At 40.8% G+C, this 288358-nt stretch overlaps 5 protein-coding genes, 1 long non-coding RNA gene and 2 other non-coding genes across 12 annotated transcripts; 5 read left to right on the top strand and 3 right to left on the bottom strand.

Moving 5' to 3' along the window:
• The first annotated feature begins 17798 nt into the window (after positions 1-17798).
• Positions 17799-22824, top strand: KBTBD6 (kelch repeat and BTB domain containing 6). The gene has a single exon (XM_020879774.2). The coding sequence runs from the start codon at positions 18375-18377 to the stop codon at positions 20505-20507; it is 2133 nt and encodes a 710-aa protein (XP_020735433.2). The 5' UTR covers positions 17799-18374; the 3' UTR covers positions 20508-22824.
• A 4474-nt stretch (positions 22825-27298) lies between these two features.
• Positions 27299-27370, top strand: TRNAW-CCA (transfer RNA tryptophan (anticodon CCA)). The gene has a single exon. It is a non-coding gene; the product is annotated as a tRNA-Trp (tRNA).
• A 23421-nt stretch (positions 27371-50791) lies between these two features.
• WBP4 (WW domain binding protein 4) lies at positions 50792-72187 on the bottom strand. 4 transcript variants are annotated; one of them, XM_020879766.2, is made up of 10 exons: positions 72029-72187; positions 71028-71100; positions 68544-68606; positions 68331-68454; positions 66485-66652; positions 65326-65372; positions 64654-64729; positions 62632-62837; positions 58368-58585; positions 50792-51162 (listed from the first exon to the last, which is right to left on the bottom strand). In XM_020879766.2, coding segments are annotated over exons 1-10 (1188 nt in total). In that variant the 5' UTR covers positions 72031-72187; the 3' UTR covers positions 50792-50951. The 4 variants fall into 4 exon arrangements, with proteins under 4 accessions (XP_020735425.1, XP_070327269.1, XP_070327270.1 ...); XM_070471168.1 differs by lacking the exon at positions 72029-72187 and adding an exon at positions 69799-70869; XM_070471169.1 differs by lacking the exon at positions 72029-72187 and adding an exon at positions 69799-69917.
• A 99-nt stretch (positions 72188-72286) lies between these two features.
• ELF1 (E74 like ETS transcription factor 1) lies at positions 72287-188672 on the top strand. Its single transcript, XM_070471167.1, is given in 10 exon segments — positions 72287-72862; positions 131902-132201; positions 159813-159993; positions 167641-167748; positions 169238-169405; positions 176606-176689; positions 177409-177601; positions 178539-178600; positions 178603-178981; positions 186616-188672. Coding segments are annotated over 9 exon segments (1842 nt in total). The 5' UTR covers positions 72287-72862; positions 131902-132129; the 3' UTR covers positions 187211-188672.
• TRNAE-UUC (transfer RNA glutamic acid (anticodon UUC)) lies at positions 72893-72964 on the top strand. Its single transcript has one exon. It is a non-coding gene; the product is annotated as a tRNA-Glu (tRNA).
• Positions 188673-195503: 6831 nt separating the features above from the next.
• LOC139036270 (uncharacterized) lies at positions 195504-198715 on the bottom strand. The gene is made up of 2 exons (XR_011488968.1): positions 198291-198715; positions 195504-197498 (listed from the first exon to the last, which is right to left on the bottom strand). It is a non-coding gene; the product is annotated as an uncharacterized lncRNA (long non-coding RNA).
• A 141-nt stretch (positions 198716-198856) lies between these two features.
• Positions 198857-238954, top strand: SUGT1 (SGT1 homolog, MIS12 kinetochore complex assembly cochaperone). Its single transcript, XM_020879773.2, has 13 exons — positions 198857-198983; positions 199086-199143; positions 205423-205513; positions 206159-206228; positions 207237-207307; positions 210019-210072; positions 210450-210466; positions 211242-211276; positions 212969-213065; positions 214723-214830; positions 225978-226068; positions 230007-230188; positions 238829-238954. The coding sequence occupies exons 1-13, from the start codon at positions 198946-198948 to the stop codon at positions 238928-238930; spliced, it is 1014 nt and encodes a 337-aa protein (XP_020735432.2). The 5' UTR covers positions 198857-198945; the 3' UTR covers positions 238931-238954.
• A 14680-nt stretch (positions 238955-253634) lies between these two features.
• CNMD (chondromodulin) lies at positions 253635-283278 on the bottom strand. 2 transcript variants are annotated; one of them, XM_070471172.1, is made up of 7 exons: positions 282855-283278; positions 282254-282394; positions 276839-276979; positions 267631-267744; positions 263055-263208; positions 257523-257692; positions 253635-254233 (listed from the first exon to the last, which is right to left on the bottom strand). In XM_070471172.1, exons 1-7 carry the CDS (start codon positions 282924-282926, stop codon positions 254021-254023), a joined length of 1005 nt encoding a protein of 334 aa, XP_070327273.1. In that variant the 5' UTR covers positions 282927-283278; the 3' UTR covers positions 253635-254020. The 2 variants fall into 2 exon arrangements, with proteins under 2 accessions (XP_070327273.1, XP_070327272.1); XM_070471171.1 differs by having other exon boundaries at positions 253635-254236; positions 282855-283275.
• Positions 283279-288358: the final 5080 nt, after the last annotated feature.

Below are 288358 nucleotides of genomic sequence, written 5' to 3'. Positions count from 1 at the left end.
CTGCCAATGCCAGAGACATAAGAGATGCAAGTTTGATCCCTGGATTGGGAAGATCCCCTGGAGAAGGGCATGGCAACCCAGCATCAGTATTCTTGCCTGCAGAATGCCGTGGACAGAGGAGCCTGGCAGGCTACAGCCCATAGGATCACAGAGTCAGACATGACTGAAGGGACTTAGCGTGTATGCATGCGTGCATTGTATAATAAAGAATTCAGAATAAACTCTTAAATAAATTCACTGAAACCCCCCAAAAAGCCACATAGATAACTAAATGAAATAGAAAAATAACACATAAAAATAAAAATGGAAAAATAACAGCAAAGAAACAGAAACCATTAAAAACATCAGATTAGAACTCAAGAATGCAATGAATGAAATGAAGTATTCAGTAGAGATTTTCAACAGTCAGATGAAAGAAACGGTGAACTTGAAGATAAGTCTTTTGACGTTTTCCAGTCAGAAGATCAAAGGAAAAAGAAAAGTGAAGGAAGCATATAGGACTTAAGCAATACCATCAAAGGCCACATCATTGGTTTTATGGGAATTCCAGAAAGAGAAGAGAGAGATATGATGGAAAAAAATTAGTATCTCTTCTGACCATGATATTATGAAGCTAAAAATCAACAACAGGAGAGAAATTGGAAAATACACAAATATGTGGAAATTAAACAATGTGTTCTGTAGAAGAAATCAAAAGGAAAATTAAAAAAAATTAAGACTAGCAAAAATAAATATACAACATACCAAAACTTATGGGATGAAATGAAAATAGTTCTTTTGGTGGGGGGGCACACGACACAGCTTGTAGAATCTCAGTTTCCCAACCAAGCTCTGAACCTGGGCTAGAGCACTGAAAGTGCTGAGTGCTAATCACCAGACCGCTAGAGAACTCCTGAAAGTAGTTCAACAGGGAAATTTATAGCTATGAATGTTTAAGAAAAAAGAAGAATCTCAAATAAACAACCCAAAAATGAACTACACCTCAAGGAACTAGAAGCAGAACAAACTAAACCAAAAGAAGAAGAAAAGGAATAAGAAAGATTAGATTGAAATAAAGAAAAATAGAACAGAAATAAATGAAATAGAAACTAGAAAAACAGACACCATAATCAAGTAGGGGTCATCCCTGGGATGCAAAGTTGACTTAACATACACAAATCAATAAATGTGATACAGCACATTAACAAAATGAAGGATTAAAATCATATGGTCATCTCAACCAATGCAGAAAAATATTTGCTAGAATTCAAATAACGTGATTAAAAAATGGGCAAGGGCCTAAATAGACAGTTTTCCAGCGAAGACATACAAATGGCCAACAGGTGTATGAAAAGGTGTTCAGCATCAATAATCTTCAGGGAAATGGAAATCAAAACCACAATTAGATACCACCCCACATTTGTTGGAATGTCATCAAGAAGACGAGAAATAACCTGTTGATTGAGGATGTGGAGAAAAAGAGAATGCTAGAACAGCACTGTTTGGAACTTAAATTGGTACAGCTAACATGGAAAATTGTATGAAATTTCTTCTAAAAATTAAAAATAAAGCTGCCATGTAATCCAGAAATCCCACTCCTGGGTACACAAACAAAGGAAATGAAATCAGTAGTGTGAAAAAATACCTTCACTTTTATGTTCATTGCAGCATTATTTACAATGGCCAAGAAACAGAAATACTAAATGTCTATCGATGGATGAATAAATAAAGAAAATGTGGCATATGGAGAGAGAATGTTATATTCCTCAACCATGAAAAAGAAGGACATCTTGCCATCTGCAGCATGGATGAACCTGGAGGACAGTCTGCTAAGTGAAATCAGCCAGGCACAGAAAGACAAATACTGTATGATATCACTTATAAGTGGAATGTACTGATAAAATTCTCAAACTCGTAAAGCCCAAGAGTAGTATAATGGTGGTTGCCAGTGGTTGAGGGTGAAGAAAATAGGGAGAGATTTGAAATGGTACATAATTTCAACTGTAAGATGAATAAGCTCTGAGGATCTAATGTACACCATGGTGGCTATAATTAATAATAGTGTATTGTGTACTTGAAATCTGCTAAATCTTAAGTGTTCTCACCACAAAAAAATTTTTACAACATTTGAGATGTTACTACTCATTTGATTGTAGTAATAATGACACAAAATATATGAAATCATCATATTATACACCTTAGCTAGGACATGGAAGCAACCTAGATGTCCATCAGCAGACAAATGGATAAGGAAGTTGCGGTTCATGTACACAATGGAATATTACTCAGCTATAAAAAAAGAACAGTTTGAGTCAGTTCTAATGAGGTGGATGAAACTGGAGCCTATTATGCAGAGTGAAGTAAGCCAGAAAGAGAAACAGCAATGCAGTATATTAATGCATATGTATGGAATTTAGAAAGATGGTAACGATGACCCTATATGCAAGACAGCAAAAGAGACACAGATGTAAAGACCAGACTTTTGGACTCTGTGGGAGAAGGCGAGGGTGCATTCATATGACAGAACAGCATTGAAAGTTGTATATTACCATATGTAAAACAGCTGACCAGGGCAAGTTCGATGCAGGAAGCAGGGTGCTCAAAGCTGGTGCTCTGGGGCCACCCAGAGAGATGGGTTGGTGGGGAGGGGGGATCCAGGATGGTGGGACCCATGTACACCCATGACTGATTCATGTTAATGTATGGCAAAAACCACCACAATATTGTAAAGTAATTAGCTTCAATTAAGACAAATAAATTGACTAAAATATCATATTTCACAACCTTAGTATATATATATAATTTTTACTTGTCAATCATACCTCAAATAAAGCTGGGGATGGGAGAGAAGTGTATTGCTTAATTGTCATGCATTTGGGGTTTTCCAGCTATCTTCCTATCACTGATTTCTAGTATTTGCACAGTGATGTGAGAGGATATGTATATTTCGCCATACATCATGACCTGCGGGACCTGCGTTCCCCTGACCAGGGACTGAACCCAGGCCTGCTGAGTGAAAGCGCCGAGTCCTAACCACTGGACCACCAGGGAATTCTTTTTTATATTTCTATTCTTTCAAATGTGTTCAGGGATGTTTTCTGTTTCAGAGTGTGGCCTATCTTCACATATGAATTTGAAAGGAATATATATTCTGCTGTTGAAGATGAAGTGTTCTTTAAACATCAATTAGAGCCATTGACGGAGTGCCTTTCAGTTCACCTGTATCCTTACTTCTTTTCTGCCAGCTGGACCTGTCAATTACTGACAGAGAGGTGCTGAAGTGCATTTTGTATAAGTCCATTTCTCTCCTCTCCTAGCATAACAGTATTCTTAAAATTTTTTCAGTGTTTTGTCTATAGTTTGCAATGTACATTTAAAATGAATTTAATTAAGTCCACTTTCAAATGCCTATACCCCTTAGCAATTCCTCTCTCTCTTCCCTTAGAACATTGGTGTCATTCATTTTATCTGTTCATACACTTAATATGATAACACCCTGTTGCAGTCATTCCTGTGAACATTTATCTATTAGATCAATTCAAAATAGTAAAAATGAATATTGTAGTTTACCTACATTCATTCCTTCTCTCACACTCTTCTTATCTTTGTGAGATGCAAGTTTATGCCCTATATGATTTTCCTTTTCTCTAAAGAACTTCTTTAACATTTGTTTTTCTAATTGAGATATAATTGACATGTCACATTGGGTAAGGTTAAGGTATGCAGCATGTTGCTTTGATATGTATATATTACAATCAGGTTACCACATAACACTAGCACTTCCATCACGTCCCATGATTATAATTACTTTTTTTTGTGGTGAGACCATTTAAGATTGAAGTTTTTAGCCAATTTGAAGTATATAATATGGTATTATTAACTATAATAATAAAACTGTGCATTAGATCTCTAGAATTTACTGACATTTCACTGTGATTTGTTTCCTTTGACTAACATCTCCTTAAATCCCCCACTATCTCTGAGCTTCCTGACCTGTGGTTTGAGCTTCCTGACCTGTGGTTTAGTGTCTGCCAGTAAGTTGGAGAAATTCTAGGTTATTACTGTTTTCTTCTTTTATTCCCTTCTCTCTCCTTTCCTTCTATTCCCCGGTGTGTGACACATTTTGTAATTGTCCCACAGCCCTTGTAGATTCTGGTCCAGTTTGTTTTTCTAGTCTTCATTCTCTCTGCTTCTCAGTTTTCTTTTCTTTTCAAATATCTCTTTATTTGACTGCACTGGGTCTTAGGGTCTTAGCTGCAGCACGTGGGATCTTCCGTTGACATGTGGGGTCTACTTCCCTGACCAGGGATTGAATACAGGCCCCCTGGTTCGGGATGGTGGAGTCAGCCACTGGACCACCAGGGAAGTCCCCTGAGTTTTCAGTTTGGACTGATACTTTCTCAAACTCTGATTCTTCCTTTAGCTGCATCTAGTCTACTAACAAGCCCATAAAGGCCTTCTGCATTTCTCTGTTGGTGTTTTTGACCTCTATCATTTCTTTACTTTTCTCTGTTTCATTGAGGTTTTTTCCTGAAGTTTTATCCTGTTTTGTTTGGAACGCATTTCTGGGTTGCTTCATTTTGCTTGATACTGTGTTGCTTTCTATGCATTAGACGCCACAGTCAACTCTCCCTGTCTTGCTGGGTTGGCCTTGTGTAGGAGCTGAGAGCTTTATCGTTCCAGCTGCCCTAGCTCTTCATTGTTTCTCAATTTCCCTGTGAGTCAATGGTATTCTACTTTTAATAGCTCCCAGCGGTTGAGGATGTGCCAAGACCAGTCAGTGCCAAAGGAGAGGATCTTAGTCAGCACCTAGATTCACGCTGATTGGAAGCCAGATCCCCAGGGAAGCAGCTTTTACAGAATGCAAATATACACAGTCCTGTGGGGTGGCAAGCGTAAGCCCCACCGACTACCAGCGCCAAGGGATCCAGAGGTGTCCTCTGGGTGACAGTCGCAAAAATCAGGGCTCCAGACAAGTGAATTAGTTCCTTTCTAGGAGATGCCAGTGAGGTGCAGGCAGGCAGAAAGTGAAAGAAAGTGAAAATCGCTCAGTCATGTCCGACTCTTTGCCACCCCATGGCCTCTAGCCCCAGCCAGGCTCCTCTGTGCATGAGGATTCTCCAGGCAAGAATACTGGAGTGGGTTACTATTCCTTTCTACAGGGGATCTTCCTGACCCAGGAATCGAATTCAGGTCTCCTGCATTGTAGGTGGGCTCTTGACCGTCTTAGCTACCAGGGAAGCCCAGGCAAAGGGAGAGTATAAAGATGGGGTCCCCTGGCTGACATTCCCTGAGCCCCTCCGTAGCCCCCTGATGCTTCTGTGTGTGTTAGTCGCCTTTTGTGACCCCCTGGACTGTAGCCTTCCAGGCGCCTCTGTTCATGGGATTGACTCTCCAGGCAGGAATACTGGATTGGGTTGCCATTTCCTGCTCCAGGGGATCTTCCCAACCCTGGGATCGAACCCGGGTCTCCTGCATTGTAGGCAGCTTCTTCATTGAGCCACCAGGGAAGCCCCCTTGATGCCTCTAGATGCAGGCCACACAGCAAGCCTGCTCCTAAATCAAAGTTCCAGGACAAGCAAGTTGGCCTCTTTCTCCAAAAGCTCTGGGGTGTATTTCAGGTGGTTCTCTGTAGTACCCAGGTGGTGGTGGTGCCAAGAGCTGTGTATCGGATTGCTAGAGTCTTGTGCATGCGGGAATACAGTGGCCCCTGGCCCCCAGAGCCAAAACCAGAGGACCAGAGGTAAGAACTGGGGCACCAGATAAGCATAAGAGCTCCTCTCAAAGAGATGCTGGCCCACTGGAGCTGAGCAGAGGTAAATCACAAAGATAGCATCACCCTCCAAGTTCTCAGGAAATGTTTAAGGTCAGCCTTAGATGTGCCTTTCATTAGAAGCCTGCCCCTCGGGCAGCAGCTATGATGATAAACTGATAGGCCTGTCCCACAGAAAGACCAAGCTTCTGGGTCTGTTGCCTCTGACCATGCCCCAGGGACCGTAGAGGTTTACGAATTCTTTCTCCTTGATTCCTGTTGTAGGACTCCTGGAGCAGAAACCCCACTGGCCAGCAGAACCAGGTGACAGAGGTATTTGCCAGCAGCAGTTGCAAAAGTCAGAGCCCAGATAAGGGTACAGGTTCCTTTTTGGAAGATATTGGTGAGCTAGAGCAAGACAGAGGGAAAAGGCAGATTGAACTCATGGGTCTCCATTCCCCCAAGAGCATCTCCGTAGGCCCATATCAGTGAGTCAAAGCAGCAGCCCATTCTTGAGGCCAAAACTCCTGAACAAAGAAAACAGGTCTCTTTCTCAGAAAGCCTGGAGAAGCATTTCAGTCTGCTATTGGTGCGGTGTCCTGGGGCGGCACCCTGCCAAGAACTGTGTCTCTGATTATTGCAGTCCTGTGGGGCCCGAGAATGCAAGTCCTCTCCTTTGGCACTGGCTGGTCTTGGCACACCCTCAACCACTGGGAGCTATTAAAAGTAAAATACCACTTGACTCACAGGGAAATTGAGAAACAATGAAGAGCTAGGGCAGCTCCAACAATAAAGCTCTCAGCTCCTACACAAGGCCAACCCGGCAAGACAGGGAGAGGTGACTGTGGCATCTGATGCATAGAAAGCAACACAGTGTCAAGCAACATGAAGCAACCCAGAAACACGTTCCAAACAAAGCAAGATAAAACTTCAGAAAAAAACCTCAGTGAAACAGAGAAAAGTAAAGAAATGATAGAGGTCAAAAACACCATACAAACGGGCGGGTGTGCGTGCTTAATCGCTTCAGTCGAGTCCAACTCTTTGCGACCCCAGGGACTGTAGCCCACCAGGCTCCTCTGTCCATGGGATTCTCCAGGCAAGAATACTGGAGTGGGGTGCCATTTCCTTCTCCAGGGGATCTTCCTGACCCGGGGATTGAACCTGCATCTCTTACATCTCCTGCATTGGCACCTGGCGAAGCCCGTATACAAACAGGGACAGTGGACATGTGCAGAAGTTCCTTTTTGGGAGATGATATTGTTGTTTTGGAGCACCGCAGGGTGGAGATCCACCTACTGGCTGGAGCAAGGTGGCGGGGGTCGGGGGAAGCAAAGATGGCATCCATTGAAAAGAGGAAGAAAAGAAAGAAAAGTAGTAGAAATGAAAGTTAGAGAAAAGAGGGAGAGCAGGAAGATCGCACCTGCCGGCCTCCATCCCCGGAGTTTCCCAGCAGGCCTCTGCACCCTCAGGCCAGCACAGTCAAAGCAGCAAAGTCCTTTTCACAAAAAGCCTGGGCACTTTTCAAAGGGCTGCTTCTGCGCTGGGCCCTGGTGCCAGTGGTCAGCACGCCAGCCCTAGGTTTGCTAGAGCCAGGTGTCTCCTGTGCGGTCTGCCCCGCTGGTTTTCAAAATCAGATGTTGTGGGGGCTTGTCTTTCAGGAGCAGGTCTTAAGGGCTGGGGTGTCCAATATGGGGTACAAACGCTTCACTCCTCAGTGAGAAGCTCCAGGTGTTGAGATCCCCCCTTTGTGGGTACCCGAGCTGGGGGTGAGGGGCTTATGGTGAGATTGTGTCTCCGCCTTTCCCACCTGCTTCATTGTGGCTTTTCCTGTTGTTTACCAGGTGTGAAGGGTTTCTCTGCCAGTTTTTAGGTTTCTTTCAGAGGAAATTGTTCCACCTAAATTCGGTATCTCAAAAAAAAAATGATAATAATAAAGGGACTTCCCCACTGGTCCAGTGGTTTAAGACTCCATCTTCCAATGCAGGGGGCACTGGTTCAATCCCTGGTCAGGGAGTTAAGATCCCATATGCCATGCAGTGTAGCCAAAGATTTAAATAAGAAATTAAAAAGAAAAATCAGTTCAGTGTGTCCATAGGAAGAGGTGAGGTCAGGATTTTCCTACATAACCATGCTGAACTGAAACCTCTATCACTTCTTTTTGGTTTCTTTCTTAGAATTTGCTTCTCTCTGCTTACCCATCAGTTGCCCGGTTCCTGCGTGCTGTCACCTTTGTTCTTAGAACACTTACCATAGTATTTAGAGTTGTTTTCAATTTCTGGCTTGATAAATTCCAACATTCCTGCCATATCTGGTTCTCGTTTCTCGTCAAAATGTGGTTTTTGTGGGCAGAGGAGCTGAAGTCACATTGACTTCATATTTGAAGTCAAAATGTGAAATATTTAAAGCAGATACGCAAGTGTTTCAACAGTGCAGACAGTTAACTATGTTGCTGTGGGTGATGGTGCTGTTGGCAAAACATGTTTTCTGATATCCTACACATCAAATTTCCATCTGAGTATGTACTGTTTTTGACAACTATACAGTCAACAGTTATGATCAGTGGACAGCCATATACTCTTGGACTTTTTGATACTGCAGGGCAAGAGGACGATGATCGATTATGATCTGAGTTACCCACAAACAAATGTAGTTCTAACTTCCCTGGTAGCTCAGATGGTAGAGAATCTGCCTGAAACGTGGAAGACCCAGGTTTGATCCCTGGGTTGGGAAGACCCCTGGGAGAAGAGAATGGCTACCCACTCCAGCATTCTTGCCTGGAGAATCCCAGGGGCAGAGGAACCTGGCTGGCTTCAGTCCATGGGGTCACAAATTGTCGGACACAACTGAGCGACTCAGACTTATCTACTTGGATGTATTTCTAGTCTGTCTTCTAGGGGACTCTTCATCCTCATTCGAAAATGTGAGAGAAAAATGGGTGTCTGGGACTTCTCTGGTGGTCCAGTGGCTAAGACTCTGTGCTTCCCATGCCGGGGGCCTGGGTTCCATCCCTGGTTGGGGGACTAGATCCAGCATGGAGAAACTAAGACCCGGCACAGCCAAATGAATACATGTTTTTTAAAAAATAAGTGCCAAAGTTAACTCACCACTCCTTTCTTGCTTGTTAGGACCCAGACTGACCTCAGAGATGACCCCTCTACTGTTGAGAAACCTGCCAGGAATGAACAGAATCCCATCACCCCAGGGACTGCTGAAAAACTGGTCTGTGTGGCCTGAAGTTTTGCCAGGTATGTGGTGTGTTCTGTACTCACACAGAAAGGCATAAAGAATGTATTTAACAAAACAATTTTGGCTGCCCTGGAGACTCCAGAACCGAAGAAGAGCCACAGGTGTGTGCTGCTGACAATATCTCTCCAGGAGTGTTTCTGCATAGCTGGTGTCTGCATGATCCTACAAGCGATGTTTCAGTCAAACTAAAGATTACAAATTAAAATTTGTTTGTGGAATAATAACAAAAACTGCACCTACTTACATGTACTTCTGTGAGACAAGGCCCAGAGATATGGCCTCCTTCCCTCTCTCAATACCAGTGAATTTTGAGTAATCGTGGATTGTCAGAAAAATGATCAGTGCTAGTTTTTGTTTTGTTATTTCCAAAAAGAACTTGTTGCCATTGCTTTGATTAAAAGCAAGGCGCACTTGTGAAGGCTCTGTAACAGACTGATTTGTGTGGTTGAAGGTGTTCCTATGTTCCACTCGGGAGAGCAATCTAGGATGTGCGTGCCGTATGCTTAGTCACTTCAGTCATGTCTGACTCTCTGCAAGCCCTCCAGGCTCCTCTGTCCATGGAATTCTCCAGGCGTGAATACTGGAGTGGGTTGCCATGTCCTCCTCCAGGGGATCTTCTGACCTGGGGGTCAGACCCACATCTCCTGTGTCTCTTGCACTGGTAGGCAGATTCTGTATCACTAGACCACCTGGGAATCTTGGTGGTGTTTTTTTTTTTTTTTTTTTTCCTTTTTCTGGCGGGGTGGGGCAGAAAGTGTGTATAGGACTTGGTTTTATTTAGTCTTGTGTTTTTAATTCATTAAACCATTGGACAGCCCTTAAGTGGGGGAGGACAGACTGATTCCACGTTCTACTTCCTAAATCTAGTTTAGAAAACATGTTCCCCACATGGTACTTTCAGAAAGGAGTACAGTAAATGCTTATTTAATAATATAATCTTTTAGGGGAATTCCCTGGCAGTCCAGTGGTTAGGACTTAAGTGTTTTCACTGCTGTGGGCCCCGGATTCTATCCCTGGTTGGTGGAACTAAGATATATTAATGTATACTCTGTAAGAGTTGCCTTTTCTCTTGACCTTTAAGCAGGTCCAGTATTTAATGAAACTCATGAAAGTGGGGAGAACCTGTCTTGCGCCTCCCCTGTTCTAGGATGCACTATATATGTGTCTGTAGCTCTCAAGGAAATTTGTCTGCCATTAGCTGATTTTTTAAGTTACTTTCTTTTTTCACTGATAAATGTAGAAAAGTATTGTGCCTTTTGAAATACACAAAATGGATTGAGTGAAAGTTGCTCAGTCGTGGTCCAGCTCTTTGGAACCCATGGACTATACAGTCCTTGGAATTCTCCAGGCCAGAATGCTGGAGTGGGAAGCCTTTCCCTTCTCCAGGGGATCTTCCCAACCCAGGGATTGAACCCAGGTCTCGCCACATTGCAGGTGGATTCTTTACCAGCTGAGCCACAAGAGAAGTCCAAATGGATGGAGTATACAGTTAAAATACATTTTTTTCCCTGGTCCAAAAGAAAAATGTGGTTTGGGCTTTAAAATTTTTCCTTGATAGCCAGACTTGATGTGCTAGGTAAAAGGAACGGTTCTAAATAGACCTCTACTAATGTGGCAGCCAGGTGGGGCAGGAAAAGTCCTGTTGGTCATAACGACATTTCAGCCTTTTAGGTCACCTAGGCCACTCAATTGTGAACTTCAAGTGTTTTGATTTTTATTTTTTTTACTGTCTTCTTTCCCCTAGGGTGACCTTCCCTGGTGGCTCAGGCGGCAGAGTTCCTGCTGCCCTCCCCAGCCCCCACCCCAACTCCAGTATTCTTGTCTGGAGAATTCCATGGACAGGGGAGCCTGGCAGGCTACAGTCCATGGGGCTGAAGAGGTGGACACGGCTTAGCAACTTTCGCTTCTTCCCGGTAGATAGGACAAAGTGGGCTGCAGCTGCGTAGTTCCTTTTTCCCACGTGAAGGCTGTGGTTAAGTGGAGTTGGTTATTTCTCCTCCCCTAGGTGAGGCTCTTGTAAGACCCCAGCAGACTAGGCTCTGATTTAATTAGCTTCTCCTGAGGGCAGGCCTCATTAAGAGAGAGCCCTGGGGTATTTAAGAACAGGTTCCATTTCCCCTCACCCTTCAGAGGAACGAGGGGGCTGCTCTGCCATGTTTACTGTGAAAACTCTCAGGCTGTGGGAGTCAGAGGCATCCCTGCTTTGAGTGGATTCTCTGGCGTCTTTTAACTCTACTGAGCGTCTAGCAACTTAGCAACTGTATTTCGAGTCTGCCTACGTCAGCACCGGTTCCTGCCTCGGTTCCTACTCCTGGCTCTGTGCTCGGTAAGCCAGTAGTCTGGGCTTTTGCCTCTCCACTCTTGGGAACAGGAGCGTGCCCTATGTCCCCCCTTCCCTCAAGGATCCAAGAAGAGTTGTTGCTTTTCAGACTATTCAGCTTTTTAATCGTTATTAGGACAGAGTGGTGACTTCTAGGCTCTTAACTGAGAAGGGGGAATGGTTTTCCTATTTTTTTTTTGCTTGTGGTTCGGAACGTTCTATCAGAACCCAGAAGGGAAGGTTTGTGGGTTTGGGGGAGCATACTTTGCTCTTCTTTTAGTTGCTGGAGAAAATACTGAGCTTCCACCCTCCCAGCTGTGGCGTGAAGGGGACCCCAGAAGGAATAAGCCTCTGCCTCCTCCCAGGGTGCCCATTTTGCAGCTTTTTAAACTGTGAAACATAAAGTACATGTTGTGCTCCGTGGAGTTTTGTAGCAGGATTGTTGCTTAGGACAGTGTAAGATCTCTTCCATTTGGGTTCAAGATTGGTCTCTGTGTTTTTTCCGGAAGACTGAATCTTCAATTTGGAGTCCATGTAGGGGCTGTGGTGGGAAAGGAAACCTGCCCTGCTGATGATAAATAAGAGTGTAGTTAATAAAACAGTATTTAAGGGCAGATATTTTAAAAAATTTGTTATTGGAGTATAGTTGATTTATAATGTGTTAGTCTCAGATGTAGAGCAAAGTGATTCAGTTATACATATATAACTTCAGGTTCTTTTCCCATGTAGCTTATTTTCCAAATAGGCTGTAGCAGCATTCTCTGTGCTATACAATAGGTCCTTGTCAGTTATTTACCGATTTTATATGTGTGTGCTTAGTCACTCAGTCGTGTTTGGCCCTTTGCGACCTCGTGGACAGTAGCTCGCCAGGCTCCTCTGTTGATGAAATTTTCCAGGCAAGAATATATTGGATTGGTTTGCCATTTCCTACACCAGGGAATCTTCCTGACCCAGAGATTGAATCCAAGTCTCTTGTGTCTGCTGCACTGGCAGTCAGATTCTCCACCACTAGCATCACCTATAGTACAGTGTATAAATTGATCCTAAGCTCCTAATTTATTCCTCCTTCCTCCCACCTTTCGCCTTTAGTAACCATTAGTTTGTTTTAAAAATCTGTGAGTCTGTTTTTGTTTCGTAAATAAGTTCATTTATATAATTTTTTAAAATTAGATTCCACCTATGAGTGATATCCTATTTGTCTTTCTCTGTCTTACTTCACTTGGTATGATAGTTTCCAGGGCCATCCATGTTGCTTAAAATGGCACTATTTCATTCTTTTTAATGGCTGAGTAATATTTTATTGAATAGATGTACCACATCATCTTTATCCATCCTTTGTCGATGGACACTTAGGTGGCGTCCATGTCTTGGCTTTTAAAGATAGTGCTGCACTGAGCATTGGGGTGCATGTATCTTTTCGAATTATGGTTTCCTTTGGATATACACCCAGGAGTGGGATTGCTGGGTCATATAGTAGTTCTATTTTTAATTTTAAAGGAACTTCCATACTGTTTCCTTAGTGCTTGTACCAATTTACCCTCCCATCAACAGAGTAGGAGGGTTCTCTTTTCTGCACACCTTCTCCAGCATTTATTGTTTGTACACTTTTGATGCTAGTCATTCTGACCATTGTGAAGTGATATAAGGATAGATACCAGATTAGGTCAAATTAGGGTCACTTAAGTTTCAGAGAGGTAAGAAATCTTCATTGACCTGCAGTATTTTTTCATAATACACCATTATTCATAAGGGAATAATCAGTATTGCCTGGAAGCGGAAGGATTTGAGGATCACTAGGACCAAGTGCCAGAGAAGGCAATGGCACCCCACTCCAATACTCTTGCCTGGAAAATCCCATGGACAGAGGAGCCTGGTAGGCTGCGGTCCATGAGGTCACTAAGAGTTGGACACAAATGGGCGACTTCACTTTCACTTTCATGCTTTGGAGAAGGCAATGGCAACCCACTCCAGTATTCTTGCCTGGAGAATCCCATGGACAGAGGAGCCTGGGGGGCTACAGTCCATGGGGTGGCAAAGAGTCAGAGACAACTGAATGACTCAACAACAACAACATAGCAGCTTTACAGTGTCGTGTTCGCTCCTGAAGAGTGAATCAATTACATGTGTGTCCACTCTTTTTTAGATTTTCCTTCTCATCTACATCACCACAGAGCTATAAAACAATAGCTAGCAACAAAACCAAACCAAGAGATGGCACCCGCCCCCCAAACCAAATTCAAATCCTTCCCATGCTGCTGTGGACGCTTGTCTGGAGTACAAGGATCAGAAGCTGGACTCCAGCATAAACCACTTCAGGGACATGGCACTGGGGCTCAGAAAGCCTTAGGATCTGGGTGGAGCAGATGGGGGCCTAGAGATGGATTTCCAGTTCCATTCCAGTAATGGCACCAAAGTGCCATCAAAGACAAAAACCAAACAAGGTGGTCAAACGGTAATGAATCTGCCTGCAGTGCAGGAGACCTGGGTTCAGTCCCTGGGTTGGGAAGATTCCCTGCAGGAGGAAATGGCTACCCACTCCAGTATTTGCCTAGAGAATTCCATGGACAGAGGAGCCTGGCAGTGTATGTTCCACAGAGTCACAAAAAAGTTGGACACGACTGAGCGACTAACACAGTGGCACCAAACTGTCAAAGACGAAAGCCAAACAAGGAAACTGAGTTTATTCAGACTGTTGCCATTATGGAGGACAGTTTGCACCCAAAATTGGGGTGAGTTTGCCTTAGATTTTTTTATAGGGAGGATATAGACAAATTATAGGCAGAGTGGTTTATAGTTAGAATTGCTTTAATAACTTGGGGACGTCTTGGTCAGCTGACTAGGAAATGTGTATAGCTACTTGGCTTCTTGGTGTCTAGGTACTTTGGGTTTGTTACTTTTTTTTTGGATGCAGGGCTTTTGAGATCTTAGTTCCCTGACCAGGGGTCAAACCCACGCCCCAACGAGCTGAGTCCAGTGGTTAACTGGACCACCAGGGAGTGCCCCCCATGGGTGGTGCCCTTCTCATCTCAGTTAATCATTCATAAGACAAAGGACTGGGAGATGAGACCCTGTGTTTGGCCTTGCTGGTAGGCTCAGGCAAAAATGGAAAGGTCTGTGCTTAACCTTCTCACAGGTGCACGAGGGAATCTTCTGTGAGCCTTATGGCAGTCACGAGAAAGACAAGACGGTGACTCTCTAATATGAGTCATGTGGGAAAAGATGGTTTACTGGGGTTGTTCAATCACCAAGTTGTGTCTGACTCTTTGTGACCCCATAGATTGCAGCATGCCAGGCTTCCCTGTCCTTCGCTGTCTCCCAGAGTTTGCTCAAATTCATGTCCACTGAGTCACCGATGTTATCCAACCATCTCATCTTCTGTCACCCCTTCTCCTCCTGCCCTCAATCTTTCCCAGCCTTAGGGTCTCTTCCAATGAGTCAGCTCTTGCTGTGGTTACCTATTTCCAATCACAAAATGGTAGGATGACTTCCAGGGGGTGGGAGAAGTTGAAGATATTTCTTAATTATCAATGTTTTTCTGTGGCACTGGGATTAGGTATAAAGTTCAACACTGTCAGTTTCAAGGTGAATTTTTTTTCACTATGATCTAGTTGTTTTGGTAGTATTTGTTGAAAAGATTGTCCTTTCCCCCATTGAATTTGTTGCTGCCAATGCTGCTGGGTTTTCCAGGCAAGAATACTGGACTGGGTTGCCATTTCCTTCTCCAATACTGGGGTGGACTGCCATCCCCGCCTCCAGGGGATCTTCCCACCCCAGGGATCAAACCCAGATCTCCCTCATTGCAGGCGGATTCTTCACCGTCTGAGCCACCAGAAAGCCCTGTTGAAAAGGCTTTCCTTTCCCCATTGAATTTGTTGCTGCCAATGCTGTGTTTCAAAAATTAAAACTTCAGTTCCTCAGTTGCATTAACCACACTTCAAGTGTTTAAGAGCCACATGTTGCTCATGGCTACCAGAATGGATAACACAGATATAAGACATTTTTATCAACACAGAAAATTTTATTGAACAATACTGCTATAGGCCTTATAGCACAGTGTCTAATAAATATTTTGCTTTTTGAGGAAAGCAATCGAAAGCAAACAACACTGTTAAAGGCATATATGAAGAAGTTAAAACTTGATGACAGAGCACAATTTATTTTGAGGATTTTATAGTGAGGAACTCCAGGAGATAGTGAAAGACAGGGAAGCCTGGCATGCTGCAGTCCATGGGGTCGCAAAGAGTCAGACACGACTGAGCCACTGAGCAACAACAACAATAATGAGACCTGGAGAAGGAAATGGCAACCCACTCCAGTATTCTTGCCTGGGAAAGCCCATGGTCTGAAGAGCCTGGTGGGCCCCATTCCATGGGGGCTGCAAAAGAGTTGGACATGATTTAGCGACTATACAACAACTTAGTGAGGCAATGTTGACAAATACAAATATAAAAACAATTTTGTAAAGCATACATTAGACCAGACTAATTCAAAGGATGTTTGGGCATGTATGATGCTTAGCTCCTAGGATCTGGCTCAGTACAGAGTCTCCTTGTTAAATATCTTTATTTAAAATTCTCCTTAATAACTAGAATTCCAGAATCTTTAATTTGGGGATGGTAGTGAAAGGACCTGTACTGGACTAGTTATGAGCACTTCTATTAAGAGAATTAATGAAAATACTTTAGCACTACTTCCAGAACAGGAAACATAGACTTTATGAGACCACCAAAGCATCTATTAATATTCTTGACTTGCATATTTGAGAGAATTCATACCTACTGCTCTCAGGCACCACAATTGAACAACCTTGTAAATATTGCTAGATGTTTAAAATATGATCAGATCTTTCCGAATTTTTTCCAGAGAGGCAAGTTTAAAGGCTGTACACTATAAAATCCAAAATACTGACAATACCAAATGCTAGGGAGGATGTGGAACAACATGAATGCTCATTAATTGCTGGTGGGAATGCAAAACAGAAGAGCCATCACCTTGCAAAACATTTTGGCACTTCCTTATAAAGTTAAACATAATATTAGCATGTGATCCAGCAGTCACACTCCTTGGTATATACCAAGATGAGTTGAAAACTTATGTCCATGCAGAAACCAGCACGAGTGTTTAGAGCAGTTTTATTCACAACTGCAAAAATTCAAAGCAAACAAAATGTCATTTAGTAGGTGAACAGATAAGTAAACTGGTATACAATAAAATATTATTCAGTGAAAAGAAATAACTATCAAGCCATGAAAAGACATTTGAAAAATCCTGCAGGTTTGTTTAAGCTTTTTGGTTTTTTTTTTAATAAATAGATTTTAAAATCAGATTTTAAGGTTTATTAGAAAATTCAACAGAAAACTTCATTAATCTGAATTGAATATTGCTAAGTGAAAGAATATATATTCCAACTGCATGACATTCTGGAAAAGGTAGAACCAGACAATAAGAAAATTAATGATTGGACTTCCCTGGTGGTCCAGTGGTTAAGAATTCACCTTCCAATGCAGGAACGTGGGTTCCATCCCTGCTCCGGGAAGATCCCACATGCCTAGGGGCAATAAAGTCAGTGCTTGGCAACAACTGAAGCCCGTGAGTCACAACAAAGGAAGCCACCATAATGAGCGGCCCTCACACGACAACTGGAGAATACCCCCACTCACAGCAAAGCTAGAGAAAGACCCAGCTTGCGGCAAAGAAGACCCAGCATGGCCAAAAAATAAACGATTAAAAAAATAAATAAAATCAGTGATGCCGAGGGGCTGGGAGGCAAGGAGAAGGAAGCATAAAAAGGTTGAACAGAGGTTTTTTTAAGATTGTGAAACTGTTCTGTGTATTGTCACAATTGGTACATGACATACATTTATGACATACATGTATGCCATACATACATGTACATGACATACATGTTATGACAGATACATGACATGCCTGTACAACAGAGTAAATCCTAATATAAACTACATGTTTTAATTAATGATAGATCACTGTAAGTCCATAACTTTTAACAAGGGCATACACTAAAGCAAGATGTTGTAAACAGGTGAAACTGAGAGGGGGTGGAGTATATGAGAGCTTCCTGTAGCTTTCTGTTGGATTTTCTAGTAAACCTAAAACTGGTCTTAAAAATCTATTTGTTAAAAGGAAAAACAAAAAAACTTAAAAGGTATCTCTGCAGAAACCTGTAGGGTTTTTCAAATTTCCTCACAGGCTCATGGTCTCAAATAAGAGGGTGCTTCATTCTTCATAAACCCTAGAAGAAAAGCTAAAACTCATTAACCTTTATATTGTGGGTACTGCGTGTAAGTACGTTATTCTGCTAATCAACCAATATTTATTCAAAGCAAGGAGAGCCAGCCTACGCGATTTAATGTGTATATCACCCACGCGATTTATGTGTGTATCATCTAGTTCAATCGTCACACAAAGCTATGAAGTACCAGTGCCATTAACGTTTTTAAAAAAACAAGAGGAGGCTCTGAGAGAAGCCAGACAACTGCTGAATACAACAACAGGCATTTATTCTGAATTCCAAACCCAATGTTCGAAACCATAAAACCGAACAGAAGAGAATTAACAATTTCTAACTCCGTCATCCGAAACAATGAACGGCCGACAAATCTCGCGATGCAATTGAAGCTACTACTACTCCCGATGTGCAAAGCGGTTTCCCCGCCGCAACCCGTGCCGCAGCAGGTGCCGCAGCCTGTGCCGCAGAGTCCGCGGGGTCCCGGCATGCCTCGAGGCGCGAAAGGCAACCTGGGAGCCGTAGTTCTCCAGGACGCCTAGTGGTGTTGCCAGCGCAGCGGTGGTGGATCTCTCGCTTCCAGCCAGTAGGTCCTCTTGAGGGCGAGTTGAGGCGGAGAAAGGGCGTGGAACTGGAACCGGGTGAGTCGGACGCTGTCTACGCGATTGAGGGAGGCGGCACCGCGGCAGAGGGCTGACTCAAATAAATGGACCAGTGCTGCAGTCTCTCCGGAGACACCGCGGTCTGAGCGTCAGTGAGAAGAGGGTGAGGAGGCGCCAGAGCCTGGTCCTTGCACCCGTTCTCGTCCTTCGCTCCCCGCCGCCCTCTCCACCATGCAGTCCCGAGAAGAAGCTTCGCGCTCTCGCCGCCTCGCCAGTCCCCGCGGCGGGAAGCGCCCCAAAAGGGTTCACAAACCCACGGTTTCGGCTTTTTTCACGGGCCCGGAGGAGCTGAAGGACACGGGCCATTCTGCAGCCCTGCTGGCCCAGCTCAAGTCCTTCTACGATGCGCGGCTGCTCTGCGATGTGACCATCGAGGTGGTCACCCCCGGCAGCGGGCCGGGCACGGGCCGCCTCTTCCCTTGCAACCGTAACGTGCTGGCGGCCGCGTGTCCCTACTTCAAGAGCATGTTCACCGGCGGCATGTACGAGAGCCATCAGACGAACGTGACCATGCACGACGTGGACGCCGAGTCCTTCGAGGTGCTGGTCGAGTACTGCTACACCGGTCGCGTGTCCCTGAGTGAGTCGAACGTGGAGCGCCTTTATGCAGCCTCCGACATGCTGCAGCTGGAGTACGTGCGGGAAGCCTGTGCCTCCTTCCTAGCCCGCCGCCTGGATCTGGCCAACTGCACGGCTATCTTCAAGTTCGCTGATGCCTTCGGCCATCGCAAGCTGCGGTCACAGGCTCAGTCATTTATAGCCCACAACTTCAAGCAGCTCAGCCAGATGAGTACAATTCGCGAAGAGTCCCTGGCAGATCTGACCCTGGCCCAGCTGCTGACCGTCCTGCACCTGGACAGTCTCAACATCGAGCACGAGCAGACGGTATGTCACGTGGCGGTGCAGTGGTTGGAGGCGGCTCCCAAAGAGCGGGGTCCCAGCGCGGCAGAAGTCTTCAAGTGTGTGCGCTGGACCCACTTCTCTGACGAAGATCGGGGCTATGTGGAAGAGCTGCTGACCAACACCGTGGTGAAGAAGTACTGTCTGGACCTTGTTGAAGGGGCCCGGCAGATGCGGTATGGTGACATGCTGTGCAAGTCTCTGGTGCCCAAGCCGGAGAGCAGCGGCGGCGGCAGCGGCAGCGGCGTTGTTAGCTGCGTTGGTGGCGGCGGCGGCGGTGGTGGCCGTGGCGGTGGCGGCGGCAGTGGCAGCAGCGTCGTTAGCGTTGTTCCTAGCGGCGGCGGAAGCAGCAGCTCCCTTCTGCAGATTACTGATCGCCCACCCCAGAGGCTGGGTGTGTGTGCCAAGAAGATGGTGATCTTCTTTGGCCATCCCAGAGATCCCTTCCTGTGTTGTGACCCCTACTCGGGGGACATTTACAAAGTGCCATCACCTCTGACCTGCCTTGCTCACACTAGGACTGTGACCACCTTAGCTGTCTGTGTCTCTCCAGACCATGACATCTATCTGGCCGCCCAGCCCAGGAAGGACCTCTGGGTGTATAAGCCAGCCCAGAATAGTTGGCAGCAGCTTGCTGACCGCCTGCTCTGCCGGGAGGGCATGGATGTGGCGTACCTCAACGGCTACATCTACATCCTGGGTGGGCGGGACCCCATTACTGGCATTAAACTAAAGGAGGTGGAGTGCTACAGTGTCCAGAGGAACCAGTGGGCACTGGTGGCCCCGCTGCCCCACTCCTTTATTTCCTTTGACCTGATGGTCATTCAGAACTATCTGTATGCTCTCAACAGTAAGCGCATGTTCTGCTTTGATCCCAGCCACAATATGTGGCTGAAGTGCGTTTCTCTGAAGCGCAATGATTTTCAGGAAGCCTGTGTCTTCAATGATGAGATCTACTGCATCTGCGACATCCCTGTCATGAAGGTGTACAATCCAGTCAGAGGAGAGTGGAGGCAGATTAATAACATCCCTCTGGTGTCGGAGACTAACAACTACCGGATTATCAATCATGGCCAGAAACTGTTGCTGATCACCTCACGCACCCCGCAGTGGAAGAAGAACCGGGTGACCGTGTATGAATATGATATTAGGGGTGACCAGTGGATTAATATAGGTACCACATTAGGCCTGTTCCAGTTCGATTCTAACTTTTTTTGCCTCTCAGCTCGCGTTTATCCTTCCTGTCTTGAACCTGGTCAGAGTTTTCTCACTGAGGAGGAAGAAGTACCTAGTGAATCCAGCACTGAGTGGGATTTAGGTGGCTTCAGTGAGCTGGATTCTGAATCAGGGAGCTCAAGCTCTTTATCTGATGATGATCTGTGGGTTCAGGTAGCCCCTCAGTGAAATGCACAGGGTCAGCAGAGTGTGTTACAGGTAAATTGAAACACTAAGGTATTTTTCCTGCTTTGGAAAGTATCTTAAAGAGATACCCTTTCTCTTTGCTGGAAAAAAAAAAAAAGTTGATTAATTTCAGGTTTGGCTTAGAAAGGGTATTGTTTGAAATACTAATATAATTTCACATTACAGAATTTAAACATCCTTAAAAGAAATCAGCCTATTTAATAATTTACTGTTCTAAAAGTCCAGTGTGGATTTGTTTGGTATGTTTATGTTTGACAATATAAGTTAATTGTAATCAGTAGTCTTCTATGATTAAATCACATTGTCTTGTGCCACAAGTGTTTCAACTTGAATTTTAATTTCTATACTAAAAAACTGATTGGATAGGGATTATGAGGGTGGGAAAGCATATATTTTCCTTCAGAGCAGTGTAGTAGATTTCCAAAACTTTAAACTAGTGGGTTTTTATAAAATGTGTTCTAACAAATATAGTCTGCTAAGTTTTATTTCGGTGTTCTCTTTTTTGGAAAAAAAAAAATTATATATATGTTTAATGTGACTAAATGGTGGTTTCACTTGTGACAATGTATAGAATGGTCATAAACTCACCGAAAGTAAAAACTAAAAAACATGATTCTGTTTGAACAGAAATTTCAGTTTAAATCTGTAATATAACATGTATTTGCAAATAGCAATTTTCCATCTAAAAATAATTCCATTCTAATAGTGTCACCAATTATCTAAAAATCTTTTCAAAAAAAGCTAACTTGCTTTGTAGGTTCATATTTTAAATCTATACTTGACAAATGTTTCATTGAATCAGAGGAATAATCCTTTTTTTTCACTGGACATGATTGTGAAAATTTTTATCCATTGTCTTAAAAAATTTATGTGATTCTTAAAATATTTTGGCTGTATAGTTTTGGTGCTTACCTTAGATTTGTCAACAAGATGTGATTATTCTTTACTGTTTTGTGAGTAATATTGATTTTGAAAGTATGTACCGGTTAAGAACAGTATTTTATTGAAATCAGTAGTTATTGTGTCTATCAACTCTCAAAATCAAGTGCCAGCAAAGAACTTTCAAACTTTAAGTCGTGTATAGAATTGTTTTGTGTAGCACTGAAAAATTCTGTCAGTTTTGTAAGTCGCTAAATGTTATTATCAGCTTAAAGGTATTTTTCTATCAAAAGTTTACAGTTAAATAACATAAGTGGATGATAGCATTTGGGGCCAGTAGTGAAAGTATATTTCGTCTAAAATATTTCTCTATGCAGTGGTGTACAAGGCTATTTTATTATGGTATTTGTACCTGTCCTGTGTTTCTCTATGAACCCTGCTCCAGTCTTTGTTTCTGTCAACATATGTAAGGGAAAGAAAGTCCAGAAATAGAGAATAAATGACACAAAACTTACACTGTTAAATACAAGAAAATGTAAGTGCTTACCTCTTGAGGTTTTATTGGACCTAATTGTCATGATACATACACATGAGAAGTGACCAAATGCTTATGATGTATAACTTTTTCTACACGCAGTCAGAATTTCCTCTCTGAATCTTCATTCAGTGACATGCTAATTCCTCTTCTGTTTTTTCTCCAGTGACAGAATGATAACAGTTCTTATATCCTGGCAGAGAGTACAGAGGAATGCCATCTTTCTGGTAGGGATTGAAATTTCTTATTGAAATACCATAGAATGAAAACAGAGGAAAGCATAAAAGGTATTTTTGTTTTTTACAAGTTGTTCTTAGACATTTTAATGGGCTGTTTGAAGATTCTACATGACATTCCTGTTCAACATTTTTAGTGAAGTAAGATGCTCACTTGTCCAACCAGTATGTGTTCCTTCAGAAGGACAAACGTGCTTTTGGTTGCCTTCAGAAGGGCAAACCTGATTTGAGTTGCTTAAGGCTAAACTTTGTTTCATGTGACATCAGGGTTTTTCTGGACACTATCCTTAACACAAAGCTGTTTCTCTATAGGATTATTTTTTGGCCAACTTTTTCTTTGCCAGTTACTTCTTGTTGATAGCTTTTCCTTTTATCAGGTTGAAATAGAACAGTGATGATCTCAACCAGGTCTTAATTCTGCAGAATTAAGATATGCAACTGATTGATAAAAAACATATTTTCCCCTTGTCATTTTCAACCTTTGATTTAAAGCCTAAGCTAAATAGTGATATCTTGGTTTACAAAAGGGTTTTCCTGGGAAGAACTTTGGTTTTGTGCTATATTTGTGAACTAGAGAATAGTTGTTAATCATTATTTTATGGATAAGTGATTTGTATGTGATTAGTTACAAATAAAACATACTAGAATCCAGGCTTTTCTGACTTTTCAATTCATTGTTTTCTGCTAAATGTATAAAACCCTTACTTGTACAGTGAATGGCAACTGGCAGTGTTGAAATCTCTTCTTAACAAGAAAGTACCTTTGTCCCTGTTTTCCAATTAATCAGCACATCTTTTAGTAAATATGTTTACAGGCCTGCTCTTTGTAAGCTTCAGAATGACCTTAATTATCTTTTGTATCTATCCCTGTGGGCTGAAAAGCTTTGTCAAAGGACCCAAATTTTTTCAAGTTCTTTTAAGTTCAAACGATAAGTGGCATTTGGATTTCCAAAAGGATAAAGTAGAAGTATTTGTCCCTGATCTTGTTGAGAATCTGGGGAACACTTTTGATCTACTTCTAAGAAAAAGGCCGATGTCATAACATCCCTGAAATCATACAAGTATGACGACTCCTGGAGCTCATCAGACCTAAGATAAGAGAACTCATGACAGTCTCTCCTCCCCATACTTGCGTAAAAGCTTTAACCCTTTTCATCATTTTTAACTGAATTTAAATAAACATTTATTATTACAAATACGATAAAGTTGGGAAGTATTAGGAGCCAGTTTTGGTTATAGAAAATATGACCATCAGTAGAAACTTGAAAGGATCAATGTCATGTCATTTTTACAACCAACTAGAGGGTTCAATACATACGAGCCAGTTGTTTGGGTTTTTTTAAAATAATAGAAAACAAAAGAGACTATTCCCAGAAGTTGCCAAACATCTGGAATACCATGGATAATACCATGGAGGCAGTAGGTTTGTGCAGAATAGGAGCAGGGACCCCTCTCTTTTACTCTGAGCCATTGTCACTCACCTATTTCATCAAACTTCCATTCCATCAAACATTTTTAACTTTGAGGACTCAACATGGTACAAGGCAAAGGAGAGGGAGAGGTGACAGATACTGTTGTATAACATTTCATCCATATCTGAGACATTTTGTCCTGAAACAGCCTCATCTGTGGGGAGTCACTTGTCTCTAATGGAGTCACCGTTTTTCATTGTCACTTCTAAATCTAAAATTGATGCACAGAATCTCCGTATCAAGAATATTCTTTTGGGTAGACCATTAATTGTGGGGGAATGGTTTAAAAGGACTTCGTAATTGTCAGGCAAATTACGTCTTCCAAAACAGGTATGTTTATGCCTTGAAGAAAGAGAAGAGCCAGAACTCTTCAATTGTATACAGTATCACCTTAATTTAGATCATGTTAAGAAAAGAGAATTTTTTTTGTATATTGTGACTGAAAAATTCAGCCATGGCACTTAGTTCAGGTACAGCTTGCTCCAGAGTCCCAATATCTTCAGGGCTTTCACTATACAGAGAATATGTCACGGGGTAATGTTTTCCCTTGCTTTCTGCATTGGTTAGAATATATTGGTAATAGATACCCATAACTATAAATATGAAGTTTCTCCTATGAAAGTCCAATCTGTTATTTTCTCTAGAAAGTTGACTGAGACCCAGGCTTTTCTGTTTTCTTGTTCTGCTACCCTTAGGGTGTTGTTCTAACCCACATGGTCCAAGCTGGTTCACCCTTGTGTCCACATTCCAGCCATTAAAAGGAGAGGGAAGGGGAGGGGAGGGCATGACCCTTCCGTGTGAGGGAGGTTATGAACATTGCTTCAGTCACATGACATTGGCCAGATCTTAACTACAGAGATGTATGGAGCTGCAGGAGGGCCTTGGAGAGGTAGTCTTTGTTTTGGGTCAATGTGTATCTAGTTAAACTTCAAAGGTTCCTTCCTATGGAATGGGGGGAAAGGCTGTTAGGTTAAACAGCAATATTATACCACCTGTCAGGCCAGGTTCTGTCACATGGCAGCCAGGATGATCATACCATCCCAGGAGTTACTGCCATCAATACAACGTGAACTAGACCGCCCACCCCAGAAACACTCAGAGAGCTCCCCGGGCTCTTGCTGCTACTCTGTACAGAAAAGGCAAGGGTGCCTCCTAGAAAGAGAAGCCTCCTGGACTCAGTGTGTGCTGGTACCCTAGATCATGAGCTAAAGTCTAGTGTTCATTGTATCAGGGAATGTTCCAGCTTCCTCAAAGAAAAGAAAAGAATACTGGGAAAATGGCTCTGCATAATCAGTGGCAGTATTCCTTCTATTTAAAATGTGAAGTATCAGACTTCTCTGGTGGTCCAGTGGTTAAGCATCCACATGCCAGTGCTGGGGACATGCGTTCAATCTCTGGTCCAGGAAGATTCCACGTGCCTCGGGGCAGTTAAACGTGAGTGCCGTGCTCTGCAACAAGAGAAGCCACTGCGAGGAGAAGCCTTCATTCACCGCAGCTAGAGAAAGCCCGTGCACAGCAGTGAAGACCCAGTGCACCCCAAAATAAAAAACATAAAAATTTAAAAAATAAAATGTGGAATACCGATTATACAGTAATGATGAAAATGGAATATTTCTTAGAGCAAAATGAGCTATTTAGCAGCATCCTGGCATTTTCTGTGCTGGGATCATCTTTGCAGTGTTGTGCTTCTCCCTCTCTGTTGAAGCTCAGACCAGTTAGCCACAGTAGTCTATTTAAAACTTAGTATCTTGCTGGACTTTTTACTGACTTCATGTTAGTCACAGTTCATGCAATATATACATATAGTGTTATGTTTTGTGTTTGTGAAAACTTCAAAACGACTGCCAGAGAACATTTTGAATAATTGTGTCCATCAGGTATGTAACTGATCATCATAATTTTCATTACAAATATCCATACTTATTTTTAAAACACCCTCAAACAGCCCTTATTTTCATATGTAACCCTAATCCCCACCAGCAAGAAGAGTAAGTAATACTTCTGTTAGTAGTTGGATTTCATTAGTACATTGTTGTTCAGTAGCTAAGTCGTGTCTGACTCTTTGTGACCCCATGGCACACCAGGCCTTCCTGTCCCTCACCATCTCCCCGAGTTTGCCCAAGTTCATGTCCATTGAATCAGTGATGCCATCCAACCATCTCATCCTCTGCCACCCTCTTCTCCTTTTGCCTTTAGTCTTTCCCAGCATCAGGGTCTTTTCCAGTGAGTCGGCTACTATGATCTTAGTTTCTTTAATGTTATGTTTTAAGCCAGCTTTTGCATCTCCTCTTTCACTCTCATTAAGAGGTTCTTTAGTTCCTCTTTGCTTTCTGCCGTTAGAGTGATTACATTAGCACATTAATGAAGACTATAGGACCCTATTCTCTATTTAATTTCTTGTCTAAACACAAGATTTTTGATGTATGCTGTGACTGGGCTCTTCATGTTTTGCACTGGCTACTGCTTGGTGAAGGACAGGGAAGCCTGGCCTGCTGCCGTCCACGGGGTGGTAAAGAGTCAGACACGACTGAGCAACTGAAGAACAGCGACACTGCTTGTTTAGTATCACAGGTTCATTACTTTCTTGTGTGGCCTTACATGCTGTCATTATTCCGCGTATTGATTTGTTTGCTCTTTGTTACATGGCTCATGCACTAAAATGTGCACTCTTCTTAGAGAAACCACGTCTGATTTCTCCACAGCTCCTAACCCAGCGCCAGGTACATCGTCAGCATCCAAGTGGCTGTTTGTTGAACAAAGAAATAAATGTATTTTGTGCTTGTCTGCATTTATATAAGAAACACTCGCATTCAGAGCTCTCATCTTTTTGTCAGTTTTCCAGCTATGAAGGAGAGCTATTATTAAACTCTTTTGTCTGGTTGCCATAGCAACCCACTGGCCTCCAGAGCTACAGGTTATTTCTGATGGACATATTCTCCTAGACAACCAAATACGCAGCATTTTCAATTATGGAATAATGATGCTATTATAAATCACATTTCTGACACTATATATTTCTCTGTCTTTTATGAAGATGGCAGAGAATTAGAACGGAAACAAATCTGTTGAGATCAACAAAGGCTAGGGGAAATAAAGTGGTATGACTCATATCTCTTCTCTCAACCTTTTCATATTTCCTCCAAGTTCCCCACCTTTCCATAAGCACTTGTGAATTCATTTGGGTTTTCTAACCAAGTTGTTAAGGAAGTTTGGAAAGTTAATTGCTACAAGACAGACTCTAAAAAAGCTCTGTTGCAGCTTAAATACTTTCTCATTTTCTCTAGCTTGTTTGTCTTTTTTTTTACCTATGCTGAACCTTGCCGGATCTTACTTCCCAACCAGGAATTAAATCTGTGTCCCAGTCCTTGCTTGTTTCTTAAATGTCATGTTAAATTTAGTGAATAATAGGTTTGCAAAAGTTGATATTTGCTCTGAAATGTTTCAAAATCAGGCTTTTTCCCAACCCTGTTCTTTCCACTCACATTTTAGTGACAAGAACTGAGAAAAATTTCATTAAACTGGGTTAGTCATCATAGAAAAACTCATCAATGAAACAGGATTTTTCCAGCCCAGTCAATGAGCCACGAATGTAGTTTCTAAGTGAAATAATCTATTTTCTTCTTCTTTTATTGGCTGCTCAGCTTGTGGGACTTCCCTGGTGGCTCAGAGGTTAAAGCGTCTGCCTCCAATGCGGGAGACCCGGGTTCAATCCCTGGGTTGGGAAGATCCCCTGGAGAAGGAAATGGCACCCCACTCCAGTACTCTTGCCTGGAGAATCCAATGGACAGAGGAGCCTGGTAGGCTACAGTCCACGGGGTCACAAAGAATTGGACACGACTGAGCGACTTCACTTTCACTTTTCTTTCAGCTTGTGGGATCTTAGTTCCCTAACCAGGGATCGAACCTGGGTCCTTGGTAATGGGAACTCAGAGTCCAAACCACTAGACTGCCAGGGAATTCCCAGCAGAATTGTTTTCTAATGGTGGATGCCTTAAGGGGATCTTATGTGTATGTTATGCTCTGTTTTCTCGTAGGTTCTGGCCACATGTTGTAGGGAGAGTCAGGCACCACCTAGTTCCAGGCAGATCCTATAATACTTCACTTCCTCTGTGCAGGGCTAATGCCTCCTTCCTCTGTGCAAGTTTAATGTTTTTCCCATAACACAGCTGTAATACTCACCAGTAAACAGTCCCATAACTTTATGTAAAGGAAGTGATATTGCATTTAACTTACCTATTGGCTTTGACTTTATAAAAATGTAAGACGTTAGTACGTTCAACCATCTTCAACAAAGAATATACACTGGAGATACTGTCAGGAGGATAAAGAGAAAGACGTGGGGTGGTATCAAGTGTAATGTCAAGATTGCAGGTTTTGGTACCTGGACAGCCAGGGTATTTTGATTTACATATTTTTAAGAACTTTATTTTAGTCTTCTAGAAATTTCCAGGCATTGTTATTATTTTCAGGAAGCTTTGAATCCTACCAAACATGATCTCAGATGTCAAAACTTTGAGACAGATGAGCCCAGATATCTGCCTATTGTAAAAATTGAAAATGGCCCAGTGGAAGGGAAGATTTTATCAGGGGAAGATCAGATGTCCAGCCACACAGATCTTGCAACAGTTTTTAATGAAATCACTCTTTCCCAAGTCTAGTTCTCCTCTCTAGAAGTTAGGATATTCAGTAATTGCTGCACCTTGATTTGACTGGATTTGGGTACTGAATCAGATTAACCAGACTGTCAAGAAGCAAATATAGAAAAGTCATTTATATATATATACATATATATATATATATATATATACATACACAATTTTAATATATGTAAAATAAATATATAAAAATAATATATAATAATTTATATATATAAAGTATATAAAAGTCATGGATACACTAACTTGCAGTTAGAAAATAGAGCTTTTGCATTTAGGTGGGAGCCCCCACTGCCCAATTCCTCCCTAGGGAGTGAAGAGTTTGGATGAAGTATCGAGTGCCCCAAGTTTGAAGGATGCCACCCAAGAACCTACATCCCAAATCACATAGCTTGGGGAGACTTGGGGAGCCAGCCAGCCAGCCTTGTCATCTGCAAGTCCTCCAGGACCACATTAAACAGAGTAGCAATTTCAAATGGGCATTCAAGTACTTCCATGGCTAGTCACCTCCCAAGGTCAGCACTGGGGAAACAGGCAAAAACACCCCTCCTCTAGTTTCTCCTTGAAAGGTACTTCACTGCATACTTTCCCAGCTACTGCCTGGAGGTCCGGCTTCTAATTGGCCTTTGTGTGGATGCTGTCTGGGATTCTCCCAGGAGCCCCCAAGCACTCCCCCTGCGTGTTCTCTAAAGCTTGCTCCAATGATGAAAACCAAGTCTCCAAATTCTCTGTGGAAGGCGTTTGTCTACACGTGCGGCACCCGAACTATCTTCGTGCCACCTGAGGGACTAGCTCCCACATCGTCACCTTGCTCAGGGAGCCAACAGCACCCAGCTTTCACAACTACCCTGGGCCACATGACGCTGAGGTGCAGTTTGACACAAAAATGTCAGCCGGCTCAACACAGAGGGACCTGACAAGAATGCGAGGCTCTCAGCTTCTTCCTAGAAGGTGTTCGCATACGTTTTCAGCTTCTGCCCAAGCACTGGGCTTCAGATTAGCCCACATCTGGGAGCTGATGGCCATATAATTAGTCACCGTCTGAGGGACTGAACGGGCCTGTGGCGACTTCTTGTGTCTTCTTCCAGTAGCTCACCCCGGCCGTGAAGCCAAGTCTCCAGCTTCTCAACGTGTTTAGCACGCCATCTTCTGTGGCTGCAAGCTGAAGGACTGGCTGCTAAGTCTCCTAGCTCTGGGAGCTGATGGGGTTCAGCGGTTAGTCCCCTGGGACCACAGAGGACAGAATTTTCTATGGGTGCACAGTTGTTTCTGGCAGGGGTTCCCTCTGGCTCAGCACAGAGCAAGCAGGCTGAAATACCCAGCTCTTGGTCTCCCTTTGATCGGGTCTACATACACTGTATACCTAACATCCTGACCTTCCCCGTTGCTGCTTGAAGGTCAGGCTTCCAATTAGCCTGCACTGGGGACTTGAAGGGACAAATATTTAATACAGTCCTCTGGGAGCCTGAATGTGTATGTGGGTATTTCCGATGCCTTTGGTGCAGTATCTCATCTTGGCACATCCTAATCTAGAAGCCACCAAGAACAAACACTGACTTAGATAGGTACAAAAGTTGGAGAGGCGACCAGATGCTCAAGTCATGCTGACTGACAAGATTTTATCTTGATCACATGGCCACTCCTTCATGGCTGGGGAAGGGGGAATCCCCTGGTGGGCTAGTGTTTAGGGCTTTGAGTTTCCGCTGGTGGGGGCCCAGGTTCGATCCCTAGTTGGGGAATTAGGATCCTACAAGCTAAGTAGCAAAAAAAAAAAAAAAAGACTGGGATAGGTGACTGTTTTATCTCTTGAACAGAAACCAACACAGAGAGTCAAGAAAACTAAGAAACAAAGGAATATGTTCCAAACAAAAGAAGATGAAAGCCCAGGAAAAGACCTTAATGAAGTGAAGATAAATGATTTATGCTCATTAATAAATGAGCTTCCTCATTAATAAAAGACCAAATGCTCAAAATAATGGTCATAAATATGCTCACAAGGTCAGGAGAAGAATGTATGAATAAAGAATGCATGAATTTCATCAAAGAGATAGAAAACATGAGATACTACCTTATCTTCTTTATATTTTAATTAACTATTTTAAATAAATTGATTTTATATGTGATCTTAAATATTTTAATAGTTTTATTGAGATAAAATTCATATACCATATGATTCCCTTACTTGTAGCATATCATTTAATAGTTTTTGTATACTCAGGGTTGTGCAACCATCATTACAATTAAAACTTTTTCCCTTCACTCTAAAATAGAAACCCTATATCCATTAGGAGTCCTTTCCCATTTTCCCTCAACTTCTCCCCGTTCTCCAAGACGTAGACAACCAGTAGTCTACTTTCTAAATCCATATGAGATGGAGACACAGACACGGAGAACAGGTATGTGGACACAGGTTGGGGGGATGAGGGTGGCGATGAACTGGGAGTTTGGAGTGGACACACACACACTCTGTGTGTGTGCTCTGTTGCTCAGTCATGTCCTACTCTTTGTCATGGACTATATAACCCACCAGGCTCCTCTGTCCGTGGAGTCTTCCAGGTGAGAACACTGGAGCAGGTTGCCGTGTACTACTCCAGGGGGCCTTCCTGACGGGGGATTGCACCCTTGTCTCCTGCGTGGCGGGTGGATTCTTTACCACCGCGCGCCTGGGAAGGCCGAGTGGGGATCTGCGGTACCGCACAGGGAACGCAGCCTGGCGCTCGGTGCTGGCCTAGAAGGGTGGGGAGAGGCTCGGGGGAAGAGGGTATATGCACCCTTACAGCTGGTTCACTGACTTGATGGGCATGAGTTTGAGCAAACTCTGGGAGGAAGTAAAGGACAGGGGAGCCTGGCATGCTGCAGCCCGTGGGATCGCAGAGTTGGACATGACTTGGCAACTGAACAACAACAGCAGCCATATCTTATTATACATTCTCATCTGATGGACATTAGGGCTTTCCCCACTTTTTGGCTATCATGAATCATGCTCCTATGAATATTCACGTACAATTTTTTGTGTGGATGTATACCTTCAGTTCTCTTAGGCATATATGTTTAACTTTCTGAGAAACTGCCAAACTTTTTCAAAGCTGCTGCACCATTTTGCAATTCCATCAGCAATGTAAGAAGGTTCTGGTTTCTCCACATTAACAACTGTTATTTATCTGTCTTTTTCATTATAGCCATCCTAGGATGTATGAAGGACATTCTCATTGTGGTTTTGATTTACCTGGTATCAAATGGCTAAAGACATTGAGCATTTTTCCATGTGCTTCTTGACCAATTGTATTTCTTATTTAGAGAAATATCTTCTCAGGCCCATTGTTCATTGTTCAATTGGATTTTCTTTTTATTAAGTTGTAAGAGTTAAGCCCACCTGGGCTTCCCAGGTGACACTAGTGGTAAAGAGCCTGCCTGCCAATTCAGGACACGTAAGAGATGCGGGTTGCATCCCTCAGTTGGGAAGATCCCTTGGAGGAAGGCATGGCAACTCACTCCAGTATTCTTGCCTGGAGAGTCCCATGGACAGAGGAGCCTGGAGGGTTGCAGTCGGTGGTATCGCAAAGAGTCGGACACGACTGAGCGACTAAGCACCCAGAAGAGTTCTTTGTATATTCTGGATACCGCTGCCTTATCAGATGTGTGATTTGCAAATATTTTATTGCATTCTATATGTTATATAGGCTGTTGTGTCCTCCTCAAAATTCATATGTTGAAGCCCTAATTCCCCAGGACATCATTTTGTGTCTGTATTTGGGGATAGGGTATTAACGGAGGTAATTAAGTTAAAAATGAGAGCACCCATAGGATGGACCCTAATCCAGTCTGGCTGGTGTCTTTATAAAAAGAAATTATGATGCACACAAAAATACAAGGGATGTGTGTGCACAAAGGAAAGTCCACGTGAGGATATGCTGCAGCAGTGGCCATCTGCAAGCCAAGGAGAGAGACCTCAGTAGAAACCAAGCTTGCTGGCCCTTGGGCTTCTAGCCTCCCAAATTGTGAGGAAAAACATTTCTGTTGTCTCAGCTATCCTGGCTATTTTGCATATTTTCAGCTATGGTATTTTGTTATGGCATCCTTACAAAGTAATATATATTTTGATATTGAAAGTTATGACTGTCTCAAGTACTTAAAAATGTGAAAGTAGCTTTGGAACCAGGTAGTGGGTAGAGGTTGGAAGACTTTTGAGTTCATGTTAGAGAAAGCCTAGGTTGCCTCGAGAAAACTATAGGTAGAAATATGGATGTTAAAGGTGCTTCTCGTGAGATTAATGCAGAAAACTCAGCCTCTGTGTTCTAGTGCTGAATGGAATCTTGGAGTCAGAGTTTTGGGTGTAGTAGAAAAGAATAGCTTTATTGCTTTGCCAGAGAAAGGGGTACACAGCAGGTTCCTGTCCCCGAAAATTGAAAACCGTGTGTTCCCACCTGGGAGAATTTGGTGAGAAGTTTTATAGCAAAGGTTCAAGGGTGGGATTGCTGATAAGATTAGGATGTGTGCAGGGCCTGTACTCCTTTAATCTGGTCTCAGGTAATCTGAGGTAATCTGAGTTTCTCTGGTTCCTTTAATCTGGCCTCAGGTGGTCTTCTTTGGAATGAAGAATGCTGGCATGTTAGGCATGCGTGCTAAGTTGCTTCAGTTGCGTCAGTCGTGTGGACTGTAGCCTGCCAGGCTCCTCTGTCCATGGGATTTTCCAGGCAAGAACATTGGTGTGGGTTGCCAGTTCCCAGTTCCTCCTCCAGAGGATCTTCCTGATCCAGGGATTGAACGCTCATCTCTTTTGCCTCCTACATTGGCAGGTAGGTTGTTTTTTTTTTTTTTTTTTTTACCACTAGCACCACCTGGGAAGCCCATCCATTTGTTGGGGGGCTCTATAAAAGGTTTAAAGATGTTATGCGTATCCCTTGTGGCGGAACCAGGATCCTGCCCCAAGGCTGCACTGTTGATTCTTGACTGTTCTTCCCGGGTCTCTGCATCCCCTCCTTTCCCTGATTAGCAGCTGTTTGAACCTTCCCTTTGGGACTGAGGGAAGGCCATGGCAGCTGGAGTCTATTCCCTACAAACAAGGATCCCACAGGGTCCTACTGGGTTTTGAGACCTCAGAGGAAAATAACTGTTAGTCGCTCAGTGGTGTCTGACTCTTCGCAACTTCATGGACTGTAGCCTGCCAGACTCCTCTGTCAATGGAATTCTCCAAGCAAGAATACTGGAGTGGGTAACCAATCCCTTCTCCAGGGGATCTTCCCAACCCAGGGATCAAAGCCACGTCTCCTGCACTGTAGACTGATTCTTTGCCCACTGAGCCACCTGGGAAGCCCCAGATAGAAATAAGGAACATGTTATTGGACATTGGAAGAAGGATAATCCTTTTACAAAAGGGCAGTGAATTTAGCTGAATCGTGTTGGCGTGTTCTGTGGATGGTAGAAACATAAGTGATGAGCTTCGCAGTTCAGCTGAGGACATTTCTAAGCAAAGGGTTCAACGTGCGACTCAATTTTCCCTTGTTGCTTGTAGTAAAATGTGAGAGGAGAGAAATTGAAGAAGGAAATGGTAAGCAAAAAGGAACCAGAAAGTGAAAAGATCTGCAAAGTTCTCAGCCTATTATTTTTGCAAAAACATGAAGAGAAATATTCCAGAGATAACATCAAGGGTGCAGCCAAACAATCCCCTGATGAAGAGATGGCAGATGTGAGTTCTGGATTCAGTCAGCCTCGTTCTCAGAGTCCAGGAAAGGGACACAGTGGAGGGAGGCTATTGAACTTCTGAGATTCTCAGAAGGGAAAAGTGAAAGTGAAGTCGCTCAGTCGCGTCCGACTCTTTGCGACCCCATGGACTGCAGCACGCCAGGCTTCCCCATCCATCATCAACTCCTGGAGCTTACTCAAACTCATGTCCTTTGAGTCTGTGATGCCATCCAACCATCTCATCCTCTGTCGTCCCCTTCTCCTCCTGCCCTCAATCTTTCCCAGCATCAGGGCCTTTTCCAATGAGTCAGTTCTTCGCATCAGGTGGCCAAAACACTCAGAATGATAGAATTAGAAATTACCCTAAAAATTGACCAACCAGTTTTTTCTGTTTCATTTCCACGGCGTTCCTAATAGATGGTCATTCATATTTTGCTTGAATACCACCAGTGACAGGGAATCCATTATTTTGAAGGAGACTCCTTTTTTTTTTGCTGCACCAGATGGTTTGTGGGATCTTAGTTTCCCAACCAGTCATGGAATCTGGGACCCCTGCAAGTGGGAGCTGGAATCCCAACCATTGGACAACCAGGGAATTCCCAGAGAGTTCATTATTTCACTCTTCTAAATTTGTGTCTCCTTGCTTGGATTAAGAAAAAAAAAGGAAAAAAACCCACAAGATTTTCTAAGTTGGGGAAGAAGATGGAGTCTAGGATTTAGGATACCGCTAGATGTACCACCCATCCACTCACCTTTTTATTATTTGTTTTATGTGAAGAATACTGTCATGTCATCTGCTGAAAATGGTGTAGATTATTAGCCATACCATTGACTGAAAAAATCAGGTCAGCAAAGATTTCATAAAATGATTGCATCTGATAGTGCTTTTCAATTTTGAGACCTCCTGTGTCATTATTTTAAACAACCCAGCGATTATAAGCCATAATGTGAGTAAGTAGATGATGATCCCAGTGGGCCACATGTGATAATTCAGCCTTATGGTTAAATTACCTGTGAAGCAGAGGAGCCCGCAGGAAAGTAAGCATATTGTACTTTTCATTGAAGCAAATATTGTTGTATCAAAACAAATCAGAAAAATTAAGAGTACTATATAATTTTAAATTTATTTTTTCATGCTATACTTGAGGAAAGATGGATTCAGTTCCAGGAGAATGAAGAGGTCTCATGAGGGTTTTCTAATTTTAGAAATAGACTATGTGTGGAACTCTATTCAGTACTCTGTAATGACATATATGGGAATAGAACCTAAAAAAAAGAGTGCATATATGTGTATGTGTAACTGACTCACTTTGTTGTACATCTGAAACTAACACAACATTGTAAATCAGCTGTGTGTGTGTGTGTGTGTGTGTGTGTGTGCTCAGTCGCATCCGACTCTCTGTGACCCCATGGACTGCAGCCCTCACGTTCCTCTGTCCATGGGATTCTCCAGGCAAGAATACTGGAGTGGGCTGCCATTCCCTTCTCCAGGGAATCTTCTCAACCCAGGAATTGAACCCGCATCTCCTGAGTCTCTTGCATTGGCGGGTGGATTCTTATCACTGAGCCACTTGGGAAACCTATATCTAATAAAAAATAAAAATATATTTTAAAAATAAAAGAAATAGATTCTTTTTGGAGTAACAAGTTATATCTTAAATTTTGGGCAAAATTAAAATTCTTTATATGTATATTAAGAAGATATTCAAAGACAATAAAATTTACCCACTCAAAGCAAAACATTTATGCATTTTTTAGTCTATTCTTGATTGGTCATTTGCTTGCTAAATTTGAAGATCATTTCCTTTTTGACTCATATATGTGTTTTGATGCTTGTTCCAGTTTGGATTACTTTCATTTTGGCACACTTCCTTCCAGCCTTCTATTAAAGATGTTCTTTTACATGGATTTTATAGCTCATCCTATAGACATGATTTTGTATGATTTTGCCGTACTATCTTGTTTCACAGAAGTTCTCCCAACACATTTGTATATGTGTGCAAACTAATACGATAAAGAAGCTATATACACAAGGATGCTTATTACAGTATTTTTGAATACATTATTGCTGTTGTTCAGTTGCTAAGTTCTGTCTAGCTCTTTGTGACCCCACGGACTGCAGCATGCCAGGCTTCTCTGTCCTTCATTATCTCCAAGAGTTTGCTCAAACTCATGTCCACTGAGTCAGTGATGCCATCCAACCATCTCATCCTCTGTCGTTCCTTTCTCCTCCTGTCCTCACTCTTTCCCAGCATCAGAGTTTTTTCCAGTGAGTTGGCTCTTCGCATCAGAAGGCCAAAGTATTGTAGCTTCATAGCATTATATTTAAAAAGTCATTAATGTTCATCAACAAGCATTCAGATCCTAAACATATAAATAAAAATTCAGTAAACAGATATTTATACTACAGAATCTTGTGCAGCCATTGAAAAGAATGAGGTGGATCTGTGTGTCTTGATGTGGAAAGTTGTTACCGTAGACTTTGTTGTTATTTGGACTGTGTGACATCTGAAACCCCTTCCTGTTTGGATAGCCTGAGATTGTGAAGTCTCCAAGGGACCAGGTTTTTTCTACAAAAGTGAAAAAGTTTGAGCGCAGGTACTTTCTCAGACTCCTGGCAGAGAGAGCTTGTAGGCAAAATTCATGAGCATGGAATAGGACTCTGAGTCTCAAGAAGTGACAAAGAAGCAAGGTATTTAGAACTCTTTCTGGCCATGGCAGTGGTAGTGGGAAGAACGTCTATGTTCTTGGCTGGAGAGTAGCAGCATGTTAACAAGACCTTTTAATGGGACTTTTCACTTTCAAAATTTGTATTACACATTTCTGACAAGGGTGGACATTGGGATTATACTAAGTGAATATGTCAGACAGAGAAAGACAAATACCACTTACACATGAAATTTTAAAAATAAATGAACAAAGCCAAACATAAATACAGATAACAGATTGGTAGTTACCAGAGGGGAAGAGGTTGTGGGAGAGGGTGATACGGGTGAAGGAGATCATTCATATGGTGACAGCTGGTAACTAGACTCATTGTGGCGACAGTGTACACAAATGTTGAATTATGGTAAAAAATCTGCCTGCCATGCAGGAGATCCAGGTTCAATCCCTGGGTCAGGAGGATCCCCTGGAGAAGGGAATGACTATCCACTCCAGTATTACTGCCTGGAGAATCCCATGCGCAGAGGATCCTGCTGGGCTACACTCCATAGTGTTGCAAAGAGCTGGACACCACTGAGCGACTGACACAATTTCCACACACATGAAACCAGTATATCATATACCAATTTTACCTCAATTTAAAAAATAAATAAAAAATTGTTAAAAAACAAAAACACCTGGTATCATGTTTAGTTGGTTCAGAATTCAATGAATACATAGGAGAAGATCCCCCGCCCCACTGCCTGTTTCCTCCAGTCCTTCTTATCCCTGTTCCCTAAACACTTAGTTTTCTTTTCTTTTAAAAGCAGTCACTTAAAAAAAATTCTATTTATTTTTGGCTGTGCTGGGTCTTTGTCGCTGGTCTGACTTTTTTCCAGTTGTTAAATCAGGGGCTACTTAGAGAGTGGTGCAAGGGCTTCTCTGTGCAGTGCTTTCTCTTGTTGCCGAGCACGGGCAATGGGCAATGGGCAGTAGGCTCGCAGGCTTCAGTAGTAGCGGCATGTGGGCTCAGTAGTAGCATGGGCTCAGTAGTTGTGGCTCATGAGCTTAGTTGCTCCGCAGCATGTGGGGTCTTCCCAGACCAGGGGTCGAACCCATGTCCCCTGCATTGGCAGGCAGATTCTTTACCACTGAGCCACCAGCAAAGTCCCTAAACACCTAGTTTTCTTTTCTAATGTTCTTAATTTTGTGTGTGTATCCCTTCAGAAATATTTTATGGACATATTACGGTGTATGTATCTTTCTCTTTCTCCCATTATTATTATTATTTTTTAACTACAGTGGCATCACACTACGTAAGCTACTTCTGATCTCAGCGCACATTCTATATCCTAAGTCAGGAGCCTGTTCACTCTTTTTTGATGGCTCCAGAGTAGACTTTACCTTTATTGTTGTTTAGTCGCTCTATCGTGTCCTACTTATCGTGACTCCATGGATGGACTGCAGCATGGCAGGCTTCCCTGTCCTTCCCTATTTCTCAGAGTTTGCTCAAACTCATGTCCATTGAGTCGGTGATGCCATGCAACCATCTCATCCTCTGTCACCCCCTTCTCCTACTGCCCTCAATCTTTCTCATCACCAAGGTCTTTTCCAATGAGTCAGCTCTTCACATCAGGTGGCCAAAGTATTGGAGCTTCAGCTTCAGCATCAATGAATATTTCTTCCAATGAATATTCAGGGTTGATTTCCTTTGAGATTGACTGGTTTGATCTCCTTGCTGTCCAAGGGACTCTCAAGAGTTTTCTCAGCACCACAGTTCGAAAGCATCAGTCCTTCGGTGCTCAGTCTCCTTTATGGTCTAACTCTCACATCTGTACATGATTACTGGAAAAACCATAGCTTTACAAATGTATTATAATTCAGTCAGTTTGTACTGGTGGACATTTAGGTGACCTACAATCTTTTTTTGCTCTTACAAACAATGCTGTTGTGAATATATTTGTACTTGTTATCTTTCATGCCTCTGCCAAAATACCTGTAGGATAAATTTCTCAAAGGATTTGTATATTCGGTCTGATGAGGTTTTACAGAATTGCTCCTCAGTAAACTTATACCAATTTACGCTTTCACCAGCAATGGGTAATGGTGCCATTTCCCAAAAATATGTTATTAGACTTACTAATTTTGTTCTGACTTTATTTTGACCTTTAGTTCTGGCTGTTTGAGAGATTTTGGTCTTCCTGCACATTTTCTGAGTTGGTTCTATGCCTTCCCAACAAATTCTTTTTTCCCTTTCTTTATTCCTTACTTTCTTTTTTCTTTCTTTACCAGAGGAAGTTTCTGTTCTTTGCAACCTAGAATGTGGACTGGTTTGATGTCTATGTTGCATTATTCACAGCAAAATCAAGTCAAGGAATAACATGCTTGTGTGTGTGTGTTAGTCGCTCAGTCATGAGACCCCGTGGGCTGCAGCCTGCCAGGCTCCTTCATTCATGGGATTTTCCAGGCAAGAATACTGGAGTGGTTTGCCATTTCCTTCTCCAGGGGATCTTCCTGACCCAGGGATCGAACCCAGGTCTCCTGCACTGCAGGCAGATTCTTTACCAACTGAACTACCAAGGAAGTCCCAGTATGCTTATGATGGTTCTCATTTTTTTTTTTTTGGTTGTGTTGCCCAGCTTGTAGGATCATAGTTCCCCAATCAGGAATGGGATTTGTGCCCCCCTCCTCCTCCTGCCCACTGCAGTGGAGTCCTAACCACTGAACTGCCAGGAAATCCCTGGTGATTCTTAGTTTCATGAAAACAAAAATCGAAACAGGGACTTGTCCGGTGGCCCAGTGGCTAAGACTCTGTGCTCCCAATGCAGGGGGTCCAAGTTCAATACCTGGTTGGGGAACCTGATCCCACATACTGAAACTCAAGATCCCATGTACTGCAGCTAAGACCCAACTCAGCCAAATAAATAAATACTAAAAAAAAAAAAAAAATCAGAACAAAATCACAAGCATGTAGGTGTCTAAAAGAAACACCCAGAAGGACACATCCTAAACTGTGGCTGGTTACTTCTGGAGAGAAAAGTGGACAGAGGAGTTTAGGAAAACACTTTAGCTTTCCCCCTTATACACTTGATTGTTGTTGAAATTTTTTTACAATGAGCATGTGTAACACTTTTTGAGATCTTAAATTAAAGAATTAGGACCTTAAAAACTCTTCTCAAATATCTCAGATTACAGTGTTGCATTGATTTGCTTGGGCAGCCATAACCAAATACCACACACTGGGTGGCTTCCACAGCAGGAATTTATTTCCTGAGAGTTCTGGAGGCCAGAATTCCGAGATCAAGGTGTCAGCAAAGCCGGTTTCCCCTGAGGCTCCTCTCAGGTTGCAGATGGCTGCCTTCGTGGTATGTCCTGGTTTGGTCTTTCCTCTGTGGTTGTGCATACCCGGGGTCTCTCTCTGTATACCCTGACCTCCTTCTTGTAAGAACAGTAGTCATGGGACTTCCCTGATGGTCCAGGGGTTAAGACTCTGTCCTTCCAATGCAGGGGGCACGGGTTCAATCCCTGGTCAGGGAACTAAGATCCCACATGCTGTGAGTGCAGCAATTAAAAAAAAAAAGAGTAGTCATACAGATTATAGCCCATGCTCAGTGCCTCATTTTTAACTTAGTGAGTAAGTCCCTCTTTAAAGGCCCTCTTTCCAAGTTCAGTAATATTGAAGTACTAGGGGGTTAGGGCTTCAATATGTTCATTTTGGAGAAACACGGTTCTATTCATAACAAATGTAATTTAAAATTGGTCAAGCTAGAGACTTCCCTGGCAGTCCAGTGGTTAAGACTCTGCTTCCACAGCATGGGTTAGACCCCCAGTCAGGGAACTAAGATTCCAAATGCTCCCCTCTCCTCTGCAAATATAAATACATTAAAAAATAAAATTGGTAGAGCTTTTTACAGCATTGACATGTAAAGAGCTTATAGTCATCACTCGATCCATCACAAGGAGAAATAAGTTGAACAAACTTTAAAATCAATAACTTAGATCAAGCAGAAAGCTGAGGTCAGAGGATAACCCACAATTCCCTAAACTGGAGAGACAGATAAATACAGAGAACAGAAGTCAGCTTACCTGAAATATTGTAAAAACACTGGAGCCAGGACTTATAGAAACACTCAAAATGTAATTGGCAAGTGGCTGAAGTGTGGGTTCATTTAGAGTTGACTCCTGGGAACCCAGTCTTTGATTTTCCCTCTGAGAACTTTATCAGTTCTCACAGTGAAGACTCCCAGTGGCTCAGAGGGTAAAGAATCTGCCTATAGTGCACAGTTCACAGGCGACTCGGGTTCAACCCCTGGGTCAGGAAGGTGCTCTGGAGGGGGAAATGGTAAGCAGCTACACTCTATTCTTGCCTAAAAAAATCCCATGAACAGAGGATCCTGGCAGTCTACAGTCCAAAGAGTCACAAAGAGGCAGACACAACTGAGCATGCATGCACCAAAGGTGCCTCAGAGTGAAGACCATAGTGAGAAAAGGTCCCTCTTGTTTGGCCAGGGAAAGTTAACTCTTTTGAAATATGCCCAGGGGGAAAAGCAGTATTTTGAAATACCCCTGAAAGCATCCCTTTTCCACATTAAGGCCTGCTGTGAAGGGAAATTGTTTTATCAGAGTCACAGCTAATGTAGGAGGAGGGAAACAGCAAACTCCAGTAACCCTCCAGTCTGTGTCACCTAAGTGCGGAGGAGGGGAAGCTGAGTAGCATTTGTGAAGGTCACAACCCAGGGCAACAGGCTCACAGAAAGACCGAGACTTACTCATCAGGTAGGTTATAGACTGCTTCCGTTCCCACCATGTTGATGAGGCTCCTGTATAGTAACAGTGGATCACAGCTGAAAGAAAAGCAAGGCTCAGATTCTATTTGGGGAAGAATTTCTAGGGGACTCTTCCTGGGGGTCCAGTGGTTAAGACTCAGCACTTCCATAGCAGTGGGCATGAGTTCAATCCCTGTTCAAAGAACTAAGATCCACATGCTGTGCAGCCAATAAAATAAGATAAAGTAAAACAAAATAATAAAATAATCTAATGTTAAAAAAAAGTGGGGTGGGGAATTTCTAGAGAAAGCCAAGACAACGGGGGAAACAAAAACAAGGACACTTGAGCAAACTGAAACCACTGACACAGCCTTGTGTGAGTGTGTGCTAAGTCACTTCGGCTACGTCTGACTCTTTGCGACCCCGTGGACTGTACCCTGCCAGGCTCCTCTGTCCATGGGATTTCCCAGGCAAGGATACTGGGGTGGGTTGCCATGTCCTTCTCCAGGAGATCTTCCCGACCCAGGGATTGAACCCACGTCTCCTGCATTGGCAGGCGTGTTCTCTACCACTAGTATTACCTCGGAGACCCACTTACAGCTCTAGGAAACGTTAAAACACTGCTTAGCTCCTAGTGAATAAACATAAAATCTCACACTGCAGCTCTGCTTACTTCTTTCTTTTATCCAATATACCTTATGTGGCTTTCAACAGAAAATTAAAAGGCATACCAAAAGATAGAAACACAGTCTGAAGAGACAAAGCAAGCATCAGAAACAGACACAAATAGGGCAGAGGTTTTGGAATTATCTGAACAAAACTTAAAATAACTATGATTCATGTGCTAATGGCTCTAATGGAGAAAGTGGGCAACATGCAGGAACAGATGAGTAAGGTAAACACAGAGATAGAAGTTCACAGAATCCAAAGGAAATGCTAGAAATAAAAACACTGTAAAGATAGGGACCTCCCTGGCGGTCCAGTGATTAAGATTCTGTGTTTCTAATGAAGGGGACATGAGTTTAGTCCTACGTCAGGGAACTGAGATATCACATGCCACAAGATGTGGATAAAACAAAAAAAACAACACAAACACTGTAAAATGAAGAATGGCTTTGATGGGCTCATCCGTAGACTGGACATTGTCGAGTTAGCAGCTAGCTTGAAGGTACGTCCATTTCACTGCCCGAAGTGAAATGCAAAGGAATAAAAGGAAAACAAACAACCAATCTCAAGCACAACCCTGGAACAGAGTATCTGAGACCAGTACAATATTAAGAGTAAACGCTAATGAAAGTTACAGACTGAGGGTGATTATGAGGTGTCAGCATAGGTTCATCAGTTGTAAACAGCGTCCCATTCGGTGAAGGATTTTGGTAATGGTGGAATCTGTGCACATGTAGGAACAGGGCTATAGAGGAACTCCCAGTACCTTCCTTGCAAATTTGCTGTGAACTTGAAAAAATTGTTCTAAAAAACTCCATTTTACCTAAGAAAATGGAGGCACAGAGGGATTAACTAACTTCCCTGAATTCTTACCAAGGTCCATTAGGTACAAAACAGGATTTGGCCATGAGTTAGTCTGGCATGAAATCTTTTGTCTTTAACCAGCACACCTTTCTTTCTTTTCTGAATCTTGCTGCTCTTTTTACCCAACAGTGTATCTTGCAGATCAATCCCAAACCACAGGAAAAGCTCTCTCCCACTCTTTTTTTTTCTTCTGCTGCACTGTGCAGCCTCAGGGACCTAAGTTCCCTGACCAGAAATCAAACCTGTGGCCCCTGTATGTGAGCACAGAGTCTTAAGCACTGGACCACCAGGGAAGACCCAGGGAGAGCTCATTTTAGAGCACTTTTTAATTTAACCAGTTATATATATATGTAACATTTTTTTTCTTTTCCATTATGGTTTTTAAATATTTTTATTTTTTTAATGCCTACTTTTTATTGACTACAAGATATTTGAAAATATTTTTGAGCCTAATATAATAACAAATTTGACAAACCAAATATCCTATCCACTCTGGTTTATTACAGGATATTGAATACAGTTCCTTGTGCTATAAAATAGGACCTTGCTGCTTATCCATTCTGTATATAACAGTTTGCATCTGCAAATCTCAAACTCCTAGTTCATTCCCCCTGCCACCTTGGCAAACACAATTTTGTTTTCCATATCTGTGAGTCTGTTTCTGTTTCATAGGAGATAAGTTTGGAAAAGACCCCGAGGCTGGGAAAGATTGAGGGCAGGAGAAGGGGGCGACAGAGGATGAGATGGTTGGATGGCGTCACCAACTCGATGGACATGAGTTTGAGCAAGCCAGGACTGGGAGGCCTGGCATGCTGCAGTCAATGGGGTCGCAAAGAGTCAGACACAACTTGGTGACAGCGACAATAACAACAAGATAAGTTTATTTGGCTTTCCTGGTGGTTTAGCTGGTAAAGAATCTGCCTGCCAAGTGGGAGACCTGGGTTTGATTCCTGGGTTGGGAAGATCCCCTGGAGAAGGGAACGGCTACCCACTCCAGTAATCTGGCCTGGAGAATTTCATGAACTGTAAATAAAGTCCGTGGAGTTGCCAAGAGTCTGACACAACTGAGCGACTTTCACTTCAAGTTTATTTGTGTCCTCTTTTAGATTCTACATATAAGTGATATTGTATGGTATTTGTCTCTCTTTTCAGATCTACTTCACTTAGTATGGTTATCTCTAAGTCTATATATGTAGATGCAAATAGCATTATTTCATTTGTTTTTATGACGGAGTAATTTTTGTGAAAAAAGTGTTAATTAGGGCTTCCCTGGTGGTTCAGGCGGTAAAGAAAAAGTGTTAGTCACTCAGTTGTGTCTGACTCTATATGATTCAAAAGACTGTAGCCTGCCAGGCTCCTCTGTCCTTGGTTTTCTCCAGGCAAGACTACTGGCATGGGTAGTCATTCCCTTCTCCAGGGGAGTAATTTTCATATATATATGAAAATGCCACACCACATCGTCCATTTGTTGATGGACATTTAGGCTGTTTCCATGTCTTGGCTACTGTGGATAGAGCTTCTGTGAACACAGGGGGTGCATGTATCTTTCTGAGTTACAGTTTTGTCTGGATATGTGGTTTGTGGGTCATATGGCAATTCTTTTTCAAGTTTTTTTGAGGAAACGCCATACTGTTTTCCATGGTGGCTGCACCAATTTGCATTCCCACCAACAGTGTAGGAGAGTTGGTTCCCTTTTCTCTACACCCTCTTTAACATTTGTTATTTTTAATGATGGCCTGGTGTGAGGTGGTACTTTTCAGACTGGTGTGAGATGGTACTTCATTGTCATTTTGATTTGCATTTCTCTAATATTTGATTTGCATTCTCTAGATTTGATTTGCATTTCTCTAATAATTACTGATGTTGAGCACCTTTTCACATGGCTGTTGGCCATCTGTATATCTTCTTTGGAGAAAAGTCTATTTAGATCATCTGCCTATTTTTAAATTGGTTTTGTTGTTTTTGTGGAGGTTTTGTTGTTGTTATTATTGAGTTGTATGAGCTGTTTGCGAATTTTGGAAATTTAGCCCTTGTTGGTTGCATCGTTTGCAAATATTTTCTCCCAGTCCATAGGTTGTCTTTTCAGCTCATTTATAGTTTGCTTTGCTGTGCAAAAGCTTTATAAGTTGGATTAGGTCCCATTTGTTTATTTTTGCTTTTATTTCTATTCCCTTGGGAGACTGACTGGTATGATTTATGTCGGAAAATATTCTCTTCTAGGAGTTTTATGATGTCATGCTTTCTGTCTTTAAGTCTATGTCTTGATGCTTTAAGTCTTCAAGCCACTTTGAGTCTTTGCGTATGGTATGAGAGTGTGTTCTGACTTCGTTGATTTACATGCAGCTGTCCAGCTTTCTCAACACCAGTCGCTAAAGAGACTCATTTCCCCATTGTATATTCATGCTTCCTTTGTCAAAGATTAATTGACTGTAGGTGTATGGGTTTACTTCTGAACTCTCTGTTCTATTGATCCATCTGTCTGTTTTTGTGCCAATCCCACACCATTTTGATTGCTCTAAGTTTGTAGTATTGTCTGAAGTCTGGGAGGGTTATGCCTCCTGCCTTGTTCTTTTTCCTCAGGATTGCTTTGGCAATTCTGTGTCTTTTATGGTTCCAAATTAATTTTAGGATTATTTGCTCTAGTTCTGTGAAAAACATCATGGGTAATTTGACCATGAATCACATTAAATCTATAGATTTCTTTGGGTAGTATGTCCCTTTTAACAATATTAACTTCTCCAATTCAAGAGTATGGGATATTTTTCATTTCTTTAAAACCTTCAATTTTCTTAACACTTTATAGTTCTCAGCTTATGTCTTTCACCTCCTTGGTCAGGCTTACTCATAAGTATTTTTACTATTTATTTATATATTTTTGATGCTATTTTATTTTATTTTTGATGCAATTTTAAAAGGGTTTTTTTTTTTTTTTTAACTTTTCCTTTCTGAATTTCATTGTTAAAGAAATGCAACTGATTTACCCAGTTTTATATTGAGAGACACTAAAGTTGCTTCCAATCTGATTTAGGAATAATGTTAGATTAGCTTTATACCTGTCATTTCTAGCATGTGTGAGAGTACCTATAGGATAATAAATTTCTTGAAGTGGAATGACCCGCTGTTACATGAATAGATATGTGCTTTTAAACCTTGGTGTTTTGAAAACTTGCTCTATTGGAGGTTGTATCCATCTGTACTGTTCTACAAATGTACATGTTGGATATGCCATGGTAAAAGTAGGTGTGGTCACTTAGGACTGAGGCTTGGGAGGACAACATTTATTATACTGACAGATCTCAGAGTAGAGATGACCACGTGCCACTCGGGGCTACAGGGGAAGCACCATATTCTGGCAGAACACGGGAGCAAGGGAAAGGTCTAGGTCAAGGTCTTTATTGGAGTTTGTTTGGGAAAGGCAAGGTAGGGGAGAATAAACAATTTAGGATTGGCTAGTCTGAACAATGGGGGGCCCCTGATAGCTCAGTTGGTAAAGAATCTGCCTGCGATGCAGAAGACCCTGGTTTGATTCCTGGGTCGGGAAGATCTGCTGGAGAAGGGACAGGCTACCCACTCCAGTATTCTTGGATTTCGCTTGTGGCTCAGCTGGTAAAGAATCCATCTGCAATGCGGGAGACCTACGTTTGATCACTGGGTTGGGAAGATTCCCTGGAGAAGGGAAATAACTCTGGCCTGGAGAATTCCTTGGACCATATAGTTCATGGGGTTGCAGAGTTGGACACAACTGAGTGACTTTCACTCACTCACTTAGTCTGAACAATTCCAGTGGACTTTGAGCTATAGAAGTGGTCTCTAGATGCCTGGGGGTCTAAGGCAGAGGAAGGCAGGTCTAAGGCCCTGGGATGCCTTAGGGCAGAGGAATACAGTACTGGTGAGTGAGAATGAGATAAAGAGGTGGCTGGGGCAATAGACGTGGGATTGGCTGCTGCCTGTGTGAAAGACGTGGTCCTGGGCAAGCCCTTTGTTAAAAGGGCTAATCCTGGAAGAGGCAGTCTCTCCAGCCGGCAAACTTTTTAAGATGTAGGAACATAAGATACAGAGAGAAAAAAATTATTGCATAGGCTTTAATTAACAGCATAGAAGATCACCTGTTTTCTCCCAACTTCACCAACACTAACAAACTGATGTTTGGTAATTTGGTGAAAAATGACAGCCAGTTGTAAATTTGAGTCATCTGTATTCTTTTTTCCCTCCTTTTCTGCTACTATTTTTCTCATTCATTCCCTAAAAATATTAAGTGCTTACAATAGGCCATGTACTTATGATGTGTGAGCAAAATAGACAAGGCCCTTGCCCTCAGGGAGCTTACATATCAATAATTGTATATATAGGGCCCATTAGGGAGAAAACTACACAACTTTAGAGAGACATAAAAAAACTAACTGAAAAGACAGTGTTGATAGATAATCAATGTCAGAAACAATGGTGGCAATTATTACCAACTCAATAGGTTGTGGTATGGGACAAGTTTTTTGGGGGGACATGCAAAGATGGCAACTTGAAATAATGAGTAGGAGCATTTTGAAACAGCAAAGTAGTATATGAGGGGTATCTGCTTTACCGGGTGTTAAAACATACTATGAAAACATAATAATGCCATCTGTGTGGTACAGGTACAATAACAGAGAACTAGAAACTAACTCTAGTTTAAATATGATGTACCTGTGTGTAAATAAGTACCACTACTTTGAAACGCTGGGCTGGAGGAAGCACAAGCTGGAATCAAGATTGCTGGGAGAAAATATCACTAACCTCAGATATGCAGATGACACCACCCTTATGGCAGAAAGTGAAGAACTAAAGAGCCTCTTGATGAAACTGAAAGAAGAGAGTGAAAAAGTTGGCTTAAAGCTCAACATTGAGAAAACTAAGATCATGGCATCTGGTCCCATCACTTCATGGTAAATAGGTGGAGAAACAGTGGAAACAGTAGTAGATTTTATTTTTTTGGGCTCCAAAATCACTGCAGATGGTGATTGCAGCCTTGAAATTAAAAGACACTTACTCCTTGGAAGGAAAGTCATGACCAACCTAGACAGCATATTAAAAAGCAGAGATATTACTTTGCCAACAAATGTCCGTCTAGTCAAGTCTATGGTTTCTTTGGTAGTCATGTATGAATGTGAGAGTTGGACTGTGAAGAAAGCTGAGCATCGAAGAATTGATGCTTTTGAACTGTGGTGTTGGAGAAGACTCTTGAGAGTCCCTTGGTCTACAAGGAGGTCCAACCAGTCCATCCTAAAGATCAATCCTGAATGTTCATTGGAAGGACTGATGTTAAAGCTGAAACTGCAATACTTTGGCTACCTGATGTGAAGAGCTAACTCATTTGAAAAGACCCTGATGCTGGGAAAGATTGAAGGTGGGAAGAGAAGGGGACAGGATGAGATGGTTGAATGGCATCACCGACTCAATGGACATGAGTTTGGGTAAATTCTGGGAGTTGGTGATGGACAGGGAGGCCTGGCGTGCTGCAGTCCATGGGGTGGCAGAGTTGGACATGACTGAGCAACTGAACTGAAATTTCATTATAGTTTTTCAGTACTTAAAATATTTGGGGACTTCCCTGGTCATCCAGGCTTCCCTTGTGGCTCAGTTGGTAAATAATCTGCCTGCACTGCGGGAAACTCGTGTTTGATCCCTGGGTTCGGAAGATCCCTTGAAGGGAAAGGCTACCCACTCCAGTATTCTGGCCTGGAGAATTTCATGGACTAAGTCCATGGGGTCGCAAAGAGTTGGACATGAATGAGTGACTTTCACCTTCACCTTCCCTGGTCATGCAGTGGTTAAGATTCTGCTCCCAGTGCAGGGGACCTGGGTTCGATCCCTTGTCGGGAAACGAAGATCCCACGTGCCACAACTACAGAGCCTGTACGCTGCAACTCCTCAGCCCACACTCTAGAGCTTGAGCACCACTACTAGAGAAGCCTGCGTGCTGAGATGGATCCAGGTGTCCTAAGGGTTATCCACATGTACCCAGTGTTAAAAAGCTCAGGGGGGAAGCACCCCACAGAGGCAATAGGGGAAGAGTATTGGGACTTTTTAAACACCTCTCTCTATATTTAATAAAAATACATTGATTTTATAATCTACCTATATATATATATACACATACACAGAAGGGCTTCCCAGGTGGTGCAGTGATAAGAGAATCCACCCAACAGCGCAGAAGACACAGGACACAGAAGATGTGAGTCAGGAAGATCTGCTGGAGAAGGAAATGGCAACCCACGCCAGTATTCTTGCCTGGAAAATCCCATGGGCAGAGCAGCCTGGTGGGCTACTGTCCATGGGGTCACAGGGTTGGACATTACTGAACTTTTGCATATGCATATATATAGAAAAGTATATGCAAAATAATATAAGAGAAAGGTAATGTTAGAAAAGGTATCAAGTATTTAACTTCTGCAAAAATTCAGGAAGTTAAGGCCGGTGTATTTTCTACTTATTCTTTCAAGGCAAATAGAAAAGTATTATTTTTCACAGTTTGATTTACTAAAATTGTCATGTTTGTCAAGTCTTTCCTGAGCAATCCTTAAAACCAGTCTAAGGCAAACTGACCTTTAAACTTGGGAATACTGTCATCTTAATAAAGGTAAAGGAGATAATGAATGCATCAAAGAGAAACACTTCACAGAATAAGGTGTGGTTGTGAAAATGTCTTTAAATTTGCATATCTTATATAAGCTAAATATATGGGTAAAACATAGCAGTATTCCATTTATGGTCTTATTATCTTTTCCAATTGAGGAAAGCCTAGCACCAAAACACACTGCTTATTAGCTAGATGACAAATGGGCTTCCAGAATGTACTTCTCCATAATGCAATACATTCGTGAAATACTCAAATAAGTACACTAAACAAATACAAGTCTCCAAATACTCTCTCAGCAACACTAAGTTGACACTGATCAGTATTAGAAGAAAAAATAAAAACTATTTGACTTTCATAAGTTTTTAATAAGCTATAATTTTCTTACATGTACACTAGTAACCTTAAAAAGACAAATATTTACTGCCAAATGTTAACTACTGTACAACTTATAAAAAAATATAATCTTAAGAATTTGGAATAATAAAGGGAAGGTACCTACTTCAAATGGATTAAATAAGAAAGTTCCACTTTTTAAGAAATTTAACCAGGAAATGGGAAATTTCCAATCTGCCTAAAGAAACACCAAAACTTTTCACTGAAGTCAGAGACCTTACTGTTTTTGTTCAAGACTTCATCTACAGAGTTTTAAATAAACCCTAAAAAATATTTTCCAGGACATATAAGGCTGGTGCAGAGAATGCATGACTAGGGAAAACGATTCCGTTTGAGTGAGAAGTTGTGAAGAACAGAGACGTATCTTGTTTACCATTACACCCCCAGTTCCTAGCACAGTGCCTGGCTCAAGGTGAAAATGCCGAGCAAAGGTTGTCACTTTGCGCTGAACCAGGCAGATACACCTATCTTCCTTTGGTCCGATTTTCATTCCCTATTAACCACTACCTGAGCTACAGTCCTGGTTCTTGGTCCTTGACCTTAAGTTGAAAACATAAGGAAGATATGCATATACTTTCTACATCAGCCTTTCTGACAGGATCCTCAGAATTGAATCATCATGGGCTATGAATCTTCTCTTATGTGGTATAACTCTTATTTTTTGGATAATATCGGTGTGCAAAGGTAATTCATTTTCAGTGCAGTACAAATATGTTCATAAGAGGAAGAATGGGACAAACGTTTTAAATAACAGATACATAGCATCTTATATTATGACATAGTTACCAGTTTTTAGACACTGAAGATAATACACTGTATTACAATGCAATGTGGTTGGCTTCCATTTTAGGAACAAAAATCAATTTCACATGAAAAAAGATTTATTTTAAATTCACATAAAATACATTCAGAGTAAGTCTAAATTTTTATCACTTAAATAATGTAAAACAAACACAGAGGAGCTTTTAAAGATGTACAGTCTCCATTATGTCCAAAAAGCACACATTAAAAGCTTTCTTATAATTACTGATCATCACCTCGTTGCCTTAAATTTCTAGACTTTCCATTTTCAATTCTTCTCTTTTTGAAGACTGGGGCCACTCCGTCTGCCACGACTCCAAGAGAAGTGACTGTTTTTTCTTTAAAAACCAGTTGAGGTTCCCCAGCAGCATCAGCCTCTGAAGTTGATACATATTCATTTTCAGTGTTTGGAAGTTCCAAATCTACCTCCTCACTGGAACAGAAAGAAAAACATAAAACCACTATTTGACAGTGTAAAATAAACTTTTACATAATATATGAGTTCACCAAAACCTCAAGGTCATCTTTCTAATGATAATACTGGAAATTAGAAGCTGGTCATTTTGGAGAAGGTGATTATTTTAAAATACTGATTTTATAATATTACTTAAGATACTGAGCATCCGTATAGGTGGACACACAAGGAAAAATCCTTTCTATTGTTTTGTTCCCATTGGGTATATCATTGAAGGAAATGCTTGTACTTATATATGAGAATATATATAAATGAGAAGTGTCTATGAAAAGGGATTTTGCCATGGACTGAGAAGGATTATGAAGGCTTTCACAGCACACAATGAAAACCATGGAGTCTCAATGTCCTGATGTAGTAGGACTATCTACTTGGCTGTTATAAATAATCAGATGATTAGTCCAGAGATCAGTACCCTATTAATGAGTCTACCATAGTCTCTACCCTCGACATAGTCAACTGGTCTGTGAAAGAGCATTAAGTCACACCACAGCCATTTGTCCCATCCATGAGCTTTTTGAACATGGACTAGGAAAACCATTATGTTTACCCCGTAGTAGCTAAGCATATAAAACTTGTTGGGAATCATACATTCTCCTACTTAGAGAAAGGAGTTCTGTAGAGATAAAGAGAATAAGGTCTGCAAAGAAAAGCAGGATGGGAGATGGAGAATCCTGCCAATGTTTCAGGCCTGGTTCCAGTTATCTGTGAGGCCCAGCCCAATTCCTGCCTCCCCTGCGGTTTTTAGGGAGAACCTTTCTGGGAATTTTTGGACTAATAACCTTCTTCCTTTCTTTTTTTCTTGTGAGGATCTTAGTTCTCCAACCAGGGATTGAAACCATGCTCCCTGCAGTGGAATTCTGGAGTCTTTAACAACTGAACTGCCAAGGAAGTTCCATTAACCTCTTCTTAAAATTTAAGGTAACTCAAGTTTTTCACTTGAAACCAAAAGACTACCTGGTCAGCATGAAAGGAAGAGTGATGACAAGAGAGAAAAAGGAATAAAAAGGTAAATGGATGATTTAAATGTCAGAAGTCTCAGATATCAAGAGTTGAGAACCCCTCATCTAAGAAGAGTGAAGATTAGTAAAGATCACACCCCCCAATCTCTGAAGAACCCGTGTAATGTAGTCATTCATCTTGATCTTTGGAAACAGAGGAAAACCTTTCCCAAGGGCCAGGAGAAGTCTGAAAGGTTATGGTAGATCTAGAGTAGTAGTTATTCTTTTTCTTTTTGGCCACACCACATGGCATTTGGGATCCTTTGTTCCTTGACCAGGAATTGAACCAGCATCCCCAGCATTGGAAGCACGGAGGCTAACCACTGGACGGTTAGGCAAGTTCCTCAAGTAGCAGCTGTTCTAACAGGAGCTGAATGTACACTGAATGTGTACCATAAAGCAGACTATGACAAGGCACCTGGAGTGGAAATGCTCTTTTGGCTTTTCGAGTGTCTTTTTTAGAACTAGAACGCCTTAAATTTTCCTTTTTTTCCTCTTTTGGAAACAACCTCTTTCTTCCTCTCTGAGTTTTGAGCTTAATTCAATTCACATCCAGTCAGAATTCACAGTGGTTAGTTCAGGAATGGGAACTGGGTATCTGATGAAAGCTAAACAGGGCCGCTTCTGGAACTGGTAAAGCAGCACTTCTTTATCGCTGGAATCTTTGCTGGTATAAGTCGAAAGCTTTGCTATCAAGTGGGGAGATCCTGCCTGAGAAAGGCAGGCAAGTCAGAGGAAAGCAGAGACAAAAGCTGGAGACCTTCACAGTGATTTCTCATCAACTACGGCTCTTGATAACTGCAGAGACGTGATTTTTATGTGTTTGCTTAGAATTTAAATTTAATATATGCTCTTCCATACAATTATCTTAAAAGTAACCAGTTTGCTTCCCTCTCACATAGACTGTGCGGAGAGGTCCACAGTGACAGTATTGAGAGCTTTTCACGGTCCAGTCTATATACACGTGGATAAACACACAGGCTTAGAAGAGGTCTCTAAGCACTGTAATAATTTTAAAAACTGAAATAGGAAGCTTGCTAGAACTGCAATAAACAACATAAAAGAAAGTATGTAAATACAAAGAATATAAGAACAAAGAAAATTTTAAATCTGTAATGCATAGGTCAAAACTAGAAAAAACAAAACTAAAAACTATTCTATATAATACAAACGTGAGGAAGCAGCTATCTCAGTAGATCCTGACATTATATAACAATTCCTCAAAATCTGACAAGGGGATGCAGGAAACAGGTGTGCTTACTGGAACAGGTCTTAAATCTGATTTGTTCTGAATACAGATGCCTTCCAAACTTTTCTTTACTGTATTAAACATATATGACAAATGCAACTTTTATTGGCTTTTCCTACTTTCCCTTAGATTGCCAACAATGGTGCTTCCCAAGAAGGCTAGCAGCCCCTGAAGTTGATGGGGTATTCATTCTTGGCTTTTTATAATTTTACAGAGGCGGAAGCTGAGGTTTAGAGAGAAGTTAAATAACTTGGTCAACCAAGCCATTATGGCTGTAATATTACCTGGATTAAAACCCAGGCCAGGGACTTCCCTGGCAGTCCAGTGGCTAAGACTGTGCTCCCAATGCAGGGAGCCCAGGCTCAATCCTTGGTTGGGGAACTAGACCCCAAGTGCTGCAACTAAGAATTCACATACTTCATTGGTCTGCATGCCACAAGTAAAGATCCTGCATGCCACAATGAAGACCTGGCACAGCCAAATAAATAAATATTTAAAAAACAAACAAAAAACCTAGGCCTGTGTTGATCTAAAACCTATATTCTTTCCCCTAGACCCCTCTGCTTCCAGGTGAAACTAAAATATTCCATTAGCCAAGCAGAGAAAGATTTAAGTAATGAATGGTTTGATGGCTGAACAAATGAATCTCTATCCAAGAAAGTCTATGACAGACTCACTTATTTCACAATCTTGGTGTTTTGTGTTGTATTTTGATAAAGTGATCAAGCCATAGTATTATTTCCTAACCGGGATCACGGTAGAGATAAAATAGAGAATGAGTCCATTTCTGAAATCATGGTCCTAGGAAATTCCTAAGTGGAAGCTGACAGAAGTGGCAATGAAGTAGGGAATAAACCCTTGTGACATAATCAGAGGAAAAGACGTTTGAAAGAAAGGTAAGAGACTATAAATAAAATACATTACAGAGAATATACCTTCCTTTCAAATAACTTCAAAAATAATTATATAAACACTTCCTGAAAACCATAGTCATTTCCAAATTAAAAATGCAAACACTGTAAAGGTTACAGTATCTGAACACAATGTAATAAAGGTAGAAAAAACAAACCAACCGACATAAGAATTTGAAAAATAAGTCCTTTTGGAAAACCACCAAGTCAAAAAAGTAAGCAAACACATGATATTAAACTGTTCTAAAAACAATGAAATCAAGAAAGCGTCTCTCAAAGTTTATGTGATATATGGACAAAAGTATACTAAGACACAATATAGCTTTAGTCAGTTTTAGTAAGAACTGAGAACAGACCCCTTACTCACCCACTGTCAGCAGTCTTAAGTGTTCATACGAAGAACAAACACAAAGAAACTTAAGAGGAGTCAGAGGAAGAAAGTTACAGAGGTAGAAATGAAGCAGCAGAAAAATCCATTAATAAATGGATATGTAATTCAATAGACAATTAAAAATAAGAGCTGATTTAATAAGGAAAAACATTCAGAAAACCTTCAGTGGAGACTCCAGTCTCCATCCCCACAAAATGATCAACTATTAGCTATCCATGAAGAAAAACTGCTTGAGTCCATTTAGGAAACTTAAGCAACATAATGGGATGAAATTATTCTCATGGTTGAGAATAACTGCAAAAGAAGAGAAGAAAGATAACTTCCCTTTGCTTGCATCATCCAGAAGGACACTGCTCAGAGACAAGAGGAAACCTCCCAGCTGGAAAGAGTTCCCCTCACCAAGAAAAGACGAGAGGGGTAAGACCAGCTGGTGCAGTCTTTTGGGCCACGTTACCAAAGACCTGCTTAGGTTTCAGCCCACCCACAGCAGCGAAGCCGAGACCTACAGAGATGGACAGGAAAAGGGAAAAAAATGCGGGGCTACAGAGAGCAGCCAAGGGGTGGCAGTGACTGCAGTTCACAGTGATGGGCTCTACGGACAAACAAAGCCGCCTGTGCCGCCGCAGAAAGAACCACAGCTGCTGCGGATGCCCCACAGATACCAGCAGGTACCATGGTGCACAGCTATTCGTGCTCGCGGATGCCAGCTGCCTCCGTCCCTCTCCCCTCGCCGCTGCAGTCAGCTCAGGGTGCTGTGCAAGATGGCAGCCTGGACGGCCCTCCCACGGCTGACACCACTGCCGCTGGCACGCTTCAGGCGAGCTCCTCCAGCGGTGTGCTTGCACGCTGCTGCCCTGCCACCTATCAGCAGCCTCCACTGCCCAGAGGGGAGTAATGCACACGGGAGACGATGCCAACAGCTCGGGTCTCTGCGGCCGCTGGCCTGTGGGCCTGAATCAGGCCCGGTCTTCTCTGTCACTGGCCTGCACAACCCTGCTCCTCAGGAACCAGCCCCTGTGGCTGCATACCGGCATGCCCCGAGCCTGACCCTTGACACCATCCTCCACCGCAGTGTGTATACTCAGGGGGAGATTGTGGAGCCATGAGAAAGCACCCCAACAGCCAGGGTCCCTGAAGCTGCCGGTGAACCTGCAACTGACCCTGGCCCTTGCTGCCTGCCCGCCCTCTACACCCACAGGGATCTCAGCTGGCCCTGCAGCCGAGTCGTCGTACCCCACCAGAGCCAGCCACCACCACCGCCTGTCCCGGCCTCCGGCTGCTGAACCTGGAGGTGCTCCTGAAGACCCCAAAAGCCCCTGGGGAAGCCCTGCAGTGTCTGCTGAGGACCACACAGCTGTTGGATCCTAGTGACCAGAGCTAAAGCGGTGACACAGCCCCTGAATCCAAGGCTGCCAGATGCCCCTGCGTTTGGTGCCCTGAACCACTAGAAAAATCCCACGGCCAGAGGAGCCTGGTGGGCTACAGTCCATAGAGTCACAAAGAGTCAGACATGACTGAGTGACTGAGCTCACACCTATTATGAGCCAGTCACTGATTTTAGTCCTGGGGCTGCAAACATGAGACTTACAGACAGAAGCTGGATAGAAAATCCTACAAAACACCATGAGTAAAAAGAGTAAAAGTGAACGATATTTTTTGATGAAAATATGAAATACTGAAAATATTGTTGCCATAATTTATTTGTAATATTTATATAAATTCTATACTTGTTGAACGCTTGCAAATGGCTAACTTGGAAAAAATAGGAAGAGACTACTTAATAAAATTTGGAGAAAAAATATAGGGAAAAACCATGAGATATCAGAATGTATCATATAAAAAGATATATTAGATCACAGTAATTAAATCCTTATGGTACTATCACAAAGTCAGATGGATTAATGGAACAATAGGTAGTCAGAAGCAAATTGGTAAATTTAAGAGTTAAACAAAGATTAAAAAAAGGCCACTTAAAAATGGGGAAGAGTGGAAAAAAAAAAGGCGGGGGAAGAATGGTACTGGCAGAATTGGTTTGCCAGGGAAGATAAAAAATTATTGTAGGATTTTATCTCATACAATGTATCAAAATTATTAAAGATGGATTAAATAATTACACAAAAAAGGCCACACAAATCAGGAAGAAATATAAGTATAAACTTGACTTTTAGATGAAAATAGGTAATAGCAATAAAGCAGATCACAAAGGAAAAGAAATCAGACTAGTTAAACATAACAAAATCTGACACATCTAAAACCATTATAAGCACAATTAAAAGTCAAACTACAAATTCTTCTACTAATAAATGGTTAGTTTCTGTACTACATAGAAATCTTATGCAAGTAAGGAAAGATTAATACTTTAACAGAAAAATTTGCAAAGCATATAAACAGACAATTCACAGAAGAGGAAATACAAAACACTACTAAATACAGGCATAAGAAAAAAAGTTTCAACCTCACCAGTAAATCTACTTAGGAAGTCAGACACAATCCATCACCTGTTAAACTGGCTGATGTTAAGAAGAATGGTTTTTCAGTAAACTTATCACAGGGAAAACAAAATACTCAAATTTTAAGACATCTTAGCTTTAAAGTATAGGTGATATTGGTATAGAAGACCATTCTCCTATTGTAAATCACTTAATGCAGTCTATTATTTCTGCAACTTCAACACACACAGTCAATATACTTTGGTCCCTGGCACTATGCAGCATTGAATACATATTTGGTAATATTTCATTAAATAACATAAATAAAACCTGAATCTTTACTGAAGACAGGTACATTCTGTATGCTTTCACTAAGGAATCCCTCCTTATCAGCGCCGTATATAAAGCTGCCCCAAACTCGCATTCCTCCACCTTGTGAAAAAGTATGACTTTTCCATCAAAGTATAGTTTAACAGTGAATAACTTCACTATGAAAGTATCCACAGCACTAGTGTTTTGCAGAAAAACTGTTTAATTCATATAGATACTTTTTTCCTACCCAAAGATATTTTTTAAGCATTTAAGAAACACCAGTGTGTGAAAGTGTGGGTGAATTTTCCTTTCATTGTGTAAATGATCCAAAGATAATAAGTGATATGAACACATAAGCTAATCATGTAAACCAAGTAACATTTCTACCAGGACCTTGTTTAGTTGATAAAATCGCTATGCTTTATGAATAAAAACTTAAAACCTTGGGTGAAGTGTCACAGCCATTTTCAATACAGTAACAAAACAAGGGCTGTTTTCTTGCCTTTAGATAGATTCCATGAGGCATGTACTAGATATGTAGAAATTTGCTTATCTGATAGAATAACCATGGTAAGTGTGAAAATACTCATGTACATGGCATGTTAGTATGATCAATAGAAATGTCATGTCTCTGTAAGAATGAAAGCAATGCTTAGTTTTACTTTAAAAAAATAAACAGCTTACATTTTAAAATATTTAATTAGAGAAAATAAAACCACTCTAGAAATAAAAGAAACGAGCTACACTTTTTAATGAGCACTGTATTCCTGAAATTAAGTACTACAATTTACGGAAGTACTGGGACATAAAATACTTGTAATAATATAGGACAGGATTAAGTTATAACTGCTGGATTAAGTTTCAGGTACTTACTGGGACTCAACTTCTGGTTTAATTTCCTGCCATTCTCCATATGGGTTTGGTTTTTTATGAGCTTTGGGTTTTTCTTCATTTGGACCTGATGAATTCTTCCCTTGGGTATTTTTTTCTTTGGGTTTTTCTTCACTTGGACCTGATGAATTCTTCCCTTGGGTATTTTTTTCTTTCTGTGTTTCTGGTTCAGTTCTTTTATTAGTATTTTTATTTTTTTCCTGGAATGTCAAAGTCAAGAAATACTAGTAACAAACCTCAAAGAAAACTGCCAGGACCAAAAATTTCTTTAATATAGTCTTGCTACTGATCTATAAATAATAATACATTAACTCAATAGTTCAAATTTGCACATAACACAACAAATGTACATGAAAGGACTTCTTTAATGCTTGATTAGGTTTTTCATTATATCTAAAATGCTAACATACCATGGCCAAGGCTGTTAAGAAATATAATGACCCCTCTACCTGTTCAACACTTAGAGACATACACAGGCCTTATTCATCCTCTCTTCTCCACTTTACTGCTTTCTCTCCTTCTTCACATGTCCAACAGTGACCTCCCTTTAACTGTGCCCCTTCCGAATTTAATGACATGTCACTGGACCCTTCTATACCCATTACCTACGTAAAGAACTCCTGGTGGCTCAGATGGTAAAGAATCTGCTGGCAATGCAGGAGACTCGGGTTTGATCCCTGGGTTGGGAAGATCCCCTGGAGAAGGGAATGGCTACTCACTCCAGTACTCTTGCCTGGAGAATTCCACGGTCAGAAGAGGCTGGTTGGCTACAGTCCGTGGGGTTGCAAAGAGTCGGACAGGACTGAATGACTAACACTCAGCCAATTAGAGTTAACTGAAATCCATCTGCACACTGAGGACACTGCCAGAAATTTACTGGCCTATACAACTGGTAATGACATGAAATTAGCAAAAGACACACCCCTGAAGGAGAAGCAGCTTCTGCAGAGCCCCTGGGGAGAACTGGTGCTTTTACGGCACCCCTTCAACTGGGATAACAAAGCCCTGTGGCTCAGTTTAGCCTCTCTGCAAACTGTGCTACCATGGGTGCCAGTCCTGGGACTGTTCTGTTTGCAATGCTTTGAATGGATGTTAATGCATTCTCTTATGCTGCTGCGCTCACAGAACCAGGACACAGCATCAGCCTTCTCTAGCAATCATGACTGCTTCCAGACCATGTCATTTTGAAAATAAAACATTTTTTCCGAGGACATGAAACTTTTTACTTTGCAATAAACGCCTCCTCTGAGACCCATGCCACCTTCTATGTAACTGTCCTCCGTTCTTCTGCAGTGGTCTAATGACCTCTGACTACTCCACAGAAGTGGGGACACTGGCAACTCGGGCACCACGTTCTCTCTGTTCAAACTCTTGTGGTCATCCTAGTGCTTAAAAATTCCCGACCCTCAGTTTTGTGATGCACAAAACCACTGACTCTGGCCTTCACTATATTTTAGTAACCTAGTAAGGTATTTTCCTCACATGTAGCACCTGGTGCACAGGTAGTATTCAAATATTAAATCCTCACATTTATGTTCCTGTTAATTTGAATTAGGTCATCACTCAGAAATGCCCCACTTGTGAAATCTTTTTTGGAAATCTTTTTTTTTTTTGCTAAATAACATTTCCTTCAAAAATACGTTTGATTCATGATCTTCCTACATTTGATTTTAAAATTCAGCAATAATTTGTGAAATCTTAAAAGCCCAACAGTGTTACTCTGCTGGCTCTCTGGCCCCCTCACTTCTGCAGTACTTCCTGTTCAACCTCGCCGCCATCTCTGCTACTGTAATTTCCTGTGCTCTGAGTTGGCTGGTCTCATCTAGACTTCATAACTTCATATTCTTCATCATCAGGCCCCCGCCCACAGAGAATCACTTCACAGACATTCCTTTGCTAGCACCCTTAAATATCTTTGTCCCTATGCCTGTCTACTGTAAAAGATCTAAATATCTCCAACCCAGGTCTATCCAACCATTGGTCTGTCAAGTGTTACCAAAAGAAGAGCCACACAACACTCAAACTGATGAACCTTCAGAGTTTATGAGATCCAATTTCAGCAGACTTTAACACTGTGGAGTAATATGCCCCCAGTTATTTCTTCTCCTGGTCCCTTTAGTGATTATTCAAAATAAATATTCAGCTCCACAGGGCTGAATTAATCACTGTATATTCATATCACAGAATACTATTCATCCATTATTTCAGTAGATGAAGACTTAATGATGTTCTCTGTGACAGATTAAATTGCAAAGTGATAATAAAACCTTATTACAGTATGACTCCATATTTTGCTTAAAGCAATGTTCCAATCTGAATACAAAAATACTACAGACCAGTAACACCAAGGTATTTACTGATTTCTCTGGCAAGTGGCCAGATTATAGTTTGTCCTTTTTTGTTTATCTATACTTTGAAATATTTTGTTTGCTTCAAGTTAATCATATCTGTCTCAAACTGGATGCTGGGTTACCTAAACTGAACTATAAACACTGAACTATAAACACTATAGAACTATAAACACAAAAAGCGTTGCTGCTACTCCTCTACAAACTGGATACCTTCTTCACCCTAAATTCCACCAAGATTTATGGAGTGTGTAGAGAAGTTGCAGGCAAAGGCAAGACCCTAGGGAAGGCTGCAAGCACCCTCTCTCCAGCATCCTGGATATTCTTTCACCTCTCAGGCCAGTACTCAACTGTGGATCAATGTTACGTATCTTGTCCCTTTTGGCATCCAGGCTCCTGATTGCTCCTAGAAAGGTCACAAAAGCAGGAGGACTAGCAAATCTATTGTGTGTGAGCATGCTCAGTGGTGTCTGACTCTGAGACCCCAGGGACTGTAGCCTGCCAGGCTCCTCTGTCCATGGGATTTGCCAGGAAGGAGTACTGGAGTGGGTAGCCATGCCTTCCTCCAAGGGATCTTCCCAACCCAGGGATCAAACTCGAGTCTCTTGCATCTCCTGCCTTGGCAGGTGGATTCTTTATGTGCTGAGCCATCGGGGAAGTCCAGCAATACTATTAACACTATTAAAATGTTGGTTTTACTTTCCCACCACGGCTGGGCACTCAGCACCACCAGCTGTCAATCCTCTTACTTGGTTCATTTTCTCTCCCACCTTGGCTCAGGGATTATTTGAGTCTGTTAACGTTGTCAAGCTCCCCAAAGTTCCTCTCAGCAAACAATCTTGATTTCTTTACACATGAGTAAGCTGAGGCTAAAAGGCATGACTTTTTCCCTGACAGCAACTCATCTACAGGCAAACCTTACAGAAAATTAAAGCCTTACCTTCCTACAGAGAATGAGTAACCTATTCACCACTTACCTTTGTTGGTATTCTTTTGGAGTTCCTCCTCAGGAAAACATCACCACTACAACTCTCTCACACTTAAAAGTCAGTATGTAGCCACCATCCTATCATTTAATTTCTACTTTTCATTTCATATCCCAACCACATACACACTGTGAACCACTTTTCATCCTCTTGTAATTTGAGTTTTACCTCCTGAAACTCTGGTCCAACCATTAAAAGGCTATCAAGGACTTCCTGTCTGCACAATTCAAAGGGTATCTTTCTTCCTAGACCAAGTCAGCCCTTGATGCTCTCTACCCCAGGGCTTCCCCAGGGGCTCAGTGGTACAGAATCCACCTGCACTGCAGGAGCTGCAGGTCCCGTCCCTGGGTTACCGAAACTGAACTATTGAGCCACTCGAGTATCCTTCCCTGGAGAATCCCATGGACAGAGGAGCCTAGTGGGCTGCAGTCCACAGGGTCACAGAGAGTTGGAAACGACTGAGGCAGCTTGGCATGCACAGGCTCTACCCCACGGGCTGCTGGGACACTGGACTCTCCTCCTCTGCAGACCTTTCTAACCGCTCTCTCCCCATTCTGCCCTGTGGGCTTCTCTCCCACTTACACTTGCATGTCTAATGTTTCCCGAGGTAATTTTTCTAGGTTACTTCATCCCTTCTAAGACTTAAATTACTACTAGTATTTTGAGGATATTCAAGTTAACATTTCGAGCCTTAGACATTCATCTGTGCATGTTCAGACAGCTCTCTGGATGTTACAGAGGCATCTCAAACTTAGGAGGTCTAAAAAGCAATTTACTATCTTGCTGCTATCATTTATCCACTGCCAAAAGGCATGCATATCTCGGTTTTATTTCCACCTTCTACCAGAAAACTGAAGAGTCTATAGATCTTTTTATCAACTAACAAACTGTTGTAAAGAATTAAGAACCTACCTTAAACTTTATTATTAGCTTTTGTGTTTCTGTTGGGATCTCTTCTTTTTTTTTCTCCTTTCCTGCTTCCTGTTCGCCATCAGACTCACTATGTGAATCTGATGATTTGGACTCTTCTAGGGTGCCCAGTGACTTTTCATTGACTTTACTAGAAGGCAGATCACCGGAGTGTGGAATGAAATCATCAGGTTTTTCCCATCTGGATTCTAATCAACACATTTTAACAGTCATGTTATTTAGTTACCAATGCTATTTAAAAGTGATTTCCAATATAATGTTTCCTATCACAAGACATTATTGAGTGACAACACAGTATCTGTTTCACACCATCACTTGATCAAGAAGATAAGCATTCTCAAAGATCTTGCTATTAGCTTTCAGAAATTAAATTCAAGCAATCTGGGTTCACTAGATGTATCAACTACAGCCCCAATGGAAAGAGACTGAAAAACTGGGTAATACATTCTGAAGACTCAAAATTTAACCACCACCAATTTCAGGAAACATGGTAATGGACACACAGGAGATTTTCTGAAATTTATTTATCACAAAATTTCCCTGGGATCTTCACAAAGTGAAATAATATGGCAAAGATCTGAATACATAAAATTTGTCATTTTATAGTAAGGAGAAAAAAAACACCTCAGTTGAACTATACTGCCACCCAGTGGTTTGTTGGGTTTTTAGTAAAATGAGCAGCTCTAATTATCTTGCAGTTATTCTCTTTAGTTTAATAAAACTGATTCTAAAATTTATTGTTCAACTGGGAAAGTTTTAAGAGTAAAAGGGGCTCTATTAATAATCACACTGGTCCAGACATAAACTGAAATTGTTGGGGGCAAATCAATATGTACAGTCCCTTATTAACTGCAGGAAACTTTCTAGCACTAGTGAAAAACAATACTTTTCCTTGCCTCTATTTCACATAAGTAACAAAAGAGTTTTCATGAAAAATTTGTGAAGCATCTAATATGTACTAGGCACTGTTTGGGGACCCTTACAGACACAGGACCATCATGACCTCACAGAGTACATGATCGACACTACTTAAGAGCAACTACAGGCTCGGTGACTTGCCCACAGTCACAGAGCTGGTAACGGAAGACGCTGTGCACTGAGCTCACTCAGATCTAACCCCGGAGTTATAAATTATTTTATATCTATAAAGATTTAGTATATCAGGTTTACTGAGACAGAACCACTGTCATCATTGGGCAGACTGGGTATCTACCTAAGGGAGATGAAAACGGTCTTTTCCTTCTAAAAGACTTAATGCTATGTAGCAATCTTTGGATAGCAGGAATCAAAAAACAACAACAAAAACCATCTCAGAGTTACACCAATACTATAGCTATTTTGGTAAATTTAACTGCAGAAGAAATCAACTATAATTATTGCAAAGACTAGTTTTATGAAATTAGATAAAATCTTAATTTGAAAAACTTAGATAATAATTAGGTAACAATAATTACACATTTTCTAAACATTTATGTAACTGAAAATTATTAAAGTGAAAACTAGACAGCCTTAGCCACTGCTAAAGTAGCTTCAGTTCTGCTTTTTAAAAAAGGAGAAGGCAAGTTGAATGAGTGATCTTCCAAAGCAAAGATTATATTTCTAAAATAATCATGATAAAACCAATCACAGTGGAGAAAGTAAAAATGAGTTTTGAAGTAAAATTTGTGAATGCAGTGTCACTTGAGAATAACAATGTACAGCTCAGTGTATTACAGAAACCTCTCTGCTTTTCCATTGTATTAATGCTTTTAAATTATAAAAAATAATACACTGGAGAAGGAAATGGCAATCCACTTCAGTGTGCTTGCCTGGAGAATCCCAGGGACAGAGGAGCCTGCTGGGCTGCTGTCCATAGGGTCACACAGAGTCAGACACGACTGAAGTGACTTAGCAGCAGCAGCAGCATACTAAAATTCTCAAGTTCAGACAATTCACCAGCAGGCTAATGAGCAGTGTCAGGTACAATTTTAGATAGTTTAAAAGATCATCAAAGGTACTACTTACCCCCTGTTTCAGTATTATAATAATAGGTATAGCCATCTTCACTTAACCCTTCTATCCACACAGTCTTCCCTGTTGCCTAATGGGAGGGGAAAAAACCCAACATAAACTGAAGATGTGATTATATATTAGATAACTAAGACAGTCAGCCAACCTTTCCTTTCCTATGGAAACCTGGGAGTTGGTACTGATCACGGCCAGGAACCTGGTTTGTGTTAGTCATAAGCCACCTTTCATGAATGGAATATCACACTTCTGAACACCTGGACAGTTCTTTGCAGACTGACTGGAATATGTAAATGGCTGCTGCTAAGTCGCTTCAGTCGTGTCCGACTCTGTGCGACCCCATAGACAGCAGCCCACCAGGCTCTCCCGTCCCTGGGATTCTCCAGGCAAGAACACTGGAGTGGGTTGCCATTTCCTTCTCCAATGTAAATGGCAACTGACTGCAAATCAACTAATAACATTCGCCCTGCATGGACTTTGAGGGTAGACAACACTTTTCCACCTCCATCTACCCTTTTAACGAAAGGATTATAGAAACAAAGGAACAAAGTGCCTGGGGGGATTGGGAGGCTTATCTGCAAGTAAATCCAATTAACTAAACCCAACAAAATTCCCAAAAGCCAATCACTTTAAAGAATAAAGAAAATACTATTAATGTGCTTCAGTTACCTTTTTTAAGTTCCCTTGAAATCCTTCAGGTTTCTCCCACTGAGATGCTTAAAGCAAAATATACTGTATTTGTAAAATCTTTCCAAAATAATTTAATTTGGCAAATATTTACAATATATTCAACATGAATGAAATACTATGTGTCTGTAGTTTAACACATAATTCAAAAATAAAAGAAACAATATACACCCTAGTAGTATCGTGTAGAATACAGGTGAATGCTACGTACCCAAGAAGGAGCGGACGAAATGAAGGAGAAGAAGTTACTGGTGCTTCCACAAGAAGCATTAGAGCCAGAGAGGGCTCCCCTTAAAGCCTTCTTGGAATTCAGGTTTGATAACTTTTGAAGGCATGAGAAGGCCTTTTGACATCTTGGGGCAGGGGAGGGTGAAAGATGGAACGAATGACTCAAGACAGAAATAAAATGAAATATGCAGGAATTAAAAACAAGCATTGCTAAGAGAAACAGTACATAAAGTAGGATGGTGAACAAAGGCAGCAAGGAATAGGCTGCAGAAGGGGGAAAAATGTAATTAATGAGTAATTACTATGTAAAGTTAAGACAATATTTAGCATATAATTATTTATGGTTCACTGCTAACTACAACATGCACTTCACTAACAGCTCAGTGAAAACTCTCAAGAGATTATTACTGTTTCTGTGTGGTCAAAGACTGACTGTGACTCTTCAGATCTTATTAATTCCCACAATATTGGTAGCCCAAGGTTTTTTTCCCTCATTAACTCTCCAGTCTCATCTCCTACCTTCCCAACCATTCTTAACTTTTCTTCTACCCATTCCTTGAATATATGTACCACCCACCCTTTTTATTTCTTGTTCTCTACTTTCTCCATGTGATTCATACACCCCTAAAAGTTAAAATATTTACAAAGTTTTAGCAAGAAAATATAAAGCTACATATTTATTTATATTTATAGTTGATAAGGAACTCACTATCAAGTCTTTTAATGATCACCTTGAATCACTATGAAAAGGGTACATTTTTTAAATGGCACATAGTTGTTTTTTTTTTACCACTGTGGAAAAATGTAGTTACAGACTTTCACTGTTTAAGTGTTCCGATAATAACTAGAAGTTCTAACACAAAATAAACTGTCAGTTATCATTTTCTACTGTCTTTATGCCTAAATGACGTACCTCCTGTGATAAGATCATAATAGTAATGGTGACCCTCAGAGGTTATGCCTTCTACCCATCTGCCCTTTGAAGGGTCTTTTTTCTTTTTCTTCTTTTCTTTCTGCTGATTTGATGCAGAGGCGGGTGGGACAGTGCTGGTTACTGGTGACACACTTGGCTCGGAGATCTCTAGAGAAAGGTGAAGGAAGGGTAAAGTAGCTTATGTAAAGTTTTCCTTTCTGGTTTAATAATTTTATTCCAATCAAAAGCCTGACAAGATTCCTTTGGGAACCTGACACATTACTACAAAGCCTATTTGGAAAATGAAACATGCAAGAATATAAGACTATCAAGGAGAACATCCCAAAATATATATATGAGGCAGACAAACGATAAATCTTTATAACAAATATGACAGAGGGTTAATGCTCCTAACAAAGATCCCTTACAAATGTAACTTTCTAACTCAAAAGTGGGCAAAAAGTCAAAGGTAACTCAGAGAATTAACATTATCTTCACTAATAACCAAGGAAATGCAAATACATAAAATTGTTTTTGCATTAGATCAACACTGAAAAGAATAACCAAACCCATTGTTAGTCAGTCTTATCCATCAGGTATTTACATGGGTGTAAAAAATAGGTAGTTTTTACGGCTTTGCTTTTTTCCAAAGGAATAGTTATTTCCAACATCAGTTAATAAAATAATTTTATTTCTAGGAAAAGTGTAAATCAGCCCAACACTTGTGGAGACAGTCTGATTTCATCAATCAATTTATAAAACATTTGCACTGCAAATCTGCAATCTCACTTCTAGAAATTGAGCCTACAGATATAAATTGTGAAAACGTGCCTGCGTAAGGGCGCTCACGGAAATATTTTTTCTAACAGCGAAAAACTCTACGAATCCTAAATGTTAATCAGGAAGAGACTAATTACATAAAATATGGCATTTTAATACACACATATATACACATACACATATATACAATTCAGCCACCAGAAAGGACCGTGCCATTTGCAACAACATGGACAAACCCTGGACACATCATGCTAAGTTAAATAAGCCAGATACAGAAAGACAAGTACCGTATGGTTATCACTTAAATGTGGAATCTAGAAAAGTCAAACTTGTAAAAAACAGAGCAAATAGGGGTAGTTAACAGGGGATGGGGGGTAGAGGGATAAGACTGACGCTGTTTAAGGATACAGATTTGCAGTAAGTAGTAAACAAGCCAGAAATCTAATGCACAGTTTGAATATAGACAATGATATACAATTATGTAATATGATAAATACTGCTATAATACAATCACGTTACAATAAATCTATCACACTAACGTACTGTAAACCTTAAATTTACATAATGTGTCTAAGAGTCAATAAAAAAATTAAAAAGTAAAAAAAACTCTACTTTCTAGTAATAAAGTCAATTATCTGTCCACAAAAGGTTAATTCACTATAATTTAACTACATAAATAAACATGATTCATAGTTTTGATGGTATGGATAGAGCAAACTGGGGTTATAAGGCAAGGCCTATTTTTTAAATGAATAGATCCATTTAGCCAAAAAATTAGGATCCAGAAAAAACTCAAGTGTCTCTGAAATGAACTCCTGGCCTAATAAGACAGAGCAAGGGCTAGGTAACCCCTAGTATAATACAGTTGTTGTGAATGGAGGTACTGAAAGCTGAAGATCAAAAGCAAAATGAAACGCGGACGAGCAGAAGTCCCAGAGTCTAAACAGGGCTGAGATACACAGGCACAGCACTGAGAGTACACCGAGCGTGCACTCCTCTATGCAGGCAGTAAGAGCTCACTCAGCACCTGAGGTGCTCCTTTTGAAACACGCTGGCTGCTCTTTACCTGACTCTAGGCCGAGCCTCTTCAAATCCTCCTGGTATGCTTTCAGGGCAGCTGCCTCCATTGCTGCAAACTCCTTTGATGCCCTTTCTTCCTCCTTCGCCTTATCCAGGCTTTTCTGTTTAATCTACTTAAGACACATATAAAGGTGAATGCTAGATAAAGGGCTGATATTTACAGAGAAAAACTGACAAAGAAAGAAACAAACTAGAATACCTCACTGATCCTCTTCGCCACATTTTCTTTATGATTCTTTCCTCTTTCATGAAATTCAATGCTCTTGAAGGTTAAGAAAAAGACAAAAGACAAAGGAAAACTACACATCATAATGTTCACAGCAAAGTAACAGTAAATAGGGAAATGGAACATAACAAAATTGAAGTACAATTGGCAGAAAAGATAAAATTAATGTTCATGCAAACTGGCCCTTTTAATCAAATGATGCTAAGGAACCAAACCACATTATTTATTATTATGCCCTCTGACAAGCTGTCCTTTGGTGCTTAAAATAAACTATGATGACCATATTAATAAAGAAATATACAAGGTACCCTTGATGATTAATCTAGTGAATATGACTGTAATAAGGACTCAAGCAAGACATGAAGCCAAAAGAGGAGTTGGGGGAAAAAAAAAAACCTCACACTTCAAGAAACACCTCCTGGGGCTTCCTTGGTGTCTCAGTGGTGAAAAGTCTGCCTGCCAATGCAGGAGATGCGGGTTTGGGAAGATCCCACACACTGAGGAGCAACTAAGTCAGCGCACCACAACCACTGACCCTGTGCTCTGTAACAAGAGAAGACACCACAATGAGGAGTCCACGCATGGCAACGGGAGAAAGTCGGAGTGCAGCAACAAAGACCCAGCAAAGCCAAAAAGAAATCAAATAAAAAAAACACCCGTCAACATAAAATGTCACAACCAATGAGTCTAGAATTTGTACTGCTCTATTTGCCACATTATGCTTAAAAAAAATAAACAGTGATTCTTAGCTTCTCCAAATTGAGAGAAAAGTAAGCATTAAAAAATGCCTTCTAAATTGTAAACAAATACTATTATACAAAGTGTTAATGGTACAAAATGTAAAACTCCTATGCAGGGCAATCTAAAATTAGGCTGCTGTAATAGAGAACAAAGGAACTCCTTATACACTGATGATAAAAGAGCATCAGGAAATGCTGTCCAATTAAAAAAAATAAAACTGTGGTGCAAGACAGTATAAACAGCATGCTACCTCCTATGCACATTGGAATCTACAGAAACATTTAGATACAGATATGGAAGCACAGACAAGAAAATGAAAAGAGGGGTAACCTATGAGGAATGATGATAACTGCATGGATGGGGACTGAGCTGGTGAGTGAATATTATTACCTATTTAAAAGCCAGAATGCTCCCTAAATTACAAATGTGTTGTATGAAATAAGAAATTTCTGGTTAAGTTTGCAAAGTTCTGTCAATAAATTCTTACCTAATGCACTTGCTGAGTTACTCTAAAGTACTGCTGTGAATTCCTCTTTAAAGTGTGACTTCGTAAAGCAAATATTCATCCTCTATTTTTCATATCTTGGTTTCCTAAAGTTGGTTTTACTATACAGAGAATATTAAAGGCCCAATCAAAAATAAATTGTTTCTAGTTAAAGGTTAAATCAATGTGTATTAGCCATTCAAGGAAATGAAGAAAGACTATCCTAGAAAGAATTATTTTCTCTAGATAACTCAAAAACTTCACTGAATTGCTTGCATACTTCCAAGGAAGAGAGGCTATCGGTGATTTGTGTAGCTTTTAAAACTTGTGACTTTTTTTTTGGTAAGGATGGGCAAAATCAAGCAAGAAAGTCAAGAACTTTAGCAACTATTCAAAAAGAAATAAACAAAAAAAGACAAAACTGAAAAGTATCATCAAACTCTTTGCCGATAATAATAAATAAATGTAAAAAAAAAAAAAAAATGTCTACCAAAGAAACATAACATGGTTACAGATGGTGCTACTATTCTTTTACCCATCCACCTCTACCAAGTAATAAGGATACGAATATACGTCTAAAAAATATCCTATCAGTTATCTACTACGTACACAGTACAAAGACATGCATGAGATGGGGTGAAAAAAAATCAATGGTGTCTTTCGTTTTATGTCTTAAGAGGTGAATATGGACTAAAAGATACCAACTAACAACGTGCTTAAAGTTTGCTATTTTCATATTCCATGACAAAGATAATGATGTCTTTCAAATTTAAGCATTTAGAAATATAAAGCTCTACATCAAATATATTTAACTACATTTAGAACAGAAATATACAAGGAAAACTACAATAATGTTGTTTCTTTTCACACGTTAAGGACTTTCTGCTTTTACTTTTCTTTGTATACAACAATATTACAAACAGCACCTTCATAACCTAGGTGTTTCATAAACATGAATGTGATTACCCACTCAATGTCCATTTCCTGAATGTGACTGAAGGGCCAGAGAGAAATAGTTTGGCTTAGTACATAATCAAATTTGGGCTGATGATAAAGAAGAAGGCTGTAGCTTTCCTACAAGGAATAAAAAACACAACAGAAATTGTTCGATGTTGTGAAAAATCAACAGCAACGCATATGAAAGTACTTTGTAAGCTCTCAGTTGAGATAAAAAAGGAACATCTCGCATGAATACAGTATTAGGAGACTCTCTAATAGAGGAATCATCATACAGGCCTATTGTCTGCGATCCAACACTTGCAGTAATCACAGAATTTCTTTGGTTGTGACTTCCAGTAGTCTGCCCTGGAAAAGAAAAAACAAGTGTATTTAGAATCTAAAAAGGTAATTTTTGCATGATTTACGTCTTCTTAGAGTTCGAAATGCAAGCTTCAGAATCTTGTTACACACAGCATCCTGCTTTATTATTTAGCTGATTGAAAGCAACCAACTGAAATTCTGTTGTCACTAGAGTAAAAAATTCTGCACCGGATTTAAAACTCCCTTTAACAAAATAGCTTTTAAAAAATGTATCATTTGTTATTGTCACCAGTGTAAAGAAACAAGGAACAGGTTGGAGAAGATCATCCATTCCTTTCTGGCATTTTTGGAGTGAGGTTACCGTAATGGAGACTTGAAACTCATAAAGTTCACGTTAAATCAAGTTATTTCCACTCAAAAAACTAAACATAAGACGCCTATGGTGGGAGACTGTGGCTCCTCAGAGACTACCAGTTAATAGTTTGTTCTTGAGCCTCAAGACAAGAGAGTTTGGAAAAGCCAATGGCTCTCTCAGCTGGCAAGACCAAAAATTAAAGTCATAAGCTAACCAGGGCTGGCCGCTTCTAGCAGGCGGAGGCGGCAGCGGTGGCTGCAGTCCAACCCTACGGTTTCAAAACACCCCACGGTTCAAGCGCCACCAGAACGAGGATGCCCGCGGCTCCCGGCGGTGGAGGCGGCAGCAGCCCTCCGTCGCTCCACGGCGGCCGTCCTACCTGCAGGGGCCGCCAGCCTCCCTCCCGGAGCCCGCGCGTCCCCACCCCGGGACGGGGAGAACCGGCCCCGCCGGTCCGTGGCCGGCCCCGAGCGAGTTAAGGGCGCTTCCGTGGTCACGCCCCTGGCCGAGGGCGGACGGAGGGGAGAGGGGCGGTGGCGGAGGGAGAGCCCCGGCGGGCGAAGGGCCGCCCGGAGAAACAAGACCTCGTTGTTTGAGAGCCTGAGAGACCCGACTCACATGACTGGACCAGGCGCTCCGCGGGCCGCCCCCGAACCCGGCCGAGGCCCGCGTTCTCCGCGCGGGGAGAACTGGGCCCCAGCTCACCACGAGGCCCACCGGAGCCTCGGCGCGCGGACGCCTCCCACCGTCTCCGGGGCCCGCGTTCCGGCGCTCCCATCTACGGGTGCCCCAGCGACCCAATCCGCGTTCGCGCTCTCCTCCCCCGCGCCCCCCTCGAGGGGCGGGCCTCCGGCTCCCCGAGAGGTGGGGTCGTTATAAGCCGGCGGAGGGCGCCGACAAGGGGCGAGAGCGCGACGGGACTTGAGGGCACGCTCGAGTCTCGTGTCCCCGCGTCAGCTCGCCTTCTCTCTTTCTTGTCCCCTCCCGAGATCCAGAACCTCCACCCTCCTTCTAGGCTCGCTGGCTCGTGGCCCGAGGCTCGCGCGCCGCCTCCGCCCCGAACGCAAACAGCTGTTCCCAGAGACGTCGCCGCCCTCAACTTTGCCAACTAGTTCGCACGCACTCTCACCGGCGGAGCAGCCCGGACCCGTAGGCTGGGGCGCGGGCCGTTGGCGGAGTTTTTAAAAAAAAAAAAAAAGAAAGAAAGGTGAAACAGCTGGTTTCGGGGCCGAGAGTCGCCGGGCTTGGCCTCAGAACTTTTCCTCAGGCGGCGGAGCGACCCCGCCCCGTAGTTGGGACGCCCGCGCGCTCCTACTGGGCGCGCTCCCGGGCTCGAGAGCGCGTGGGGAGCTGGGGTGCAGGCAGCGGCGGCGGCTGCTGGGGCGGCCCTGAGGCGGCGGCAGCGGCGGGCGGTGGAGCTGGGGCGGCGGCGGCGGCGTTCACTCTTGTCAGGTGAGTCACCGCGGAGCTCTTTGCAGCACTTCCCATATGGTCTAGCGGTTAGGATTCCTGGTTTTCACCCAGGCGGCCCGGGTTCGACTCCCGGTATGGGAACGTGGTAGCACTTTTTAGAAACAGACAGGCAAAACTGACTTGTTTTATTTTCCAGTGGCTCTGGGTCTTTTTTTTTTTTTTTCCTGACCCCGCGACCCCCAATGCCAGGTGATTTTTGTGGAAAACGAGCCTTAGAGCAGCGTGGTTAGACCTGGGCTGCCTCGAGTGCGGAGTCGGGCGGGCGGGAGGAGCGGCTGCGCTCAAGCTGCGGCTGCTCGCGCGGGAGGCCGGCGGGGCTGGGGCGCGGGGCACGGAGTTTCACTTCTCCCGGGGCCGTCCTCCCGCCGCTGCGGGCCCGGGCCGTCCCCTCCCCAAAGCTCGGGAGGTGATGATTAACCCCAGCCTCGCCTTATCGGCCCCCAGCGCCCCCCGCAGGCCCACACCCTCGCCTCGGACGGTCCGGAGCGACGCGGGGCGTGTTCGCCCGCGCCCGGCTCGGAGCCCAGAGTCAGCGCGCCCGGGTTCTTCACTAGAAACACCCTGCCCGCACCCCGGACCCCCGACACAAAGCAGCCCCCTGGCGGGGTGCGGGCCGGGGACCCCCGGCGACCGCGCCGCTGCCGCTCGCTCGGCCGCGGGTCCCCCCGGGTCGCCCGACCCCCGCGCCGAGGGCATCCCGGCTAGACCTGTGGGACGCCGGCCGCCGATCACAGAAAGCTCCCCAGACTCGGGAGCCGCAGACCTGAGCGCTTTGGCTCGGGAAGAGAGAGGGCATCCGGCCCAACACGCACACACGCGCGCGCACGCGCTCTGGAAAAGAAAAATGACCACTGGGATGAGATGTCTTTCAAGAAGAAATGTGACTTCTCCAAAGGGTCTATAACGTTTTGAGCGCCACGGCTAGAAAATCCTGGCGTGGTGGTGGAGCTCGGAAGAGAGAAAATTGGCCGGAGCCTGGGGAGGGGATGTTATAACAAAGTTTCACTGTATTTTTAAATATAGAAGCCCTGTGTTTATTACAAAGAAGGGGCAGCTGTGTCAGCAGCATGTGAGCTGTAAACGAAACAAAAGCGTTATCTTAAATGCAAGCTGAAATTAGAAAATGGGGTGAGCTATATAATGTTTAGCCTATTGGGCCTTTGGGAACAAATGAAGGAGGAAGAAGTGCCTCTTGTGGATGGGTTTCAGGGCAGTGCCATGACAAACAGCAGAAAGTTCAGTTGTATGTGCCTTCCCAAACTCTTGTTTTGATAGTTTTAGCTGTACAGTGAGTTTTGAAATAATCTGTTAGTGTGATCTGCATGATTAAGAATTAATTACTTTCACATTGTAAATAAACTTCCACAGCTAAATATGTTTTAGATCATCTCCATTAATTCAAATATTTGGACGTTTACACCAAGCACCCTCAGATATTTTGAAAGATGACTGATGTTCAGGTTTTTTTTTAATGTGAGGAGGTTATGGAGGGACTACTAAAAGAAAGTATATTTTGGCGCCTTTGATCAGTATGACTTTGTGTAGCTCTTTCTGTTCTTTGCGCTCTGGGTTTAGAGCCATAAATTCTTGATAATGCATGTCACTCACAAACTTTAGAGCTTCAGGAATTGTTGAGCAATTCTTGTGTTGGTAATAAGAGTGGAAAAGTTTTGTTTAAATAGAGGATTGTGTCATTGTTCAGAAACCATTTACTGAAGAATTAGGCTCGAATTTGGAAGAAGGAAAAGAACTCTCTGACTTAATTGTCTTCATAGTGCTTGATTCGTGATCTTGCATTTCCTAATGACTTGTATTATACTGTACCAAATTGTGCTAAAATGGATGTGATTTTCAACTGAGTACCAGCTATAATTGCAAATGGCTTTATATGTACTCGAGGGTATGCTGAGAGGAGTAGTCTGATGACAGTTTCTCAGTGTCCAAGACATAGACTTACAGGGTTCCTTGGTGGCACAGCGGTAAGAATCTACCTGCGAATGCAGGAGACATGGGTTTGATCCCTGGTCTGGGAAGATTCCACGTGCCTCGGAGCAATTAAGACTGTGTGAACTGTGTGACTCAAATACCGAAGCCCGAGCGCCCTAGAGCCTGTGCTCCACCGCAGGAGAAGACACTGTGATGAGAAGCCCTCGGACTGCAATGTAGAGTAGACCGTGCTCGCCGCAACTGGAGAAAGCCCTTGCAGAGCAATAAGACCTAATGCAGCCAAAAGTTAAGAAAAAAACAAAAAAAGACATAGATTTATATATTGTGTACCAGGCAGAATTGGATAGGTCAGCTTCTGAGTTACGGAATTGCTTCAGGAGCATATGGGTGAGAAATCAGTTCCACTCAGGGAAGAGGACTAGAGTCCAGACGCGGAGAGGAGAGTGTTTGTCCTGGACCTTGAAGAATGGGTTGAATTTCTCCTGGTGGGGAATGTGTATCAAAGCTGAGCTTGGTGGGGGGGCAGTGTGAGGCAGGCAAGTAGCCTGGTTGGGCAAGAGTACTCAGTACCCAGAGAGAGAGTCATTGGGATCAGGTTGGGATATTAAAAGAGAATTTTAGCTTGATAACTTTTGACTGGTTAACAAGTTGTTTTGAGTTTGAGCGAACTCCAGGAGATAGTGAAGGACAGGGAAACCTGGTGTGCTGTAGTCCATGGGATTGCAAAGAGTCGGACAAAACTGAGCGACCGAACAACAACACAAGTTGTTCTAAGGGCGTGATGTTTATGTCAGTAGAGTTTTTAAAATATTTTTTGTCTCTTTGAAAAAACTAAATATAGCATAATATGTGAGAAATTTTTGTTGTTTTATGAGTCAAACTATATAGAAACGTGTAGAATGTTTTGTGCTCATAAGTTTTATGGTTAGCAGTTAGATATTAAGTTTTAACTAATGGAATGGAGAAAAATATCAGTCAACTAGAATTACATTTAAAAGAAGGGATTTTAGGTTTAAATTATGAGAATGATCTGCACTATATTCTTACGGAGTTGCTTTATTGAAAATGACCTTAATATAGTAAAACAGAGCTACTAGTTACTGTCTGGGAAGTCTACACCTTAAATTGGTGAAGACTAGGTAATACATTGGTCAGGACTAGGTAATACTAGGTAATACATTGGTAATCATATGCTTGTGCCGGTTTCCAGAACACAATTGGTAGTCTTGTTTTACATGTTTTCTCTTGAGCCACAGAGTTATACTAAGTGATGTGAATTACCCAAGTAGTCTCTTTACTATTTGCTACTGTTTGGTGCAATTAGAAGAGAAGATGTATGACAGATCAGTAAGTGTTTGCATAGATGAGCACTTAAAGCAATATAAGGGATTAAAAAATTATGATGACTTTTTAAAACCCAAAGACCTTTACCATGGTCTCTGAGCCCAACATTGTCTGACCTCTGCTTGCCTCCCCAGTGCCACCTCCTACCTTGACCTTTTCATCGTACTTTAGCCACACTGGCTTCTTCCTTTTTGTCTCTTGAATGTGCCAAACTTGTCCTTTCTCAGTTTTGTGTCTTGCTGTTTGCACTGCCTGCAGTATTCTCTCTCTAGCTCTGCACATCTCACTCTTGTCGATGTTACCTTATCAGAGAGACCCTGTGTACTAGCTGCTGCTGCTGCTGCTAAGTCACTTCATTCGTGTCCGACTCTGTGCAACCCCATAGACAGCAGCCCACCAGGCTTCCCCGTCCCTGGGATTCTCCAGGCTAGAACACTGGAGTGGGTTGCCATTTCCCCCTCCAATGCATGGAAGTGAAAAGTGAAAGTGAAGTCGCTCAGTCTTGTCTGACTCTTCGCGACCCCGTGGACCGCAGGCTACCAGGCTTCTCCGTCCATGGGCTTTTCCAGGCAAGAGTATTGGAGTGGGGTGCGATTGCCTTCTCCGCCTGTGTACTAGAGATTCTCCCTTTTCTGGTTACTGTCTAGTTACCTTATGCTGTTTTATATTCTTCTTATCTAAAATAAACATTTTTGTTCCTGTTTATTTCTTGTCTTGTTCTACTTAGAATATAAGTTCCATACATATGTACTTAGTCACTAAGTCTTGTCCGACTCTTTGCAACCTATGGACTGTTGCCCACCAGGCTCTTCTGTCCATGGGATTCTCCAGGCAAGAATACTGGAGTGGGTTGCCATTTCCTTCTCCAGGGGATCTTCCTGACCCAAGGATTGAACCAGAGTCTCCTGCATTGCAGGTGGATTCTGTACCACTGAGCCTCCATGGAAGACCTAAATTCCATGAGGGTGAGCATGTTATATAGTAAGATCACTTCTGTTTTGTAAGTGTCTAATGGTCATGAAGAAGTTGATAGCCTCATACATTGCTGGTGGAAATATAAAATAGTGCAGCCACTTTGGGAAACTGGCTGTTCCCTCAAAATGTTAAACATAAAGTTACCGTGTGCTGTGCTAAGTCGCTTCAGTCATGTCCGACACTTTATAACCCATGAACTGTGGTCTGCCAGGCTCCTCTGTCCATGGGATTCTCCAGGCAAGATTACTGGAGTGGGTTGCCATGCCCTCCTCCTGGGGATCTTCCCAAGCCAGGGATTGAACCTGAATCTATCTTCTGCATTGGCAAGTGAGTTCTCTACCACTAGTGCCACCTTACCATATGACCCAGAAATTCCACACCTAGGTATATACCCAAGAGAAATTAAAACATGTCTACACAGAAACTTGTACACAGATATTTATAGCAGCGTTATTCATAAGCAAAAAGGGGAAGCAACCCAGATGTCCGTCATCTGATGAATACATGTATCCATACAATCACATATTATTTGGCAATAAAAAAGGATGAAGTACTGATATATATACCACATCATGGATCAACCTCAAGAACATTATGCTAAATGAAAGAAGGCAGGTTCAGAAGACCACACTTTGTATAATTCCACTTATGTGAAATACCTAGAATAGACAAATCTGTAGAGAAAGGGGCTCGATTATTGTTGTCTAGGACTGGAAGGAAGGAGGGAGGGGAACACAGAGGGATGGAAACTGATTGCTAATGTAGGTACAAGGTTTCTTTTTAGGATGATACAAATATCCTGAAATTACATTATGATGATGGTTGCACAACTCTATAAATATGCTAAAAAGATTGAATTCTACTGTGTGGATGAACCTAATGGTTATGTAAACTATATCTGAGGAAAACTGTTAAAAAGGATTGAGGCAATTGAAAAATATGGAATATTTTGTCTACATTTTACACTTATCATTTGAATATTGAATATCTAAAAATGGAATGATTTAACACTGCAACTCTAGATAGCCCAGGAATGTAGCAAAGAGCTCAGTAAATAAAAGATGAAGGAGGTTAAAGTATACGGATAATTATGATACAGAGCATAGTGTGTTAAATGCCCAGAGGAGACTAAGCCAGGGGTTACAGCGGTTTGAAGGTCTCTAAAACATCAGGTCTGGGTTTGTGTGAAGGAAGTGGGGAAAGGCCTCTAGGGGGCAGCATTTGAGATTGACTTGGAAGGCTGGTTAGGCTTTGCTGGTAGAGGTGATTTGGTGGGAGGCAGGGCAATAAGGGGGGCTTCCCTGGTCGCTCAAACGGTAAAAAATCTGCCTGTAATGCAGGAGGCCCGGGAAATGGGAACAGCTTCCCACTCCAGTATTCTTGCCTGGAGAATTCCATGGACTGGCGGGCAACAGCCCATGGGGTCACCAAGAGTCGGACACGACTGAGTGACTAACACTTGCACCTTTTTCAAGGCAATAAGAGGAAGCAAGCAGGAGCAGAGGTCCTTAATAGTTGCTAGCACAGTCTGGCTGAATTGAATATGAGTTGTATTAAGAATGGACTAGCAGCAGTAGCAGTGTAGTAGCATAGTGTAAGACTGCAAAAATAGGCTGAGGTCTGTAGCAGACTGTCACTGGTGGCAGATCTCCTCCGATGTCTTTGTATCACCCCCGCCCCCCCAACCATTAGTGTGCTTCTGATGGCTCACTCTTGGAAAGAGTTGTATCTCTTACCAGCAGAGAGCTGGAAGTGCTGGGGGCTTCTCCCTCTTCCACTAACAGCTCTCAGTATCGTTGGAGCAGGGACGTTGGCGCTTTCCCCCTCTCGGTGTCATCAACACTTGAAACAGCATCGGGCACTCAGCGTTCAGAAAATACATGAATGAATAAATGAAAAGCAGGAAATGGCAAGGTATATTCAAAGTGAAATTTATTTTGTAAGTCCTCTTGACTTTTTTAATATTTATTTTAATTTATTTATTATATCTGTCTGCTCTGAGGTCTTAGTTGCTGCATACGGAATCTAGTTGCTGCATACGGAATCTAGCTCCGGCACACGGAAATCTAGCTCCGGCACACGGAAATCTAGCTCCGGCACACGGAAATCTAGCTCCGGCACACGGAAATCTAGCTCCGGCACACGGAATCTAGTTCCGGCACACGGAATCTAGTTCCGGCATATGGCATCTAGCTCCGGCATACGGAAATCTAGTTCCGGCATACGGAAATCTAGCCCCGGCACACGGAATCTAGTTCCGGCACACGGAATCTAGTTCCGGCATACGGCATCTAGCTCCCTTACTGGGGATCTAACGTGGGCTCCCTGCACTGTGAGCGCAGTCTTCGCTGCTGGACCCGCAGGGAAGCCCCTCCACCTTGACTTGCAGAGCATTTTTTAGATAGGAGATTTTGAAAGATTCTGATTGTGAAGGCCCTTGGATTTTGGAGTAAGGAGTTTACTTAGCTGGAAGAAGGAAATTCTGATAGTATGATGAGTGTTTTGATGAAATTAATTTGGCAGTAGTGAGCAAGATGAACTGGAGCGTGGAAGGATTGTGTCTGTGGTGTCCATATTGACCAGGATTGGGGAGGTCTTCTGCAGTATAGTAATAATCCAACAGCTTGCCTTGCCTCTAGTATCTCCCTCAATAGGGTGGTAGCAGTAGAACAGAAAAGATTAGATAGAAGAGGTACATTGAAAGAAAAATTTAAGATGTCGGAAAGGAAATACTCCTTAAAGAAATAGGAAAATTATGAAGTGTAGATTTTTTTTGAAGGGACAATTTTTGCAATTGTTGATCAGACAGTAAAGTGTTATTGCTCACCTATGTGTGTGTCTTTTTGAACACTGAAATTGTACATTGAATTTGGAGATAAAATTACGACTGTGAGACTGCCACCCTGTGGATAATATAACTTAGAACTAAAATCCTAAAAAATTATAATAAAACTGCATTCATTTGAAGTTTACTGTTACAGAACTGATTATGATTCTTCCACATTGGTATATGTAGTTATGCTTCTTAAATAGAAAGTTGAAATTAGCTTGTTTTCTGAACTTTTTCTGTAGCTTTTAAATAAATGGAATGGAAATGAAATCAATAGCTTTAAAATGTTTCAAAGAAAGTGAAAAATGCCTTTTAGATGACATACTTTCTCTAGAAATTTAATGTTGAGTGTACTTTTATAAAATATTGTGGCATGTATGCCTATTATAAAATGGTATTTTTTATTGTATTTTTTTTGTTCTATTTTATATGTATCTCCTTGAGAGTGATATTTCTTGAAAAATAGGAGAACGCATACCCCATCCTTTTTTTCCCCCTAAGTGAAAGTGGCTTTCCCTTCTCATTTTTGTAGAGTTGGATTTTGTTAGAAATTAGCCATGCTTTGATGAATTGCCTTCATTGTATTTATGTAAATAACTTAGATTTTATTATTATACGTTGTTTATCTAGAAGGACAGTCTGTTCACAAATTAAACTGGTAAGCTAGCTTGAATCAAAATAAAATGGTGATTGTGAAAAAATTGTTTGCTCTTTGCAATTCAGAAGGTTCTGTCTAGATTTCTGCAAAATAAAACTTTCCCAGCAGATGAGTTCTTTACAGCCTAATGTTGTAAAGTGCTTACACGCTTATTTTCCCTAAGGTGTCTGAAGCGCTGGAAATTTGTGTTAGCAATAAAGCAGAAGTGGGGTGACGCCTCATTCTGAGGTCACAGTCACACAACTTTCTGAACTGAAATCCAGGCTGAGGAAGAGACTGAATGGCGCACCTGCTGAACCCCCTCACTTCAGGGACCTTAAGTGTTGGTCATGGTTAGATTTTCAAATATAATGTTAATGATGTTAAATATTCAGATATTTCTCAGTTATTTTTCTCAAAAGTGTAGTATATAACATTCTTTCTGTTTTTAAATACATTTCTTATTTTTTTTAAAAAATATGCTATTTAGTTCTGGCTGAGCCAGGTCTTGGTTGCTGCCTGCAGGCTTTCTCTAGTTGCAGCGAGTGGGGGCTCCTCTTGCTGCGATGTGCAGGCTTCTCATTGCTGCGGTGGCTCCTCTTGTGGAGCGCAGGCTCTGAGTGAGTAGGCTTCAGCAGTTGTGGTGCAGGGGCTTAGTTGCTCCACGGCATATGGAATCTTCTGGACTAAGGATCTAACCCATGTCCCCTGCATTGGCAGGCAGATTCCTATCCACTGTGCCACCAGTGAAGTCCAGTAATGTACTTTCAATGTTTGGTTTCATTTAACCTTTTCAAAGTAAGTCGATGAGGTTGTGAATGACTTTTCCTAACTATTTTTTTTGCTGCATTTACATCTTATATGCCCCAGTTGAGGTATACTGTGTAATTTTAAGTGAAATAGACTATTAATGATGAAAATACAAATGTTTAATCTAGGTCCCTAAGATATGTTACCATATAAAAAACAGTATTATTTAGGTTTTGTTTAAGGAAAGTAACTTTCAAAATACTTGATTTTTTTTTGTCTCCTTTCCTGAGTATTAGAACAAAGAGTCAATAAAATTAGAGAGCTATTTCTATTTTCTAACCTTCTTTATTGGTGTCATTATCATACCATTTTAAAAACCATGACCCCGAACTTACATAAAGAAAGTTTTAGTTTAATATTTAGCCTACACTTAAACTTTATCATGTGATATGTGTTGTGTGATATGGTAGAATGGTGATTGTTTTAGGATTAATGGTGGTTAATATTCTCTTTTAGTTTTTACTCAGAGTCGGATGGAGTGAGTGACTAGCACACTTAGTTTTAACATATGGGTTCATTTTCATAACTGTAAGTATAAAACATTTTGTTCTTTGAAAAATAATTCCAGCATCGATGACTTAAATTTTGATGAAGCAATAACAACTGTTTCATAAGTTTTGCATGTTTTCTGGGTGTGTCTTTATAAATCTTAACATGTCTTTTATTTTTGAATGCAAACTGTTCACTATTAAATAGATACCTTTGTTTTGAAACTCGTTTTTTGCTTTATTTTAGATCTCTGGGGAGGTACTTAGCTAGTGACTTCTAGGTCCAGAGAGTCTTTTAGATAGCCTGGAATCTTTGTTGTTTAGTGACTAAGTCGTGTCCAACTCTTCTGCAACCCCATGGACTGCAGCCGTTCAGGCTCCTCTGTCCATGGAATTTTCCAGGCAAGAGTGCTGGAGCGGGTTGCCATTTCTTTCTCCAGGGAATCTTCTCAACCAAGGGATTGAACCTGGATCTCCTGCATTGGCAGACAAGTTCTTTACTGCTTAATTAAAATTTCTCTTGGATTCCTTAGACACAAGGAATCCCAAGACCAGGATATATTTCCAATTTAGGATGTATTGATGTATTACTTTGTGTGAAGCTTTTTATGTTTCCAAATTTAATTAGGCACTTAATTCAAGTTTTCAAGGTTGTAATGGGATTTGTTTTGCCCCAGCTCTCCTACCATCTGTGCTTATCACTGATACCCTCCAATGCCAAGGAACCCAGTGACCCTGCCACTTGGGAAGGACAGAGCCCTGCCAGTCAGTCATCCCGTGTGTGAGGCAGGCACTGACCCAGTAGCTGGGCGGAGCTGAGGAAGGAAGGAAGAATATCACAGGAAAGGACTGTCCCAGCACACAGGTAGCAGGTGGGGGGGAAGGGAAGCATTCTAATAGAAGGCTGAACATCAGCTTAAGGAATTCAGAAGGTCATGCAGGCAGTTGGCATTTGGAACTTTCACATATGAATGGGAATGCCTTCCCATTATTTTTTCTCCTTTTTGGCCATTTCACATGAATTTTACAGTTTTATTGTCCCTTAAATCCTGCCTTAAAAGACTATTTCTTCTTTCCTACTTTCAATAAAGAAAGCTCAGAAGAGTTGATGCTTTTTGAACTGTGGTATTGGATAAGATTCTTGAGAGTCCCTTGAACTGCAAGGAGATCCAACCAGTCCATCCTAAAGAAAATCAGTTCTGAATATTCCTTGGAAGGACTGATGCTGAAGCTGAAACTCCAATACTTTGGCCACCTAACACAAAGAGGTGACTCATTGGAAAAGACCCTGATACTGGGAAGGATTGAAGATGGGAGGAGAAGGGGTTGACAGAGGATGAGGTGGTTGGATGGCATCACTGACTCTATGGAGGCTTGACTTGAGCAGGCTCCGGGAGTTGGTGATGGACAGGGGAGCCTGCCATGCTGCCGTCCACGGGGTCGCAAAGAGTTGGACACAACTGAGCAGCTGAACTGAATTACAAGACCTTTTGGAATTGTCTTTTGCTAGTTCATGGAGCATATTTTAGAGGGTTGTTAGCGCATGTTTGTAGGAGAAAGAAAGCACATAAAATTTATGTAAAAGCAAATCTAGGGCTTCCCTGGTGGCTCGGTGGTAAAGAACCTGCCTGCCAGTGCGGGAGACACTGGTTCGATCCCTGATCTGGGAAGATTCCACATGCCTCGGAGCAGCTAAGCATGCGTGCTACAACTGTTGAGCCTGTGTTTTAGAGCTTGGAACCGCAACTCCTGAGCTCATGAGCTGCAACTAGTGAAGCCCCTGCACCCTAGGGCCTGTACTCTGTAAGAAAAGAAGCGACTGCAGTGAGAAGCCCCTGCTCGCTGCAACTAGAGAAAAGTCCACGTGCAGCAGTGAAGACCCAGCACAGCCAAAAAAAAAGAGCAAGTCTTCCACCTGCACTCATTAGGATGGCGACTATCAAGAAACGCCAAGAAACAAAACCCTAACTAACAAGTTAGTGAGGACGTGGAGAAATTGGAGCCCTTGTGTACTGTTCATGGAAATGTGAAATGGTACAGCCACTGTGGAAAACAGTTTGGTGGTTTTTCAAAAAATTAGAAATAGAATTACCAAATGATCCAACAATTCTGTTTCTAGGTTATCCCCAAAGAATTAAAAGCAATCTCAAAGAGATACTGTGCACCCATGTTCTTAGCAACATTATTCACAATAGGGAAAAGGTAGAAGTAACCCAAGTGTCCATGAATGGATAAGTGGATAAACAAAATGTGGCATACACTTACTGTGGAATGTTTTTCAGCCTTAAGGAGGAGGGAATTTCTAACACATGTTATGACATGGGTGAATCTGGAGGGTATTATTCTAATTGAAATGAACCAGTCCCCAAAAAACAAATATTGCATGATTCTACTTACCTGTGGTACCTCAAGTAGTCAGAATCATAGAGAAAGCAGTAGAATGTTGATTGCCAGGGACTAGAGGGAGGGAGGATGGGGAGTTGTTTAGTGGATACAGACTTCTAGTTTTGCTAGATAAAATGAATTCTGGAGATTGCTTAATAAGCAATATAAATATACTTGCTACTCCCAAACTGTACATTTCAGTGATTAATTTTACCATATATTTTTTTGAAAAGGTAAATCTGAATTTGTATTTTTATATGCAACTTGTAGGAGCTTCCCAGGTGGCCCTAGTGGTAAAGAATCTACCTGCCAATGCAGGACATCCAAGACGTGTGGTGTTCGATCCCTGGGTTGGGAAGATCCACTGGAGTAGGTAGTAGCAACCCACTCCAGTATTCTTGCCTGGAAAATTCCATGGACAGAGGAGCCTGGCAGGCTACAGTCCATGGGGTTGCAAAGAGTCAGACACAACTGAGCACATGCACACACTTGCAACTTGTAAGAGAGTGAAAAGCAAATGTAATGAGATTGAAGTTACTGATTCAGTCAGTGTTCAGGTGCCTGGGATATAGCAATGGAAAAAGCAGATAAGGTCCTCATGTAGCTCCTGCATCTTAGGGGGAAAGACAGACTTTGATCAAACAAGTGAAAAGTGTTTGAGTGTTAGGTACGTAACTGGGAGACAGCTAACAGTGGGTGGAAAGTGGCTGTATTGAAAAGGCTCCCCTCAGGAAATGACACTGAAGGATGGGTAACCTTTGGCTAGGAGAAAGAGGAGGATGGAAAGTTATGGGAGGCTGAGGGAGCAGCATTATGCAAATACTACAAAAGCAGGAAAGAAAGGATGTGCTTTGGGAAATGGAAGAAGGCCCTGAGGGCTTTAATGTAGTGGAATGTGATGGGAGATGAGGAAGGCAATTATCAGATTATAGAAGACAGGGGTCCTCAGCCTCCGGGACGCCAACCAGAACCTCTTGTCAGATCAGCGGCAGCATTAGACTAGAAGCACAGTGGGCTCCCTGGTGGCTCAGTGGTAAAGAAACTGCCTGTGGTGCGGGAGATGGAGGAGATGTGGGCTCGATCCCTGAGTCAGAAAGATCCCCTGAGGTCATGGCACCCTTCTCTAGTATTCTTGCCAGGAGAATTCCATGGACAGGAGCCTGGTGGGCCACAGTCTGTGCGGTCGCAGAGTCAGACATGGCCAAAGGGACTGAGCACACACGCCCGCACAAAGTGCACAATAAGTGTGATGCTCTTGAATCATCCCTAAACCATCCCCCTACCCTGGTCTGTGGAAAAATTGTCTTCCACGAAATTGGTCACTGGTTCCAAAAGGGTTGTGGACCACTGATCCAAGGCATGTTAACAATTCTGAGTTTTATCTTAGAGTGGGCAGACATTGCTGTGTTTCAAGCCATGGCTTATGGAGGTAAAATGGAGTGAAAGTCAGGGGAAAAATTGTGTCTTTTCGTACACTGTGCCCTTTAACTATAAATTACCTTGTTAATCTGGTGTTTGAATGTGAGAAGGAAAAGTGTTTCAGTTATGTTTACAGAGAAGATGTATTGGTTACCATTGTGGCCTGTTAGGTGGTGCTAGTGGTAAAACCTGCCTGCCAATGTAGGAGACAGAAGAGACATGGGTTCAATCCCTGAGTCAGGAAGATCCCCCGGAGGAGGGCATGGCACCCCACCCCAGTATTCTTGCCTGGAGAATCCCATGGACAGAGGAGCCTGGCGGACTGCAGTCCATGGGTCTCAATGAGTCAGATGCACGCACGTGGCCTTTTAGTGTGGTAAAATGTACCTAAAGGGTGGATTTAAGGGGATTGTGAAGGGTAACTGAGCAGGGGTGAGTTTCACCTTTATGCCCTGACTCTGTAGTTGAAATCCTAGAAGTGGATGTCTCTGCCCAGGGAGAGTCTGGAGTGAGAAGAGGCTTTTCCGCGAGCCTTTAGGACCCCCGGTGTTCAGTCAGGTGGAGGAGGTGGGCGGAGCAGACAGGAGGAGTGCAGCTCTGGGGGAAACCAGGAAGGAGCATGTGTTGGTCCAGCACAGCAGGTTCTGAAAGTGTTTGTTGGATTTAGCCCAGTGTGGTCATCGACTTTATTTAGAGCGGGTCTAGTGGCTCAGCAGGGGCAGGATTAGGCTATATAGACTGGAATGAGTGGGAAATGAAGTGGAGTTAGGCAGATCTTTGAGGAAGCCTGGCAGTGAAGGGCCTGAGAAATGATGTTAGAAGGGATTGAGGTGTATGTGGCAGTTGGGTTGTCAAATAATGGAGTTTTTTTTTTTTTTAAGGAAAGCTTGAATTAAAATAAAAATTTTCTTTACATCTGTGAATTACTTGAAAAATATATCACTCACCTTGCTGATTCTCTGAATAGAATCTTCGGAGTACCAATGTGACCCCACTGACTTAATCTAGGTACAGAGTTGTGGGACTGTGTATACGCAGGTGCAGTCAGCCTTGCCTGCTGAGGTACAAAGGTCTGTTTGTCACTATACTAATTTCTGATCATCTGGGCGGTAAAAAATAGAGAATCTTGGCTTCATTTGTGAGCTACTAGTTTGAATCTTAGGCGTAGGACTCAGAAGTGTAAGTGTGTATATGTTATATTTGTGTCTTTGGATAATTCTCATACATCTGTGGACTGGCTTTGGAGAACTGTGGTCCCAGGAATGTTTTATTGATACTTTGATATGTTCTGAATGCTTTTTTAAAAAAAAATTTATTTTACTTTTAATTAGATGATAATTACCTTACAATATTGTGATCGGTAATTACTTTATAGCATTGTGCTGGTTTCTCCCAGACATCAACATGAATCAGCCGTAGATGTACACGTGTCGCCTCCCCCTGGAGCCTCCCTCCCACCTCCCTGCCCATCCCACCCCTCACTGAGCATCGACTTTGCATTCCTCGCGTCATACAGGAATTCCCACTGGCTATCTATTTTTACATATGGTAATTTATATGTTTCAGTGCTACTCTCTCAAATCATCCCACCGTCTCCTCCCCCCACTTTGTCCCAAAGGCCGTCTTTTATATTTGCATCTCCTGTGCTGCCCTGCAAATAGGGTCATCAGTGCCTGCCTTCTAGATTCCATATGTATGTGCTAGTATATGATATTTGTCTTTCTCTTTCTGACTTACTTCACTTTGTGTAATAGCCTCTGGGTTCATCCTCATTGAAACTGACTCAAATGTGTTTCTTGTTATAGCTGGTTAAGATTCCGTAGTGTTTATGTACCATATCTTCTTTATCCATCCATCTGTTGATGGACATCTAGGTTGCTTCCGTGTCCTGGCTATTTCAGTAGTGCTGCAGTGAGCATTGGGGTACATGTGTCTTTTTCATTTATGGTTTCCTCAGGGTGTAAGCTCAGTAGTGGGATTGCTGGGTCATATGGTAGTTTTTTTCCTAGTTTTTAAAGGAGTCTCCATACTGTTTTCCATAGTGGTTGTATCAGTTTGTATTCCCACCAACAGTGCAAGAGGGTTCCCTTTTCTCCACACCCTCTCCAGCATTTATTGTCTGTAGACTTTTTGATGATGGCCATTCTGACAGGTATGAGATGATATTGTGGTTTTGATTTGTATTTCTCTAATAATATATGCTAGGAGAGACTAGGGGCAGGAGGAGAAGGGGATGACAGAGGATGAGATGGCTGGATGGCATCCCCGACTTGATGGACGTGAGTTTGAGTATACTCTGGGAGTTGGTGATGGACAGGGAGGCCTGGCATGCTGCGATTCCTGGGGTCGCAAAGAGTCAGACACGACTGAGCGACTGAACTGAACTGAACTGAATAATGAGTAATGTTGAGCATCTTTTCATGTGTTTATTAGTGATCTGTATGTCTTCTTTTGGGAAATGTCTGTATAGGTCTTCTGTCCATTTTTTGATTAGGTTGTTTGAGCTGCTTGTATATTTTGGAGATTAATCCTTTGTCATTTGTTTCATTTGCTATTATTTTCTCCCACTGAATGCTTTTGAATAGCTCTATCATGAGGATTAAATGAGATATTTATGTTAAGCTTCCCAGGTGGCACTAGTGATGAAGAACCCATCTGCCAGTGTAGAAGCCTTAAGAGGTGCGGGTTCAATCCCTGGATTGGAAAGATTCCCCTCCCCAGGTTGGAAAGATGCCCCTGGAGGAGGGCATGTCAACCCACTCCAGTATTCTTGCCTGGAGAATCCCATGGTCAGAGGAGCCTGGTGGCCTACAGTCCGTGAGGTTGCAAAAAGATGGGCATGACTGAAGCGACTTAGCACAGTACATGTCAAGCCCTCAGCAAGGAAAGATTTTTGTAATTTTGTCCACCTGTATGATTGGGGTAGTGGTAAAGGTTTTTTTGTTTTTTAGGATGAAACTAGCTTGATCTTTTTTCCTGATTGCAAGGGTGATACTTGTTTAGCGTCTATTTCTCCAGCCACTTTGCATACTTCTCTCCTCCCTGCTTTCTGAGGGCCTTGGCGCTTCCTCTTGTTACTTTGCTCCTACAACTTCCTCTGCTGATAATATTCTGCCCCAGCCTCCCGCTTTTACATGCCTGCCACCTTATCATTAGGTCTCAGAGCAGCTGTCACATTTTCTGAGAGGCCTTCCCTTATGTGAGGTTTCCTGATCACCCTTTATGTTGCTTTGTTGCTTTCTTTCATATGTGGGCAGGGACTGTGTCCGAATCGTTTACTTGACTCCACAGGTAAACTATGTCCTGAGCCTGCAGAAGAGTGCTCAGCACGTGGAAGCTGCTTAAATGCCAAATAGCACAGGCAAATAATGCAAATCATAGGAATTTTACTAACTAGCATATGTACTGTAAGCTTTCAGTTGATCATTACTTTGGATACTGAAATGTGGACCATATATGTATAAATATTGATTGTGCAGTGATACACACTATTTTCTAACATATATTTCACTTACATATATAGTGGAGATTTTTTCAGTCAGTTCAATTTAGTCGTGTCTGACTCTTTGCGACCCCATGGACTGTAGCACTCCAGGCCTCCCTGTCCATCACCAATTCCCTCGGCTTACTCAAACTCATATCCATCAAGTCGGTGATGCCATCCAACCATCTCATCCTCTGCCATCCCCTTCTCCTCCTGCCTTCAATCTTTCCCAGCATCAGGGTCTTTTCCAATGAGTCACCTCTTCGTGTCAGGTGGCCAAAGTATTGGAGTTTCAGCCTCAGTCCTTCCAGTGAATATCCAGGATTGATTTCCTCTAGGATGGACTGGTTGGATCTCCTTGCAGACCAAGGGACTCTCAACAGTCTTCTCCAACACCACAGTTCAAAAGCATCAATTTTTCAGCACTCAGCTTTCTTTATAGTCCAACTGTCATGTCCATACATGACCACTGGAAGAACCATAGCCTTGACTAGATGGACCTTTGTTGGCAAAGTAATGTCTCTGCTTTTTAATATACTGGTTGGTCATAGCTTTTCTTCCAAGGAGCAAGGGAGATTTTTTTTATTGGTATGTTATTTTATATTGATAATCATTCTTTAACAGTTCAATAAATAGTATGCTCCATATAGTGAAATATGATTTCTGTAACACCTAATTTCTGTAACAGTTTATTTCCAGTTTTTTATTGTTTTGAACAATGGTACTGAATTTCTCTAATCTTTGCATACCTTACTTGTTAGAATAAATTACTGGGACTGAAAAAATACATGAAGTCGTTTTGGTTGTGAAGTTGCCTTCTGGAGTTATATTCTTGTACACTGCTGAAATCAAGATTGCCAGGAGAAATATCAATAACCTCAGATATGCAGATGACACCACCCTTATGGTAGAAAGTGAAGAGGAACTAAAAAGTCTCTTGATGAAAGTGAAAGAGGAGAGTGAGAAAGCTGGCTTAAAGCTCAACACTCAGAAAACAAAGATCATGGTATCTGGTCCCATCATTCCATGGCAAATAGATGGGGAAACAGTGGAAACAGTGGCTGACTTTATTTTTCTGGGCTCCAAAATCACTGCATATGGTGATTGCCGCCATGAAATTAAAAGACGCTTACTCCTTGGAAGGAAAGTTATGACCAACCTAGATAGCATATTAAAAAGCAGAGACATTGCTTTGCCAACAAAGTTCTGTCTAGTCAAGGCTATGGTTTTTCCAGTGGTCATGTATGGATGTGGGAGTTGGACTGTGAAGAAAGCTGAGCGCTGAAAAATTAATGCTTTTGAACTGTGGTATTGGAGAAGACTCTTGAGAGTCCTTTAGACTGCAAGAAGATCTGACCAGTCCATCCTAAAGGAGATCAGTCCTGGGTGTTCATTGGAAGGACTGACGCTGAAGCTGAAACTCCAATACTTTGACCATCTGATACAAAGAACTGACTCATTGGAAAAGACCCTGATGCTGGGAGGGATTGGGGGCAAGAGGAGAAGGGGACAACAGAGGATGAGATGGTTGGATGGCATCACCAACTCGATGGACATGAGTTTGGGTAAACTCCGGGAGTTGGTGATGGACAGGGAGGCCTGGCGTGCTGCGATTCATGGGGTCGCAAAGAGTCGGACACGACTGAGTAACTGAACTGAACACTGATGAATGTATGAGACCATTTATTTCTCCTATACCTTCTCTATTCATTTTACTCTTTGCTAATAGGTGGGAAATGCTGTTGTTTCTTTGCTCTGAGGTTGTGAGAAAGAACATCTTTGAACATCTTCTCTTGTGTTTGGCCATATTCTGTGAAGTGCCTCTTCATGCCCAATGTCCATTTTTCTATTAGAGTGTTTGAGTCTATCAATAATAGTTTTTTCTTTCCTCATTTTATTATAAAAGTTTTTAAACATGTAGCAAAGCTGAAGTTTTATGATGAGCACTCATATACTCACCTTCTAGCTTTTAGTATTAACTTTCTATATTTGTTTTACCACACTTTTGTCCTTCTATCTAAAGTGAGCTGCAGACATCAGTGCATTTCCATCTAGATACTTTAGTATCCTTATCACTGACTATAGTTTCAATATTTGTTTACTTTTTTCCTTGTGAAGTACAATTTGCACAAAGTTAAATGCACGAATCTTTTTTAAACATTTTATTTTAATTTAAAACAGAATTGGATGTTCATTGGTCAACCTTTGAAGAGACAAGGCTGTTTTCTTTGAGAATAAGCCCACTGTTGCAGTTTCATATTGTATTGTTTTTCTTACACACCCACATTATATTGACTAAGATTTCTAGTTGGCTTTTTGAATGGAGCAGCAACTTTATTTTTTGTAAAGCGTTTGTTGAGTTTCAACACATTAGTTTGCCAGAGTAAGCCAAACCTTAGACTGAGTTTTATTTACTTATTTTTTGTTTTTAAAATGTCAAATTTTCCCCTAGTTAATCCTTTGCCTTACGTTTGGTTATGGTGCTTTTAGATTTTTAGATAGTCAAGTGCCATTCTTTTCCTTATCTTTTTTTTTTTTTCCTGCTCTTTGTGTCATATAGAAAGATGTGGCACTAGTGGTAAAGAACTCGCCTCCTAAAACAGGAAACACAGAGGACGTGGCTTTGATCCCTGGGTCAAGAAGACCCCCTGGAGGAGGGTGTGGCAATCCACTTCAGTATTCTTGCCTGGAGAATCCACAGACAGAGGAGCCTGGTGGGCTTTGGCTCATAGGGTCACAAGGGTCAGACATGACTAAACTGACTCAGCATGCCTGCCCCGGATAGTATATGAATGCTTATATTTTCTTCTGCTCCTTTTTTAATTGGAATAATGTGGCATAGGCTCTTTTTAGAAAAATGATTATCAGTAGTTTGAAATTATTAGCTAATGCTGTCTAATGAACACTCTTCCCGTATGTGGGTTTTTCCCTCCAGACTAAACTGAATTTAATGTTTCTGTTGATGCCATTTTTATTATCACCTAAATTTGTATATAGTATCATATCTTTTTAAAAAAAATTTATTTTATTAAAGTATAGTTTATTTACAACATTGTGTTAATTTCTGCTGTTCAGTAAAATACTCAGTGATATTCATACATACATTCTTTTTCATATTCTTTTCCATTATGGTTTATCCCAGGATCTTGAATATAGTTTCCTGTGCTATACAGTAGGACCTTGCTTATCTCTTCTGTATAGAACAGTTTGCATCAGATATCTTTTTCAAAATATTGTATTCTATTTAATCTATTTATTACTACACTTAGCTACTTGAGTTAATTTATTTTCTGTATTAAGTACATGTTTTCTTGCTGTACTAGGGATTGAACCCGAAACCTCTGCATTGCAGGTGGATTCTTTACCACTGGGCCACCAGGGAAGCCCTGCAAACAGTTTGTGAAGACTTTAATGATGACTTATTTTTTTGTGAAAACAGGAGCTATAGGAGGGTTTTGAAACAGGAGAGTAATATGATCTGAATGTATCTTTTTAAATGGATTACTTCTGATTGCTGCTTTGAGAGTAGATTGTAGAGAAAATAAGAAATAATCCATTTTAAAAGATACATCAGGTCACTTGGACTACAGTGGTGCAGGTAAGAGATGACAGTAACAGTGAAGTTCAGTGGTGATAGGGTTCTAGGTTGAAAACTGAACTAATAGTATTTTCTTTCAGATTGGATGTAGGTCTGTGACAGTCGAGAAAGAGCCGAGGTTTTTGATCTGAGCAGCTATAAGCGTTAAATAGCCACCAAGAGGCCTGGAGAAAACTGGCTACAGTACATTTTGGAGGGGTGGTCAGGAATTCAGGTCTGGGTATGTTACATTTGTCAATCAGACATTGGAATGGAGTTGTCAGGTTGGATAGAACAGTCTGTGTGGTACATGAATGAGACCTGAAGATAGAACTTTGAGAACATTAAAGAAATATTTCATAAAATGATGATAAATCTGAAACACTCTTAACATTTTCCGGTTTCATTTATACCAGTGGTATGGTTTCAAGTGTGGAAGAGGAGTAGCAGAGCAGTTTGCTGTGGCTAAAGTGTGTCCTTTGTGTTGATATTAAATTATCAGTGCAGAAGAGGCATTAACTATTCATCTGAATGGTGTTGTGAAACATGAATAAAGCCTTCAGTCTAAATATTTTATTTGAATATTCCTTTTACTGAAACATTTACTAACTTATTTATAATTTGAGAAGTTTGTTGACAGGAGGCTGTATAAGTAAAAGCCTGAAAGAAACAAAAGACCTAGAAGTTGAAAGAAAGGGCCATGTTTGGCTAATTGGTCCAGATCTGTTGGGTGTCTCCTCCTTTGTTCTCTGTCTCTGATTTTATTGGTGGACTGTTAACATAATGAGGTATTCAGGTGTGAGCATGGGAACTCATCTAGAAGTTGCTCTCTGTTAACAAACACAGAGCTTTGCTACTATGGGCTTGTCCGTTAAATCGGGCTGCCGGAGCCAGCTTAACCAACTTATTCATAGGAATTGGACTGTTCGCAAAAGGGAGAAAGGGGTCTTGCTTTTTGTGTGATTTCGACTTGCAGAAGTGACCTGAAAATGGCATGGATTGTGTGGAAAAGAAAAAGCAGATTTATCATTGAACCAGTGTTTACTTGGACCTTCAAATGTTTTCTTTCAACAAATATTTATTAAACACTGTTGTGAGTCAGGAATGCTATTTGGCTGAAATAAGTGACCAGTGAGACATGTAAATAAATGGTTAAAAACAAAAACAGTGTCTTCACCAGAAATTCCAGTAGAGTAGGTGGGAGGAATTATAAAGGAAATCAATTCACCTTGAGGTCCCCCAAACCTAGAATGCTTTGTGTATTGCAACCTCGCATAAATGTATGTATGAATGGGTAAGCAATGTGATTTGTTTATCTATTAGATCACTTACAAAATACTTGTGGGAGCACAAGGAGGAAGTGACCAGTTCTTCCTTCTAATGGTGGAAGAGAGAAGGGTCTTGCAAGAGATTTCCTGGGTGGAGAAGGCCAGCAAATGTGAGGTGAGAAAACATGACATGATCTGAATTAAAAAGTTCAGCAAAACTGAATTATAGGGTGAACATTGGGAGGGGGCATAGTCCTAGGTGAGGCTGTAATATGGTAGACCAAAGTCAAAATGCAGAAATATCTTGTATTGGAATTTATTCTGTGGGTGTTGGTAGGCCATTGAATTTTTTTGTTTTTTTTAAATTAGAATATTAAGAGGTAGAATTTCTGAGAAATTCCTTAAGAAGGACTTCATTTTTTTTTTTTTTTTTTTGCTGCGCCTTGCAACCTGTGGGATCTTAGTTCCCTAACTAGGTATTGAACCTGGATCCCAGTAGTAAAAGCACCATGTCCTGACTGCTGGATCTTTGGGGAATTTCTGGAAAGAACTCCATTCTTCAGTTAGGAAATCGAAGGTTGATAGAATTTTTAGTTATAAATGTATACCCTGAAGGTGGGCACAACTGATAAGTCATATAATTTACCATAGAATCTATTTTCTGTCTTTCAGAGAACATGTATGCTCTTAGTGTGGGTATGACCTACATTAAGTAATCAAACTTATGCTGAAGTAATCAAAATATGCAGGATGGCATTGATTTGTTTTTGAAAGAGAAATGTATTTTTGCTTTATGAAATTATTGCAAACGTTTTTCTTAAAGATTCTGCATTTAACTTATTTTGAAATGATTTTAGGCTCATGGAAGACTAGCAGTAAAAGTATAGAGAGTTCCTGTGTATTTTTTTTTCCTGTGTATTTTTTAATCCGTCCTACACTACTGTGAACACCTTACACAGTGACAATACAATGATCAAAATTTAAAAATTAGCATTGTACAATGCCGTTAATTATGTGTAGACCTCAGTAGGATTTTTATAGTTTTTCCACTAATGTCCTTTTTCTGTCTGAAGATCCACCCAGGATACACACATTGCATTTAGTTGTCATTGTCTTCTTTCAAATCTATGATGGTTCCTTGTCCTTTTTGACCATGACACCTCGAAGAGTACTGGTCATATATTTTGTAGACTGCCTCTCAATTTGATTTTGATGTTTTCTAATGATTATGGACTGGAGTAATGAGTTTTTGGAGTATTGGAATTAAAAGTAATTTTTGTTTCATTTTTTAACTGAGGAAGTAAAATTGATATTTTTTGCTATACAGTTCTGTGAACTTTAGCACAAGTGTAAATTTGTGTAGCCCCCACCATAATCAGGTTACAGAACAGTTCCATCACCCTCAGAACTCCCTCATGCTCGGCTTCTATGGTCAGTCACCCCTTCCCCAGCCCATCCCCTTCAGCCATTGACCTGCTCTCCATCCTGACAGTTGTGTCTCTTCCAGAGTGTCATGTGAATGGAATCTTATAGTATGTCACCTTCTCACACTGGCTTCTTTTCATTCAACATAATGCTTTTAAGTGTCCTCCACGTTGTATTTATCCATGGTTGATTTCATTTCATTGCTTAGTATGGATGTGCTATTAGTATGTGTGTGTGTTCTCCCTTTTCTGATAGGTATTTGAGAACACATTTTGTGTCCTGGCACTATAATAAGCAGTTTAAGTCATTTTTTTGGGGATTTACATGGTTAGTTGCTAATGTTAATTTCTTCCATGTCTCTATTTTGACCAGCAGTGTAATTAAGAGAAATTGAAGTTCTTGTTTCTTTAACATATCCTAAAATTCCCCTACTTTTCTGTTTATATTTGGCTTTTCTTTTTATTAAAGAGTGAAAATAATAGCAAGGTAATCCTTTTCATGTTGCTGGGTTTTAACCTTCAGGGCTAAGCATTGTATGTGTGATTCAGGCCTATAGCAAAAAAGTCAAACCAAATAAGTCATCGGTCCACAAACAGTGATGAATTTATAGAGTCCATTTATTAGTAAGAAAGCCGTAATACTTTTTATTAATCTCTTTGTAAGTAGGACCTCTAATTTGTTTTATAGATAAATAATAAATATCAAATAAAAATAGACATAGTCTGAATCAGGCTAGTTAAAATAAGAGGCTTGACCTCTATCATACTGTCTTAAACTTACTAATGGCAACAGATAGTTGTCAGGGACTTCCCTGGTAGTCCAGTGGTTAAGAATCTGCCTTCCAATGATGGGACGCAGGTTTGGTCCCTGGTGGGGAAACTAGGATCCCGTGTGCTGCAGGGCCACTAAGCCTGTGGGCCGCAACGAAGATCCCACACCTGAGACCCAAATTGAATTAGTTAGGTAATTTTTTGGAAAGATAGTTGTCTTTTTTTAAGAGCATGGAGTTTTGGTGTATTTTAAGATGAACTGTTTTGGACTTGTGTTAGAAGACTCTTTGCTTAAATACCCTACTACCATAAGATTAAAAAAATTTTCTAGAATATTGGTATAGATTTGGCTTCCCTTGTGGCTCAGCTGGTAAAGAATCCGCCTGCAATGTGGGAGACCTGGGTTCATTCCCTGGGTTGAGAAGATCCCCTGGAAAAGGGAAATGCTACTCACTCCAGTATTCTAGCCAGAGAATTCCATGGACGGTATAGTCCATGGGGTCTCAAAGAATCGGACACGACTGAGTGACTTTCACTTTTCTTTTTTTTAAAAAAACCTTTTATTAGTAAAGTGTAATAAGTTAAATTGATTTTTTGGAGGACATTATAAAGTTTCCAGGTTGTTCTGAATATCTGATACTTTTGTGTATTACTTTCAGTAAGCTATGTAAAAATTTGATGAGGAAACTTCTTTTAAATGTAGCCTTAATGTGATTTTTTATTTCAGTTCCTCAAACACTATTTAGAGGACTTGGAGAGGCTGTGGAACAATAAAATGTCAGAACTAAAATAGATCTTCAAAATGATCAGATCTCTAGATTCTCCCAGTATTTTACAAAAAAGGGAAACTGAAATCCTGTGGTGGTGTGAAGTAACTTGCTGCTCACAGCCACAGTTGGTTGTAGAAGCTGTGTGATACAATTCCTGCCCTCCAGTGGGTAACTGGTTTATGAGTGGAGACATAGAGTTGTACAGACTTAACTACAACACAAAATGGAATGTTTTAGGCAATGGGAAAAGCACTGCTTTTCTTAAACAGCGGTCCCTTATCATCCCTAAAATCTTTTCTTGACCTGTTCCCAACAAAATTACTTTCTGTCTTTAGTTTCTCACCTCTCATTCTCTGCTAAACTGTCTCTCATGTGATATTTTGCTTTTTTTTTTTTTTAACCTCTATAACACCATGAAAATTCTTTCACAATCAGCAGTCATGTCTGTGTTGCATGTCATTTTCCTCTCAAATCTCATCATGTTTGATCTGTTTTCAGCCTTTGGCACAGTTTCTTCCTCCTGGAAATGCTGCTACTCAGATGTCAGGGTAATGCCACATTTGCCTTATTTTCCTGCTGCATTTCTGTGTACTCCTTTTCAAAAAGCCTTCTGTGCTAGTTCCCCCTCATCTCCCCTGCTTCTGAAGAGTACAGTGTCCCAGAGTCTGGCATTGTTACCTTTTATATCTGTAGTTCATATCATATATGTTAATGACTCCCAAATTTATATACCTAACCCAGACCTCTACCCCAGGCTCCAGCACTGTATTCAACTCCATGACAGTATACCTGTTTTGACATTTTTACTTGGATAGCTAATAAGCTTCTTAAACTCTATGTGTTTCATGACTCCTGATCTCCTACCCCAAATCGTCGCCATCTGTGTTCACCTTTTTGTGTTCAGTAACTCCTGATACTCCCTTACTCCAAAGCTATCAGTTTTGGCAGTTGCAGTCTTCCAAGTGCCAAATGAATTTTGAAGCCTTCCCTGTCCTCCACCCCCAGCAGCCCACGTTTGTCCATTAAAAAATCTTATTGGATATTCCGTAGAAACATACCCATAATTTAATCATATTTTCCTCTTCTGCCTCCCCTGTCTAAGTCATTGTCATCTTTTCTGCTATTGCATAAGCTTCTCTTTCTTCCATCCCTGGTCGTCTGCAGTCTTTTTTCAATGCAGCACTCAAGTCTTATGACTCAGCTACTCAGAACTCTCCAGCTCAAGTCTATAAGCAGTGAGGCTCTCCCTTAGCTTCTAGTACTCTGCCTCCTATTACTCTCTTCCTTACTTTCTCACACTGGCCTTCGTGGTTCCCTAAAACAATCAGGCTAGCTCCCCGTTTGTCTTCGCATGGGCTTTTTTTCTGCCTGGAATGTTCTTCCTTAGATATGGCTAGAGGTCTCTACTTAGAAGTAATCTGGCAAAGGCAAAGTTTTCTTCGCCAGCTGTCTAAACTGTCATATTCTTCTCTTTGCTGTTTTATTATTTTCTTATTTGTCCTTATCGCTAACATACTATACATTTTATTCATATCTTTTATTTATAATCACCATACTGTATATTTAGTTCATAACATTTCTTTCTTCCTAGCTAGAATGTAAGCACCGTGTGAGTGGAAATCATCTATCAACCAGGTGTCTTTCTTCACTGCTGTATAAAAAAGGCCTGGAGCAGTGCACATAGTAGGTGCTCAGTGAATATTTGCTAAATGGATGAGTGCCGAAGAGTACCTCACATCTGTTACTAACTTGACATTGGTCAAGTCACTTCTTTCTATAGCCCTCCTTTATGTATGTGTGTGCTCAGTCATGTCCAACTCTTTGTGACCCCAGAGACCGCCTTTCCCTATTTTTAAATGAGACTGGATTGTATCAGAATCACAGGTTTTCTTAAAACACTGAAGACAAATGCAGTAGTAAGGTTCCTTGAAGACTCTTATAAGAATTCAGCTACATAACAGAAAAGTTTAAAAACCACTGGACTGAAAAAAGGATCTCTCAAGTTCTCTTTCAGCCTCGTGGTCAGTTCTTGTAATAATCATCGTAAGTGGAGCAACACGGGGGAACCGTCATGCAGAGAAGGCATGAGCTGAGACTGCGAAGGATGGATGAGTAGGCAGAGATAAGGGAAAGGGTAGGAAGTAAGGCAAGTGCTTTCTAATCCCAGAGAAGGCAAACAGGAACGGAGCGATCCAGAAGGTTTCAGTCAGGCTGGAGAGTGTGTCTGAGTGAAGGGGGAGGCGTAGGCCAGAGGGAGGGGAGGGCAGAGAGAAGAAGAGCTCCACGAGAGATAGCAGGGCGGTGGAGAGAGGGGAAGACAGGGCTGGAAACAGGTGATTGAGGTCACAGTGTGAGAACTTTGACACCGGGATAGGTAGGCCAGCTTTCTTGCCTGTAGGGAATCAAGGTTGGTTTTTCAGCCATGAGTGATCATCACATCACTCACAGAGTTGTTCTTTAGGAAGACTTCTCTGACAGTAGTGAAAGGTGAATTGAAAGTTGACTGTGGTAGAGAAAGGGGCAGTTAGCACCTTGTTGAGATGTTATTTTCCCGTGATGTTACTTTTACCTGAAGAGTAGCACAGGAGGAACTGGAGTCGCACTCTAATCTCAGATTAAAAAACAGAAGAGTTCTTCTCCACAACACTAGGAGATTGCTGAGTAGTAAGGTGACCGTCCTTCGGAGCGGCTGCTGGGTGAAGAGCACCGCCTGCATTGGGTCTAGGGCTGCATAGCCCCAGAGCCGAGGTTTCAGAAGCCTGGGCTCCGCCCGTACGGCTGCTTCTGCTTCTGGGAGCAGGCACGTGTCTTCACAAACTGGGTACTCTGGATGTGCATCCCTGGTTACAGTCCACTGAGGTAAAAGACACATTGTCTGCAATACTGAATTTTAAATTGTAAGAGATACCATTTCATATGATAACGAAACTTGAGATTGTAGTTAGCCTATTACCTGGGAGCATCATAAAGAATATAACTGTAGTCAAATCTTGGTTATTTTTGACAAGAAAGGAAAATCTAACACCCAGAATAGTGCCTACATAGAATCTGGTAACATAGTTACATGAAGTCAGCTCTATCGAATCATGGATCAAAATAAGTGTCTATTGGTGGATGAAGGGATAAGGTAGATGTGGGGTGTGTGCTTGGGTTATTACTCATGTCTCTGAGTTTCTGCTCTGTGTTGGACCTTGTCCTTGTCTTTTTTTGACAGAAAAGTAGGATTTATTAGGGGGCATGAGTAAGGAGGGGACAGCACCAAGTCTCTCATGAGTACAGGGCCCACCATTTGCCCAGAGGGCCTCAATTAGGGATGTATTTGACCCCACAGCCACCTGGGATGAGCCGTGTTTCTGCCACCATGTCTTCAAATTCATCTACATTAAACTTAGTAAATCCCCGCTTCTCAGAGATGTGTGTCTTCTGGTGGCCAGGGAACTTGGACTTCGCCCAGCGGAGGGTCTCAGTCATACACTCTTTATTCTGCCGCTTAGTGAGGATGGACCTATGACTTGACCAGTGACCAGCAGTCACTGCCCCTGTGCCCTGGGCCTTTCCAGAGCACCGTACATACCCCTGTCTGGCACACAGGCTGGGACGCCGTGCCAGTCACGGATGTCCGCTGAAAAGGACTGTGCCCAGGGTCCCTCAGGGCAGCCTGCACATGCGCACGCACTGAGGAGGGCCCTGTATGAGGCCACGGCACGCTGGATCCCGTGGGGAAATGTCCTAGTGGTGGGAATGTAGTACGGAGCAAAGCAGACGCAGCTGTGGTCCTTCCGCCTGCAGCGTGCCTGTGAAAACACACAGACACTTGACCAGGAGAACATTCTTGTGGATGTGTCCTGGTAATCTGTGCAGAAATGGGAAGGGAGCCTTGGTTTAACAAATCTCGTGACAGATAATAGAGAAGTAACTATGTTTTACATTGAAGCCCACATTTGGGTATGCTACACATTGCTCAGAACCTAGTATTACCCTTTGAGAGGTGTTAGCATCAACAAAACTAATGCTATCCCCCTGAAAGATTTGTCTAACACTGAATCTCAGTCTTTAAACTTTTATTTTTATATAAAAATAGTAGAGAAGAGTAATTTTGGTCATTTGTCATTTTAATGGTTTGATCTTTTCTTCTTCCATCTCTGAATGGAAGCATGTTAGCTGCTCACCCAGAAAGATTCAAACCATACCTTTTTTTTTAAGCCCAGGTTTCCTAGATATGAAACTTAAGACTGTTCTGTATTTTTATATACTCAAAGTTCCCAAATTTGAGGTCAAGGAGAGAGGTAAAAAATAAAAAGGAAGAAGACAGTGCTTGCTTACACAGTAAATTCTTTTCATGAGTTCCATCTTGAAGAAATAAACAGTATCTTAACTTTAGTTGGCATTTAATAAATTCATTCAGTTGAAATCTTTCTCAGCTAATAGTTCAAATATGAATGTTGGCAATTCTCCCAAGTGTGACAACTCTATATTAAAATATATACTGACTTTGAGATATATATATATCTAATTTTAGAAATAAACATACTCACAGTATATACAGGTACATTATATTTCCATCACAAATCTGAGATGCCATGTTTTATTTACATACAAATTTAGAGATCTAAAGTTTGTCTTTCTGAAGTATTTGATACTGGTTGCTTCTACTATGAAGCATAGTGATAGCAGCTAGTATTTATGAAGTGTTTACTAAGCACCTGGTACTGTATTAATCACTGTAGTACCCATGAACTGGATTTCTTTTTAAAGTCAGGTTTATTGATGTATAGTTTATAATATATAGTTTGCCCTACTTTGTTACATAGTTCTGTGATTTTCAATAGGTACAGGTCTTATAACCAATACCACAACCAACCATATGAGATATTTCCATCACCCCAAGCAGTTCCCTTGTTCTTCTTTGTAGTCAACCCACTCCCCTCATTCCCAATCCCTGGCAACCACTGATAGGATTTCTTCTGTCTGTATTGCCTGTTTGAGAATGTCATATAAATGGAATCATACAGTATGCATTTGAGTTTGGTTTATTTAATTTAGCCTAACGCTTTTAGATTTGTCTGTATTGTATCATCATCAGGTGTAGAAGTTCATACCTTTTTATTGCTGACAGCATTCCATTGTATGGATATGTTATTGTTTAGTTGCTTGGTCGTGTCTGACTCTCTGTGACTCCATGGACTATAGCCTGCCAGGCTTCTCTGTCCTTGGAAACTTCCAGGCTAGGATACTGGTGTGGGTTGCCATTTCCTCCTTCAGGCAGTCCTCCTGACTCAGGGATTGAACCCACGTCTCCTGCACTGGCAGGTGATTCTGTGTTGCTGAGCCACCATGAAAGCTCTTGTATGGATATGTTCACGTGTTTACTTGTTTACTTAGTGGACATTTGCATCTTCAGTGCTTGGTGATAATCATTGACCCAGCTATAAATATTTATATAGAAGCTTATATATATTTCTCAGGTAAATATCTAGGAGTGGGACAGCAGGATTGTATGATAAGTATGTGTTTAACTGTATAAGAAATTGCTAAAGTGAAAGTGGAAGTTTCTCAGTTGTGTCTGACTCTTTGCAACCCCATAGACTTTACAGTCCATGGACTTCTCCAGGCCAAAATACTGGAGTGGGTAGCCTTTTCCTTCTCCAGGGGATCTTTCCAGTCCAGGGATCGAACGCAGGTCTCCCACATTACAGGCAGATTCTTTACCAGCTGAGCCAAAAGGGAAGCCCTAAGTTAGAAATTGCTAAACTGTTTTCCAAATAGGCATTCCCACCAATAGTGTGTGAGAGGTGTAGTTGTTCCATATCCTTACCAGCCCTTGGTATTGTAGGTGGTGGTGGCTTTAATCTATTCTAATGGGTGTAGTGGTACTGTGACTTTAATTTGCTTTTCTCTATTGAGTAATGATGTTGAGATCTTTTCTGTTCTTACCATCTGTGTCTCTTCTTTTGTGAAGTATCTGTTCAAATCATTTGAGCATTTAGAAAGTTGGTTTGTTTTCTTATTTTTGAGTTGTGAAAGTTCTTTACATGTTCCAAATAGTAGTATAAAGTTCAGTTCAGTTCAGTAGCTCAGTCGTGTCCGACTCTTTGCGATCCCATGAATCGCAGCACACCAGGCCTCCCTGTCCATCACAAACCCTCAGAGTCTACTCAAACTCATGCGCATCGAGTCGGTGATGCCATCCAGCCATCTCATCCTCTGTCATCCCCTTCTCCTCCTGCCCCCAATCCCTCCCAGCATCAGGGTCTTTTCCAATGAGTCAACTCTTCGCATGAGGTGGCCAAAGTATTGGAGTGTCAGCTTCAGCATCAGTCCTTCCAATGAACACCCAGGACTGATCTCCTCTAGGATAGACTGGTTGGATCTCCTTGCAGTCCAAGGGACTCTCAAGAGTCTTCTGCAACGCCACAGTTCAAAAGCATTAATTTTTCGGCACTCAGCTTTCTTCACAGTCCAACTCTCACATCCATACATGACCACTGGAAAAACCATAGCCTTGACCAGACGGACCTTTGTTGGCAAAGTAATGTCTCTGCTTTTTAATATGCTATCTAGGTTGATCATAACTTTCCTTCCCAGGAGTAAGCGTCTTTTAATTTCATGGCTGCAGTCACCATCTGCAGTGATTTTGGAGCCCCCAAAAATAAAGTCTGACACTGTTTCCCCATCTATTTCCCATGAGGTGATGGGACCAGATGCCATGATCTTAGTTTTCTGAATGTTAAGCTTTAAGCCAACTTTTTCACTCTCCTCTTTCTCTTTCATCAAGAGGCTTTTTAGTTCCTCTTCACTGTCTGCCATAAGGGTGGTGTCATCTGCATATCTGAGGTTATTGATATTTCTCCCGGCAATCTTGATTCCAGCTTGTGCTTCTTCCAGACCAGCATTTCTCATGATGTACTCTGCATATAAGTTAAATAAGCAGGGTGACAATATACAGCCTTGACGTACTCCCTTTTCCTATTTGGAACCAGTCTGTTGTCCCATGTCCATTTCTAACTGTTGCTTCCTGACCTGCATACAGATTTCTCAAGAGGCAGGTCAGGTGGTCTGGTATTCCCATCTCCTTCAGAATTTTCCACAGTTTATTGTGATCCACACAGTCGAAGGTTTTGGCGTAGTCAATAAAGCAGAAATAGATGTTTTTCTGGAACTCTCTTGCTTTTCCGATGATCCAGCGGATATTGGCAATTTGATCTCTGGTTCCTCTGCCTTTTCTAAAACCAGTATAAAGTAGTAGTAGTATAAAAAGTAGTATAAAGTAGAACTGACTTTAATTCTCACAATAATTATTTGAGATGGGTACTGTTACCCTAAATTGCAGATAAAAATGTTTAGGCACAGGTTTTAGTAGTTTCCCAGGATTTCACAGCTAATAGGTAGCAGAGCCAGGTGTTTTTTTTTGGTAGAGATTGATTTTGAGAGGTCTGTGAATAGAACCAGGATCCAGTTCTTGTAGGTGGTAAAATAATGGTTATAGAGACACCCCTGAGCAACGCAGCAGTATGCTACAGTAGCAACTCCACATCACCTCTTTGGGAACAGCTGTTTGTTGAAAAAAGTTAATTATTTTTACGTCTCTTCTACTGGTGGCCAAAAGTACTTCTTTTAAATTACAGTCCATGTATCTGCCATTATCAGGTAATGAGGTACTGTATATAAATGGATTTTCTGAACAGCAGAAGTTTACCCTTTTATATATCTATACTTCATAAAAATTTTTATGCATTTGATGTTGGTCATTTGTTTTTTAAAAACCTTTATCATAATGCTGACTTCTGGGTGCTTACTGTTTGGTGATATCCTCAGATATCCTGAATATCCTCTGACATTTCAGAGTGGCTTCAGAACCCAGTACTTTTTTTTTTAATATTTATTTTATATTGGGGTATAGCCGATTGACAATGTGGTGATAGTTTCAGATGCACAACAAAGGGACTCAGCCATCCATATTCATGTATCCATTCTCCATTCAGGCTGCTGCTGTAACATCCAGCAGAGAGAGTTCCATGTGCTATACAGTGGTCCTTGTTGCCTGTCCAGGCAACAAAATAACAGTGTGTGCATGTCCATCCCAAACTCCCTAACTGTCCCAGACTCCAGTACTTTTAAAGCTACATTTGTAGCAATTGACTTTTTTTTTGGAAAAAAAAAAAAAAAACCTGTTATTATCCCCTCTGTCACTTGTTGGTTCTGAAATCATCCTTTCACTAGTCCCTCTTTCACCATTTATAATTCTGATTGGCTAAAAGATAATCGAATTAGGCTTATGTGGATATTATCTAAGATAAATTTTAACTCTGGGAAACAACTTGGGGATTTTCCAAGTGAAAACCTCCCGTGACTGCTCAGAGGACCTTTCTTGGTGTTTGGGTTCCAAAGAGTCCTTCTGGATAAATGAGCTCTAAATCAAGTCAGGTATGACATTTGATAGTAGAACATGTGATGCATTTTTCTTTTGAGCCTAACTTTTATCAATAATTTATTAAATCATGGAGATTATTTTAGTAAAAAGATTAGTCAGGCAGTGTTCAGTGACATGGAATAAACAGGCACTTAATGGGCAGAAAGTTGGTTCACAGTCATTATGCTTTGTAGCAGTTTACAAAGTTCCTAAGTCAGTGACAGCTTGTCCCCTCAGCTGTGCCTCTAGTACAGAATGATTACTTCCAAGTAATTAACTGAAGGGAGGAGACCTTGCTAAATCCTACTTATTTTTTATAAAAGATTAGGTTGAAGGCTAGCCAGTGAGCTGAGCTTTTAAAGTACTTTTGGAAGTGCTTAATGCTTTCAAGCCATTCTGATCAATTTAAGCTCTTAGAAGAAATTAATATATACACAGCCAGGGACAGGGTAAATAACTGTAGTGACTGCGGTTTCAGCTGCTTGGGCACCTTGTCAGATGGACAGGGACTTGGAGAGCCAAACTTTACTGGCCACATGTCGACACCCTGGGGCTCTCCAGGGCACACTATGGTTGGCTTTTATTTCTGGACAGTTCTGTTTGAAGGGTAAAGAGAACTGTGGCTATCACTTGGAAGTAGTAGAGTTATGAACCATGATCATATTGATAATCTGATTCAAATAGGGTTTCATCAAGCTTGCAGTTTTATTTAAAATCATTTTGCCGTATTGGACTTTCAAAAGCCAGATTAGTAATTCACACTTATTTTTCCACTGAACTTTGAATTTTCTAGTGGATTTTATCTGTTCAGCGAACTTCTAAATCTGCATCTGGTATTGCAGTGTGCTGGCTTTTCCAGATTACATAGCAATATACACCTTTTATATAAGAGTTAATAAGTAGCCAGGTTAGGCTTCCCGGGCCATTGTTACATTCAAAGCCAGAAAGTTTGCTGTCTCCTTTCCATCCCCTCCCCTCCTTTTTTTCCCTTTCATCTTTACATTTAGTTGCTATATTAAAATAACTTTTAAAAGTTGCGATTTTTTTTTTTAAACAGCGTGCAGGTTTTTCATTTTGCTTCCTTATAGATTCTGATTCTGTTTTATTGTGAATTTTAAATCATGGTAATTAACCCGGGCTGAGTAATAGTTTAATCAAGGGAGATCTGGCTGCTTGGCTCTGCCTCTCCCCCTTTTCTGCCTCTCTGCCCCGTTTTTACCTGTGGATTTGCATGTTTGACCTAGCAGAGTGACTGGGTCCACAGCAACATGGGCGTGCCTCCCTCAGAAACACTCAGTTTCACGTATGACTCATAAGCTGAAGCACAGACACCACTTCCCCAATCTACAGGAGCCATTTTAACAGCACAGAACTTGCCGGATAGCTTTTTGCTTTCCAGCCCGAAGGACAGTGTCTAAAGGGAACGAGAAGATTGGAAGGTAACTCGTTAAGACTTTGCGTGTCTGCTTCTGGCTGTCTCCTGGGCTGATGACTGGGGAGGGTGCTTCTTACCTGTCGAAGAACATGGCTGATTGTGTTCTTTAACTCTCTGGAAAAAATGTGTGTCGGCAGTCCCATGCCTGATTGCACTTTACTACTGGGGGAAACAAAGCATTCAAATTCTGGAAAGTTTGAGATCTTCTTGGTGAAGCAGTTTTTTTATTTTCTGTGATTTCTTTTTCCCCTCTGTGTGACTTGAGAATAAAGGAGACTTTTCTTGATTTTTTTTTTTTTATACCACAAAGGAAACGAGGTCAAATTCTAATTTTTAAAAATGTAACTGTATTTGTGAGGGTGCCCTGTAAGTTACAATTAAGCAAACTGTATTATTCATGTATGATTTGAGTGTTAAGGAAGAAGTTGAAGGGTGATGGTTTTGTTTTGGCATTTTAGCTAAGGGGAAGTTTGTAGACAACTCAGTCATAGGTGCTGCTCACTGACTGTAATATTCTTTGTAATATATTTTTTTGTTTCTTTAAAGTTAATGAAATTTATACGAAACATTTAATTTTGAAACAGTGTAAGTTTGGATAAAATGCACGTTCATTTAGATAACAAGTAAAAGTGATTATTAAAGAGGAAGAAAGGCTAGAATGACTCATTTACAGTTAGGAAAAAATAATAAAGTTTTATAATTCACACTAGAAATTTGTTCAGAGTAGCAACCTTAGAAGCATAACTAGTTTCTGAGGAAATGTATTTTGATTTGTGTTAAAAAAAGGAATGTTGACCTTCCATCTATACAACTATTCTTAAAATTTGCTTGTTTTGAATTAAAAATTAAAAACTAAGAAAAGATTACTTAATCTTTTCCTGAAATAGTTCTCATTATGGAAATTAGGAGATTTTGTCAAGTGTATATGATGGTGTCCCTTCAAGTTCTAGGTGCTCTGAGAAACTGGATGCAGCAGTAACTTAAAAAGTTATTTTGTGAAACTAAAATTTGAGTGAAAGTAAAGTTTGAATATGCAGTGATTCCAAATACAGTTTTCAGAAATCAAACTTGGCAAGTCATTTATTGTTGACTGTGATGATATTTAGCTAGTTCATGAGGATTCGTTGTTAATAACTTTTATAAGTGACTGAAGGCCTGTCAGATGAAAGGGAAGATAGAAAGGCAGTCAATTATTATTTGTTACTCTTTGAAAAGAGTGTTCCTGTTATCAGATCTCAATTGACAGGCATAAGCAGACATTTTACCAGTTTAGCTCTGAGCCATTTGCTATCATCTTTGTTTGCATATTGCTGGTTTAGTCAGCTTTTGAGTAAGCAGAAGCTGTATTTACTTCTGGTCTGCACTGTGTGAAAAATTTAATGAAACTTTTGCCTTTCTTTCTTTTTTTTTTTTTTTTTTTTTTTTGAGTTTTTAAGGCCAGTGACCCACAGAGAAAAATACAGGGGCACACAAATGCGCAAATAATTAAGCTTTCATTTATTAAAGGAGAAGAATTTAGTATCTTAAAATTAAGACAGCATTGCAATTTAAATAAAGATAAATATGAATCGTATATTTTGGTTTCTTGTTATGTGGAGAAGACTGAAGTGGGGCTTCAAGGAGAGGGAGGGAAAAAAAAAACACAGAAGCAAAGGAAAACCAGTATGACTTATTATGTAGTCCCCTTCCCACCCTTTTCCTTTCATAAAGTTGAATAGAAGTTACAGTGAGTCATCAGAATTAAACTTAGAATGACCAGTGTGAAGACCTTCGCATTAACAGACTGAAGCTCATTCAGCTGCCTCACCTTCAGAGCTGAGGCGACCATGGCCCAGAGAGGTCTCGTGACTTGATCCAGGTTGGGTTGTGCTGGACTGCCAGCCCTCCAGTCTGGAGCTGCTCGGGTTAGCCCCCACCACGTGATACTTTGTTTGAAATGGTTTGTGTTGCCTCAAGAGTGAATAAAATCTTACATTAAGTTCCTTGGTGATGATTTTGGTGATAAGGTGTGACCAAATGAATTAACTAATGATTTTGAAAATTTGTTCAGACTAGTTTCCTTTTTCATCAGAGAGAGGATGAGGCATTTGTTTAATTTCTACAGCAGCTTTTTTCTCACTGTTAGAATTTTTTCATAGTTGAAGCATTGTGACATTACCTGTTTAAGATGGGCCTAAGGAAGATGGGAGTTTGCTTTGAACTCCTAGATATGAAGTCAGATTTATTTCCACTTCAATCTTACCTCATCTTCTTTTGGTGGGGCAAATACTGTTTCATATGATGCCTTGTTCTATTAAAGTGTGTGTGAAACTGCATATGTTTGCAAAACCTGGAGGTCTCTAAACTCTGACATAAGTATTATTTGAATTTAACCTTCCCATAAGTAATAATGTCATTTCATTTGTTGTGCCTTCTTCTTTGAAATTTTGCTTCACATACCAGGCACTTGATTCTTAGAACTGTCTGGGGAATACAGAATCTTTGTCTGTTAACTTTTTGATATGTTTTATTGTGGTGGTTGAAATTTACCTTAGATTTGCCTTTGTTTAGGTCTGAAATCTGGATTTTTAAATTGCTTTTCATATGACTGTTGAATCTCTTAAATTTCTGAGCCCCCTAACCTAATTCAGTATCAAATTTTCCACAGTGTGGTGGTCATCACTGTCCTAAACAATAAACAGGGCACACAAGTCTACAAAATCTGGGCCCTAGTCTCACAAACTTAGAGTCTTACCGAGAAAATAGGGTGTGGTAACACAGGTAAAATAAAGAATGAAACAAAACCACCGAGTTATCAAATTTAGGTTCAGATTGCTTGCCGAGAAGTGAAAGGTGACTGAGATGTAAAATGGGCATGAAAGGTCTGTGAGGCTTTAGGAGTCCTGAAGAAGGAGTAGCATTTGTACAGGTTGGGAAGAGTATCTTCAGTAGGAGTAATGATGTATAAGAGAAACAAGTATAGCATATTAACACAGACATATGCAGTCTAGAACAATGGTATTGGTGGAACTATCTGCAGAGAGGAATGGAGACCCAGATGTAGAGAGTGGGCTTGCGGACACAGCGGGGAGGGAGAGTGGGGCAGGTGGAGAAAGTGGCATCAGCACAGGTACACTGTCAGGTGTGAGGTGCGAGCTGGTGAAGGTCGCCCTGCAGCTCAGGGAGCCAGGCGCTCTGCCGGCCTGGAGGGGTGGGGCGGGGGCTGGAGGGCGTGTGGGTAACTGTGGCTGTACAATTATACAATAATTCGCGTTATTCTATGGCAGAAACCAACACATTAAACCAATGTTAAACCAAACATTTCAAAAACCAAAATTTAAAAAAAGAATAAGAAAGTAAATTCTTAGAGAGCAGAGGTGTTTTATTCTGTTTCTCCATCTTTTTCAGCCTTTGACAGAGTATCAGGCACAAGTGTGCAGGCTGTTACTGCATTAAACCCTTGGCTGCTCAGTTGGTCAGGTCCTGCTATAGTGGTAGCAGACCTTTAAAGGACATGTGGCCCTTGGCTTAATCTCTGATGCATACACATTGTAACCACAGAAATAATTAACACCTGCCTGGTAATATGCTGCATTTAAAGTAGTAATTTTTGACCTTTGTTGTAACAGAGAATCATCTGGTTTCAACTTAGAGATTTTGGTTTATTAGGCCCTGGGGTTTGACTTATCCATCTGCAATTTTAATAAGTACCCTAGATGACTTTCTCAGAAAGAGAGGTTGCAGGTTTAAGAGCTGTGAAGAGTGATTAATCAGTTACTTAGCATTTTAATACCTGAATTTTTAAGGAACAGTGGTATTTGGAAACCCACAGGCTCTAGTAAGTATTAATAGAAAAACGACTGGGACTGACTTAGCCTCGTCTCTCTGCCCCAGCGCCCTCTTCTCTGTTGGTTTTTGCTGGGCTTTGTCTTTCAACGTTGTGGTTCTTCCTGTGTCCTTTCCTCCAATTCTGCTTTTCTTCCTCTGGCTCTCCACTCACAGCCATCTTGACCACATTATATAATTAATCTAATTATTTTTGTTTTTCAGGTGTAATTAGCCTCTTTATCTCTCAGTGAACCATCACTCTCCCAATATTAGTATTTGTTTTTGTTTTTTTTTTTTAGTTCCCTTTGGTGCCTCATGGTAACTCTCCATTCCCTTTTCCTTGGGGTAGGGCAAAAAAAAAAGGTCCTTTCCTGATCTGGGGTAACATTTACAGTCTTTGAAAACCCTTCTTTCCTTGGAGACACTGTTATTATTTGTTATTGTTTGAGTCTGGGAGGGAGTAACTTTTTTTTTTTTTTTGCTGTGTAATACTTGAATATGGTTTTTGAAATTTCTTTGGACATTTAACTGCATAATGGATTGCATATTTGTAGGCTTTGCATGACATATTGTCTAGACTGCACAGACTCTTAAATAAGAAGAGTCCCATCAGTTGAGTGGTCTGAATGTAATTTTGCCTGCATCAGTTGGTCAGAATATTTTGCTCCTTTGCCTAGGAGCTGCTTCTTTTAAATGGTAAGAATTAAATTAGTAATATCATTGAGTCAACCTAATTGATTTGGGCAGTTTTCAACTCTCTGAGCAATCTTGCTCCCATTAATAAAGAGGAACTCCTAATGGGAAAGTTATTTGTCACCTCTATCTTTGTGTCTTGTCACTTGGTCTGTGTACTAGAGTAAAAGTGGCTGTTGATCTATACTATAAATGTCTAGGAATCTACTCTTTTTGAAAAAAATAGTTCCTGTGCTGTTTGCTTTGTTGGTAGAGGGGATAAATTAGGCAGCTGAGCTTTGGTTGTGTAAATTTCTGTGCAGAAACATTTTTGATTCCTTCTCTTTTGGTAATAAGTATCTGAATTGACAACCCCACTGTCATCATCAGAAAACTCTTCCTAAACTTGCCTTTTCACCTTCGTTCATTTACCCCTCTAGGAATTCAGAGACCTTTTCATTTGCCTGTTAGTGCTGAGTGGCAGGGTATCAGGGGCTTCCCAGGTAATGCTAGTGGTAAAGAACCCACCTGCCAGTGCAGGAGACGCAGGTTCTATCCCTGGGTCAGGAAGATCCCCTGGAAGAGGGTATGGCACCCCACTCTAGTATTCTTGCCTGGAGAATCCCATGGACAGTGGAGCCTGGTCGGCTAAGTCCGTTGGGTCACAGAGTTGGACATTACTGAAGCAAATTAGCATAGCATAGCAAGATATCAGCTCTTTTTTGTCTCTACATTTTGTAGCCTGAGATTGATTGCTAGCATCAAAAAAAAAAAGCACAAGTGTAAACAATATGAATGTCTTCTAGAGTTATGAAGATTGATTAAATAATTTTTATATTAAAAAGCTGTCAAAGTGTTGCACATTGTTAAAAATCTAATAAAAAGCCTTTAGTGAAAAGCAGCCTTTCTCCTCTATCCCTTCCCCATCTCAGTCCTGCTGCCTAGAAGCAGCCACTTATACAAGTTTTTGATTTCTTGATTTTTCAAATTTGTATTTTCTTGGATTTATCCTTTCCCCATCTTCTACCGTATGGAATAGAAGTTCTTCAAGGTAGCAGGAACCAGTGTGACTTTAAGTGATGTCAAGTCACATAAAGGTCATAATCTATGTGGTAGATGCTCAATAATACAATGGTCATTGTATTTATGCAGAGTTGTATGGTATGGTTTTAGAAATTAAATGAAAGAAAATTGGTTATTTTTTGTGTTTTAGAAAACAGTCCTGTAGACACTGAAACTAGAAGATTTTATAATAAAACAATAATAACGGGGTGTTGATTTAATAACTGTTAGTTTCTGTGCATCTTATTTTTTGTATCAAAATACTAAATGGAACCTGAGTGTTGTAGCAAAGCAATTCATTATCCTTTTTTTCTTTAAAACTGTGAAATGTGAGTATAGGATAATGTATAAAACATATACAGTTTAAATGTTATTACATAGTGTTTACCCATGTTACAACAGCCTAGGTTAAGAAACAGAGCATGTTTATTAAGATAAAAATCCCCAACTCTGCCCATGTTTGTTTTTCCTTAAAAATAACTATTATTCTGGTTTTTGTGTAACCCTTTCTTTATAGTTTTACCCCTTTGAACTTGACTGAAATGGATCATACCATGCATACTCTGTAGTGACTTATTTCTTTCATTTAACTCTGTGAGATTTATCTTGATTGATTTTAATTGCAGTATAGTATTGCATTGTCTGTCTGTACTGGAACGTATTTACCATCTTGTTGATGGCAGTAGATTGTGTCGAGTTTGGGAACACTCTTGATGTAATTCTTGGAACATATGTGCAAGAGTTCTTGTTGTATCATCACACTGAGGTATGTGAAGAGTTTACAAAGTATATGGGGAGAATGCAAATTAAAGATGACCTCGGGTTTTTCGTTGTCTTTCCTAGGAAGAGATGCTGTTGACGCCTTCTTGCCCACCCAGCGTCTCACCGTGGCGGTTTGCCCCGGGGGGCTCCAACCTTCCAGGGTGTGCTCAGCCGCGTCCGGCTCTTTGTGGCCCAGTGGACTGCAGCCCGCCAGGCCGCGCTGTCCATGGGGTTTTCAAGGCAAGAACACTGGAGTGGGTTGCCGTTCCCTTCTCCAGGGGATCTTCCTGACCCCGGGATTGAACCTGAGTCTCCTGTATCTCCCGCACTGTAGGCAGATTCTTTATTGCTGAGCCGCCAGGGAAGCTAGGACTCTAAAGTGGGCAGGTGGTGTCTTAAGGATAAGTTGTGAACATCAGTACATTTGACCACTAAACACTCAGCAGTTTAGCTGAGTTTATTTATTTATTTGTTTAACTAGAGTTTATTTCAAACAATTTTGAGTAAACATTTTTTGATAGATACATTAAAATCCCTGTCACGTACATAAAAGCAGCACTATCATTGATACATATGAAGTAAAGTTATAAAAATATAGGCAGTTGGGCAACAGCAATTTTAGAATGGTCAGAAGAGATTGGAGAGGGATATATGTATATTTATATTTGACTTTTTTATTCTTAAGACTCTGAAACAAATTATGGAAAAATGTTAATATAAAGCTGGGTGATGGGCATGTCACTGTATTTCTTTGGTTGAACTACTTCATACTAAATTCTGCTACGTAAGAATTAGATTATTTTTTCCCCACATTTATATATAACTGAGAAATAATGTTTAATTTGATGAAGACCAGAAGTTGATTTTTAAAAAAGAAGTGATGAGTAAACTCTATATCAGTTTAAAAAATCATTTCAGTGAAGGAGATGAGCTAGATTCAGAATTAAGTTATACGTAAGACTGTGTATCTGTCCCCTGTAACTAACAAGATGGCTCTAGGCATACTTCTGATGAGTAAATGATAATTTCCAGTTGATATCCATTAACCAGTTGGAGATAATAGTTTGTTAGAAATACTTTAGCCTTTAGAATCATCACTTTCAAGAATTTTTCAAAAACTCATTTTAGAACAAAGATTCTTAAAACATAATTGATATAGTGTTAATTGACACTGATAAATTGTTTTTCCCCCAAACTTGAAACTTTTTATTTTGTATTGGGGTATAACCAATACACTGATAAACTTTTAACTTGCTAATACCTTGAATTAGACTTTTACATCTAACCAGATTTATTGCCATAATTAGTGTTTTGTCTTGCTTCCTGATAAGTGTTTCATCTTGTTTCCTTAAAATTCTTACTTATAATGATAGTAATTCTTGCATCTTTAGTTATAAACTTGATATGGAATCTTTATATAAGATTCCCAAAATTCAATAATGTAAATGTGGGATTTGCTATAAAAAGTGAAACATAGACCTGTCTTTCATAGTCATCCCCTGGCACTCACTCTCTCTTTTTTAAATTGGGAATGAAAACACAGTGGTTATTATCAAAGAAATGTAAGCCCTGGTTAAACCCAACTTTGCATATGTGTCCATTAGGGGGGGAAGAAAGAAATCAAAGTTTTCATTAAGTTCTCAAAATAACGAACTGCTCTGGCTCTCTTTTTTGAGTTGTTTTCTACAGTGTCTCTTTCAGTAGTAGCAGGAGCACAGAGGAGGAAACGGAATTAGAAGTCATAGGATTTATGTAATTGGAAGGGTTCTCATAAGTCATGCAATTCAGGAGTCTTCTGGATTTTTTTTTATTATATTACTTTTCCTCCTATACAGTTTACCGATTCATTCGACAATTGTTTATTGCCTGTAGTATTGTCGATGCTGGGGATACAGCAGCCAGAGATTTTCTTACCGCAATTTAGAACATAGCCATACTGATGGAACCAATGCAGTGTTGGTGGTGATGTGTAGACTGCACCTTTTAGGCAAGTTAGAAAGAGACTGCTGGGGTTAGACCCCTGAATTTCTTGTTAAGATCTCTATACATGGCATTCTTAATGTGGGCTACCTTTGTTCTGCAGAAGGTCAGAACACATTGTGAGAGGCATCATTGAAGATGGGCTGCTTTGTGTATGTAAGATATTTCTCTTTGTTATAGTGGAAGCCAAATAATCATGACTTATCTTTCTTTGGTAATAATATTTTTCTAAGCACTAAGTCCTCGCTAATGTTTAAAATTCCTTTCCAAGTAACCTTTGTGTTTATTCAGAATTTTATGTCTTAAAGAAGCTTGTTAAAGAATGCTGGAAGAATATATACAGTATTATACTATTTATATAAGGTTTAATATGTACCACACAAAACACACATATATATTAAAGCATGAAGAATAAGAATGTGAAGATTTTAGATTTAAATTAGAATTAATCAGAATTAAACTTATATGTGTTTTAGTTTCAGAGACAGTTAAGACAGTTTGTATTTAGAAGCAGAAGATTTGTCTAAGTTATTTGTTTATTCAAAATGTTTTATGGTATGAACTGTTAAAACTGGGTGTTATATTTGATCCTTTTGTCTATGGAGCAGAGACAGATATGTGGTTTTTATGGGATAATTTATAACCTGTTAGTCTTAGAAATAAACTGAAAGGAAGATGTACTGTTCATCTGCACTTGGTAGAACAGAACAGTTGCCTGCCTTTGTTAGCAGATCATTGTTAAGAAGGTGGCACACACGAGGTTCTCTGCAGATGTCCTGAGACTTTGCTCACCATTTAGACTGGCTCGAGGGCTTCCCAGGTGGCACAGTGGGAAAGAATCTTCCTGCCAGTGCAGGAGACGCAGGAGACTCAGGTTTGACCTCTTCAGTTGGGAAGATCCCCCGGAATAGGAAATGGCAACCCCTCCAGTATTGTTGCCTTGGAAATCCTATGGACAGAGGAGCCTGTGTCCACGGGGTGGCAAAAAGCTGGATGTGACTGAGCGCCCTCGCACAGGGTGGTTTGACAAAGCATCAGAGCCACAGGCTGTGGGAAGGGAGCTAATGTGTGAGGAAACGGACACTTCCCTTAAGGTTCAGGGAGCATGTGTTCCCTAGATACTGGGGACAGGTGAGGGTAATCCAAGTAAGAGCAGAACTATACTAAAGATATGCTGGTAAGGCACTAGTAACCCTTACACTGTTGAAAAGTATAAATTGGCTATTTTCATTGAAAAATACTGAATAAAAATGCAGTTGTTATCCAAGATGCTCATTTAAGAAATGTTACTTAAATGCATGGTGCCATGCTTAAAGTTGATTTTTATGTGTATATTAAATTCTCTTAAAGAAAAGAACCACAAGATGAGCTTACTTGCAGTAAAATATTGAGTCATTGGGGACACTGACCTAGAGACAAGTAACACTATTGCCTGGTGAAATTGTGACTGCAGTAGCTTGTGGCCTAGGTGGGAATTGACCATTATGAATGGAAGAGATGACTGTATTGTGCCCAGGTTTTTATGGAATATGAGACATGTGAGTGATGAATTGAGGTGACTCTTAGAAAGTTATTCATTGGGGAGGCAGCTAGGCCTGATGAAAAGTGAACATCTCTGTTTTAGTTGTAATTAATTGGAAGCTTGCTTAAAATGACTTACTTAAAACAGCAAGACTTTACCTATTAGTAATAGATTTCTGTTTGGTTTGTTTATAGTTGATGGTTGAACATATGTGAATAAATAATGTGAGCCAAGTTTTGGATATACTGAGAAGAGAACGAGGGAGTAGAGATAGTTTGATTGGCAGGGGGAACACAAACTATAATCTGGAAAAAGTGCTTACAAGAAGCCATGGTAAAAATGGCCAGAGATCAAAGAGGCAAGGTATCCATACTGCTGTTTTGAGTTGACTGTTGGAAGGTTTTTTGTTTTCGTTTTGTTTTGAGTGGTGGTTGTCTTTTATGAGAGGTAAAAGCTGAATGGAAAGGGCCTCTATCTAGGTGGTCAAATGTTATTTATGTAACCGGATGGGTAAAATAGTTTGAGGGCTGTTGTTCAGACATTTCATTTTGTAGTCAGTCATTGTGATTTTCAAGTCTTAATTTGTAAGTTGTTTACTCCTAAGAATACTTGAGAAAACTATTAATAATGAGTCTTCATGTGTGAAATGAACTTAGATCCCCACCTCAGAATACCTTTTTATTTTTTCTGTTTTCATAAACACTCTTTACCAATTATATCGTAATGCTTCTGGCACCAGGCTTTGATACATTTTCGCATAGACTATTGGACTATTTATAAAACAAGACATAAAGATGTAGCAGAGAAGGCAGGAAGTACTTGATGTTTGTATGCCGTATCTTGTTCTCTGCTTCCTGTCAGTTAAACCACGACGAGAGGAACAGAGACACAGATGTACAGTTGCTGCTCGAATTTCCCATTAGGGGGACACGTTAAGTATAAAGCTTGTTTCATTAAACTTTTGTCACTTGTCATTTCTAGGCATGTCACAGGCTTGTTTTGTGTTATATGGATTGTATGGATCACAGATACAGAAAATATGAAAATGTGTTTACTTTTTTGTGAAATTTTTGTAGGTCATAAAAGACTGGCCTTCAATATGAAATGATAAGCTAATATGTTGGTCTCAAATTTTGATAAGCATTTTTTAAAAAATTTTGGTGTATTGATATTCTTTAAAACTTTTAGAGCACTTGATGGTTTACAAAGTAAAATCTTAGTAGGTACAACTTTTAAGATGGTGAAAGAAAGGTCACAGACGTTGACTTACCCAAGGAAATAAAGTTATTAAATGGCAGTACTAGGATTTGAACACAGGTCTTCTGATGCCAGATCCTGCGTGCTTTTAGGAAGAAGTTTGTTTTCATTAGATTCCCATTTCATCTTTATTCAGTAATTTAAGCTTTTAGGTTTACCTTAGCTCCTTCTATCTGGAATGTCCCCCCAGCAAATAATTACTGAATAACATGGGAAGATAAGTTTTGTATCTAATTCTGCCGCATCTTTGGTCTTAGCTGATAGACTGATTGCCCACAGTGTCTTAGCTCCTTGTCTCATTCCTGTCCACCCTCACCCACTGGTGTCTAGCAGGTGGGTCCCTAGTGAGTCCTTGTGAAATAAGTAAAAGAATATAGAAGTACTAATATGACTTCTGAAGGCTACCTAGTATATAGGAGAAGACAATATAGGGAAAATTTACTTTTCTTCTTGAAGTGTTTATATTTGTGAATGGAATGCTTAAAAAAAAAAAAAAGACTCCCCAATAAACCTTTTGTAAGTCGCTCAGTCGTGTCCGACTCTTTGCAACACTATGGACTACAGCTCACCAGACTCCTGTCCATGGGGATTCTCCAGGCAAGAACACTGGAGTGGGTTGCCATGCCCTTCTCTATAAGCCTTTTAGTTGTTGTTAAATTTCAATTAACTCAAAAGTCAAATTAAAAATTAAAGTGAAATAGTGGCCTTGAGGTTTTCCTGTAAGAAGTTGGCTATTGGATTTAGCTGTATCTATTTTCACCTCAAATTTTTCCTTCCCCTCTCCTTATGTACCTATAGACTGTCTGAAAGGTAAGAAATTATCCCACAACTCTTCCTGTCCGCTTAGAGAGGTCACATTTTCTGTGTCCAGTTGTCAGGGGTTTGGGGGTAGCTGGGAGTTAGATGTGAAGGAGAGGGGCAGAGCTTCTGTTTATGGGTTGTAAGACAACCATATTGCCTGACAATCCCACATTTTTAAAGCAGAATTTTTTGACGGGGATTATCAAGATCACTAGATTAGAAACCCTACGAAGGCAGAAATGATCTTTTTTTTTGTTTGTTTCTGTATTTCTGCCACCTAGAACAGAGTCTGACATGTTGTAGGTACTCAGTGGATATTTGTTGAATGGATGAGTGAATGAATGAGTGTGAGCTGAGGTCAGACATGTACTCAAAGTGTCTCTGAGCATCTTGAGTATTTCTTTGACAAATATTGTTCGTGACCATCTGGGAAGGTCTGTGTTTGGTGCTGACCATGACAAAGCCCTTGCCCTTATCTGGTTGGTCTCTCAAGCTATGGATGTTACTGACATGGCGATTAAATGACAGATACAGCAAAGTAATGTGAAGCCTGGCACCCATAGCTATTATTTTCTTATTATTTATTTTCTAATTTGTTATTATCATCTCTTTCTTAATTCCTTAAGGGTAAGTATCATGTTTATTTGTCTGTACAGCAACGTCAGTGGTTGTAGAGATGTTTAAGAATTAAATAGGATGTATATGTCGGGCTTCCCAGGTGGCACTAGTGGTAAAGAACCTGCCTGCCAATGCAGGAAATGTAAGAGATGTGGGTTTGATCCCTGGGTAGGGAAGATACCCTGGAGGAGGGCATGGCAACCCACTTGAGTGTTCTTACCTGGAGAATCCCATGGGCAGAGGAGCTTGGTGGGCTACAGTCCATAGTGTTGCAAAGAGTCGGACACGACTGAAGCAACTTAGTATGCGTGGTATGATATGTCTTGTTTTATAAATTGTAAGGCATTTATTAGACACTAGATATTACCAACAAATTATAATATAAATGGACCTTATTGTGCTGTTGTAAAATTTCTAAGTGTGTCTTCATGCTAAAGTATTTTTTAAAATCTAGTAAGTGCCCACTACATCTACTAAAGCAACTTTGAATTCTTGAACTTCTGAAGAGTCAAGCAAAGCCACAAAGCAGAGAATACATCTAATAAAGAGCCAAGTTTAATGCAAATAGACATTCTTACAGGAACTTCTTTCTTCTAAATATTGCCCTGGAGGAAAGTAAAGATTCATTGAAAGTTGGTGCTAGAAGTCTCTATTAAATGACTAAGAAACTTTCATCAGTCATGGATGTCATATCCTTCCTCACTGAATAACTGAATCAGCATCATCTTTTCAAAATATTTAATACTGTAAACAGCAATATGCAGTCATCCATAGATGCAGCGAGTTCATATATTTCAAAGTTTCTATGCTTTCCAAATGGATATAGGACAGTTTTGAGGTTCAGTTGATTGACTTGTAAGAAAGGTTGTATGGTAATGAGTCATATCTTTTTGAAAATCTTATTTTTCTATTTCTGCCTTCTTTCAATCCTTAGGCAAAGAATAAAAACTTGATATAAACTAGTCAAGTGATTTTTGCTTGTTTTAAATAATTTTCCTATACCCTGGGTGATTTATAAGCCATTGTGGAGAATCTCTATTACATGTAATTAATGAAGAATTTAAGGAGGATAGTATACACATCAGTGGCTAGAAGTTAATAATACCAGTGTAGCAGTCAAGCTATGGGATGTTTGTTTAAACTGTCCTCATCATTTTTAGATGGTAGTTACCTGACCCCGTTGCTTTGGGCTTTGTAATCTTGGGGACCACGCAGTGTTGCTGCAACCAGATTTGAAAACCTCCAGGAACTTTCCACTTCTTCTTTCCAAATCAAGCCTGCATTCCGCTGTCTGACTTTCAAGACTCTCCATAACTGGGTTTTGCTTTGCTTCACATTTTCTACTGTTTGCCGCTGTCAGCTCTTAGCTCTGGCCAGTCTGTTAACTGTCTCTAGACGTACTTTGGCCATTGGTTTTGTTCATTCATTTTTGTTGTGGGTATGCTGAGTCTTCGCTACTGCTGGGGCTTTCTCTCTGGTTGGGGCGAGCAGGGCCACTTTCCAGCTGCGGTGTGGTGGCCCCTCTTGGGGCGGGAGGCTCAGGAGCTATAGCAGCTGGGCTCCATGGCTGTGACCCCTGGGCGCTGGAGGGTGGCTCTGCAGGGGTGGCGCGTGGGCACAGATGCTCCTCAGCACGGCACAGGGGATCCTCCCAGATCAGGGATCCAACCTGTGTTTCCTTCGTTGGTTGGTGGATTCTCCACCACTTGGCCACCAGGGATGCCCACTTTGGTCGGTTTTAATTCTCTTTATTCTTTTGTGTCTCAGCCTTCACACACATGTGCGTCCATGCACGTGTGCACGCATGTACACATGTATGCCTGCCTAAGGAAACATGTGTGCACACACGCTGTACTTGGCTATCTTTCCCTTTCTGTACAGTCTCTCCACATCCTGCCTCACTTGAAGGTTGCGTTTAGGTCCTTCACTGTCTAAAGTGTTCCCTTGGCCCATTTGAACATGCTTTCTTCTGAAATGCTGCAGTATTGACCAGCTTTATTAACGTTTAATTAAATACTGACTTTCAGTGTTCAATTATTTTCTCTCTTGGTCTTGTTTCCTGAACTAGATTGTAAGCTCCATGGAAAGCAGCCCATGCATTATCTCTTTGTCTTTCCCACAGTGCCAAGTTTAGGGGAAGTTCACTAAGTATCATCAGTTTTTTGTGTTTTTTTTTTAACCACCAAGTTGATCAGTAGAGCATGGTTTCTTGTGAAAATGGATGTTGTAAGAAGGCCTAAAAATTGAATTGTTCCGTATTATAATTTTTTTTTTTCCTGCACTGCAAGGCTTGTGGGATCCTAGTTCCCCAACCAGGGATCAAATCCATGCCCTCAACAGTGAAAAGCATGGAGTCCTAACCACTGGACTGCTAGAGAATTCCCTGTGTTACAAATCTTTATATAACCTGTGAATAGTATTTAAAGTTTGCTTCAATCTAAGGTTTGTGCAATAGGAAAATATAAAGGTACGTATGTAATTCATTCTCAGCCCATGCCCTTCCACAGTCTCATTTCTCATCTTGTGGTTTTACTGCTTCTAGTTTTTTTGGTGTCCTTGAGTTTACCATCTTAGGTGCGAGCCAGGTCATTATGAGGATGATTGTAGGAAGAATCCCATTTTAGGGATCCTGACATTGAGTACCAGGATCGTTTGATTACAGCCAGACTTATTGAAAATAGATTTTTATTGTTTAGAGAAGAAAAGGGGTATGCTGTGAAATTGGAGCTCTTCTCACGTGCAGTGAGCAGGAAGTTTTGTGCATGAGGATGAGTCCATCAGACTTGTTGGTGACTTGGGAAAAGGTAAACATGCTTTTGCTTCTCTAGAGTTTATGTCCTTAACTCGGGTCCCAGTGTGACTTGGGAGAGGCCCCTAAAATGCCACAGGTATAAAAGGCTATGATTACTCAAGATGTGGAAAGCTCTGAATTGAGCCAGCAAGTCTGGGACAGGGTGGTAGGTACAGGGCGCTGGGGGAACTGGAGCAGGACGGCCTCTGGCGTCTTTACTTCAGGGGTGGGGCAGCGGGCCAAGAGGGACTATGAAACGCTGAGATGCCGGTGTCCTTGTTTCTGAGAGGGGAATGAAGGGCAGTAATACTGTGACCTGGGTGTCCCTTAAACTTGGTCCGTGAGCGATCCCCACTCACGCTGCTGTGAGGGGAATGAAGGGCAGTAATACTGTGACCTGGGTGTCCTTTAAACTTGGTCCGTGAACGGTCCCCACTCACGCTGCTGTGCAGGTGTTCAGATACCCTGCTTACGCGTCTGATGGCTATGGTTTTCTCTTACCTCTTGGGGCCTCTGAAGAGCCACCGCAGCCCTGTTAATGGACCTGAAGTTTTTCTTAGAGGCAGTGGAAGCCACTGATTAGTTTTTTAAAATTGAAGTATAGTTGCTTTACAGTTTTCTGTTGATTGCTTTTAAGTAGAGAAGTCGGTTGGTTCTATTGTCGTTTCTGGTGAGTTGTTCCTGTTGCGGGGTGAAGAGCTGCAAGGGGAACTAGAGTGAAGGTAGTGAGGACCCCTCAGGTGAACACGTGGAGCAGCTGTCACCTCGTAATGCAGTCAGTGGCCATTGAGCTTTCTATGTGGCCTTCAATTTTGTTTTCAGCTGATGGTGTATCTCTTCCTAAGAGTGCAAACTTCTTAGGACAGAGTAACAGTCTCTTCTAGAAGAATATAGCACTTTGTGGGAATTGGAGGTGAGGAGGGGCGTGTCCTTAGCAAGATCTCCTGTGAGCTTTTCAGCAGTATCCTTGGCCTTTTCCCCTTCACTTTGGGCCAGAATGAATCTCTGTTCTGGATGGGAAAGTGCTGTCTTCTGGAATGGGGGACCTGCTGCCCTAGACCATGTCTGTTTTAAGAAGATGAAAATGTTAAACAGGAGAATAAACAACCACAGAAATGAAACAGCTTTATTGCAAGCTGTTTCTTGTTTGTTATAGGAGGAAAATTGTTAACTGCCTGAACAGGTCTTGCTGATAAGCACATTTCAGCATATTTGTGTTCCCAAGTAGGTGTGTTTTCGTCAGAGTTCAGATTTAGCTTGCTTGGAGGGAAGAAAACTGCTTCATTCAGTTTATTTGCATAATAAAAGCACCAATTAATGACATTTTGACAATGATCACTTTCAGTCATTTGGAGAAAGTAAAACCTTTTTTCATGACCCAGGATTAAAACAATACCTGATTACTGTTGAGTATTTCTCTTTGGTTTTATTTTTTTTCTCTTTGGCTTTAACTTCTCTTATTTTCAGAACAGGCTCAGAAAAAGGGTTAATCTTGAGACCGCAGGTATGAACAGGTCTAGGTATGTGATCTGGTTTTGCAAGGTACTATGACTGTTGCCTGAGTGTAATCTGACACCAGGTAGGCCCGAGTGGCCAATGGTGGGAAGTGGAGAGCAATGTGAAAGAACTGGCCTTTCAGGTCTGGGTAAGTGAGTAATTGCAGCCTGCCCTCCAAGTCCTGGAGCTGTCCCGGGGTGTCAGTGAAAAGGACAAGCTCAGAGAAGTCAGTCTGTTTCCTTGATCATATTGACTTTGTGGGTTTTGGGTTTTTCTTTTTTTTTTTCATTTAACGTGGTTGATGCTAAGGTGAGCTTATTCAGGTTTCTAAGGCATGCTTCAGTTCTGCAGGTGTCATCAGAATACAGAAAACATCAATTTGGGTTTTGTTCACATGGAAATAAAACTATGCTCTAGAAAAAGATGTAGGTACTTCACTTCCCCTGCCTCCCCTCACTTTCAATGAAAGACGCCTAAAGTTGGGGAGCTACTTAAAAGATTATTGTTTAGTCGCTAAATCATATCCAACTGTCCGTGAGCCTGTGGACTGTAGCCCTTTTGAACGTTTTTTTGTTTTCTTAAATTCTTGAATATTTGAAGTAATTTAAAGGTTGGAGTATAGGAACATTTTCTCTTTGATTTCAGAGAACCATGCATGTGGTTGGGAATGACTTGCTCCTCTTGTGACGTTCACTTGTAGTTTTTCCTCCGCTATCTTGTTTATGCTGCTCATTCGTGTCCGACTCTTTGTGCCCGCGTGGACTGTACAGCCCACCAGGCTCCTCTGTCCATGGAATTCTCCAGGCAGGAATACTGGGGTGTAACCATTCTCTTCTCCAGGGCATCTTCCTGACCCAGGGATTGAATCTGGGTGCTTGGTTTAGAGAGGACGGTGTAATGAGATTTATTCTACAACTGGGGTCTTTGGTTTGTTTGTTTCCTCATTCAGTAGGAACTTAGAGACTACCCTTGCTTTGGGAAGCATTAACTGGTTACTTAACTGTAACTACATTTGGTAAGTTGTAGTAATTTTTTCTTATCTATGGTATTTTAGTTGTGATAGCAGTATTGTATTCAAAGAACTAGCAAGAAAAATGTCAATTAAAGTTTGAAGTATTTTAATGACCTACTAAGTTGTGGTAGCTTTGTAAAAAGGCTTAATAATGTTTCCTTTTCACTTTAGGCTGAGTGAAGGTAAAGCAGGATAGTAGGAGTAGAACTTGGGAAAGAACAACTAAAGTAAAATTGTAAGATTTAAAACAATAATAGATCTAGAAACTCCTCTGCTTCAGTTATTCATTGTAAAAATATTACTGAAAATAATTTTCCAGGTATCAGAGTGGTTGCACAGAATAGTATAAAAACTGTATTATACTATACAGATATTTTTCTACAGATAATATACAGATCTATTTCTGCTTTATTGACTATGTGGATCAGCCTTTGACTGTGTGGATCACAATAAACTGTGGAAAATTCTTCAAGAGATGGGAATACCAGACCACCTGACCTGCCTCTTGAGAAACCTGTATGCAGGTCAGGAAGCAACAGTTAGAACTGGACATGGAACAACAGACTGGTTCCAAATACGAAAAGGAGTACGTCAAGGCTGTATATTGTCACCCTGCTTATTTAACTTATATGCAGAGTACATCATGAGAAAAGCTGGGCTAGAAGAAGCACAAGCTGGAATCAAGATTGCCGGGAGAAATATCAATAACCTCAGATAAGCAGATGACACCACCCTTATGGCAGAAAGTGAAGAAGAACTAAAAAGCCTCTTGATGAAAGTGAAAGAAGAGAGTGAAAAAGTTGGCTTAAAGCTTAGCATTCAGAAAACAAAGATCATGGCATCTGGTTCCATCACCTCATGGCAAATAGATGGGGAAACAGTGGAAACAGTGGTTGACTTTATTTTTCTGGGCTCCAAAATCACTGCAGATGGTGATTGCAGCCATGAAATTAAAAGACACTTACTCCTTGGGAGGAAAGTTATGACCAACCTAGACAGCATATTGAAAAGCAGAGACACTACTTTGTCAACAAAGGTCCGTCTAGTCAAGGCTATGGTTTTTCCAGTGGTCATGTATGGATATGAGAGTTGGACTATAAAGAAAGCTGAGCACCGAAGAATTAGTGCTTTTGAACTGTGGTGTTGGAGAAGACTCTTGAGAGTCCCTTGGACTGCAGGGAGATCCACCCAGTACATACTAAAGGAGATCAGTTCTGGGTGTTTACTGGAAGGACTGATGATGAAGCTGAAACTCCGATACTTTGGCCACCTGATGCGAAGAGCTGACTCTTGAAAAGACCCTGGTGCTGGGAGAAGTTGGGGGCAAGAGGAGAAGGGGACGACAAAGGATGAGATGGTTGGATGGCATCACCGACTCAATGGACATGACTTTGGGTGAACTCCAGGAGTTGGCATTGGACAGGGAGGCCTGCCATGCTGCAGTTCATGGGGTCGCAAAGAGTCGGACACGACTGAGTAACTGAACTGAACTGATACAGATATTTGTGTAATAGATTTCTTACTTGTCTAGATACTTTGCTAATGAAAAATACTAATGAAGTTCTGTTAATGCAGATAGAGGGGCCTGAGTAGAGAGTTAGACTGGGAATTGGAGAAAAGCAGAGAATTGTTGCTTTCTTTGCCATCAACTGTGTGTGACCTTGGACAAGTCAGACTGCTCTGGGCCCAGATTCTCTTGAGTGTTTAGTGAATAAATTTTCCTAGGTAATCCATACATTCTTTTCACCTCAAAGTGTGTGATTCCATACTTTTTAGATTGAGAATGGACAGGTCTGTGGAAGATTGTATAGAATTTATCTTGATACCACTGATTTCTTATTTTCATTTCTGCTGAGAGCTAATAGAAAGCATTCTACCATACTAGAAAAAATTGAAAAGGCCTAACTATGATCTGTTACATAGAATCATTCCATTCACTACAGTTTATGGACTTACTGCTTGCTTCTCATTTCTAACTTACATAGCTTCTTGTCTCTCACTTTTCTCATTCTTTTTTAAAATTTTCATTGTATTTCTTCTAGATTCATGGTTTTTCCAAAGTATTATGATGACTATGTCTATATGTTGAAATGGGCAGTTTACTAGGTTACCACATCATATAAAAATACTTTCCATTCAAGTACTTGGCATCTGGAGTTACTACATAATTCCACTTCCTTAAATATTCCCAACCTTATGAACACACACGCACAGTCTGAATGCTTTATTAGAGATAGTCATTCAAATTAAAAGTAGTCATTCAACCACCCATTGCTCTAAGCTGGTGTATTTTCCCTTATTTGGGCCAGAGCTGTCTAATCTAAAAACTTTTTGCTTTTTTGTTTAATTAGTTCCCTTTATCTGTTTTCATGTTAAGTAGTGAGTTGGTGGCCCTAGTAACTTCCAGAGTAGCAGTGATTTTTTTTTTATTGATGAATTGATGGGTTTATAGAGTTTTGTGTTTAAAGCTCTTTTGAAGGAAGCTTAAATTTGCATTCAATTAGGGATTAAGAAAGCAAATGTGAAAAAGTATTAAAAACTGATTTTGACTATCATGTTTATTATACCTGAAATCTTTTATAATAAGTTATACAAAAATTAACCACTTGAGTTAGTTATAGTAGCCAGTAATGTGGCCGTGGGTTTTGTGTTTACAATCAGTAAATTTGTTTTGTTTGGATTAAGAGCATAATGGAACTCTGTCTTAAGGGAATCTTGCCAGACAGGGTGTGGTCCCAACCTTGAAGCAACTGGATTTATCAAATAGGTGCCAGATTTTTTAGACACTGGAATAGAAGTATACTTTTGTTGATATGGCACTACAGTATTGTTTTGCAGTCTCGCAAATAAGTGTGTTAATGGAGACACCCAGGGGGTGTGGATATGAGACTTAAGCACCTGTTACATTATCTCTTGCACCATATTTAGATTATAATGAAGCTAATCTTTATTGAGTAAAATTTATATGCCAGGCATTTCTGCACATACATTTATGTCTCATCTTCATAGAAAATCTAGATTTTGCTGCTGTTATGATCATTTTACAGAACGAGGAAACTGTGGCTATATAGCTGTTTTGCAGGAAGAAGGGACTGACACTAAGTAGCTTGTCCATAGTCACAGTGCAGGATTTTCAAACCCAAATGGTCTGGTGCCAGAGCCTGTGTTCTTCTGTTCCGCTTGAGCTACTGCTTCACCTTAAATATGAAGCTTAGTTTGACGATAAGAGCTGAGGAACCTCACTGATGAGGTATTTCTCTGGCGTGACTCCTTGAAGAGTAGGAATATGGTCCTTCCCAACTTGAAAGAGATGAGAGCCAGCTTGGGGAATTTTCATTATTTGGTGGATTCCTAACTAGATGACCTCTCAAAACTGTGCAGATAAGTTAACTCTTTTATGTCTTTGTGTTGAATGAATTGTTTTCACTTTTTACTTATTATTTTATAAAGACTAACTGATGCTTTGAAAGTTACGGAATATGCTTGGTAACTATTAATACTGCAGAGTGTCCCTGAATGTAATACATATAACTAATGGTTAGTAAATTCAACCATGTTTAAAATTTACTGAAGACCTTATGATTTTGTTGAAGTAGATAGAAGGCCCCTACTTTATCCTAAGAACCCATGTTTTTTCCATACTAGAGCAAATTTGAGGAATAAAAATGATAAGCTTAGTTTTGAATGTTTTAGACACTTTGACTCTGACATGGACTTATTATTTAGTAGATAATCTACTGAGTAGATTTAGACCTCAAGAGTTAAACAAGAGATGGAGATCTGTTTTTTCTAATTTGATGCATGTGTTTACTTAGAAACCTGTGTCCTAGGGAATTCCCTGGTGGTTCAGTGGTTAGGACTGAGAGTTTCCACTGCATAGGACGTGGGTTCCATCCCTGATCGGGAAGCTAAGATCCCACAAGCTGCACAGCACAGCCTCAATAAATGACTAAGAAGAAAAAAGCATTAAAAAAGAAAGAAACTGTGTTCTAAGCTATTACAGCGTGAAGGATTTGATTAGATTTAGACACTGTGCACTTTAGTCATGGGCAGAGTCCTGATTTAGGAGATGAAGGTTCTAGCTGTAATTCTGTTATGCTTTCAGATTGTGACACCTTGGGCACAGAGACTCAGTTCACTCGTGAAAAATTGAATCATCGATATAGGTGTCTCATCTCATCTCTTCCTGAAAAAATGTTAACTCACTGAGGCTGTTGTTTAAGTACGTCTAATATGGGTGGGTAGACTTAAAAGGTGGCGCTAGCAGTAAAGAATCTGCCTGCCAGTGCAGAAGACACAAGAGGTGTGGATTCAATCCCTGGGTTGGGAAGATCCCCTGTAGTAGGAAATGGCACCCCACTCCAGGGTACTTGCCTGAAGAATCCCAAGGACAGAGGAGCCTGGTGGTCCACACTCCGTAGGGTTGCAGAGAGTTGGACATGACTGAGCACAGCACAGCAGTATGTATGGGTGGTGCCTCTGGATCAGGAATTACAGAAACTCTTCCCAAGAACAGCCTTGGTGCCATCGGCTGTAAGCATACTCAGAGAAAAGAAAGAGCAGCGGGATAGGGTGAAAGAGGACGGAGGGTCAGAGGCCTAATAAAGCCAATAAAAAAATGCAGGAGCTTTCCTTTACTTACGCATTCTCAGGATGTGAACGAAAGTGAGAAATGAACAAAAGCTACTCACCAGAATAATGGTGTCTCTTTCTACCCTAACAAAGTCAGTGATCATGGGCGATCATTTCAGTTTTGGTTGATTACTGTTGGTTGCTAGTATGTACTATAATCTGTAAATATGTTGATTGCTTGTCCCTATTTTTGAAATTAAAAAAAAAATTTTAAAGAATAATAGCACTGTGGAAGTGCTGGTAAGAAAGAGCTTGTGACTGCAGTGGAAAAGAAAGTGAAACTTAATAGATATGGTCACGTTGGTCATTGAAACAGTGTTACTTTTGTATTTAAGAAAAAATGGATTTTGGACTAGTCTTTTGGAATCCAACCTTTTACAGAAAAAAAACAACTTTTTTTAAAATCAGGAAACATCCCTTGATTCTGGTTATCTGGTTATTCTTACTGTGGTTCATCAAATTTAGAATATTGGTTTCCTCATTATCAAAAGTAGTATAGTCATTGTTTATAAAGAATATACATAGAGTTTAAACATCTATGATAGATTGTAAAAATATGATAGATTGATGACAGAAAACAATTATCTGTCATCAATGTCTGTCTTTTATTATGGGCACATAGATTTGGTAATTACAGAAGAAATGTTAAAGACAGTGGTTACTTACCCAGGCAAGTTTTGCGCTAATTATTATGGTGCCTGGCAATTGCTTTGCAAGTAATAGACACTGAAACATGTATTCAGTTGAATTAGGGGGACATAATTTTCAAGTGTGAAACAGTATACAGTTAGTGCTAATTTTGTGGTAGGGGCAATAAATGTTGTATTTTTGAAGGCCCGTGTGGGTCAAGTCACAGAGGTTGGGAGGTTGTGAAAGAAATGGGCCTTGAGTTGAGCATTTTGAAGGATGGAGAACATAGAAATGGCTGCTGAGACGTGGGAGAGGAATTCCAGGTGTAGAGGATACTATAAGTTGAGAAGGGAGGCAAGAATGAATGTGGTTTGTGTGAACAGCCTGGGAAGACAAGCCTAGTACAGAAGAACTAGATGAGACCTTAAAGGAAAATATTGTATGTATGTTCTGTATATCTGTCTGTCAAAGTACTTTTCCCACCTCTAGACTTGGTGCATTGGTCAAAAACTACCTGACTCAAGGAGGGGGGCGGGTACATGTGTACACAGGTCTGATTCATGTTTACACAGCATTGTAAAGCGATTATCCTCCAGTTAAAAATTCAAACTGCCTGAATAGTAGTGCTAAAACTACTTTCCCAGTGTTAGAGTTGAACTCATTATTAAAAGAAGTGTACCAGATGAGTATGGGAAACTGCTGGGTAAGAAGTTAATGAGTAGAAATATCACCTGAATTGAATTGAGTTCTTAACAGTTAAATGTTGTTTTTTTTTTTTTAATTTTTAATTTCCTGTTAGGGAAATCATAGTCATCCATGATAACCCCTAGAATCTGGAATATATAGCAAACTGACTACTGAAATTAGGAAAATGAGTGTGTGATTTAGCTAGTACACACTGGCTGGATTTACCTTTTCAGGAAAGTGATTCATGAGATCAGCTTCATTCCTGAACTTGTCTCTTTAAAATTAAAATTGTAGATGCTGTGTCAAAGAACTAGATGTTATCTAATGTGATTATTTGTATTTCTTTGTCTCTTTATGTCATATATGTGGCTAAAACCATATGATGCAGTGCGTAACAAAATTGTGATCAACATTTAAATTAAAATTTCCTTTGACTTTAGTTAGTAGTAGTAACTTATAAAAAAAAAAGAGTTAAATAGACAGAAGTCTTTGCAGGCACTTTGTAAAGCTTTTCTCCCTCCACTGTGAAATTGTTTTCACTCTTAAGTTGCGCTTCTGTTTTTCTATTGTAAAGTGCAGTTCTTTGCATGTTCTAATTTGCCATGACGTGGTCAAGTGCTGTTTCCTTCCTGTTGCTTGCAAGCCTGTGCTAGAGATAAGGGTACGTTTCAGTGCATTAAAAAAGAAGCCACTGAAGACAGACTCCAGCATGGTAAAGCATTCTACTCACCATAAAACTTTCTAAAGAATAGAAAGAGTGGGCTTTAATTTCTGCTTATTTTTAAAAGCTCTTAAAACAGTACTTGTTAAACTTTAAATGTATTAGATCGAATTTAAAGCCTAACAAGGATGTTTTCTGAATGTTTATATCAGACCAAACGAGGATGTTGTCTGAATGTTTCTATTTAGGCAAAAAATATATATTATGAAATTCCTCATGGAGTACCAATTCCTATGTGTGTGGTTTGCTAAGTTAGCAGAAAGAAGCTGTTTATATGTCCTTTATTGCAATTACAAGAACCTAGTTATGGCTGGGTGGAATTTTTTTTTTTTTAATTAATGGTACTTTGTAGTTTGATAGGGAGTTGGAGGAAGGATGGCTTCATTTTCAGTAATGAGAGGTGACGTTTTATTAGCAGGAATGACATCTTAAAGGAAAATACATATCTAGTTTAAAAAAAAATTCACCAGTCATGTTACTTTTGTTTAAAAACATTAAAAAATACTTTGGAGACATTGCCATCTATGTTGACTGTTACATTCTAAATAATAGGATTGCTTTCTCAAAACTAACTTAAGCTTTATGTTTTTCAGGTCAAGAAGTTCCAGAGAAGAAAAATTTCAGAAAAATTGCCTCAGTTTAAGTAAAATCTCAGTGAAGCAAGAAAATTTGAAGTACCTTCCTTAAAGAAAACCTGGGTATACAGTAACTTCACAGGTCTAGCTTGGCTTATTTACGCAAATTGTTCACTGGTCTCTGCTGCCTGGTACTTGGACCTGTTTGGAATTTTTCTCATGTGGATCTAAGGGGAATGCTTTATTATGGCTGCTGTTGTCCAACAGAACGACCTAGTATTTGAATTTGCTAGTAACGTCATGGAGGATGAACAACAGGTATGAATGATACTTAAGAGAAAATTGGATTTTAATGAAAGTATTATTATGTCTTCTATTTGTCTCAAAATTACTTCCTTTAAAAGATAGCAGGAGAAACTATTAATAGAAACACTCAGATATCTAAAATGTGAAGGTAATGTGATTTTATGTGTTAAGTCCTAGTTAATTCACTAAGAAAGAATTTTATCCTTAGCTTTGATGTGGTAACAAGGATATAGTACTTTGGGGATTAGCTCATTTTTTTGTAAAATGAGAACTTAACAGTAAATATCTTAAGTAATTATTTCAAAATATTTTGAAAAGGTATAGATGACATACTGACAAGACATGTATGTTTTTCTTAGGACTGGTGATTGTAATACTTGCTTGCGATTAAATAGTTTTAATGTATGTGGTTAGTTACGATTTCTAATACTGTTCCTTAGATGGAAAGATGTTAGCAGTCTCACCCTCAGACATCATTTCAGTCCAAAGCATGTGACTCTGAGGAAGTTACTTAACTTCTCTAGATCCTGATTTCATCACCAGCTGAATGAGGGCATTGAAGGGGAGAATTTCTTAATTGACTTTCTTTTGTTGAATTTATACAAGGTGTGTGAGTTAATATTTCTAGAATGAAAAAGATTCAAGAGATAATGAGAAAAGGACTGAGTTAATTCTGCTCCTTCCCCTCCCAGGGGTTCTTGGGACTTTATAATCTACTTCATTTTGAACAGGTTATTTGGAAATGTAAGATGTGATGTGAGAGAAATCGTGTGTAAGAGAGATTCAGTATACTGGGAGAAATATTTTGAGAGCTGGTAGGTTTAAAATATGTCTATAAAGTTGATATAAATACTGAAATAAGCCTAATTCTAAATGCCTGACTTTAATAGGCTAATAGTAACATACCATGCTTTTATTCTAGGTGATTCTGACTTTTGGCAGGGCATTGTAATTTCTCAGTGCTTGCTATTGTACTGTCGAATGCAGAGACAGAAGAAAACTTTATAAGTAAACCTACAAAGGGTGAGAATTTGGATTAAGGTGCCTTAAAATCAAGATGAACTTTTGCTAAGGAAGGAAAGAGTGTGAGGGAAGGGATTGCATCCCAGTGAAAAACAGTTTAATCTAGGAACAATAGAAAAGACATGTTAGGAGGAGAAAATGTTTTGAATTTGTCTTAAAATAGAATGTTTCTGTTAAGGTTTGCAAACAGTGTGTTTACTGTGCAGGCCTGGAAGATGAAAGATCTGAGGCTTGATGTGGTGAGGTTTGCTCTTGGGGTGTGGCCACAGGACAGAGCTCTGAGCCGCTCGCTAGCACACTTCCACTGCACTGGCTTTGATGCTCTTTGACCATGAGAAGCACGTTTTATGTTACGGTGAGGTATTCACACATGTGTCTGTATAGCCTTAGGAAACGAGATAGTACCCACCCTTTACTGTATATGAGATGATGCACTTAGTTTAACTTGGAGAGGTTATTAATGTCTTTGGGTAGGGAGATGTACACATACCTTCAAACGTATATGATTTTTCTTAAGTTATTTATTTGTTTAAAAGTCATTGGAAAGACCCTGATGCTGGGAAAGATTGAAGGCAAAAGGAGAAGAGGGCAGCAGAGGATGAGATGGTTAGATGGCATCACCAACTCAATGGACATGAATTTGAGCAAACTCCAGGAGATAGTGAAGGGCAGGGAAGCCTGGCGTGCTGCAGTCCATGGGGTCGCCAAGAGTTGGACATGTCTTAGTGACTGAACGACAACATCATTTATTTTTCATCTAACAAAATGAATATTTATTAGTTTTTGCAGAGGATACTCTAAGGACTTTACAAATGTGAAACATGGGCAAACACTCATCCCTATTTTACAATGAGGAAATTGAGACAATAGGTTGACTTACTTGAAGTCATACAGTTAGTAAACAGTGGAGCTGCAGCTTGAATCCAACCAGTTTGACTTTCATTAATGATGCTGAATACTGTTACCATGATGAATGCTGATCATATGGTATTATAATGAACTGGCCAGGTTTAGGGTTTTTCCATCTGTGGCCAGGAGTATAGGAAACTTAACTCATGCAAATCAAGTGGTATCAGGCTTATCACTATCTTTTCTTAGCCATTAGGTAGATACTACTCTACTTCATTGCTTTTCATTTGCTTCAAGTTGTTTTTGGTTTAAAAGTAAGAACATGCCAACTATAAAATAAGTAGCCCAATACAAAGATACAAAGTAAATCATGAAAATCCCTTTACACTTACTCCCCCTAATCCTGTTCTCAGAAGATACCATTATTAACTATTTGATATGTAACTTTTTGAACAAAGGTCTAAAGGAAAGAACAATATATATATACATACCAACCTATATATAGAAGTTATTTTTAAGATACAAATGAAAGAATGCAAGAATGCAATATCTTTTTTGTGACTTATTTTCGCTTAATGTATTACAAATACTTGCCTGTACCTACCCCAGCACTGCATCATTTCTTTTTCCACATAGTGGATGGATCATAATTTATTTTATCAGTATTTGATCACAGACAATTGGCTAGTCCCAATATTTTGCTATTATATTATAAATGAATATCCTGGTTTGGGAAGCAGTAAACTTATAATGGTTAAGAGTTCAGATGCTGAAGTCAGAGCATCTGGATTTGAATTCTTGCTTCGCTGCTTATTACCTTTGTGACTTTGGGCAAGTTACTTAACTTCTCTGTGTCTTAGTTTCCTTATCTGCAAGAGGGAGATGATAATAACAGACTTGATTCTATAGGTAGACTTATTGTGAAAATTAAATGAGTCGATACACATAAAGTTCTTAGAACCATGCCTAGCATATAGTAATATTTACTGAGCCATATAATTTAATTATTACATACTTGTGTTCACATGTATGTATAGTATATCTTTGTACACTTGTATGACTATTTCTGTAGTTTTTATTTTTATTTTTTTTTCATTTATTTTTATTAGTTGAAGGCTAATTACTTTGCATCATTGCAGTGGTTTTTGTCATACATTGACATGAATTAGCCATGGATTTACATGTGTTCCCCATCCCGATCCCCCCTCCCACCTCCCTCTCCACCCGATCCGTTTGGCTCTTCCCAGTGCACCAGGCCTGAGCACTTGTCTCATGCACCCAACCTGGGCTGGTGATCTGTTTCACCCTAGATAATATACATGTTTTGATGCTGTTCTCTCAAAACATCCCACCCTCGCCTTCTCCCACAGAGTCCAAAAGTCTGTTCTGTACATCTGTGTCTCTTTTTCTGTTTTGCATATAGGGTTATCATTACCATCTTTCTAAATTCCATATATATGTGCTAGTATACTGTAATGGTCTTTATCTTTCTGGCTTACTTCACTCTGTATAATGGGCTCCAGTTTCATCCATCTCATTAGAACTGATTCAAATGAATTCTTTTTAATGGCTGAGTAATAGTCCATGGTGTATATGTACCACAGTTTCCTCATCCATTCATCTGCGGATGGGCATCTAGGTTGCTTCCATGTCCTGGCTATTATAAACAGTGCTGCAATGAATATTGGGGTGCACGTGTCTCTTTCAGATCTGGTTTCCTCGGTATGTATGCCCAGAAGTGGGATTGCTGGGTCATATTGTAGTTGATTTTAAAAAGTAGAATCACTGAGTTTACTAAAAGTATAAGCTAAACGTACTACCAAATCATTCTTGAGAAAGCTGTATCAGTTTCTGCTACCATAACAGTTCAGTTCAGTTGCTCAGTCGTGTCTGACTCTTTGCGACCCCATGGACTGCAGCACTCCAGGCCTCCCTGTCCATCACCAACTCCCGGAGCTTGCTCACACCCATGTCCATCAAGTCTGTGATGCCATCCAACCATCTCATCCTCTGTCGTCCCCTTCTCCTCCTGCCTTCAATCTTTCCCAGCATCAGGGTCTTTTCCAATGAGTCAGCTCTTTGCATCAGGTGGCCAAAGTATTGGAGTTTCAGCTTCAGCATCAGTCCTTCCAATGAACATTCAGGACTGATTTCCTTTAGGATGGACTGGCTTGATCTCCTTGCAGTCCAAGGGACTCTCAAGAGTCTTCTCCAACACAGCAGTTCAAAAGCATCAGTGCTTCAGCGCTCAGCTTTCTTTATGGTCCAACTCTCACTTCCATGCATGACTACTGGATAAACCATAGCTTTGAATAGACAGACCATTGTTGGCAAAGTAATGTCTCTGCTTTTTAATATGCTGTCTAGGTTGGTCATAACTTTCCTTCCAAGGAGCACGTGTCTTTTAATTTCATGGCTGTAGTCACAATCTGCAGTGATTTTGGAGCCCCCCAAAATAAAGTCTGTCACTGTTTCCCCATCTATTTGCCATGGAGTGATGGGACCAGATGCCATGAATGTTGAGCTTTAAGCCAGCTTTTTCACTTTCCTCTTTCACTTTAATCAAGAGGCTCTTTAGTTCTTTGCTTTCTGCCATAAGGGTGGCGTCATCTGCATGTCTGAGGTTATTGATATTTCTCCCGGCAATCTTGATTCCAGCTTGTGCTTCATCCAGCCCAGTGTTTCTCATGTTGTACTCTGCATAGAAGTTAAATAAGCAGGGTGACAATATACCACCTTGATGTACTCATGTCCAGTTCTAACTGTTGCTTCCTGACCTGCATACAGGTTTCTCAAGAGGCAGGTTAGGTGGTCTGTTATTCCCATCTCTCTAAGAATACCATAACAGTATATCACTAACAAATCCTTTCTTCTTTTTGGTCAGTCTTTTGGGTGAAAATTACATTTTTCCATTTAATTTGCATTGACTCCTAGTAGTGAGGTTATGGGATGTTCCATTAACTTTACTGATTATTCATGTGAATTTTCTTTGAATTACTAATTCCTTTTGCCTGGTTGGAGTTCTTTATGTGTTCTGAATTTGCATCCATGTCGTTGTCTTCCAGTTCATTGCACAGCTAATGGCTAGCTGTCTTTTTGTGACATACACTGTGCGTGTGTCATCCCAATCTGGTGCTGTCTTTTAGCAGCATGCTGTCTTGCGCCCTGTGGAAATTTAAAATATTTGCATCATGTGTTAGTTGCTCAGTCATGTCAGAGTTTTTGCAGTCCCAGGGACTGTATGTAGCCCACCACGCTCCTCTGTCTGTGGAATTCTCCAGGCAAGAATACTGGAGTGGCTAGCCATTTCCTTCTCCAGGGGATCTTCCCAACCCAGGGATCGAACCTAGGTCTCCCACGCTGCAGGCAGATTCTTTACAGTTTGAGCCACCAAAGATGCCTATTTATATCATAAAATTTACCAATTTGGGGGGTGATTTTTCTTTAGGAAAGCTTTTCTTACCCCTAACACTACTAACTATTCTTTTTATATTTTATAGGTTTAATGCCTTAGTCCATATGAAAACTGCTTTTATAGGATGTAAGATATAGGAATGGGACAGCTCTCCATGCCTATAAATGGGGATGTTGACTCTTCACCATTTATTGAGTTTTATGATTTCTACACTAAGACTGCTACTCTTGTTATATACTAAATTACCATATGTATAGACTAGTTTTGAACTTGTCTAGTGTATTTTATTACATTCACCTGTTTTGTATTGTGCCAATGTCACATTGCTTTTTATTAGTATCACTTCATAGGTTTGATATCTTTTCAGATATTCTTCCTCCCCTTCCAAAAATTGGGGTAGAGTTTTGAATGAGTTTTAGGACTGACCTGTTAAGTTATATAACTCTATTGGGATTTTGACTTTTCAAAGTTAAAAAATATTTGTGTCTTTAAAATAATTTGCTCTGGTTTTTGATCCTATATTGGCTTAATTGGTTGGTCTTTATAAAATCACTGTTTTGAAGGCACCAGATTAGAATGTATTTCCTGCTTTTAGTTATGGTTTGTGGTTATTAGTGTATTTGTCTAAAGAAACTGACACCATTAACGTGTGGTTGCCACCACCTTGATCATTTCCCCTTATGTTAATTCCTACTCTTTTCAGAATTGCATGGAAGAATTCCTTTGGGAAGGGATGAAGAAGGGGGTATTGGAAAGGAAATATCAATATTGTTGATGCTGACAAGCCATATATTTATTTTTTAATTAATTTACTTAATTGGAGAATAATCACAATATTGTGATGGTTTTTTTTTCCATGTGTGCATCAGCATGAGTCAGCCACAGGTATACATGTGGTTCCCCCCCCCCCCCCCCCGCCCTTCTTGAGCCCCCCTCCCCTCCCTTCCCCACCCTCTTCCTCTTGAGCCCCCCTCCCCTCCCTTCCCCACCCTCTTCCCCTGGGGTGTCCTGGAGCGCTGCTTTGGGTGCACTGCGTCACGCACTGAGCTTGGCAGCAGCCGTCTGTTTTACTAGGGTAACACACGTGTGTCAGTGCTATCCTCTCAAATCATCCCACCCTCGCCTTCTCCCACTGAGTCCAAAAGTCTGTTCTTTATGTCTGTGTCTCCTTTGCTACCCTGCATGTAGGATCGTTGTTACTGTATTTCTAAATTCCATACATGTGCATTAATATACAGTATTTCTGACAAGCCATTTAGAAGTGTATTCTTGATGTCTGTTCCAAGCTTTGTCTGTTAGGTGAGATAAGATACTTCTGTGGGAGAGCCACACCATCAGTACTGAATTACAGTATACTTTTATTTGAAGGTGCCTTGTTTGACCTTATTGAACAGGTATGTTTGCTTGGTGAGTGTATAAGAATAAAAAGAAAGCTGAAGGTTGTGGACATAAGTTTCTAAAGAGAAGGAAAATTGACTATATGCTCAAATATTCTAGAAGTTAATTGTGTGAAAAACAGTTGGTAGTTTAATGCTTTTTCTAATTTTGATCCGTTAATTATACTTCTGTTTTTTAGTTGTTGGTTCTAAAAGTAGAATTTAGCATATCATAGTTATTTGTGCTTCATAGACTTAGCTCCACCAGGGAGAAGGTTGATGACATTATAGGGAAAGTGAAACAAATATTTTTGTAAAATCCCATCTGTGTAAGAACATGGCCTTATGGCTTTTGTTCTTAGGATATAAACTAGTGTGGTCTGAGTGCTGATTCCCAGAGGCTAAAGGATAAACACTGCTTGCCGTCTTTTCACCAAGCTGCCCATTAATTCTCGTGCAGTGTTTTGGAATCCCCATTCAGTGTAACTTCCCTGGTGGCTCAGATGGTAAAGAATCTGCCTGCAATGCAGGAGACGTAAGAGACATGTGTTCGATCCCTGGGTCAGGAAGATCCCCTGGAAGAGGAAATGCAACCCACTCCGGTCAGTTCTTGCCTGGAAAATTCCACAGACAGAGGACCCTGGTGGGCTGCAGTCCATGGGGTCGCGCAGAGTTGGACACGACAGAGTGACTAACGCTTTCATACACAGTATAGCAGAGGTTAGCCCAAAGTGCTGTGGATACAGAGAAGGGAGCCTTGGACTGCACTGCAACTTTGGGAAAGCTTCCCTGTGGAAATTACATTTGGAGAGCTGGATCTTGAAGGAAGATCTCATTTATTTGACAGATGAGGAAGAGGAAATGTTTGAAAAGAGTAGAATGTACCAGAACTTTTGATCGATTTCTCTTGACCATATAATCGATCTAAACACCGTAACTTTCAGCTAGAAGCCGTTCACAGTGTGGCTGTTTCAGGCTCTTTGCTTCCTAGTACTGTGTTAGTTTTGCCAGCCTGCTGTATCATTTTCCCAGATGCTTTCCTGCTTCCCCACTGTTTGACCTTCCACATCCATACCTGTTACTTCTTCTAAGTTCTAACCATCTTTCAGAATCTTGGGACAAAACCTACTAATTCTGGGAGCTTAATCTAAAATCATCTCTTAAGTAATTAACAACTTTATTCTGTTATTCCTACATGACTTATTGTCATCATCATACATTTGCCATGTTAAATTTTTTATATATACATTAACTTCCCAGATAAGTGCTACTTGAAGAAAGGGTTGCCTTCCCCTCTTAGTAGTCTCCATGCCTTTAAAATAATTTATATGAAGCACAAGCTGAAATCAAGGTTGCCCGGAGAATTATCAATAACCTCAGATACTCAGATGACATCACCCTTATGGCACAAAGTGAAGAGGAATTAAGGAGCCTCTTGATGAAAGTGAAAGAGGAGAGTGAAAAAGCTGCCTTAAAACTCAGCATTCAAAAAACTAAGGTCATGGCATCCAGTCCCATCACGCCATGGCAAACAGATGGGGAAACAATGGAAACAGTGACAGACTTTATTTTGGGGGCTCCAAAATCACTGCAGATGGTGACTGCAGGCATGAAATCAAAGGATGCTTGCTCCTTGAAAGGAAAGTTATGGCCAAACTAGACAGTATATTAAAAAGCAGAGACATTCCTTTGCTGACAAAGATCCATTTAGTCCAAGCTGTGGTTTTTCCAGTAGTCATTTATGGATGTGAGAGTTGGACTATAAAGAAAGCTGAGCACTGAAGAATTGATACTTTTGAGCTGTGGTGTTGGAGAAGACTCTTGAGAGTCCCTTGGACAGCAAGGAGATCAACTAGCCCATCCTAAAGGAGATCAGTCCTGAATATTCATTGGAAGGACTGATGCTGAAGCTGAAACTCCAATACTATGGCCACCTGATACGAAGAGTTGACTCATTGGAAAAGACCCTGATGCTGGGAAAGATTGAAGGCAGAAGAAGAAGGGGACAACAGAGGATGAGATGGTTGGACAGCATCACCGACTCGATGCACATGAGGGAGTTGGTGATGGACAGGGAAGCCTGGCGTGCTGCACTTCATGGAGTTGCAAAGAGTTGGACACGTCTGAGTGACTGAACCAGTAATACATTGATTGGCTGAGTCGTCTTAAAGATTTTTCTTTTCTTAATCCTATTGGCAAAATGATGTGGGATATATATGTTTGTTTCTGTTCTGGCCCTTATTGCATCAGAAGGCCTTTGAATGAAGGGTGATATCTTGCCCTACTCTCTCTTGACTACAATTTTTTTTCCCCCTGGGACCTGTTTGTCCACATTCTCACCTAGTGCATGGGCAGTGTGGCATGTCAGCACAGTTCTGAGACCAGAAACAAATATTCATGGAGCTTTGTTTTCTGAAAATGTATTTGGAACTATTCTGTTAAGTGTGTTTAGTGAAAGCCACCTCATATAACTTAAGTTTTGTTATTGAAATTATCAATAGGTAAGTAACCATTGAAAGTTTTCACATTTCTTGAAATACTCATTCAAGTTGTAGAGAGGGAGTTTTTGACATGATTGTATCTTGAGAATAAGGTCATATTTTGTTGACTGAGAAAAGTATAGATCACATCAACCTGCCATTTTTTAGTTGCAGTGGTAAAATTCTGTTAAGCCAGGAAGTTAGTTTACCTTAGAGTAGAGGGAATGTGTTGACAGTGTTATGTGTGTAGCCTGTTCAGCACCAGTTGAATGAAAGAAGAAGTTGGCATGATGTTACTAACCTCTACATGGATAGGCTAGACCCTCTGTGATTCACTTAGAGTTCCAGGTGTACCGACTGCTCTGTCTGTTCCTTTCACCCCCACTCTTAATCTTGGCAGTTCACATTTATCAGATATATTGAAAGTTTGACCGTCTGTAAAACTAGCATGCAGAGATCGCTTGTTTCTTTTTCTTTTTAAAAGGTTTTTCATTTTTGGCTGCACTGGTCTTCATTGCCTTGCATGAGCTTTCTCAAGTTGCGGCGAGTGGGGCTCCTCTTTGTGGCAGTGTGGGCTTCTCGTTATGGTCATTTCTCTTGTTGCAGAGCACAGGCTCTGGATGCATGGGCTTCCAGAGTTGCAGTCCCTGGGCTCTGGCCACAGGCTCAGTAGTTGAGGCACATGGGCTTAGTTGCTGCACGGCATTTGGGGTCTTCCCCGACCAGGGATTGAACCCGCCTGTGCTGGCAGGCGGACCCTCATCCACTGTGCCACCAGGGATGTTGATTGCTTGTTCTTTTCTGTACATTTTGCAAAGCCTTTATCAAAGGGGTTGTGCAATAGAGCCCCCAGTGACAAGCCTTATTATCTTTGGGAAAAGTCTAGCTTTGAATAAGGCAGATTATGTGAAGGGCCAACCCTACCCGTGGCCTGGAGTTTGGTCTGTCATGTCTCCCTACCAACTATTGGCAGCAAGGCAGCTGGTAGTTGGTAAGAAAGAAGAGTTAGTGAGGGGAGTAGGAACTTACTACTCTCTTTTGCAGAGGTTTCCTCTAAATATCCTCCAACCATCACACTGAGGCCCTGTGACAGCGTCTTAAAATGAATATGGATGAGATCATTGTATAGGGTAGGACATGGACCAGTTTGGCTCCAGAAACAATTCAGTTTGAATTTTAGTAACTTGTGTTGACTCAGCATTTTGCTCTGCATACTCTGCTGTGAGCTTTGCAGAGATTATCCTATTTAATCCTTACAGCAATCTTTGAAATTGAATTGAAGTATTCTAATTCTTACTTTACAGAAGGGTAAGTGATGTTCAGAGAAGGAGAGCAACTTGACTACAAATACTAAAGCTGGGAGTTGCAAGGCAGCTTGTGCCTTATACAACTGTATTTGGATAATGCCAGCCCCTGATACATGTAAATGGTAAAAAAAAAAAAAATAAAAAGTAGTTTTAAATGTGGAAGAATCATTATACTTTGCATTTTTTATATTAGCAAAAGGAAAATGTTATTCATTCTATTTGATAACAAGGATTTCTTCAGTTTTGCCTCTTTTTTTGGCCCCATCACCTGCCTTGAGGGATCTTAGTTTCCTGACCAGGGATTGAACCCAGGCCCTAGGCAGTGAAAGCACAGAGTCCTAACCACTGGACCACCAGGAAATTCCCTAAGTAACAGTTTAGTAAAGATATAACTTAAATGCCATATAATTTACCTATTTAAAATGTGTAATTCAGTGGCTTTTAGTATTTAAACAGAGTTGTGCATCCATCACCATAACCAACTTTGGAACATTTTTATTACCTCTAAAAGAAGCCTGTACTCATTCATGTGGTATTCTTCCCTCCACATCCCCCCCGCCATTGGCAACCACTAACCTACTTTTTGTCTCTGTGGATTTGACTCTTCTGCATATTTCTCTAAGTGGCATGCAGTATGTGGTCTCCTATGACTGACTTCTTTCACTTAGTAGAGTGTTTGTAGAGTTCATTCCTGTTGTAGCATCAAGCAATACTGCCTTCTTTTTGTTACTGAATAATGTTCCATTGTATTGTTAATACTACATTGTAGTTATACACTTTATATACCTTTCAAAAGAATGCTGTTTTTTCAGTGAGGTTTGTGTTGATCAGATTTGTGTGTGTGTGTGTGTGTGTGTGTGTATGACAGAGAGAGAGAGAGAGAGAAAGAATAGAATTAGCACTCTCTGATCTCCCAGAAAGTAAGTACTCTGTTACCCAGAGCAGCCTTGCTGAGTAAATAGTACCTCTTTGATGTAACTCAGTTTAGCTGTATAATCTTGAAATGTTTTGCCCCCTTTCTATTTCACTTAACACATAACGCGTATAGAATAAGACATTACATAAGCAGATGGTATTACTGTGTTATTGGTCTTTCCCTTTTTTAAAGCCATTGTCATCTTCAATACTATTTGGAGATTATTGATGAAGATAACGTCCTTGAGTTAGTGAAGTAAAAAGAAAACTGATTGTTAAAGGTTTGTTAAAATGTGAATTTAAAAAAGTGATGCCCCTAATAATGTTCATAAATCTAATATGCCTGATATTAAGTGAGTAGAATACAGGCAGAATTTTTTTAACACAGTAACCAGAATTCTTAATATTATGCAATTATTTTCTTGGAAAGAAGAATTTTAATGACCAGAGATCTACCTGTGAGCTTATCTGTTTAATCTGTTCCCACCTCTTGTCAATGAGGAGTCTTTGTGATGTGATACATCAAAAGTATCAACTTGGAAACGGGGGCTCTGCCACTTACTAGCTGTGTGACTTGAGACAAGATTTTAAATTGCACTGAACTCTGATTTCCTCTACCAAAAGTGAAAGCTGTGTCCCAAGGTTCTGAGCTTTAAATGTTTACGTAGAACATTTAGTAAGAGCCTGGCACAAAGGAAGCAGTCAGTACATGTGGCAGTCGCTGTATTAATGACCCGAGGCAAACAGCACAGCAGCGTTGGAGATTGCCATGTTGCCCTCTGAGCTCTCTGTCACTCAGTTGGCTTGGATAAGGGAGTAACGAAGGCAGTTTTTATGACTTGGGTACCAGACAAATTCATTCGCCCTCTTTTTAGCAAAAATGTTTTCTTATTTTTTCTTTGATACTTGAATATTACTGACATGTTTCTAGGATAAGCCAATAAACTTGTCATTCAGGATTTTAAAAATCTGGGAGATCATTCTGTAGGGGAGCAGTCTCCTTTGACCTTGTAATGTGTTAAGTTTCTTTCGACATAGTTTGATCTGGAATTGTTCAGATTGACCGATTTCTGTCATTGTGATCAGCTAGTGTGACATTTCATTCTTAGTTTCTTTGTAGCCAAACTACTATATTCACAAATACTGTGCTTCATTTTATTTTATGAATTATGCATATGTAAGTGTCTTGTCAAACTTCATCTTTTAGAAGTAGAAATTACCTCTTTAAATATGATTATATTTAAATTCTTTGAGTTCTATAAAATCTGCGTATTTAGAACATTTATCATTCCAGTAGTGACTGTTGTGATGCTGCCTAGTTAGTTTGCAAGTAAATATTTAAATCTGGTTAAAACTTACTACACCTCCCCAAATTTACCTTTTTTTTTTAAACCCATAATTGACTCTGTTCGTACTCAGCTAGCTACTCACACACAGATACACACGCATACACATATACACGCCCGCCGCCCGCGCATTAAACTTTTTAAGAGGGCGCTCTAGTTAAAGACGCAAAACAAAACCCTCAGGTTGTTTTCAGTGATTATTTTACTTTCTTCAAGATGCGTGGCCAAGTTGTAATTTATCTTGGCTGAAAAGGGAAAACTCTGGGCAAAGACTAAATAAGGCCAATTGTCATGAAAGACCTAAAAATGAGATTAGACTTAGCTAAGTCAACTTCACAGGGGTTAACAGTGGAATTTCAAACATTATCTTGGGGGAGTCTGGAGAAAAAAACATTTTACTTAGACCTTTCTATTTTTCATGGTGCTGTACAGGAGAAAAGGCTTCTTTAGAAACACTCATCTCTACTGAAGCCAACAGAAATAACTAATTTTTTCAGCTGTAGCTCCAACGCAGTGTACATTAGGAAATAGGAAATTGTGTGTGTGTGTGTGTGTGTGTGTGTTGTAAAACCCATACTTTAGCTGTGATGAAACTTTGATTATGACTGTAATTTATCTGTAAGATCCAGTGCTTGTAGTCTGTCAGTGATTGAGCTTGTGGACTCTGGAGTCAGATTGCCTGGGTCCAGGTTTCAGCTCTGCCTCTGGCTGACAGGTGTCAGCAAAGCAGCAGCGCAGTGTTGGGGGGTGACTGGTGTGAGCCACGTGCAGTCCTTGACAGAGCAACTGTTTTCATCACCATCATCACCACCCTAACCCCCTCCGTATTAAGGATATCATTTTAGTTTTATTCTAGTTTATTGTTTAGTGATGAGCTCTCAAAGACAGAAACTGGAGGATACTTTTTACACAGCCTTGTAATGAGTTTCTTTTTAATCAGATTAAGGAAGGACTTTGACTATGGTAATTATTACCAAGAATTTGAATCATTTTTCCCTTATACAAAGCCACTGGCTATAATGTAATGTTTATCTACATCATGATATAGAAGGTACATAATTATAAAAAAACCCGGGATATTGGAGAAGTGAGGGGACTGATTGCAGTGTGTATTGGGACTTCCCTGGTAGTCTAGCAGTTCAGACTTGACCCTCCAATGCAGGGGGTACAGGTTCGATCCCTGGTTGGGGAGTTGTGTGCGTGCGAAGTTGCTTCAGTCGGGTCTCACTCTAGGAACTGTAGCCTGCCAGGCTCCTCTGTCCATGGGATTCTCCAGGCAAGAATACTGGAGTGGATTGCCCTGCCCTCCTTCAGAGGATCTTCCCAACCCTGGAATCGCACCCATGTCTCTTGCATCTCCTGCATTGGCAGGTGGGTTCCTTACCACTAGTGCCACCTGGGAACCATTAGATCCACATACCTTGTGGCCAAAACACCAAAACATAAAACAGAAACAATATTGTAACGGGTTCAATAAAAGACTTTAAAAATGGCCCACATCAAAAAAAAAAAAGTCTTAAAACGAAGCATGTATTAAAATTTGGGGCCATGATGTTGCTTTGTACATTAATCTCTGTGCCAGGAAAACATTACCTGCCGTACTGTAGAGTGTAGAAATAACACTGCCTAACTTTTGGTAGGGGTCTATATAGCTTACAAAGTGTTCTCCACATACACTTCAGTGGTCACAAATCACCCTGTGATACAGTGCTTTTTGCATTTTCTGTAGTAGACTATCATCTTGAATTTATTGTTGGATAACCAGAAGAACTATATTAGAATCCTGTAATAAATTCGTAGGGCAGGGTTACAGAGGTACCCAGGGTTGTATTCAAAATAACCTGGCTTATTTACTAAGGTTACCTGGATTCCTATTCTGATTTAATAGCATTCTTTTAGAATGTGGATAGTTTGCCTTATTATCCACTTATTTATTTCCTTATTAATTTTTTGACAGAAGTTGATTTGTTTGTTTATATTTCTATTAAGAGATGATACAGAACTGTGTAGGAATTTTATACTCAGCTTGAGCTAGTGCTCTGAAATATTTTTAACTTTTTACAATGTGCAGTAGTAATCAACATTTGGTAATTTGTTTAAAATGAAACTGTACTAGTAACAACAACAACTTGAGGAAATTGCCAGGGAACAATCTCCATATGCGTAAACTGGTAGCCCCAAAGAGTTTTTGGTGGGTGAGTTGTCTTAGACTTTAGTGAATCATTTAAATGGTTTCAAGTCAGAGAGAGAAGTTCCCTAATTCATTTTTACAGAGCCAGTATAACACAGTATGCCAAAACCTGGCAAAATACATGCATACACACATGACCAATAGGCTAATTTCAAGATGGATAAGTGTTAGTCGCTCAGTCACGTCCGACTCTTTGCAACCCCATGGACTGTAGCCCGCCAGGCTCCTCTGCCCATGGGATTCTCCAGGCAAGAATACTGAAGTGGTAAGCCATCTCCTCCTCCAGGGGATCTTCCCAACGCAGGGATCGAAGCCGGGTCTCCCACACTGCAGGCAGATTCTGCACTGCCTGAGCCACCGGGGAAGCCCATCTAACTATATAAAGTACTGTTTATTGTCTCTTAGCTCTACCAGGTCCTGTAGGCAGTGTGCATTTTCCCTTTTGAGCCTCACAACACACCGTGTTCAGTATGGCAACTGGTTTTTTCCTGTTGTGACTCAAGAGTGTCTTTGTAGAGAGGAATCTCTGGAGGAATGAAGGGCCATATTTGCCCAGAAACACAGCTGTGAAGTGACAGCACCTGCACTGGAACTGAGTCTTTGACTCGAGAAAGTCCAGAGTCTTAACCTATATAAGAGATAAAAAGGAACCTTGAAGGAAAAAAGGAATCTTGAAGAATATTAAGTAGATAGCCTTTTATAGGATTGCAATTGTGATAAGTAGGATTTTTGCTTTTCCCCCAGTACATTTAAGTATTAAAAAGTTTAAAAACTAGATGTATGCACTACACTTTCAGTCGGGAAAACTTTATAAATTAGACCAGTGTGTGGTGCACTGCAGCTCCCGAAGACCTGCTGCCTGGTTGCTAAAACAGCTGTTCATTTTCTTTTAAAATAAGACTAGAGGGGTTACGTTCCTATAAAGAACGCTTGAGTCAGTCAACAGAAGTGTTTCATTTGCAGATAATGAAGCTGTTTTAATGACAGATTTTGAAAGTATGCTGAGATCTGACTGTGAAGAATCCTTTCCAAGGACTTACTGTTGAGTCCCAGAGACCAATTGCACAATCCTGGCTTGTTTTATGTTCATCAGTTCCTGAAAACATTTAAAATGCACTTTTGAAATTGGTAACAGTGGGAGTTATTGGGGATGGGGAACTATATAGAAAGGGGGATGGTGATGTTTTATACTCTTGGAATACAGATATGTTCATATATTAATCTATCCCCTAAAAATAGTAATTTTTATTTTGTTTTTGGCTGTGCTGGGCTGCATGCAGGCTTTCTCTAGTTGCAGTGTGAGGGCTTCTCATTGCAGCAGCTTCTCTTGTTACCGAGCACAGACTCTAAGGCACGTGGGCTGGCATAGTTGCTTTCGTGGGCTCCAGAGCACAGGCTCACTAGTTTTGGCGCATGGGCTTAGTTGCTCCATGGCACGTGGGATCTTCCCGGACCAGGGATCAAACCCATGTCCCCTGTATTGGCAGGATAATTCTTATCCACTGGGTCACCAGGGAAGTCCTCCAGAATAATTTTAAAAATATACCATGGGAGCTTGTATAAAGGATTATGGTTTTGACTCACTCTGTTCCCCAGTCACCCTAATTTTGTGCATGTGTATTCACCAAGATGTGCTGTGGCTAAAGATTTTCTCTGATTTCGTTGGGTTTCGTAGGAGGGGATGAAGGAGGGTTACTCTGGTGTTGGTCTGGCCTCAGTCTCCGCCCCCTAACTGTACTCCTTTCACCTCCCTGGTGAACAGTGCTTAGAGCTGAGGGAGCCAGAGAGTACTGAGTACTGAGCTGAAGACATTGTCAAGTTTTGTTTCTCCTGCCATGTGAACCTCTGCTTTTTAAACTTTTTATTGGAGTATAGCATAAACACAAGGATACACAGACCATAAGTGTACAGTTTGATAAATTTTCATAACACGAACACACATATGTATCCAGCTTTTGCTTTCAGTTGAAGCTAAATGTTGTCTGCTGGTAATGATAGCCACATTAGATGATAGTATTTCATGCACTAGTTTTCTGAGAGGACTTATTCTTACTAGAAGCAAAACAAAAAGGACTGCCCTGGCTATCCAGTGGTTAAGATCCCACACTTCCAATGCAGAGGGCTTGGGTTTGATCCCTGGTCAGGGAAATAAGATCCCACATGTAGAGTGGCATGGCCACATTAAAAAACAAAACAAAACCAAAACCATGCCTGTCAGTGTAAGATTTCAGTAAGTCAAACTCTACCGCCCCCCCCCCAAAACGCAGCTATATTGAAATGTAATTTACATATAACAGTGTTAAAGTGTGTACAGTGTGATTTGATTTGTATATGTGTATAGATATTTATTTGTGTGTGCATATGTATGTGTGTAGTAAGTCAAGTTTTAAGAGTGCTTGTTTTTATCTAAATCAAATATTGAAGTATTTTTATCATCAAAAAGATACATTGAATGCTTAATATATTCCATGCAGTATAAGTGATATATTTACATGTTATTGAATTTTTACAGGTTGAAGATATTCTTATTCTTATTTTAGTGGGACACAAAAACTAAAGCCTAGAGAGACTGAATTATTTGCCTGAGTTCAAGCACCCAGGCCATGCTGTGCAGTCTGGCCTTAAATAGGGTCATTCTGACTCTGGAGCCTGAGCACTTACAGTAACATCCTGTTTTCACTGTCTGTACTTCTGGTGCTTTTGCTGCATGGTAAATATTGTCAAATCTTGTTCTGATAGAGTAAGGGCTCGGGGCTTTTTTTTTGTTTATTTTTGTTTATTTTTATTTTTTAAATTTTTAAATGTTTTCATTTATTTTTATTAGTTGGAGGCTAATTACTTTACAATATTGTAGTGGTTTTTGCCATACATTGACATGAATCAGCCATGGATTTACATGTGTTCCCCATCCTGATTTCACACTTGATAATATACATATTTCAATGCTATTCTCTCAGGTCATCCCACCCTCGCCTTCTCCCACAGAGTCCAAAAGTCTGTTCTGTACATCTGTGTCTCTTTTTCTGTCCTGCATATAGGGTTATTGTTACCATCTTCTAAATTCCATATATAGCATTAGTATACTGTATTGGTGTTTATCTTTCTGGCTTACTTCACTCTGTATAATGGGCTCCAGTTTCATCCATCTCATTAGAACTGATTCAAATGTATTCTTTTTAATGGCTGAGTAATATTCCATGGTGTATATGTACCACAGCTTTCTTATCCATTTGTCTGCTGATGGGCATGTAGGTTGTTTTTTAAATCATAGGTGAAGGAAGTCATTTCAAAGTGGTGTATTCATAGGATGAGGCTTCGACAGCATTCTGATTGGAAAAGAGGGTGCAGGAATCTCTCTTAACGAGAGGTTTCTGGAGCAAGTGCTCTGTCCTTAGTTTGCATGCTCTTTGAAGTGGCCTCAGAGTGCAGGGGGACACTGAAGGTTGTGGGACTGCTGGGCCCCCACCCTATTCCCGGTATTGCCTCGACTGGAGGCCCAAGAAATGGTATGTGCAACTTGGAAGCGCACTCGTTTTGCATCTTACCTTTGAGAAGGATTGTCTTCACGGGGGAGTTTCTTCTTTCTTTTGCCTCCGCACAGCACACAGGATGGAGCCTGTGGCCCTTGCCATGGAAGTGCAGAGTCTAAACCTCTGGACTGCCAGGGAAGTCCCTGCACTGGGGAGATTTTTAAAGACTGTTTTCAATCAGCTGTTCATTTAGGAGAGCATTTGATGGATACTTCATTTCAAGCCGTTTCATAAGGGATCTTGGCAGGATGTTTCACAACAGCCTCTGACAAGATTGAGCTCTGCTGTTGGAGAAGCTTGGCAAACAAGTTCTTTGAAAATTCTTTTGCTTTTTTATATCCAAAAATTTGTTGAATAAACTTAATAATTGAGTTGGAATAGTGATCCATAGTTCTTTAAATGTCCACCTAGGGCTTGGATTGTGGTATACTGAGAAAACAAGCAAACTCTCTCAGAGTAGGATCATATTGCTTAGAGATGGGTGTCTTCTGTTTTTTAACTTGATGGTATTGCCACATAAATCATCACCCACAACAAATAGTCACTGTATGGTGGACACTGTTGAAATTTGGAGAATAGTCTCTCTGCTAACACTTGGTTTGATTTTTATTATTGCTGCTAAAAAAAGTATTTTGCTTTCATCACATGTCATAAATTTACCTGAAATTAATAGAAAGGGAAACTGGTATTTGTATTTATCTGTCTGGAGCTGTTAACACTTTCTCTAAAGTTGCAAAACAGTCAAAAGTTAGGCTATTGTTGTATTAGTCATTTTATTTCTACTACAGTTTATTACTGTAGTTTAATTTGTTTATGGAAATAGTTGAAGTCACTCAGTCATGTCCAACTCTTTGCGACCCCATGGATTATACAGTCCATGGAATTCTCCTGGCCAGAATACTGGAGTGGGTAACCTTTCCCTTCTCCAGGGGATGTTCCCAACCCAGGGATTGAACCCAGGTCTCCCACATTACAGGCACATTCTTTACCAACTCTAAGAAGCCTTCCCTCTCTCTTCCCACCCATCATTTGTGATTTATTTTGATTCTCTTTCAAAAGCAAATGGGAAAGTAATCTGCAAGTGCCAAATAGCAAAAGATCTCATAACATAATAGTATAACTGTCTGTCTCTTTGGATTACTAGGATCTCAGGCATTGGCATAAATAGTGAGTTGACTCAACTTAGGGAGTCCATTTTATTTTTAAATTTTTGAACAATTTATTTGACCGCATTGGGTCTTAGTTGCTGCATGTGGACTCTTCAGTTGTTGCACTTGAGCTTGGGCCCAGTTGCCCTGTGGCACGTGGAATCTTAGTTCCCCGACCAGGGATCGAACCCCTGTCTGCTGCATTGCAAGGCAGTCTTAACCACCAGGGGAAGTCCCAGGAATGCAGTTTAGAATCTTTTAATTCTCTGGAGCAGTGGTTCTGACCTCTGCATTCTCACTGGAATCATTTGAGAAGCTTTGATAACATGTGCTGGTCATATGCTTAGATATTTGATTTATTTGTTCCCATATAGGGCAAGGCTATGGTTTTTCCAGTGGTCATGTATGGATGTGAGAGTTGGACTGTGAAGAAAGCTGAGTGCTGAAGAATTGATGCTTTTGAACTGTGGTGTTGGAAAAGACTCTTGAGAGTCCCTTGGACTGCAAGGAGATCCAACCAGTCCATCCTAAAGGAGATCAGTCCTGGGTGTTCATTGGAAGGACTGATGCTGAAGCTGAAACTCCAATACTTTGGCCACCTGATGTGAAGAGGTGACTCATTGGTAAAGACCCTGATGCTGGGAGGGACTGGGGGCAGGAGAAGAAGGGGACAACAGAGGATGAGATGTCTGGATGGCATCACTGACTTGATGGACATGAGTTTAAGTAAACTCTGGGAGTTGATGATGGACAGGGAGGTCTGGCGTGCTGTCGTTCATGGGGTTGCAAAGAGTCGGACAAGACTAAGTGACTGGACTGAACTGAACTGAACTGATATTTTTTTATGTTTCTCAGTGTATGGTCAGGGTTGATAACCACAGATAGTGTTTACTGAGATTCCCTGATTCAAGTGAAAGGTACCAAAGAGGAGATGCTTATTTAAACATAATTATTTAAAAGAAGACAGGTTTTAGAATTGATTTAGAGAATTTGGAGAAAAAGATTTTTTAAGTAGCCAGCCAAATGAAGTGTAGTATTTTTGTTTGATCATCATTGAAGTGTCAACTCCCTTATTTCTTAAAGGAAGTTTTCATCTTATTGCTAACTATTAGAAATGTGGCCATTTTATGACTAGCTCTGACCTTCCTGAAATTCTTGTTTTAAATAAATCTTAGGAAGGAGTCTGGTTGAAATGATATGGCAAAACTAGGTAGATAAACTTTGATGGTCTCCAGCAAAGAAACTTAAAGGATACTATCTAATCTTAATTTAGGAATAGTAACAAGTGTGTGTATACATATGAATATATTCTTATATAAGAATGCATTCTTATATGTATAAGAATATGTTCTATATCTCATATGATACATGTTATATAATATATATTCTTATATAGTGTATGTATTATATATATTCTGTCTAAATATTCTTATACATATTATATGTGTTCTTATATATTACATATATTCTTATATATTCTTTTTATGATATATGTAGAATATATATGAATGTATTCAGTTTCTATTATTACATTCCTGAATGACTTGTTACTAATATAACAAATTACTGTTGTTACTATTGCAACAATCCCTGTTACTGTTCCTGAATCACTGTTTTGTTGCTCAGCCTCTCAGTTGTGTGGGACTCTGTTCTGCCCCATGGACTGCAGCTCGCCAGGCTTCCCTGTCCTTGACCGTCTCCCGGAGCTCATTCAAACTTGTGTTCGTTGAGTTGGTGATGCCATCCAGCTGTCTCGTCCCCTGTCGTCCCCTTCTCCTGCCTTCAGTCTTTCCCAGCATCAGGGTCTTTCTAAAGAGTTAGGTCTTTGTATCAGGTGGCCAAAGTATTTGAGCCTCAGCTTCAGCATCAGTCCTTCCAGTGAATATTCAGGACTGATTTCCTTTAGGATTGACTGGTTGATCTCCTTGCAGTTCAAGGGACTCTCAAGAGTCTTCTCCAGCACCACAGTTCAAAAGCATCAGTTCTTCAGCACTCAGTCTTCTTTATGGTCCAGCTCTCATATTCATACATGATTACTGGAAAAACCATAGCTTTGACTATATGAACCTTTGTTGGCAAAGTAATGTCTCCACTTTTTAATACATTGTCTAGGTTTGTCATAGCTTTTCTTCCAAGAAGCAAGCATCTTGTAATTTCACAGCTATATATTTTTGCCATAAAGATGGTAAAGAATCCACCTGTAATGCAGGAGACGCGGGTTTGATCCCTCGGTCGAGAATATCCCCTGGAGAAGGAAATGGCAACCAACTCCAGTATTCTTGCCTGGAGAATTCCATGGACAAAAGAGGTTGGCAGGGTGCAGCCCATGGACACGACTGAGCAACTCACATTTATTGCCATAAGCTTATCGAGATTGTTTAGGGTCAAGGGACTTAGTTGTCAAATGAGAGACTTAAAGCTAAATTAACTTGAGTCTTGTTATAGTCTGAATTGCCCTCCACTCCTCAAATTCAGATGTTTAAGCCCTGACTCCCAGTATCTCCAAATGTGAGCTTGCTTGGAAATAGGATTGTTGTGGATATAACATGAGGTTATAGTAGAACAGGGTGGACTCCTGGTCTGATATGATGAGTGCCTTTATAGGAAGAGGAATCTTGGGCAGAGAGACATACAGGGGGAGCACCATGTGAACATGAAGAGGGTCATTTATAAGCCACAGAGAGAGGCCTGGATGGACCCTTCCCTCACAGCCCTCAGGGACTGACATTGCCATCACTGTGGTATCAGCCATGCAGACTCTAGAACTCAGAGACAGTACATTTCTGCTGTTTCCGCCATGTAGCCTGCGGTCCTTTGTTATAGCAGCTACAGCAAATTAATACACGTCCCCATATTTTTTATTTTTAAAAATTTAAATCTAGGAAAATTCAGTATTTGAAATTTTACCGTCTTTTTTTTTTCACTCGAGAGATTAGGGTCCCTGTCTTTATCAGGGATTTTATTTCTTAAAACAGTTTTTGTTTTAATTCATTTTTGGCTGTGCCGGGCCGTCGGTGTCCCTCGGGCTTTTCTCTCGCCGCGACGAGCGGGGCCTGCTCTCCAGGTGCAGCGTGCGGGCTTCTCCTGCAGTGGGGCTCCGGCTCCAGGGCACCTGCGCTGCAGCAGCTGTGGTAAGGGGCTTAGTTGCTCTGCGGCGTGTGGGATCCTCCCAGACCAGGGGTCGAACCTGTGTCTCCTGCATTGGCAGGCAGATTCTGTACCCCTGAGCCACCAGGGGTGCTCGGTAAGGAATTTTAGAACGTGTGCTTATGAAGCTTTTAAGTTCCTAGTTACTCAGTTAGTAGTCACTGACTTTAGTCAATCAGTTCATAAGGCAGGAGTTTACCATGAGCCCAGATCAGCAGCAGGCATTTCTGGAGTATGTATTTTCCTTCTTTTTACGGTTATAGAGGGGGAGTGTCTTTCCAGTCACCTGAGAAGGGTTTCCTGGATCTATTTTGTGTATGTAGATTGAGGCTAGTTACCTAAGACTCAGAGTTGCTCTATTTATTGTACATGAATGAATAGCACCCTGGAGAAATTAAGAGTTGAACAACTGTGAGTATACATCTCAGTGGACTAGAGAAGATTGGCCTATGTTTTTCATGAGACAAGCCAATATCTAGAAGGAGAAGACAGTATGGCCAAATGGGGAATGATCCTGGGAAGTCCCTGGGGAGTGGGAGGAGTTGGCTGTGCCCTCGAGATAGTTTATAGTAGATTTGGATCAGAGAAGTCCTGAAAAAGATAACATTGAAAGTCATGCCTCAAACACAGCTCCTCACCTATTCTGTATTTCTAAACAGAGCTAAGTAAATATGTAAAAGGGGAAAAAAAGTTCCAGAACAAAACAGCATCATGTTTCAGACTGGCTATAATAATGAAAAGGTAAAGAACTTGGTCTCTGGAGTCAACTTTAGGTTAAGATTCTTCCACTTAGAGTAAACTGTTTTCCTTCTCTTTGAGACTTCATTTTCCTGTGTATAAGATAAATCATCTGATGTGCCTTTCTCATTGGGTTTTTGTGATGATGACGTAAGGTGGTAATCCGTGTGACGCATTGAGCAAAATGCCTGGTGCTAATAAATATTAGCTAATAGCAGTAGCAAAGCCAGAAGGTATGTGACCACTGTGCATAGATGACTGCCTCCCTCCCCCCCATTTAGCCCATTAAAAATGAGTAATCTCTTCTGATGTAATGTTGTAAACAGGCAGTTTTCATGTCTGTACCTTTAAAATACATCTTAAAACCTGGAAGTGCCCTAGAAATGCTTGTTCAAAGCAAATTAGAGTATACTTGGCCACGCATAGACTGCCTCTGTTAGGGAACAAAGGTACTGGCTACAGTGGTTGCTTCTGGAGAGGGGCCCTGAGTGCTGTGCCTAGCCGCTCAGTATGACTCTGCGACCCCATGGGCTGCAGCCCGCCAGGCTCCTCTGTCCATGGGGTTCTCCAGGCAAGAGTACCGGAGTGGGTTGCCATGCCCTCCTCCAGGGGATCTTCCCAACCCAGGGACTGAACCCAGGTCTCCCCGCTTTGCAGGCAGGTTCTTTACTATGTGAGCCACCAGGGAAGTGGTATTGGTTACAGGAATACATGACAGGGTGCTTCCTGACACCTGTGTATCTGGAGAACAGAGCCATCAGCTCCAGTCCACTTCCAGGATAAGAGACTGGGATGAGGTAGAAAGTAGTAACAGGCGTCTGTGGTTATTTGAAACTTAGAAACTGTACAGATTCAGAAAAATTTTGGCGCTATCCCTCTTGATAGCCACAGTCTAAATATTCACTCCCCAAATTTCAGGAGCCAAATAGATGTGGGTAGGAATTCATTGCTTTCATTTGAGGGCTGCTTCTGTGAATTGCATTGACCTGCCTCTGTCTCTGACTTACTGCTGATCTTGTGTAAATTTTCGTTTTTTAATATTTTAACTTTTTGGCCACATAGCATGGCATGTGGCATTGAACCTGTGTCCCCTGCATGAAAGCTTGAAGTCTTAACCGCTGGACCACTAGGGACATCCCCTTGGGTAAATTTCTTAGTCTAATTCTTCATTTGCCAATAGATAGAAATAGTAAGCCATATCCTTACGTGATGTGTAGAGTTGTTGTGGCATAAAATGAATTCATGAAAATTAACTCACTCTGGGCTTAGCCTTGTTAGATGAGAAGCTTACCTTGACTTCTTAGGAGAGAAGAAAAGAAGTGTTGTGATAAGCACATGCCCTGCTGGGTTGGGCTGCTTATGCAGCAATTCATTCTCAGAAGAGAGAAGTGCAAGGCAGTGGCTGTACTGCCGGCCCTTTATGTGATACTCCCTCCAGCGCCTCCCTCTGTGTGTTTTTCTTCGTAATGTTTGAGCCTCTGTTTCAAAAACTTAGGATTTGGACAGCTGGTTACTTCTCACTAACTTCCTCTTGAAATAGGAAGAAACATTTGAAAATAAAACCATCCACATATGCTTTAGTATTAATATTATTTATAAATTTCAGAACGTAGCATTCTTGAAGGCACGGATGGTATTTAGTACCTATGATATCATATATTTCATTTGGGTAATTAAATTCTTACGATCGAAGTAGTGTTTTAACTTCTGTGCACTGCTACAAACATATTAATTTCAAAAGATTGAGGATGCTTAAGTTATAATGAAGTCATAAATAATATTTTCTCCCTACATATTTTAAGAGAAAGGATATTTACATGAGCTGTCTTCCCATAAGATATTTACTAATTATAAAAGGAAATACAGTAATGGTGGAAAAAGTCTGGTAGACCCCATCCAAACTAAATGAATGATCAAAGTTAAGATCACTCATAGTGAGACTAAAAGGTATTTTGGACCTCCTGATAAGATGTATTTGAAAGGACACAGCATTGCTTTTTTGGTATTCTTGCTGAGTTACTAACACACAGCCCATTTGGGAGATATTTTATGAAACAAATGACCTTTATTCTTCCAAAGTGTCAAGATCATGAAAGGCAAACTGAAGAAGTGCTCCAGGTTAAAGGAGAAGAAAAGAATTGTTCTAAATTAGGGACGTTGTCGTGAAGAAACATGATATTTACCAAATGAAAGCTACGATCTTGATCTCAATTAAAAAAACTTTTTTTTAAAGACATTAGTGAGACAATTGGAGAAATTTAAGTAAATTTTATAGATTAAATAATAGTGCTGTATCAAGGTTACTTTCCTAATTTTGATAATTGTGCTACCTTTATATAAGATAATGATCATATAGTTAGAAAATATATGCTTAAGTGTTTAAGGTTAAAGGATCAATATGTTTTCCACTTTCAAATAAATCATAAAAACTACAGATATAGAAAGAGTAATATAGAAAGAGGATGATAAATGTGATGAAGTATTAATGTTTGAGGAATATGAATGAAGGTTGTAAGAGAATTCTACTTTTAAAGAGATTGTAGGAGAATGTGCTACTTTTACAACTTTTTAAAGTCTGAAGTTTTTTAATTTTTAAAGTAAAAGAGGTAGAAACTTAATGAGGTCTATCACTAATTGATTTTTTTTAAATCAATAGATTGTTTAATATGTATTAGTGGCTTAGGAGATGATGATTTGCAGAGAAACATTAATGTGAAGTATAATGAATAATACTCTCACCATATGACAAGGAGAGCAATATGAAAGAAGTTAATAAGTGTCTGCCTTTTTACTTTAAGAAGTAATTATTTTACAGACAGCTCTTATTATGTAGTATTGTGATTCATGTATACTTAGATAAGAGATTTCCCTGATGACTCAGTGGTAAAGAATTCACCTGCCAATGCAGGAGATGCAGGTTTGATCCCTGGGTGGGGAAGATCCCCTGGAGAAGGAAGTGGCAACCCGCTCCAGCATTCTTGCCTGAGAAATCTCTAGGACAAAGCAGCCTGGCAGCCTACAGTCCATGGAGTTGCAAGAGTCAGGCACGACTTAGCAACTAACAACAACAAAATACTTAGAAAGCATTTTTCATTTGGTTTTCACTTTAACGTTGAGTTTTTTTCGTGACTAACTGATATTTGAGTAGGCTATTAAAAAGTATCTCTGGGTCAGTTTCCTCATCTGTGAAAGGAAATGTCTGGACTAGAGCTCTTTCGGTTCTCAGATTCCCTGATCTTATGACCGAACAGAAAGTGAAAGTTAATTTTCCTGTTTGAATCAAAAGCAGTTGTTAAACATGGCCTGTGTGCCAAGTGACGATGTAATATTTACTAAGCTCACAGATCTTTTTCTGTCCAAGAAACCTTGGTTGAGGTTTTATTTATTTGTATGCTTATTCATATGCCACTTATTATTCATGATACTAGTTTTTGTTTTTAGTTTAGTTGACTTTAAAAACATACTTTTATAGAAATTCTTTGTGAAAACTTGGCTATTGAAACCCAAAATTGGATAGTTAGGGAGTTAGAGATGGACATGTACACTTTGCAATATTTATTTATTTATTTTTAAAATTTATTTGACTGCACTGAGTCCTGGTTACTGCGCATGGGATCTTTTTCTTTCTTTTTTCATTTTTGTTGCTGCACCGCGTCTTCGTTGCTGCGTGCAGGACTTCTCTAGTTGTGGCAAATGGGGCCTCCTCTCCGGTGCAGTGTCCGGGCTTCTCACTGCAGTGGCTTCTCTTGTTCCAGAGCACAGGCTGTAGATCACACGGGCTCCGTAGTTACGATGCATGGGCTTAGCTGCTCCACAGCATGTGGAATCTGCCTGGAGCAGGGATCAAACCCACGTCACCTGCAGTGGCGGGCGAAACGGAGCCGCCGGGGAAGTTCTCCGCTGTGTTTAAAGTGGATAGCCAGCAAGGACCTGCTGCAAAGCACGGGGAACTACTCAGTATTATGTGCAGCCTGGACCTGAAGTGGAGTAATGAAAGTTTTATTTGGTTATAGTAGATCTATATTCTCTGTAGCCTAGGATTGTCAAGATACAAGTAGCTGATGCTGTGAAAACTAAATTGCTGTCCAGCATAAAACAGTTTGGGATGTATTTAACAAAGCAGAACTTGGCTATCTTTTTTTCCCCTTGCCCTCCCAGCTTGGTGATCCAGCTATTTTCCCCGCCGTCATTGTGGAGCACGTTCCTGGTGCTGATATTCTCAACAGCTACGCAGGTCTGGCCTGTGTGGAGGAGCCCAACGACATGATCACCGAGAGCTCCCTGGACGTCGCCGAGGAGGAGATCATCGACGAGGATGAGGACGACATCAGCCTCACAGGTCTGTGCGCCCCCGGCAGCGTCATCATAGGCATGACGCGGCTCCTCTCTTCCCAGGTAGCTCAGACGGTAAAGCATCTGTCTTCAATGTGGGAGACCAGGGTTCGAACCCTGGGTCGGGAAGATCCCCTGGAGAAGGAAATAGCAACCCACTCCAGTACTCTTGCCTGGAAAACCCCATGAATGGAGGAGGCTGGTAGGCTACAGTCCATGGGGTCGCAAAGAGTCGGACACGACTGAGCGAGTTCACTTTCTTTTCTTTCTTTCTCTGTGATTCGGGGGCTGGGAGAACGTTCCCGACTCGGTTCCGAGTAGCGTCATTGGTGGCAGGAGCTAGAGCCCCGCAGGGAGGAAGAAGTGCCGTGTCCTTCCGGTCTGCCTGTGGTTCACAGCACCCGCTCACCTGCCCTTCTTTCCTGGCTCACCTGCCCTTCTTTCCTGAATAGATGGAGGCGAGCGCGACACGGTAGGAGGCGTGTGAGAGGAGCCCAGCCAGCCCGTTCACCAGGCCTGCACTGAGCACTGCGCGCCTCGCTCCGCACTCCTGGTGACGGCGAGAGGCTGCCTGTAGGGCGAGATAGGGATGCTCTTTGGTTACTGCTGCTGCGGAAGGCAGAATAGGAGGCCGTGACCCAAATGTAGGGGAAGGTGCTGGGGTTTCAGCAAGATTTCTTCAGTCAGAACTAGTAGGATATTTCAAACCAAGGAGTTCACTGCATAAGTGTTGAGGTGGTGCTTTTCTCATCAGTTTTGGAAACTGATGCATGCGTTTTTATTTTTATACACTTAAACTTTCCTGTATCTTGGCCAGAGATGTTGGAGGTGTTTGAGAAAATAAATTATTTGGAAGTAAAGATTATTTGAATATTTATTATTAATTTAAAAACCAGAAATTAACATTTTTCACAGTATTATCAACTAAACCTGGCCTTTATTTGTATTCTACGCATTTCGCACTAATGCCCTTTTTCTGTTCCAGGAACGTATCTAGAATCTCACACTGCAATTAGTTGGTAGTCATTTTTTCCTAGGCACTTCCAATCTGTGATGGTTCCTTTGTCTTTCTTTGTCTCTCATAACCTTGACACTTTTGAGGAGTACTGGGTCAGACATTGTAGAATGTCCCTCAGTTTTATTTCTGTGATGTTTTTCATGATGGAATGTGATAATGCATTTTGGGGCAAGAATACCACCAAAATGGCGTTGTCTACTTCTTATTGTATCATATTAACATAGTAGACCTTTGTAAAAGTACGTTATCTCACTTAATTTTCAGCAGAAAAAGAAATGAAATTAAAGAAGTTCAGTGACTTGCCTAATGTCACACATCAAGTGACTGCGCCCTCACTGATAACATTGACCAGCAGCACTTAAGTTTTGTATTGTCCTCTTATATTTTGCAAAGCATGTTCTCATATAATCACATCTTTGTTCAGAGCAGCTCAATGAAAGTTTTTAATGAATCTAGACTTGTCTTTCCCTTATCAATAAGGGAATTAGATGACTTAAATTAGAGGTTTCTACTCATCGCTGACTGTGATCCTTGTGTTTTGTATAACAGAGTGACCACCTCTGTGCATATATAGATGTGTGGTGTAGCTAATGGGGTTTTTGCAGTGTGTTCTGATCTACTTTCTTGATGCATTAGGGTGAGGCCACACACTCTGTGGGTTGGGAACCAGAGTCTTCCCTGAGGCAGTGTTTATTCCTGGTTTTAGCAGCCAAGGAAGATACTGGTCCTCAGAGGAGAAATAGAGACTAGGAAAGCAGATCCTGTATCTTTAGGAGAAGGAGTCATTTCTTCCTTTCAGTGCTTCACTCTTGGGCTTAGACTTGAAGACTGCTGATGATGAGATGCAGACAAGTGCCCTCCTTCTTAGAGAATAGAATAGATCCAGAAAATAAGCCATAAAAATTTGACAGATTTGCTGTTTTCGTGTTTCTTCTCTCTTATCTTTCTTATCTTCCAACCCAAGCCTCTGTTTAACTCTTCCATACTTGTCTGAGTCAGGTCATGAGAAATGAAGGGATATTATAGCCCCGCTTAGTCCAGAGTGGGGGAGGGGAGAGTACCATGCTTTTAAGAGGCTGCAGGGCTGGTGGTGATGGGATAGAGCAGTTTATAAGCTGTAATTATGAGACCTAGGTAGCACTTCCGATGATAAAGAATGTTGTTAACGTTTTTAGGTATGGTAATAGCATTGTGTTGGACTCTTTATCTTTCAGATATATATGCTCAAATACTTAGAGATAAAATATGCTGTCAGAGATTCATTCAGAAAAATCCTGAAGGTCACAGTGTGTGGGGAAGGGGTCCTTGGGCAGTAAGTGGAAGATGTATGAGATGAAAGACAATTGACTATGTTCTGATAATGATGGATGCTGAGAATGGGTATGTGAGAATTCATTTTACTGTGTCCCATAATTTTGGTTGTTTGAAATTTTCAATAATAAAAAGATCAAACTGTTTTCATGGATGTGAAACTTACCTTAGGTGGCCACTGTCATCTATAATCCCTGATTTCAAATTTTCCTGTTCATAAACACTGTTTTAACCTATGAAATGTACAGTGTTAAAATACCACTTTAATATGTTTATATGTTGGGGTTTTATATAAAATTTCCTTTGAAACAAGGTTGTGTTGTTAAAATTTTTTGAAAAGCATTTGACTAAGAACTCCGATGTGGAACTTCTTCTTTACCAGTCTTGAGGATCTGAAAGTGAAATTATTAAAGGAGATGGACCCCTTTAGACCCATCAGCCCAGCTGCCCTGGGATCCAGCCGCATTCACCAGTGGGTCAACACCAGTTAGGGGACACACAACCCTGGACCCACAACCAGCTGTGTCAGGAACTGGCCCTGCCTCTAGCAGGTTAACACTAGATCTGGGGCCCCAGGCCCCACACCTCCCCACTCTAGAACCTGACTCTGCCCATTTGTGAGCCAGCACTAGCCCTGGGACCACCTGGGGTCTCTGGCAGCTTCTGTGCAAGGCTGGTCCTGGCAGCCCACCCTGCACCAGCCACAACTGCCAGTTCACCCACAGCAGCTAGCCTGTCACAAGAGAAGGAGCCACACGGTCCACTTGGGGGCGCCCCAGAGCTCATAGCGCTGGTGACCAGGGGGAGAGCGGGGCTGGGAGGCATAGGAAGTCTCCTACGAAAGACCACTCCTCCAAGATCGGGAAATGCAACCAGCCCACCAGATACGGAGATAAAAAGAGCAAGTTAGACGGAGCGAGGTGACAGAGAAGTAATCTTCTAAATGAAGATGAGACCCCAGAAGAACAACTGAGTCAAGTGGAGACTGGTGATCTACCGTACAGAGAGCTCACGGTAATGATTGTAGACATGTTCAAGGAACTCTGGTGAGGAACGGATGATAGAGCAGGAAGTTAGAAGTTTTTACCAGAGTTAGAAAATGTAAAGACCGACCAAACAGAGAGCAAGAATACAAGAACTGAAATGAAAATGTGCTAGAAGGAATCAACAGTAGATTAAATGATACAGAGGACTGGATCAGGAAGCTGGAAACAGTGTTGGAAATCACTGAAGCTGAATGGAAAAAGGAAAAATGGTAAAAAGAAATGAAGACAGTTTAAGAGACCTGTCAGACAACATCATGTGTACTAATATTTGTATTATATGGGTCCCAGAGGAGAAGAGAGAGAAAGGGGCAGAGAACATATTTGAAGACATAATAACTGAAAGCTTTCCTAATCTGGGAAAGAACACAGACATCCAGGTCCAGGAAGCAGAGAGAATCCCAAACAAGATCAACCCAAGAAGAACCACACCAAGACACACTTTAATTAAAGTGGCAAAAATTAAAGATAAAACAAGGATTTTAAAAGCAGCAAGGGCAAAGCAGTAAGTTACAATCAAGAGGACCTGAAAAGGCTACGAGGTGACTTTTCAGCAGAAACCCTGCAGAACAGAAGGGAATGGTTCCTTATATTTAAAGTGCTGAAATGGAAAAATCTACAACCAAGAACACTCTACCCAGCAAGGTTTTCATTCACATTTGGTGGTGAGATCAAGTTTTACAGACAAGCAAAAAAAGCTAAAAGAGTTCTGCACCCACAAAGCAACTTTATAGGAAATGTTACAGGGACTTTTCTAACTGAAAAAGAAAAGGCCACAACTTGAAACATGAAAATCATGAAAGGAAGGCAAAGAGTAAATTAGCCGTGTAGAAGGGTTAAAAGACAAGCATAGTGAAATCATCTATATCCATAATAATTGTAGTTGAGATACACAGAACAAAAATATGTATAGCATGATGTCAAAAAACAGTAAACATGGAGTTGGAGAGTAAAAATGCAGGGTTGTCCATGGCTGATTCATGTCAGTGTATGGCAAAAACCACTACAATATTGTAATTAGCCTCCAATTAAAATAAATTAATTTTACAAATGCAGAGTTGTTAAAATGCATTTATTTATTTATTTATTTTTTCCATTTATTTTTATTAGTTGGAGGCTAATTACTTTACATCATTACAGTAGTTTTTGTCTTACATTGAAATGAATTAGCCATGGATTTACATGTATTCCCCACCCCAGTCCCCCCTCCCACCTCCCTCTCCACCCGATCCCTCTGGGTCTTCCCAGTGCACCAGGCCCGAGCACTTGTCTCATGCACCCAACCTGGGCTGGTGATCTGTTTCACCCTAGATAATATACATGTTTCAATGCTGTTCTCTTGAAACATCCCACCCTCGCCTTCTCCCAGAGTCCACAAGTCTGTTCTATACATCTGAGTCTCTTTTTCTGTTTTGCATATAGGGTTATCATTACCATCTTTCTAAAGTCCATATATATGTGTTAGTATACTGTAATGGTCTTTATCTTTCTGGCTTACTTCGCTCTGTATAATGGGCTCCAGTTTCATCCATCTCATTAGAATTGATTCAAATGAATTCTTTTTAATGGCTGAGTAATATTCCATGGTGGATATGTACCACAGCTTCCTCATCCATTCGTCTGCTGATGGGCATCTGGGTTGCTTCCATGTCCTGGCTATTATAAACAGTGCTGCAATGAACATTGGGGTGCACGTGTCTCTTTCAGATCTGGTTTCCTCAGTGTGTGTGCCCAGAAGTGGGATTGCTGGGTCATATGGCAGTTCTATTTCCAGCTTTTTAAGAAATCTCCACACTGTTTTCCATAGTGGCTGTACTAATTTGCATTCCCACCAACAGTGTAAGAGGGTTCCCTTTTCTCCACACCCTCTCCAGCATGTTAAAATGCATTTAAACTTAAGTGATGAATAGCTTTATGTGTGTGTGTGTGTGTGTATATATATATATATATATATATATATATATATATGTATTACTTTGTACAGTGTGGGGAGTATAGTAAATAACTGTGTGTCTTAGTATGGTAACATTTCATAACTGGACATGGTAGTGATCATTTTGAAATGTATAGAAATACCCAATCACTATGTTGAGGAAGTAACAGTGTTGTAGGTCAGGTGTACTTTGAAAACAAGTAAATAGACTCACAGAAAATGAGATCAAATTTGTGGTTACCAGAGGGAGGGGGAGAGGGGAATGAGAATTGGACAAAGGTCAAAAGGCACACACATTCATTTAGAAGATAAAAAAAGTACTAGAGATATAACGTACAATATGATAAATGTAACACTGAGGCACGTTATGTATAAAAATTAAGAGTACTTCTTCAGTTCTCATCCCAAGAAAAGTTTTTCTGTGTCCTTAATTTTATATCTATGTGAAATGATGGGTATTCACTAAACTTATTGTGATAATCATTTCATGATTGAAATGATCAAATCCTTATGCTGTACACCATAAACTCACACAATGCTGCATGTCAATTATATCTCAGTAAAACTGGAAGGAAAAAAAAAGCTTGTGGGTTTTACTGTTGCCTACAAGAAATTATTTTATATCTTATAAAATAATTATAATATAAATATAAATTATTTATATAATCCATTTAATGATGGGAAAACATTTTTTCTGTATTTTTAAAAGCTTACTTGTACTTCTTTTTTGATTTTCATTCCTGTTTTATGTAGGACTCACCAATTTATTTTACATTTCCTGCCCTGAGCACTGAGGCTGAGGGTAATAAACTTTTACAAATTAGATCACTGGTATTAAATTTGCTCTATGTTTTTTGAAATTCAAAAGGTAGTTTGATTTCTGTATATAGCTGTGGAATGATTTGTAGTGTATATGAAATTTAAAAAGCAAGGGTCAGTACAGCATGAATAGTTATTTATTATTTAAGATAAGGGAGAGAGTAAAAATGATATGTATGTGTTTGCTTATATCTAAACATAGAAACATAAACTAGAAACTAATAAAAATCTTTTAAACTCAGTGGTCACTTTTGAAAGATCCCATTTTTTACTCTGAAAACTAGTGAATAACAGAAAAAGACCCAAGCATTTAATTTGCCTTTATTGTATAAACCGTGGCTCAGGGTAACCAGATAGTTGATGACAGCAAGTTCTTCTTTGTAGAGAATTCTAGCTAATAAATGGGAGAGGAATGATAAGATTATGATTATCACCGTTTTGGAATCCCTAATGAACTCCTGGATCTAGGCAAACTGTCATCAATAACTGCTAAAGCCTTTAGATGAAAGGCTGTTGGAAAATTTAATGATAACTGGATCAGGCTGACAACACTTGAAACTGATTCTCAGTCTAGCAGTACTGAAGAAAGACAACCTACTTTCAAAAAGCACATAGAATCACACAGCATCACCTTCAAGTACTCTTGCCGAAAAACTGAATGTGAATCAAGTCAGTCTTGTAGAAATAACTACCAGTTTACAGGAAATACATGGGGGAGGGCTGTGGTAAGTGGCACCACAGAGATATAATCAGCACAATCTAAAATGTGGGAAACTACAAACAGATTGACCCTGTTTCTCTTAAGATAAACAGCAAAACAGAAAAAATAGGAAGGAGGGTATATGCCACCAAGTGTAATGCATGAAATTTGTTTGAAATCTGTTGTGAACAAGCCAACTTTAAAAAAAAATCTGAGATAGAGAAATTTCATTATTAAATGGATATCTGATTTAAAGAATAATTAATTTGTAAAAGATGTGACCATGGCATTGTCTGTATACTATAATATTTACAATGAATGACAGGCTGTCTGAGGTTCACTTTGAAATAATCTTGTGTCTTTTTTGAGCTGGGGAGTATAGATTAAGGAAAATTGATTTTAAATATTGAAACTGGGCCCTTGATACATTCAGTTCATTGTATGATTTCCTCTACTTTTGTGTATGTTTGATATTTCACATTATAAAAGCTTGACAAAGAAGTAATTTGAAATTCTCCTTGTAATATTTTCTTAATTACTATGTAATTAAATAGTTATACATACAAGATTTTAAATAGAAGGCTTAAGTTTTTAATAGGAAGTGTTCTGTTTTAATAACTTTACTAGGCTTTTTGAAGTATTTATCTTTTCTGGTTTTAACTATTATGGAGGAACTGGATCTTAGTTCCCCAATTGGGGATTGAACCTGGGCCCCCGCGGTGGAAGGGCAGAGTCCTCATCCCTGGACCACCAGGAAATTCCCAAACCTGTGTTTTTTAGAACAACAGATGTCTTGTGCTAATTCTGCTCTCTGTTTAAATGTGTTGTAGTCGAAGCTTCCTGTCGTAACGGGGACGAAACAATCGAGACCATTGAGGCTGCTGAGGCACTCCTGAACATGGACTCTCCCGGCCCCATGCTGGGTGAGAAGCGCATGAGTGAGTGTCACGTCTGCTCTCGCTCCTATGCTTGTTCAATTTTAAAGTGTAGTTGATTTATAATGTGTTTATTTCTGCTGTACAGCAGAGGGACTCAGTAACACACATACATATACGTACATTCTTTTTCATATTCTTGTCTGTTACGGTTTATCACAGGATGTTGGGTATAGTTTCCTATGCTCTATGGTAGCACTATGGCTATATGCTTTGAAAAACTTTTCCTGTCGTCTCTCTGTTTTAGATGATAAACATCAAGAGACCAGAGTCACGTTTTATTTTTTTAGCATCCTAAGTGCATTTTAAGGTACAGTACTGGTTGAGGCATCTTTATTAAAGTGTTCAAACAGGATTTTTTTTTTTAGATTTGAGGAATGAAGACTTTGAGAATAAAAAGGTAATTTAGGTGTCACAGAGATCGTGCAGAGTATCTTCTTAACCTCATTGGTGAAGTATTAGTGTATTTAGGGTCCAAACAATTAAAATTTTAGTGATTTCTGTCATTATTCATCAGTGAATAGGCAAAAATCCATTGAAATGTTTTCTAAGACTTCATGGCATAAAATTTACTACCACATTTATTGATTTGCTTTTAAATCCATGTTCTCCTTTGGACTTTTCTGACAAGAAAGTGGTCAGACTTATAAAATGAGTTATTATTAAATCAATTTAAGACGTTTATTGAGGGTTTTCTATATGCATAGCAATGCATTAGGCAATAACATGATACAGAAATGAATAGATTTTGTTTCTTTCCTCAAGCTTCCAGTTTTCTTTTGAAGATAGTTATTTATGTAAATAACTGTAAAAGCCAAAAATAAAGGCCAAAAGAGGGATAACAGAGTATTCTGGAAGGAGAGATTTCTCTAGCTGAAAATACTGGTGACTGACTTTTTGGAAGGAATGTTTTGACCTGGGCTGTTAGTGACAAATAAGCTTTTCATGTGTAGAAGAAGGCAGGAAAGGGCATTCAAGGCAGACGGAATCCATTGAATCAACGACATAGATCTGTGAAAGAACGAGAGGTATAAGCTTCAAATGTTTTGGTATAATTAAAGTAATGTTTCACAATGGGTTACATATTGTGGATGTTCAAAATGGTATGCTATGGAGTTTGATTGTTCTTATCTTTTTTCCACCTGTAAACAATGAGAAAGTATGTCAGTTTTATTCTTCTTTCTAATTTTCACTCTGTAAAGTTTTTATAGATATGGTCAGATCAGACTTAGGTATTGGAGAAAAACTTTAGCAGCAATGCGAAAAATGCAGAAGAGAGACAGGATGGACTGGGGATAGGAAGTCAAGTCAGGAAGACATTGAATGGTCCAGTCAAGCCTGGACTGATCCAGCGAACTTGACTTAGGGCAGAGGAAGTAAAAACCAGGGGCTAGATTCAAGATTTCATTTCTCCTTTAATCTTCAAAGAAATAGGAAATATTTTATGAAATTATTTTGATTTATAATACAAAGTTGCTTTTATTCCCATTAGATAATAATATATTTAGTTCCTCTGAAGATGACATTGTTGTTGCCCCAGTCACCCATGTATCCGTCACACTAGATGGGATTCCTGAAGTGATGGAAACTCAGCACGTCCAAGAGACATATGCACACTCACCAGGACCCTCATCACCAGAGCAACCTAAGAGAAAGAAAGGTAGGTGGGTAATCTGGACTGTTCCACAGTCCACTCTTGATGTGGAATCTAAAGGTAGCTTTTATTCAAGGATATTTCTACACCAATCAAAACTTCTGTAAGATAAAATTGGTATAAAACAAATTGAGTTATTTCTTCTTATTAGATTCATTTTTTAAGAATTATACTTTTAAAATATTTGGACTGTCTTCTGGAAAAGGGATTTTTCCCAACTTTTTAAGCCTCAGTCTTGTATCTAAAGCCTTTTATCCAAGCTCCAAAAGAGCTCAGGGATAAGACCAGTTCAGCTTTCTCCTGGAGAACATAGTTTGATAACCACCAGCATAGATTCTCATAAAGATTCCAGTGGGAAGAAGACAAGTGGTAAATCAGCAGGTAAGTAATTGAAGAGGATACAACGTGCAGAGGGAATTTTAAAGTGTTCACAAATTAGAACCATACTTAACATCCTAACACTGACACGTTTCCCTTTCTTTGCCTTTTGATTCTGCTCCAGCTTGTTTAATATGTTGAGTTTAATATCTTGGTTTATGGCATCAGCAGCCACTGTGTAACCTAATTTCACTTGAAATTAAGACAAGTTTCAAGAGCCAAAGGTGAAGGGGACAATAACAACAGTAAGAATGAGCTGACACTGCAACAGCTCTGAAGGGCTGAGAAGAATATGTCAGTCTGGAAGTCCAGGGGACTTGGTTTTATATTCCAAATAGAGGCACATGCTAAAGTCTTGGTCCAAAGCAAAATGGATATTAGAGAACTCAGCATATAATTCATGGGGTCCTTGGAAGGCTGTACCCTAAGGGGAAAAACAATCCACCCATTGGCACAGACAGATGTTAAGGAAATTTGTATTTTGTAGCTGAGTGGAAAAATTGTTCTTTTGAGAATTCATAATCCTAGGTTTACCTTAACCTAGGTTTATGACTAGATTTTAAATTATCACTGACTTCAGGAATGTCCAGCCAAGTATGTCCACATAAGAAAGATACCTCTTGAATGAGGAGCAGCAGACATAGGGAATTCTGGTTTCCCCCACTGGCTGCTCTCAGGAGCTGTCTTTGTGCTGTCGCCGCGTCTGGCTCCTCGCGCGCTCAGCCACCTCCAGCTCTGCCTCCACTGTGGACTCCGGCAGCTTCATCGCCAGAGTGCTCGCCCTCCTGCTCTCTTTCCAGTTTGCTGCATGATTTCACGGGCCCCATCGTGCCAGTGCAGCCGTGGACACCAGCTCCAGGATCACTGCCAAGGACTTCAAGAAGCTGTGGGGGAGACGGGGAACGGGAGCGAGGACCTGCTAATGGGAATGCTGAGAATGAGGAAGATGGGGAACAGGAGGCTGACAGTGCGGTGGGTGAAGAAGAGGAAGGAGTTGGGGAGGGAGAGGAGGAGGAAGGTGATGGTGGGGAAGAGGGTGGCGATGAAGATGAGGCGTCTGAGGCAGCTGTGGGCAAAGCAGCAGCTGAAGATGATGGGGATGCTGACACTGACGCAAAAACGCGGAAGATGGATGAGGAGGACTAGACAGCGAGAAAGGAGAAGTTAAGCTTACAGAAAAGGCTGCTGTAGCCCATCCAGCCTCCCCTTGGCGTCTCGGAACCTAACGGTCAGGTGGAGCCCGGCCTGCCCGCCGCCTGCAGGTGCCACGTGCTCCCCACTGTGGAGCCAGAGCCGCACAACCTGAACTTGCAACTGGAGAGGGAAAAGGAACCAAAACTCCCAAGGCCCAGGGTTGTTCTCTTAAAGTACTTTTGAAAGGGAAATTTGTGTTTTATATTTACATTTTATATTTTTGTACATATCGTAGGGATCAGCCATTTTTAGTGATCTCAGATGAGCAAACCAGTCTTCCCAGCATTCTCTCTCCTACTTCTGACTTTCCTTGTGGTGTGACCATGTTCATTATAATCTCAAAGGAGAAAGAAAATGTTGTTAAAAAGAAAAAAACTACAAAAAAAAAAATCAATCTTATTTCGAGCATGCCAGTAACCCTTTTTGTGCATGTACATAGCTGTACCATAAGTACCTGGTTTTTATGACCAGGTTATGTTAAAGTTAACCAGGTTAACTTTTATGGTTAAAAAGGCCAGTGATAAAAGTTTTCTTTTTTTTCCTTGACTATGAAGTTGTGGTTTATAACTATTACTATTATTTTGGCCTGCTTGATGTGTGTGTGAAACACTGTTGTCCAACAATAAACTAGAATTCAAAAAAAATAAATCCTAAGGTTAGTTCACTATGAACCTCAGATAATAGAATTATCAAATAGAAACTTCCAATGAATATGATTATAATTATTAATGCAAAAGAATAGAAAATATGGTCAAAGAATGAGACTATTAAAAAATAGCAGGTGAAACTTCCTTCTCTAGTCAAGATGGAGTAATAGCACCTGATGTAGCAACCGTTTTTTGGATATGATACCAAAAGCACAAGCTTTACAAAGGCTAAGATTAATAAGTGGAACTACAATAAACTCAAGAGTCTCTGCACAGCAAAAGAAACTGTCAGCAAAATGAAAATGCAACCTGCAGAATGGGAGAAAATATTTGTAAATCATGGATTGGATAAGGGGTTAATATCCAAAATATATAAGCAACTCATATAACACAATAGGAAAAAAAAATCCAATTAAAGAATGGGCAGAGAACCTGAATAGACATTTTTCTGAAGAAGACATATAAACAGCCAACATGTACAAGCAAAGATGCTAAATATCACTAGTCATCAGGGCAGTATAAATCAAAACCACAGTTAAGATAGCTCTTCACACCATAAGATAGCTAGAAAAAAATCAAGAGTCATTTATTTGGTAGGAGGGGGATTGGGACATTGAACTGCTTTTAAATGATGTGAGGAAACTCTCTCTTCACCCTATTTTTCCACTTCTCTGGTGCTTTGAAACTCTTTCCTAGGGAGGCTGAGAGCTGGGGTGCATTCTCGAGCTACTTTTTGAGGCTGGCATTTTGAAATACACTGGAAATCTATCTCACCTCTGAATCATTTGTTGGGTCTCATCATGGAGGGGGGTGGGGTGGAGAGTATGCCGTATCTCACATTGTGTTGTATACCTTAAACTTATACAATATGTCAGTTATATAGCAATAAAACTGGAAAAAATAAAAACAGAACCCAGATTTACCCTCCTGTTTGAAACAACTGCAACCACAAACAAAATATCTGAAGCAGTGGTTCTAAAGAAAGTGAACATCAGTCAACAAAAGCCAGCGATCCCTGGAAAATAGGAAACCAATGAGGTGTGATTACCCCACCTTCCTGCGTGGAGAAGATAGTTTTTGGCAAACAGTATGACAGTTCATTAAGAAACTTTATGTATACTTAACACATGACCCAGCCATTCTGCTACTCGGTATTTACCCAGAAGAAGTGAAACTGTACATTTAAGAGAAAAACTTATTCATGAATGAATGTTCTTAGCAGCTTTATCTGCAACAGCCCCAAACTGGAAATGACCCAGTCCGTCAGCTGCTGATTGGATTAAACATGTGGTAATATCCATACGATGAAAGACCATTCAGCAAGAAAATGGTACATAAGACAAAAATGGATGAACCTCAAAATAATTATACTAGGGGAAAAGAGCCAGATTCCCACCCCCCTGCCATAAAAGAAGAGTATGTTTCTGTTTATATGAAATTGTACAAAGTGTAAATTAATCTATAATGATAGAAAATGAGTGGTTGGTTACCTGTGGATTGGGCAGGGTGGGGAAAGTGAGGATTACAAACGCACTTTAGGGAGTGAAGATATGTTCATTATCTTGAGTGATGGTTTCACAGGTGTACACATATGTAAAAACTTATCAGATTATAAACTTTAAGCATAAGCAGGTTTACTGTATGTCAGTTATACCTCAATAAAGCTGTTTTTAGAAAGTAAAAGACTAATATCCTACTTAATGGTGAAAGACTGACATGATAAGGAACCAGATAGGACACATAATATATGGGTTAAATAGCAAATGAGTCACTGCTGAAGAGAGAATCAGTGAGCTCCAATCTAGAGCTGATGTAGAGTAAAAGATAATAGAAGAGTTGGAGATGTGAGGATTGCTTGAGAAGATCTACACGTTTAATCAGAGCTCCAGGAACGGAGAATGTGTAGAGTGAGGAAGAAGCAATATTCAAAGATGACTGAGAAATTTTCCAGAATGATGTTAATCCCAGCATAGTGACTCCTGAGTAGCATAAGTAAAACAGATGCAGGCTGAAATAGATTATGCTAAAAAATGTGGAACATCAAAGACTCCTTGCAACCCACAGCCAAAACAAGAGAAAAAAAAAAGAAGAAATGGACCAGTCAGGGAGAAACTGCATTACCTGATGAGGATTGATTATTGAATTGGCTGCAAGCTCCCACGAAAGGCTGAAAGGGCTGGATATGTTCAACGTATCAGGAGAAATAACTTCACAAAATTTATATACCCAATTAACCTATAGTTCATGTGACGCTGTGTGCATCGTCACCATGAACAGTGAGGAAGATGATGGAGAGGATGGATGCTGGGTATGCTACTGACAGTATCTGCTGTGACTGACACTGGTGGAGTAAAACAGTGGGATAAAAACAGTACTATCGGGACTTCCCTGCTGGTCCAGTGGCTAAGACTCTGAGCTCCCGATGCAGGGGACCCAGACTCTGTCCCTGGTCAGGAATCTAGATCCCACATGCGGCAACTAAAGTTCCTGCATTTGCAGTGAAGATCAAAGATCCCGCATGCCGCGACTGATCCAGCACAGCCAAATAAAGAAATTTTTTAAAAAAGAGAAAAATGAGAGAAAATAAAACAGTCAGAAGGATAGCAGCTGACTGAAGTCTGGCTTCTAATCCTCACAGTCATAAACACAGTTAGCTAGAAATCTCTGTAGGTTCTCTGCAGATGTCTGCAGTGATGGAGGTTGAGGCACCAAGCTGCCTGTTTTCCATGTGTATACATCTGGTAGTCTCAGGAGGGGCCAGGCCTGAAGAATGACTCTTTTGACTCTCTTCTCCTCATAGCCCAGTTGGTAAAGAATTCGCCTGCAATGCAGGAGACCCCAGTTTGATTCCTGGGTTGGGAAGATCTCCTGGAGAAAAGATAGGCTTCCTTTGTAGCTCAGCTGGTAAAGAATCCGCCTGCAGTGTGGGAGACCTGGGTTTGATCTCTGGATTGGGAAGATCCCCTGGAGAAGGGAAAGGTTACCCACTCCAGTATTCTGGCCTGGAGAATTCCATATGGATCACAAAGAGTCTGACACGACTGAGTGACTTTCACTTTCACTTTTCACTTCCCTTGACTCTTACTCACCTTAACTTCAGAAGTGTTTTCCTATTCAGTTTGTCTTGGGATGTGTTGCTATTAACAGACTGATTCCAGATTGGGAAAGGAGTACATCAAGGCTGTATATTGTCACTCTGCTTATTTAACTTATATGCAGAGTACATCATGTGAAATGCTGGGCTGGATGAAGCATAAACTGGAAACAAGATTGCCAGGAGAAATATCAATAACCTCAGATATGCAGATGACACCACCCTTATGGCACAAAGTGGAGAGGAACTAAGGAGCCTCTTGATGAAAGTGAAAGAGGAGAGTGAAAAAGTTGGCTTAAAACTCAACATTCAAAAAACTAAAATCATGGCATTCAGTCCCATTACTTCATAGCAAATAGATGGGGAAACAATGGAAACAGTGAGAGACTTTATTTCTGGGGCTCCAAAATCACTGCAGATTGTGACTGCAGCCATGAAATTGAAAGATGCTTGCTCCTTGGAAGAAAAGTTATGACCAACCTAGACAGCATATTAAAAAGCAGAGACATTCCTTTGCTGACAAAAGTCTGTCTATTCAAAGACTATGGTTTTTCCAGTAGTCATATATGGATGTGATAGTTGAACCATAAGGAAAGCTGAGTGCCAAAGAATTGATGCTTTTGAACTATGGTGTTGGAGAAGACTCTTGAGAGTCCCTTGGACTGCAAGGAGATCCAATCAGTCCATCCTAAAGAAAATCAGTCCTGAATATTCATTGGAAGGACTGATGCTGAAGCTGAAACTCCAATACTTTGGCCACCTGGTGTAAAGAACTGACTCATTGGAAAAGACCCTGATGCTGGTAAAGATTGAAGGCAGGAGGAGAAAGGGATGACAGAGGATGAGATGGTTGGATGGCATCACTGACTCGATGGACATGAGTTTGAGCAAGCTCCAGGAGTTGGTGATGGACAGAGAGGCCTTGCCTGCTGCAGTCCATGGGATCGCAAAGAGTCGGACAGGACTGAACAACTGAACTTGTCTTGTGTTGCTACTAACCTTGTGACTTTAGCCCTAGAATTCTTCTTTTTTAAGTTACTTCCCTAAATTACCTCAGCATTTGCCCTTGTGATCTAGATCAGAGAGTCAAATTCAAGAACATTGTGGTTAGAAATACTGACTGAAGTATCCATTTACGCTTAATCTCCATTGTCTCTCTCATGCAGGGTAGTAGTCTGTTCAGACAGCATCATTGCCCCAACCTAAGTCATAGGCAGCATTGCTGCCAGGTTATGGCTCTAGATAAGGGGAGAAGAGATCATAAACATGGCTTTAGAATAGTTGGTTGACCCAGACTAAGGCTGAACAAAATACACTTTTAACTCTGACTTATCTGGGGCTGGGTGATGGATAACCATAAAGTTTGTTTGCTGTAAATTGAAAGAAATATAGAATAAGATGTTTAAAAATACACAAGAAAATAAAAATTGAGTATGTGGTTCACAAAAATTTAACCTCAGTTTAACCTTATTTTTTATATCTAGAAGTTTTGGGTAGTTTCCAATATTTGAGAACCAACCAAGAGGCAGGCAGACTTATATGGCTTAATTTTGAAGCCCAAGTTTTATCAATATCAGTAACGTTCATTTAAATGTTAAGAATTATCACCTGAAAGATAAAATTAAAGTTTCAATTTAATCTCATTTTTACAAATGAGCCAAAGTATTGTTTCCTACATAAAAGTGTCTGTGATCTAACCTATGTTAATTTTTTACTGAAGTTATTTTCCTTTTGATAGGTAGTATTTAGGAAACCAACATGTGTTCCATGTATAAAATACTTGGCACTTGAAATTGAGGATAAATGACCAAAAAAGCTTTTATAAACAGCTAAATTATCCATTTTCTATCACTTTTGAGGGCAAATATTTATGTAGAGCCATTGTGATTTCAGGGAGAAAAACTAAACCATCACGTCCAGATTCCCCAGCCACTACACCAAACATATCTGTGAAGAAGAAAAACAAAGATGGGAAGGGTAAGTACTACTCCTGTAGTTTCCTTATAATATTTATAGATCAAGTAACATTCAGAGTGCTCTAAAATATCTGCATACTGTAAGTAGAAACCACCAGATTTTATTGAAATGGATCTTATTGCTGCCCCATGCATAGTTACCACTTTCTGTAGAAATACTGGTAATAATGTAGCCCAAGAAATCCATTAGGATTTTCACTTCCCTGTCAAAATCGTCCATCCTTTCATTTAATAATGAGTCTCTTGGAAGAATTCAGCCACATTAGGTTTTCAGTGCACAGACACTTTATTACGGTGTCTTGGAGTTTTAATATTTTCATAACTGCTTCCCAAATTTGAAGAAAATTGTTAAGGCTAATCTGCTGGCTCTTAATATAAAAAGAACAACTATTGAAAGGTTTTTTACATTTCTTTTTCCTTTTCTTCTATGTAATAATGGTTCTTAAAGAGGCTGAAAGAAAATTTCTTACAATGCTTTCTCCCTAGGTCATCACAAATCTAATTGGCAGGATTGCTCTATTCAGATAACTTATGTGGGATTAATAAAAAGATCTATATTAGGCTCTAGAAATTATGACCATTATATCACCAGTACTAACTGAACTGTGTAACTTGTTTTATATAATTATAGATGGAACTTATTAAGACCTTTAGTTGTGTTTATTGTGCTCTTTCAAATAAAGTTTTGGTTCAGTTAACAAGAAATTGCTTTTGTTTCAGGAAACACAATTTATCTTTGGGAGTTTTTACTGGCACTGCTCCAGGACAAAGCTACTTGTCCTAAATACATCAAATGGACTCAGCGAGAAAAAGGCATTTTTAAATTGGTAGATTCTAAAGCAGTATCCAGGTTGTGGGGGAAACACAAAAACAAACCTGACATGAATTATGAGACCATGGGAAGAGCTCTCAGGTATGTGAAATTTCTGTAGTTCATGGTGTGAAGAATATTGTTTCTTAAATACTAGAAAGCAGGTAAGTTCTAAAAAGTCAGAGGGTTTTCTTTAGAAATGGTGAATTTTACTATTGAAGTGCTAAAACCATACTACTTATAGAAGTGAGTATTTAAATTGAAATATTATTTCAGTCTGGGAAAATGTTCTCCTTCCCCCCAAAATCTTCATGCAAATAATGGATATTTTATTTATGAAGAGGTCAGAAAATGTTAAACTACCATCAGGCATTGTACATTGACCACAAGGCTCATATGTTTTGAGCCATTAAACTTAAATTCAGCACAAAATAACAAATGTTGGTATGCAGGTACTTAATAAGAGGGTGCATTTTTAAGCATGAACCTCAGCTATGATACATTATGTTGGAATAAATTAATGCTTCAAGAATAATATTAACCATCGTGAAAATGTTGAACAGAGATACCTCTTAAACTCACTTTTAGTTTGTTTTTCTTTGATAATGTCATTTAGTCGTCAAGATCTGGATATGTTTGAGAAAAACTTATTGGAAACAACCAGATCTGATAACTTGATAACGTTTTTAAACCAGAACTATTTAGTTATAATTTGCATTTTATTTCTTAGCTCACACTTTTTAGGTTCTTGATCTAATTAGAATCAGTGACAAAACTTGAATCATATCTATTTGTACATCATTAAGTTTTACACAGAAAATTGTTTCAGACTTACTGAATCAACATTAAAACAGGTAGGGACATTATAGTAAGCTATGGAAGAGAAAATAACTACCCTTCATTTAGAAATTCTTTTCTCACTTGTTTGTTTCCAACTTTAAACTCTTGTTTATGATTACAGAAATTTTGCTGTGTTGAATATTATTTTAGTTTGTGTTTAACCGACTACAGTATTGATAAAATTGTCTGTTTTGAATAGGTACTATTACCAAAGGGGTATTCTGGCAAAAGTAGAAGGTCAGCGCTTGGTGTATCAGTTTAAGATATGCCGAAAGACCTTATTTATATAGATGACGAGGATCCAAGTTGCAGCATAGAGTCTTCAGATCCGTCACTGCCGTCAACAACCACTTCGAGTAGGAACCCAGCAAGTCGATCGAGAGCATCCTCAAGTCCAGGGATGAAAGGAGGAACCACTACAGTTCTCAAACCAGGGAATGCGAAAGCTGCAAAACCCAAAGATGCCATGGAAGCTGCGCAGCCGTCCGAGGCCCTGAGGACAGTACAGTCCACACAGACTCCGTACCCTACCCAGCTCTTCCGGACTATTCACGTGGTGCAGCCGGCACAAGCTGTTCCGGAAGCAGGAGCAGCCAGCAGCATGCCAGAGGAGACGATAAATCCTTCCGTTCCGAGTATTAGGTGAGAAAGCTAAAGGGACTGGTGCAGATCATTGTGTCATGTTCTGACAAGAGTCATTTTTGGTTCAATGCGTCGGGATTCAGAAGTGAAAATAAAAATGATATAGATTTCAAGCTAGAACTTTTGGTCAACAGATTGTTTCAGCAGCAAGGCATCAGTCCTCTGATTTTATCAGTGATTTGTTATTTTTAAACTTTGACAGCACTTGATGTGATTCTACCAATTTGAATCAGTCCTATATAGTTTTGTATAACTGATTGATTCATATAAGAAGAGATCCACATACAAGAAAATCCAGGGAATGGTTTCAGATCTTTTTGGGGACAAAGTTACAAGCTGTAAAAATATAACATACATTTACGGATAATGACACTTTGGGATGCATTGAGTTCTAAGAAATACGCATTATTCCTTGGGAAGATAACAGTCTTCTCAGATAGTATCCAGAATAGTCAAACAGGTAGGGAGGCCAGGAATCAAAGGTCCTCTTTTTCAGGTTTGTAGAGTGGCATAGTTGGAGGAATAGTTTTTTGGTTTAATCAAATAAAATCTGCCTCATTCCCCCAGAGATGACATATCTTAACAAAGTGTAACAACAACTTAGACTGTCTTATTTGCACAAACTTGTGGCTGGTTTTGACTGATTTAGAATGGGGATAAAAGAGGAAGGCAGAAAATTAAGTGGACATTTTCAGGGTTCTTTTTTTTAGTTTCTACTGCTGTGAATTTCCAGAACATGAATTACAAGAGCCCTTCCAAATCCAATAAATATGATTCTTTTGATTATTTTCATTAGCTGACTCCTGTGTTACAGTTGTATATTCTCTAGCATAAATGCTGGATTTTTATTCAGTTGATCTTGAAGTAAGCATTCAGTTCAGTTGCTCAGTCGTGTTTTAGTCTTTGTGACCCTATGAACCGCAGCACGCCAGGCCTCCCTGTCCATCACCAACTCCTGGAGTTTACTCAAACTCATGTCCATCGAGTCGGTGATGCCATCCAGCCATGTCATCCTCTGTCGTCCCCTTCTCCCCCTGCCCCACTGCCTTCCAGCATCAGGGTCTTTTCCAATGAGTCAACTCTTCGCATCAGGTGGCCAAAGTATTGGAGTTTCAGCTTCAGCATCAGTCCTTCCAATGAACACCCAGGACTGATCTCCTTCAGGATGGACTGGTTGGATCTCCTTGCAGTCCAAGGGACTCTCAAGAGTCTCCTCCAACACCACAGTTCATAAGCATCAATTTTTTGGTGCTCAGATTTCTTCACAGTCCAACTCTCACATCCATACATGACCACTGGAAAAACCATAGCCTTGACTAGATGGACCTTTGTTGGCAAAGTAATGTCTCTGCTTTTTTTTTTTTTTTTCCTTTGTCTCTGCTTTTTAATATGCCCTGTAGGTTGGTCAAAACTTTCCTTCCAAGGAGTAAGCGTCTTGATTTCATGGCTGCAATCACCATCTGTAGTGATTTTGGAGCCCCCCAAAATAAATCTGACAGTGTTTCCACTGTTTCCCCATCTGTTGCCCATGAATTACCTAGAATCAAAACAGACCTATTAGACCATTCAGTCTTTGTTGTACGCTCCATTAAACTTTTGATGAGTTTAAGAGAATTGAATTATCTTGAATTATTGACGTGTGAGGAGCATAGGTCACATTTTTCCTATCTTAATTAAACAAGTACTTACTTAACTATGTTTTCCTTTTAATACTTTATTTTCCTCTTAAGTTCTGTTGGTTACTTACGATGACTGAATATCTAATTGGAATTATGTGGTTCCTCCCATTGGTTTCTAGGCTCTTTGTCTCCATTGTGTTTGTGTTGATGAGAAACATGCAGTGGCCACAGCGGATCACTGGGACTCCCTTCTTGGATGAATTCAGTTTTTTTTTTTTTTAGCATCTTTGATCAAAGGTTCCTTTTTAGACCTTGAGAATAAAAACAAACCAGAAGAAAAACAACAATAACAAAAACACACAGCTCGAGCTCTGAAAGATAATAAATTATGGTATTATATTGGATACTTTATTACTTGAATGTCAGTTTCTGAATAAGACTCAGTGCCAGGTATTAAAGGGTTGTAATTAAAAAACTTCCTTCCTGTGATTTTCAAGCTGTCTTTGGTATACCTTTCAGAATCTTCATTTTTACATTCTCTGAGAGTTCTGTGGGCTTCCCTTGTGGCTCAGAAGGTAAAAAAGAGTTCTGTGGACTCTCTGCCTGATTCCTCTTTCTCCTGTTTTTTTCCTCCACCCTCCGTGTTACCGATGCCTCTCATTGTGTGATGTTTCTGGCCAGAGCCATCCTTTGTCTAATTGGTCAGGAGTTAGCACTCGTGGTGTTGACTTCTTGCAGCTTCTGTTAGGTCTCTTTTGCATACAGAGTGCTGTCCAGTTTGCGTAGCTTCCACTGCCAGCTCTGGCTCTGCTCAGAATTCCTTCCAGCTGAAGCTGACTGCTTGCCTATACCATGCTCCAGTACATAACCCAGGTTTTCAGGTAACTTTAATGCCTGTCTCCTGCTATCCATTTAAATCTGTAGAAGTTACCTTCTAGCCACTATCCTTTTTCCAGAACCTAACATAGTCTGACACAGAACACCCCATATTCATAGAATTTGTGTGGAAGTAGTATATATGATTATTCTTTATCTCGTTTTAGAATAAGGAGTTCTCTAAGTGGACTACTTATAAAATGAGCAAATATAAAATTTAATTAACTCTTCAAACTTTAAAACACAATTTTTTATTCTTTTTTTTTGATCATGTCTTGCGGCTCACAAGAGGGATCTTAGTTCCCTGACCAGGGATTGAACTAGGCCCATGGCAGTGGAAGTGTCAAGAACTAACCACTGGTCCACCAGAGAATTTCCAAAACACAGTTTCTTCCTGTAGAAGTTATTGTATATTTATATGACCATCTGTGTACCTACATCCATTTTTTAAATTGGGGTATAGTTGCTTTACAGTGTTGCATTAGTTTCTGTTGTACAGCAAAGTGAATCAGTTATATCCACATACATTCTTAATCATTTGTTTGATTTTAAAACAATTCCTCTCTCATTTGGTTGTATTTTATTTTCCTCCCACAAGTCCTACTTATTTTCACTGTAGTTATGCCAACTTTTAACTGTAGAAATTTCAAAATATGGAAGGGTCGAAATAGTACATTGAACACCTGTTTGCCATCCAGCTGGATTTACAATTGATATTTGTTTTTTTTGCCTTATTTGCTTTCTCTCAATATTTATTTATACCCTTTTTCTGTTTGTTTGGGTATTTGTCAAGTCAGTTGAAATCACCATGACATTTTACCCCTAAATATTTCAATGTATAACTCTTTTAAGAATACAGACATCCCAAGTAACCATATTATCACTCCTCAGAAAAGTTATAGAAATTTGACTATATCTTTCTTGACTAGTTTTTTAAAAAACCAAAGACCTTTGAAATATTTTTTTCTGTAGTTGAGAGAAGGTAGAATACTTATGACTTAAATTTAGATTAATTATTAAATTAGTGTAACAGGAACTGATAACTTTCAAAGCACTCTATATTGCATATACTTTACATATATTAAAGTATAGAATCCTTATTGCACAATGAGGTATAGGTAATATTCAGTATTCCTATTTTACAGTTGAGGAAACTGAGGCAAAGAGAGGCCAAGGAGCCTGGTCACAGGTGGAGATAGTGGTGGAGATAGTGTTTTAATGCAAGCAGTGTAGTCTGAAGCAGTGAACTTAGTGATCTGACATACTCTCGGTTAATTCACATGATCACAAGAATTATCACTTGTTTACCGAGAATTAGGAACATATTTCTTCTCTGTTTTTCCTTTGCTCGTTTCTTTTTATCTCACACAATTGCACATAGAATGATCATCCCTCAGTGTCCTCAGGGGATTATTTCCAGAACTCCCTTCAGACTCCAAAATCTGAGGGTGCCCCTTATGTAAAATGGCTAATATTAGTATATAACCTTCACATATCCTCCCGTATACTTCAAATCATCTCTGGATTACTTATAATACCTAATACAGTATAAATGCTATGTAAGTAGTTGCCAGCATGTGGCAGATCATTCAAGCTGTGTGATTTGGAACTTTCTGGAATTTTGGGGGAGGTGAGGCTGGATATTTTCACCTGGGGATATCCAGACTCACCTGGATATTTCTGGGGGAGGTTGGTGGAATCTGTGGATGTGGAGCCATGAGTATGGAAGGCCAACTGTGTCTATGTTGAAATTGATTAAACTTTTCTTAATTGATTTATGGTATATGTGTTCAGGTTTACAAATCTTAACTTTGGCTTCACAAAAATAAACCTCTAGTAAAGTATTTTCCTAAAATTGTCCCTTGGTAAACTTGGAAGTCCATATACCTACCCAGTATAACTTGTTTCTCTACAGTGTTTTTCCAAGCACTAAGTTTGTCTTCAGTTCAGTTCAGTTCAGTTCAGTTGCTCAGTCGTATCCGACTCTTTGCGACCCCATGAATCACAGCACGCCAGGCCTCCCTGTCCATCACCAACTCCCGGAGTTTACTCAAACTCATGTCCATCGAGTCGGTGATGTGTCTTAGGGTCTTTTAAATAAATTAGCCTCTAAAAATATCAATATATAATGTATAAGTTACTTTAAAAACAATCTAATGGAGTAGGAAGAATTTGGGCATAAAATTCTCGCCCTACAACCCTTGTCAATTATTAGATATGACATTGGATTACATTAACCAACTATTCTGTTTCCTCATCTATAAAATGAAGATGATATTATTTAACCTGACAGGTGGTTCTAACAATTAAATGACACTTCCTGACAGCTGAGTAGATATTCAGCAAAAGCCAAATATTATATTGTATGTCTTTCTTAGCTTCAGAAAGTTTGAAGAACTTTAAATAACCAATATTGTACCAGTTGGTTACAAGCAGCTTGGGCTTTTTAAAAGTAGTTAACTGTAATGTAACCTTTGTTGTGCAATATAATTATAACGAGATACAACTGACAGTTTAATAATTAACTAAGAAAAAAATTATGCTAATTCCTGTGGTTGGGAAAAGGCTGCATAATATTTAATCCTTTAATCTCTGAATTTTTTATTAGTGAAAATTTATTGTTTTATAATTTGTTCAAATAGCCAGTATATTTACACTGCAGGTATTTTAGGTCAGTATATATATTTTCTGGCAGATGGCAGTCAGAAGCCCAGGAAAGGGCCATCTCTTTCTGACTTCAGTAAAAGGCATTGAATGTCTCATGGTAGCCCTGATTAGCAACATGGACCTTTTCCAAGTACATTATTGCTCACAAAGAGTTGGACATGACTGAACTACTGAACTGAACTGATATCATACCTGAGAGAGGGAAAGAGAAAGGGGTGTGTGGGTGTATAACTCCCTACTGTTTAAAACTCTAATGCTAAGTATCCCTCTTCACTTGAAGTTATTCAGTACTTAAGTGACAGTGTGCTGTAATGGTTAAGCACACAGGCTCTGTAGTTGACCGATCCCTTTTCCTATCTAACTGCTCACCTTATGTGAGCTGTTCAGCTTCTTTCTGCATTAATTTTTTTCATGTGGAAAATTGTGATAATAATTCTTATTGGGTGGCCAGGCTATACATATTTATAGATACATTCTGTATGCTTTCTATGTGCCAAATTCTATTTTATCTGTATGTATGTGTACATGAGCTCTTGGCATGGGAAGCTCTTGGATCTTTTTTACTTAAAAAATGGTATCATTCTGTAGGGTCAGCTACCATTTACAGGCTTAGATTCTACCCAGGATGTCCTGATTTTAAGCAGGCAGGGAAAAAGGGAGGTACAGTGTATTTGGGAAAAGTGCCCTAGTTCCCCAAGTTATTCTATATCCTTCCAACTCATCACTGCCTGCCCAGTTGTATTAGTATATCTGGCCTTTATTCCTAGCCATACCCTGCCAACCTAGTAAATCTTCATTACCTGACTCATATTCTCTTCTAGCAGTGTCCTTCAGAAGGGCTGCTGACATCCTGCCGTGGACTGGTTCTCACAGTGGTCACTGTGGTGACAAATGGAACTTGAGAAACAGTATCCTGCATGTGTGGGTGTGGGCTCCAGCTAGCCTGTGTCTTTCTGCTTCCTCTTAATGTCTCCTGAGTTGTACTCAGTCATCTTCTACCTTACCCATTTGGTTTCTGCTCTAGAATTTCATTTTTCACATGAGACAGGCCACATAACTGTAACTTGATAAAATTTACCTGTGATAGTCTCCTGGCAATAATTAACATTTCGTTTATGGGGACTAATCCGGCTCTTAGCCATTTAAAATAGCAATCCTCTCTCTTTTGTAAAATAGCTTTATAGAATGCAGAGGAAACACAGTTGAGATCCAGATGCTGAGTCTGTTCAACAACATTTGTTTTGTATTGACAATAGCCATGAGTATAAATTTCATAGCTGTGAACTTTAAAAATTAGATTGACTTATAATACCATTTATGTACCTCTTTTCTTCAATAAATAGAATTAACAATTTATACAAACTGGATTTTATGTTAAAATTGTACCTTTATGATTAAAATTTTTGCAAATTACTTGAGCTGAGAAAACACATCTCTAAAACAACCTTTGTTTATTTTTGCCAAGATTTGCCCTTACCTTTTGTTCTCTCTGCCATCCTAAAGAACCCTCATGAGTTAATTATATTCATGACTTGTTTTATGTAATATGAGCCGTGAATTATTAAAATTCTTCTAATAATTCTATCACATATATGTTTAAGGTTGAACTATTGTTTAATTTTAGTTAATTGAGTGCTTTCTCTATATAATAGAAAAGTGAAGTCGCTCAGTCGTGTCTGACTCTTTGCGACCCCATGGACTGTAGCCTGCCACGCTCCTTCGTCCATGGAATTTTCCAGGCAAGAATACTGCAGTGGGTTGCCATTTCCTTCTCCAGGGGATCTTCCCGACCCAGGGATCGAACCTGGATCTCCCACACTGCAGGCAGACTCTTTACCGTCTGAGCCAAAACAGGTCGAAAACAATTATAATCATGTGAAGTTTTGTAATTTGGTTGGACTTACAGATGACATTATCCCTCAAATATTAAAATGATAGTGAATCCAATATTTGTTTAAAAATTCCTAATTTTCGAAAATTACCTGGCAGTCCAGTGGTTAGGGCTCTGCATTTTGCCAAAGGCCGGAACTGATCCCTGGTCAGGTTACTAAGATCCCGTAAGCTGCATGGTTCAGCACAAAAAATATATATAGCTAGATAGATATGTATATATATACATATCTATATATTACTAATTTTCTGTCAGGCAGCTTATGTGTAACTTCCTTGGGAAACATTTTGATACCCTCCTTCAACAAAAAATTGATTCCCCATTTGTGTTAATGTAGTGCTTTATACAGACTGTTTTTTTCACAGATGGCATTATAGTTAATGGACTGAGAATTTTTTGTTGGCCATTTCTGTATGTGCAGTGTTTAATGCTGGGTCTGGCACAGTGTTTTCGTTGTGTTGGAAATAAAGGGAAGGAGCATTTGAAATGAATAACTCATGTTTTGTTCAAGTGACTTGTCAAGTGTTTTCAACAATGTAGAATATGCTTCTTTCCTCACTTTTATTTCGTAATCTCAATAGGACCATACAGACTCCAGCCCAAGTTCCAGTGGTGGTATCTCCTGGGAATCAGCATTTGCACACGGTAACACTCCAGACAGTGCCGATCACAACAGTGATAGCCAGCGCAGACCCGTCGTCAGCTGCTGGATCTCAGAAATTCATCTTACAAGCCATCCCATCCTCACAGCCCATGACAGTCCTCAAAGAAAACGTGGTGCTGCAGCCTCAGAAGCCGGGCTCCCCGCCCTCCATCGTCCTGAGTCCTGCCCACGTGCAGCAGGTCCTCACCAGCAGCGTCCCGACTGTCTGCAACGGAGCCGTCAGCGCGGCTTCGTCTCCGCCCTTCAGCGCCACCACGCCCATGGCGACCTTTTCTCAGCACAGTTCACAGCTGGTTGCTCACCCACCTGGCACTGTAATCACTTCAGTTATCAAGGCTCAAGAGGCAAAGACTCACATACAGGAAGAAGTGAAAATGGAGGCTGGAGAGGCTGTGAAAGAAGGCGCGGAGCACCCCGAGCCGCAGCCACAGCCTTACGTGATGGTGGTCTCCAATGGGTTTCCTTCGCAGGTAGCTATAAAAAACGAACTGCTGGAACCCAGCTCCTTCTGAGGAATACGCCAAAGGAATTACAGATGGTTGTTGTTTAACTGAACATTTTTGATTGTCTGCAAACTATTGATTCTAAGATAAATCCTCCACACCGTTCCTCATTTTGTAGTTACTTGTTAAAAGTTAGTAACAGTTAATTTGACTTTGGTAGATGAGGGGGGAAAACCCAAAGGCTTCTGTTTGTCCTCCAGAAGTTTCAGAATTCAGTTGTGAAGGAACAGGCGTTTTATACTATGAAGACATTCTTTTGAGATTTTTTTCAGTGGTTATATCATAAGCATTTTACAAGCACCATTTTAAATTTTATATTGCATTAGCTTTTCTGATTCTTTTGTAAACACAATACTTAAATGTAAGACATCAGGAAATTTATATAGGAGCTGTTTTCATTCCACTGTATCAAAGGTTAAGTCTTGACTCTCTGAAATCCAAGACACCTATTTTATGCTTTGTTAAAATTATGATTTCACTTAGATTGACTTTAGTTTGTTGCACTGTATGTTGAGCTATGCCTATGTAAAATATAACTTCAAAAATTGAAATGTCCCCATGATAGGGCTAAACCTGTTTCAGAAGCAGGATAATAGAAAAGCATCAGCCTAAGAGTGGTTCTCCTGCTGACTAGCTCTGTAACCTTGGGCAAGCCACTTGATCTTCTGGGCCTCCTAAGAGGAATGGTGTATTGGATTAGACTCCAACTCCTATCTAATTCCTATCTAGTTCTCCAATTTCCCATCTAGTTCTAAATTTTATGATTCTAACTCCTATCTTTTCTCAATTTATCAGATTTATCAATTTATCAAAGTTAGTATCAATTAAAACATTATCAGCTTATCTCCTAATGTAAATATAACTAAAATACTACAGAAAATTAATGGCCCTACAAAATTCATTTTTCTATTATCTGTAAGACCTGCTATGAACCTGATTTCTTCCTAAATTGTTTGTTCATTAACTCTTTAGGCCCCTGTGCACTGTGATCCACTAGTAAACTTACGTTGCTGAGTGCTAAATGATATACTGCTATTCTGAAAGAGTCAGGGCTCTTTAAGGGCCCAGAAAGCAACCAAGCCTTGGCTAATCTGACTGAGTAGTCAGTTGCTATAAAACTGTAGTTGCTTTATATTTTGGATCTTTTTTTTATTGGGAGTGGGGGAGGGGGAATTACATACAAAGATAATATACATTATATATCCATGTTTCTAGATTACTTTTTAGATTACTTTTTCATCTGTAAATAATGTACATTTAACTTCACAAGAAAAATTGTTTCTTGCAATTTTTTAGTATAGCAAAAAGTAATTTTTGTAGATGAAAAAATCATTATGTTTAGAGGTCTAATGTTATATGTTTTCATATTACAGAGTGAATTTGTATTTAAACAAAAATTTAAATTTTGGAATCCTCTAAACATTTTTGTATCTTTAATTGGTTTATTATTAAATAAATCATGTAAAAATTCTGTGTTTTTTGTTTTCAAGCAAGTGTTTCTTAATAGAAAATCTTACTAGTATTACAATGCTACTAAATGTTTATATAATAGCTTCCATTAGTCAGATAAGACTTGCAGAATGTTATCTTCTCAGTTTTCCTTTCTACAATGCCAAATGGCAGTTTCCAGACATGACACCATGGATTACCAGGCCCCAAAAATTAGAAAATAAAATATTCCCAGCAATAATATTAAACACACTTAAAAAAACAAGTTTTCTAGTTAGAAATTAGATCAGCTAATTGTTAAACTCAGAAAACATAGAAACAGAAAAATGTAAGAAAATGAAAATCTTAATCCAATACCTCTATACCTAGTAGTAACTTCCATGTATTCATTTCTTCATGTCACTTAATATTTTTCTGAAATATGGTTTTGAAAGGAGCATTCTTATCTCTGAAGATGGAAGCAGAGAAAAATGTGAAGGAGCAGGCCTCACTCGTTTTCTTATTTACTACCCTTAGTTTATACCCTTCTGTTCCACTGTTTTTCTACAACTCTCCATTCTTCATCAAACCTAGTATATATATGTGTGTATTGGGGAGATGGGTGATCAAAGTGTATATGTGTGTGTGTGTGTGTGTGTGTGTGTGTGTGTATGCTTTCTTCTATTCTTTTCCATTGTGCTGTGTCACAGAATATTGAAAATACTTCCCTATGCTGTACGTTGCGAGCTGGTCGTTTATCCATCCTATAATGGGTAGCTTGCCTCTGTTAATCCCAGACTGCCACTCCTCTCCTCCCCTACTCCCCTCCCCCTTGGTAACCACTAGTCTGTCTTCTGTGAGTCTGATTTTGTTCTGTAGATGTTGATTTCTACCATATTTTAGATTTGACATACAAGCGATATGATAAGGTACTTGTCTTTCTCTTTTTGACTGACTTTGGTTACTATGGCAATCTTTCAGTCCATCCATGTTGTTGCAAATGGCATTATTTCATTCTTTTTGATGGCTAATATTCCATTGTATATATGTACCCCATCTTCTTTATCCCTTCATATGTTGATGGACATTTAGTCCATTCATTCTTAACCCTCTGTAGTAGTTCATTTGCCCTATTACCCTGAAATTACTGTTGCAAAGGTCACTAAATAGCCATCAATTTCCATATTGCCAAATTCTCTTTTTTGACCTTTCCAGTATTTGATAACCTTTTAAAATTCATTGTTTCTTCAAGTCTCTATTGCCTTTACTTTTGTGCCTGACTCTTTCCTGTCCTCTTCTTACCTTTATAATCATTTCTTAGTGCTGCTCTTGGGCTGCTCCAGAAACTCAAAGGCCGGAGTTCTCCCCAGTTTTATCTAAAGGTCACTGTTCTCCTTCTCTGTGTCTTCACCTTGTCCCCCTTCAATGCATTCTTCTCCAGTGCAACAGGTGAACATATTAATAGATAGATAGAAATAGATATATATTTAATTATACTTAGCCATTCAGTGGTTCCTTATAGTCCTCAGGTGGAGTTGAGGGCCTGCATGGTCTCACCTTTTTTTTTTTTTTTACCCCATTGGTCTCAGCTCTTCTGGATCCCACTAGCAGTATCTTCAACTTTTACTCTCCAAATCATACCGTCAGGTAGGTTGGGATGCTTTCAATTGCAAGGAACAAAAAACCCTATTCAAAATTATTAAACAATACAAAACTAGTTAGGAGGTTTCCAAGTTGGCTAATTCAGGAGCACAGTAGTGATCCTGAGCAACCGGCTTTCCTTCCCTCTTTCTGCTTTACCATCCTCAGTATTTTGGTTTTGCTTTCAGAATGGCTCCTGCCATGGATGCAAGATATCTACAGTAGTTCCTCTGTGTTTCTGTTTATCAGTAAGGAAACCTTCCCAGAGCACCTGAGCAGCCATTTTTTCAGAACTAGATTGCTCATATACTCCTTCCTAAGGCTGACCATGGCTGGCCAAGGATGCAGGATTACCATGGATGATTTAGTCAATGTGTTGGGGAGATAGGCAGTCAAGCAAAAGTGGGCTCCACAGCAAGGAATAAGGGAGGAATGATAGAGCCCATATATGTACTTCCAAAAATGCTCACACCTACAGGAAACATACTTTCTCTCATGTTTCCTGCAGCTGTGAGATCAGCCGAAGTCTCATCCGGTTACTTGACCCAGTTTCATGACTGGGATCTCTTGAGGTGGTGCAGTCCTCTTTTTCAGATCAGCTGTGGCTCCCGGATTTCTTCTCCACAGCCCACCTAGTATGAGCACTGGGGAGAAATCTCTTTCCAAGCCTTCTCAGCTTTAGATACATTTCTTGATGGTGTAAGCTTGATGTCCTATCTCAGGGTCACCCTTTCCCCTTGTGTGTTGTGTCTTCCGTGTCCCCCATCCTGCCTCTTTCATCTGCCTTGTTATACATACCAGAATCTGTTCTGTAGCATCACACTTCTGAACACCAAACTGTCAGTTTAGGTTCCTGGTCTTTAGCAACAGAGATGGATTGTGGTTTTCAGCATAAAATAAACTTTATTAGAAGAATATTGTGCAGGTCACAATAGAAAGACTGGAGAATCGGGGTCAAACTGAGCCACACAGCTAAGAACCAATCAGAAAACTGTACTGCACAACTGGGCTGCCTGCAGCCACTGTTGGCAAAGCACCCGAACACTGAACTCTGTACCACTGTCTCTACGGCTTCAGAAATCTGATCTTGGAACAAGCGCTGCTTCATCTGGAGAGAATGAGCAAGTCCTTTCTTGACTCCTTGTGTTAACTACCAATTTGTGTGATTGGCTACCCCAAAGAATGGCTGATACCCTCTATCATGGCAGACCCAGATTTCTGTGGGATACACAGCTTGGTGATTGGATGGGTGAGGGGGACTTAATTTAGGGAAAACAGAGAATCAGAACACGAAATCGGAGGGTCTGAAGGGGCTGTAGCTCTCCACTCTTGAGTGCTCCCTTTCCTCTCTGGGCGTCTGCACCTGCGTCACCCGCTTGGTACAGTTGCTCTCATTCTATTCTGCCAACACCCGTCTGTTCTTCAGGCCTCAGCTTAGATGTTACTTCCTCTGAGCGCTTTCTCTGAGTTCTTCAAAATTCCCCGTTACTGTCATAGAGCCCTTTATTTTTCATTGTTAAAATATAATTTTAGCCACACAATGCAGTTTGAGGGATCTTATTTCCCCAACCAGGGATTGAATCCAGGCCCCCAACAGGGAAGCATGGAGTCCTAACCACTGGGCCACCAGAGAATTCCGAGAGAGCCCTTTAATTTCTCTCACGGGCAGATTATACTATAATAGTTGACTGGTGATTATGTATGATTTCAACACTACATTATAAAAAGTCAAGACTGTAGTCATTTTAGTACCCACCTGGTCTCTAGCATAGTATCTCCAAATAGTAGGTACTCAGTATTTATTAAATACATGACTAAGCTACATGTTCTTATCTATTTTCATGTTTATGTTCTCAAGCTGCTAACCACCATCTATGTGCCTATGACTGTTCTTACCTGTAGCTCCAAACTTGTTTTATAGTTTTTGAGCTATAATTTACATACAATAAATGGCACATATTTAAATAGAGTATAAACTCATGAAATCATCACTAATCGAGTAGTGAAACTACTTATGTTCAGTGAACACTACTCTAAAATTTTCTTGTGCCCGTTTGTAACCAATCCCTTCCTGCTGATCTGCTGTCTCTGTAGATTAGTTTGCATTTTCTAGGATTTTATGTAAATAGAATCATATAGTATGAGTTTTTTTTGGTCTGGCTTGTTTCACTTAGCATAATTATTTTCAGGTTCATGGATGTTGTAGTCTGTATCAGCATATTATTTCTTTTATTGCTGAGTATTTTATTCTATATTACATGGATATACTGCAGTGTATCCGTTCATCTGTAAATGGACGTTTGGGTTGTTTCTGGTTTTCAGCTATTATCATTAAAGCTGGAATGAATATTCCTGTACAAATCTTTACAGTGGATATGTATTTTCATATCTTTTAGACAAGCATCTAGGAGTGGCCTGTCTATATCATATGATGGTTGTACCATCTTACATTCCTACCAGCAGTATATGAGGCTTTCAGTTGCTCTACATTTTCTTCTACATGGTCTTTTATATTTTTGCCTTTTTAATGGGTGTGTAGTTATATCTCATTGTGGTTTTGATTTATATTTCTCTAATGACTAATAATTTTGAGCAATTTTCATCAACTTATTTGGTATCTATGTATCTTCTTTGATGACTTGGTTGGTCAGTTTTCTTGCCCATTTAAAAATTCTGTTGTTTTCTTATCACTGAGTTTTGAAAATCTATTCTGAATACAAGCTCTTCATCAGATATATGACTTGCAAGTATCTTCGAAGTACAGAAACTTTTAAATTTTGGTAAAGTCTCATATCAACTTCTTTTATGGATCATGCTTTTGGTGTTGTATTTAAGAAATTGTTGTTTAACCCAAGGACACAGAAATGTTTTAACATGTTTTACAGTTTCAACATTTAGGTCCATAATACATTTTGTTAGTTTTTGTAGATGATGCAAGGTATGAATTGAAGTTCACTTTTTTTCCTTTTTCTATCAAATTTGTTGAAAAGATCATCCTTTTCAATTGAAAAGTCCCAGAAGACTAACTTATTTGACTATCTTTTCTGCCCTGAATTATCTTTGGACCTTTGTTGCAAATCAGTTGTATATATTCATATGAGTCTACTTAGGGACTCTCTTTTCTTTCCTATTGATCTGTCTGTCTTTGTACCAATACACAAAGTGGATGTATTGAAATCAGCTAGTGTTAGTTCTCCAACCCTGTTATTTGGCCATTCTGAGTCTTTTACATCTCCATTTGAATTTCAGAATCAGTTTGTCAACTTACAAAATGGAAAAAGTCTTTGAGATTTTGACTGAGATCAGGTTGAATCAATCGATCAAATTGGGAAGACCTGACATTTTAATACTGAGTCTCACATTCATATTTCTCCATTTGTTTGTGTTCTTTGATATCTCTCAGCAACATTTTGTAATTCTCAATGTATATGTTTTGCACATCTTTGTCAGGTTTAATTTTCAGTATTTAATAGTTAATGCTATTGCAAATATCATTGTTAAAATTTCAAATGGATTGTTCATTGCTGATTTTGTTTTTGTCTTTTCTATTTCACTGAAGCATAACGTGCACAAATCTTAAATGTGTTCAGTTCAGTTCAGTTGCTCAGTCGAGTCCGACTCTTTGCGACCCCATGAACCGCAGCACACCAGGCCTCCCTGTCCATCACCAACTCCCAGAGTTTACCCAAACTCATGTCCATTGAGTCAGTCATGCCATCCAACCATCTCATCCTCTGTCATCCCCTTCTCCTCCTGTCCTCAATCTTTCCCAATATCAGGGTCTTTTCCAATGAGTCAGCTCTTCACATCAGGTGGCCAAAATATTGCAGTCTCAGCTTCAACATCAGTCCTTCCAGTGAACACCCAGGATTGATTTCCTTTAGGATGGACTGGTTGGATCTCCTTGTAGACCAAGGGACTCTCAAGAGTCTTCTCCAATACCACAGTTCAAAAGCATCAATTCTTCTGTGCTCAGCTTTCTTCACAGTCCAACTCTCACATCCATACATGACTACTAGAAAAACCATAGCCTTGACTAGATGGACCTTTGTTGGCAAAGTAATGTCTCTGCTTTTTAATATGCTATCTAGGTTGGTCACAATCTTCCTTCATAAGGAGTAAGCATCTTTTAATTTCATGGCTGCAGTCACCATCTGCAGTGATTTTGGAGCCCCCCAAAATAAACTCAGCCACTGTTTCCACTGTTTCCCCATCTATTTGCCATGAAGTGATGGGACCAGATGTCATGATCTTAGTTTTCTGAATGTTGAGCTTTAAGCCAACTTTTTCACTCTCCTCTTTCACTTTCATCAAGAGGCTCTTTAGTTCTTCTTCACTTTCTGCCACAAATGTGTAACTCGAAAAATTTGACACCTGAATGAAAGTCACTCAGTTGTGTCTGACTCTTTGCAACCCTATAGACTGTGGCCTACCAGGGTCCTCTATCCATAAAATTCTCCAGGCAAGAATACTGGAGTAGATAGCCATTCCCTTCTGCAGGGGATCTTCCTGACCCAGGGATTGAACCTGGGTCTCCTGCATCATTAATGTAATTATCACCCTAGTTAAGATATATAACATTTCCCACATCAAAAAGAAGTCATTCTCATGGCCCTTCCCAGGAGATCATTCTCTGACATCCCTCACAATGTTTCTTCTCTTCATAAAAATGGGACTCAACCAGGATGTACTCTGTCTGGCTTCTTTAACTCAATATTATGTGTGTGAGGTTCATCCATATTGTTGCGTGTACTGATAATTTATTCTTAGTCTTTGCTCTGTAGTATTTTTCTTTTGTGAAAGAACATTTAGATTATTTCCAGCTTTTGTTGGTAATGCTACAATCAGTATTTTTGTACATGAACGTAAGTATTCTTTTCTCTTGGGCATATGACTACTGGTAGAATTCTTGGGCAGGATGGTATATATATGACTAGCTTTAGTAGATAGTGTCAAAGTTTTCTAAAGTAGCAATACCAATTTACACTCTTACTAGCAATATATGAAAGTTATAGGTGCTCCATATCCTTGTCAGTGCTTGGCACTGGAACTCCTTTTAATTTAAGCCATTTTGATAGGAGTGTTTAGTACCAAATTATTTTACTGTCCCTTGATACAGCTATTGAGGTAGAACTTCTTTGCATATGCACATTGGCCATTTAGAGAACATCTGAAAACCAACCAAACTAATTAACACTAACATACTAAAGAAAAATACACATGGACATTTCAATAAAGGCAGAAAAATCATTTAATATTGAATGCTTTCTTCCTAAGTGTTACAACCAGGACAGGAAGTCCATCATCACTACTTCTATTTAGCACTATAGTAGACATCCAAACCAGTGACAACCAGCAAGAAAAATAAAAGGTATAATGACTGCACAGGAGGACGTTTACCCATCTATTCACAGATGACAAGACAGTGAAATAACAAATTCTAAAAGAATCTACAAAATATTATATAATAAGGGAAATTATATATAAGAAATAATAAATGAACTTAGCAAGATTGTTGACTATAAGGTCAATATGTAAAAATCAGCAGTGTTTCAACAAATACTAGCAACAAACAAGTAGAATATTAAAAACTTAAAATGCCATTTAAAAAGCATAAAAAACATAAATACCCACGAATAAATCTAATGAAAGATATGTAAGACATCTCCACTGTAATCTACAAAACACTGCCAAGAGAACTTAAAGACTACTTAAATAAATGGAGATGTATATTACATTCATGGATTGGAGGAAATACAAAGATGTCAGAAAAAAAAATGGAGGCAACCAAAATGTCCATTGACAGATCAATAGATAAAGAAGATGTGGTATATAGATATACAATAGAATGCTACTCAGCCATAAAAGAGAATGAAATAATGCCATTTTTTTGTGTGTGGCAAAATGGACAGATCTACATAGATTACCGTATTAAGTGAAGTCAAGCAAAGACAAATATCATATGGTATAACTTATATGTGGAATCTAATATATGATACAAATGACCTTATTTAAAAAGCAGACACGACAGACATGGAAAACAAACTTATGGTTACCAAAGAGGAAAGTGGAGGAGGGAAAAATTAGCAGATCCAAACTACTATATATATAAAGCAAACTGCTTGTGTAGCACAGGGTACTGTATTCAATACCTTGTACTCAACTATAATGGAAAAAATATGAAAAGGAATAGCTATCTATCTGAATCACCCGTGTACAAAAAAAGTAACATGACGCCATAATTAACTATATTTCAATTAAAAGAAATACTAGGATGTCAGTTTTCCCCAAATAAACTGACCTATAGATCCAATGTAAGCCCAGTTAAAATCCTAGTAGAGTTTTTATAACTGTTTTTTGGAAATTGACAGGTTCATTCTAAAATTTATAAACAAATGGAAATAAGTTTTATAAAATGTATAAAATAATGTGAATACAAAGGATTTTGACTAGCCAAGAGTACCATGGCAATACTGAAAAAGTTACAGGGCTCCTTAAGACTTATAAAGCTACATTAATTAAGATAGTGTGGAACACGTTTAGGCAGACCAATGAAATGAGAACCTGGAAATAGACCCTTGTATATCTGGTTATCTACTTTTTACAACTGTGCCATAATTATTTACTGGGGGAAAGAGCAAATGATAGTCTTTTCAGTAAATAGGTCTGGGTCAATTGGATATCCATAGGGGTGGGGGAAGGAGGAATCTCGATCCTGACTTCCCACCTTTTATAAACATGAATAAGTCTGGCTGTGAAAGATAAAAATGTAAAGCATTTAAGAAAACACAGGTGACTAATTTAATGGTTTTGAAGCAGGCAAAGCCTGCTGATCAATACAAAGAGTATTGATCACAAGAGAAAAATCAGCAAATCCAGACAGTTTTACTTCAATTATTTCTGTAATTCTCACCATCCCCTACAATCAGTGACCTATTTAAGAGACACTTTGGTTCAGGGGTAAAGAATCCACCTCCCAATGTAGGAGCCCTGGGTTCGATCCCTGGGTGGGGAAGATCCTTTGGAGAAGGAAGTGACAACCCACTCCAGTATCCTTGCCTGGGAAATCTCATGGACAGAGGAGCCTGGACGTCCACAGTCCCTGGCGACATAAACAGTCAAACGCCGCCGAGCAGTGAGCACACATTGGCCTGTAGTAGAGCGGTTGTCTCCCAACAACTGTTCTGTTCCCTTCAATCCTTCTTCTATTGTTGTCCAGTCTTTGTGTCTTCCACAGTACAGACAGAACAACAAACAAAAATGCAAATTTAAACGTCAATGCCCTTTTCAGGTGAAAATCCTATACGGTTTAGCATCTTTAAGTGAATTCCATTCAAACTTCTCAGCGGAGTACACCTAGTCCTTATGACCTAGCATGTACCTACCTCTCCACCCAGTCTGCTTCTAGCTTGAATTTTGGCTCTACAATTTGAGTTCACATCATCACTTTCTAACACGCGTCCTATTCAGTCTAAACTGCTTTTTCCCTTTCCTTCACTAAGTCTTCTTGCCAGACTGAGGCTCAGTTACAACCTGTGAGGACTCCATCCGTATACATTATATTCAGTTGTGTCCCTTCTTGCTATCATATCAATGACTACTGCCCTTTCATTTTTAGCCTTTAGAACAAAATTGGAGGGTGTTAACACCACTGAATCCCCGGACTTTAAGTTTAGATTTCGGATGGAGCAGACACTCCAGTTCAGCTCCTTGTTCGTCTCTACTAATGGGCGGCTCACTCCCACGCCTTCCTGCTCCCCGGCTGCCGCCTTGGTGGAATTAGCTCTAAGTTTCTTCCATTGGAATTGCATAGGTCGAGGGGTACTGAGAGAGGAGGGCCGCCCGCTGAGTGGAAAGTAGAGCGGTACTGGGACAAACTTCAGGTTCCCTTTCTCCCTTCAGCGCGTTCGGATGGAACACGTTTTTCTTGTATCTGGGAAGCCAAGTGGGGAGAAAGTCTCGGCCTGTGAAGTTCTGGGGAACCAAGCGGTCCGCCCGAACCGGAACCAAAAAGGCGTACCTCCAGTCTAGCTACTGCGACGGAAGAGCGACTCCCGGCGAGCTTATGGGCCTCAGGTCTCCCGGCGCCAGGATCCCGGGGTCAACGGGCCGCCCTCCGGAAGTGGCTCCCGGAAAAGAACACGTAGCCGAGAGCGTCACGGGTCGCGAAAGTCTTGGCTGCCTCTGGGGAGCCATGATGAGAGCCGTAGGGGAAAAGGGAGCTCAATGTGCCGTGCGTTACTGACAGACGTACAAACGTCTCCCAAACGCCACACGTTCCCGAGGGCTAACTGTACGGTACAAGGGTCCTACTGAGTTACCGCGCCCGGAGGCTCTCGGGTAGTGTGCGCGCGCACTAGGACGGAGGGCGCGCGTGGCCCGCCGCGGCCTCCGTAACCATGGCTGCGGTGGGGCGGGGCCTGCGAAGCAGGTCAGCAGCCGGGGGGGCGGGGTCCGGAGAGTCGGTCCTCCACGGTCCCAGCCCGCCCCGCGCCCGCATTTCGCCTCCCCTCCCCCCCTCCCCTCAGCACGCTGCGCGGCTGCTCGTTGGCTACTTAGGACGGAAGCTCGGTGGGTGATTCTCCAGAAGTTTCCCCCTAGGGCGGCGGCGGCGGCGGCAGCGCTGGTAACCCCTGGAAGAGCAGCTCCGGCAGCGGGAACCGTGACGATTAGAGATGGCGGCGGCGGCGGCGGGTCCTGCGGCTGCCGCGAGGTGCGCGTTTTTCCTTCTCTTTGGTGTAATTGGCATTCCCCCCCCCCCCCGCCCCTTTCTTTGGTTCGTGAGCCTTGCTTGAAGCCCTTCTTTTCCTGGCAGGTTGTTCCGGAGCTTCTCAGATGCCCTCATCGAGCAGGACCCCCAGGCGGCGTTAGAGGTGAGACAGCCTGTGCCCCGGGGCAGGCGGCCGCGTCGGGTTCCTCCCGGCTCTTGTCTTCCGGGGGTCGGGGCCGCTGCTTCTTGTGCGGGTCAGCCCCGATGTTGACAGCCTCCGCCCCTCCTTTTTCTTCCCCGCGGCGGCCTGGTTACGTTGGATCCTTCGTCGGGTCCCTTTCCCACCCCTGGTCCCTTTATGCATCCTTGGAGCTTCTTAGCGTAACCTTCTTCTGTCTTAGGGATCCTGCATCGTGGGCCTCAAGGGACTTGTGTTTTTTTTTTTTTTTTTTAATGGCATTTGTGACTAGAACAAAAAGTGAAATCTCGGCTCGATGTTTGTTCATTCGGATTTTCGTTTGGCGATCATCCTTGATTATTTTTATGTACCCGGTTGTGTCCTGAGGGCCTGTCTGAACTCACACCACTAGGACAGAAACCTTTTCCCCTTGTGTGCCTGAAAATTTCCAGGCGTCCTTGTTTCTCTTCATTACTCACTCATTTGTTTCGTTTCTCAAAACAGTTTCTTGGCGGGGGGAGGGGCTGCTGTGTGGAAGGCACTGGTTGCTATGGATTAAAGTATTAATTTATACAGTTAAATGACTTATAAAGCACTTTGTGTTCAGTGAAAGACTGTAAAGCTGTAAAGGAAACCAAAAGAGTGAGTTAAGTAATAATTTGAAGTAAATCAGAGAGCCCAAGCTAAGAATACGTGAGGCAGGTGGGTCTTAAAATTAGCCAGGGGTTTCTTGTTTTGAAGCTTAAAAAGAGAGGAGACTTTGTTTTGCTCTTCTCATCTAACATATGTAAGGTTAGGAATTTGAGGCAAGAGAATCTTTCTCTTGGCTGTGACTTCTGAAAGAAATTGACTCATGGTTAGCAGAGGAGGTGACATTTGAGGAGAGGCACAAGGGAGCGAGCTTGGAAGCTCTGCGGAAGGATTATTTCAGGCAGGAAGAGGAGCCAGTGTCAAGATCCTGAAGTGGGAGTGAAGTTGGCCTGCCCAGGGAGCAGCGAGAAAGCCCGTTTGGTTAGGGTGGGATGCAAGGAGTGAGAGAGGAGGGGGAGAGGAAGCCAAGGCCTAATCCATTGGTGCCTTTTGTCTGTAGCTTGGACTATGTTTTGGGGGGGTTGGGATATGAAGACCTTAAAATGAAGCGGTTGATTACTCCTGTGCTGGTATTTTTTCCTAGTGATTCTTCTGAGGTCACTGTTAGAATAATGTTACCAGAGGCACTGAGAATTTTTCTCTACAGTTCCTTATTTCAGCTGTTTTCAGAGTCTACATTTGTATGGTCCCCTTAGGCCCTGTGCCTCCTTTGGAAATCTAGTTTATATAATAGTTGCTATTAAAAAATATTAATATAATGGATTGTCATTTTACATCTGACTTATTTTTCTTATAAAATTATGTATTGATGTGTGGTATGTAACACAAATCTAAAGTTTCTTCCCAGCCAATAATTCCTCTTACCCATCTGTTCTGAACTACATCACCATCAGTTAGTTTTCCTTGGACTTCATACAAACAGTGTCATACGGTATCAAACAGCATCATACTTAGTTGAGTGTAGCTACTCTATCTTGCTTTAAACTTTATGTGAGGTACATCCATAAGTTTGTGGGAACGATAATTCTTTTTCATTGCTGTGTAGTATTCCACTGTATTAATATAGCGCTGTTTAACAGTGGACATTTGGGATATTTCTAGTTAATATGAATAAACCACTGTGGATTTTCTTATACATGTATTTTGCTGAACATACCTGCACTACTTTCGAGAGTGCAATTTTTTTTTTTCTTTCTGGGAGTGAAATTGCATAGTGTAGGTGTGGTTAGCTTTAGTACATTTGTCCTTAAAGTGTGGTTCTTGGACCAGCAGCGTTCGCATCACTTAGAAATTCCTTAGAAATGCAAATTCTTGGATGTCCCCTCCCTCACATTTTCTTTTTCTTTCCTCTTTTTTTTTTTCTTTTTTTGGCGGAGGGGCACTACGTGATGTGGCATCTTAGTTCCCCAGGCAGGAATGGAACCCATCCCTGCTGCAGTGGATGTGAGGACTGCCAGGGAATTCCCCACTGCAGATTTTCTGAATGTACTTACGGCTTCTATAGGCCAGTACGCCTTACCCTTCCTTTTTACAGAAGGAAACAGACCCAAGGAAATCCAGGTGATCCGTCACAGAGATGTGTACAGCCAGGTAGAGGCAGAATAGGGGCCTGAGGACCCGGAGTTTCCTGCTCTTAGTCTAGTGCTGTGGTGGTTTCCAAAAGTGTTATCCCAGACCCTCCGCAGGAGCATCACCTGGGAATTTGTTAGAAATGTGAATTCTCAGGACCTGCCACGGACCTGAGTCAGAAACCCAGACTGCGGAGGATGGTCATGGTAAGAACCAGCCTGTGTTAAGAGGAAATGTCCTTTTTAAATCTTGAGACGATCTTCTCTCTGGGTTAAACAGGTGAATGTTAATTCCTCGATAATTGGTAATAATGAGTAGGGCCGGAACCTTGATGAGAAGAGTCAGTTTCCCCCTCGCTTTTCCCAAGGGCTGGTTTAAAGTAATTGTTTTGAAATTAAGGTCACTAGATATTTTAGCAGTTAAAGTGTCACATTTTTATATAACACCATCCTATTAAGAATAAAGAGAAAGTGTATCAAGCTGATTACATGTTTCATTAAACAAACAATGTATATTAGTGTAGAAGGCTGTACTGGGAGCCAGCAATCTAAAGATGAAAATACTGTAGTGAAGGAGTTTGTAGTCTAGAAGAGAGAGTGAGTTAAGTCAACAGGTCATTAGAATATAAGATAAATGCTCTAGTGGAGTGGTGTATAAGCTACAGCAGAATAGAGGCCAACTGGGGAAGTAAAAAATCTTTGTAGAGGAAGTCTCAATTCAGCAGAGAGAGAAAACGTTTATGTGGATTATAAGGATCTTTTGAGTCCCAATATGAGTGGTGCATAACAGCATTGGCTCTGGAATCAGACTGCTTGAGTCTACCATATCTTGGTCTCAGGAAAGTTCCGGCTGTCTTCTTGATCAGACTTCCTGTCTGTAAAATGGGACTGACTGGGACCACTGGAAAGGATGATTATAATGACAAGTAATGTAAGGTCCAAGAGTGAGGCCCTTGAGGTAGGCATCTTGGAGAGGCTTTGCTCTCTTAAGTTCTCACCCCACTTGCTCTCTTTCTGTTACTCAGGTGTGTCGGACTCAGGCCTCATGCAGGGCCTTTGGACTTGCAGCAGTTCTTTTGCTTAGAATGTCCTCTCTATAAACTATTTATTGTTTTGTTGGAAATGCCCATCACTTTAGATTTCATCTGAAATGTCACCTTCTCAAGGAAGCTGTCTTTTCTGACTACTTTATCTGAATGAGGCCCCAGCGTAAGCTTCAGGGGAGCTGCGGTTTCGTGTATCTGGTTACCACTGTGTTCTAAGTGTAGTGTCTGCGATGTGGTAGGCACTCAGATGTATTAAATGATTCCTGCTGTAATTCTTGGAACAGCTGTGCAGTGCATTTTACTAACCAGGAAGCTGAGGCTAAAGAGATGAACTTACTTAGGCTGTCGAGTTTGGGTTCAGGGCATGAAGCTGGTCCTCTGGAGGAGTGGGTAGGATTGAGGTGTATGATATAATTAAATGTTTGTGAGCTGACTTTGAAGTAGCTGACCACAGATAGCTTTGTTGAGGGCATAGCAGGTTGGAATAAAACATACCAGTTCTACATGATTATGTGATGTTTTTCCAGCACTGCTTTTTAGGGAGGGAGAAGGCTTGGTGTTCTTGTTTATCCATGATTGGGGATTAGCTGTGACTGGAAGAAAGTAGAAAGTGGAGATAGCATGAGACACCTAGAGCTAAAGGCCTTTAGACATTCGGTCAGTCTGCTTTTGCTTTTAATCTTAGTAAGTTACCTTTCTGGTTAGCATTTTAAAAGAGCCTAAAGCTCTAAAGATTTGGAAGTTAGTTTTCCAAGATCCAAATCTTAAACAATGTTAATTCCTTCTTTTTTTTTTAACAATGTTAATTTCTTAAAAGGTAGTTTCCCCCCTGTAGTTCTGTGTTATCAGGGTACTTAACTTTCTTTACCATTATCTTGGTAGAGATTTCAGTGTAATTATATTTTACACTTTAATAGATTTCATTACTTTTGAGAACTATAAATTGCTCAACTATAGCAACTCGTGAGAAATACGGTATCTTTGGATATGTTTCATGTAAGTCTGCATTAAATAGCCTTTTTGCTGCTGTGATTCAAGTGTCAGCACCGAAGTCCTTTTTGCAATCCCTCCCTTCAGTCAGCAGCCAGTGACTAGCAGCTGTTGTCACAGGAACAGTAACAACACTGAAAACATGCCCCAAATCAGAGGTAGTTCAGACAGCACAATTATTTTAACTTAACCTTTTTTGGCTTTGTTATATTTTATATTCCTTATTCAAAATAAAAATTTATTGTTGTATTTTATTCATGAAATACAAGTTGGTGTGTTATAAAGTTCTGTTTGTGTTGGGTGATTTGGGGTAACTTTTTTTACTAACACCAAAGTAAGTCAGTTGCTTATTTAACCTAATCACCCTAGTTGGTTCTTCTTATCCAACAATTGGTTTGTGTTTTTAAAGGTCATTTGCAAGTGGGTTGTTCAGAATTCATAAGTTTATACCTGACTCCTTAAGAAAAGGAATATTTTATGCATCTGTCAACCTCTAGTGTCTGGCCTGTTGTTTGTTCCAAAATATATGTTTAAAAATACTTTTTGAATTGATGAACCAGATGTCGTTATAATATGACAGCCTTTTTGACCTATAGTATGCCTGTTCTTGGTGAGGAGAGGTTAGAAATTTGGTTTAGGGAGTAGTTACATAAGCCATCAGCTGTTTTCCAAATTGTTTGAAATTTTAGTGCAAGAAGGTGTTTTTAGCTTAAGTATTTCATTAGGAAGCGTTGAGTTAGTACAGATGTTAGATGGTGTGTGAAAGAAACTTGGAGTAAAGTAATTTTACCAGGAGGCAGTGCATAGTGGTTAAAATTTGATTTGGAGTCAGATAGACTTGGACTTGAATCTTGTCTCTGGCACAGTCACTGACCAGGATGTGAGGGAATGGATTTTCACCACACACTGTAGTGAGGGGGTGGAGGGTCCGGAGGTGTTTGAGGAACAAGGAGGAGCCCATTGTGGAACAAGGGAAAGAGTTTTAAAGACATGAGATAAGAGAGAGAGCTGAGGGTTCTGTCAAGGAGGGCCTTAACCGATCATTGGAGCACTTGGGCCTTTGCTCTGAGTCACCTGGTAAGGCCTTGGAGAGTTTTGAAGAGAGATTTAGTAACAGGATCCAATTTTCATTACTGCTTGAATCAGGGTGATAGGAGTTCAGATGGTAAAACATTGCTTTAGATTTTAGGTATATTGGGTTGTAGGTATATGATTACCAAGTATAATACACATTGGTTTGTGAGAATCACCCTACAGGGTTTAAGCAGAGCCTCATGTATGACTATTGAAGTAATTTTACTTAACTAAGAAAACTACCAGAATCCCTAGATGTGTGGGTAAATGGCTGTTGAATCATGGCTGTTGAATCAAAGCCTCTCTGTTTGCCTGCATTTGTCCCTGGCCTCACTAATCATGCTCTCTTCTTGCATTGTTATTGTTCCAGCTAACACATGCTATGACTGCCCAGAGTGGCAGAAGTTTTAATTGTTCTTTAATTCTTGATCGGTTGATAGTAGCCACCTATGAGATACTGTATCTGGCTGGGCTTTTGACAGAATGTTGTAATTTCTTAGGCCATTGACAAGAGGATAGGAGAGGGCCAGGTAAGCTTACTTATGTATTTATTGGTTCCATTAACCTCCTGAGCTCTAGATTTAACTTTCAGTTCTTAAAAATTATTGGGCAGCTTCACATTTCTAGGGATCTTAAATTCTACATGGTCTTTGAATCTTCTCCAAATTAGAAGGAGAAAATCGGTGATGGTCAATGTATATCAACTAAACTCTTCAGAATAAATCAGGTGATAATAATTACCATTTATTGAGTTCCTACTGTAGGCTGGAAACTGCTAAGTGCTTTGCATAGATATTACATTCGATTGTGGGCTTTCAAGGGGAGAAGGGGGGGATATTGATCCTCTTGCAAAGAAAGGCTCCAAGCTTGTTTCCCTGTTATGTTTCCTCCAAATAGCTTGTGATAATAGGTTATTTTATTAAAGATCATGTTTAATTAGAATTCAGTGACTTTTAAAAAACATTTACTGACACTCAGCATGTTTGTATTTGTAGGAGCTGACTAAGGCTTTGGAGCAGAAACCAGATGATGCACAGTATTACTGTCAAAGAGCTTATTGTCACATTCTTCTTGGAAATTACAGTGGTAACTTGCCTTACAAAGTATATTGTCTCTATAAGTAACTTACACACTTTGCCCAAGATACAATGAATCACATAAAACAGAGGTTATCTTCCAGGACTTGTAACTTGATCTTTCATACACGGTGAAGTAGCCAAAATATGAAAGCATTATGTTGCGTGTCACTCATTTAAATTTTACCGTTGTTCATTCTTTGTGCAGTGGGTGTAGAATTTGTAAGATTTCATTTTTGGTTCCTGGATGTGCTAACAAAAGATAGCATCACATTTACTAATTTACAGAGCATTTGAATGAATTCTCTTCTTTTTTTTATGAAAATAATATATTCTATATTCTGTAATTTTAATCATTCTGGATAATCTGAGTAGGGAAAAATTAAATACTGTGAGTCAAACTACATGAATGATGTTAATGAATTACCTGAACTTGTGATACAGAGCTTTATTCATTTCCTGAAGAGCTTGAAGATTTGGTCAATAGGAATGTATGAGGGTAATTTTATCTCAGACTAGCTTTTCCTGTTTTCAAGTCATTTGTCCATTTCACCAGCTTGAAAACTTAAAAATCTGAGACTAATTCAAATTTTGTGTGTAGTATTTCTTAGGATCCATAAGTAACTGACCAAAAAACCCACTTTTTCATCTGCAGATGCTGTTGCTGACACAAAAAAATCCCTTGAACTTAATCCAAATAGTTCCACTGCTCTGCTGAGAAAGGGGTAGGCAGTAACTACTCTTCTTGTTGGGTCTGGACTATTATGTGGTTAAATGAATTAATTGTAAGCTTTTTCCCCTTTTTAAAAAAAAATTATTCATTTTAGTTGGAAGATAATTGCAATATTGTGATGGTTTTTGCCATACATCAGTATGAGTCAGTTATAGGTATACATGGTCCCCTCATCCTGAACCTACTCTCCCTGTAAACTTTATGTAAATAGTAAACCCTGTGTTTATACATTTTATAGCTGAGATAGGATTCAATTTTTGGTATATTTTATACTTTTATTGTATTAACTGCAGTATGTAATGAGATACACTGTGTGTGTGTATAGTTTAAAATAGAGATGATTGAAATAACTGCAGGGTATAGAGGAAACTGATTTCAAATCCCTTTTTTGTGTCATCATTTGAAATTTACTGTGTTTAACTGACTAGAGAACATCTTATTTCTCACCTAAGCTGTACAGACTACACTTCAAGATGACTCTGTGTCTGTGTACTTTATATCCCAGCTTGTTTCTGTTAATAAGTGTAACTTTAATCTTTAAGAATCAGAAGCTTCTTTAATTCCTTAGTGTAACTATATTTTGGAATAAGCAAGTATGTACAGTTAAGAAATTCCTTCTGAAAAGAGTTCCACATTTTTAATGGGAATTAGATGTTACCCTGGTGACTCCGATGATAAAGAATCTGCCTGCAATGCAGGAGCCTGGGTTCAGTCCCTAGGTGAGGAAGATCCCCTGGAGAAGAAAATGGCAACCCACTCCAGTATTCTTGCCATGGTCAGAGGAGCCTGGCGGGCTGCAGTTCATGGGGTCACAGAGTCAGACACCACTGAGCGACTGACACACACACACACACGGATGCTACAGTTGAGTACTTCAGAACATCTGTTGGCTTGTTAACATGCTTCAATTCTTTTAAAAAAGAGAAACTTTTTTTTTTTTTGAGAGAAAGAAAGCTGTGTTTCATGATCTTACATGTGTATGGTTGTTTTTAATATGCAGGATATGTGAATACCATGAAAAAAACTATGCTGCTGCTCTAGAAACTTTTACAGACGGACAGAAATTAAATAGTAAGTATTATAATTATATGTTAGTAAACTAGTCCATCATACCTGTGTATCTTAAATACCATAGCTGAATCTTGTTAGTATAATCTCAAGTTAATTATAGAAACACTTTTTTCTCTCTTAATGACATTTCGTGTTGATTGCAGAGTTTGAGTTTATTTAAAACTTGATTAAATTGGCCTTTCTTAGCATTTAAATCCCAGAAAAACTATCGTTAGAAGCAAAAGAACTATTTAAACAGTAGGTGTGCTCCCAGTACTGGTCTGGCTTTTTATTTTTTCCTAATGGACAAGTGTAAGTTTAACTTGCTCTCACGTTGTGAAGTCTATTTAAGTTATTATTCAGATTGCAGAGATAAGGAAATCTTAGAACAAAGGTTTTTATTCAGAGGTGAAGTGTAAGTTTGGGTAAAGTATGATAGGGTATCGAAGAAACATGGAACTTTGAGAGTATTGTGAGTTTCTAATACTGTCTTTTTGAGAGAAATAGATGAAAATTATCCCAACAGTGTGGATATCTATGTACAATATGTAGAACTTGATAAGAGCCAAGTATCAAAAAAAATCTGCAAAATACAAAACGGTGTCAGTAATCTCGTAGATAATTATGGACAACATAGTCTTAATTGTGTTCTCTTATTTTTATCTCCATCTTATGATAGCGTGTTAACCACAATTCTCTAAGGCAGTAGTTCCTAGCTGGGGATGATTTTCCTCTGTGGGGGGTGTTTGGAGTGTCTGCAGTGATTTTTGACTCTCCTGACTGGTGGATAGGGGGTATACCATTGACATCTCGTGAGGGATGCTGCTCAACATCCTGAACAGGACAGTCCCCACAACAGAAGCATCTGGTCCCAGATGTCAGTAGTGCTGAGGTTGAAAACCCTCATACAAAAGTCGTATGTGATTATACTTTATACATTAAAATATATACTGGCTGCTGCTAAGTTGCTTGGGTCATGTCCGACTCTGTGCGACCCCATAGATGGCAGCGCACCAGACTCCCCTGTCCCTGGGATTCTCCAGGCAAGAACACTGGAGTGGGTTGCCATTTCCTTCTCCAATGCATGAAAGTGAAAAGTGAAAGTGAAGTCGCTCAGTCGTGTCCGACTCTTAGCGACCCCATGGACTGCAGCCTACCAGGCTCCTCCGTCCATGGGATTTTCCAGGCAAGAGTACTGGAGTGGGGTGCCATTGCCTTCTCCGAAAATATATATGACTTTGAATATTTGCTTTTCTGCTGTCTACCTACTTAAGAAGGGTGACAAGATCAACTTTGCAAACAGAACCTGCAAATTAGGAAAGAAGAGATCTAGGCAGTAGGAGTTACTCTCAAACTTGGTTATCCCAAGCATGGTATGTGAATAATATGGCTATTCAGTTACCAAGCCAGCATGTATACACTTTGCAAGTTCTAGAGTCCAGTTTTCTTGGCACCTTGATACATGCTTGAAAAGGCTGATGAGACGTGAGTCACTTCATCTTTAGATTTCTAAGCCCTGTTTCTTCTTTTTTTGAGCAACAGAAAGTTCCCTCCTTAAGTTCCTTCCTTGACACTTTATTATAATGCTGTTGACTTTTATCATAGAATTATTTCAGAGGTAACCTCAGAAGAGGATGTCTGCTCTTTGGTAAAATTTCTGTTGAGGATACTTAATTTAAAATCAAATTCATCTTCTAATTCTAGGAAAATCTTAGGTTAAACTCTTCAGCTTCCATTTTATTAGGGTAAAAAAATTTTAACTCCATATTACCTTTTTTCCCCTTTGTATGATAGGAATCAGCTTATTTACTAATTGATTTGAATAATCAATTCTTCACACTTAGAATTTTTATATAAATGTTCACCTCTAAAATGTGTATGTATTTTAAGGCCTGTATAGTTGAATTCTGTCTGTAAATTAATGAATTAGAAAATTTCATTTTAATAAATTTTAAACTTTGTGTTTTTCAGAATAATGGTACCTGCAGTTAGATTAAATTAGTGAACTTTTATTATGATCACTTCTAATAATTTTTCTTAACATTATATTTTATTAGATGCTATGACTTGTTTACATACTGTCATTGCCCTGAGTCTTCAGAAATAATTTGCTTATGTACATGTTTGCATTGCTGTCTATGCAGTCAACTATGATTCACTGTATGTAGCGTCATGGATGTCATGGAACTTAGAGATACGACAGGACTCTGCAGAATATAAAGATGCTTCTTGGTGTTGAAGGCATGGTCATAAGTAAAGCTGCTGAAAAAATAGTAGACAGGACAAGCAACTGCATTAGACAGCAAATAGGTGGACAGAGGCTTCAGCCCAGCTGCTCGTTGCCAGGTCTGCAGACCCCTCCTCCCCCAACTGACAGCATATTAGGGATCTGATTCAGGTCTGATTTTGTTGTGTGAGAGGAAGCTCTTTTAAGAGGAAAGGGTGAGGGCAAATGGAGATATCTGTATCTTGGAACCAATAAGGTTGACTGATTAAAGTTGATTTTTTAAAAATCAAAATTCTTCAGGATGAACAAAATAAATATTAAACCTAACTAATAGCTGTAATATTAAGGATAGCTACACACTATTAGGACATGTTTTCATCTAACTTACTGTTAGATCCATAGTTTCTAGAACTGTGTTTGTAACCTAGTAGGTATGCAGTCAGTATTTGTTGAGTGAGTATGTTAGGTTGTGCAGATGAGTGTTGTTATAGTTTGTTCTTTCTAGGTGCAGATGCTGATTTCATTGCTTGGATTAAAAGGTGTCAAGAAGCTCAGAATGGTAAGTATGCAGATTTCCCATGGTCTTTGAATTTAAAAAGAAGTCAATGTTTGTCATTTTTTTTTGTTTTGAACTTTATAACTTATAGTTTAAGTAGTGCATGTTCTATTAGATTGGGATTTCCAAAGGTATTTTGATTTTTTTACCTGGTTCCTTATGTTGAAAGGGAGATTTGAACAGATTTCGTTTTGCAGTGGTAAGAAATTACTGAGGAGTCTCAAGTGACTACAGCCTGTAAAATTAAACCACTTTCCCTCATTAGATATGCATGGAGAATTGGTTTCCTTAATAATATATTTGTGCCTTAGAAATCATGTATGTAATTTTGTCTATGCAGGTACTGTTATCTGAAAATGTTTCTTTTTTGTTTTTAATAGGATCACAGCCTGAGGTGGTAAGTCCAAAGTTTTTAATCCTTTGTGTTTTTACTTAATTATATTATTATTAAATATATTTGAGACAGTACTCCAAGTGCACTTTCTGGCAGTTCCATATCTCTCTAGGACAGTTTTCCTTATTTTCTTCCTCCAAATGCTGTCTCTTCCCTTCTTCCTCAAGAACAAGTTAGAGGCCACCAATGACCCAGGGCAGGTCCTTTAGATTTATTAATAATAGTTAGGAAAGTTTGAATTGGCTAAAATGAGTCACTTTGTTTCTCAGTGGTCGAGGTAGATTGTTGCAGAGACCATGAACCAGGGTCAGACCATATCAGGAAGGCACCGGGGAAGGACTCCTCCATAGGTTTTTCCAGGGCAGTTTTGCCATTGTTAAGCCTGGAAGTGTTAATACTACATTCCTGAAAATGGTTTTTTAAATGTTACTGTTATTTTCAGTTTAGAGCATTGCTGAATCTTGGAACTGGACATTTTATCTGTTATCTTTTCCGAACATATCTTCTGAAATTTTTCTTTTTTTTGCTGCTTTTATTTTAGAAGAAAAATGATTTTTGAAATGGAAACTCATAAAATTTTTTAAAATGTTGAATATTCTGATTTTTGTGAAGATGAGTATTATTTAACGTTGATGTATACCATGCTTTGTAGAAAGTTTTCATGTAATTATTCCGTATCAAAGTAACTATAGCACTGGGTAAATTAATAATACAATGCATTTTTAATATGCAGTTTAACTAACTCGTAAATCTTTCTTTCTCAATTTGCCCAAATCAGCCTGCATCCCAGAGGACTCATCAGTCAAAAATTAAGTAAGGATTTCTTTTTCATAATGCATGATAAATAAGCCTAAAGGGAAAAGAAACCCTGTTATTAGTAAGCAAGTCCCTACCTGTGATTTAAGTATTTCTTAGTTTTTAAAATAAATCTTACTAAAGCCTTGAAAAACTATAGTTGTAAGTCCATTAACCAATTTGAATCAGTGCTCATATTAAGGTTAACTTAAAACTTGCTTCATATGGTTGCATATTATGTCATCTTTCCATATATTGAGAATAACCTCTTACATTTAAGTTATTTTTATTACATAGGTCAGTAAGTTAGTAGTAGACCTGATAATATCGTAACTTTACCTGCCTTTTATATTTGGAGTAAATTTTTCATGGAATAATTCTGCATGCATTGAATGTTACTTGCAGAAGGCAGCAGTTACAATCATGAATGTAAGTAGCAGGTGAGGATCCCTGATACATGGTGTGTTTATTGAATCAGTGTGGGATTATTTTATATATATTCTATACTCCAAACACCATAATTATTATTTCAGTTTATGTACCCCCCGGGGTAGGGTACATAAACTGAAATAATAATTATGATGCTGGGCAGGGGTAGGGTACATAAACTTAATAAATATGGTGTTTGGAGTATAGGATATATATAAAATAATCCCACACTGATTCAATAAACACACCATGTATCAGTGCACCGTGTTTCATCCTGGGAATGTAATAGTGGCAGAATAAATCAATAGCTCTTCTCTCATAGAGTTAATCTAGTCTAATTTGAAAGTGAGGATCCCAGCTTTCAGAGGGAAAGATACACATGATTAGAATCTCTTGACACACCAATCTTCCCACATAGTTTGAGATTGTAGATGTTGTGTTTAATACTGTGCCTGACAAAATGAGTTGAATTGTTTTAATTTTAGCTCATTTACTCCTGCTCCCTGTGCTCAGGACTGTTTGCCCCCAGCTTCAGTAGAGATCCTAGAATATGGGGTCAGGTCCAGTGTATCCCCTGCTACTGATTTAAACTGACTATCTCATCCTTCTGAGCCTTTTTTGTTTTGTTTTGTTTTTTTAAAATTGGGATAGAACTGTTTACTTCTTAGTATTAGGTTGAAATGAGAGGGTAAAATTATTGCTGATGTATTAGAACTGTGATCTGTTTAGAATAAATTTTATTGTTTATTCTTAAAATACCCTGGCGGTCCAGTGGTTAAGACTCCTAGCTTCCACTGCAGGGGGCATGGGTTTGATCCCTGGTTGGGGAACTGATCCCGCATGCTGCGTGGTGTGGCCAAAAAGAAAAAAAATTAGCTTAAGCACAACACTGTTGGGGATACGTTAGAACCTAAAAAATTATGTAAATTATTAAATCCACTGGAGAGAGTTGGGGCATCATCTACCTTATTTTCTCTTCCATTAGTATGTGAAACTGAAGTGAAGTGAAGTCACTCAGTCGTGTCCGATTCTCTGACCCCATGGACTGTAGCTCCTCTGTCCACGGGATTTTTCCAGGCATGAAGACTGGAGTGGGTTGCCATTTGGAATTGGTTACATAAAATTATTTCTGTGAGCCAGCAGCTGCTTTGCTATTTTGTTCCTCAAGGTGGAGCTCTTGTTGTTCATCAGATTGTAACTTTTATCTTGACAAAGCAAAGAAGCAACAACTTTAAGAAATTCAGAAGTTCTGTTTTAAGTTTCCTTTTTCTTTTTTAATAGGTATGACTGGTATCAAACAGAATCTCAAGTAATCATTACACTTATGATCAAGAATGTTCAGAAGAATGATGTAAATGTGGAATTTTCAGAAAAAGAGGTCATTATAGTCTTTGAGTTATTTTTTATTGAGATTAAATACTTTTATTTATAAATGTGTGTGTGTGTGTTCAGTTGAGTCTGACTCTTTGCAACCCCAGGGACTGTAGCCCACCAGGCTCCTCTGTCCATGAAATTTTCCAGGCAAGAATAGTGGAGTGGGTTGCCATTTCCTACTCCAATTGTAAATATAAATAAATATTTATTGCAGAATAATTAAAGCAATCTATCAAGTATATATCATTTCTTCCTGAGATAATATGGAAATGCTGATGAAAATCTGAAGCATTGCTTTTCCATTTGGATCATTTTAAGTTTTGAGACAAGAGTATTTATACTGTAGGTATAGCTGGATGTGCATTGTTTCCTCTTTAGATTTGGGATTTAAAGCAGAACTTGGTTGGTAAATATAAAAGACACATTAGGGAAGTTTAGACACATTATAACCATGCTTTGGTTACGTTGTGTGGTACACTTAATGGAAAAGGTCTGCTGTTTTGTTAGGACTTTAACCGTATTAAATGAGTATGACTTTTTTAATAACTTGGTTTCTTAGCATTTAGTGGAAAACCTTGTAATAGATATTTAAGAGTTTGTGGTAGAACTAGATGTTTTGCACAAGAATGCTTTTTTTTTGTTGCATGCTGTACTATTTGGCCCTTGTATCTTGAGTTTCCTTGAGGTTTAAATGTATAGTATATGTTATGAAACATACTCTGTTCTTTAATTAGGTATATAAGAATTTGTCTGACGAATACCAGATTTTTTTATTTTATTTTTTTGATTGGAACATTTAGTCCATTTACATTTTCCCCCCCTTTTTTGTCATGGGCAGTGCTGTTTATTTTTGGAGTATAATTGCTTTACAGTGTTAGTTTCTGCTGGGCAACAAAGTGAAACAGCTGTATGTATACATACATCCCTTTCCTCTTAAACCTCCTCCTGCCTTTCCCCAAGGGTCCCACTCCCTAGATCGTCCCGGAGCACTCAGCTGAGCTCCTGGTGCCGTATAGCAGCTTCCCACTGGCTGTCACACACCACAGTGTACACATGTCTAATCTACTTTCCCAGTTTGTCTCCCCTCCTCCTCTTCCCTTCCCCGCCCCCTGCCATGTCCACATATCTGTTCTGTTTTCTTCTCTGTTCCTGCCCTGCAAACAGGCTCATCTGTTACCGTCTTTCTACATTCCAGATACATGCTTTGTTACATGATACTTGTTTTTGTCTTTCTGACTGACTTCACTCTATGACACACTCTAGATCTATCCACAAATGACCCAATTTTGTCCTTTTTATGGCTGAGTAATATTCCATCATGTATGTGTGTGTACACACCCATATATATGTATATGTATATATATATACATACATCACATTTTTATCCATTCATCTGTTTGATGCACATTTAGGTTACTTTCATGTCTTGGCTGTTGTAAATAGTGCTGTGGTGAGCATTGAGGTACATGGGTCTTTTTGAATTATGAAGGATACCAGATTTTTAAAAAGGATTATTTTGAGATTCTTAAATCTTATATTCCATATAAGGCTTTAAAAATACTCTGCAACAGTACTAAAGTTCTGTAATTATAGTCAGCTTAAGTACTTTACCCTTCTTTAAATTAATTTCTAAAATGTGCTACTAATTTTATGTTCATTAGTTGTCTGCTTTGGTGAAACTTCCTTCTGGAGAGGATTACAGTTTGAAACTGAGACTTCTTCATCCTATAATACCAGAGCAGAGCACGTTTAAAGTACTTTCAACAAAGGTAAGACCATTGAAAAGGGTTGTCATTGGTAATCTTCTCAAAATACAGGAACATTGGTCATCTAATTATCCCTGTGGTTGTAAACTTATAGATCCTTCTAGTCATGTATGTTTAAATTAAATATGAATGGTAGTTTTTGAATAATAGTTTTCCCCCCTGCCCTAATTCTAGAAAAATGGAGTTTAAAAATCTAACCTCAGCAGTATTTATATGCTTATTAAGATTGGTATAGTGCTTCAATAAACAGTTTCCACTGAAGATACGATGATCAGCGTCTTTGTAAGATTTGATACAGTGTTTCATGTCTTGAACTTGTCAGTTTGGTCCACTGTGATATATAAATACTTTTCTCACGCTTCCTTATAGAGTTAAAAATGCAGACTATTATAAAGATGAATCTGGTGTCTTGTTTTTTAGTTAAACTGAATTTTAGGTTACTGTGTTATGAGGGATTAATTCATTGCAGTTTGAATAACTATATAGATTTCTTTATTTTTCAAAAAGAGTAAAAATATGCAATAGAATTGAAATTCATGGAATATATCAGCTACCAGTCAGAAGATGTAGTGAGAGTATAGTAGGATAGAAGTGTAATTTAGCAGAAAAAATACTGAACTGAAAATCAAAAAATCTGACTCTGGTTCCTTGCTTGCTCTCTAAGTGTAGACTAGTCACACATGATCATAGGGCATGATTTCCATCATCTTGTGAAAATGAGAGAACTGTGGACTTTGAAGTCTGAAATCCTTTCACCTGTAAGATTGCATGAGGGTGTATGATGAGAAAGAATGATATGAATAGATTTTTTGCATTACTACAACCTTTTCTATACACATGTCCTGCAGCTTAGTTGGTTATTTAACTTTTGAGCTTTGTGAATTTCCCACTCATAGACTAGAATCAGGGTTGGCTTATGTCATGAAGAATGATGACTGGGCCTGTAGGAAGAAGAAAGCACCTGCAGAGGGATGGAGCAGGAAGTGCAAAGTAAAGAAGCAGTAGTGTTTGCATCTAGTTAAAAATGATCTGCTTAAAACTATTTGAAGAGTGAAACACACAGAGCTGTTTACTTAGGAGGCAGAGATAGGAAGCCGTTGTTTGGATGACAGAAAGTGAGAAAAAGGATGACATCTTATGAAGATTTTAGTCTTACCGGCCCTGTCTACATTGGACAGAATTTGTTTAATAATATTGGGTAAAATAAGCGGAGAACTATAACTCGATTTGACAGGGAGATAATGCGACTGAACTGAAGTCAGAATATTAGGAGTTGGCATTTTTGTACATTTTTCTGTTGAGAGATTGTTAATGCCTGTCTTTTTGAAGTAATTTAAATTGATTTGTGTGAAAATAATGGCAAATAACTTCAAAACCTGTTTCCACTTTGTATAATGGAAGAGGGTATTTGGTGACTACACAAGTTTGTGGGGCAAGAATCGAGGCTGTAACTAAGTACTGTCACGTTTTTTATTCTCCTTTGAATCTTGTGAGTGCTTGTTGATTGTAACCATTCCCCAAAGCCCTCTTACTGTTTTCCCAACTTAGCTTTTCCCCCCCCTTGGTCCTTTCTTTAAATGCGACATAGCTACTACCCTTCCCTGTATGGTAGTGTGTTTACATATACATTAATTTCGCTTACTTTTGTAAGTCTTCTAAAGATAAGCTGTCATACTCGTGTCTCTGTATGTGCTTCAGGGAAAGTTGCCAGATAAAGTACAGGTGGTGGTGGTTTAATTGCTAAGTCGTGTCCGACTCTTGCAGCCCCATGGACTGTAGCCTGCCAGGCTCCTCTGTCCAAGGGATTTTCCAGGCAAGAATACTGGAGTGGGTTGCCATTTCTTTCTCCAGAGGATCTTCCCGACCTAGGAATCGAACCCTGGTCTCCTGCATTGCAGGCAGATTCTTTACCAACTGAGCTATGAGGGAAGCCCTAAAGTACAGGATGCGCAATTAACTTTACATACAGTAAATAATTTTAAGATACAAATACATTCCATTTGCTAAATTTGGCAGTCCTAGCCCTGTACACTGTATGTCATGAGTAGGTGGTCAGTAATTGTGCAGAGAACGAATTTAAATTGGGTTCTGACATTGGCCTTACCAAGTTTGCAGAGTTGTAATAAGTGTCTTCATTCTTAGGTTTACAGGTAAAAAGAGACTGAGGTTCACGGACTTCAAATGCTTTCCCCAAGTTTCAAGTTACTAAATTGTTCAGCATGGCCCAGGAAGAATACTTAGATTTTTGTAAAGCAAGTGTTTCTTTTCTTAGGTTTGTCTAAGTTCTGGACTAAAGAATTTAGATTTGAGGGATATATTCTGGAGGTTGATTATTTTTACTGTCCTAACCCAAAATAATATATTTTACTTTGTTAAGCTATCTGTTTTTAAGCTGTGTTTATGGGAAACAAATGGAAAGAATTGTACCTAATTAGATCCTAAGGGAAATGACATTTTTGAATCCTTTTTTATACAGCAGAGGGAGTCAGTATTAAAATATTGAAAATAAAATCTTTCTCTGGGTTACTGAGGCTTATTTACTGATGTCACTGGAAGGGAAAAATAGTAATTTTCTTTTCATATGTTTGCAGGTGGATTGAGAAAAGGGTGCATTTTGCTTGGAAAAATCTGCTTGATACTAAGAGATTCTGTAAAATTTGTGGTTTAAAAGGGCTGTTTCTTTGCCTTTTGAGAATCCTGTTTTCTTTCCCACCTTCAAATAGTGCATATTGCATATTTATGTATAACTGTTGCTTAAGTGTTATTCAAGTGAAATATAATTTGCAGTGAAGATGGGAAGACGTAGGTACCCTTCAATTATTGAAGTAGCATTTCTTTTTTTTTTGCCATGCCACACGGCTTGCAGGAGTTTAGTTCCTTAACCAGGGATTGAACCTGGGCCCCAGCAGTGAAAGCGCCAAGTCCTAACCATTGGACTGCTAGGGAATTTCCCTTAACTAAATATTTTATAGTATAGTATCTAATGTCTTTTTTTAAAGTCAGAATTCGTATATATATATATATTTTAGTACCACTGATAGTTATTTCTACTTTCTACTGAATACCAGCTTGTAATCTGCCTGCTGGTCCATTTTTTTAAATTAAGAAACTAATTTTTATTTCATTTTGTTAATCTCATGACAGTATTCTCTCAACACAACCATAGGATTTATCTTCAGTAACAGCTATGCTGTAAAATACTCATTTTAAAGATTAATATTCACTCCAAGAAAAATTGCTATTGTAGAAATGTTCTTGCATTCCTATTTTTAGAGAATTTTTTGTATTATGTCAATATAAAATATGAAGGCTTTTAACTGGAATTGTGGGAAATAAAGATGTGTGTCTTAGAGACAGGTAGCCTCCTTCTCCCTTCTTAACCCACTAAAATTTTACAAGTTTTAGTATTCTTTTTTTAAATATTCATGGAAGAATCTTAATTATGATCTGATGCGATTGGAGGTGTCTGGTCAGGATACTCCTGCTTTTTTAAACACAGATGTGTGTAGGGTTTTGGGTTATTGTTTTGTTAGTGCTTTTGATGTGGTAGTGGTGGTAATAAGGTATCTTTTTTTTTTTTTTTTAAATAACTGTTTAGTTGCTGATATCCACAAATTGCAGATCTTGGAGTATATTCTTGCTGCCTTTTCTATTAATGTATATATGTATATTTTCAAAAGAAAAGGATTTTACTGTCCATACTATCTGTAGCTGTCTTGTTAAATTTAGCGTGCATTATGGATTTTTTTCATGCTCTTAGATGTTTTTCAGCAAAGTGTTTCATCATATGCATTTATTGTAGCTTATTTAGCCAGTGCCGTGTTGTGTGACCTGTAAAGAATTACAGTAGCTAACTGTTTTAAAGCTGTGTATTATCCGATGTAATAATCCTCCCCGTTACTACATGGTGCCAGTGTTGTTACTACCTTTTTACAGGTATGGAAACTGAACACAGAGATGTGAAATAATTTGCTCAGATGTTCGAGCTAATTGTAGCAGTGATGAAGAAGATACTCATAATAGCATTCACTTATTTGCCAGACACAGTGCTATATTGTTTTCATATATGGTTTTGTTTAATCCTCATAAGAACCCTAAGTGAGATATGCCCTTGTTGTTCTTCAGTCAGAGTTAGTTGCATCTGATCCTTTGCAGCCCCACAGACTGCAGCACGCCAGGCTTCCCTGTCCTTCACTGTCTCGGAGTTTGCTCAGATTCATGTCCGTTGAGCTGGTGATGCTGTCTAACCATCTCCTCTGCCGCTCTCTTCTCCTTTTGCCTTCAGTCTTTCCCGGCATCAGGGTCTTTTCCATCGAGTCAGCTCTTCCCATCAGGTGGCCAGTGTATTAGAGCGTCAGCTTCAGCATCAGTCCTTCCAGTGAATGTTCATAGTTGATTTCCTTTAGGATTGACTGGTTTGATTTCCTTACAGTCCTAGGGACTCTCAAGAGGCTTCACCACCACCACAGTTCAAAAACATGAGTTTTTCAGTGCTCAGCTTCTTTATGGTCCAACTTTCACATCCATGTATGACCACTGGAAAAACCATAGCTTTAACTATACGGACCTTTGTTAACAAAGTGATGTCTTTGCTTTTTAATACTCTTGTCTTGGTTTGTCATAGTTTTCCTTCCAAGGACCAAGCATCATTTAATTTCATGGCTGCAGTCACCATCTGCAGTGATTTTGGAGCCCAAGAAAATAAAGTCTGTCAATCCTTCCACTTTTTCCCCATCTATTTACCTTGCAGTGATGGGACCAGATGCCATGATCTTAGTTCTTAAATGCTGATGTTTTTGGTTTTTTCCTTTTTAATTAATTAATTTTAATTGGAGGCTAATTACTTTACATTATTGTGGTGGGTTTTGCCATACAGTGACATGAACCTGCCACTGGTGTACATGTGTTCCCCATCCTGAGCCTCTCTCCCACCTCCCTCCCCATCCCACCCCTCAGGGTCATCCCAGTGCACCAGCCCTGAGCACCCTGTCTCATGCATCCAACCTGGACTGGCGATCTATTTCACATATGATAATATACATGTTTCAGGGCTATTCTCTCAGATCATCCCAGCCTCACTTTCTCCCACAGAGTCCAAAAGTCTGTGTCCTTTATGTCTGTGTCTCTTGCTGTTGTGCATATAGGGTCATTGTTACTATCTTTCTAAATTCCATATATGTGTGTTAATATACTGTATTGATGTTAAGCCAGTGTTTTCACTCTCCTCTTTTACCCTCATCAAGAGGCTCTTTAGTTCTTCTTCACTTTCTTAATAGGTAGGCCCTATTATTCCCATTTTACCAAGAAACTAGGCCTCAGTGAGATTTGTCATACATCCAGCAAGTGACACCTGTTTGACTCTTCTCTTTCAGAATTACTCTAGCTATTTTTGACTTGTTCACAACTTCTGCTTATTTGGCTCCCTCATCTCTAAAATATGGATGGTTTTTCCTTGTAACAGGGTTTTTCTGTTGCATGAGATATATAAAGCACTTAGTACATGGGGCATGTAATAAGTGCTCAATAAGTATTGCTGCTGTTATTTAATTTTCATTATTTAGATTTTTATTCAGGTTGTAAAATCAGTAAATGCACATCATAGAAAATTTGGAAAAATATTAGGGAGCTGAGAAAGTAATGCCTCATTACTGATGACATTTTGGCATACGTCCTTCCAGATAATTAGGTATTTCCCAAAACTTAGGTCTGTCGCTCACAGAATGGACACTGGAACTTTTTGCTCATAGGAGTGTTTCTTCTGATTGATTTTTCAAGAAGAATCAAGGTGGTGAGGGGCCGTCTGCACCAGCACAGTGCCTGGCTCTCAGTAGGCACTCAGCTCATTGGAGCTGTGCTGTTAGAACATTGGGGACGGTTATTCATGCATTACCATCCTCTGCGTTAAAAACATCATAAAATGATTTGAGAATAAAAATAAAGACAGTAGATGTGCATTCTGGCCTCTGGGAGACTGAGCTATTCTAGGGGTTTTGATACAGAAGTTAAATGTGCAAAGAGTTGAGTGAGAAAACCTTGGGAAAGCTGCGTTGTAAAGATCAGGGAACACTAATGACTGCATCTTTGAAACAGATGGTTCTCAAAAGTTTGCCAAAAAAAAAAAGTTTACCAGTAAGCTGCACAGCTCTTGTCTCTGTTAAGATTCCTTCACCATCAATCTGTAGTAGTAAGTAGACTCACCTTTATTTAAGAAGATGGTGTCTGGAGGCTGTAACTCTTTAGAAGTAATGGCTTTTCTTTAAATCTAAAGTTCCTTTCATTGGAAAAAATTAAATTTTCTGCTGTGCAAAGGAGAGCTTAGAAATGGGTAGCAGTACACATGGTATTGAAAACTGACAACCCAGCACACAGGGATTCTTACCAGTAGTCTGTGAGTCCTGCTTGGGGCCTTGTGGCACATTGAAAACCTTCTCTGTGCCTGTGAGAGCTGCATTCAGCAGATCATCAAAGGTTTAATTATCTTTAAATTACTTTTGACTTAAATGAAAATAGAATGGCTGATTAATAGTCCCAATAAAAATATCTGAAGTTGGACTGGTGGTATTTCAAAAAGTATCTATCAGAATCACTTTTAAGAGCATATGTTACCTTTGAAAGTGAAGTAGATATAAAAAGGATTTCACAGAAATTTAGTCTCTCCCCTTTTGCCTTTTAAGAAAGCTGCTTTAAATGCTTTATTCTGTGCATTTCTTTTAATGAATGGAGTAAGTATAATTTCGAGTTCAGGTCAGCTTGTCTCAGTTGAAGTAGGTTGTTACTTAGAGCTCTGACTTTGACTTTATAAAAGCCTTTTTGTTCATAATGCACAATTACTCAGGTTGTAGTGGCCTTCAGAGATGCCAGTGCTACTGTGTGCTGCTGTTCAGGTGAAGTGAGGGGCTTTTTATAGACAGTTCCTAGTGCAGGAAAACGTGGTGTGGGCATAGGGTGCGTGCCCGTGGCTGAAGTTAGTTAAGGAAACTGCTTGTGAAGTCATCATTTCTAGATAAGTTGAAAATTAAAGGAGCAAGATGCAGTTTTAAATTTTGATATATTAATAGTCCTTTTCAGTAATTATTTTTGTGTCATTGCGGACTACTGGATTTCTGTCCCTTTTTGATAAAGATCCCAACAGTGCCAACTGAAAATGACCAGAGTACTCATACTGTGTATGAGAAAATATTGGTAGTATTTTGCTTTATAAAAGTTTAAGTCATAGTTCACTTTACAGAATTCCGGAGATCCTTTTAAATGTTTGTTTTTATTCATGTAGAATTTAAATATGTATGTTACATTTAAAAGACTGATTGTTTCGCTTCTTTTCCAGTGAGATTTGTTTCATGTTGTCTCTAGTGAAAACATTTTTTGTTACATTTTTTTTTTTGTTACATACTTAAATTTCTTAAGTATTTTGTTAAGAAAATACTCAGACCACACCCCTTTCACACCCCTCACTTCATATCTGACTGAAAAATACTGGTAGATTTCTGTTAGTGTTTTGTTAAAGTATTTTAAAATGAAGATTTTAAAGATTTTTCTTCCTAAACTGTTTTGGTAGAAAGATTACCAGCAATTGCTAATTTAAATGATTCATGTTCACCAAATAGATCAAAGAACAAAAGTGGACATAATAGGCTTGTCTTTTGGGTTTTTTCGTACTTAAAAAAGTCGTAATTATTTTCTTAGGAAAAACATTGGAACATAAAATTCTAACTTGATTCTTAAAAACTGTTTGGATAATGGTTATTACTGTGTTTACCAGCACTATAAATGCTGATTTTTGCTAGGCTAAAATTGGGGCTGAGAGCATTATTTGAATAAGGAGAACATAAGGTGATGTAAGTGCTCTGTGAGTGTATGTTAGGGCTAACATAGTGCTCTGTGAGTATATATTAGGTAGATTCTAGGGGGACCAGCCTTGATTAGAGAGTAAAAGATGCTTTTAGGATGCTTTTAACATTTCATTGTAATAAGCGGCCTTAGTTTAGCACTCAGAAGCTCTTTATAGTCTGTCTTACACCTTTTTTTTTCCATCTGTATTTTTCACTGCTTTAACGAAAGTCCTGGACTTGAGGCAAACCTGGTCTTCTCTTCACTGCCTGATAACACTGTCCTTTCACACCGTGGGGCTCCAGTTTTAGGCAGTTCCCTTTGCGTCTGGAGACCCTTTCCATCACTGCAAATGCTCCTGCCTCTCACAGCCCTCAAGGTGCCTGGAAACCTTCCTGTCCACAGCCAGTGTGATCTCTCCTGAGTGTTTAGAACATTTAGTTGCCTTTCTTCAAGTGCTTCACATACTACTGAGTGGTCAGGGATGTTCCTTTAATATGTAAAAAATCCCTCATATTCCTGAAGACTATACCTTGCTCACGGTAGATGTTTGATGATTATTGAACCAATGATTGTAAAAATGTTATCATTACTTGTGTTATCAAAGGTCCATTTACCCAATGTACAGTAAGCCGAACACTAAGACACTGATATTTGCAAAAGAGAAAGAGTTTATTCATGAGGCAGCTGAATGAAGAGACAGGAGAACAAGAAAAAATCTTACATCTGCCTTTCCAGAGGCAACAGACTCGGGATATTTATGGGATAAAGAAGCAAGGTGGTCTGATGGGTGGGGGAAGGATGATACAGTGAAGTCACTGGTGTCCTGCACAGGCATATCCGAGTTTCTTCATGAGATGCATGTTCAGAAAATGGTATTAGCATGATTTGAGGGTGACATTTTTTGGCCCTCTGAGGTCAAACACTCATGGAGGCCCAGTTGAATGGTCAGTGGTCTTGTCCAGTTTTAACTGGGCATGGCTAGCTCTATGTTCCAGAAAAAGTTACCATTACTGTTGTGTGTTAGTCACTCAGTCTTGTCTGACTGTTCGCAACCCCATGGACCGTAGCCCCCCACCAGGCTCCTCTGTCCATGGGGATTCTCCAGGCAGGAATACTGGATTGGGTTCCTATACCCTCCTTCAGGGGATCTTCCCAGCCCAGGGGTTGAACCCCAGTCTCCTGCATTTACCATCTGCAAAAGTAATCGTGGTTTTGAATTGTTGAACTTTGCCATTTGATATTAGAATACCTCCTTAAATAAACATGGATACATCATTTTAATGCACATTTCTTGCTTAATTTTTATTTTTGCTAATGACTTATTACTTGCTGTTTATATTTATTTTAGACTAGGGAAAAGATGTTAGATAAAAAGAAAAATTTGAGCAGTTATCTTATTTGAGTTCAAAATGGGTCATAAAGCTGCAGAGACAACTCAACAACTCATTTGGCCCAGGAACTGCTAATGAACATACACTGAAGCTGATCCTCTTACAGCTACGTGAGAAGTTGCCGAAAAACTCAGTGTCGACCATTCTGTGGTCGTTTGGCATTTGAAGCAAATTGGAAAGGTGAAAAAACTGGATAAGTGGGTGCCTCATAAGCTGATTGCAGATCAAAAAATCACTGAAGGAACATCTTCCCTTACGCTTTGCAACAACAGCGAACCATTTCTCAGTGGATTGGGATGGATGGAAAGTAGATTTTGTACAACTGGCGATGACCAGCTCAGTGGTTGGACCAAGAAGAAGCTCCAAAGCACTTCCTAAAGCTAAACTTGCACCAGAAAAGGTTATGGTCACTTTTTGGTGGTCTGCTGCCTGTCTCACCGACTACAGCTTTCTGAAGCCATTGCATCTGAGAAGTGTGCTCAGCAGATCGATCAGATGCACCGAAAACTGCAGTGCCTGCAGCTGGCCTTGCTCAACAGAAAGGGCCCAGTTCGTCTCCCTGGCCGTGCCCAGCTGCACGTTGACAACCAGCGCTTCAGAAGTTAAACGAAGTGGGCTGTGAAGTTCTGCCTCATCTGCCGTGTTCACCTGACCGCTCACCAGTGGACTGCCGCTTCTTCAAGGATCGCGACAGCTTTTTGCAGGAAAAACGCTTCCACAACTAGCAGGAGGCAGAACATGCTTTCAAGAGTTCGTTGGATCCCGAATCACTGATTTTTACGCTACAGGAAGAAACAAACTTATTTCTCGTTGGCAAAAATGTGTTGATTGTAATGGTTCCTATTTTGACTGGTAAAAGATGTGTTTGAACCTAGTTATAGTGATTTAAAATTCATGGTCCAAAACTGCAGTTACTTTTTCACCAGTGGGTCACTAATATAATGACCTGTACATCAGAGGTATTTTAGGTAGTGGGTGCTTAAAGGTGTCTTCAGGCTGCATGTAACTTGGAGGGTATGCAATTTGCAAGAACAATTAGAGTGACTTTAGTCAATAAAGGCTAGTTACAGGATGTTATTATTAAGCAAGTTATAATTTAAGGGATCTAACTGATGACTTCCCTTAGTTTTACTTGTTTCGATATTTTTATATACTGAAATGAGTTTTTCTACTCTGAAACAGGTTAATGTACACACATATGTAGTAACTCCTTTAGAAAAGTTTCTCAGTGGTGGGCACTGTTAACATTTGGGGCTGTATAATTCTTCGTTGTGGGTGTTACCCTGTATGTTGTAGGATATTTATATTTAGTAGTACCCCTTGCCTTTCCTCAGGAGCTTCCCAGGTTGCTCAGTGGTTTAAAAAAAAAAAAGTCCACCTTCAGATGCTGGAGATGCAGCAGACACCGGTTCGACCCCTGGGTGGGGAGGATGCCCTGGAGGATGAACTGGCAACCCACTGCAGTATTCTTGCTGGGAAAATCCCACAGATGGAGGAGCCCGGTGGGCTGCAGTCCGTGGGGTCTCAGAGTCGGACAGGACTGAGCACCTGAGCAGATGCACACACAGCCTCTCCTCACCTGTGCCTCAGTTGTGGTGACCCAACAGTGTCTCCAGACATTGCCAAATACCCACTTGGGGACAAAACCACCCTGGTTGAGGACACTGCTTTAAAAGAAGAAAAGCATGTGGGTTTCAAGACTCTCACTTGTAGTTTATAGTGTGTATGTATATTGTTTTTGAAGGTGGCTTTTAAGTAGAGACAAAGTAATTGTTTCAGAGTTCTCCAAATTTAGCTTTGTAATTTAGCTTTGGAAACAAGGACACTATTAATTCTTATAAAACATTGATAACGAAAGGAAATTGCTTTTTTTTAATGTTCTGTGTCTTTTACATTTTAATAATTGATTTTGTTTGGTGTTTCCTCCAGATTGAAATTAAAATGAAAAAGCCAGAGGCTGTCAGATGGGAAAAGCTAGAGGGGCAAGGAGATGTGCCTAACCCCAAACCATTCGTAGCAGGTTTGTTTTCTGGCCTTGATGAGCTTTAGATTCATATTGTGTTATATAGTTGAAATTAAATAGTGATGAGTATTCTTTCTCCTTTCATTATTTATGTTAAGATAAAATACATGGAGTATAATAAGGTTGCTCTGTAATGAATACAAAATATTTCTTAATGATAGTTCTAACTTCTTAAACTCTATAAGAATACAAATGAATGGCATCAAAGCCCAGAGGGAAATTGGAATTTATTGTTTACTATGTCAGTTTGTGACATTGGCTGGGGGTTGTTTTTGTGCATTGGCCTTTCCTATTTTTTATGTGTACAGTTTTACTCTGCTGATATATTTCCCACTCTTCCTTTCTTCCCTCTTACTTATGCCTTTGTTTCTTCCATATAGTCAACTCTAATTTCTTGGAATTTCAGAGCTCCCCAGAGAAAAGTACCTAGCACATTTCACTATGTTTCTAAGAGGTGGAGGCCTAAGGCAAGCCTGCAAGTAGAGTGGAAAACAAGGGTTGATTGCTTAATCCTTTAAGGAAAAGGCTACTTTATGTGGGGTCAGTTCTAAGCACAGGCAGTAGACAGGTGTTTTTCTAACGCAATGATTAATCTGTGGGACACGCTTAGACCTACAGTCTAAGACTATTTTATAGCAATGACCTCATTAATGAATGGAGAGAGATTACCTTTTGGTTAGAGATAATGCTGTGATTTGATGACTTAAATGAGGTAACTTTGTTTCAACTATTTTTTTATTTTTCACTGCTTTCTTCTGTAATATAAAATACCCTTTCATTGTGGCACCTTGTAGAAAACGCCAAGTTCGCCAGTAGAGCATTCATCTTTAAATTTTGTTTTGAAATAATTTTAGGTTCTAATAGAAATTACAAAAATAAGAGTTCCCATGTACCCTTCACCCAGTTTCTCTCATGATACTATCATAGCTAACCTACAGCATAATTAGCAGAGCCAGGAGATTTACACTCGCAGATAATTTTTAGGAATTTTCAGGTTGGCATATAAGCTGTTTGTTAAGCTGCTGTGCTCTCCTTTATGTGAAAGATTTGGTAAAGATGTTACGTACTTCTCTTGGGGCTGACTCCCAGAGAATTTTGGATTGAGATTTATGTATAGCTTAAAGCATTTTTTTAAAGAAATATTTTAAATGTAGTATCTCACCTAGTTCTAGCAGCAGCCCTGAATAGTAAGTGACCTAGTATTGTTCCTCCTATCATGGGCTCAGAAAGGTTAAACAGCTTGCCTGAGATTACCCAGCGTTTTTTGTTGTGTAGGACTAAATCCAGATCTTCAAAGTCTGGGCCTGGTTCTTCTACCCCATGTGTGAAACTGCTTGTTGCTGCATTTTCTAACAGTGGGACGTCTCTGCTGACATGAGTAGCTTTGCAATTTGACGTTAGAGTGAATAAGCAAGAAGTTAGGTTACCTGTCTCTCAGTAGTTCATCTATCATCCACAGGTATTAATGTTTTTCTGAGATTAAAGATTTTTTTGGTGTTATAGTTACAAACTCTTTTTAAACTCAATGCCTTGGATATTCAAGATGGTATTCCTCCTGATTGGTTTTATTTTTTCTAAGGGGTTAATGTGCTTGTCAGATTGTTTGACAAGCTGGAGACTGCAGATAAGGGCAAGTTGTTAACCTATCTGTGCCAGCTTTCTTATCTGTAAAATGGAGATGAGAACTGTGGTCCCATCTGGCAAATCGGCATTAGGATTAATTAAACCCGTGTGTCCTAGGTTCTTAATTTAGCATTGGCATGCATTTTTTGTTTTCTTGGCTCCTAGTGAAAATGTACAAAAGATAGAGATTATTGGTAGAGGACAGGTGGATAGAATTTGGAAAACAGTTTGCTTACCCTGTATAAAACTGATGTGTTGTCATTTTGTTTTGTTAGGGATTGGGTGGTGAGATGGGCAGGGAGAGAGGTGAAGAGAAAGGATGGAAAACAGACTGAACAATTAGTTTCTCAACTATTTTGAGAAAGGGGATATATAGAGAGGCAATAGTGGGAGAGGTACAGAGAGAGTAGCATTAATGTGTCCTAATTCATAGGGAAATTTTGAACCAGTTTTTTTTTTTTTTTTTTTTAAAGCTATTTAGCTGTACCATCCAGTGTATAGCTGCAAACCACCTATACCTATTGACCACTTGGAATATGGCTCATCTGGATTGTGATGTGCTCTGAATGTAAAATACATACCAGATTTTAGACTTAGTGTGAAAAAATATATATAAAATATATTAATATTTTTATATTGATTTCATGTTGAACTGATACTATTTTGGATGTGTTAGGCTAAATGAGACATTTTTAGAATGTATTTCACCTGATTGTTTTTAGACTATTAGAAATTTTAGAATTATATTTATGACTTATATTTGTGGCTTATGTTATATTTCCATTGAATAAAGAACAGAACTGCTCTTACAGTTCTTAGGTAATTTGGTTAGTTTCCTTTAAACTATTTGTGTGTCAAGATCTTGATTCCCTTGGTCTCTGGGGCAGCTTTGGCAGTGCCCTGAATCTCCCTGGGCTGGTTACCTCTCTGGCTGCAAGCAGCTTCTGTTTAATCCCAATGTGCCCTCCAAGTAATAATATTTCCTGTGTGCACGTGATGTGGGCATTGACCTCTGGATCATCATGTATTATTTTTCAACATTCAAGAATTCTTTATTGTTTTCTCCTTTTGAAGTAATCTGATATTTTTAATGTGGTGAGAGGACGGAGTCTTAACTCACTGTCAGATGGCATGGCACTGTCAAATGGCATGTCATTGTTTTCAGTTTAATTTCACTCTGAAAGATATACGTACCTCAGGAGAAACTACACACACACACACACACACACACACACACACACCATCTTAAGTGGGGCTGCTCTCCAGTTGTGGTACGCAAGCTTCGTCTCTTGGGGAGCACTGGCTCTAGAGTGGGCAGGCTTCAGTAGCTGAGGCGCATGGGCTCAGTAGTTGCAGCTCCCGGGCTCTAGATCGCTGGCTCAATAATTGTGGCACACAGATTTAGTTGCTCCATGGCATGTGGTATCTTCCTGGACCAGGGATCGAAGCATGGTGTCTCCTGCATTGACAGGTGTATTCTTTACCACTGAGCCACCAGAGAAGCCCTAGAAGCTGTATTTTTTAACATCTGTTAAAGCTTTTTTTAGAGAAAGTTTGTTAATGAAGCATCTGTTTTAAAAAGTCAGTATTTTTAGAATTGTTGGTACGATCTTTGCACCTTTTCTGTAAACATCAGAGTTCCTGTATATGGGCTTCCCTAGTGTCCAGTGAGTGATGAAAAATCCGCCTGCCAGTGCAGAGTGCACGAGTTTGATCGCTTATCTGGGAAGCTTCCACATGCTGTGGGGCAGCTAAGCCCGTGTGCTCAATTATGAAGCCAGCGCTCTAGAGCCCATGGATAGCAATCCCTGAACCTTTGTGTCACAACTACTGAAGCCACATGCCCGGAGCCCGCGCTCAGAAACAAAAGAAGACACTGCATGAGAAGCCTGCACACGGCAAGAGCAGCCCCAGGCGCTGCAGTTAGAGAGAGCCTGCAGCAGTGAAGACCCAGCACAGTCAGAAATAAATAAAATAAGTGGCTCTTAAAAGGTTCTGTATGTTGCTCACCCAGTTTCTTCTATTATTAACATGTAGGGTTTCTTTGTTAATCTAGTTTTGCATAATGTACCAGAAGTTTACACTGTGAGTTATTTTGCTCAAAAGAAATTTCCAGATTTTGTTATGCTTACCGATTCAGTTTTTAGAGGTTTAAATGTTAATTGATTTATATATCAGAAAGACATTATTACAGACATGAAATTCAATGACTTAAACTGTTTGCTGAGATGTATACACCATGGTCACAAAGTTACCTGTGCTTGAGATAATCGACACACGTTGATTAATCACTTCTTTTTTTTACTTCATAGATGCAAAAAACCTATATCCATCATCATCTCATTATACAAGAAATTGGGATAAATTGGTCGGTGAGATCAAAGAAGAAGAAAAAAATGAGAAGTTGGAGGGAGATGCAGCTTTAAACAAATTATTTCAGCAGATCTATTCAGATGGCTCTGATGAAGTGAAACGTGCCATGAACAAATCATTTGTAAGAACATAAACTTTAAGAAAATCTATTACAGTAGTAAATTTCAGAAATTAAAAATATAAGTAAAGAGATCAGATTGTATGTACTGTAGTTGGGAGACCATTTTAAATGGGCTTTGTCTGACCATTTCTTCTTGCTCAAAACTTAATTATTGAGAAAGTTGGGAACTTGTGGAGGAGGTAGAAACAAATGGTGTAGTCCACATACATTTTTTCATCAGGGAGTTAGAACTTGAAAGACTTGAGATACTAAGGTTAGAGTGGGTGATACGAGTTAATTCTAGTCAGATTTATCACAATAGCTGAGTGAGCTTCCAGTGTTTTCCATCTAGTAGCATATGTAATCTCAGTATCAAGGATGAGGAATATAGAAGGGAGACTTCCAGAACAGTGCTGGGCAAGTAGTAGGTGCACATTGATTATCCACTGGTTTGTTAATAATTTCTCTGTTAGTTAAGAAAACTCAGGCTTTTTGCCAGGGCGTGAATACCACCTGAATTAGGCCTCAGTTCTGAGATTTTAGTGACAAGTCATCACTGTGGAACCATGTAGATTTTGCTTGAACCTGTAATCATTTGGCTTTTACCTGTAGCTCTGGAAATGTCACGGTCTTCTTTTAAGGCATTTATTTTTACAATAGAAAAAGTTAATATTTAATAATTAAAATTAATACATGGGTAATAAGTGTGTTTGAGGCTCAGATATTCCATATCGGGTTACCATGTGGTAACTGATCATGACTGTGCTTTCACTATTGCTTTAAAATTTTTTTATAGTAAACTTTTTACATTGAGATAATTGTAGCTTCACAATACAGTTGGAGAAAGTAATACAAGAGATGCCTTACATCTTTTACAGATTTCCCCAGTGGAAACATCTTGCAGAATTAATATTACAGCCATGATGTTGACAGTTAAGATAGAGAACATTTCTGTTGCCACAGGATTCCCTCATTGTTGTCATCTTATACCCATGTTCACACCCTTCTTTCCTACCCATCCTTAGCCCATGGGAGCCACTAATCTGGCCAGTTTGTCAGATACGGAGTTTGCAAATATTTTGTCCCAGTCTGTAGCTTGTCTTTTTCTTTTCTTAACAGTCTTTAGCGGAACTGAAGTATAGTTTTGATGAAATCCAGTGTATAAGTTTTTGTTTTATGGATCATGGTTTTGGTGTCAGGTTCTAAGAACTCTTTGCTTAGTTCTGGAGCTCAAAGATTTTCTTTTGTGTTCCTTTTTTTAAAAAAATATATTTACTTATTTGGCTGTGTGGGTTCTTAGTTGCTGATCTTTGTTGCATCCTGCAACATCTCGTTGCAGCACGCGGACTCTCTAACGGGTGTGCGGGCTTCAGTAGTTGCAGCACACAGACTTAGTTGCTCTGTGGCATGTGGGATCTTAGTTCCTTGACCAGGGATCGAACCCACGTCCCCTGCACTGCAAGGCAGGCTTTCAATCCCTGAACCACCACGAAGTCCCTGCATTCTTTCTTTTAATAAAAGTTTTTCTTACTTACTACATCTTAGTTCATGACCCATTTTGAGTTAATTTTTATATGAAGTATGAGATATAGGTTAAACTTCTTTTTTTTTTTTTTTTGACCTGTATGTGTTCAGTTGCACCAGCACCATTTGTTGAAATGGCTGTCTTCCTTCCTTGAATTGCCTTTCATCTTTCTCAAAAATCAGTTGAGCATATTAGCATTGAGTCTGTTTCTGGGGTCCCTTTTCCATTGTTCTGAGTGTCTGTTGCTCTTTTAGTACCATAGTCTAAGTTACTGTTGCTATTGTAAGTCTTAAAATTGGACTGATTTATTACCCCTACTTTATTTTTAATTTTCAAAATTGTTTTGGGTATTTCGGTTCCTTTGCCTTTCTGTAAATTTTAGAATAGTTTGTCTAACGTGGAAAAAGTCCTGTTAGGAATTACATTGAGCTGTATACCAGTTTGGAGAAATTGACATCTTTACTGTGCCGAATCTTCCAGCTTCATTTGTTTAGATCTCTGATTTCTTTCATCATTGTTGTGCACTTTTCAGCATTTAAATCCAGTATGTGTTTTACTAGATACACCGAAGTATTTGGTTCTTTCTTGTCAGTGATTGTCAGTGGTATTATATATTTAATTTTCTTATCCACGTGTTTGTTGCTAGTATCTAGAAATATAGGTTTTTGTTTTTGTTTTTTAATGTTTATCTTGTCTTCTGTGACCTTATTGAACTCAGTGGTTCTGGGAGATTCTTTTGGTAGATCCCTTGTGATTTTCTGTGTAGACAGTCTTCAAATAGGGACAATTTAATTTCTTCATTTCTAATATGTGTGCAGTTTATCTCCTTTTATTGCTATACTGATTGACTAGACCTCCTATTCAGTCTTTCACTATTAAGTATCATGTTAGCTGTAGGTTTTTAGCTGCTTATCAAGTTAAGAAAGTTTTGCTCTGTTTGTTTTCCTGAGATTTTTTTTATCATGAATGGCTGTTGAATTGTGAAATGTTTTTTCTGCTTTGAATCAGTATACTTAGGTGGGTTTTTTTTTTTCCTTTAACTTGTTTAAGTAGTGCTTTTATATGATTGATATGATTATTTTCTTCATGGAACCAACTTTGTACCCCTGGGATAAACCCCACTTGATCAGTGTATAATTCTTTTTGTAGTATGTTATTCAGTTCTGTTTTCAAATGTTTTAAGCATTTTTGTATCTATATTTATGAGGGATATTGGTCTGCAGTGTTCCTTTTTTGGTGCCATTCTTTTCTGGTTTTGGTATCAGGGTAATACTTCATAGAATGAATAGGAAAGTGCTCAGTCCTCTTTTTTGAGGGTAATGGATTTGTAGAATGAGTGATAATTTGTCTTTAAAGATTCTTGAAACCAATGAAGCCATCTAGGCCTTGATACTTCTTTTTGGGGGAGGTTTTAAATTATGAATTTCATTATCCTGATAGCTTATAGGACTGTTCAGGTTATCTATTTCACATTGAGTGACTTATGGTAGTTTGTTTTTGAGGGATTGGTCTGTTTTGTTTAAGTTGTTAGTTGGTATGATTTACTTCTTACCTTTTGACATCTGTAGGGTCTGTAGTGATAACCCATTTCATTCTTGTGATGGTTATTTGCCTTTTCTCTCTCTTTTTTTCTTTGTCTTGCTAGGGTTTGTAAATTTTACTGACTTCCCTCCCTCTTTTTTTTTGGTTCCCCCAAAGAATCATCTTTTTTGTTGATCTTAAATTTTTCCTGTTTTTTGTTCTAAATTTCATTTCTTTCTGCTTTTAATTATTTTCTTCCTTATGCTTGATTTGGGTTTATTTTGCTATTCTTTTTTTTAATAGGTTCTTCAGATGTGTGCTTAGATTACTGATTCAACCCCTTAATTTCTTTTTTTCTATTATATATGTTTATGCTATGTATTTCCCTCTCAGGAATTTTAGTTGTCTCCTATAAATTTTTATTTTATATTTTCATTTTTATTCAGTTCAATATGTATTTTTATTTCACTTGAGATTTCTTATTGTAAGTATATATTCCCCTTGAAAAGAATGTATATTCTGCTCTTGTTGAATGGAGTCTTCTATAGATGTCAGTTAAATCCTGTTGATTGATACTCTTACTGAATTTTTAAAAAATATCCTGAGTTGATTTTCTGTCTTAGTTTCTATTCATTGTTGAGAGAGGGTCTTCAGCTATAATCATGGATTTATTGATTTAATATTTAAGTTTTGTGAGTTTTTGCTTCACATATTTTGCAGCTCTGTTAAGTTCATATGTGTTTAGGATTGTTATATTTTCATGGTAGATTGCTTTTTTATCATACAATGTCATTCTCTAGCTCTGGTAATTTTTTTGCAAATATTAATATAGCTGATTATATCTTTAAATTTTGCATGATATATCCTGTTCCATCCCTTTACTTTCAGTCTGCCTAAGTCATACTTTTTTAAATTTTAGTTTTTAGAAATTTTATCGGAGTATAGTTGACTTGCAATGTTATATTAATTTCAGGTTTACAGCAAAGTGATTCAGTTATATATATACACACACACACACATATTCATTCTTTTTCAGATTCCTAAGTCATATTTAAAGTATTGTTTAGACAGCATGTATTCATGTCATGTTTTTTTAAATTTACTCTGCTGCTACTGCTGCTAATTTGCTTCAGTCGTGTCCGACTTTGCGACCCCATGGACAGCAACCCACCAGGCTCCTCTGTCCACGAAATTCTCTAGGCAAGAATACTGGAGTGGGTTGCCGTTTCCTTCTCCTAATTTACTCTACCAATCTCTTTTAATTGATGCATTTGGACCACTTAAATTTAATTATTGATACATTAGGACTTACGTCTTCTATTTGTTCTGTATTTCTGTTTTTGTTTTTCCTGTTTTCCTGTGAGTCCATGACCATTTTTTAGACTTTCATCTTGATTTATCTAGTATTTTTTAGTATATTTTCTTTGTATAGCATTTTAATGGTAGCTCTAGATTTTATATTAGCTATATTATACTTCTCTTAGTCAACTGGTAGCATTTTTTGAAACTGAGTGACACTTAGAAATGTTACCTCTCTTTATATACTTTTACCTTTTCTCATTTATAATTTCTTAAATATTTCTTCTGCATGCATTTAGAATCACATCATAAAGTGTAGTAATTTAGAAAACTTAAAAGAGGACAAGCAAGCTCTCTTGCATCTCCCTGTCTTGTGGCCTTCTTCTTTACTGTGTTTCAGGGTTCCGGTTTCTACCGTTTCTTTTCTATCTAGAGAGGCTCCTTAAGGTACTTTCAGAGTAGATCTGTCCATGGCAAATTCTCTGTATGGGCAAGGACTTCTTTGGGTTTATACTGATTGGGATTTGCTCAGTTTCTTGCAATTGTACATTTATGTTTTTTGCCACTTTTAGGATATTTTCATTCATTGTATCATTGAGTACCTTTTCAAACCTGCCTTCTGTTTTCTTCTTCCTGGAACCTGATGACACAAATATTGGATAGTTTGTTACAGTACTACATATTCCTGAGACTCTTCATTTTGTCTCTCCTCTCTCTGTCATTCAGATTTATATAGGTTCGTTTTCCATTTGAATTCTTTATTTTCTCTATTCTGCTCTTGAGCCCGTTCACTGATCTTTTTATTTCAAGTGTATTTTTCAATTCTAAAACTTTCATTTGGTTCTTCCTTATGTCTTTCTTTACTGAGGTTTCTATTTTTTTCATTTGTTTCAAGCTAGTTCATAATTCTTGTTGAAACATTTTTACCCTGACTGCTTTAAAAGTACGTCAGATAATTTTAACTCCTCTGTCATCTCTGTTGTCATCTATTGGTTGTCTTCTCTTTTTAAACAGATAATCTGAAGTCTTTCTGATTCTTGGTGTTTTTCATCAGTGCCAAGTGGTACATAGCTGAAACCTGGACATTTTCTTTTTTTTTCTTTTTTTTTTTTTTTTGGGTGTCCCAGGGAGCCAGAGCCCACGAGCCATTTATTGAAACCTGGACATTTTCATGTTGTGAAACTGTAGATCTTATTTAAACCTTCCTCCTGAAGTAGCTTTCTCTGATGACCACTCTGATAAAGGAAGGGAAGTCACTACTTCACTATTGCCAGGTAGAGGTGGAAATCCACGTATCCCACTCTGCCTCTGTAGACACCCCAGGGCCACTCCTTGTCACTGTTGGAAATAGGCAGCTGTTCAACTGCCCAAGTGGTTCCACTGAACCTGGTCAACAGAGGAGGCCAGTTCTTGGTACCATAGCATGGATCAAAGTCTAGGCTCTTCACGGCACTGGCCTGGGTGGAGATGGACCACGGTCTTCACTGTGGTTTTGACTGGAGTGATTACGGTCTTAAAGGTTTCTGTTTTCCTGTTGGTCTTTGTCCTTTGGCTAGAGAAAGTAGCCTTTTGTTGGGTTTTTTGGTCATACCCTTTGGCATTTCCAGCTTCTTCAGTTCCAACTCTTGAAAAAATGAGGCAAAAGAAACCCCAAAGAACTTACCACTGTGGTGTTCCTTGGGTCCCAGGGTCCCTAGCTGATTTGTTTTCTTATATTTGTTATTTAAATGACATTCAAGGTTTTTAGTTGTACTTAGTGGAAAGAATAGGAAAAAGTATATTTACTTAATGCCTCCAAAAGGAGAAAGCAGTTCCCCACCCCCCACACACACACTCTGTGGTTTGTGGGATCTTAGTTTCCTAGCAAGGGATCAAACCTGTGCCCCCTGAAGTGGAAGCATGGAGTCCTAACCACTGGGACCCCCGGTAATTCCCAGAAATTAGTTTAAATATTGACTTTTTAAGAGCTTGCTAGACAAAATAGTGTGTAAAATTTCAAAGATACGGAATCTGTGTCCGTTTTCATTTAGAAACTTTGCTAATTGTAATTGAACTATACACATTCATAAATAAGCCCTCTATCTGGCAAAATTGATTTGAAACGTAGTAAGGACTTGGCTTTTGTCCTTGTGGGAATACCGGCATACCTTGGAGAACTGTGGATTTAACTCTAGACTGCCGTTTTAAAGTAAATCTTGCAATAAAGTGAGTCATACTTTTTGGTTTTCTAGTTTGTATGAAAGTTACATTTACACTATGCTGTAGTCTGTTGAGTGTGTAATAACATGTCTAAAAAACAGTCCATGTATCTTAATTTTAAAATACTTTATTGCTAAAATATGTTAGCTTTATCATATGAGTCTTCAGCAAGTCGTAGTTTTTTGCAGGAGTAACATCAGAGATCACTGGTCACAGATTCTTGTAACAAATATAATAACAGTGGAGAAGTTTGAAATAGAGGAGAATTATCAGAATGTGACAGAAACATGGAATGAGCTCACACTGTTGGGAAAGGGACTTAGTAGACTCACTTGATGCAGGGTTGCCCCAAACCTTCCAATTGTAAAAAATGCAGTATCTACACAGTGCAGTAAAGGGAAGCAGAATAAAACAAGGTCCACCTGTACAAAGAAGCAAACTGTGTCTCTTCTGTAACCTCTCAGTCTGGTTGGGCAAGAAGACCAAGGGTACAGAGTAAATCAGGGGAGTGCTCAGATGCACTACAGTCCATAAGAAGAAAGGGGACGATAAATGTCATCAGCAAACATGATCAGGTTATAAATTAAATCTGCTTTTTTCAGTTCTCTTAGGAGTAATTTATTATATAGACATTGTCCCATTTTAGTCAGTATTTTATTTGAAGCCTACTCTGTGCCAGGCTACTGCATTTAAGTATTGGTAAAATATGTATGGTATGTATGGTAAAGTATTGATCTAGCATTTGAATATTGGTAATATATATGGTAAAAAATATGTATGCTAAAGTATTGAACTAGCATATATAAGTATTGGTAAAATATGCTCCTTGCCTTTTAGAAACTCTCAGCTTTAGTTTGAAGCCAGGGGTGGGAAGCAGGTTTAAGAAAGCAGATCCTTACAGTTTTAACTGTAAGTTAAATGTAAGTGTGATGTCATCCAGTTTATATTAATGGTAATCTTGCTTACCTGGTAGACAGATCTTACAAGGGGAAGTAGCTAGAGTCCTAAATAGGGTCAAAGAAGGCCACAGAGAGATGGTGCCCTGTCAAGTTTGGAGGATAACTGAAGACATAAAAAGAAGCAGGGTGGAGAAGAGCATCCCATGCAGAGGAACCCAGGGGAAGGGGCTTGGCAGAGAGTGTGGGGCATTGGCTTTGTTTTGAGGCTCCAGTGTAATGGTAGCATGTATAACTATACATTCACCAATAACGCAAGTTGGTTATTTTTAAATGTTTAGATTTTTAACAACTTACTTGCTGTGATCCAAGTCAGTGGTTTTTTTTTTTTTATTGTGTTAAGATTACAAATGGTAGTTGTATAGTCACTAAGTATGTCCAACTCTTTTGTGACCCCAAACACTGTAGCCCGCCAGGCTCCTCTGTCCATGGGATTTCCCAGGAAAGAATGCTGAAATGAATTGCCATTTCTTTCCTCCAGGGGATCTTCCCGGCTCAGGGGTTGAAGCTGCGTCTCCTGCATTGGCAGGCAGGTTCTTCACCACTGAGCCCCCTGGGAAGCTCCAAGATAACAGTATTTAGAGCTTTATTTTTTTTTTAGTGTATTTATGAATATGCTAGGATTGTTGGTAGCTGTTATATTCAGTGGGTAGTAAATAGATGGCAGATTCTTCCCTGAGACACTGTATCTGTATGTACCTTGATTCAAAAATAATTCCAGTGTACACTTGCATGTATTTGACATAGAACGTTAAGAGACTCCTGGAGTTTTGTCCAACCAGAAAGAGTTTACCTTGCAAAGTCTTTATTAAGCTCCACAAAAGAGATATCATCATTTTCCTTGGGAGTCAGTTTCATCTGAAGGTAGTTTTTCCATCTATAACTCTCTGCTGATCAGCAGGGAGACATGGTGTTTTATATGGCAGTGTCTGTAGACATGGTCCTTCAACATAACTAGAGTTTCCTTTTCAGATTTTTTGCAAAGTATAGTAACTCACCTGGAAAGTGTAACGTTAAATTAAAATATTGTGTGTGTTGAGCCAGACGAAGCTTGTGTTTGGTGCTCTGTGCTTGGAACATTTTTTGAAAAATAATTGTTTGGATTATATGGTCCAAGAATATATGGTCCAAGAATTAATCTATTTTTATTTCTTATTGCAGATGGAGTCTGGTGGTACAGTTTTGAGTACCAACTGGTCTGATGTAGGTAAAAGGAAAGTTGAAATCAATCCTCCTGATGATATGGAATGGAAAAAGTACTAAATAAATTAATTTGTTATCACTGTATTGTGTATATTCACGTAACGCCCATTGTGTATTAATATTGCATTCTTGAATTTTGAACACTAAGTACATCTTTTCAAAGATTATACCTCTTTACCTCTTTGTGCTTTAGAAATTATTTTCCTTTAAGTGTTCTAAAAGTCTAATGAAGAATGAAGATCATATTTTATCACTTTTGTCCTTAAGGATTTCAGATATGCTGAAATGGAATGAAGTATCATTTGCTACTAGACAGATTATTTCTACCTAGTAGTGGGAGTGGAGAAACCATTAATGGTTATATCTTGGGTTATTGCCTTATTTTTGATGCAGTATTCTATTAATAATTTATTAGATGTGGTAACTTTGGGTGAGCATAAATTTCTCAATTTCAGTGTTACATCGTTTGCTTTTAAAAACTGCTTTTGAATGGAGTTGTAAATAGAATTTTTCTATGAAAAAGTTTGATTTATTTACCTTTTTCTTAAGTTTTTAATGAAAACTTTGAGAAATTATTTATCACAAGGAAATTCCCATTTGATTATTTTTATGAGAAATATTTGTAATTGCACTGAGAATTTTGGTCCTTACCTTTCAAATTCCTGTGTAAAACATTGACACCTGAGTTTTCTATTCTGTAAATTAACTATATTGAAGTCTAATCTGTAAAGCTGGGTCACACAGTAATTTAGAAGAGCCCAACTCCACTTCTTGCTGCTTTTGCCACAGCAGGATTCCTGACATTACAGCACTGGTGGCTTGATTTGATTTTTGTGTTTTTTTCTTTATTAGAAAATCTCTCTTCTCACAGCCCCATGATTACTTTTGGTGGTTTAGGGCAGCTGTTGAGAGAGTAAATTAATATGTATATATTTAGTATGTATTCTGTTTCTAGAATAAATAGATACCATGGGAATACAAAAACCAAAAGACATGATCATTAACTTCAAAGACTTTGTAATCTAGCAGAGAGAGAAAATTAACATTCATGAAGGAATTGTGGAATGGTTGAATGGTGAACTTATTATAAATAGAGGTTTGAGATAGAAAAAGTTTTCTTTGATTAAAATTCTTGACAGTCTGAGCTGTTGCAAAGCAGAGGCCATGGATGACCTGTAGGCCTGATCAGTTTTCGTGTTCTAGTTTCAGAACCAGAGTGCCCTCGAGGTAGGTGTCTGTTAGGTCTCACTGATGTTTTGTGGCAAAGCAGTACTATGTGCCCTCACAGCAGAGGATGGGGTACATGGGAGGCAGATTAGCCATCATGTCCAAAGAGAGTGGGGACTCAGCCTTTTGATTTGAATCATTGGACGTGATGTGTAGGAGAGTTCTTGAAGAGAGAGTTGGGGTGATACCTGACTGTGCTGCATCCTGCTGCCCCTGCTTGTTTATGCCTGCCTCAGTTTTCACTTGTCCTGCCCCCTTTGAGTTCGGGGCTACTTTTTTTTGCTCTTGAACACTGAAAGAAAAGGCAACATGAAGTTCTTGCATGTATGAATTTCTAAGATTTTCTGCTTGGGAAACAAGGCAGTGATCATGCTTTCTCAGTACCATTAGTTCTCAAGGGACTCTTGTTACAGTTAGTAAATCAAAGGCCTGCAGCAGTACCCCAGAGACAAGACTCCTGGCTCCAGCAAGTCCCTACCACCCATTAGCTTTAAAATCCTTAACAGGCTTACAGCCTTCCTATGTCTTAGGTCCTTTGTCTGTAAATAATCTATAGGGTCTTAATTAAAAGTCCATGATTCTAAATGAGGAAGCATTTTTGCCTCTTGGAAGCAGCTTCTTTTTTAGCAATGACACTGTTATAACAGAAGTCCAGGTTTTGAAAAGGTTCTAGTACTATTAATAGTTGTGCTTGCATTTTAAAGGATGTGTTATCTAAAGTTTGTTTATCTGTTGCCTAACGATGTGGGATTCAGGATTTTGCTGAGCCACATGGCGTTCCTAATATACATGACTATGTTACACAATGCCTAGTCTAAATACAGTAGGTTTATGGGTGAAGAAGGGAATTTTAAGAAGTGGTTTGGATGGCTTGCCACACAGTACCGCTTCTCTTTTACCATTTTGTGCAATGAAAATTTATGACTCCAGTAAGTTAAAAAACTTCATTTGAGCCTCCTAACTTATTGTCTAGTGTCTCAACTTGGGTATTACTTGGTTCCACTTTCTTTGTAGACTCCGGTTTTCTTCCTCCCTGCCTGCCCCCTCCCCTCCTTCCTGGGTCATGGCTGTACAACCTGGACTCCTAACCACCAAACCACCAGGAAACTCCGGCACTCCCATTTTCAGTTCTCAGATCTTCATCCTGCTCTAGTTATCCTTTTGTTTCTTCAGAACATAACGTTTTTTTCCTCTTAGCATTTGTTCTCTTTTTGGAGGTTTAGTCTTGGAGTACTTTTTTCCCTTAGATTCTCTCTCTTCTGTGTGTGTGTGTGTGTGTTGCTTCAGTCGTGTCCAACTCTTTGCGACCCTGTGGGCTGAATCCCACCAGGCTCCTCTATCCATGGGACTCTCCAGGGTGCCAGTCCCTTCTCCAAGGGATCTTCCCGACCCAGGGATTGAGCCCACATCTCTTACGTGGCAGGCAGGTTCCTTACCACTAGCACCACCTGGGAACCCCCTCTCTTTTCCCAATTTCTGCAATTATTTGCACTTTGATGACTTCCCAGAATTTTACTGTTTTCGAAGGATCTTGAATGGGATAAGCTGCTGCTTTAAATTTTGCTATAAAGGAATCTCTTTAGGTGGCTGTACTAACAGGTTTGAAACATCAGAGTCAGTTTTGGTAATTTGCTGTCATGTGTCCTAACCATTCGGAGTTACTAACTAGCAAGTTCAGTCTTTAACAAAGGCAGTTAGTGACTGCTTTAATAACCTGGTTTCTATATCTTTATTTGGAGTGAAGAAAAAGATTGGTTTGTACTAATAACTATTATAGTTTCACCTGACCCCAGCATTTTCATTCCTTTGATTTGCATTGTTCACTAACTGCAAAGCATCGATTCATCATTACTGTTGTCTTCCTGAGTCTGGAAAAACTTGTATGTTCTTAGCAGGTTAACTATATAGGATAAGGAAGAAAATAATTGACCTGTCCTAAATAAATTGTTCAGATAAGTTTCAAGTGAACATTTAAAATGAAGCTATGTCACTATGCTATTATGAATAGTTTAGATAGATATTTTAATTCAATACTGAAATACTTTTTGGCTCGCCTTTCCTATTTTACCTTTCTCTCCTTCCCAGTTTTCTACACGTCAGATTAGGTCATTGATCTGAGAGAGACATCACTGACCCAGAGCAGTGTTGCCTATGAAACGACCTTCTGGTCTGCCCAGTGAACTTTGATTGTACGGAGACCTTCGCTGTCCAAATTAGAGTGCGTGTTTCTGACTTTTCTCTTACATTTCCAAAACAGGTGAATGTTTCTGGGTGTTCTGTGTGTGTTTCTGTTACTTGAGCTACTTTTTTTGTACCAGCTCGGTATAAAAAGTTTACCTTTACACTCTTGCCTGCTATTTTAGCCCCATGAGAGTATGGATATCTTGATGACCACATCCTCCATCCAAAAAAAATTATATATATATATCTCTCCCCATTATCTCTGCATTGGAGGAACCAAGGGGGAGGAAATACAAAAGCTAAAAGGACAAAATAGTGATTTCTGTGCCAGGAGGGTCCTACGCAGTCTTTATCTTCGCTGCACCATGCGCATGAGGAATCTTAAGTTCCCCGAAACCAGGGATCAAACCAGTTCCCCCTGAAATGGAAGTATTGTGTCTTCACCACTGGAATAGCAGGGAAGACCCCATGTGTAGTTCTAAATAAGAGGGGTTTGTCAGCATTGATCCGTTTTCTTTTGACTCCAACAGTGCATATTTGCTTGTAAAATCGTCTTACACATACCAAAAGATTTTACTTTGGCAACATTTGGGAACTTGTGGGTAAATTGGAAATAGTGATTTACTCAAAAGGGTAACTGTTGGGGACTACAATTAGATTTGCTTCTGAAATGAATTTAACTCTTAGCCTTTCTTCCTCCCTCAGTAAACTTATCCCCCCAAGTCAGCTAAAATCGTACACATTGCTAACCCGTGAGGACAGTAGCAGTGGTAGCTGTTTGGTACTAGGGCTTTTCATGGGCCAGGTGTGTTCTGTCTATACGACCTTGTTTGTAACAGTCTTGTGAAGTAGCGATGCCATCCTATCAGATCAGAGAAACCAGGCCCAAGTTAAGTTCTTTGCCTAGTTCACACCACTGATAAGCGGTGGAGCTGGAATTTGAACTGAGCAAGGCCCATCAGACTTCATTCAGTTCCCATGCTTTTTACAACTGAATGAATTGGGTGACTGAGTGATTTTTATTAATGCATCAAATGTCTGACAGTGAAGCAGAGAATGTGCAAGTTGAAGTTTTAAATTCTTATACATGGGCTGGGAAGTATATTTCTTAAAGATCAGAATATTATCATCAGTTTCTTAAGTCCTGTTACTAGGAGTCTAGATCTCTTGCCCTTTGTAGAGGTAATTACAAGCAAGTGGTCCTCACTTGTGTGGAAGATTTTGATTTTCTCAAATGCAGATAATTACAGAGAAACAAGATATGCTTACAACTGTATGGTTGAAAGACTAGCACATTATTCCTGACATATTCTTGTTCATTAAACTTGGGAGCTCACACTAGTTTTCCTTGTTCAAATGCTAAAATTGCTTTAAGGTTTTTCTCCTACCTAGTTAGATGTATTAGGATCAGTGAATCCCTGATTTTTTCAGTAAAATTGGAATGATTCAGATTTAGTCCATTTGTTCCAATCATGTTAGCCTTTTATGTATGTTCTGAATTTTGGCTTGTCTGGAATCTTCCAAATGTTACCTTTGATGTGCTTTGATTTTTTTTAACTCTTACATATGCACTGAGACTTCTCATACACATCTCACTGACTTTATTTTCTCTTACAAGGTTCAGTTATAAAAAAGATGTTTCAAAACAGTATTGTTGGCCCCAAAATGATTTTTTTAAATTAAGTTTAGTAAGTATAAAATAGCCACCAAAGAATGAGCTCTTTAAGTAACCTATCAAAATAAACATTGACACTTGTTATTTATGGTTAAGTAAATTTATGTTTTCTTCTGTTAGACTTCAAGGCTGGTATGTTTTTAGTAAAATGCTCACGAGTGTGAAACCCCTCACATCTGCCATTTCTGCAACAGCAGCTCCCCGACAGCTGCTGAAGCTCTGATGTTCAGTAGAAGGAAGCTCGAGCTGTCTGCTGGGTGGGGGCCAGCTCCCCGCATTCCCCACTCCCGTGTGTTTCACCTGAGGGGCGGGAATCTGCACTCATCTTTCAAATCTGAGATCCCCAAATCTGCTGTGTTCGTTGATCTTTTTCCACTTGTCAACAGCCCCTTTTCGAATTCCTCTTCAGTAATTTTGCCTTTTTTAAGCTTTTTCAAGAGCTTTGTGTCATTCAGAAGTTCCTGCATGTCTTCATGGAGGAAAATAGGAGTGAAATAGTCTTCAGTGCTCATAGATGGTCATTTGCAACTACACTGCTCCACAGTACAACTGTGAAAGCCCTAAACAACAGTAAACTATTATACATTCTGTGTGCTGGTGCTCCGTCAAGTGCATTAAGTGGCAGTACTGCATGGTGGTTCAGTGCATGGCCTCTGAAGACCGCCTGCTTGAGATCAGTCCTGGCTACCCTGTGTACCTGCTGTGTGACAGCGGGCCAGTGCCTCATCTGTGCACCCCAGTCTTCCTGTGTATGAAACTGGGCTGATACCCACCTCGTGGGCTTTGATGGGTTGAAGGCGTTAATTCTACAACTGTTTATCCTAGTCCAGATGGTTCTAAAAACTAAACTTGTGTGTGTGTGACTCAGTGGTTAAAAATAAAGTCTAAACTTACAATATGAATAGTCATATATTTTGCTGCAGAAATATTCATTTGTTCACAGAATGCTAATGCTACTGCAGATCCTGCTGAGGTTATTACAGAATACATAATATATCCATATTACATTCTAAAATTCTGAATTCACAAACACATCTGGCCCCAAAGTACTTGAATCAGGTTATATATACTTATATATGTAAAGTGCAGAGAGCAGTTGCTTAATGTTGTGGATAACATCAGTATCTTACATGCATTTAGGCTGAGAGGTTTAAATACTATATAGAAATCCTTTCTAAGTTCAGTCCTTCAAGATTCAGGATTCTGTCTGAAGAAGGTGTATCAGCTAGTTAAAAATGATTACTGTAATTAAAAAAAATTAAAGCAAGAGCATAAAAGTTGACCGAAAAACTTTTATTTAATTAAGCAGAGCTTAAATATGCATGTGTTGTCAGCACTACTTTAAAAAGAATCATAAAGTATGGCCAGAATATACAAACTATGTGTAGACTGTTAAGGGACTTCCTTTGAGAAGTTCTTTGATTTTAATTCCATTTTAATTTAAATCTCAAGACAGAATAAAACTATTAGGACTTATCAAAGCAAGTTGCAAGATCACAGCACTTGGAACCCACAGATTCTGTCCTGTTATTTTCATCTGTGTACAGAGGCTGACAGTTGCTTTTTGCAAGAGTTAGTTCATTGGTCTGTTCCCTCTATCCCCTGCTCCCTGCCCCTCAGACGGTCAGGAGCAGAGTGTGCAGTAGCTTGTATATACACTGTATATCAACTATAGACTCAAGTTCAGGGGGCTTCTCTCTCTCAGCTGCCACTTTTTGTCAGTCATTTGTATTCTGGCATTGACCTTTTCTGTGACCCATTTTACTGTAGATGAACACTTTGCTAATTTAGCTGGTTTAATGTAGTGCCTATGAAATATGCTAAGAAATTGAATGTATTTACTTGGAATTACTACTTAACTGTTTTGCTGTTTTATTAGCTGCAAAATGATCAGTTTCTTTCATTTTGACTACAGCAGCGGTAACTTACAGCAGAAAGGATACTAAGACATGAATCTGAAATCTTAAAATCCCCATTTTGATGTTCACAATGGTGTTTTGAGGACAGTGACTTAACCCTTTTGAACTTTTTTTTGCCCTGGATGCTAATTACCTGTCAGGGTGGTGAAGGCTTAGTTGTCCTGACTCAAAAGTATGTGGCCAACAAATGTCAGTTAAGTAGGAAGACCTGGATTTTTTTTTTCCCCCTCAGTGCTGTTGAGTATTGGAATTACTAAAAAAAAGGTAACAAATCTGTTACCTGTGCTGTTCAAGGGCTTTTGTAATTCAGCCTCAGCTATAAATGTATAAATTTTTTCAGTTGTATCTCTCACTTCTTCACAGGTGTACCTAAGATCCAGACACACAGGAATAGCCTAGGGGTTTGCATATGTTTATCTAAAGGGCCATGTAATGAATATTTTAGACTTTGTGTGCCACGTAAAGCTGCTTCTTGTTTTAGCTTGCAGACTTCTGTCTCTCAATGTCCGATGGGTTTTTACCCCTTCCACCCAACCTGGAAAGCCTATTTCCTGCTGTTGTGTCAAAACTAAGCTCCCATGCCGCCTCCAGGAAAGCTGTGTAATCTTGTGCCGCTCCGTCCACCACTGACTTTGCAGCAGTCCGATCGGGGTATTTACTTATGGTTGAGGCACCTGTTAGATGGAGCAAATCTAAACCACAGTGTCATGTGAACATGTTTGAGAGTTTGATCTGTCTTTTATCAAGTCACGACAGTTGACTCATTTCTTTGCTCGTGTGACTGAGCGTCTTTGGGGAGGGTGGCGCGGGCTGGCTTCCAGCCTTGTATCTGCAGTACTTCCCTGGTGCGTAGAGAGGAAGCCTTCACAATTTGGTGAATGGTCTTCATGTTGCACGCTGCAGAGAGAAATGTCCTTATTTTCTTCTCTTCATTCTTTGTGTCCTCAGTTAGAATACTCTTGTGAAGTCACCCATTCCACACCCCCTCATTCACTGCCAGCTGTGATGTGGCAGTGTCTCGTTGATGTCTTTTTAAGGCACCTCCCAGAGTTTCACTGGTTTTGGGGTTAGTTGGGTGGTATCTGTTCTACCCTATGTGTCCTACCTCATTATTCACTTACTTTTGGATCTTTGATGCAGAGCATAATGCCTTTCACATAGTTGATATCCAAGTGTTGGAACTGTTATTTTACACCAGACTAAATAGTTTTAAAAAATTGTACTTTGTTTCTAATATCTGACCTTGATATTATTTATTCATCTGCATATAAAATAGTGATTTTTAAAACAGATGATTAACCTCTGGTCATGAGAACTAAATCTGATTTGTTCTTTGGTTATCTTCATCGCTGGAGGGAATAGCAATTATGTAACTAATCAAAAATCATGTGATATTCAAGTATTTTTGTGATTGATTTAATTTTTAGTTTCCTTTTATTCTCCCCTCAGTGTTTTAAAGCCAAAATATGTGGATTTCCTAAAAGAATGGACTGACATTTACTTTCTTATTAGGTTAATTATTCTTTGAGAAGAAATTTTGAGCCCAAGAAAATGAGAGTAAAAGAGGCCAGAGTTTTACGAATCCAGAATTTGTGTGGAGATATGCACAGTTCTGGAAACCAAGAGTGAATCAGGCAGTTTCACTTATAAGCATACCAGCTTCTGGAGCTGAAAAGTTGAACTGCTTAGTAGTACATTTTTTTTGGAAAACCCCCAAAGAAATGCTGAGATTCTGAATACTATACGAACCGCTTTGGTGAGAGTTGCATACTTTATTTTTGTAAACAATAATATGTTTGTGGTCTTTCTGTCAAAAGCCATACTTTTTTTTCTTGGAGTGGGTTTTCGCTTTAATATATGTAATAGAATAATATATGGAGTAATATAAGTGAAAAATGGATGTTCATGGCCTCGTACCCATTCTGATTAATGTTGAAGGCCAGGTATGTGCCAGACCCTGTTTCCAAACCAGGGGGATGCACTGGTGAATGAATTCTCTGCATTTATGGAGCCTAGCTCATGGGGGGAAATAGGCTGAGTGTATGTTAATGATGTTAACTAGATGCTTAGGGAGAAAACTGCATATGCAGAGAGGACAATCGGTGGTTGAAACTTGATGTAGGAGCCCAGTTGAGAACTCAGAGCAGGTGATGCCTCGATACAGACTTGAAGGAAGTGGAGGGAGCTGTGGAGATGCTTGAGACCCAGCACCGCCAGCAGCAGGAGCAGCGGCTGCTGGGGAGGCGGCAGGGCCGGGGCGGAGTGAGTGAGGGGAGACTGGGTGGGTGGAGGTGGTGGGGGCCTCCGTCCCCTAGGGCCTTGCGGACGGTCCTGGTGAGGCGATGGTAGCTGATGCCAGGGCTCGCGCCCGCTTAATGTAAGCCCTGCTGTTCTCAGTGCTGTCACAGTGTATGTCTTCAGTTTTCATTAAATGTACGTGCAGTTGAATCAAATGTAGTTTATAAATCTAACAGGGATTGCAGTGGAGTTTTACTCTGAACACCTGATGATGTGAATGGATTTGAGTTACAGTTTATGACAGTGGGTGTATGTGAAATCCTTAGGTTCAGTATTTTATTGAAATATTTATTTCTGTTCTTTTCACATTACAGGTGATATTACATTTTAGTTTAATCTTTGTTTAGCAAAGCTATTTCCTGTTCTGGAATCTAAATATAGAAGACTAGATATTGAGGCAAAATTGGGTTAATTAGAACAACTGATTATGAACAGAAACTTAATAAGTGTGCTATAGGATTAGATGTGTAGTAGAATTGTCAAAGTCAGATCAGCAGGCATGTTGTTATGCGCCATCTGGCAAGGCTAGAAGCAGTCTTGGTACCTATACTCCCTTAAACATGTATTTGCATGCATTCCTTGTCAATGTGAGACAAAACAAAAATCAGAATTTTAGATCCAGAATGAATCTTAAACACTGACTACTCTAAATCTTTGGTTTTACAAAGGAATTTTTCCCCAGACACACTCATATACTTTTTTCTTCGTAAGCATTCTTTCACTTACACAGGTAGAATTTAACTTAAATAAAACTTATGCTATTTACCTCAGTCTTGATCTGATCTTCTGACAATTGTCCCAAATGCCAGGCAGCTAAAAATTACAGCGTTGGGAAGGTATTCTGTATAAGCTTGAGGGTGAATGACCTTTGCCTGGGAAGCTTGTTTTTTAAAATGTAGGCTTTCACTGCTTTCCCCCTGAGATTTGAATCAGTAGCTTGGATAGGGCCCAGTGAATCTGTTTATTGTGACCTGGTGACTTCGAAGTATGTGACCAGGGACCTTACCCTTAAATAAGTGATTTCATGGAGTAAAGGATTAAAAAGTGATGTTACTAGTGCTAATCATCTCTGAAGTCTTATTTCCAAGAAATTACAGAGACAGGTTGAAAAGCTACTTGGAATCTTGTTCCTTGAAGAATCTGTTTCCCTCTTAACGTAGATGTGAGGCGGAGGAGAGGTGCTCAGTGATTGTTTTCGTTCCTCTGTCAACAGAACCTTAAGGTCATTATGATACAAGTCATTGAATCCAGGTAACCATGTGGTGGTGCACATGGTGAAAACCTTTTTCAACCAAGTGAAGCAAATTGAGACCATTTGGACAATGTGCTATGTATCGTTGCTAAGATATTATTAAAATTGAGCAGAGAATACTAGAATAGTCAGTGCCCATGGAGTATATATGGAATATCAGAGTATTGGTTTAGATAAGGCAGCTTCTTTAGCAACTGGAATATTCTCAGATGTTGTATGATTACACATAGGTGCTAAATGAATGAAAAATTATAATGCTGGTTGATTAAGTCAAGTCAAGTGTGTGTTTAGGAGAGCTTTCTGGAGTGGAGCTCTTTTTCACTTTGTAGTTTTAGAGTTTCCTTAGTACCTTCTAGGCAGGAGTATGGTTTTAATGAAAAAGAAAATGCTTGCCTTTAAAAGCATAATTTCCTGCTGAGAAAAAGTTTATGCTGGATAAGTTTATTCCAGGTCTTTGACTATGTCAGTATAAAGTAAATCCGTTATAAAAAAGATGGATAATGGCCTATGTTAATAAATAGGCCGTTGAAAAGAAAATTTTTGGTAAATAATCCACACCTCGGGAAGCTGAAGAACAGGAAGCTAAGGAAATCATGTTTTAAAAAAAAATTGCGAGTAAATGTGTAAATATAATGCTAGTTTTAAGAAAAAGTGTATAGACAGTATTTCTCCCAGACTATCTCATTGCTATTAAGATTTTTGCAGCTGTGTTACAGAGGAGAAAAAGGAGATTGACTCAATTGCAGAAATTTGATATGAAGAGAATTTTTGCACAGGAGCAAGTGCAGAAAGAACAGAAATGTGACATGTGACATCTGTAAAGTTACTAGTGAAGTCATGGAAGGGACTTACAGTGGGGTGTACTTCTTAAATGGGTTTTAATAATTTGGTGTTTAACCTTGGCACTTATTTATAGCTTTGTTACGGATCTTTATCAATCTATGGTAATAACATAGATCCTGATAAAGACTGACTCTTGTATGTTTGATCTAAAAACTATTAAGACATGGTAAAGGTTCAGTAAACCAAAACACCTGAGAAAAAAGCGTTAGCTGTTTGCTAGGTTAAGTTCTATCAAGACATGCGTAAATGTATAGATAGATGTACTTACCTTTACACAGTAAGTACCTAAAAATTGTATGTAAATTGATTACTTTTGAATGTAAGCATTTTAAATAAAATCTGTGGTTGAGTCCCTTTATTGTTAAAAGTCAGTCAACACTAACTTAAACCAGTTCTATAAATTTGATTCTAACATACTGGGCTTTTTCAAAGTGAAACCTGTATATGCATATAAAATATGAGCATGCATATATGTACAAAAGCCCTTAAAAGGAATTCAGCTTTCTTTTATAAACAGCAAAACTCACTCTGCCTGTGAAACATTTTTGCTAAAGTTTGCATAGTTGACTCAAATTTGCACCTTTCTGTTTGCATATGCTACTGGGGCTATCTGCATGTAGAGTTTTGTTGACTCCCTCCTTCCCCTCAATAAGTCAGTTAACTTAAGAGAAAATGTGACATTTCTATAAAATAAATGTACATAAAACAAATCATCATATTCAGCTTATGCAGAAGTAAAAATTATTCCACTCACACAAGGAATTTCTACTTTGTAAAAATGTAGCTTGTATTTCGGACTGTAATAAAATCTGGTATAAGAACAACTGTTGAGTGGGTTAAGTGATTATTCTGAATATATTTGCTTTTTTAGTGTCAACAGTTATTTGAGGTGATGGTGGGAAGGAGGTTTAAGGATGAGGTTAAGCAAGTTTTTAACATTGCAGAGGAAGTTTGTTCAATGAGACATGTTAATGGGACGTTAGTCATTTACTGAAACCCAGCAGTACTGTTTCTTCATTTTCTCTGCTGACACAGCAGCACCTATCACATCTAAGACTGCTGAGTCAAGATAGGACTTGAGGACCTTGAAAATGAACCTGTGGTGTCCATGCGGATTGGTCTACCTCAGCACTGAGGATTAGCTGAAGGAGAAGTCGAGATTCAGCACTGCAAACTGGGCAGCATTTGCAGCTTTTGGACCGACCAGGTCAGAGGTCCCTTAGGGATTAGGAGCAGTTTGTGAAAAGTTTGTATTCTGCAGTGTCCTCTCTCCCCTAACCAAATAGTCGTCTTTGTACACTCGATCTCTTTCAAAGTAGACCTTTAGTTTTTTCTGTTGAAAAATTTGAGTTGTCATTCTTGCATTTAACCAATTTTGACTTTTCCCTCTGGTCTTAAAAAGCCCAAAGCTTTGGCTCAGATGGTAAAGAATCTGCCTGTAAGTGGAAGACCTGGTCTTGATCCCTGGGTCAGGAAAATCCCCTGGAAGAGGGCATGGCAACCCACTCCAGTGTTCTTGCCTGGAGAATCCCATGGACAGAGGAGTCTGACGGGCTACAGTCCATGGGGTCACCAAGTTGGACACAACCAAGCAACTACACTTTGTTTGCTTTTTTTTTGTCCTTAAAACATCCATTTCTCCCTTGCTATGTTGACTTCCTTAGGTGTTGAGTGACTCTAATAACAGCTTAATCCTATTAAGTAAATATCCACCTATATTTCATTTACTTGTGGTGCTTTGAAGAGGGCGCATGTTTTCAAGAGGCAGCCTGCCTTCCCTCATGACCCGCTCTCCTCCTCGCTAAGCCTAGCACCCTTCACTTCTCACGTGGAAAGCTTCCAAGGGGCTCTGTGTAAAGTGGAAATGACCAGCCCCCTCCTTGCCCAAAACCTTTCATTGGTTTTCTTTTCCTTCTGTGCCTGTGTGTTCAGTAGCTAAGTCGTGTCCGACTCGGTGACTCTGGACTGAAGCCCTCCAGGCTCCTCTGTCCATGGGATTTTCCGGGCAGGAGTACTGGGGTGGCTTGCCATGTCCTCCTGGTCCTTCTTCACCCAGTAAACTCATGGAGTGTTACTTGGCGCTTCTGCCTGTTCCCATCCTGACACGCCTGCCTCCGCCTGAATGCTCCGTTTCCCTGCTTAACCGCACAGCCTCACGCCTACCCGAACTGTCCCCTCCGCCCGGACGGCCCTCTGTCACCGCCTGCCCGGCTCCTGCTCATCCTCGAAGACCCACCGAAGGCCTTCCCTTCCCAGAAGCCCAGTGCTCGCACGTCTTATCAAGGCCTTCGGTGTACTGACGCCGTCATCTGCCTCATGAGGCCGCAAGCACGTCTGGGGTGGGATCACCGACTCCGTCTTTCTTCCTCTCTTGTCTTCAGAGGCAAGTCCATACAGGCTGCTGGGTGATGAGGTGGGAGGTGGTGTGCAGAGCCACGGGCACTGGTTGCTTCGTAGAGGGGCCGCCATTTTGAAAGTGTAAAATTTGTGGCTGCGGGAAGTTGCTGTTGTCTGAACAGCATGACCATACATGTCAGTGTGTGTCTTTCCTTCATCCCTTTTTTCTCCAAAGGCCTAACTTGCTGTTGATCCCGTTTAATGTAGGTATATGAGTGTTCATCTGATAACCAAGTTTGAGAACTAGATGTACATAGTAAGGTGTCTTTAGACTATGGGACTGTCGTGGTATCACAGTCTTCATCTCTCTGAATCTTTGTGTTGTTTTGGAAAACCTTTCTTTAGGAAGGTTTTTAATCTTTTAAAACTGAGAGTCAAAACTAAAATGTCAAAAATAAGAAATAGCTGTTCATCTTCCTGATCTAATACCTCAATTTTTAAAGACAGACCTTGGTCCTGAGGTTCTTTGTGTCTTTATAAATAAGCCATTCCTCCTCAGCCGTGTCTATCAGACAGCGCTGCCCGCCGTGTTACTAGGAGAGTAACTCACTGGTAATTGAACTATGTCAGCAACCCAGCGTGTACTACAAAGGTAGAAATCATTATGCTGCTTCAAGCCCGAAGACCACCTAACGGAAAGCAGATTGAAAGGGATGTGAAGACCTGGTTTTCAGAATGTCAGTGAAAGTGCTTCCCCACAAGTCTGATTAACCTTGGACTGCACTCTTCTTTATCCTAGTGCTCTTTTCTTGGCCCGACTCTTAACAGGGTGGCCTCCTATTACCAGTTTCCCGTGAGCTGCCACCTTCAGCGTTGTTTACTCTCAGGTAGATTGCATTAGCTATCTCATTTTCCCTTCTTTGTCTCATTTTTATCTGGGAATTCTGGGGGCACATTTGCAAGAGGAGAAAAGAACAATAAAGATTAAGAACAACTGAGGAATTCTGAGCAAATAACAACAGAAGACAATCGTTTTAGTGACTTGATTTAAAAGGAACTCAAGTGTACAGTTGAGATCTTTGACATATTGTAAGTAATTTTTCATGATTATTTCAGAATAGCTTGGTAAGGAAGGCTTAAAAGCAGACCTTCCTGGCAAAGAAAAGCAAAAAAAAAAAAAAAAGCAAGTAATAAAAGGATTATTATGATATTTTAGACTTAAAACTACCCTCTCAGTATGTTTGCAATTCTGAATAAAGTTCTGTAAAGCAGTTGAAAAGTATTCTGTTCAGTGTCTCGAATAACATTGCTCAGATGGAACATAAGATACTTTATGGTCCCTTTAGCTTCAAGATGCCCCAAGCTTTAGCTGTCTCTGGAGTTTGACTTCTTCACAGCACCTGCTCCCTGAAGTGCTTTCACACCATGCCCAGGATGCGGGCCACCCACCAGCTACAAGGCATGATAACTCTGCAGGCTGAACGGCAGCCCTGGTAGTTATAAGGCCACGGGTAATAGCCCCCCAGGGGCTCACAGATCTTCTGGCAGTGGGTGTAGCTCCTCCTGCATTCTATACAGCAGATTCCTTCATGATCCAGTCTGGGGTCGAATGTCATGCTTTCTCCTTCCTGCTGCTGTGAAATAAAAAGAGAATTACTTGTGTTTCCTTTATAAGGAGACGTTTATAGCACGCACATTATTTTAAAATAAGGTCTTAAATGTCTTAGTGGTACCAGCAATCACTGTTTTCCGTAATGCGCTTTCAATCTTTAAAACCTTATCATTCAGAAACCCTTCTAACATGAGGGAACTTCCACCCTGCGTGATCGGTTGCTTACAGGAAGGTTTTTTTTTTTTTATGTTATGGTGAAGTTTCTCCATTCTCAGGTAGCACTAGTGGTAAAGAACCCACCTGCCAATGCAGGAGACAAAAGAGATGGGCTCCATCCCTGGGTCAGGAAGATCTGGAGGAGGGCATGGCAACCCACTCCAGTCTTCTTGCCTGGAGAGTCCCATGGACAGAGGAGCCTGGCGGGCTCCAGTCCATGGCGTTGCAGAGTCAGACACGACTCCGCACACAGGCAGGAGGGGTCAGCAAGGCTCCCGGCTGAGGCATTCCTCACCTGAGGGGTCAACGGAAGTTTATTAGGAGTAAAAAGTAGGCAGGAATCTCTGGTTATTGAGAGATTTCTGAGATACTTCCTTAAAGGGATAAGGGAAGGGCGGAAGTCGTAGGGAAGATGTTCCTGCTTGCAAGCTCAACACTTAGGGAGAAACTGCTATGTGGAAGCTTTTCAGGGACACGGATCCCTGAAGTCTGGAAGTAGGGCACAGTCACATCCTATCCACCTCCTGTAAAGGGGCTGAAGCCCTCCCCTAGACCCAGGTGCAGGGAGGCCAGCTGCCTGGAGAATAAATTAACTTTTCTATTTGTCTATTCACATTTTATTCCTTTATTGTTCTTTGAGCTTTAGCAATGAAGTACTGTGGCATCCTGAATTTTCTAGTAAGCCTTGGGTTAACTTCAAAAATACTTCTTGCTCTACGTCTTTTTAAAATATAAATATTGGTCTAAAACGACAAACCAGAAGATAATTTGCAACACATGAAACAACAAGGGACCGAGCAGGCTGCATAGAAAAGAACACGTGTAGATGGCCTCTCCGTGTGTGAAGAGATGCTCAGCCTCACAGATAGTCAGAGACTGGCCGAGACGGGGGACACGGTCTTACACCCAAGGCTATTTAAAAAGTTGAATGATAAATGAGGCCTCGCATTACCATTTGAAGACTTGCAGCTGCTGTAATTCCCTGGAAGGCAATTTAGTGTCCTCCATTACAATGTAAAATTCCCATCTACTGTGACCCAGTAAACCTGCATGCGTCAGTACCTGTGCTAAAAGTGAAAGTGTTAGTCACTCAGTCATGCCTGACTCTGCGGCTCCATGCACTGTAGCCTGGTGGGCCTCTGTCCATGGGTTTCCCCAGGCAAGAACACTGGAGTGGGTTCCCTCCTCCAGGGGATCTTCCCAATCCAGGGATCGAACCCAGCTCTCCCTCATTGCAGGCAGATTCTTTACCGTCTTGACGGGAGATGCCCAGGAAAAATGAGTAACTTCAAGGCGGCATAAAATTCAGGGTTAAATATTATCTGAATGGGAAAGGATCGGGGAGATGTCGATCTCTTATGGCAGGGTCAGTGACTTCTAGGAGAGATAAGTGGACCCTTAGAAGAACACATTGGAGGTATGATAGTTTGTGATGAAGTTGTCTGAGTGTGGTGCTGACTTCCAGTCTCGTCCTGGGATGAATCCATCTTCCCTGGTTAATGAATTAATGAAACTCCTGGGGAGGGGATTTATGACAATAGAATTCCTTCTGGAGGATCTGTCTTTAGGCAGATACGGGGAGTTCAGGGAAAGCCTCTCTTGGCACTTGCAGTTTTTTAAATACCTACAGCACAGAGCCACCAGGAAGGGCTTTTCTGGTGGCTCGGCTGGTAAAGAACCCGCCTGCAATCAGGAGACCTGGTTTGATGCCTGGGTTGGGAAGATCCCCCGGAGGAGGGCATGGCAACCCACTCCAGTATTCTTGCCTGGAGAATTCCATGGACTGAGGAGCCTGGTGGGCTACAGTCCATGGAGTCGCAGAGTCGGACACGACTGAGCGACTAAAGCACAGCGCTGGGGAAGTCCCATTTGTGCTGAAGATGCACTCCCTTCGTGTACAAGAAGTGTGGGTGAGACTACATGGAGCACGTGAGCACTTCCTGTGTGCCGGGCACTCTGCTAACAGCCTCAGCTGCTCTCCCTCACGTCTTTCCCAGACCCTGCGCAGGCTGTCCTAGGTGCAGCCTGCTAATGGTATTGGAGGAAATAATTTACATGCCCACCAAAGCAGAACTGTTTCAATTTCTATACATTTATCCACACAATGGACTGAAAGGTCACCATTAAAATGAATGAGGTGGATCCATATAGGAGATAGAGTAGAATTCCTAACATACTGTATTGTAACTGGAGAGACAGCAAAGTAAGGAAGTTGTGTATGCTCTTTTGTGTTAAAAATGTGTGTGTGTGTGTGTGTGTGTACACACTTATGCAGAGGAAGTGGGCAAACAGCCATTGTTGATAGACTGCTCGGAGGAGGGTGTCTGGTAGAAGGTAAACTCACTTTTCATTGTATACATTAAAAAAAAATGCATGGATTTTTTTCTAACTAGTTAAAATACTAGTTTATTAGTTTATTATTTAACTAGTTAAAACACTAGTTACACATACGTACTTATTTTTCTGATTTCACTCCCTGCAACGTATAGTAATGATAAACTACACTTTGTTGAAGATTTGAGAAGTTTTTAGCATGTTGGTGTCATCCTTACAATCACCAGTTCCCAAGGTTTCCGCCTGAAGTGTTTGATCCCCTGTGTGAGTCTGTCTCCTGAATGGACTGAGTGCCCGCGAGGGCAGAAGTCACTCCTGTGTGCACAGGGCCTGGAAAAGAGCAGGTTCTCAGCAAATGTCTGATGACTGGATGAGTATTGTGGACATAGAAGGGAAAAGAGAGTACTTTCAGTCTGTGTGTTGCCTGCAGGGCACATGCTTGGAAATATTTTTAAATAATCAAATTCCTGATGTGAATGTGTCTTCATGAATTTGCCTGTGACTCACACGAGCAGAGCCCAGAAAACAATCTTGAATAAGGAGTACAACCAATCAGGATTTTACACTACAGAAGCAATACTGAAGTGCTGTTACCCTCACTTATAAACTCTGCAGTAAGCAAATTAAGATGTATTTGAAATAATTGAATAAAAGTTGGATACTAAGTGCTGCTTTGAAATCTCAAGCAGAACCACCGCAGCTTCCGTGCTGGGTTTCATGTGCTCAGGTGAGGCTGTGGTACAGACGCCGGCACTCACGTGGTAAGGGTTGTCTGGATTGAAGGGCTCTGCGTCCTCCTGGACGCCGGGTCTGGTTTCGTTACTCGGTCTCCCAGGGCTTGGGTTGCCCCGTGGCCCACTGCGTAGTCTTCTTGTGGTCGTTGTGGTAACAGTTTTTCTTACCAATTCTCTTCTTTCTCTCTGGATTTCTACAAAAATACGAAAACAAACAAGAACAATAAAACTGCTGTGAGTTATTTCCTTTATTTCATTAAGGAAATTCTGTGTTTATCAGGGTGAAAAACATAAGAAAAGGACACAAAAACAAACACATGGGTAGATCCTATCCTATTTAAATATACACATTTTCTTAAGACTACTAAAGTCTTGGGTTTAGCATCAGATAACCAGACTTTGGTTTATAATGCCAACTGAGGTAAATAATGTTAAGACAACTGACAGAATCCACTTGCAATTCCCTTCCTCAGCCTGCCTCTACTAGTTGGTCAGTAGCTCAGTCATGGCCTACTCTTTGTGACCCCAGGGACTATAGCCCGCCAGGCTCCTCTGTCTGTGGGGTTCTCTTGGGAAGAATACTAGTGGTTGCCATTTCCTTCTCCAGGAGATCTTCTTGGACCAGGGATCGAACCCGAGTCCCCGGCATTGGCAGGTGGATTCTTTACCACTGAGCCGCCAGAGAATCCCCTGCTTCTACGTGGGGGCTGAGAAAGTAAAGTAGCACATTTCCCCCTAGCCTCCCTTGCAAGTAGGAGTGGCCAGAGGAGACCCAAGCAGAATGCTACTGCAGTTTCCAGGAAAGTTTTTGTTTTCTTGGTGAAAGGGACAGATACAGCTTCCTCCGTCTGGTTTACTCCCTTGAAGGTAGACGTGATATCTGGGTTATGTGACTAGAAGTGATAGAAGGATGACAATCCAGCATGCCTCACGTATCAGACAGTAAGCTAGAAAAAGAGTTGATGACGGTGCCAAAAACCTACCTCCAGAGTTCTAGCCGTCTGAGAAAAGTCAACCTGTATGTATTTGTTGAAATCACTGTTAACCAGCTATTCTGTTACTTGCAACCCTACTCATTCCTCCTAGATTTACAGTATATGTATAAAGCATTACAGTTTCCAGGAGATTTATTATTATCTTGGTTGATTCTTTTTTGAAAAAATTATTTTTGGCTGTGCTAGGTCTCCATGGCTGCTCTTGGGCTTTCTCTGGTTGCAGCAAGTGGGGGCTACTCTTCGTTATAGCGGCTTCTCTTGTTTCACCTCATGGGCTCAGTAGTTGTCCACAGCATGTGGGATTATCCCACACCAGGGATTGAGCCCGTGCCCCCTGTATTGGCAGGCGAATTCTTAACCACTGGACCACCAGGGAAGTCCTTGGTTGATTCTTTTACAAATTCTGGGATAGAATAAGTAAATACTTTTATACATAAAGGCATCCGATCAGCAAATGCAAATTAGCAGATGCAGTTGTTAGGCTTGAAAAGACCAAGTGACTCAGCCGAGATCACAGAGCAGGTGGCAGAGATGAGCAGCTCTGGCTCCCAGCTCAGAGCCCTTGCTCTTCACTGCCTCGTGGGTCCCACGGCCGCTGAGTAACAGGAATGCAGAGAGGACCACAGGGGGTCTTTGGTGTCTCTCCCAGCCTCAGTTTCTTCTCTGAAATGGGGATAATACTGGTATCTAACTCACAGGGTAGCGATAGAGGTCATGAGAATTTTGTCTCAGGGTTTTAGCATGGTCTTTGGCATATAATAAGCCCTCGAATGTTAGGTGATGATGGTATCTGTGAGGCTGTGGTTGTGTGCCCAGCTGTGGATAGCTTCCATGGGTAGCCTCTTGGTTTCTCAGGCAGGGCTGGAGAGGCACTGGGGAGACCTGGATTCAAATCTCACACTCCATTTCTTTTTTTTTTTCTAATTAAAAATTTTAAATCAGTTGCACTTCTTTTAATCAGTGACCTCAGGAGAGCGATTCAACCTCTGACCTTGGTTTCTTCATCTATAAAAGGGGAGTATGCCTGGACAGTTGTTAGAATACAGTGTGTGTGAAGTTGCTTCAGTCACGTCCGACTCTTGCAACCCCATGGACTGTGGCCCGCGAGGCCCTCTGTCCACGGGGTCTCCAGGCAAGAATACTGGAGTGGGTTGCCATTCCCTTCTCCAAGGGATCTTCCCGACCCAGGAATTGAACCCACATCTTTTACATCTCCTGCCTTGGCAGGCGGGTTCTTTACCACTAGCACCACCTGGGAAGGCTGGGTAGTTGGGTAAAGATGAAATAAGGACAAAATGGAAAGCTGTGGCACATAGCCCGTGGGCCGCTTCTCTCTGGCCTTGTCCGGTCACTCCTAGTGCTCTGACGGTTCAGCCCCGTGACGCTGACGAGGGCAGGGGCTGCCGGACCCTGGCACTGGGAGGCTCTATTAGAATTAGGTGGCGGGGATCCCAGCATCCTTGGAGAGGGTTTTATTTTGTTGTCTTTATTGTAAAATACGCTGCATTTATGAGAGACTGGAAAGGAAATCCCTCACTTTTAATGTCTATGCTATTCCATCCTGTGACTACACCAACATTTAATTTAATCCTTCTCAAATCTGGGGGCATTTAGGTGATTTCCACTTTTCTGCTGTTGTGTATAATATGTGTAATTCTTGGATGGATGGGGTGATGATTGAATACCTACCATGTGTGATTAATACTTAATGACACATTACTGAATATTTCAGAAGGGATCACGCTGTTGGACTGTGAGGGAACAAGTCACAGCTCTTTCTTAGAGGGTGAAGGTTCTTGTTTTATGAATCATCCTGCACTGCCAATAGCATCATCGTCCCAACTCTGCCCCCAGACCCCCCGTCCCACTCTGTCCTTTTTCCATAGCACCTTGTGTGTGTTAAGTCACTTCAGTCGTGTCCAACACTTTGTGACCCCATGGACTATAGCACGCCAGTCCCCTCTGTCCACAGGATTCTCCAGACAAGAACACTGGAGTGGGTTGCCATTTTCTCCAGGGGATCTTCCTGACCCAGGGATTGAACCCACATCTCTTTTATCTCCTGCATTGGCAGGCAGGTTCTTTACCACTAGCACCACCTAGGAAGCCCCCCATAGCACCTTGGATTGTACCGAAAAATTTTCTTATTTCGGTGTATATACAGTGTCTCCCCTAGCTATGATGCAAAATTCCTAGAGGGCATGGATTCTTGTCTCTTCTGTTCATCAGTGCATTCCAGGTGCCTGGAACAAGTAAATGGCACATAATAGACATGCCAATCACTGTTGAATGAATGAATGAACTCTCTGGGTAAGAGGCATGTCCTCAAACAGAAAATGGTTAGAGAGAGCTCATCATGGTGACCGAGTTGGAGACTTTGTCCTTTTTTTTTTTTTTTAAGACTTTTGATATGGGCCATTTTTATACTCTTTATTGAATTTGTTACAATATTGCTTCTGTTTTGTTTTTTGGCCAAAAGGCATGTGGGATCTTAGTTCCCCAACCAGCGGTTGAACCTGCAACCCTTGCCTTGAAAGGCAAGGTCTTAACCACTGGACCACCAGGGAAGCTCCGAGACTTTTGTCCTTGATTGGAAAAGGTGATAAGGTATTGGAGAAGGAGTTCCTGGGTGATGGATGGCCCATTCCATGTGAAGACAGGTGGGGAATAAAAAGGCAGAAGTTGTAAGTGGCCAGAGAATGGAGGTATGAATATTCGCTGGAGCAAGACCCAGGATGTGCTGTGCTAAGTCGCTTCAGTCATGTCCAACTCTGTGCGACCCTGTGGACTGTAGCCCACCAGGCTCCTCTGTCCTTGGGATTCTGTCTGGGGCTAGACCCAGGACAGCAAAAGCAATGGTCCATTTGGCAGCCCTTGACACTGCTCAGAGGATTCTCTCTCACTGAGCCTGCATGTAGCCTCAGAATTCTGAACCTGCTCTTCCAGACAACTGCTGCCAGTGACTTATAAACTGCATCCTATTTGCTTTGCCTGGGCTAAAATGTAAACACTTTATCCAAGCTTTGGAACTGAATAAGACTTGTGAACTGGAGGAATGAGTTAGCCATGGCAGAATGAGAAGCTGGGACTTTCTAAGCCTGGTGTGTATGTTTTCAATTGTGGTAAAATATATATAAGACCCACCATCCTAACCATTTTAAAGTATATAGTCAGGCATTAAGTACAGCCTCACTGCTCCACAACCATCATCACCATCTGTATCCCAAGCTTTTCATCTTGCAAAACTGAAGTCTGCGCGCATGAAACAGTCACTGTCTGTCCCCCTCTCCTAAGTCTGGTGGTTCTGTCCCCCGAATTCTCTGTATTTCCATGCTGTTCTCTCTCCATGTTCAACGTAACTTTCTGAGAACGTAGCCCATCTAAGCTGTGCTATGAAGGGGGCCTTTGCCCCACCAATAAACCAGAGCTGCAGAGTTGGCCTTTGGGAGGTCAGTGGGGTGACTGTGGTGGAAATCAAGACAGTAGATATTTCTGGTGGCTCAGTCGATAAAGAATCTACCTGCAATGCAGGAGACCTGGGCTTGACCCCTGGGTCGGGAAGATCCCCTGGAGGAGGACATGGCAACCCACTCCAGTCTTCTTGCCTGGAGAATGCTATGGACAGAGGAGCCTGGTGGGCTGCAGTCCCCGGGGTCACAGAGAGTCCGTCACGTTTGAGAGACTAAACAAGGACAAGCGCTGGGGAGAGACGGAACCCCAGGGAGGAGCCTGGCTGCAGGGCTCACCTGCCTGGAAATGGCCCCAGGTGTGCTCCGACCTGCTGTGAAAGCCCTTCATTTATTTTTCTTGGACTTGGAAGCAGTGTACGAGCCTTGAACTTGAGGAATCTCAGCCTTTGTCCACAGCTGCTTGTGGCTATCCGATGATTCAAGGTTTGAGCATAATAAAGATTTGGCAGGGGCTTCCCTGGTGGTTCAGTGGTTAAGAATCTGCCTGCCAAGGCAGGGGACATGGGTTCGATCCCTGGTCCGGGAGGATCCCACAGGCCGAGGGGCAACTAAACCCGTGTGCCACAGCTAGGGAAGCCTGTGTGCCTAGAGTCTGTGCTGCTCAACAAGAGAGGCCACTACAGTGAGAAGCCTATGCACTGTCATGAAGAGTAGCCCGTGTTTAGCAATGACGACTCACCACAATCAAAAAATAGTTAAATAACTCTTTTACAGAAAAAAAAAAAAATTTGGCAGTAGGATAGATTCTTAGTCCCCCATTCTCTCTGCTTTAGGGATAAAAGAATGTAAAATTGCAAAGTGCAATAACGGAGAGGCAGGCAGAGCAGAAGCAGTGGGAGGTCATAAATAAGCCCGCAGGTAAGGCCGAGGGGCCGGGCCCACCTGCTTCCTGCCGCCCGCAGCTTGGGCCCTGCCCCGTGACCTCACAGCCACCCTCCCCTCCCGGTCGGTCTCCTGTGCCGATTACTGAGATGCTGCGCCCTGCACCCGGCTTAGCTTCCTTGTCACAGGCTCGCGCCTGTGCAGGGCTCACAGGAAACCCACGCCGGCTGGGGGCTGTTCAAGCAGTTCCAGAGAAGTTAAAACGTTACCTTTTGGGTAGGTTGCTTTAAGCCAGAAAATAGGAAGGTCCCCGCAGAGTTCTAAAACTTTGGAACTCAAGAAGCTGTTGTCCTTCACGGGCTGGTCTCCAGCCACCCAGATGAGAGAATTTTCTTCGTATTTAACTGGCATGATCTTGCCTTCCTGTAAGTGAAAAGAAAATGCGTGGATCCAAGAGGGCAGAGGAACATGCTTTGTATGAAGATTCGTGTGTTGGTAAAAGTGGTAAAAATGAGTTTAGGGCTAGCAGATGCAAACTAGTATATACAGGAAGGATGGATAAACAAGGTCTTCCTGTAGAGCACAGGGAGAGTTATATTCTATATCTGGTGATGAACCACAGTGGAAAAGAACAGGAAAAGATACATGTAAAACTGAGCCACTTGGCTGCACAGCGGAAATTAATGCGACTTTGTAAATCAACTGGATTTCAATCCAATTTAAAAGAAAACGTAATGAGAATCCAAAGGCATGCACACACACGGACTCTGAAGTCCTCATCTCTTTGTAGCTCTTTTCACAACATTCCACACCCCTCACGCCATCTGGCCTTTGGATAATTCGAAGGTGTGAATCTGAGCGTCTTAAGTAGAAGTGAAAATTACTTGATGCCAACTTTGAGATTTCGGTTAATCTGATATTTTTGATCAAAGATACTTTGGAGGAAAAGCGATTGAATGGACTCTAGAATCCGATAGAGGAGAGAGGCGTCCTTCATGTGAAGTCAACGTCCTCTGGGGCCTCGTTCTGCCGCTTCCAAACCACAATGGAAAAAGCCAGTGATTGGTTCTTTAATGTCTTCAGTTCAAAGTAGTATTTAACATAAACCATTTCTGCATCTCCCAGCTATAACAAAACATATCTCAGATGTTCTTCACATCAAGCGCACCACCGAGATTTCAAAGCTAAAGCCTGCATTTTCTTCTGCAGCGAGATGCTGAGAATGGCTTGATAACCCGGGAGACAAGTTTATTTTTCCAGGTTGTGCCTTTCATGTATTTATTAGTTTGCAATAGTTTGGAGAAATTAAAATGTTTTCTCCTGATTTCTTAGCTAAAAGCAACACTTCGTTTATGCTTTATCCCTCAGGCTTCTGGCAGCATTAAAACAACTTAAAGTTATTGGAGGCAGTGAACACGCAGGTAATCCAGTTATTCACCTGAAATTAAATGGCTCCATCCAGGAAATGAATGCTCTTTGGGTATAGTAGCTTTTAAAAGTTGTACAAAACTGATGAAAAATGCATGAGAGCTAGTGGTGCATAAATCTATCCCATCATAATCTGAAGTGCATGAGGACAGAGTGGGGTGATAGGGAGAATGCATATGCGTGACACCTACAAGCTAGGAACCTTAAATAAAAGCGCATGCACATCCTTTCAGCTGCTACCCCATCTCCTTCCTCCTTCCTTTCACTTGGAACACAATCCTGCTTTTGTTTGTGGCCCCAGGAGAGACACCTGCTTTCTCAGACTCCCTGGCAGCTAAGGGTGCCCGTGTGACCAGTTCTAGACAATGCAATTCATGCTAAAGTGTGTGGAGGGAATGCGAAGCCATCCGCTTTTCTCGAGTCCAGAGAAAGCATGGTTGGCTTTGTTCAGCATCTTCCTGCCTTCCTTTCTTGACAGCATGGTTGACATTTAGAGCTGGAAGTAAAGGCTGCAAAAATAAGACGCTGGCCGTGGAGTCAATGCCTGGGTTCACCTACTTCCAAGGAGGAAAAAACAATCCTTATTTGTCGAAGTCACTCTAAGTGTCTGTGTGTGTGTGTGTTCAAGCTCAGTCGCGTCCAACTCTTTGGCACCCCAAGGACCGCAGACCACCAAGCTCCTCTGTCTTTTCCAGGCAAGAATACTGGAGTGGGTTGCCACGCCCTTCTCCAGGGGATCTTCCCACCTCAGGGATCCAAGCCACATCTCCTGCATTGCAGGCAGATTCTCTACCAGTGCAACACCTAGGGAAGCTACTGGCAGCCAACACATTCCTAATTCATACAAACATGTTGTCTGAATTTGGCTTTGTCCACCAGAGAATCCACCACGCACCAGAGAAGCAACTAAAACCCGAGAAACAGAATTCACCTCTGTGGCCTCAGAAAAGAGTCAGAGCAAAGACTTAAGTGCAGAGCTATTCGCCAAGGTGAATTATATCTGTATTCAAAAAAGATTATTTTAAATTTTTAGTGTTGAGAGAATGGAAACTTGAAGATACCGATATCAAGAGCAAAAGCCTTTTAAAATTATAATCCTATGATTGTAATTTTAAATTTTCATTCATATAAATTAAAAAAAAAATATGTATTTATTTGGTTGCACTGGGTCTTAGTTGTGGTATGTGGGATCTAGTTCCCTGCCCAGGGATCAAACCATTGCCCCCTGTATTGGCAGTTTGGAGTCTTAGCTACTGGAACACCAGGCAAGTTTTAATATCAATTAAAAATTATAATCATATGAAAACATACAATGATCCATTATCACCTACATTTTGGAAGACCTAAAGTTAAGTGAAACTAATAAGGATGTACAGCAGTATAACTTCAATTATAAAAAGCACATCACACACATTGTACATGAAGAAAATTTACCAAAACACTAGCATTAGTTATGCATGGATTTTGTAACTCTGCATGACTTTCTACTCTCTCCTTTCACGTATTCCTGAATTTCTATAATGACAAAGTGTTGTTTTTAAAAATCAGGGAAAAAAACCCTGTTTAAAAAAAAACTCAGAAAATGTACTGCAAACCTTTTTTCATGCTGCCCCTCAGGACACGTGGGATCTTAGTTCCCCTGACCAGGAACTGAACCCACGCCCCCTGCATTGGAAGTGTGGAGTCTTAACTAATGGACCACCAGGGAAACCTCTGTACCGCTGTGAACTCACGATAAGACCTCCGTCAGTTAGGATCTGCTTGGGAAGTGGGCTCTTCACGTCTACTCATGAGGGAAACGTTGAGGATTACAGTTCATTAAAGGTTTCGTAACAGAAGCTGAAAAGGTAACGCAATAAGAGATGTTCAAGGTCAGAAGACAGGCGGTCTCAGTCTCACTTCTAGACTCTGTATGAGCGGGTCCATACTTGTGTTCCGAAGGGCCACAAACGAGCTCATGATCAGAGGAGAGTGATGGAAGGGTGAATGGCTGGGGAAGTGGGGAGTGGAGGAGATACTGAGGACATGCTGGCCGGCTTGAAAAACTCAGTGTGTTGAGACACCTGGGCCTACTCCTAGGAGAGCAACAATCGAGCAGTTTCCAGGCGCTTCTGCTTACTCTTAGTTTTCTTCATCTGCCTTTCGGGAGCTGATGCCTGGCTCACCTCCCTCTTGGGGATCCTGGAAGGATCAGAGGTGATCATAATAAAATTAAGACTCAAAGCAGCATCCGTTGAGTCATCATCTAGCGAGTTCAGGGCCGTGGGGACAGAGTGCACACCCTAGTTTGCAGATGAGAGACTGAGGCTTAAAAACCTGACGCCACATTCACAGCAAGCGTCAGAGCTGGGATTTGAACCCACAGTCTCCAAAGTCCACTTTTCTTCCACCCTACCCTGCCACAACTCAAATGGAAGATGACAATGAATGCGGCTACTTCGTAAGCCCTAAAGCACCAAATCAGTGTAAGGTATTACAGTTAAATATGTCTTTAGAATACTGTGTGTAACTCTTAATGCAAGCTTTTATAAAACCAAGCTCAAAGGCAAGCTATTAATAATAAATGGATGAAATATGTTTAAAGAACTTCACAAGGTTCTGATACATAGGAAAGGAATTCTATATATATTGAATAGCCTCATTGGGCTGAACTTGAATCGGTGAGAAAAATTGTAGGGGGTACCATTCAGCTCAACGTTGGCAAAACAATTAGAACTTCCTCCCAAGAAGTCGCCTGACACACGGGTAGGTAGAGCCTGGTCATCGCTTCCAGCAGAGGCTGAGTGATCAGCTCTGAGGAATTTCCAGGAGGACTTCTCCCCTGGCTGAGTGGCACGGAGGCTGGAGTGAGGCTTGAGGCTCCCGAGCCCCTTCATGATCCTAACACCTGGAGTCCTTTAAGTTGTCTTCATTGCTGATCATTTCCCTGAGTGCGTGCTAAGTCACTTCAGTCCGACCCTTTGCAACGCTATGGATTGCAACCCTATGTAGCCTTCCAGGCTCCTCTGTCCATAGGATTCTCCAGACCAGAATACTGGAGTGGGTTGCCATTTCCTTCTTCAGGGGATCTTCTCCACCCAGGGATTGAACCCGAGTCTCCTACATCTCCTGCATCAGCAGGTGGGTTCTTCACCACTAGTGCCACCTGGGAAGTCCCTAGCATCAGCAAATAAGGGCCATGTCATGACCATTACCCTTTATGTACTTTAAAATCTGGTTTTCCAGAACCTTCAATTACACATCATGTAAGAATAATCGCTTGGAACCAACAAGTAGGACCAAAGTAATTAAGTTCTTTGTCAGGGAAGAAAGAGAGCTTGTGTTCTGGTCACAGCCCTATCCAGAATCTAGAGACAGGAAGGTTGTGCCTTCAATGTATCCCAATGTATCTGCTGTGTGGAGCCAGCTGGTACCCACCAGTTCAGAGGAGATGCTCTGCTTGGCCAGGGTGTCCACCTCCGGGATGCGAGCCTTCACCTGCGCTTTGATGTAGCACTTCTCTCCTCCAGCGAAACGGATTCCTGTGATGCCCTAGGAAACAAAAGTTTGTCCATCCTCTGTTCATCCGTTCATTCATTCAGTGTATTGAGAGTCTACTGCTGGCTACGTACTACTCCAGGTGCCAGATATAGGGATGAACAAAACAGGTGGCATCTCTGCCCCATGGAGCTTACCTTTCAGTGTTATTTACCAAAAATAAAAAATAGAGATAAAGTCAGGTGGCGTTAAGTGCTATGGAGAAAAATAAAGCAGTGTGTGGAAATAGGCGTGACAGGAGACGGTGCTTTATTTTTTATTGTTGGCCATGCTGTGAGGCATGTAGGATCTTAGTTCCCCCACCAGGGACTGAACCTACGCGCCCCCTGCAGTGGCAGCATGGAGTCTCAACCGCTGGACTGCCAGGAAGGTCCTAGGATGGTCCTTTAGACAGTATGATGGGGAGGCTCCTGTCAAGGTCTGACTTCGAGCTGGGATGCAGTGTGCTAATCGCTCCACCCATCCGCAAGCTCAGAGGAAATGCCGTCTTCTCCCTGCAGGTTTCTCCGCCCAGCCCAGGCTAAGTGGGCCCCTTCTCCCCTGGCTTTCTGAAAGCCCTCCCTCGCTACCCCTCATCTGGCACTCAGTTCTCAGGGCCCTTGTGTCTTATGAACGTCACCTCCCCACTCAACTCTAAGCCTGAGATCAACCCAAATCTCTTCTTTTTTTGTTCTTGTTTGGTGCTCCCACAAAAGTTCTCAGAAGATGCTGGTCCAATTAACGAATTCTGTGGATTCAGATTCTTCTTAAGTTGCTGAACCCAGAGGAAACAGTAGCTTTCGATCACGCTGGGAGCTGAAGTTTGCTTGCAGAACTTATCCAAGGACTTGGATGTTTTGTTTTTGTCCCGAGAGATATAAACAATGTCTCCTCGTCTGCCTAGGGACTGGCGTCCAGGGAAATCTCAGCGGCAAGGCTCCGGTCCTAGCTGACAGCTCAGCCCTGATTCTGCCCACGGAGTGCGTCAGGCATAGCGTTATGTCCTGACCCAAGAGTGTTTACTTTCATTTCTGGTTAAGTCCATGACTAGGGAGTGGCCAAAACCAGTATTAAGATCTATAAATTATATGCCATAACAATGTAGGCACCAACACTAATCTGAAATTCTCAGCTGGTCAGTCTCCTATTGGGTTGAGACAAATGTCAGGAAGACACAGAACTTGTTCTAATATATCAGTACCAGGGAGTGGGAGGGAGAAACACCTTTAGAAACCTAGGGCAGCATTCAGCCCTCCTTTTTTTATTTTTTAATATCTTTTTCTTTTCTTTTCTCCTGATCGGAGATTGAACGTGTGCCCTGTGCAGTGGAAGCTCAGAGTCTTAACCACGGGACCACCAGAGAAGCCCCAGCATCCAGCCCTCTTAAAGGAAGAAGGAAGTCACATGTCAGTCACGCTTGAGGATCTTCATGGAAAGTTACACCAAATGGAATCTCAGAGCCAGGCGCCCTGCAAAGTGGGTGGGCGACAGAGAAGAAGGAACAGCTCCTTCCTCTTGAAGCTCCTCGTCGATCCTCTTACGGCCCAATCGACCACATGCACGTGTAACGCATCTCATTTATTCCTCCCCGCGTCACCTCTCACCCAGAGGGAGGAGGAGGCATGAGCTCCCATCCCCAGCCCTCTACAGAGGAAGAACTCCGGGCTTACTGCAGAGGGTCTCGATTCTGCACCAAAATCACATGGAGAGATTTTAAAAACAGAGATGCCTGGGCCTCCCCTAGGAGATTTCCATTTAACTGGCTTGTGGCTGTGCCCAGACACTGGCATGCTTAAAAGCTCCCTGTGTATTTATGATGTAAGCTGGGGTTGAGGACCACCAGTCTGGGGAGAAAGAGACTTGTTCAGGGTGCGCGCGTGCGCGCACACACACACACACTTGCTTAGTCATGTCTGACCCTTTGGGACCACCTGGACTGTAGCCTGCCAGGCCCCTCTGTCTATTTCCTTCTCCAGGGGTCTTCTTAACCCACGGATCGAATCCACAAAGATTTACAGTAACTGAAGTAGCCTGCTCTGCACTGAATGTTTGCGTCTCCCCCACCCCCACCTAGATTCATATGCTGAAACCTAATGCCCCGTGTGGGGGTACCTGGAAGTGGGTGTTTGGGAAGGGTGAGGTCACAAGGCTTCCCAGGTGGTACTAGTGGTAAAGAACCCACCTCCCAAGGCAGGAGACATAAGAGACTCAGGTTTGATCCCTGGATCAGGAAGATCCCCTGGAGAAGGAAATGGCAACCCACTTCAGTATTCTTGCTGGAAAATCCCATGGATAGAGGTACCTTGCAGGCTACAGTCTATAGGCTTTCAAAGAGTTGGACATGACCAAAGTAACTTAGAACACTTGAGGTCATGAGGGTGGAGCCCTCATGAATAGGATTAGCGTCCTTTCCCCAGAGAGCTCCTTCTGCCTTGTGAGTAGGACACAGTGAGAAGACAGCTTTCCGTGAGCTAGAAAGCAAGGCCATCACTAGACAGGCAACCTGCTGGCACCTTAGCCTTGGACTTTTCAGCCTCCAGAACTGAGACACACACTTCTGTTGTGTAGAAGTCACCTAGTCCGTGGTAATTTGTTATAGCAGCCTCAGGGTACTAAGGCACAGCCTCTGGACCCAAGTTCCCTCTGTACTAGTGACTCAAACTTTTCCTTGCAACCAAATCACCTGGAGGACGCATGAAACACATGCTGTACGGACCCCCCTCCAGAGTTTCTGAATCCGGGGGTCTGGCGTGAGGGCTGAACCGTGCGTTTCTAACCAGCTCCCAGTGTTGCTGCTGCTGGTCGCCTGAGGAACACACTTGGGGAACCACTGCTCTCTACCATGCTATCTCCCAGAGGTCAGTTGTTCTTATTCTACATGTCAATCTATGGCACATGGTTTGAAAAACGAGAGTTTGGGGAGGGGGATTACTGCCTCTGCTGCACTGAAAAGAGGAAAAAATAAAAGAGGAATGAGTTTTCTTCTTTCTGTCTCCTGACAACAAAGAAGGTAAAGAAAACAGTGAGCGGGCCTGAACATCCCTGGTTTTTCACTTTACCTGCTCCTAACTCTACATGTCTGCAACTAAGCTTGCCCTTCTGTCCCTAACTCTGCAGGAGCCACGCTTCACACCCATCTTCCTTCGATTCTATGTGAAAAACATCCCATATCTGGTGTTTACCCTCACAACACTTCCCCTTACTGTTGCTTGTTGCTAATCGCTCAGTCGTGTCCGTGCCCAACTCTTTGCAGCCCCGTGGACTGCAGCACGCCAGGCTCCTCTGTCCCCTGCTATCTCTCAGAGTTTGCTCAAATTCATGTCGTTGAGCCGGTGATGCTACCTAACCATCTCATCCTCTGTCGTCCCCTTCTCCTTTTGCCTTCAGTCTTTCCCAGCATCAGGGTCTTTTCCGATGAGTCAACTCTTCGCATCAGGTGGCCAAAGTATCGGAGTTTCAGCTTCAGCTTTTTACACATCAGAAAGAAGGCCACAGAGCCACCAGACTCAATTGCTGGCTTAATGATGTCAGCCTATGACTGTCTTTGAAACAACGAAAGAGGAAGGAATCAGGATGCTAACACCTTTGCTCCTCGTCACCGGCTCCTAATTGGGAGTCCTTATTTAAGCCTGCAGACCCCTCTTGGGGGGAGGGTGGGCACAGTTCTTGAGGTGTGAACCTGCTGTGTTCCCCTCTCCACCAGCTGGGAATTATAGTCACCTTTCTATTTCCTCCAAACTCTGTCGCCATATTTTTTATTTGGCTTTGGTGGGAGGAGAAAGCCAAGATTTTGGCCAGCCTCCCACCCCGCTCTGCCCACGTTAGATCTTCTCTTGACTTCAAACCGTTGTAGCTTCTGAGATGAGATGCCGGGGAGGGAGCACCATCTAGCCATTACCATATCCCCAGGGAGAGAACTGACTACGGATGGATTCACAGCCCTGAATGTGTCTAGTATTGAGTTAGTTCTGACAGTCGGTCTACAGGCTGCAAAGAAAACTGAAGCCCCATGGGGATGGGTCCTGTGGGAAGGAATTCACACGTATTAACCACCCTATGTAGCTACAAATCCATATCAAGCAGCCAGAAATGCTAAGAGATTAAACAGAGGGAAGGGAACGGCACAAGAAAGACAGGCAAATTTCCTGTTTTTGCAAACAAACAAGACCTTAGAAGCTGGTGATAATGAAGATGTTTGCTAACAAAGGTAGTGAGTGAGGATCCCAATGATCTAACATCCTTTTATCCAAAGTCAGCTAATCTCATTTTAGCCACACAGTTTTTTCTTTCTAGGGGTCTCATTTATTTTTGTGGCTTAAACCAGAAATTCTCAAGGAGGGCAAGGGGACCTTCCCCCAGGGGGGTGATTTAGAAACTTTTGAGGAAGTTTTTTATTGTCACAAAACTAGGGGCTCTCTGACCCTTTGTTGTGCATGGCCTAGGGGTGCCTGGCCCTGACCAGCCTGGGGGAACGCTGAAGAACCAACTGCCCAGAATCTTGGCTGAAAAACTGGATTGTAAGCACCTGAGCCTGGAACCTAACACTGTTTTAATGTAAATGTAACGTGATTTTTGGCACAGTCTTAATGTACAAAGGATTTCCTAGGAATGGAATTATTATGAAATAGGAGAGAAATGTTACTTTTGTTTACTATTTGAGAATATTTTGTTGTTTAGTCACTAAGTTGTGTCCAACTCTTTTGTGACCCACAGACTGTATAGTCTGCCAGGCTCCTTTGTCCATGGGATTTCCCAGGTAAGAATACTGGAGTGGGGTCCCATTTCCTTAGGGTCCTTCCGACCTAGGGATCGAACCCCCGTCTCCTGCCTCGGCAGGGAGATTCTTTACCACTGAGCCACCAGGGAAGCCTTTTAGAGAAAAATATCGGATATTTAATTTCTCAGTACATACTTAGGTCAGTCTGCATTTTAGGCTGTGGCACAGATAGTGACCCAAGCATATGACTATGACGTTTTCAAGGTACATTAGGCTCAAGTTCTAATTGTATTATAAATTACTTTCACTTTATTTTTTCTTTGTGTTATAGTTAGGTGCCAAATGGATTCTTGAAACCAATAACCTACTTACCTATCAGATAGACTGTGCTGTCCATTTTTTCCCCTCCAGTTTTTTTTAAAGTTAATTAATTAATTTATTTGGCTACAGCAGGTGCTAGTTGAGGCATGTGAGTTCCCCAACTGGTGATCAAACCCAGACCCCTCGCCTTGGGAGCATGGGGTCCCAGTCACTAGACCACCAGCGAAGTCCCTCCCTCCAGCTTTTTAAATTAAAAAATTTCAAATATGCACAAGGTCAAAAGAATTGTTTAAGGCGAGGGTGGGATGTTTCAAAAGAACAGCATTGAAACATATATATTATCTAGGGTGAAACAGATAACCAGCTCAGGTTGGGTACATGAGACAAGTGCTCGGGCCTGGTGCACTGGGAAGACCCAGAGGGATCGGGTGGAGAGGGAGGTGGGAGGGGGGACCGGGATGGGGAATACATGTAAATCCATGGCTAATTCATTTCAATGTATAACAAAAACTACTGTAATGATGTAAAGTAATTAGCCTCCAACTAATAAAAAAAAAAAAAGAAAAAAAAATTGTTTATAGCCACCATTCTATCTTATTTTCTTAGTTTTAGAAGTATTTATTTAATATTTATTAAAATGTTGTATCTTCCAAAATTGGAGGCCATTCTCTCTGCCTCTATTTTCTCCTGCTCCTGTGCTTTCTTGGAGAACTAAACTTCTAACCAGGATTTCTGTTATATCTGTGGGTCATTAGGGTTGAAAGGGTTGACTTAAACCAACAGCACTGATACTTTTGAGGGTACAACTTTCATACATTTTGAACAGAACTAGCTTCTGTGCTCCTCAGGGGTTTACAGAGATTCTCGTGACCTAACTCTAGTCAGGCACCTCTGAGTCCTCTAGGCCCCAACCTTGGGCTCTGTCTTGGCTGGTTTATTCCAATTTTAGCAAGAATCCTGCTGAGTCAGCCTTAGTCTGATCAAACTGGATATCTGATCCCCCTGACCTGCCTGCAGCAAAAATCCCATTAGGTAAGTTTAGCGAAGAACGACTCTACCTCTTAGTAATTCCCCATCCACCAGCACCCCATCTTGCTGCGTGGCTGTTATGCACCAGTTTTCCTTACTGTATTCAGAGTTGAGCCCGTTCTCTCTCCTTAACTACAAAACCCCACAGTGGTAGCCTCCCTTGGATGGAGTCTGCCTTACCTTCTGCAACAAGGGACCCGAATAACTCTTTTCTCCAATGGTGTAGCACCTGGAGCCCTTCATTCAGTGCAAATTCCCTCTCGGGGGCTCTTTCCCACCACTGGCTCCATACAATTTTGGTGGGGTTAGCAAGGGAGGCTGTTCACCTACAGTTTAGAAACTTTCCTGCTCTGGGCCCGCCTGCATCTCCATCTTTCCCCCTCCCTCACTTCCTAAGCTCCCTACTTAGATCTTGGGAGCAGACCTGAACACGCGTATGGCATATCCTTCCCTGGGCCTGGAAAGCCCTGCCTCTGCCTCTCTGCGGTTGAAATCCTAACCATTCTTCCAGACCTGGTTCAGCTGTTGTTGATAGTGAGCAGGACTCTGCAGGGCTCCTGCTCACAAAAGCTTTCTGTGTCCCCCATTTCTCTGATTACAGGAAATAGGCTTCATTCAGCCTCCACTACCTTCCCTGAGTTCCAATGGCCAGGTTCAAACAGCTGTTAATTAGGGAAGGGAGAGGATGCAGATACCAGGGAAGGACAGTCCAGAGAAACAATGCTGCAGCCCTGGGCAGGGTCCTAGTTCCCCATCAAGGGATACACACGGTAATATCTGTGAGTTGTTTTGCATATACTGAAACCCCTTCCTGGTGGGAGAACTTAATTGTATGCTGCCCACAAGTACTGAGACCCCATCAGTTGGAACCAGGAGGTTGATGATGCTGACTCCCACTTACCTTGCCACCAACCAATCAAAAGAATGTCCATAGCCAATCACACCCTCTTTGAACCATTACCATGAAACTTTTCACTACCCCCTCCAGGTTGGGACACAGTTTTGAGGGCATTAGTCCATTGTGGCTCCCTTTGCCTGGCAAAGTGAGAAAGCTATCCTTTCTACTTCACTCAGAACTCTGAATACTAATTCAGTGTCAGAGCCCAGAGGCTGGATTTGGCTTCATCGCCACCTCTGCAAAGCCTGCTCCACCTCCTCGCCAGCAGCAATGGCCTCCTCCACGAGGACCCCACAGCTCTGCTCATAGCTCCGTGGCAGCGTGTCTCCCAGCCTGACCGAAAGCCGCTGCTCTGTGGACCTCCACCTCCTAATGTCCTTGGGAGAGGGAACAAGTGTCAGTCGTCTTTGCATACTCCATGCTTCACACCATCCTTTGCATATAGATAGTCAGCTCCCATAAACACTTCCTGAACTTGACTGACGGTTTGTAATACAGGAGGAAGTAATAGTTCAGGTACCACAGTGGCTGATTCATGTGTTTTCAGGAGTCTAGGCTTATTTAAACCCATAACAGGTTCTATCCATCAAAAAAATGTTCTACTCACCAGTTCTGACTTAGAGAAATGTGGAAGCTATCAAAGAGAATTGATCAGTTTATAAAATATTTGTGGCCCCATTGGCCTCTAAGAACAAAACACAATCAATACCATTATGAGAACCGAAGGTTTATAAAACAGAAATATAGGTTTGGGATTAAATATTTTAAAAGGACATTCCTGATACACACACATGTTGCGAGAGATGGATCTTTTCTTATTTATCTGCATAGCTACTTTTGCATATCTTGATATTGTGGCATATCCTGCGTATTCAATTTTGTTCTGGGTTGAATGAAAGATGCATGTGTGGGAGTCACATTTTATGATTTTATATTGAGCAGTGCAAAGAAAAAAATGCCTTTTACCTTGTCCTGAGTCTTGCAGTAAAAGCCTTTAATAGGTCTAGAGAAATTATCTCTGGGACTCGACCAGAACCATTTGCAAAGCTATGACCAAAGGAAATGGAGCTGGGCACACACAGGACTGCAGAAACTGTCCCCAGGGCAGAGCCCACGCCAAACACAGCCAGCCCTTGTCCTCGCCAAATAATGTCTGATATCAGCCGAGCTCTAAGGTTAGCATCTGTTTGATATTCAAAAGGCCGTGTGAAGTGTGTTTGGGTATCAACAAGGGGAGTTCTTTCATTCAAATGAAAAGCATCTCTAGTTTTTCTCATCAATCAGAGGAAGACAGGTTGGTGAGATGTTTGTAGGCCAATAAACTATCAGAAGAGACATTATTTTTAAGAGCCTTTTTTCATGAGGAAGTCTCACCTACTCCATCTATAGATTTAATAGGAGAGCACAAACAGTGATTCCTGTTTCTCTTCCTAGAACAAGAAAGAGAATGAGATATTTATGGTGGCCAGCCAGAGAGGAGGCCTGGAGTGACACTTGGGTTCACAGATGTCCACTGAAGCATCCATGCATGGCTTGATGTCTCCAATTGCCTGTAAATTGAATTTTTGAAAACAAACATGTGTGTCCTTTGCAAAGGAGACTCGAATGTTTCATCTGTAATGGGCTCTGTTCAGACAGCAGATGATACACTAGGCGAATTTCTCCATGCTCATTTTCTGGATTAAATGGGAAATCTGGAGCACTGAGACATGTGTGTAAATAGATCCCACCTGCTGTTGATTAGATTATTAGGTCATTAAAGTTTCCCTCTTCTTGATAACTGCCAGTTTTAGATCTTGCCACATTCTGGGAGACCTTGGGCATTTTAGTCATCGTGTTAAGAAGGCTGCTTGGAGAAAAAGAGCTCTTGCAAGTCTTTCTGCCAAGACTTTGGATAGCTCCAAGAACTTGTTTTTTTTCAGTGCTAAGGGGTTGTTTTTTTTTTCATTTTGAAAATGTCAAGGACAGAGCGTGATCCTTCCCCAGAGAGAACACTCGACGTGGTTCAGGGAGGTTGGCGGCACCATGACCGCCGTAAGGAGCAGTTCCCATCTGGGTGTGTGTGAGGGGCTCGCCTTCTCCCTGAATGAGGTGTCTCCCAGGCTTGCCTAGTTAAACTTCTTAAATGCATGAAATATACTTACATTCTGGAAATCATTAACTTCAACCACTTCTTCAGCTCCACTTCCCATTTTAAAGGTCTCCAGGTTGTTCCCAGCATCTATTTCCACTGACCCATCTTGTAATTTCCCATTGATACTCATGGTATAATGGACATTGTAAATCTGGAAGTGAACACCAGAATTAGTGATGCTTCCCTCTTAGAGCAATCCAGGGCTTATCTTTATACAAATTAGCATTCCTGTGTCTTAGAGATACACTGAACCATCCTTAATAGTAAGACATTTATCTGGGAGGACTTCATTCATCCACCAATCACTTAACACAATGATTTCTTAACTAATATCTTGAAAGTAAAGGCTTTGATCGTCTCTGATACTAATCTGAAGAGCTCAGTGGTTTGCAGTCCTGGTGGCACATAGACGCATCTAAGGAGAATCTTCAGCTACCACACCTGGGTTGCCTCCACAGGATGGATCAAATCAGAACCTGCGGGGACGCGGCTTGAGGGCAGATCTTTCTCTTTCTAAAGGTCAATTCTACTCTGCAGCCAGAGTTGAGATCTGTTGATGGATAAACAGAATTGAAGAGGCAGAGGGTTCACTGGGCTGTTAACCAATCAAACCTGCAGTGGCACCTCAATTTGAAGGTATTTTTAAAAAATCCTTCAGTCAAGACTTGGCATGGAGGGTGGTATACAGTAAGGACTGCAGACAGGACTGGGGTATGCCTGAGATACAGCCACGTTACAGAGAGCAGGTCCACGTGCACATCTGTTTCCACTGAAAATAAGAGGGACCCCTATGAATGACGCTATGGGGCAGACGTAAGGTGTTGTACGGTGTTGTCACGAGATGTGTGGGGAGAAGGGAGAGAGCTTTGGCATTGTGCGGGAGCACTGGGCCAGGAATCAGAAAAACAGCTGGCTATCCCACTTAGCTCTGCATCTTGGGAGTTGCCGTGAATGCCAAATGATGAAGTGGGAACCTCAGAGGGGGTTTTCATTTATGTCATCAGAGCTCTGGGGTGTCACAGAGGTGGCCCAGAGCAGGTGGGACCGTGAGGTTCCTTTACCCGAGTCCTCCCCACCCACGGTCCATCTGCAATTTGACCAGAGCAGCTTTGCTTCTGATCTGTTTCATGTGTTGCATTTCTAAGTGACATCTTGTTTAAAATCCCAGCATTTGAAAAACTCTTTTTACAGTGTACCACTAAATTACAGGATCCAAAGGGCTCTCTCTCTCTCTCTTTAAAAAAATATTTATTTCTTTGGTTGTGCCAAATAAGTTGTGACACTCAGGATCCTCGATGTTCGTTGGGGCGTGTGGGATCTAGTTCCCTGATCAGGATCGAACCTGGGCCTCCTGTGTTGGGACCATGGAATCTTAGCCACTGGACCGCCAGGGAAGTCCCCAACAGGGCTCTCTTAGTTTAGACACCTGGTTAGGACACTGGTTTAAAAAGTGATTTAAACCACTGCTGCTCTGCAAGAACCTTCTCTGCGCTGTGGGGTGGTGGGTGGGCTTCTCTTTCCTTCCGTTGTCTGACTTAGAAGCTTATTTATGTATATATCTATATCTTCCTGGAGAAGGCCGTGGCAACCCGCTCCAGTACTCTTTCCTGGAGAATCCCATGGAGAGAGGAGCCTGGCGGGCTCCAGTCCATGGGATTGCGAGAATTGGACACGACTGAGCCACTAAACCATATACCACACATAAGATACAGTGTGTTAGTCACTGAGTCCTGTCCAGCTCTTTGTGACCCCAGGGACTGTAGCCCACCAGGCTCCTCTGTCCATGGGATTCTCCAGGCAAGAATACTGGAGTGGGTTGCCATGTCCTTCTCCAGGGGATCTTCCCCACCCAGGGATTGAACCCGGGTCTCCTGCATTGCAGGCGGATTATTTACTGACTGAGCCACCAAGAGGTGCATATATGATACATAATGTATCTCTTATGTGTTGTGTAAGATACACACTCTTCCAAATGGAAGGAGTGGGAACTGATGACATGAGCTACTTAGTGTCAGGTCTGTAGGTCAGAACTGCAAAGAGCTCATTTTTAAGTCAGATTTTCTCCCTCATGATGAGAAACAGCTAACTGCCCCCATGGACAAACCCTGGGGAAAGTATCTGTTGTTACTGGATCATTACTTGTAGAAAACTCATTATTGCAAGACCCACAAAGCACTGTTTGATCAGCAGAGATGGAGACACGGTAGCTGGTACCCTTGTAGGTAGTGGAACAGAAAATCCTGGCATTCACCACCTCTGAGCACAGGTCCTCCCCTCCTTCTGATGAACGTCGCCTCCTGCAGGACACTGCCCCTGCACCAGCTCAGCTGATCAGGAGAGCCACTGCCAGGGGTTCTGATCTAGGGGCGTGGGAGCGGAGCCCACCAATCCGTTTTCACTTTGCACCTCAGCGGTCCTCACCGTCAGCCCATTTGGGGAAGCCTGTTTTCTTTGGCTGAGCCTGGGCTCCCTGCAGGGGAGGCTCAGAAAGCGGGCTCTGTTTGGCCTCTGCGCTCTCTGAACAGCCACTATTCATCTGGGTTAATTTTGGCTGTTAAGGGGTGCATGGCGGACGACACGTGTGTGAGTTTCTGCTGGCACAAGCGTCCGTCCTTCACTCATGAGACAAGAGGCTCTTTTTGTTTTTTTAAGCCTTGCACATAAACTTTTTACTACTAGAGTGATCCTGGATTTAAGAAATGAACTATTTCCAAATTCTTAGAAAATCTTAAGGAGACAAGATCATAACACTGAAACAGTGGTCACTTTCTTGCATCATCACCCTTCTCACCTTTCCACTCAACAAAACACCCTAACCAGGCCTGGGTATTGCACCCTTTTAATGCACATGCAGCCCCTGCTTGCCCCAGAGCAGCAGAGGGGGTTTGTGTCCTCCTGAAGTGCCTGGGGTTGGAGACTGGTAAAAAGTACTGAGCTCCAAGCTCAGGAGAAGGCTGGGTTGGTGAAGCAGTAATCACAATATCTGCTGTAAACTGATGGAGCTGTTAGCACCTAAGGCTATTTCCATTCAAGCACAAAGAAAGTTTATTATGTGCCAAAATTCTGCTCAATATGGTGCCTTTTACAGCCAAGGAGATTTGCTAATGAGTTTCTAATAAAGCCTGGGTTCATAAGATAATTACATCATGTTTGGGACCAACGTCTCAAAAAATCAGGCTGAGAATAAAGGCCCCAAGCGATGATCTCATTCCCTCATCCCAGGCGCTTGGGTTGTCAGTTATCTCATATTGGTGGGAATTTCCCATATTTCAATGCCTTGTTCCATTGACAATAATGTGGATGAAACATGACCTCAATATTTGAGCCCAGTCACTTGTCCCCTCATTATTAACACTTCAATGCTTCAGAGTCCTCTAGCTGATTTCCAGTAAACCTGTCCTAAGGGGATTTATCCATATGAAAGGCACAGGAGGTGAATTACTGCTGCTTCTCCTCTATAAACCAATACAGAGGAACAGAGGCATGGGTAATCTCCAAAGAGTGGGTAGTGCATTGGCTGTGGATGTCTCTGTCTGTTTGACAGAGACTGACCTTCTCTGACTATGTTTTGTTTGGACCATTGAGATTTGCATTCAGGGAAAGTAGACCTGTGCATATGCTATGTGTAGATGGTTACCAAACTTACTCTATTTAGTATTTTGTGATTTGTTTTTCAGACTTAAATAATATAGATCAGCATGGAATATTTCGGGAGTTGGAAAAAAAAAAAAACCCTACCATGATTTTCTTCATTCTCCTACCTGTAGAGGAGACAGCAGTAACTTCTATTGTTGGCAATAAAATGTGATTCACCCTTCCTCTGTATTTTTAGAATTTAATACCACTCTCTTGAACCAGACAACCCACCATCTTGCAGTGAAGTAAAAGTTATGATAAAAGGAGGCCCTACTCATTTTGGATGATCTTTCAATCTCTCTTTCTAGAAGCTTGCAGTTAACCCTATTTGCCTTGAATAATTAAATGCCAAATGGTACCCATTTAAATATATATCATGACCCAAATCTTTAACAAAAAAAAAAAAAAAAAGCAAAGCTATTTTTGTCCCCAAAGGACCCATACCATGGAATTTTTGTCATCTAAAAGATAGCATTTACATTTCCCAAGGGATGACAGTCTAAACCCTGCTATTAATGGAGATGGAGATATAGAAATGTTCAGATATGCTGCTTTCGAATATGAGCATCTGGCCCGGCTTCTATATTTAAAATACACAAATACATTAAGGCACTTCTCAAGTACACATAAAATACCGTGCAATTCTGATCCTACAAATCGATGCTTGTAAATTTGATATAGTCTCTAAAACAGACTTGGTGCTAAATGGCATGCTTATCTACATTAGGCATTTGAGTTAAAAATACAAATTATGCAGTGACTGCAGAAGATGTGATGTGTAAAATGGTTGAATTGCTTTCAGCACCATTTTCTCTAAGTACTGGAATTCGTTCATGCTTTGAATTTCATGGTGGGAGAGAAAGGGGAAAACCGCAGTCACAGATTCTCTGAGGGGAATGATTAAGAAACAGCCCTTTGTGTGCACCCTGGAGAGGGAATTCTTTTCCATTAGTTGAAATCAGCTTACACCAGGCCTGGCAATGGTCATCAAGATAAAATGCTCCCCCTCCTTTAGATAGGTGAACAAAACACAGAGTATTTAATGAACACCCTGGATTCTTGCCCATTCGGGTCAGAAGCACTTTTTATATTTCTTGAGGGCCAGCCGAGCTTTAACATAAATAGTTGTGTTCATAAAAAGTAGGACGGGCGTTAGCAAAACATTTACCATCAAATCACATGTGACCAGGCCAGAAATGACTTTTAAAGATATTGGCTATCTTTAAGGAAGTTAGATTTTATTTTTTCCCCCCTTACAGCAAGAGGGAAGGGCAGATTAAAGGATGAGAAGTGAGAGAAGAGAGAGACAGAAAAGGAGGGAGGGAGAGAGAAAAAGAGGGCGCTAGTGGGCGGTCAGGGTCATGCCATTATTAGGTCTGAACGTTCCTCCGCTACCTTTGTCCCAGGTTCAATTCACACACAGCCTTTCTCAGCTGGGAGAGCCCATCGTTTCATTTCTTCCTAAGGGTGAGGATGGCGAGGCCAGAGGGGCCGTGCCTGACCCGCGGTCCCTCGGCTGTTCAGTGGAGCGCCAGGCTGCGATGCGCCTTCCCCGCGAAGGGCCTCCCTGAAACCGTCCACTGTATCCCCCGGCCACACCGCTTTTGAAGCCCAGACTGGCTTTTCTACACAGTTGCCAGTCAGTGGGAAGCCACGTCGTGGAGTCGGATGGACGAAGGGACGAGGTGCCCGGGAGGCCCCCGAGGGGACAGCATCCGCTGGGGCCCCCGAGGAGCGGACACGCGAGTGATCCAGGGGCCCCGGCCACCCCGTGCGCCTCCGGACTTACGTGATTGTCGCTCCCCTTCCAGAAGTAGAAGGCCCCGATGGCCCCCAGGAGCAGCAGCACCGCCCCCGAAATGAGGACCACGACTCCGACCTTGAGCAGCCGCGCGGGGCTGGAGGGCTTCACGGTCACGGCGGCGTAAGCCTGCGGGCGGCCGGGAGAGGACCCGTCAAGTCTGCGCGCAGCGACCGCGGCATCGGGGTGCGGGAGGGAGTGGGGAACAGCGGCCACGGGCTCCTCCGGGCGCCCCGTTTCTCCGCGCTTCCCCCGCCGCGGGTCCCCTGGTCCTCAGGCCTGGATGCGCGCTGAGCAAACTCTTCGCGGTTCACGGTCCTCGCCCCGCAGGTCTGCGGTCTCGGCGGGCTCCCCTCCACGACGCCCGCTCCTCGCTCCCTGTCCACCTTCCCTTTCGCGCGCATCTGCGGCTGCCCTCCCTCTGCACCCACACCCGCGTGGGGTGCCACCCCAAGCCCACATCTGGGCGCCCGAATTTGCCCCCACCTCCCAAGTTCGGTGACACGCAAACCGCAGACCCGGGACGGGGTGGTCCGGACCCCAGCAGGTCTGGGGCAGTACCGCAGCCCCCCAGGTGAGCGGTACTCACCGGGGGGCTGCAAAACTCGACGTCGTCGGGGCCCACCAGGGCGATGGGCACTTTGTCCAAGTTCTCCGTCATGACCGCGGCCGCTGGAGCAGGACACCGGAGGCTCGGCGGGCGCCCTGGGCTCTGGCCTGCGGCCCCGACGTGCCGGGCATTTCAGCGCGGGGCACGCGCGCGCACACCGTGCCCTCCGCCTGGGCCAGCCCAGAGCTCCCAACCCCTCCTGGCGCCTCACCTCTGCCCTGCCTTCCCTGTCCCGCCCCGAGCAGCGGTGAACGCGCCCAGCTTCCCACACAGCCCCCTCTGCCCGCGCTCTCCGCACCCCTCCCCAAGCCCCTCGTGAGTCTGAGTGTGCCGGGGTTGGGGAGGGGGAGGAGACCAAGGATGCTGAGCCCCGGGACCCCAGGGCATCCCGGATTGCCAGGTCTCTTTCCACCGTCCGGGGATCTCTCAGGATGTCTGAGGCTCTGCTGGGCGCCTGGCTGGAGGCCCGTTTCCTGCAGTGGACTCGTGTGTGTGCTAGGGGGCGGGGGGCGGCGGAGCAGGACACAGAGAGCGGGGTCGTGGGGTGGACGGGGGACCCCGGACCAAGTCTGCGGGCTGGACCCCGGACAGGCGCGCGGATCCGGGTCTCAGCGATGGGCTCTCCTCCCAGGTTTCTCTGGGAACCTTAGCAGGAGGCTCAGCAGGGAAACTGGAAGCCAAGCTGAGAAAGAATAAGAATAGGTTCTGGTTGATTAACTAAATAAGTTAAACAAAGAGACAAAAACAGCAATGGCAACATACATAGACCAAAAACACTTATTATGTACATAGTGTACATTTTATACTATGGAGAGAGATAGATATAGTATTAATATATGCATTAATTTTATTAATTAATAAAATTAATTAATTAATATTATACATATTAATTAATATGTGATTTAATTTAAAAAGCAGAACAGGAGAAATATTTTTGCTTTTGGAAGTGCCGTCTGCCAGTACTAGGACTATGTGTGTGTGCATGCTAAGTCCCTCCAGTCGTGTCCGGCTCTTTGTGACCCCATGGACTGTAGCCCGCCAGGCTCCTCTGTCCATGGGATTCTCCAGGCAAGGATACTGAAGTGGGTTGCCATTTCCTCCTCCGGGGGGTCTTCCCAACTTAGGGATGCAACCCACACCTCTTAGGTCTCTTGCATTGGCAGGTGGGTCTTTACCACTAAGTCCCTCTGGGGAGCCCACCAGGACTCCAGGTGACCTCATGTGGATCCAGGCTTCATGAATCGGTGCTGGGTTCGAGCTTTGTGCAGAGTCCGCTGCTGAGGAGTAGGGAGCACTGCGGGGGAGGGCCTGAGTTCTCCCCGTAGAGGGAGGGCAGGGCAGGACTGCGGCAGCAGGACGGTGGGCTCCGGAGGGACTCCTGGTGACAGGTGTGAGGACGGCGGAGCTGGGAAGCGCTGAGCGGTGGAGGTGACTTGCGTGGCGGGGTCCGCGTGTCTCTGCTGCTGCTGGGCTGGGGAGGCTGAGGCTTCAGGCCTAGGAGGACGGGGAGAGTGAGGAGGACGTTGGGAGGAGCAGTTGTGAGAGAGCCGATCTGATAAGGCTAACTTCAGACTTGTTGAACTTGAAGCTCAGTCGCTAAGTTGTGTCCGACTCTTTGTGACCCCATGGACTCTAGCCCGCCAGGCTTCCCTGTCCTTCACCGTGGCTGGAGTTTGCTCAGACTCATGTCCATCGAGTTGGTGATGCCATCCAGCCATCTCATCCTCTGTCGCCCTCTTCTCCTGCCTTCAATCTTTCCCAGCATCAGGGTCTTTTCTAATGAGTTGGCTCTTCACATCAGGTGGCCAAAGTACTGGATGCTTCAGCTTTAGCATCAGTTCTTCCAGTGAATACTCAGGACTGATTTCCTTTAGGATGGACTGGTTTGATCTCCTTGCTGTCTGAGGGACTCTCAAGAGTCTTCTCCAGCACCCGTTTGAAAGCATCATGTGGGGACTGGTAAAGAAGAGCCCGGGGACCATCCTGAGCCTGCCTCGGATTCAGACAAGGCACCACTGGCTGCATCTTCCATGAGGTGGAAGGTGCTGGAAAACCCCCTTGCAGCCTGCAGAGGCTCCACCCCCAGGGGCACTGCTGCCAAGTTCAAGAACTCCTCTCCCCAAGGCACTTGTAATGGGCGTTTGGGAAGGAGAAGTCACAGCCAGAGAAGTGGGAGGAGACCCAAGATGAAGTAGTGATGCAGGAAGAAAAGGCGAGTTCAGGAAGGATGGATCCGCAATATCAGATGCTGACAACATGGGAGAAGGAAAGAATACACAGAAAGGCCTTTGGACTCCTCAGTGAGGAGGGCGCAGGAGCCAATAAGACAGCAGTTCCATTTGCTCCATTTATTGGGCACAGAACACATGCTGCAAAGCATCATTGTGACTAAAAGTATTTGCAACTCATACCACAGACCAGGAACTCGTTTTCTCCAACAGAGAGTTCCTAGGAATCATTAAAATACCACTGATGGAAAAACTGGCCAAAGGATGGGAACAGAGGCTCCACACAAGGGGAAATTCAAATGACTCTTCAACAGAAGAAAAGTGCTTGACAGCGCTTATAAAAGGAAATGCAGATTTAAAGTATTCCTTTTTACCTATCTGGCTGGTGAAAATAAACACCCTTGTTAGAACAGTCTATTGGAGAACATGAGGGGAATGAGGCCCACATTGCTGTGGGTGGCTGAATTGGTGCAAATTTTATGGAGAAAACTTGATTCCAAAATGCAAAGTGTAATTTCATTTCTGTGGATTTATCCCACAGATGGGCTCACAAGGCTGGAAAAATTCTCTCTATGCAAGGCTGCTCCTCGCAGCGTGTCTGTTAGAACAAAGGCCTGGAAACGGTTTCACTGTCCGCAGCAGAGAATTCATGGCGCATCCTCATAGAGGGGTCTTGGCAACAATTTGAGAGGATGAAGCAGCTTTGAATATACTGATGTAAGAACACTCACCTAAGATACTTTAGTGAAAAAGGCAAAGGGTAGAAAATGTATCTAAATGCCTCCATTTGTATTTGCTGTTCAGTCGCTCAGTTGTGTCCGACTCTTTGTGACCCCATGGACCGCAGCACTCCAGGCCTCCGTGTCCATCACCAACTCCTGGAGCTTATTCAAACTCATGTCATCAAGTCGATGATGCCATCCAACCATCTCATCCTATGTCATCCCCTTCTCCTTTTGTCCTCAATCTTTCCCAGCATCAGGGTCTTTTCTGAGCAGTCAGCTTTTTGCATCAGGTGGCCAAAGTGGCCAAATTTGTATAAAAAAATACAAACGGGAATTCCCTGGTGGTTCAGTGGCATATTAAAAAGCAGAGACATTACTTTGCCAACAAAGGTCTGTCCAGTCAAAGTTATGGTTTTTCTAGTAGTCATGTGTGGATGTGAGAGTTTGATGAGTGCAGAAGAATTGATGCTTTTGAACTGTGGTGTTGGAGAAGACTCCTGAGAGTCCCTTGGACTGCAAGGAGATCCGACCAGTCCATCCTGAAGGAGATCAGTCCTGGGTGTTCATTGGAAGGACTGATGCTGAAGCTGAAACTCCAATACTTTGGCCACCTAATGCAAAGAACTGACTCATTGGAAAAACTCTGATGCTAGGAAAGATTGAAGGCAGGAGGAGAAGGGGACGACAGAGGATGAGATGGTTGGATGGCATCACTGACTGGATGATGGACATGAGTTTGAGTAAACTCCGGTAGCTGGTGATGGACAGGGAGGCCTGGCGTGCTGCGGTCCAGGGGGCAACTGAACTGACTCAGTGGTTGGGACTCTGCACTTTTACTGCCAAGGGCCCTGGTTCCATCCCTAGTTGGGAAACTGAAATCCCACAAGCCTCATGGTGTGGCCAATAAATAAATAAAACAAGAACATATGTATGCAGGACCTGCATGGTGGTCCAGTGGTTAAGAATTCACCTGCCGATGCAGGGGCCGTGGGTTTGATCCCTGCTCTGAGAAGATCCCACGTGCTGCAGGGCATCTGAGCTGGCGTGCCGCAACTATGGAAGCCTGCCTCTGCAGCTCACACTCCACAACCAGAGACGCCACCGCAGTAAGAATCTTGAGCACCACGACGAGAGTGTAGCCCCACTCATCGCAACCAGACAAAGCCTGCACGTGGCAATGAAAACCCAGTGCCACCAAAACAGATAAAAAAAAAGAATACGTGTGTGCGTATGCCCTCTGGAAAGACTCACAAGAGGCCGATGGCAGGGGTTGCCTCTGGGGAGAGACACTGGGCTTAGGGCCACCCATGGGAGAAGGGTGCTCCTCTCTGTACCTTTTGGAACATTCTGGACTCCGTACTGTGAACATGCATTGACAGTTCAAAAAAATGAGTGAACACGCTGGTCAGGATGGCTGCCATCAAAAAGTCTATAAGCAAGAAATGCTGGGGAGGGTGCGGAGAATAGCGAACCCTCTTACACTGTTGGTGGGAACGCAAACTAGTACAGCCACTATAGAGAACAGTGTGGAGATTTCTTAAAAAACTGGAAATAGAACTGCCATACGACCCAGCAATCCCACTGCTGGGCGTACACACCGAGGAAACCAGATCTGAAAGAGACACCTGCACCCCAATGTTCATCACAGCACTGTTTACAATAGCCAGGACATGGAAGCAACCTAGATGCCCATCAGCAGACGAATGGAGAAGAAAGCTGTGGTACATATACACAATGGAATATTACTCAGCCATTAAAAAGAATGCATTTGAATCAGTTCTAATGAGGTGGATGAAACTGGAGCCTATTATACGGAGTGAAGTAAGTCAGAAAAAAACCAATATAGTATATTAACGCATATATATGGAATTTAGAAAGATGGTAATGATGACCCTATATGTGAGACAGCAAAAGAGACACAGATGTAAAGAACAGACTTTTGGACTCTGTGGCAGAAGGCAAGGGTGGGATGATTTCAGAGAATAGCATTGAAACATGAAAACTATCATATGTGAAACAGATCACCAGTCCAGGTTGGATGCATGAGACAGGGTGCTCAGGGCTGATGCACTGGGATGACCCTGAGGGGTGGGATGAGGAGGGAGGTGGGGGGGGGTTCAGGATGGGGAACACATGTACACCCGTGGCTGATTCATGTCAATGTATGGCAAAAACCACTATAATATTGCAAAGTAATTAGCTTTTAATTAAAATAAATAAATAAATTAAAAAATGAAATAGTAAAAATATGAGTGAATAAAATAATAAATTACAATGAATAAGCAGGAAGTGAATGCTGCAAATGGAGACAGTTCTTTTAAGAACTTTGGATTTAAGGGGGAGAAGAAAGTAAGGAGGCTAGAGCAAGGGAGCTGGAGGGTCAAGGATACCCTCCCCAGCCCTCCCAGGCTGGAGAGACATTGGAAACCAGAAGGGGGCTGGGAAAGGATGGGATGGACCCCAAAACAAGCAAGAAGGTCAACCCTGAGAAGGAGAGAGGGCCGGGGGAGTAAGCGGCCATGTGGATGCT

Source organism: Odocoileus virginianus, chromosome 8 (genome assembly GCF_023699985.2).
Source record: "Odocoileus virginianus isolate 20LAN1187 ecotype Illinois chromosome 8, Ovbor_1.2, whole genome shotgun sequence".
Classification (NCBI taxonomy): Eukaryota; Metazoa; Chordata; class Mammalia; order Artiodactyla; family Cervidae; genus Odocoileus; species Odocoileus virginianus.
The sequence above is the reverse complement of the archived record's forward strand: the minus strand, read 5'-3'. Positions and strand labels throughout refer to the sequence as shown.

What these genes read in the sequence shown, in the direction of transcription:
- WBP4 (XM_020879766.2), bottom strand. An exon ending in TGGCGAAGAGGATCAGTGAG is followed by an intron (nt 68,455 to 68,543) that starts GTATTCTAGTTT and finishes TGTCTTAAGTAG; the next exon opens with ATTAAACAGAAAAGCCTGGA. An exon ending in AGCTAATAATAAAGTTTAAG is followed by an intron (nt 58,586 to 62,631) that starts GTAGGTTCTTAA and finishes TTGACATTCCAG; the next exon opens with GAAAAAAATAAAAATACTAA.
- SUGT1 (XM_020879773.2), top strand. Translation starts at nt 198,946, where the DNA reads ATGGCGGCGGCGGCGGCGGGTCCTGCGGCTGCCGCGAG. An exon ending in AGACGGACAGAAATTAAATA is followed by an intron (nt 207,308 to 210,018) that starts GTAAGTATTATA and finishes TGTTCTTTCTAG; the next exon opens with GTGCAGATGCTGATTTCATT. An exon ending in TTAAAGTACTTTCAACAAAG is followed by an intron (nt 214,831 to 225,977) that starts GTAAGACCATTG and finishes TGTTTCCTCCAG; the next exon opens with ATTGAAATTAAAATGAAAAA.
- CNMD (XM_070471171.1), bottom strand. Translation starts at nt 282,926, where the DNA reads ATGACGGAGAACTTGGACAAAGTGCCCATCGCCCTGGTGGGCCCCGAC. An exon ending in TCGAGTTTTGCAGCCCCCCG is followed by an intron (nt 282,395 to 282,854) that starts GTGAGTACCGCT and finishes GGCCGCCCGCAG; the next exon opens with GCTTACGCCGCCGTGACCGT. An exon ending in TAAAGCAACCTACCCAAAAG is followed by an intron (nt 257,693 to 263,054) that starts GTAACGTTTTAA and finishes GTATTTTTGTAG; the next exon opens with AAATCCAGAGAGAAAGAAGA.
- KBTBD6 (XM_020879774.2), top strand. Translation starts at nt 18,375, where the DNA reads ATGCAGTCCCGAGAAGAAGCTTCGCGCTCTCGCCGCCTCGCCAGTCCC.